Below are 262,304 nucleotides of genomic sequence, written 5' to 3' on the forward strand. Positions count from 1 at the left end.
ACCAAGTGTGTTTATCATCGCAGGTACCAGTTTCAAATCGGCGGAAAATCGATGAAAAACCTACCACAGTTTATGATCCAATGAAATGAATTCCTGACAAGCGCCGAATATGGTAAGACGGGTAAGTACTTATGTTATGTTACGGATACTTATTGTCATTTAAAAACTCGTATTCAAAATCAATATCTTGCTCTTGTGCATCCACAATTCCGAATATTTATTTTCTAAATAAATTATAACATTGAACCGATTTTTCGTTGTTCTTACGATGATCTATAACATAAGTACGAGACACCATGCATGATGACTGAGACCCCGCGGCACAAGGTTAGCCATGGTAAATATAGCGAATGCAAATCCCTGCAACTGCCAAGCGGCCAACGCAAAGCCCCACCATTCCACAATTTCCCCGAAAGATTGGCCGCCGTAATGTAGTCGAACATGCCACCGTACGGATCTTGTAGGCTTTGGATCCATCGGATCGCAGATTACGCAGAATGTGATCCGAGTGGATGTTGATGAACAATCCGACGACGAAGAGTGCCACTCCCAGCAGAAACACAGGATCCGCCACATCCGGGATTGGTCCACGGAATTTCAGAATGCTGCGTGCTTGCATGTAGCCGTTATACGTGCAGAAAACGAATGCCATGAGAAAGGGAGCGAGAGGTGTCGGTTTGCCGCCACGAATCAGGAATGAACAGAAAAATGTCCGCTGGAAATAATGCAACATGAAGAGTCCCGCCAGAATCTTGTTAGCTGCAAATGTCGACAAATTATCAGTTAGCTGTTAGTAAAACTTTAACAAGCCGCCTTATCTCTCAGTTTTTTTGCTAACCGAAATGATGCGTTTTAGGTTCAACTCCTGATGCGATAATTCCGTCAAAGAAACCGATGTATCTGCTGCGCCGTACTTGGACGCCGAAATCATTCGTCCATCTTCCAATACAAGTTGTTTAACATTGATCTGGAAATGGGTAACATATAGTCAGAGAGAAAGAATCCAATGCGAAGCTTCGTTCTATTATACTCTAATTTTGTTAAAAATTGGGAAGAATACGTACATAAAATGTTCGCTGCGCTTTGTGCAATATCTCATTCTGAAACAAGGTGAAAATCGTATCTAGAAAGGCATAATTACCGCTTTCCCGTCTGAACCAAACAAAAGCAGCCCGCCATCGTGCACAATAGCGCCTTTTTTTATCCCATCCATCCCGACTTCTTTGCCTTTGGGTACGTCTCGGCGCCACATTTCGGATCCATATAGCGTAATAACCTGATTTAATAATTCAACTAAAGCTACTGTTTCCGTTAGAACAGCGATGTGTCGACGTACTTTGCCATCGATCTTCGTCCATGCTCCCGGAACTTTATCGGTACCGCGGATAAGATTGTGGATTTCCCAGGCCGTCTTGTCAAAATTCACTTCACAGTCTTGTTTCTTGACAATTGGTTCGTAAGAGGCGCCTTTTCCGGTTGGACCACTCTGGGTGGGTGTTCGCTCGTCGCAATCAGCTGCACCGCTTCGTACTGAAAATCAAAGAAAAAATATTATTTCAAAAGAAAACATTTTAAAAAATTGCAATAAATTAAAGCAAAACAAAATCAGTCAGCAACAGCAAACTCAGACAGATACTGTAAAATGGCGCAGCTTTTTAAGAAAACTTCCGAAATACACTCACAATTAAGTCCAGTTCTTTAGTCTTATTAATTCCAGCACTAAAACGCAAGACCGCTACCGATATCAAACTCCAAAACCCACGGATTATATCGAAAACCAAAAGACAGTCATGATTTCCGGGATATACTAAAGATCCCGGAAATCCACTTCAGCAAAGCCATGCACTTTGAAGCCTGAATATCCGGCTTCAGAGAGCTTTTTGCTGCACACGTCACGTGTATCGTTCAAAAACAGCTGAATTTACTATTTTACCCTTAATCTAAAAATTTTAAAAGTTACCGCCACGAGAGTCAAATGCCAGAGCCCGTGATCCACAATACAGATGAAACAACACCTACTTGTATACTTTTTATTTATTGCGCCTGCAATTTACATATATTACAATAAAAGATGTAGCAACATACAATCAAAGCTGTTATAAACTAAACTGCTATGGTTGCTAAACTTGAAGAAGTAAAAAACTTTGTAAAACCTAACAAAATACCAAACTGTAATATGACTGTCATTAAATTCCGAGCGAGTCAAGTCCGATGTTTTGAACAAATTTGTCTCGCCGGGAATCTACTGACCATATAACACAGTTTACGAACTGAATCTGAATTTACCATTGCTTTAATCCCTTCCGGAAATAAAAACCGATTGTACAAGGTGTCCACGGTGTCATTCTCCTGCACTTCGCACTCCTTTTGCAGCAGTCTCGGTCCCGTGTCCAAGCCACCATCAGCCCAGAAAACTGTCAGTCGTGCTTTTTATCACCATGCATCAGTGTCCTTCAAAAAAACACATATTATGTATGTCCAATCGTTTACCGTGCTCTGGATTCGTATGAAATAGAAATCTCAAATGATTATGCCACTTTACAATAATGCCTATGCAAATTGTGGCGCTTTACCACACTCATATACCCACGATAATTTTTGGAATACCTTAGGATACAAGAAGGCCAAAAGTCTGATAATAACAGCATAATTTTTACCAGTTAATTGACGATGCTCTGCGGTGCTTTAGCAAGAGAGATGGATGGTAAATAATACTTTGGTACTTGGGATACTGAATAATATCCATAGGAATTAACTGCGAACAGAATGGCAGGACATTCAGTTCCGCTCCGAGGGACTTGTAATACACCTATTCCGCGGGATTGGTAAAACAAGATTTTGTAAAATCGAAGCGCAACAAAGCACGACAAAAATCAGTCGTACTCTAAGGTTGTTAGGCAAATTCCTGTCAGGAACATAATCCGTATCAACATGAGCATGTGCCACTGGCAGCGGCCTGAATGGTGGAAGCAGGAAAAGAAGCGGAAGCTGAATGGATACTTATTGGCTAAGCAGTCAGTCAACGTTCATTTACGTCACTGATGGGAGTTTTTCCCGCAGCATCGTTTCGCATCCGAAAGAAGCTGCAGCGATTATCATGTCAGCGCTGTGGCGGCGCATGTGCTCCGGTGTGGAGATGTTAATCAGCTCCAACTGTTCCTACTCTAATATGTGGAATGCGGAGCGCGGACCAGCACATCGACCGAGCATTCCGCATCGATTGTAAGCTTACAGAGTTGTAATATAGACATACAGTTTCGGTGACGTGGAAAGTCGCAAAAACGATCAAACAACGTTGCAGCGGCGTATTTAAGCGTTTTCTACGGTAGCGCTACTTGGCTAGCTGCTTATGATTTTTGTAAGGTGATGCGTTTCATGGTTAAAAAAAGAGTGCAGTGATTACAGCCTTACAGCCTTCCTGTCGTTCTTCAAAATGTCGATGAGTATACGTCAGCCGCGTATATTCCAGATTATCAGTACGAAAATTCGTTTTACTATTTTCTCACCACAAGTAGCGTCGAAAAGCTTCCTTATCTGCAAGATTAGAAAGTAGTTTAAAAAGGCAGCATCATCAGTTTTGCGATACTATGAAAGTCCAGTTTCCTAACCATAAGCCGAAGTACTATCGATAGAAGTACACCATCATTGCAAATTAATCAAGCTTCCAATTCTTCGATTCAGCATCACCATTATATTGTAAGCAAAAAGTCCTGCAGATCTAGGACCCTCAATACATTTCAAAGAATGTTTCATATTAAACGTAATTCTGAAGTGTTCCCAAGCAGATCGTTTGGCACCTGACGATTTCAGTAGAGTACCTTTCCTGATACTGCTAGATGGCCCAGCGATGACCTTTTATACTTAAGCTTAGTACAATTAATGCAAAACACTCGGCCAATTTTTTGTTGCTTCTGTTTGTAAGACAAGTTCACGTAACCAAAAACCCATGCTATTTAGCCACAAAAAGCGCATGAAGGTTCTTTGATACAACTACCGCGAAAAAGTTTGGATGGCTGATACCGCGAAAAAGTTTGGATGACTGACCATGATCACTGGACACAGCTGCGTATACCGGACCATGACGTGACGCTTCTCGTTTGACTACCGCAAAAATAAATTAAATCAACACACAATTCCAGATGATTTTGATCGTTCAAACAACACAAACCCAGCACTCATAAAATTTTTATTGGATCTATTACACCGTGGTTGTTTCAAACGAAAAATGGATTATACTCTGTACACCCACCTTTCCAGTACCGACTGCTTGCTATAACGACACTTTTATTTTGTATTGTACTGATAGATGAACTGGAGTCCTCATGTAATAATTTTGCATACTTTTCAGTGTCGAGATATTTTTATCTTGTACAACCCGTGGTCAAGATTTCACGATAACTACTGCGTGACCTTTGTCCTCCAGTCTGCTGGGCCGAGCAAAAGTATGCCGACATTAGATTCATGGCGGAAACGTCTGCTAACACGAGTGCATACAAAGAGCAGTACAGTATTTCAAACAAATTCAGCTAATGCAAGTAGCAAAGCGTTCGATACCATGCATGGCAAGTACAGTAGTTCATTTCTTTAAAACATGTAACTAAATGACTGAATTTTCCACTACTTTTTAGGTGCAACTACATAAAAATGAGTGCCTGATAACAAGATAACAAGCGGTTAATAAGTTATGCGTAACAAGCGGTTAATAAGTTCTATGCTACCAAAATATTGGACGGAAAACCTTTAAGAGCTGAATAAACCCTGCCCGAAGACAGTGAAAGGTGCAACCGAAAGCGAAATCTATATGAAATGGATTCTGAGTTTATGGCCGTTCCAATAACATCGAGAGAAAATCTCTCAGTCGTAAGTTAATTTTGGAACTGTTTAATTTCTGAACATCGAACGACAGAGAAAAACGGGTTGTACATATTGGTACTGCATGGTCACGCATTTATTCTGTATAATACAAGTACAATTGTAGGTGCAAATGTAGTGCGTAACGGGTACGTGTATGTTAATTATATGTCTATGCAAAGGTAATAAGCGTATTTAAGACTGATAGAACCTTGAAATTTGTGTTACCTACTGTAATCGTTGTCAATAGGAGAATCCGCCGATAAAATGCCGTATGGAAATATTCATTATGAGGATCCAGGTATTAGACATAATCACTGTCTTACTTGTGTGTGGCACAATATTCCGCTAGAGCATTTGAATTAACAACGTGAATTACCTGTTATTATGAATATTCTAGTTGAGCCGCAAATTGTTAAATTATGCGCTAATAGAGTATTTTTCCAGCAATCCTTTTGCCATGCCTTGGAGGCTTTTGAACCTACTGCTAAATTTTTGGTAGACCGATGGGAAAGACCGGAAGTAAGCGTTTTGAATTCTAGATTTTTTTTTCTAGATTTTTTGAATTCTAGAATATGAATTCTCCTTTTTCCCACGATTTCTTTTGGAAATACTTTTTGAAAATTTCAATTAATTTAGCTGTACGTGGGTTTTGGTTTTATGCATCGACCCCAGCGCGATCGTCTCCCTCCCTTTTTTCCACAGTAATATAGCGTCAACTTATCGCAACCGAAAAAAAAAAATAATGTTTATTTCCATCTCTATGTCTCTTAATGTTACTGCATCTGATCAGTAGTATCCGTTTGGTTGATGTTTTTGTGTTTTGCTGAAGAATGCTTTGTGTTTTGCTTTGCGATCTTGTACTTGCGATTGTTGTACTCCAATGTCGTTTCACGACTGTTGTCTGTAGCCTAGAGGGGGCTAATGCTCCGTGCAAAGGACAATAAACTTCCATTATTATTATTATTATTATTATTAGATATGAGGAATGACATGACAATAATTTCTACTTCGAATAAGCAGATGCTCGTCAGACATTTGCTCAGTTTCGTAAATACTGTTCGTTTGATAGGAATAAGCTAATTTCGAATTTGTCGTACAGTACAGATGTAAATAAACAGGAATGGGAGCTTTTCTTATAGGGCGGTGGAGGAATATCGTGTGTTTTGCAAGACGGATTGGTGTTTGAGAAAGCAGGAGTAAACATATCGGTGGTTCACGGCGTTTTGCCAAAGGAAGCGGTAGCGCAAATGTACAATATAAACAGCAGATTGATTTAAAAACCTGCCATAACATTCTTATCATAAATCTAAAAACATGTTTTGGTTTTATAGGCGTTCGAGGTAAAATGGATCACATCGAATGATACTTTTAACTTGATGTGTTGAGAAATGATAAATGCTCGATGACAATACAGGGGAAAGCTCCTGACATCCGATCAGCTCAGCTTCTTTGCTACAGGAATCAGTTCAGTTGTTCATCCGGTAGGAAAATAATTAAACATACGATAACAAAATAATCATTGTTTGGGTTTTTAGAAGAATCCACACGTGCCAACCATTCATTTTAATTATCGCTATTTTGAAGTAATTGACCCTAGCGGCTCAGTCCAGGCATGGTTTGGCGGCGGAACCGACTTGACGCCGTATTATCTGGATGAAGAGGTGATATTTGCAGAACAACAAAACGTGATTTCTGTTGTGCAATACTACGATTTGCGAACAATGTAGTCGTAAATAATATCTACATAATAATTATGGCGCTGTACCTTTTTAAAGTAATACGTAGAGCCGAAATATCTGTATAACACCAGCATTTAGGATGATTTTTGTCTATTGCAGGATTGCCGGCATTTCCATTTGCAGCTGAAACAAGCGTGCAATCCGTTCGGTGCCGATAAATACAATAAATTCAAAGAGTGGTGTGACAATTATTTTGTCATATCGCATCGAGGTTAGTGAGCACTCTTCCATTTCGCGTAACAGCAAACGTTTTGTGAAATCATATTTGCCAAAACGTATGAAATATAAACGGTATAACTACGGTAATCTACAGATATGTTGATAGACCTTTGCTATTGTTGTTACCTGTTTTGTAATGCGGTCTTATGTCATTGTAAAAAGATCATATACTTGTTTACGTTTTGTGAAGAGCCATAAAAAGTTTCATAAGAATGCCTAATACCGAAAAGTATTTATATTAGGTGAGCGTCGCGGTGTCGGTGGCATATTCTTTGACGATCTAGAAGAGCCGACCTTGGAAAATTCCTTCAAATTTATTCAGGTGCAAATCGTACAGTAATTATCTTTACCATAAATAACTTTTGTATTGTACTTAATTAATTACGGGCGCAAATGCTGTGCACTTGAAGATAATATCGTTTCATTTTGCACCATTCTTAAACAATGAAAGCCTATTGAGAATGTAATTGCAGAGCTGTGCAAACGCCGTTATACCTTCTTACGTACCAATAGTCACAAAAAACAAGGATAAGCCATACGATACACCAGAGCGAAACTGGCAGTTACTGCGACGAGGACGGTACAAAAGCGCTTTAGTTCATGTTGATCGATTCGACGAGCAATAACAAAACTTATTATGTGCTTTTCGTTTACAGATATGTGGAATTTAACTGTACGATGCCGCAGGATGCTCAGTCTATTACCAAAACAAATCCATAAACTTATTGTAATTTTCGGAATAATTGCCTCGTTATAGTGTTGTATGATCGAGGCACGAAGTTTGGACTATTTACTCCTGGCGCACGATACGAAAGCATTTTAATGTCACTGCCGCTCTTAGCCGTAAGTGCAATAAATGCAATTAATATGAGATCACCTAATTTACTACCGGCTGCAAAAGTTTATGAGGCGTTTAACTATTCTGCTTTAACAGAAATGGGAATACTGCCATTCACCGTCGCCTGGATCCAGAGAAAATGATTTACTTCAAGTTCTGAAGAATCCCAGAAATTGGTTGTTGGATGAAGAATGCAAATAAGATTCATTTTTTCACCCTAATTGTTTCTTAGGATAATTCTTACTGTATTGCTGGTGTGCTTCCGTATTTTTATAGAAGCACAGTACTTAATTAGTGAATTTAACATTCCTGTTACGAATTACAGTGTGCTAGTAGTGTTCGTAAGTAAAAGCTTGAATATTAGGCTCGCAAGGAACATGCGATTTTTATGTAGAATGAAACCGACAGAAGTACCGTTAGGGAGCATTTTGTTAGTGAGGATTTTATTCACACCGAGAATTCTCTTTATAGCTCTCAACAACAACAGTAAAATATGTATACAACCAGATTATACATATGTGGAGGTACATATTTTACCACACACAATACGAATTATGATTTCGTACTATACGATACTATGTATTTCGATAGAGCTGAATTGCATTGCCATGTATTATGATCCAATGGAAAATGATAGTAGAGCTTTTCCATGGGCAGACAAACTAAATAATGCAATCACAACTTCAATTATGACTAGATCCTCTGATTAATCTATGACCTCCAACGTTTAGAAGGGTGTTGGAAAAACAGATTCTCGTCGCCATAATGCGATCCAAAAACCGGACTACGCGACACCAACTGTCCGATAATTTCCGTCGCATCGCTATTTTGGGTGGGACTGACTGCCAGGGTGAACAGTACTGAATTCTCGGGAATTGTGGTTAATTGCATGCGCACATCCTGAGCACTGTTGGCGTCCCATCCCAAATCGCCGTTGGGCAGATAGGTAATTCTGTACGGCGCTCGCACAGCTTCCGAGACATTCATTCCGTTTGCGTCAACGGAAGCCGCTTCGTAAAACGGCAAATTGAGGGCGGATTCCGGCCGGTCATCCGGGCCGCCGGGCAGGTTTTTCGTGGCGGCGCTTATTACTGCCTGCAGAGCGTGCGCCGTTGGATCTATAGTCAGCGGCTCGTCGATGAAATTGGATATGGGACGAGTGAAAAAATTGGTGTTTGTTCCCTGTCCATCGGTGTTATTCAACGCGAAAAAATTCTGTGATTTCTGGCCATCAACCAAAATCTTCACAGCAATGGCGGGGACGATATTCTGCGGATCGTATTTGGCTACAGAAAAGCGTATCAGGCCGATTCCGCCCGTGCGAAATAAACCCGTGTAAGTTGAATTAGGAAAGATTACCAACTCCACTTTGGCCACCATTCCGTAGGTGTGAACCAGTTTCTTACGACCCGGTGGTAATTCATCGGAACTGTGAAAAAACACCACTTGAAGGTAGCTCTGGTTGAAGAGACGTATAGAATCCGCAAAACTGGGATTGTTTGTCGGCAGTGGCGCCGGACTGTATGGGGAACTTTCAATCTGCGTCCACAGAATATTCTGCTTGTCCTGAGCAGATTTCTGGACGTAATCGTCCGGAAGAAGTGCAGTGGTCAGCGTTAAAATTGCTGCCACAGCAGATAGAAATGTGTAAAAGCACGGAAATTCCATTTTATCTCTTCTACAACCAGGTTTCTTCTACATGACTGTACTCTATCGCTGTTAATACAGCTTCTTCCTTTAAATACTCTACTGCCTGTGCAGCTTTCAGCTGCGAAGAACAATAGGGAATTTTTCTTAAAAAGCAACGCCATTCAGCCGAAATATGTCTAGATGTTTGCCCTACGGTTATACTCCTTTATATACTAGCACATCATACCAAAATTCGCAGCCGTGTGGATAGCGCTAACAAAAAACAGGTCTTCATTGTCATAGATCGGCACTATTGGGTGCTGCAATTGAAATTGACTACTTCGAAGTACTCGTACTACAGTGACAGAGATTACACTAAATGCTCTTTCTGGTAACTTAATTGTTGGATAACTTATGATCATGCTTGATAGCTCGAAATCATGAGTCGCCGATTTACATAGCAGCATAAATATAATACGAGTACAGTACGCACTGTAAATTACCTGGCGTAATGATATTTTTTTCGCTTTGTATCATGTTGCAGTTTAAGGACCGTGTCGAGCCATAAAAAATGACTCAAGTGTTATCTACTCTAAATCTATAAGAATAATAATACAAATGAAGCGCCCAAGTGCGCATCTTCAACTAACAATCGCAACCTTTATTAACAACTGAAATGAAAACGCTCACTTTTCAACTTTCAGTCCGACTGTACAGGCCATATGAAAAACCAAATTACGCATAAGTTAACAAAATCTAAAGAAACACTTCTCCTATAGGATCTTCACCAGAAACGCCGGCATTCCGCAGCATCTGTTCGAAAGTTATTGGTTGTGCGGAAAACGTATCATAATTTTTCGGGCAATACTGATTACAGTTTGGCAAAGAACACCGATCAATTACATGGCTACTGCAAAACTTGGTCCCAAAATTTTGCATATGTGCTGGCAGCCCCGCTCGGCGTTTATTACGCTGTGCTCTAAGTGATTTCCTGTTCATTTTATCAACAACATTGTTCTCGGAGTGACATCGACAACGCTTCTTTCGGGCATTTGTACTTCCCGAAGTGTTTAATTGCCTTCGTTTCTTCCTTCTTAAACGGCATTTCCTTAGCTGTTCCTTACAGGATAGTGGCGGAGACGTGGGTTGATCACTTAGCATATCTGGCCTAAAAACATTTTAATAACTTACTAAACATAAGCACAGATGTGAAAGCAAAATTAATATGAAATTGTAGCGAAAAAGCGAATGCATATACATAAAATATATATCAAAGCACATGTGCGCATTTAAACTACTTCACCACTCACATTTCATTCATCCGAACTGAATTCGAAGGTGTAGAATGAAGACGACCTCCGGATCCGCGCTTTTCCCACCAGCATCTCAAAGCGCTTCCAAAGGTCACATGATTAACTGAATACTGGGACCAAAGTTTTTCGGTCAACACAACGTGCCCAACACAAGATGGGGCGAACACCGCGCTAAACAGAAAAGTATGTTTTTTGAACAGCGAATAAATCTTAATCGTATTTCATTCTTACGAAATATTGTTCAAAGAGTCCACCATGGTTTGTCGCAAGGTCTGCACATATGTTCCATGCGCTTTAGTCCGAGGCACAAAAACGTTGGCGGCCATGAGTTGAGCTTCGTCGTACAGCCATTGAAAAACAAATAATGGAGCTAAAAATACATTCTGATACAGTATTTCACTGTACAGTAGCGGTCCAGCAGTTTTGCATTCTAAGCCATTAAATGAATACTGCCGAGGGTTACAGCTCAGCACCACCATCCTGCATTACGTAAGGCTAATGAAATTACTCTATGCACTATGTTATCTCAGTTGCCTATGTATAGTTGCACTATGCGTAGTTAAATTACATTTTAACGAAGCAAATTAAAAGCTCTGCCACAATGCACGTTTATCTAGATTTCATACATGCGTGCCAAGTACAATCAAGCATTAGTAAGCAATGCAGTACATGTCTTACTTTGTATCACAGGATAAAGCTTAAAGCCGAAATAACATTTCCATGGTTCATGTCTGTACAGTTTCCGGCACCGGTCAGGAATATCACCGTTCCACAATTTAATTCCCTTTTTCACACTTTCTATGGGAGAACACCGGCGTGGATCCACACAGTCCACGGTACGGAACGGCTCCGATTCCAAAAACCATCCGGAATCCATTAACCCTCTCACTTCGGCTTTGCAACCTTCGTCGCGAAGCTGCTCGGCAATCCGGTCCACGTTAAGCATTACACCGGTTGCCCCAGCGCTATATCAGATTATCAATTCAAAGATATCCATTAGAATAAAAGGTTATATTTGCGGATATTAATACCGCTGACTGCTGCTACAGGAACAGTTCATTTGTATTGCATCTGGCGAAAAAATTACTATTCACCTGCTCCCCGCAAGAAGAACCTTTCTTGCTTTCAGCAGTCCGCGTGGCAGAAGAGCTCGGACGACCTCTCGAAGAATTAGAGCGCCCATAAAGGAAAATTTTTGCTCTGAAAAATATTACAATGTAATAACGTACGCACATTTGTAGAACACATACTATTAATGCCGCATTCGTTTTGTTATTTAGGTTCGCCGTATGAGTAAATGCTTGTACTGTACAGTACTTTGTTATGGTTATTTGCATTATGTTCTTTACCAAAAATTCGTCCACACGCATTAACGCAGATACATGTTATACTATATAAATAAATATTCGGTAAAAAATATACAACCAGTTGCTTTCATTATGCATACACCAACATATTGTAGATAAATGATTTGGGGAATTCTAACGCAACGCAAAATGTGTGTCGTGTAGCTTTGGCTGCTTACTATACGCACTTGTCGATTTGGCGGAAGTGATGCCCGTCCAAACATCGCTTGAACAGTACGGTACGTATCTGCAAATAATCTTGTTGGGAAAATGCAACGAAAACTGGAATGGCACAAACAGATTATGCAAGCAAAATAACCGCATACACGATATTGGTGTTCCAGAAAAGAGGATTTTCTTCCGCATCTGGCGACAAAATTCCAGATGCGATGTGATGCTCTTGCCAGGTCTTGGACGACATGAGTGACCGACTGTGCATCCAGCGGGAATCACAACTGTTTGAATCAAAGCAGTACCATCCGCCTTCCAGGAATATTAGCCATGTCTTACTCCCGGGATACTTTCGGATGTAATAACTATAAGAAAACACAAGGAGTTAATCATTGCTGGCAAAAACTATATGGTTTTACTTCCAAACTAACTGAATTTCAACGGCTGATTCACAGTTCTTAAGTACAATCAGTTATAATCGTCATGCAGGTTTCACCACCGAATGAAATACTTCTTAATTACAGTATAATCGAATGTACTTGAAGTATATAATTTAGTAGTATTGTGCGCCACTAAGGGGTAACAAAATGTCTCTAAATATTGATTGCTGTTTTTAAAAATTATTGCGCATGAAAGGTCAAAAGAAGACGTATGTGTTACAGTATATTATCTACTACTCTAAAGAAATGATCGCTATAGCTGAATATTGGTAACCATTAAAGGGAGTGCATATTATGTATTAAAAAGGGAATGCATATTAAGGAAACGTTCGCTTTCGGCTTATATCTTAAAATGGTGCCGGGGAACCTTTTAACTTCATTTTGGTCACCAGATTTTCTTGATGAAAAGGCGAAGTGGTCGTGCAGTAAGCGTTGTTCAAACCATTAGGAAAATCAAATTCTTAAGTTACCCGGATCTTGAGCCATCGTTGCATGTGACGGAAGTATTTTTGAGGAATACTCGTCTGAGGTCAGGTGCATTGTGATTATGATTGCTAATACTGCTGCTGATCGTCTCAAGTGTGCTTTTCATCACTTTTCCGTCAGCTACATCCATCCACCACGAAGAGGACAAATCATCGTCTTTCGGTAACAAAAAGCTCGAATGGAAATGATTAGTCGGTCTCAAATCAATAGGCACAATGGCGGCAAAATTCATAATGACCACCAACGAATAAGCGGAACTGTGCTTCCACGGCGCAGCGACACTCCACGTTCCCATTGTGAACCGGCAGTAAGACGCACTGAGAGGATCGTGAAGGAAGCTTTTATGGAGATGCAGTGGGCATTTCTGCAAGCTACACACAAGGAAGAATAATTACGGCACTTTATTAGCAACGCTTGCATAAAACAATTTGAACATAATTATCGCTTACACGGTTACACTAAACCGCTCCAACTGTATACTTGACAAACAGTATGTGCGGGGTAAGTGCTGCCAGAAATTTGCTGAGGATAGTTAGTAAATGCGCGGCATCGTTTCTATTCGTAGCAAGGGAATTAACGCTTTACATAATTTTGATGCGGATCTGAACACTTCAAGAAAGTCCCAATTGCAACGACCCCATCATTTTTATTACCTAGATTAGTAACAGCTTTTCAGTTTTGCAGTTTCCAAAATTTTCAGTAATACTATTTCTGTCATCTTTGTACGGGTACTAATAATAAAAAATTACACTGTTTTGTTTTAGGCAGCACCGCGGAAATTGAGACAGCCTGAACGGCGCACGTTAAACATCAAAGAAGCCGCCGATCTAAGATGAGCGTACATAACACGAACACTAAACCGGTTAAAGAGCAGCTAGAGCGTCATATTCATCCTTAATATCTGTCGCGTGGATAGGATTATATCGGCAGGTGCAAAAGTGAGAGCATAACAAATGGAATACAGAATTTTTCTTTGATATATGCCGCGTATGCGTTTACAATGCATTCGCATATATTCTGTGTATATTCATACCAAATACACAACGTAAATGTATACAATTTCTGCAGTTGGGGTGCCGACATAGAAAATTAACAAAACTACGGCATTTAGTTGCCCTATACGTCTTGGCATTGTCATTTAATTCGAAATTTGCATTAGTGGCTCATTGAGCGATTAGTGGATATGGAACGCGCTTTAGAATACTGTTCAACGCTTTAGAACAGCGTTCGGCAAATTCTAGAAATTGTTACAAAATGCTGATTTCTCAGTGCTAAAGACAGCTGGATATGTATAACAGAAATTATGAGCACCTCAGTGTTGTCTATCAAATTTATAAGTTTATGCGCTACCGTTGCGGCTTGCATTTTTATCACACTGACCATTATTAATGTTGCTGATCATACCCACCTTATTAATCATACTTTAGTACTGCTAGCGCTACTGCGGTTGCTACCCACCTTTCCAGTAGATGCCGCGTTTTTTTTTAGTAATTTTGTTCATAGTCATACATCAGACTTCTCTTGTCACAGCTGCTGAACTGCATATACTTTTTTGGAAGTATAACAGTTAGGCTTTACAGAAATACTACGAAATAAGTGTATTTCGTAATATTTCGGTTTCGCTACTGCGATATTGCATTTATACGAATATTATATATTCCAGAAATTGCAGCTTCAGGGAAGTGGTCTTCTACCTACCACCTGGCAATGTGCAGTAGGCCAGTAGCTCAGTAATGTGGAAGTTTTTAAAGACTTATGAGTTTTATGAGAGCTTGAGAGCTTATGAGTTTTATGCCTTTTTTCCCCTGCACTGCTTTTTGATTTTTCAAATTCTTTCAGTTATGTAAACATATTCTTACAATAATATTTTACGGCGTATCAAGTGAGTACTAGTGTAATCTTTAAACCTGGGCTGAATATCTCTACCATAAACTTCGATTATACTTACGATAAAACTAAACTTACCTTTCCCGGCTTTTCCTGGTGGGAAACGTCTGCGGTCACCCTTAATGTTTTCAGTTTTGTTTCCACGAAGAACAAAGTGTTAATTGCACTGCTTTCGATTTCCAGTTTTACTCATCCGACAAATCCAGGATCCAGATAATTTTTGCAACATATTTACTCATTCGATTAATAGTTCAGTTGGCTATGTTTTAACTACTGCAGGCGACATAAAGAAACATGAATACTTCTATGGAAGATTAAGGTCTGTTGCCGGAACTTCTTTGATATGCATGCACTTACTGAGGAAATTTGCATATCTCAAATTTAAAAAAGATCTTGGAACTTTCGAGCGCTCTTGCAATGCCACCCCTTGGTTAGACTTCAATTTCAAAAGAATCAAAGGACATGTATACGTCAAAAAGCTTATTGTAAGATACGATCTAATAAGGGAGCATTAAGCAGAGCATTATAGGCGGGCGACGCCGGGTTCCCAGTTTACCGAATCGTGCATTCAACAGAATGCCCGCGCGCCAGTCTGTCGATGGTTTGTGCAATAACTCTGACCAATCAAGAATCGGCGGCAACTTCAAAGGAATAAAAGTACTGATATTATTATTGGTTATTAGTACTTCTGTCAATAATATAATGTTGCACGGAGAAAATCTCACGTAACCCAACCCGCATTCACGGTATTACTGTGGCAGTTGTTCTTCAAAAGTTCCGCATGGGCCGCTTTACGTTTGGTACTAATATTATTTCTGTTCTCAAATCTCAGTTTTACGCTTACCTACGTGCGGTTTGTGGAGCTGGACATGTTGAAAACATAAGAATTTATAGAGAACGATGTAAATTAAATGAATTGTATGTTTTGATATTGGTACCGATAATACTAGGGTAATAACTGAATTGCCATACCAAATCCACACATCCAGATTTATTCTGGGTAAATATAATTTAAACACATGTGTACAGTATCATAGCATATGTTGCGGTTCGCCTTTATCCGCTTTGCACAGTGTCTGCTAAACACACACAAAAATTTAAATTTGTATATGATTTATAGTAATTAATAGTACATATTATTCTAATTATTTTTGTTACTTGTAATATTACTCAGTAGTTACAATATATATGTACTATTGTACGAGAATTTTTTCGACAGTGGAGAGATGGGATTTAAGTTTTCCTCTTCGAGCATCTTGGTTGATTTCTCACCTTATTCAGAAGTCACGTTATAAAAGCCATAATAAAATTGTGAACTGCTTCTTTCTATTAACACTAAGTGCAAGTGCGGCTACCTTCTATTTAAATTATTCGTTACATTTTCCAATCTATTACGATCATATAATATATGACGTTTTGTTTAATAGACTTAATTTTTAATAGTGTATTTTCGAAAATTACAAGTAAAATGCCCTCAGGGAATACATCGGAACTGAAAAAGTAGATTTTCAGTCTTCATGAATTTTTCAGTTTTTACGAATAATCAACGATTTTGAGCTGCATAATCAACGATAATCAACGATTAATCCCTTTGACCATGAGCAAATTTACAGTAACTTAAATCGACCCATGGCAATACGCAAGAAATAGTTATACTGAAGCTAACGATTTCCGAACTGTTTATGATCAGTAATATACTGACTATTTACCAAATCATTTATGAGAACTAACCAGTGAGAAGAGTAATTGATATGCTCCCATTACCGGCAACCAAATGCGGCAATGGACTACCTGTGGGACAATTAAGTTAACAAGAGGCGTGCGCTCTTGACAAGCTGCAATTTAATTGTAGTGCGGTGATGGTTGATTACTGGACGACGATAAACGCAGACTCATCCCGTCTCGTCATTTGCGCGACCTAAAAACACTCCGATATGTGACCCGAAACGTTTCGGCCGCGCCAGACGCCAGGATCTAGTCGCCAGAGCTCACATTAATACTTGTACACGGTGCCGAACTGACGATATTATTCGAGTGCAGATGAAGCAGAACTTCTGTAATTTTATAACATCGAATATTGCGAGCTATATAACTAGCCCTAAGTACATGCTAAGGGACATTTGATTGGAATATTTAATTTACTGCCAGAACAAACGGTAAGTATTATATATACAAAGCTAACTGAGCCGTTTTTTCGGCCAACATCTCCTCCTACACCGTTCGACACTAATTTTTACACGATAGCTCAAAAAATCCCTAAAATCATGTAGTTTGCGGCAACGACTTTCGTTTTTCGATCTTTTCATCCTCCGATTTACGAAACGGCTCCAAAGCGAATTTCGCTGATAGGTCGATCATTAGAAAGTAACAGAGGATTGGCGGAAATGCGTAACTTTCGAACCTAAACCGCTGACTCATGGCATATGTACGAACATATGTATACTATAATTATGCATATTATTAAGCCAAAGGGCATACATTTAGCAAAAACACACTGACACACACATACGTACTCGGTTTGTCCACTCGGTTGGTTCATTTAACGGGAATGCAAGTTTTGATTGCAGCAGATGAAAATAATTATTATTTTGAAACAGTTACTCTTACATCGTTCAATACTTATTTTTACACGATAGCTCGAAAAGCGCCTAAAAGCATGTAGTTTGCGTCAACGACTTTTGTTTTTCGATCATTTCGTCCTCCGATTGACAAAACGCATTCGAAACGAATGTCGCTGATTGGCTTATCGTTAGAAATTAAAAAAAAAGGATTGGCGGAAATGCGAAACGTTTCGAACGAAAACCGCTGACTAACTGCATGCGGTACAACGACACTTAGGAGCCAAAGAGCACTATACGGTTAGTTAATACTGTTAATATTGTGGATATAGTGGAAATACAGAAATGCAAAAAAGCGTAACGTAAAACAGACTGATTGATGTGACACTAGCGTGGGGGGTAGCCTGGTTATACATGTAGTCATGTACATATTTTTACAATCACTATTATTTATATAAAGAGCTAACTTGGCCGTTTTTCATCATTTTCTCCTATCCTTTCGGCGCTGATTTTCCCACGATAGCTTAAAAAGCGCTTAATTAAATCGTGTTATTTGTCCTTGTGACTTTAGTTTTTCGATCTTCTCGTCATTCGAATCACAAAGCATGACCAAAACGAATTTCGCTGATTGGCTTAACATAAGGTAACTAATAGCTGATTGGCAGAAATGTATAATTGGTGAGAGATAAGGGAAGGGATTTTCGCCGATCAGATAAAAATACAGGGATTTTCGCCGGTCAGGTAGAAGTATAGGAATTTCCGCCGGTCAGATAGAAATGCAGGGATTATCGCCGGTCAGATAGAAATACAGGTATTTTCGCCAGTCAGATAGAAATACAGGATTTTCACCGGCCAGATAGAAATACAGGGATTTTCGCCGGTCATATAGAAGTACCGGGATTTTCGCCGGTGAGATAGAAGTACAGGAATTTTCGCCGGTCAGATAGGCGTACAGGGATTTTCGCCGGTCAAATAGAAATACAGGATTTTCGCCGGCCAGATAGAAATACAGGGATTTTCGCCGGTCAGATAGAAATACAGGGATTTTCGCCGGTCAGATAGAAATACAGGATTTTTACCGGCCAGATAGAAATACAGGGATTTTCGCCGGTCATATAGAAGTACCGGGATTTTCGCCGGTGAGATAGAAGTACAGGAATTTTTGCCGGTCAGATAGGCGTACAGGGATTTTCGCCGGTCAAATAGAAATACAAAATTTTCGCCGGCCAGATAGAAATACAGGGATTTTTGCCGGCCAGATAGAAATACAGGGATTTTTGCCGGTGAGATAGAAGTACAGGGATTTTCGCCGGTCAGATAGAAATACAGGATTTTCACCGATCATATAGAAGTACCGGGATTTTCGCCGATCAGTTAAAAATACAGGGATTTTCGCCGGTCAGATAGAAATACAGGATTTTCGCCGGTCAGATAGAATTACAAAGATTTTCGCTGATCAGATAGAAGTACAGGGATTTTCGCCTGTCAGAAAGAAGTACAGGGATTTCGCCGGTCAGACGGTCAGATAGAAATACAGGAATTTTCGCCGGTCAGATAGGCGTACAGGGATTTTCGCCGGTCAAATAGAAATACAGGATTTTCGCCGGCCAGATAGAAATACAGGGATTTTCGCCGGTCAGATAGAAATACAGGGATTTTCGCCGGTCATATAGAAGTACCGGGATTTTCACCGGTGAGATAGAAGTACAGGAATTTTCGCCGGTCAGATAGGCGTACAGGGATTTTCGCCGGTCAAATAGAAATACAGGATTTTCGCCGGCCAGATAGAAATACAGGGATTTTTGCCGGCCAGATAGAAATACAGGGAATTTTGCCGGTGAGATAGAAGTACAGGGATTTTCGCCGGTCAGATAGAAATACAGGATTTTCACCGGCCAGATAGAAATACAGGGATTTTCGCCGATCATATAGAAGTACCGGGATTTTCGCCGATCAGTTAAAAATACAGGGATTTTCGCCGGTCAGATAGAAATACAGGGATTTTCGCCGGTCAGACGGTCAGATAGAAATACAGGGACTTTCGCCGGTCAGATAGAAGTATAGGGATTTTCACCGATCAGATAGACGTACAGGAATTTTCGCCGGTCAGATAGAAATACAGGATTTTCGCCGGTCAGATAGAATTACAAAGATTTTCGCTGATCAGATAGAAGTACAGGGATTTTCGCCTGTCAGACAGAAGTACAGGGATTTCGCCGGTCAGATAGACGTACAGGAGTTTTCGCCGGTCAGATAGAAATACAGGATTTTCGCCGGTCAGATAAAATTACAAAGATTTTCGCTGATCAGATAGAAATACAGGGATTTTTGCCGGTCAGGTAGAAGTACGGGGATCTTCGCCGGTTAGATAGAAGTACAGGGATTTTCGACGGTCAGATAGTAAGGGTGGGATTTTTGGCAGTTAGACGGAGGTGTAAAAGATTTCGCCGGTCATATAAAAAAGGGAATTTTTTCAGTCAGACAGAGGAGGAGGGATTCGGTCGATATGTTAATAATAATTTTTTTTGGCCGATATGCTATTTGGCTCGACCTTCTTTGTGGACGACGATTTTAACGATGGCACTTTCATTAGTACATGTATATGTTTAATATTTATGTTTGCCTCTTTATATTAATTTTATAGCTCTGTTTATTATATTTATAATAAGATATCAACGTAATAATTCAATTATTGATTTACACAACATACTCCCTATTGCGTAACACGAGGTTACTAATGCTAAGCGCAATTTTGCTTTACACCTTGCGACGTGGTTATACCATACCGGGAAAACACAGTAAAGCAAAAAGAAATTTTACACTTTCAACCGTCTACCGAAGTAATTAACTAACTTAGCTGAATTCTGTAGCATTGAGTACTTAATGACGACAATGAAAATTCAAAACAAACCGCATTTCCAATCCAGTTAAATTCCTTTTCCTAAATATTTTTAAAACTACCCCATTACTTTCTTCAATTCTAAAAATTCTCAACCGAGGCCGGAGGCCGAGGTTGAGCTTGTAGATACAACCAACACATGTACACTGCAATACCTCAGCCATCTTTATACAACTTCAATAACTTTTCTAACTCCGGAAACTGAAACTCGCAATTAAAGCCAAATGTGGTAAACTATCTATAGTAGGTTGTCTCTAAATCACTGAAGTAACAAAACACAGAATTCACACCAAAGTAACTAAACACAAAAGTAGCTTTAGCTGCCATCCAGCAAACCAGACGCATTCAAAAATGCGGCATGTTACGGAAGATGAAATTATTATTTCTTGCAAAGAACTCACATGGTTATTGTGTAAACGACTATGCGGTAAGATTTCCTGAGATCAATGTTTAGCGAAGTATTCCTTGGATTTTTTGCTGTCGGCGTGCATGGCATCCTCTCCTGGTTTCCATCCTGCCGGGCACACCTGAAAAACAATCATTCCATTATCAACTGCCGCTGACAGGGAATTGTCGATGACCTATTGGAAAATACAGCTGATTACCATTCCGTGCTCATCCGTGAACTGGAAGGCCTGCACCAGCCGCAATGTTTCATCAACACTTCGACCAACCGGCATCTGCGATAGAACATTCGATCATCCCTTACTAGCACTTATAAAAAAAAAAAGAGTAATCAGTTGACGATCGAAAGTTTTCCTCCCTTAAGCATGATTACTGCATGTTTAGAAGTTCATACAGTCAATTAACATGTACTTTTCAATATCGAAAAAATAGGTCGATATTAAATAGGCTGGCCGAAAGCCATGACAATGGCATCACGCTTATGCGTAAACTCTGAGTAAAATTTGTGAGTTAGTTTTTTAAAACAACTCATAAGAAAGCACATCGCCAATAGTGCAAATGCACTAAGTTTTGCCTTCATTTGCATTGCGTTTTCAGCCATTCATTTAGGAAACAGAATTTTTCCTTCGATGTAATATTATATTTTCTTGCAGTTACCCCGCTGTCTAAACGGTGGTTTCGCAAAATTACTTACGTCGTTAATGGTCATCTGGCGCAAATTTCCAGCACGGTCGATAATAAACAGTGCTCGATATGCGTTACCCTCCTTATGACAGTAGACACCATACTTCTTGGCGATTTCCCCAGTGCGATCGGCCACCATCGGGTATTTCATTTCACCCAGTCCTCCCATTTTGCGCGGAGTCTGGCACCTATTGCCGATGAATATTATTCAACTAATATTAAAATTAATAGCAACGTCCGCACCTTCTAGCCACAAATACTGATTGGAGGCCGGATAACAAGTTCTAATAACTAGTACTATTACTAGTACATTTTTGAACGATTAAGTTGCAATGCCGCTTTTTTACTGCCAGGAAATCAGGGCATGCAGCTAATAAAACACTCCAGAAATCGGTACAGAAATAAAAGCGCATTAGTGCAAGAACCTGGTGGAATCATGGGATAATCTGCTCACCATGCCAGATGGCAAAAATGGCTATCGCACGATGCTCCGATGACCTCACAGTCGATTTTCTTAAATTCCGCAATGCGGTCGCTGAAGGCGATCAGTTCTGTTGGGCAGACAAATGTAAAATCGGCCGGATAAAAGAAGAAAACCACATATTTTCCTTTGTATGTTGACAATGTCAGCTCCTCAAACTGGTAATCTACCAGAGCTGTAAAAGCAAGAAAGTCGACATGCTGCACCGGACAGGAACAACAAAAACAAAACGAACATTAACAGGTTGTCAAAGGCAATCAATTATTTCCTGTGGCCTGCGCACCAAGTGCTTTGTCGTGAACGCTGATGTTTTTACTGACCTGTGGCCGTGAAGTCAGGGGCTTGTTCGCCAATGAAAAGGCGGGGGCTTTCGAAGGACATGGCGCTGAAACACTCCCAGAAACTGCAGAATCTAAAATGAATATCTGATTCAATTTATGGCGCAGTCGCAAGTTGCAATTAATACAACAATAAAATTTATTAGTAATTTCCTAAAACTCACAATCAGATTTTTCTACGGCTCTGCCGAGATCACTGTGAATGCATGCGCACTCACCAGTCAGTACCACAGCAAATGCGGAAGTGAGGATGATACTGCATTTTTAAATTTGGTGTACACACGTACTTATAGTACTCGTCTCAGCACCTTTGTATTTACTTAATACTGTTAATAATCGTACAGTACTGTTTAGTGCGAATACTTTTGAAACTTTTTAAAATTGTTATTAATGCTGACAGTCGGATTTTATAATGCGATGTGTAGTTGTGTACGTCCACAAACAATGTATGCAAACAATCATGATACTTTAACTCAAGTTACACTCGTGTTGTATGAACTCTGCTGTACATCATGGAGTACTTAATTGTTGCACCGTACGTGGTAATATGCATACACTTGTGGTGTCTACTTCATATGGTCGGTTCGGCGGCAAACCGAAAGAAAAAGGTTGTTCAGTATTATAATTATTAAGATTAGTTATTATCCTTTTTAATAACGCAAACCTCCTACTAAACTTACACTGCTGCACTTACTAGAGTAGGGTATGAAGTTGAACATGGTAGTCGGACTTGCTCAAGAAATATTGTAAAACTGCTGTACATGCTCCTTCAATAAATTATCACTTTCGGCGTTTAACCTGACTGTGAGCATTATGTACTATAGTATTGTACATTTGTACCGAATGGCTACTACTTTATGTTATTAGTGCAAAATACAACAGATGATTATGTAAAGTATGCCTATGTTTGAAAACTGTATACTCGTATTTCTTCCTCGTAATTTTTGTAGAGCTTTCTTTCCTGTGTTCTGTAAACTACTACAGATTGTCCATTATAGACTAGAAACCTACCGGTAGACTATGGATGCATAAATATGCCTTGCATATAATGATACTAATAACAATATGCTGCCGAAATGATGCAACCGCAGTAGTAGTGTTTTCTTACTATTGGCTTACTATACCTTAACGATTGACACAAGACAATCCGAATTTTTTAATAAAAGATTTTACAAAATATTTGCTTACGGTTCCGTGTAATACTTGCTTACGTACATACCTGCACAGCTCTTCCGATGATCAGTCACAGTTGTCAGAGGCTAACAGCGTAGATATTATCAAAATGTAGTTCTCTGTAAATGATATCCGGCGCTTAATATGTGTATTGAGAATTCTTTTAGCCAGGTGTGCACATTTGCATGCATACAATATGCGATATGTACACAACGCGTGTAAATTTCACAGTTAACACTGTGGTCGACGCTTGGACGAATAATTTACGAAGCGTATGATTACTACAGGAAAGCTCACTTGCGTTGTTTTTAGTCGTCCTAAAATGGTTTATGTATTCACACAATGTGTGCTTGTACATGTTTATATTGGGGATCATAACATGTGATCAGGATCCCTGGTGGTAGTGCGATCCCGATATTGGGTGCGACAGATGGCAGGACAAGGTTATGCAACACGCAGGTACAGTAAGTAAGTCAACAGTGATGAGAATTCGCACGATAACACAAGTCACGTAAGTACTGTAGCTGTAATAACTTGTACTGTACAACTACAGTGCCTTTACAAATGTACGAAGCACTGAATAACACCAGAATCCCAGTTTTAAGGTCAATAGCAGTATTACACAACTGAATTTTCCCAACCCAATAAATGAGCTGGTTCAGCAAATTCGAATGTGTCCAGAGACGGAATAGATATTAAAGATGCTAAAGGTATAGATATAAATACAACACATAACAGTTTACATACTGTGACGGCGACAGAAAATTATAAACGCCCTCCTTATTATACTTAAACTCGTATTCATTTCTAAAACATTTCTAAAAAAATTTACAGTCCCGCTCTTTCAGCAGAATGTGGCAAAAATAAATCTGTTTTCGCGTGTGCAGACCATCTGTAGAAATGAGTATTTTTTATAAGAATTCTAGAGCAGTACTACCACTACTAACGTAACAATAATAAGTATATTATACTATCAAGTATTCTAGAGTAGCTAGTTCTACCCTGCGTGTTGTTTCGTCAAACTTTTGCGATGCCTGCAATCTCCTATAGAAGTACAATAATAGTAACCGGTACAATACGCGCATGGAAGACTCTAATATTCGGAAGCACAGACGACCAAATTACGAAGCTATTTTAATGAAGCCAGTTTTCGTAATCCCATCCTTTTATTTCATATACCATAATTTCAACGACTCTTCAGAAAGCGGAACAAAACCTTCGTTTCGTAGAACACCATCGAAACCGGAAGACGTCCAAATAAAATCGTTAACAGCAAAACTTAAACCAACCACGTACGGCAAAACATAATATAATTCTTACTATTGCTGATTAATAATTCAAGAATTCAAGAAAATTTAGAATGTATCAGAAACAAAAAAGGAATAGAAGCCCATAATGGCAAACACTCACGCTTCTCCATACCAATATCGCTCAAAATTTTCTGACTTCAGAAATACAGTAAACCGGTAATTCAATGCCTGGAAAAGTAGTCCATTGACTTAACGGGATCAGGGACCATAGCATCCTGACCAGGCTTCCAGCCGGCAGGGCAAACCATGCCTAAAGCGAACAGAGCATGTTCAAATTCATCAATTATGAAAAATCAATATCATGACTCATGAGACTGCTGTTTCCGTTAGGCGTTAGCCCTTTCAATTAAGTAATCCGACACATAACTGCTACGGCAGCAGCTACGTAGCACACGAGCCAGTCATACTAAAAAACCGTAAAGAAAATGATACACAAGTATGGAAATTCGAAAACTACAATCAGATTTCCTTAATCAAAAACTATAAAAAAACAACCCTTTCAGTTGCAGTTACTCTAGTTTTGCAGCACTTCAAAAGTTTCAATTTCTCAACCTTCTCTAATCTAACAGCCAATAGTAATAACTTTGATCATAATATTATTACGCAAAGTGTGTACTACTGTACGGCACTAACACAACTAATTATAAACAGCTAAACAAGCTACCGTTTCTACCGTAACGATAAGTACAAAGATCCAACAGTTTTAATACCGTGTTCATCCGTGTACTGGAACGCTTGAACCAGCCGCAAGGTTTCATCGACGCTGCGGCCCACCGGCATGTCATTAATAGAAATCTGCCGAAGATTGCCTTTGTCATCGATAATGAACAATCCACGATAAGCGTTGCCCTCTTTATGAGAATACAATCCATATCTGTAACCAGTATAAAGCACAAGGAAATCTATACTATCGGCCTGGAAGCACAATATTCAAGAACTAAATTTGTGTAGCACCGCTACACCGGAAATATTTCTACTGGTTGCATCTACGTCAAACGCTATTGCGATGTCGAAGCCTCGCCTGTAATAGTTACAGTTAAAATTTAATGAAATTATGGTATATTTACGTTAATCTACGGTAGAACTTCCATGAAGAAGCTGATCAAAAGAATTCCATCACGAAACCAATCGCTACACAAATGCATTGCTCACATTCTCGTCGCTGCGTTTCTTCATGTTTTTTTTCGGAGAATGCAAACAAATTTATTTTCACACAAAAACAGAGAGTATCAAACACAGGCCAGTGGCTCTTATATTTGAAGTTCGACGAGGGCCAGCACAACAGAACTAACATAACCCTGGCGCAAAACAATCATATGAAATAGATCAACGTGAGCAAAAACCGAACGAAAACACATATATTCGTACTCATCACAAAAAGATATTTATTGTACTGTACTGTACATAAATAAAAAAGTTTAGTTGTCAATATTAATTTGTTCATATCTGGAGTAAAACCACCACGATATTCTTCGCAATTAAATAATAGTCATTTCGGCACTTTTCGTAACCTGCACATGCGAGGCGAAATTTACCACCTGATTCATCGAAACAGCCCACAGCAAAATTGCTAATCATACCGTTTAGGAACTCAGATTTACGGGCACTAACAAAGACAGCGCTAAAATCATACGATGCAGTTATTTTCGTACACAAATAACGAAATATCCTCCCGTTGCCTTCTGTTATCAGACTCAGCTTACGACACACAGAACGATGCTAGCGAAAATGCCTTACTTTTTGCAGACTTCTCCAGTACGGTCCGCTAACAAGGGATAGTGGATTCCACCGAGGCCGCCCTGCTTGCGCGGTGTATTGACCCTAAAAATCGGAAACCACACTATCATGGGAATTCGATAACGATCTACCCAAAACCCACGCACCACGCCAGATGGCTGTAAACTGAATCGGTGCTGGCGCCCAACACTTCGCAGTTGATTTTCTTGAATTCCCCAAGGCGTTCACTGAAGGCAATCAGCTCCGTGGGACAAACGAAAGTGAAATCCGCAGGATAAAAGAAAAGCACCACATATTTCCCCCGCAGTTTGGACAGCTGGATGTCCACGAACTGTCCGTCAACGACAGCAGGGATGTTGAAATCAGGCGCTGGCTCACCGATGTACAGGCGCGGATTATCAAACGACATTCTCAGTTCGGAATTTCGGAGATCCGGACCTACAAACAAAAACTTAACTAACGGGAGAAAATACAGAGGCAGACAAGATTATTATTCAGTTAATGTGTGGATCATGCCCACATGATCACATCCATTTCCGCGAAGCGCTTACCGCGGCTAACGTTACGTTAACAAGAATTTTATGATCAAATTACCGCGTTTACCGGCAAAAAAACGTTTTCGAGTTATACTATAACAACAGGCTGCAACCAAGGGAAACGTATGTATAACTGTACAGTGTACACTATACAGTATTACGGCGGCTAAACCAGGCTTACACTTTCACAGTTTAGTCTTCGCAGTTCGTTCTATTGTTGCCGCTGGTTCGGATGCAGCAAAAAAGAATATAACAATTAGCAAAACTCACCTTACTATAACCAGGGCAATGAAAGAGGGACAGAAAGCATAAAATAACTGTCCAATGTAGGGAAGGCAAGTGATGGCAGGCGAACTGATAGCTGATCACCGATCAATCCAGAAACCCACAGAAATGGTCGTCGGCCTCGAGATTAGATAATCCGCTAATCTGAGTATGAATCATGCATAATAACTCCCTATGTAATTGTACGGTATCTGTACGTCCACAACGCATTTTATGCTTGAAGTACCGGAATTTTCAGGTCGTATTCTATGACATTAAAGTAAGTACCGTATAAAATTAATTTTTATATTACGTATAATAATTATATGATGAATGCTTACTTCAAATTAAATACTTTTACATTAGCCACTAATCAATGCAATGTGCACGAATGATTAGTGCACAACTGCACATAAATAATAATATTGTTGTATACTATATATAATTTTATTTTGAAGTCTGAAAATTTATTCGATTACAGTAGTATCAATCACAAATCACGACCACACAATACCGAAATTATTAACCTTTAAATACCATTAGTACCTACCATTTTCTAGAACCTCATCGCATTAAATCTGGAAGAGTACAAAACTAAAATAGAAACGTCGAATTGATGGCAATTTGATGCCGAAAAGTAAAGCAGCAACACTCCAACATTATTAAAGAACTTCTACGTTCCAACAAAAAATAACAACATAAATAATTTATAATATTTATTATATATTTGTATTTATTTATTATTTAATTATAAATTATTATTAATTTATTTTGTCAGTTATTGACACAACTGCGAGTATAAGCAAAATTAATACGTACTGCCGGCTGCCCTCACAATCTGTACTGTACTGTAGTGCTTGAATTATTGCAATGTCATTTGAGTCTCACCTTGCCACCATTCGGGCGCAGCCAGTTTTATTCCGTTTGCACATCGCAGATAAAACGCCTAAAATAAAATCCTAATCTTATTAGACTTGTCTATCCCGTTTTTCGCTGTTTGAGTTTGGGTTTTTATTCCTCCAGTGCTTCTAGTGATAAAAAAGCGCTTTTACTGCAGCATCACAGTAGTAACAGACTAGCAGTATATTTGTACTGAATATCTGGAACTATATTTTAGTTACTACAATACGTATTATTACGTACGTAATTTGTTATTTGGTTACTTTCGGTGGTTCATCTTTCGTGGCTCCGTAGATATCCTTCGAGGTAGTAAAGGCCGTAAGAGGTTTTAGGCTTTTAGCACGGGATGATGATAAAATTGTTTTTTTTTATAAATTTAATTGCCAGTCTAATTGTATGTAATCAACGCGTTAGTCTCATGGGCATATGATATAGTTCTGAGTTCTCTAACAGTTAGCTGTAAATGTTGCAGGTGTGCTAGCGATGGTTGATTTTTGAGACCTGCTGGATAAGGATTCATTTTTATCAAGGATTATCGGCCCTAGCAAAAGGAAACTATAATTAAATCATGGATAGTCAGGGAGCTGGTGGACAAGCTCTTACGAAACGTATCATAAAGGTTTGTCTGGTAGAAAGGTTTTTAACATTATAATTTAATATGCTGATTCCTTCTGATTTAGGAAACACAGAGACTTCTTCAGGAGCCTGTTGCTGGCATTTCGGCAGTGCCTGATGAGAATAACGCACGGTATTTCCATGTTGTCGTCGCGGGACCAGAAGGGGTTCGTGGCTGTCTCTTCGGAAAATCGTTTGCGTTTGTACGCGCTGGCTGACACTGTGATTTTTCGTAGTCGCCCTTTGAAGGCGGAGTATTCAAGCTGGAACTGTTCCTACCGGAGGAGTATCCCATGTCGGCCCCGAAAGTGCGCTTTATGACCAAAATCTATCATCCAAATATTGATCGTCTTGGACGAATTTGTTTAGACATTCTGAAAGGTACGCTGGTTCTTCTGAATTATTGGCAGAACAGACGGTGCAGAATCTCGACAATGCAGAACCTATAAGTGTGCAATGCCTTTTTTGTCATCCAGATAAGTGGAGTCCCGCGCTGCAAATTCGCACAGTTCTTTTATCCATTCAAGCGCTACTTAGCGCACCAAATCCAGACGATCCCTTGGATAATCAGGTGGCTGAGCAGTGGAAAGTCAATGAGCCTCTGGCTATTGCAACAGGTAAGTGTGAATTCATATTGGCCACAATCGACATGTGAATTCAGATTGGCCACAGTCGACATGTGTCATTTTGGTAATATTATTTTTTTTTCATTTTTCAGCAAGAGAATGGACCAAGACGTATGCAATGGCAGATAAATAGGCTTCTCTTGAAACATTCGGCGGTACGTACATATTTGGTGTCAGTGGATAGGACTGGAAGAATGCTGGTTTTACTCCTGGGTGTAGAAGAAATCGGGATATTTGCAGAAAGTTTGGCTGTTCATCTTTCATGGTTCTTGCTAATATGATTAATTAATTGCGAGAAAATAATTTGGTTTTATTGTTCGCTTCTCACTTTTCCTGTCACGATTTCTTTCAGCCCATGCACTTTAGCAAATGCCTGCAGATATTGATTTAGGCGTTTTGATAATTTTTATTTTGCCTACTTGGCGAAGATTATGAAGTTTGGTATCAGTTTAACTATGTTGATGTATTCTTGTAATTATAATTAAATTCAGACGGTAGTTTGACAAAGTCTCATCGCTGTTAGAGGAGGAGTTAAATTTACACGTGTGGTTTTCGCCATCCCAGATATTTTTAAGATTCCATCAAAGTCTCCAGCAGTTCAGGGGCTCGATCTTCCCAACCGGACATGAAGCGGTCGTACTCTTCCGGTGTGGGTGGATCCAGTCCGTTCTGCTTTGCCGCAAGACACATAATACGATAACCTGCATAAATTTAGAACCCGTTGCTCGGTACTGTTGCAGTTTTAATCTGCAGAGTGAGGAATGCGCAACAACTACAGAAGGTCTGTACTGATTTATGATACAACTGTACCTCACACCACACCTGGATCACGGCAGTTAAGTAGATCCCAACAGGAAAGGCAGCAAGTGGTGGAATACCGCCAGCAACTTCGGAGACAGACGAAAAGCGGCCAAATACACAGGACAAAGACGATTAGGCCGATTGTCGTTAAAATAACTCCGGTGTACAATTGGACTTTCAGCTCAGGTGAAATTTGCAAATCTTCCACGAAATCAGGCTATAAAACGAAATTGAAAACATTTCACAGCTTTACGAATATAAGGCCGCGCAGTTTGTATAAGAAGCTACCAACCAACGAGGTGCAGCTTTGTTTTACGAAAACGAAATTACATGTTTGTTTCGCGATTAATTAGGACAAATACTCGTGCTCGTGAGCTGCGGTCCTGTGGAATGTAAGGTCACGAGACAAATGGTTGCTGGCAACTTGCTGCCGGCATATGGTATGATTATGGTACTCGTACGCATAAGCAAAAAGTCTAAGCTATCCTAATGATCTTTCGATATAATACATGCTAATACTCGATAAGAATTTTAATTATCTTTTAGAAATTAGGTAGAATAAGTTTGAGAAAAGAAAACAATATTATCGTCGGCTGATTGTTGCAAAAACACGGAAGTCGTGGGTCCATTCAGGTTCGCGCTTTAGAATCCGTGACTTGTGAATGAATATTCCCAGTCATCAAAATTATTCAGTATGGATTGATAAAAGTTTTTGCAATAGCACCAAAGAACGGAAAAGGTTAAAAATTAAGGGGTCGAGCAGTTCAACCATAACTAAAAATAAAACATATTCTATTGTCAGCCGGGTGTTGTAGTTGACGTACGTACCTCTTGTTCTACAGCATTGTTGGTTTCGGCAGCACGTCGGAATCTGAAGCCGGGTAACGAAGGTGGAAAATCCTTCCCAGAATTTTCGATGATATGTTTGACCGAAGAGGACGAATCATCTGGAAAAACTGCATCGGCATTTGCAGTTCCATTGATTTGGGATCCCGAAGCAAGCAGAACTGGAGGCAACTCTTCAAAACTTTGGTGCGACTCGTTAAAGGAAAGTTTATATTCCGCTTGCCATGAAAACGAAATGAATTTCTCTGGAAAATTTTGGTGCCAGTTTGTAATAGAAAAATACCTGCCGGTATGCTTGAAATTGCATTATAAATGCATAATTGGTGGTTATTAGTAACTTTTAAAGGTTTCTACGATGAATTAATTAAATGCGATGATTTTATGGTTATGTGCTCAACTTGTAAGAACGTTAACTTGTAAGAGTAGGGTAGGTATTGTGAATATTATGATGAGTAGGAAACATAAAAAACTAATAGGTAGCTGATATATAACAATTTCTTACATTCCGGTCTCACTGAACATGAATATGCGACGTTATAAATCGGTACGCAACGCTGTAACTGTATCAACTACTGTAATATCTGAAAGTTTTCAGAAATGGCGGGAGTGTTCATGAATTGATCATGAATTTGAACACTTACAGATTACAGAGTAACTATAAATATATTGTACATAACAAGTTTAACAGATTTTGATAAAAACAAGCAAAATGATTAACAGAAGAGCCACACGGGAGCTCGGTGTTCGGTTTATCAAACGTATACTACGAGCAAACAGCTGAAGTGAGTAAAACGATAAAATTTGAATACTCTTACACTAGTGACTATGTAGGTAGTAATTCATTGGGTAAAATTGTGTAATTCACACATCTGATTCACATCCTACCGATTAACAGTATTTTCGTTCTGTAATCTGGGATAAAAACTTGACAAGATGATTCAGGTAAAGCCTAAACAGTCCGACGCTTTTAAGTTATTACTTAGTGAATTTAGAATCTGCAGATTTAGTTTTTCTACGCTACATATTTCCGGCATTACCTGCGAAGGCCACTTGGTTAAGAAACAGTGATGCATGGCAGTAAAAGGAGATTGTGTTGCCACGTTTTTCCATTGCGTTGACCACCCGGGAAAGCTGCAGCGAGACGTTCAGATGCAAGAGAATAATAACAATAAATATGTAGTTTAAGTTTTTGTCGTAATTGCCTTTGTGTTTTTATTTGGAACTAACCTAATTCTTCCAACGATTTCAAATACGTATAGAAATTTTTACAATCGCACGATTAAGATGACATTCGAGGATTGGGTGCGAGAGAATTTCCGCAACGACAAGAATATAAGAAGATTTGAAAATCAATAGCTGCTTAATAATTATAGGATTCGAGCATCACTTTTTTTAAAGTTAATTAAGTTTTCTTTGTGCTTGACTCCGCAGTTACAGAGCAAAATTTTGATGTTAACAATTTTAATGATATTCATAATATGTGTTTAAAATTTCATTAATGCACGATGGTGATTTCACGATATTGTGGTTGCATCTGCTAGGGTTGTTTACAATTTTAAACAAAAGTCAAGTAGCTTAAATTTTGCGATGGTCTCAAAGTAATCAGTCCCTTTTTTAAAATTTTTGATTTAGATTTTTTTATGAAACCTTATACGACAGCTGTTCTGGTGTTGTGATCATCGCGCGCTGTTAAGTGATTTATTCAATAGTTACATATTGTTTAAAATTTTCTCGGTAACCATGGAGCATGGAGCAGTGCGGAATGGAATGGTTCGATTTTTAGTACTTACTTAAACATAATTAAGTATTTATGATAATTAATTTTTGTATAGCTGCTTATGCATTTACATACGGAGTTGTTTGTATTTCAACAGTTATTAAATTTTAATAATTATGTACTTTACGATGTACGTTTGCAGATGTACGTTCTCTAGAGTATAGTGCTGCCGGCTATACTGGAATGACCACTGTTTCGATTCCCAAGTTTTAGACTAGAACTGCTAGGTAGATAAAAATAGTACCGGCATTCAGATTTTTGGTGTCGAGAATTAAAGAAACTGTTCCACATAATTATAATTTGCATACTGGTATGTCGGGAATTACATAACCTATGCGTGTATGCATGCCAGGTACAGTACGATACACACGCGTACATTGCTTCCTTTTTTTAGTCTTCTTGTGTCTACCAAGGTTAACAAAAATGGGAATACGATACGGTTTCGGCACTCGTACTGATCTTCTTTTTCTATTTTGTTCTGTTCTTTTCCAGTTTCAAAATCATATTCTGAATACTAATTGTGAATATTATGATGATTTAGAATATATGGTTTAGAAACTGTAAAAGAACGGAACAGAACTGAAAAAGATCATAAACGGATGGTGCAGGCAGACTGCATGATGCCGACTGTATTGGGTCTTGTCGATTGTAATGGTTAATTTTTGTAAAGTCGAATCTTAATACATATTGATCGATGTGCTCATCAGGCAACATACCAAAAATTATTAGCATACTTTGCATTTGCAATATTTGCAGTTTACCTCTATACAGTACCTTCAGAGGTGCATACCCATGCTATTAACAGAAATAATGGGGACGAAGGATGTTCGTTGACCTTTCGTATCAGTACGTATTGTCCACGATCACGAAAATTGTAACTTTTCTACGCTAGAACGTATGGTACTCGTATCAAACTATCGATCAGGCAGCAGACCGGGTGTCAAGCGTCAAAATTGATTATTTTAAAATGTAATTATCATGGTACGTGTGCGTAATGCACTTGCAGATACAGCCTTGTTGTACAATAGGCCTACAGCAATTTAGTAATAATTGATATTAAATTTGTATTATGGACTATGATACATCTGCATACTCCCGAACCTACAGTTGTGTACTGCAAAAGATCATTTTTGGTTTTTTGGATCGTATTATAAATTTTTTAAATTCACTACTTCTGTTATGAATTCTGGAAATTGTTATTTACTGTGGTCATAGATTTGCGGAACTTTGATAAGAATATATATAAGATCAAAATACGCATACTTACTTGAAATTGCTTCTAAATTTGTTATTTTGCAAAGCAGATATTATTGCTATACACTTTCACTCGTTTTCTAAGTGTTGTGCTGGGTGCTGGGTTAGTTGTATTCATCAAGCGAAATATTCAGTTTATTTCTGTAAATATAAATAATTGAATGTTCCCTCAAAGGCGTTCAAAGTAAAGCTGGCAATGGTGCAATCTTTTGTCAATTAGTAATATATTTGATGAAAGAAACAAATAACAAGCTGGCTTTATTGACAGAATTATTTTTTCTTAATAAATTAAAGCCAGTCAGTCTACCGTGCTTGATCTGGTTGCCGGTATTGCAGAAGATATCGCACTACAACGTTTTGCATCGGTCTGAAGATTTTTGCTCGAGTGTTGATGTTGCAGGAAGCTAGTCAAGCGTGAATGTTGCTACCTTCGCACGCTATAATTTACCTGCGGATAGTACCAGCATCTCAGTCCACCCCAACGCTTTTTTAAGGCAGAAATTTATTTGACCGAGATTCAGCATCTTGACTGCAATGGAATATAATATGTGCTGACGTTATGACACCATCCTCCGCATATCTTTCGATTCGGTGGAGATCGTACTGTTACCTGGTTGCACATGAGAGTTTGCTCGCATTATGATTGCCGCGGTTAAGCTATTTTGGAATGGTTCACATGTTATGTGATTCGTGTGAGAGTATGCACAATGCTGATGCATTGATGAAATCTATATGTACGTATTTGCTCGTATGGAGCTTGGTTGGTTGGCAGCATACCGTTTTAAACTTATATCGTTTCCATCTGATCAGGTGGACATGTTCGTGTTAAAATAATTTATATGGTTTACACTTTAAACAAGCACAGTTGCAGTCGATTTTGCATAAGCGCGTTATGAAGTGATGATTGCCGGGTACAAACAGATTGCACCTGTACATTAGAGCTGATTTTTTGTGGTTAATGTCTTCGAATTCCATGCCTGAATACCGGCAAGATTTCGCTGATTTTGCGCAAGGAGGTTAAACTTTATGGAATAATGTTGTAATCGTAAAGCAAAAGTCAAGTCATCTTTATCGTCTTCTGGCACTTGTACACCGTATCCGGAAGGATTTACCCCAAAACTTGTCATTTCCCAACAATCCAGATTTACAAAACCACCCAATTTGCAAACTCCTTTTTGCGCTTTTCTCTTTTTTCCATTCACGCGCACAGCCCTCTTAGTTGGTTTCGGATATCGCAGAAGTAAGGAGCTGAAGACGGATTAGTGAATATTACTGAAATTTGTTAGCTTCAAACTTTAATTAAGCACGAATGAGTATAGCATATTAGTGCGACTTTATAAAGTGCCGGTTTTAATTACAGTTTACTCGTACAGTACTGAAATCTGAAAGTAAGCACGAAAAAAATAAAAAGGCTGGTTTGGGTACGAACACCCGCGGGCTACAGCGATTGGTTCAGTTTTTGTTAACTACTGTATAATGCGCGCACCCCAACGGGTGGACATCCCGTATTTTGTTGTGGTATCTCACAACTCGTTCTTGTCTTCCTGGCCTGTAAACGATTTCAAATTTTTCTGTTTTTGTTTTTAATTTTTCTGTCCATTGTAGAATCTTTTAAAAGTACACGGATGTTATTAATTTTGAATTTGTTAACGTGGTTTCTCGCCTCTTGGTACTGCTTGAAATTTGCTAAATTAGCGGACTGCGAAAGTCAGTACCATAATAGTGATAATACAGTAATAATTTTACTCATTGCCAGCTTGCTGCTTGCACAAACGATAAATCTGGCAGATTGTAGCGTTGTTGTCTTCACGTAAGTGCAGTGTTGAACGTTGATGTGATTGAAGTTCTTAAGTCTGTTAACCAGCGTTTAAAAAGTAAAATTGCTTATTTGGAGTTCGTTCGGTAATGGTTTGCATCAATCATTCCAGCTTACTGTCCACTGACAATGTGGCGGCCAGAGTGTCAGGGCTAACTGAAACCTAGTCCGGATGCGAAGATGAATGTTCCATCGCGAAAAGTAACAAAAATTGCGGAAGTGGAGGCCCACTCCACCGCCGTAACATGTCTCGCACTGGGCCAAATGAACGGCCGTGTGCTTGCCACTGGAGGAGCGGATTGTTTGGTTAATTTGTGGATTGTGGGACAAAAAACTCCTCTTAAATCGCTGGCTGGGTTACCATCAGCTGCGGTCTGTGTAAAATTCGACCCTACCGAGGAATCTGTGGTCGCTGGCTCGACTTCAGGCTCGCTTAAAGTAAGTGAATTTCTGAAAATGTTTGAAATAATAATAAATGGTGCTGAATCTGTAAAAACAGATTTTTTTGCGGCTTAGCGATTTCCCGGATAGCATTTTTTTTGTTAGAAAACTTTCTAAAAGCGTAAACAGGTGGTCGGAGACATTAACCACTGTGTGATCATGTTTCACTATTTGTTGTAAACTGTAAACATTTTGCTTTAATAAACCGTTATTTGTCTTTGCTGTGTTTTTTTGTTCCACAACAACCGATATATTCCTGACTTCGTTAACTTGTTTTAGGTGTGGGACCTGGCGGCAGATAAAATCAAGCGAACCCTGACTGGGCACAAGTCCGATGTTACGGTAAAGTTTATATAAATATTTATTGAAGAATGCAGAGATTGTCTGCGTAGGTAGAAAACCGGATTGTTTGAGTGTTACTGTTATTTGCTGATTTGACTGGCACCGTGCGTAAGCGCTGGGCTGCTTTCACAATAATCTGTTCTGCAGTTGCGTTACATTGAGTTTATTTGTATTTGTCATTCTTTCTTTATACTTCCGACATGATTCGTATCTGTTTGCACAATTTGTTTTAGGGCTTAATAAGGCTAATAGTGAATTCAGTATTTATGACATTTTGTCCGTGGTAGTTACAATGTCGCGCCCAGCGATTTGATCAGACATTGTTGGCTTACCAAAAATGTGTCCGCACTAAGTACATCGCTCATCAATTATGACACCATTTTGCTATTGTATCGCTTTTAGATGTTTCTGAAGATCGGAAGTGGTTATTGATGACAGTTTAATTAAGTAGCGCGTTCTTATTTTCTGTCACATATTTGTAAAATTATTATTTTATCATGAAAGATAGTTTTTCTGTACGAATACTCTTAGCGGAGTGTACTTTACTTGTCGATTTGGAAATGTTGTAAAGTTTTTGGCAGATACCTATTTCAGTTCAGTTATGGCAGTGTCGTGTTTATTCACGTAGCATTTCAGTGAAATCAGAGCAGAATTGGTACTCGAGAAAGCGAACGTTAATCTCTCGAGACAGGCAGTCAGTGCTCAAGTACGTCGCACCTGCTGTTCAATCGCGCACCGGATCTGGCGTTTTATCGGCTGGATTGATTGTGCCGTTTAATAGGCGGTCGGTGCCAAGTTATGACTGTTGAGTTTAATCGTTTAACGATAGGTTGTAATTCAATCATTTTTTGCAAATGCACATGCTTACGCATATGTTGTTACCGTATGCGGCTTTCAGAACATTGGCACACGGACAAAGCTTAGCCTTGAAATAGGCAGCATTGTATTCAAATATGTACCTAACCTGTATTTTGCTATTCTTATCTAGGCTGTGGATTTCCTGCCGCTTGATCCAAATTTTATCGTCAGCGGGTCGACCGACTTGCAGGTAAAAATTTGGGATCTGCGCCAGAAAGCTTGCGTGATATCCTTCAAACAGCACCAGGACTCCATTAAGGATGTGCTGTTTTCGCCGCACGGTAAATGGATTACATCGGCTGGGATCGATGGCACGGTGCAAGTATATCAATGGCAAGCCGGAAAACTACTTAAGGAATTCGTGCATTCACGCAGTTCTCCCGTCTATTCATTGGCATTCCATCCCAATGACCTGCTGCTGGCCAGCGCCGGTCAAGATGGAGTTGTTAAGTTTTGGGATTTGGAAACTTTTGAAGCCATTAGTCAAACAGATAAGGAGACATCGGCAATTCGTTGCATCAGATTTCAAAGAGATGGCTCTTCTTTGTTGGCCGGGTGCGATGATATTTTGAGGAATTACGGATGGGAGCCTAGCGCGTGCTTTGATGTGGTGCCGGTTGGATGGGGAAGGGTCGGAGATATGGCAGTATCAGGTGCAGTATTTCGTCGGCGAATAGAACTCAGGTTTAACCTTGCAAGTGTAACTGAGTGACGCTAAACATCCGAGTTTTCAGTTGTTGGATATTTATTACTTCGAATCTATTTTGTAATGGTTGTTTTTACATTTCGAATGCTTTTTTAGGTCGTTCGAACCAACTCGTAACCGCGTCGGTGGGTAAATCAACAGTTGTTACTTACATTGTGGATCTCAGTCGCATTCGTGGGAAAGATACTGTCGTTGACGAGGCGGAAAAAATCGATAGCGGACCGGTGTACAAAACATTACCTCGCAAATTAAAAGATCCCAGCAAGCGTGTATCGCAAATCCCAGCCAAACTACCAGCGCGTAGCCGTAGCAAAGAGCCAAACAACCGCATTTCGTTGTACAATCTGAAAGCAAAGGAGAGTGCCGTGGACGCCAACGAAGTTTTCGCTCCCACTAGACAGTTGAATCGCTCGCCTCCGCGGGATCCGAGCCCCTCCAGTCCCTCGGGTTCCTCGCCTGTCCGTGCTCGCCGGAAGTCGGTGTCGCCAGGACGAAAGACAGTTAAGCCACTGTTTCATTCTCGAAACCGAAAGTCTGGACCAAATGTGCAGATTATTCGGCCTTTACCGAAAGGTAGTGAGGTGGGAAAAGATAACGGCAAAATTAACACTCGGACCTCCGCGCCCATTTCTCGTTCCCAGAGTGATAATTTCGCATTACCTGACACTGTGAAGATCGGCGTGCCATTCACTAAGCCCTACTTTCATATTCCTGATAATAATTTGCCGTCCGTGATAGATGAACCGTTTGGTTCATCCTTGCCCGCACATTTCCGTCCCCCTGTGATGCCGGTGTATCCTGTATCGAAGCATTATCCTATGGATCAGGAAGCACAGCCATACGATACCAGTGATGTGTTTGCTATGTACGAAACCAGTAATCTCAACGGTGCGGCGTTAAATCGCATAAGGATTAGCCACGCGCCATTGATCGTTATGTTGCGCAATCGCCTGGAGAACCTTAGGTCCATTCAGCAGATGTGGTCCCAAGGTGACGTAAAGGTAGGCTTATTTATGAAATGAAAAACTGCATCGGATAGTAACAGCAGCCTGCGGAAACGCGGGCAATAAAAATATTTTGATCTGTTAGCCTAACAGTAAGACGTAAAGGACTCTTTTTGGATGCCGTCCGGTGTATGCGTACGGTCGTTATCGCGGAAGGAATTTATTGCAAAAGAAGTGCAGTAGGATAATCAAATTGTTCTACTAGAAGATGATCGAGCAACGTGGTTGACTCTTTGATTGGCCATTTAATTCATTATTTGCGATTTTTGAATAATAGTCGGAAACTGATGATTCAGTTATGCAATAGTCAGTCTGTGATCCTTAAGAGTCAGATCGACCGCAGTCTTTATTGCGCAGTTGCGTTTAATTTGGCGTACTTGGTATTTATTTTCTGTATGCCTTTCGTTGTATTGACTTGCCGTTCTTGCAGGCTATCGTCGATGGAGTAATAAGATTTAACGATCCGGCCGTATTGGTTGATGTGCTCAATATTTTTTGCACCAAACCATCATTGTGGACCCTCGATTGTTGCTCGTTGGTTTTACCGCATTTACACAAACTTATTTCTCATAAGTTTGAGAGCTACATTCTTGCCGCTGTGGCTATTTTAAAGCTATCGCTCAAGACATTTGGTCCGATCATCAAAACTAACCTTAACGCTGTTCCGAGTTTTGGTGTGAACATTTCCCAGGAAGAACGGTAAGATCGGTGCAATTTAATTCGCCTCTATTATTATAATGTTATATTGTGTTGTTGTTTGTTTAACACTTGCTTATCTTAATGACGTTTTAGTGTGCAAAAGAGTCGGATTTGTTACAGCCACCTTCTGCTGCTACGTGAGTTCATCGAGAAAGATAGTCGAAATCACTCTCAGAATCTGAAAAAGGAATGCCGGCAGATTAAGTTATTGATGCAGGGACTGGAATAATAGCTTTTAATAAGTATATTCGTTGATCTTAAATTTTTGATTTTGTTTTTTCGTTGGTATTTCCTGATGCCTTTGTAAAATTCCTGGATTTTATTTGTGGTGCAACTGGGAAATTTGGTCGGTGTATTGCAGATTTTACGATGCTCTGTGCAAAGTTTGCATTACTGACTGACCTTTTAATATTGATACAGTTAACTTCTTACGATAAAAAGAGCACATGAGAATAAAATTCGATCTTCTCTTTCTGCATTCATTCAGCCGATTTTATGACCTACAGGCTACCTTGTCAGCGATCACATATGCTCGTAAAGAATGCAGCAACCGATTTTTACCGGGCGGAGTCTTGAGTCTCTGGACAAGGGACGCCGGTACTCTGGCACTGTGTATGTCCTGCAGCCAAAAAGATACGTACTTTCCCAGATTTATTATTATTCTTTTATACTGCCTGGCTAGTTACGTATTATGTATATAACTCTTTCAGTCGTACCTACTACCTACTATCCCCAAAAAGCTATGGATCAAAATAGTTGTAAATTAAAATACTTACTCCGAGTAAGTAGCTCGTGTACTTTTCCTTCGGAATTCAGACTGTTTGATTACAAATGCACTGCTCTGCTACACAGTTATTACAGAAGCCCTATTTCCATAATGGTTCGCACGCATTCTCCCAAATTTTATGCGCCATTAGCCCTTATAAGATGATTTTTGGTTATTCTTTTATAACAATTACCGGGACTTTTAATAATAACTGACCATAAGTTACGGTACGCGTCCAAGGTTACTTACAATTAACATTAATTCTGTAGCCAAAGTACTCGATTTATTTACTACGGTACAAGTACTCAAATTGAGTACAGCCATTTAAAATAATTTTAATCACACTTTCGTTGCAAGAATAATTTTCTTTCCTTTATTAATACTGTACTTTAGTAGCACAGCAAAGTACTGTACCTCAAAAAGGAAAGAAAGTACAGTAAAAATTTTGGTTTGGTGGAAGTGGAAGCAGACCCGACCCGTATTGCGGAATAGCCAATGGTCAGGAGGCTTTTATGATTATGTAAGAACGCTGACCAATCGATGATGCGTGAGGGTCAAGCAGTACAGTTATACACACTTTCAAGTACGGTAGTTTCCACTGAGGTATGAACTGCATTTACTTAAGTACATCGCTTTGTTTGAATGACTGCATTTACATCGCTTTGTTTGGAGAAGATTAGTCCATTCAAATAATTTCGCTTTTACAGTTTTACCTTAGATTAAATATCAGGAGCTGTTTCCAGTATTTTGTTCTGGCATTCAGTAGAGATTAGCGTCGTGGGTTTCACTTCAGTTTCAGTAGACCAGTGCTGTATTAGAAGGAACGTCGAGCCTAAAACATGGATCGATCAACTGTACTTATTGTTTTTTTCGCTGGAATGATATTGATGGCGATAACCAACGTGAACTGCACGCTCGGAGTGTCCAGGTATTTTTTTCAAATGTTGAATCCCGAGCAATAGCATCTGCTTTTAAGGTGCAATTCTTTCTAAGAGTGTCTACAAGATCGAGCGTATGCAGTTTAGTTTCCTACTCTAGGCAGCATCCGGGTCGCCATAAGGAGTTCTTTTAAAGTCTTCTCTAGACAACTTCGTCTAGAGTAACCCTTTTGTGTTTTTCGATTTCTTCTTGGGAATTTTTGTGGATAAATAGTGAGCCCTGCCATTTCTGGTTCGAACCAGATTGGCAGGGACAAGTTGTTCATAGGAACTACAGATACACTCTCCAGTGTACGAACTGCCTTCGGTTCTCGCAGCATCTTTTCGTGACTTTTATTCCTCTCATTATTCCTTACTTACCTTCATACTGCTCGAGTCATACGTCGGAACCCATTCTTGCCTATCTAATGGAGTCGTCAGGACGCTGGAGCCTGTGCTGCGGGAGCGACTGCATGCGCTGTGAGGGGGGACATTCTGGGGCGTCTGAATGTTGTGCTTCGAGTGATCTGGGGGCTTGCCCTTATAACGCTTCGCGTTTGGCCCTTTTAACCAGTGATCTCGTCAGCGCGGCAATCGGTAAACCCCTAAATCCTGCTTTTATGGTAAATGCGCCCGAAGAACGTGGATCTGTGCTGTGGAGCCTTGTTGACTTCTGGAACTCTCACTGCGCGTTGGATCGTTTCATTTCATTGTTCATGTCGTTGGGGTATCGTGGAACGAACGTGGATCTCCCAGGCTCTGGATACGGATGGAGGAAGCGCGGATGTTTGCGGTCGGATTTTTCTGTTGTTACGCCCGAAGCAATCTGGGGGCTTGCCCTTACAACGCTCTGCGTTTGGCCCTTAACCAGCGAGCTCGTTGGTGTGGCACCTGTGGATTCTGGCTGCTTGTTTGTAGTTTTTTCTGTCGGTCTCTGTATTTGCTAGGTTCTCGAATGTCGTAAAATCATCTTAATCGTCAGTTGTTTTCGCTTATGTTGGTTTGAACATTTTCATGGTGTCTGAATCAACACTTACGGTTAATACTCTAGGCACTGCAAATGGCACGGTACCGCGCCCTTTTGTATGCCATCTTGTCCCAGTTCGAAGAAGAGTCTAATGGAGTCAAAATGCGGCAATAACAAGATCGCCTGTTGCTTGACGGGAATGAAAAAACTCTGCTGTCCAAAAGAACTCGACGTTACTCCGGAACAAGCAGCTGCGATGGCTATCGATTAGGAATTATAGGAAGCGACCAAAGGTGCCACGACTATCGTCGACAAGTACAAAGGGTCAGCTGGATGGGTTTTGGCTTTTGTTTGTCCCGCTTTCCTGTTTTGTTTAAAGACAAGATTCATACACTACGTCTTGAAGATGGCAGCTTGTACAAGTTAATTTTTACCAGTTTAAACATTTGGTGACTTGCTTTCTCTGTTTTTAAATGCTGCAGTTGTTTCGGTGCAGCTCCGGCGTACAGATAGAACATTTTCGCAAGCTCCTTTAATAGTGAGTGTAGCGCATTCATTTTACATGTGCTGAACGATAAAAGCGTTTTCAGAATAAACTTCTGTGGTTGTACATGGGTTACTTACCGTACGCCAGTGGCGCACAAGCATCGAACAAGGTAACGAATTCTATTACGATCAAACAGCGTTAGCAGTTACGAAGTACGGCATCAGGTGTATTGTCGCATGATTAATAAATTTTATTATAATCACGTTATGGAAAAGCTTTGCTACAATATTCGCACCGTACGACTGTACGAATATTGTAGAATACTTCCCCGTACGGGCACTAAAGTGAAAGGGATTCCAGCTACAATTGTATTTTGAGTCTGGATAATGAAACTGAAGAAATTGTGAATACTTACGTAATAATATCATGAGAGCTGTTGCCTTTCTGCTTTTGCACATGGGACAGTTTAATATTAGCGCTAACAACACCACGTAGATCTAGAGATACTCCAGTTTGCAAACGCATGAGTTCTGCTCTGGTCACTGGTCAGCCATTGTGTTTTTTTAAAAAAATACTTCGTAAGTATAATAATAGCGCGCGCTTGAAATTCGTCTTCCTAAAGACATACGTGCATGCACACATGCTTTTCCACTTTGGTGGGAAATTTACCTATACAGCATAAGAGTATACTGTGCAGTTTTAGGAGTTTTGACGTACTGCACATCGAGAAAACTTTATGTACCGGTATCCATATTCCTCGTGGTGAACAGTATCAGTAATTAAAGCGTCTTATGTTATTAGCATGGGTAAGTTTTAAAAGAAACAGCTGTACACGCTAGGATATTATTCGCTCACATGGCAAATTAGTTGCGGACAATAATTTGTGACTGTAAATGAAAATTAATTTTTTACACTTTAGCGATGCATCTGTTTTCCATGTCCATCCGCCGAATGTCAAACAGCCGCAAGGCACATACCGATTCTGTGCGAGTACTTATTTCGTTTTTTACAAATAGCTCGCACTGTTCGCCATGAACTAGAGTATCCGGTATATGGCACTTACTTGTTTTTGAGCTTGAGCAATCTGACTTACGAGCATTTACTTTACGAATCACTGCTCGAATTTGATGCGCTTTACAGGTCGGCAACTTTATATTACTCTTCTGTTGAGTTGCACTTTTCCACTTGAAGATCTTCGCAGTGTGTCAGGATATTCAACATGGAGAAGTTTTATTAATGCACACAAATGTTACAATGCCGGATTACGAGGAAATTCGATCGGAATTACTTAAAACGGCTGGTGCGAAAAATTCTCAGATACTCTTTGAAGATCCAGATTTTCCTCCGGTTCAAACATCAGTATTTTACCATCAAAAGTCATCCCATAAATTTTCGTGGAAACGTCCCAAGGTAATCGAAATGTTTCTGGTTGTTGAGCTTGTCAGAATTTTACCGGATATGTATTTTATGGATTAGTAGTATCGAATAGAGCATTTAGAAAAGCATGTAAGGATTTGTTAGCATTTTCTTAGCTAAGCGGTACGTAAGTTAATCTATATATTATAGTTTTGTAATAAAATTTATAGTGCAACTATATCAATGAAGGTAAAATTATCTTTTGATATCTATGTTATAATTATCTTGCTTAGTAAAAGTAACTTCTGATACGTAGGAAGTCTGAAATCATCCTGTATGCTGTTTACTAGTACATGCAAAATGTTGTTTGTTAAAGTAACTTTTGCAGTTAAAATATCTTTATCGATATTTAATTTTCTGTTTGGTAACGTTACGGCCTGTTTTTGCCACTTTTTAAGCCTTGAATTTTGTGATCCTTATTAGGAAATAAAAAACTACGAGAATCCTGTGTTCCTTCTGGATGGTTTGTCACAATTTGACGTTTCCGTTGGACCTCTCGGTATGTGCGTATATGAACAGTTGTTCTTTACAGCTTTATGCTTTTTGTGTTTGCACAGTATTGTCAGCGACACTATAAATCTGCACGCTCTTGTTTACCCATTGCATAAGGTTATGTTTGCAGTTTTGTAAACATCTTTATGATAACATCTTTATGATAACCAATGCACAGCGAGAAGTAATTAATATGATCTTACCTTTCCGAAACAATGAATGAAATCAACACAGGAAATAACTGACTTGTGCATGCTAATTAAAATCATGCAGCAATACCTTTCAGTTTCAGTAATGCCTGTTTTGGATATTGGATAATCAAGGGATATGTAATTCGTTTGTGATTAGCTTAAGCTTATTTTGTAACTTGCACTAGATGTTGATCTATTGAAAATAATCACTACTCGTTTATTAATGAGAAGGAGCGTCAGCTGATAAATAAAGCGCTGCGTAGCACAAATAATGACATCTTTATATCCGCGAATTGAGTTTATTCTACTTGGGGAATATTATCTATTCCCCAAGTAGTATTATTTTGCATTTTTGCTTATTTCCAAGATGTATGTGGCCTTTAGTTTTTGCCGTTTATCAACTAAACCACGAGCCGCATACTAACTGCATAAGATTTTGTTGGTGCTTGGTAGGAGATCGCTGGCTTGTGACGGCGTTTGGTGTTCTGCATTCTGCGCGTGGATTATTTTACCGTGTCGTGCCGGCTGACCAGAGCTTCACTGACCAGTATTGCGGCCTCTTCCGCTTCCGATTATGGTGGTGCGGCGAATGGACGGAAGTGTTGGTGGATGATGCGCTGCCGGTTGTCGATGGCCGACTGATGTTCATACAGTCGCAGCAGACCAAACAGTTCTGGCCGTCATTGCTGGAGAAAGCGTACGCCAAGTGGGTGTCCATCTCTTAATTACTATGTATTGCACACATTTGTAATATCGTGCAACCACAAGAAATCTCATTTGTCGCGCGGATTGCCGTGAATAGACTGCACGGCTCTTACGAAGCTATAAAATATGGAAATATTCTCGATGGTTTGGCCAATCTCACCGGCGGTGCGGCGGAATCTGTACCGATCACACCGGATTCGTGCAATCTGGTTTTTAACACCGTCCTCAACAAAACCTCCATAGTTACGTGTGCCGCTTTGTCGGACGAGGTAATGCTGTGCTAATACGCGGCCAGCTCTTGACCGTCGTCGTCTTGCGTTCTCAGTCCGCAGTTGTGCATAAATTGTTATAAATAATGGTCGCTGTTGCATCGCTCTGACTCATTTATCATCCGTGCAAAAGTTATGGCGACTGCGGACACATTAAAGGTTTTGAAATGATTTTGTTATCCGCTTAATTGTAAGCCGAAAAGGATTTACAGTACAGTATTTCAATTTACTTATGCACGACGCTGGTTACAAAATTACCTCACACTTTGTACATAAAAATTAAAATTAAATCGAGGTCGAATTTTAAGGTTTGAATACATAAAAGACACAATAAAAATTTGGCTCGGGATAAACTTTTGATTTGACGACAAATAACATTTACATGATCACTTTCATCATTTTTGTGCCAAAAATTAAACACGCATTAAATAAACTGGGATCCATTAAATTTTGTCAAATTTTTTATCAGGGTGGCCTTCGAAATTTTGACAAGCTGCACAATGGAATATTGTTGGGATGCAATTACCGACTCCTAAACATCGAACGAGTGCAAGCAAAAAATGCTGAACGCCACTCACTCCTTCGTTTGCAAAGTCCCTGGGGAACTTCGGATTACACCCATCCGCCGATGTGGGATGACTATCCTCTACACGAGAAAGACCGTCTAGGTGTCGGTTATGTTCCAGAAGGCGAATTCTGGTAAGATGCCGGCTTCATGCGCAATGTTTGCACACTTCAAGTGACATGCGGTCAAGCGATTCGTTGTTAGCTACAAATTGCACCGTGTTTCCCTTGTGGTGATAATGGATAAGTGGGTTTATTTTTATCGCATAGGATGACGGAAAAAGACTTTCTAGCCACGTTTACCCACTTTGAACTGATACATCTCGATGGCGACACATCCCTCGATGAGCCCAGCTTACGGAATAAGCAGCCGTGGACGATGCGCGTTTGGGAGGGTACGGCTGATGTTGTCGTGTAGTATGTTGTGCGTGAAGATGTTTAAAACAAGTGATTTGTCATCGTACTACTTAAATTAGTCTGCATATGGCTTCAAGTGTTTAAATGGATCCGTAGCATCATCGTTTTAGGTCGTTGGCAGAAAGGCGTCACAGCCGGCGGATGCCGCAACAACGTGGACACATTCCACATTAATCCCCAGTTTTTGCTCATTGCTGCCGAGGAAGATGAAATTATCATCTCCATACACCAGCATGTTGTGCTCAGTCCCTTAGTCGTGGGATTTTCTGTATATGCGGTGAGTCCCATTCCTGTCTGACAGTGAGAAATAGTTTTCAAACTGCTAAAACCCGGCACGTTGTACGCATTCTTTTCACCGGAAACAGTCGAATTATTCACTGTTTTTGTCAGATATCGTCCGTAGGTGGTCGTTTGGATGCTCAATTTTTCAAGAAACACCATGCTATTTTGCATTCCGCCTATACGAATACGCAGCAAGTGACCAGTCGGTGTCGACTGCAGCCTGGTCAGTACGTCATCATTCCCACTTCCTTCGAAGCTGGGCAGGAAGCGGCGTTTACGCTGCGGGTGTATTCCTCGGTCCCGGTCAATTTGGGTCTTCTCGACGATGTCCCTGCTCAATTAAAACCCGTTGTGCTTCGGGTAGGTGAAAATTGCGCCAGTACGTGGTTTTTAAAATCGACTTAAGCTTAAGCTTAATTTTAACTTAATGCCGGTAAAAGTGATGTTTCTACTATAATGGAAACATCTTTAATAGCTACATAGCCATAAAAATAATATAAAAGCTTCAGAATTAAAATCAAATGTTTCTAATTACTTAAATTTGAAAATTTCGTGCGGTAGTTCAATGTGCTGTGAACAATCAGAATGCTTAAGGCTTTACTGGACTGTCTGAAACATACGCAATGCGATTTTAATTTTAACGCTGGTCATCCTATTGCTACGTACATCCGCTGGTCATGTCCGATTTATCCTCCGCAAGAGATTATTATGCGTGATGTGGACAATACTCGCTTTGTACATACTGATACATCTGATATTCTGAATGTATCGCAAATATTTTACTGCTGTGTGACAGATGCAGTTTTTGACAATAATAATGATTTTGTCATCTTTCTAGGCGGCAAACGACAACGGCGAGAAGGTGTACATGAAAGTATTCGAAGCGGCATTTTTACAGCTGGCTGATGAGCGTAAAACCATCAGTGCATTCGATTTGGCCGAGCTGTTGGATGCTGTTTTACCAAATGGTGAGAATTAATAAGATCTCAAAACGAAACTACCGGGGTGTCCTAAATCCGCGATGATGTGTTTTGTTGTCAGATTATGTGAAGAGCTGCGCCACATCGGAATGCTGCCGAGAAGTTGTCTTGGCGTTTAATGTATGGCTATCACTGGTAGTATCACTCAGATACTCCGTCAATCATTTGTTCCTCTAAACTCGATCGTTACTATCTCCTATCAATTTGCAGCCGTTTGGTGGAGGTCGTTTAACATTCCAGAGCTTTCGAGATTTCATTCATAATTTAAGAATATGGCAGGTGAGCGAAAAGTCATCTATGTACTATGTAATTAACTGGCGCAAAAGTCTGAGTGTCGTAATTATTCAATAAAAGAAATTCTTCAACAGCATTTCATTTCTTCTAAGCGTTATTAACAAGTGGCTATCTTTTTTAGAGCATATTTAAAACGCACTGTAACGGCGCGGTTCTACCAGCGGAGAAGCTAAAGGATGCTTTAGCAGATGTGGGTGCGTATTTGGCTTTCGCATAATAATCCGAATTAGATTTTAATTAGCAAAGTGTCCTTGGAATTGCAGGTTTTAAACTAAACTCGGACATTTTATCATTGCTCATGCTCCGCCACATGCGAAAAGAAGGTCTACTAAGGTCAGCACGACATCCTTCCTCCCATAAAATTGAATTGCACTATCGTCCTGAAAATTTTTAAGATGCATTGTGCCGTAATTTTAGGTTTGGAGATTTCATTACCTGCATACTCCATTTGCAGACCGCATTTAGTAAGTATAGAAGTAGTAATTATTACGCACGATCGCTCATTGATAGCTAGTCTACCTAAGTAGAACTTAGAAGTACCTGGAGATACTGTGTTAATTTGATCTACAAACGCTGCGTTATACTCGTATATTACATACCTGCTGCACAGGATACGAGTAATTCGTGAATAAGTATTTGTGCAAAACATTTGACTGCTTTTGTAACTTATTTGTACAAGATGTTCCTTTTTTACAGGCATATTCAATCGCAAAGACCCTTCCCAAGTTGGTTACGTTAAGATGACCATGACCGAGGTATTGTTTATATGACTATATGTATATGGCAAAATGGGAATTCAAAACTCATCTGGCCAGTTAACAATTTCAACTGGCCAGGTCTGCGTGGTTATTAAACACGTGTTTCAACCTTAACTTTTCGTAATAATTGTTATTTGTCCATATTCACCAGGACCCAGACTCCTGTTGATGTAAAGTGACCCTTCTATTTATAGTGGTTGCGCAGCTCGCTACGCTGCTAAGCCTGCAGTTCGCACTTGCATTTCGTGTTTACTACGCTGTTTGGGCAAAGCCTACCACCATCAGAAAGCTCTACTCTAATGACCAATCCACATTAAAAACCGTACGTCAGCGGTTGGATGGTTGATTTGGATTGTGACCTTTTATAATTTGTTAATACTAACAATGCATATGTAGCGCATTTGTCAGCGCCGAATTTCGGACTGTTTCTAGCCGTTGTGGAAGTTGTTGTTGATTGACGATTGTAAAGGTAGTTCAGCGTAACGATTGTAAAGGATTTGGTCAATAAAGAAGTTAAGGAATAATGTGTGATCAAAAACGGTACATTTTGTTACTGTATGTACTGTACTATGGTTATCGACTATAGATACTTATTATATTGAAAACTACAATAGCACAACGTTGTTGTACGGTACGTATAATTCGTAAATCGAAACAGCTGGTTCGCAACGATATCGATATATCGTACGACTTCTGATCTCCGGTTAACTTTAGATTAATGCGGTACAGTACCAGACTTTGGGAAGAAAATTCACACGGAAGTGAGTAACGTGCCGGCTTGATCCTCACGATCATATAGGTACAGTGTGCACAATTAAGCGAACCAAACGACGACTTTTAATTTGATTACGCCCTCTAATAGCAGTTAGTCAGTCACTAAATTTTCTTTTAATCAGGCACGGTTCATGATGTATCGAAAGTTTAACAACAACAACAGTTTAAGTATCAACAGTTTAAGTACCAACAACAACAGTTTAATCAACGTTCCCCTAATACGTTGTTCTTTTGACTTATTAAGCATAAGGCACAACACTGAACTCTGGAGCAATGCGAATAACGAACGGAAGTTGGTATTTCGTAATCGTAATTCTGGTTATTTTCGTCTCGACGGCGTTATCAGTAACAGATGCGACCCATCAACGTAGGGCGCTAATTTTATTCCGCGAAGCAGGGCATATGGGCATGTGTGCAGACACGTACTACTTCGTCCGTTGTTAAGTTCGAAATTTCTCGTAGGACCATTATTCGCTGGCTGTTTTAAACAGGGCGTTAGGCTAGTTCCTATTGGTCGGCAACCCTTTGATTCGATGATGTCAGAGCCGGCGCGTAAACTGAACGCAACGCATGGAATAATCTGTACAACTCTATATAAGACCGAACAAGTCCTTGCATTGCGGCGGCAGCGGCTTATCACCATTAAATCGGAAAGCACTTTCTTTTTTCGGTTCTACACATACTGCGAAAAGACAAAGTTATCTTTTTCTGATTATTTATTTGGATAATTTTGGGATTATTTTTGCACAAATCCCTTGCAGTATCTCAAAAACATGCCGGTAAGTAATGCGGGCACATTGGAGGTTGCAAGATTGGAGGACCTTCGGTGATATTAACACGGTTTCTTATTTTGTCTTCACTTTCAGCTCGCAAAGGATCTGTTACATCCTTCCGCAGAAGAGGAAAAGCGCAAATGCAAATTAAAACGATTGGTTCAACACCCTAATTCATATTTTATGGATGTAAAATGCCCAGGTAAAGACTTTCAGAATAGTTTAAACCTGAAAGGATCCCACTATACTGTGACTATACTGTGACTATAGTGACTATACTTTGAAAACAGAAAACGTATAATTTTACTTATTATTACAGTCGTGTACGGTGTACTTGCTAATTATTAACTTGCAGTTACTATCAGTATTTTAAGCAGCCAAATCCTAAATTTAAGTGAGTGTTATTAAATATTGGTGATTTTGCTTTTGGATATTCACTGACATTAGAATGATTAGATCGTAAAGTTTGTTAGGGTTATGTCACGTCACTTATGTGGTATCCAGATTTGAAATTGTCGATCTTCGTAGGTTGTTATAAAATCACCACTGTCTTCAGTCATGCACAGACAGTTGTCTGCTGTGTTGGTTGCTCCATGATCCTCTGCCAACCAACGGGAGGGAAGGCAAGGCTAACTGAAGGTAAACCCCGTAAAAAAACAACCTGCTTATCTGCCGCTGAATGCTGATCATTAAATTCAAGTGCCTGTGTACTATTTGAAACGCACTTATCTTTGTTTTCAGGCTGTTCGTTCAGGAAGAAGCCCCAGTAAAGAATTTTCTAGCGTCGGGAGTAAACATTTCTGCTGTTCTGTCTGCGATTTTTCATAAAGATGTTCTTTCCTGGAGTAAGCGCTGTCTGTCCGTCTTATATGAATTAAAGCCGCGGAAATGTCCATTTTGGAGTTTGACTTACATTTCTACGTACTTATATTTATACATATAGAATAGAATTTGTATACTTGTATTGTATACTAGGGTAGAATATATATAGAATTTGTATACTTGTATTGTCGATATAGAATATATATGGAATATATGTTTATATAGTAAGGTGCTTTTAACATTAATTTGTCCACGTACTTGCAAATTTATGCAATACAGTAGGATTTTGTTTATTCAGCTTTTCTCCAAACATTTTTGTACATATAATTCAAAAAACATACAGTCATCATATACAGCAAATAATTTGCACAAACGCTCGTCTGCGACTCGGTTTGCAATTAAATAGATTATTTTTCCTTGGAATACTCCCGGTAAAAAAAACAAGTAAAACGCTGAAAGAGACAAATGAAAACGGAAAAGAGAACCAAAATTCAAATAGTTGTGCAATAAAACCGCAGGAACACTTCTGCATCATCCAAAGAAAGCGAAGGGTATAAAATCAATAAGTTAGCGGTTACCAAAACAAAAAATGCACGGAGAAGTTCAGTTCATACATCATCCATTCCTGAAGCATCGGTATCCATCGGCGTTCCTCTTCTTATGGGTGCCTCAGTGCGGACGTAAGATGTCGACGGTGAAGCCAATTCCAAATATTTGAGCGCTAAATCATAGGCTTTCTTCACATTCCTTTTCTCGGCAACCTTTTTTGATTCGTTAAGTTTGAGCTGATCTTTGTTACGGTCGACATGCATGAGATCCATTTTATCCCTCGTAATCCAAACCCTTCAGAAATAACAAAGTTCAAAGCTTCAGCAATTACCATTCCCTATTACGAGCAATCAGGCACCCATCCACCACAACACCACAATCAATCGTAGGCAGATTGAATCTCAATCGCAAACTATCCCCCACCATCTTTTCGAACTTAGAATCCTTACCATTTCCGCTTGGTATCGAAAAAATTCACCAAGAAAAGATCCTCTTTCCCGGATTTCTTTTCCAGATTTTCCCGTTCGTTGAGGATTTCACGAGGCGGGGACTTAACAAATTCCGTACCGTCGCCCAAACAGTAGCCCGCTTTAGCTAATGGACTGACAACCTAAAGCATTAAAACATTATAGACAACATACGTGAGAGACAGCACTTCTAGCGAAACTCACAATAGCTGGGAAGGACGCGTGCCCCATGACCTTAGCCCAAACAAAATCTCGCGGTCGTATTTCAAAATATTCCCTAGTGTATATATTACGATGCGGACGCTTGCGCCTCAAATGGCGTGCCGGACCATCCGAATCCAGATCGTAGTCACTAGAAGCGAGATCAGTAGAATCTTCCGAAGGAAATGGAAGATCCAGCTCGGATTCCGAGGCCATGGCATTAAGGCGACCTGCTAATAACACAAAATACGAAATATGTTATATGGCAATTAGACTTTAAGCAACAAGGCTAAATCTACCTGAACGGTAATTCATCATAGTAGACGGTAACGTGGCAGTTGGGAATACAAAAGGAGCAGGAACTTGGCTACCATTCACTATCGCGTCTTCAGACTCGGCGGGGGTTATGCGAGCCCGTTTCCGGGAAGGGCTACCCAGATCGTCCTCGTGGTGATTATCCTCCACAATATCTACAGGCAGGGGCGTTTTGCGAGAACGCGGACTGCAGGGTATCAGGCGACTATTCGTTGGACTATGTGATGATGCAGAACTCGATAATCCATTGTTGATGGGAGATTCTATATCCAGAGAGGAGCTCGGTAGAGCTTCTCTAGCACCATCTTTTCGGACGTTCGTATCCTTGCCGAGGACTCAGCCACTAATAATTGCCATAATATTTTTAGATTATATATTACATAGACTTGGTAGCGGTACGATCAAATCAAAATAAACATCAGCATCTCTCGACTTGATCTACCACCTCTCCGTACTAAGTCCGTCGTAGTTTCTCATGAACCGAAGTGCTGTGCGCTCAGTGATCTTACCAGTAGGATTTGATTCTTCCTCTGGTGGCGAAGAAATCTCGCTCAGCAGATCCTCTTCGACATCGCGGCCTAGATCAGCTTCTGTTGCCACCGGTCCCGGATCAGGCGAAGTTAATAAGTCACGCTCGTTGACCTTGATATGATCAAGGTAGTTTTCATAGTCATGTTTCGCTGTCTCCATCATAGGCAACGCCTGTTCAAATTTCAAATTCTAACATTGAAAAACTTTCACAGGGAAAAACACTTTTCACTTTCGAGAACAAACTGATGTATCCTTACCGCATCGCGAAATCGTAGTGCTGCCTGATGGAAGACAGTATCCGGGGTGTTGTACTTGAGGCAATTGTCAATAATTAAATGTAGATCTTTCTCGAAACTTTCCGCATCCACATATTTTCCGTTGTCCAGTTTTTCGGTCACTTTTGAAAAATCCATAGGATGCTTAATGATAGAGAAGTACTGGGGGGCAATTTTTTCCGTGACCGGATTGGCAAAGAAACCCTCCTTATCCAGTGCTTTCAACCGGCCAAGAAGATGAAGCAGGACAGATTTCAGAGGCATTACAGCAAAACACTGCCTAACATCATTCAACTTATCCTGCAAAAGTAAGTTCCGTGTAACGGAATATCACAACATAACAAGACGTACCACAACATAAAAACAATTCTTCACCTTTCGGAAAAAATTCTTCTGCTGTCGCAGCTTCAGTTCTATCAGCGTACGCAATTTCTCCGCTGTGCGCATTGCAAGTTTAACCTGCGTTCGAGATTCTTCTAACTCTTCATGATTTATCTGCAAAATGAAAACGTTGTTTAACTGTTAAACAGAGAGGAAATATCAAACTGTTAAAAAGAGAGTATTAAAGCGAGATCGCTAGCGATGCTTTACCGGCCGTTGAACGCCTGCACAGCGCCCCTTGGGTCGCTTCAATAAAGGCAATCCATTTCTATGCCTCCTTTTGCTTTTCCAGTAGCAGATAATTAAATTAAAAAGCACCGGTTTATCCTGAAGCTTCACACTGTTAGCAATATGGAGCAACCTATTAACAATCAAGAATTATCTCAATACAACCAACAGTGTTGACTTTTGACTGAATAGTAACTGCAAAAAACGGTAAACATACTTTTCAGGATCGATTTTCAAACTGTCCATACGACTTTGCTGTTGTGCTTTCGATCCTTCCATATTTCTAGCCGATTTACCGGAAGTTTTCTGCTCCTTCTTCTCGGGCTGCTGCCTTGAATGCTTCTCACAGTAGGCTAATGCCTTAACACCGGGTTGCGCAGACGGATCACGCTCATCCGTATCCTCTCCGTCCTCTTTCACAGGTTTCAACTCCATGGAATAACCTGCCTTCTGAGCACATGTAACATGGAAGGCCGTTTTGCACGATGGTTCTTCGCACTGAATGCAGGCTCCCACTGGAATAAATAAAAATGTCTATGGAAGTATTAATAAGTGACACTACAAACTCTCACCATGGTCCTCCTTTTTATATCCGGGCTGAGCCTTGCACACAACGCACTTTAATTTCCAGCGAGATTTCTCAATTTTATCGATATTCATGATGGGCTCCAGCAGCTGGAGACTCTTGAAAGCTACTCGCGGCATATACATGGCGCAAATAACATGTGCCCAATGGCCGTCTTCCGTCTGCTTCAGAGCGCCATCCGAATTCGGGCATAACAGGCACTGTGCCGATCCCGAACCAAGAGTACATCGTCGACAATGCCATTGTCCCTCTGGAATGTATGGTACACCGTAACATTCCTGCAAAAAACGCGGAAAATGTCGCAGTTCTTTTCATTTCTCACAATATATAAAAAGTGCATAAGTACACTACAAACAATGCCCGCCATATCACATGAATGTATTGTACCTGGTGAACAGCTAAATTGCACACGTCGCAAAATAATATCATATTGGTATTATCGCAGTCCCCTTTTTGGCAAACTGAGCAAACGGCATCCTCGTCCACGGGCAGATTAAAACTTGTATTAACGCCTCGCTAAAAAAATGGGATGAATTGCAAACAGAACATTGGCAGTACAGCTTCCGGACTCACATTCTTTATCGATTCCTGCTCCAACTGCGTAATTACTTCCTCAAATGTTTCCCTAGAGATCTGTCCAAATTTGTTGAACCGCTGCTTTTTGTTGACTAATTTCAGCATTTCGTGGTCCTATAAACATACAAATTATTATAGCAAAAAAATAGGAATCAATTAATTTAAACTTTTTCATCTTTTTTCCAGTACCTCTTCATCGCAAACGTAGGATTCTTGCTGAGCATCGGGGGGAGCCAACACATGATCAACCTGCTTCTGGAAAGGCTCCACGGGTTCAAAAGAGTCTTTGGACGCAGGCATAGCCGCACTGGTCTTCTTCGAAACCCTCGGCACCTTTTCCTTCGGTGTGCCATGTGGTAAATGGGTTGGTTTTAACGCCAACTCCGTCGCTATCGTAAAGCGATCAAAGGACTGGCCTCGCACAAGCTTGACCGTTTGCTGGGCCTGGGCCCAAGATAACATAGGCTCCCTGAATTAAAAAATTAAGAACACTTGGATGAAGACTTATATCAAAAAAGATAATCCAGCATAAAAGAAATAACAACTGACTGTAATAACTAACTTTCTAAAAATAAAATATCAGAAATCAATCGAATCGTTGGGTACATTTAAAAAAAATTTTAGGCTTACCCAGCATCATTTGCGTCATAGGTGTAGTCCGAACCTGTTTTATGCTTCTTCAGACGGCGTGGACGGTCGCGATTTTGCCTTGACCAACGAAAACCTATTCCAAAAACAGCACTCAAAGGAGCAATTTTAAGTATTAAAAATTAACCCACGGTAAATCGTTGGTAATCACTACAGATCCCACCTTTTCGACGGTTTCGTGCCATCGATCTCTCAGGTTTTTATTCAGATTCACATTGCACCTGAAAAAAGAAAACAGATATGTGCGAAAGGGAGATATAAAAGCGGAAACTGACAACAGCCCAGCTCCAAAAAAACGACACAAAAATTAAAAGATTAAGCGAACGTCTGCTTGCTAAACCAAAAACTCCATCCTGAATGCTCGACAGACGTATTATAATAAACCCAGCAAGGTAACTCGAAGTTACGGTCAAAACTAGCAATATTTCGGGCTTTTAGGCTTTCATCATCAGCTGTTGACTGAGTGTTGACAGAGCCTTTCCCCCACACGGGTTCCTCATTGCTGGTTGCTTTAGAGGCTCCGAAATAACAACGCGCAAATAACTTACTAATAATAGACATCTTTCTACACTGAGATCGCGAACACAGGACAAAAAAGGAGCCAAAATAGTCTCATAAGGCATGATGCGTCGTAAAGTCACAATAAAAATGAATCAAATGTCAAAACACTTTAAATTTTCACCACAGCAACACCAAACTGATAGAAACATCCCATTCTGACAATTCCCTGTACTGAACGGCATAACGAACTGATCAGTAACAGCAGAATATTCAGAGCGCTGCAAATGCGGACTCAGAACGGTACAAACTCCAAATCAATCACTTGTCAGGGTACAAACAGAAACTCAGTCGATACTCGCAATTTTAACGGCTGCCTGGGCATATAATGCTGTTTTAAATTTAGAATTTTTCTTTTTATCACAAGAATCTTACCAAAGCGCGGCCTAACAATGACACCGACCTACGAAAGCTTACTCATATCGACTCCCAGCACATCCTAATAAGATCCAGTACCCACATTGACATACAACTTATGACCAACGACCAACGGAGTACTCACCTAATCCCGTTTACACAATCCTCTTTCGTAAATCGTTGTGCTTGTCAACCCCACGAACAAATGAAAAAATGTGACACAAAAGATAAAAGCCTGCAGATTAATTATACGTAAACTCCACAATGCTTAAAGTGTAAAAAACAAGCCTTAAGAGTTAAGATCCAAATGTGTGCACTGTGCACTACAGGGATACGAGCAACCAAGTTGAACCGACCAACTGATGAAGTGAAGGGAGAGAGAGCATCGTGCTGTGAACGCATAAAACCTTCTCATCGCTACCCCGAGTAGGTCACGTATGCGACGGTGCGCTACAGTTTCCGCTCATTTTGAGGAAAGGGATAGTACAGTACGTGACGCCACGGTCATTTATTAAGTATTCGTTTGGGAAGTTAGGAAGAGGAAGATCAAGCGTAAGCATGCCTTTAATTAAATACGTAAAAAATCCACAAAACAGGACCAAATAATTACAAAAAACAAAGAAATTTATTATTGTTCCCATTCAAAATTTGCGTAAACTAAAAACTTTGCTGAGAAAAATAATATTACGTTATTCTGATACAAATCATGTTACGGTTCACAGAATCCAGTAAACCGAAAATAAGCGAAAATCTGAAAAGCATGATCTCTCAGGTGTTATCATCTTCCTCCCGTTTCGGTTTGGTTTGTACGGGCTCGGGTCCATCTTCTTGAAACCAGGGACGCGGATTCCAAGGATAAATGACAGGAATTTCAGGACGAGCAGGTAATGGTTCACACTTCACAGAATCCAGTTTAAACTATCCAGTATCCAGTAACAGAATTTAATAAGGTACCCGTATGACTTTCAGGTGTTATCGTCTTCCTCCCGTTTCCGTTTGGTTTGCACGGGCTCGGGTCCATCTTCTCGAAACCTGGGGCGCGGATTCCAAGGATGAATGACAGGAATTTTAGGACGCGGAGCTTCTAAATATTCTTGAAAACGTTGATCACGGTCTGTGTAGCGGTCTGCAAACTTATTCTCGTATTCCTCCACCAGCGAGTGCTCCACGGCATTAGAGTCGGTCATAGTTTACAACGTAGTTGTACGAGTCTTCCGGAATTTCAAAATACGGGTAGATTTTCTAAAATCAAATAACCAGTTACTCGTAAATCATAAAACGAAGCCTTAAGTTGAATGGTTATTACTTTATTAATCAGTCTTAATCCTTGAGTCTTATTAATAATTTGTTTTGGGAGTACGTACTTGAGTTTTTCGAAAAGCCGAGCTGCTAACTGGTACAGTAACCGCCTTCCTAGTCGGTTGTTGCGGTTGGGGAATTTGTGCTTCCGGTTCCGCTTGCTAGCGAGTAGTGAGTAGCGAAAGCACCTTCTACCTGTAATTTGATTATAAAATTTGTGGTTTTTAATAATTTTTCATAATAAGTAAGTACTTTTTTTGTCTCAGGTGGAGATGCTACTGAATACTGATAGTTATAGTATAATCAGAATACGGGAAAAGAAATTTTTATCGGTTTATATGATTTCCACGTACCTATTAACGGCATTGGTACCGACGCACAAGCGACAGTTGCGAATGCTTTCACTCAGCGTATAGCCTGAAATAGCACGGCTCAGAGAATCAGGATTTTCCTGTCCGACGGTTTTCGTACGGATGTCTTAAAAGGTTTGAATTCTGAACGTGTGAAACTGAATGGGATGACAGTGGACAACTGGATCTACTCAAGGCATGCAGGTCTAATATAAAACTTAAAGCTTACTCTAGTGCTTTGTTCTGTTGTCGCAATTCTGCTAATTCATGCGCTGTGAATCAGTAGCGCACCTATACTATCTGACCGTATCAGCGTATTCTGTGGAATTTCGGAGTGTGTATATGGAATAACAAAGTACTGCTTACAGTGTTCTTAAATCTGGATGACTGGATCCCGCGATACGAGCGCGAGAGCCGAACCCCCGTTTTTTTAGATAAGTATGACCGGAGCGTAGCAATCGAATATGCCCAGCCTAAGAATGCCTGCAAATGGCGTAACAAGTACGTATCTACTACGCCGTTTTAAACATTAATTGTACGACCATCTTTAATTATGTCGGTACTAGTGGATGTCGTGTGTTCGACGACAGCATGAAATATAATTAGTGCACGATTGACATTAGTTAGGTCTTCTTTGGAAGAACTAGAAAACGTAACGCGTGCCGAGTCTGCCGACTGCACACCTGGTAGTAATAAAGCTTTAATAATAACTTCATATTTCACAGTTCCGGTTATAGCCCCTAGTGGAAAGCCCAGTGCGGAACCATTAAGGTGCTTGCCCCTACGTGCAACGCCGTTTCATCAAGAGTAAGCATAAGGACAAGCTTCTCGTAATATTCGTTTCATATTGCCGTGTCTTATCACTCGTTATTTTTGGCAGTAAGCTGCTTTGTAAACCGGAACGGGATTTTAGAAATAGCTGCGTTAAATTAAGCCGTTATGAATAAAGCTTTTTTTTAGTAATGGAATGGATTGCGACTGATTTTTGTCGAATTTTGGTGGTGCTTTAATTTTCCGGTGCTCATTGCAGGTTGCTATCGGAATACGAAAGGTCTTTTCGGCCATTTGAGACATATCGATTTGTGAACGGCACTTGGGTGCCGCGGCGTTCGGTGAGTTGACTTCCTGACTTTTCTTGAATATGTAGTGCGACAATATTTGGAAATGCCGGTGTTGTAGGTGAAAACCGAAAATGAATGGTTGCACGAGTTGCAGGATACTCGTCGAAGAGCTTTAGAAAACAAAGCGAAGCTGCGTGGTGATCACTTCTCACGGGAGCATCTTCTGCAGATACCGTCTCGAGCCAATGCGTTCTGGGAACCGGCTGAAATTCTGCGCGTTTTACCAGATGATGGAGTTATACCTTCGTTAGCTTACAGGTTCGTTTACTGACAGTGAGTCAAAAATCAAAACCATACAAAACCATACACCGCCTAGCAGTTCTGTTGAAAAATTGCCTTGATAACAGTTTACCGCTACATATGCTTTGTAAACCGCTTTTAAAGTGAGTGCTGATTTTGGATTTTCTCACTCAAGAACGTGAGAGTCCACAGCGGCAGTTTTTATTGTTGCCAGATAAAAAGGCTGTAAGAGGGTCCTGTGGTTTCGTTTCCACCATGGGTGGAAACTGCTAACGCTTCGACCATCGAATTATTAAATTATTTTTGCAACATGGGAATGTGTTTACGTATATTTCGGAAATGTAATCTGTTGACTGTTGTAACTGCAATTAACTTCATTCAAGCTCTGTTTGGGGTATCCTTTTGTTATACTAATACTTCTGTTATTTTTCTGTAAAACTTTAGTGCAATTCGCTTCACACTTGCATAGAAAATGTGCTTTCAGAAAACATGGTGGCGATGATCCTCGGAATGCAGTCCATCCCTCTACGGTTGTGGTTGCTGACAGCAACGATCGTCGACCTAGTATGGACACTTCCGTATTCATATTGTCAAGATGTTGGCTTTTTGACGTGAGTAGATGAGTGGCGTGTTTTCGCAGATTCGGCTTCAGTGGCTGTGCAAACAAACAGTCCTTTGTTAACCGCCAAAAGTATTTCTCAATCCACCCAAACCCTCTCAGACAAGGATCTTAACCCGGTTATGTTGACTGTCGCACCCAGTAAGAAACTGCTGGTTTTGCGGTTTTGTGAAGTTGTTGTGATTCACCGGTTTTTATAGCGCTTAATGATGACCAAAATGATGCTGATGAAGAGGTGCCAAAAGCTGGGCCTCTCTTGGACAGCAGTCGTTTAGATATTTTGCGAAAAGCGAAATATGTGGATGCGAAGGATAATATTTTATTCAGCGCAACTTTGCCGAGAAGTTTTTCGCTCAGATCGGGTTTAAACCGTTCTCTCGATGGGGAGGGCATGCGTCGTTCAACCTCCAGTGTGACCGGACTGAATGTGAGAACATGTTGTGTTTTCTGTAATATGCATCAACATTCACGAATCCCTGCAAATTTTTAGAATCGGCCAAGGAGTTCCCTGAGTGATAAAAGTGTCAATTCCGTGAATAAACACAGCAATACGTACAGACTTGCCGGTGCTGGGTCGAATGTCGCAGAGGAAGCCCGCTCAACGAATGTTCCCGCAATTACAACCACGGAGCGGCGGCCGAGGCCACAGTCGACGAAATCCAGAAGACCGGAAGCGGCAAAGGACGAAATGCGACTGCGTAAGCTGTATAACTCCAAATTCACGCATGGAGATGTAAGGCTTATTGTTAGTTTAACGCAAAACAGTTGCGGTTGTATGTCACGAATGAGCGTTTATGCATCTGTCGATCGAAAGAATCTTTTGATTGTTTTAACCTTGACCTTGTGATGAAAGAGGTGCGACTTTCGTTTTTCTTTCTTAAAATCGGTCATGTAAACGAATTGTCTTACAACTGCAAACATTACCGCATAGTAATTGCGTCACATCCGCAGCAACAGATACAGCGGTATGTTTTGTTTTCTTAGAAGAGAGCGGAAGTGGCAGCAATTTGCAGCAAGTAAAACGAGCAGGACACGTACTGCCGGTTAGTGCCTTCACAATCTCGCCGCCCAAGCGTGAAACGATTAGATATGGTACGTTGTTTTGTTGCACTCTTCCTATGAGGGAAGTAACCGTTGTGGTTTACCGTAATGCAGGTGAAGGTCGTGCGAGTAATACCGGGAAAAAAAACGAAACGACTAGAGCACCTTTGGCGTGGGACATTGCTCCTCCGTCTAGTCAGGACAACCGTCCCTGGAAGTTGGGTGCCGCTCGTTCGAAGTCTGCCGGATTGCGGCGCACAAATAATCTCCGTCGAAAAGAAGGTGGCTTGGCTTGGGTTGATTTGTGATCTCTCTGGACATTTCTATGTCATTGGATCTCATCCTTACCTGTTTTTTACCTTAATTTCCGTATGTCCGTTTTTGTTAGAGTGATCCAGAAACTTTTTTGTTGTGTTTTCTTGTTTTCTTTTCGGCGTAAGATCTGAATTTTTAGATGAATTTTATCATTTCATTACCAGAAGACGTTAATGCGTTAATGTTAGATCAACAGAAGTGTGACCCTAGTGCCATACTTCCGATCGAGTTTCGGTAAACAGTTCTTGCCGATGTGAATAAAATCGTGAGTTCCTAATATTACAGTATTCAGTAATGTAGTGAACAAATTATATTACTTAGCAAAACGCTGCCTAGGAAAGTGGTAATTCAGCTGATTGTACCTATACGTAACTGCGGTCAAGTCCACATGCAAGCTTTATTAAATTTTCGTTTAATAATATCTATATTCAAATAATTTTATGAGTCTTTGGGCGCTGTTAGTTTGATCCAACATCAAACCGCTGTGCGTAAATTACAACTTCGAAACAGAAATAAAAATTTGAAAACGATGAATTCACTGTTTGTGAGCAAATGCCGAATCTCTGTATGATATAATTAATTTTTGTTATCACTCATCGATGTTGTAGGAATAAAAGTGTCTTCAGACGCAGATCATCAAGTACATAATAAAAAAATTCAAGCTGACCGTTTTAGCTACGAGTGCAGTAATTAAAATCATATTTAATCGCAGTTAGGAACTGAAAATCTTATGCATAGAACTGTGCAGTAATTCAGATTTCCTTGCATCACCCAATGTGTACCGACTATACTGACTCAGCCAGTGACGACTTCCCACCTGCTGCGTAGCAAACACTTGCGATTTCGCTGGCGTTTATAAGGTGCGCTTTTCGTTCACCAAACGTGCGCTAATTTCACTTGCCGGTTGGCTGCGGATCATGACCATATAATTCGCATGCGCAGTACAGGATGCAGTTACTAATACTAATTACTTTTTGCAAATTTTTTGTTTCATAATCCTCGGAATCACGTTCGTTAGTGTATGACTATATCATAAAAATGGCGCCTTGGTTTTCTCGGTGATACGGAACTGCATGCAAATCAAATCGTTGTGCACATCAAACCAGACCAAACCGTATTAGCTGGTTTTCTTAGTCTTCGTATTACTGCCGGCAGCATCGCATATCAACTATACAAAATGTTATTTTCGCAGTTTTTATCGGTTTTTTGGCTGTTAGCGGATCGCATTGCGTTTTGGAGACTGAATTTGCGTGTGCCCGTGGAATCTGCTGCAACGGCTTTTTTATCTAATGCCACAGATGATCACCAAGGAAGCACTGAGGAATTCGACTTCATCGTCGGTAAATAACTCTTCGTCAATAGTTAAGAACAAGCAACCAAGTGTAAGTGTTTCGCTGATGCCGTTTGTCTCAAATTACTCTCGCTTAAGACGCTGACCAAAGGTTTTGTATTCACCATGACCTTGATTGGCATTTCGTTATACGTATCTGATTTTGGATGCCTGCCGAACGAGCAACCGTTTGCTGCACTGGATGCGATGGGAGTTTTAGGGTATCGCGAAAATACTCTATAGCTATTTCATAGATACTGTACTTATGTTTAATCGAGCATCATCAATACCAGGCAATATTTTAAATGAATTTCTATCGTCTTGGTTTACTTACAAATAATATACAGTAATACAGTAATAATTACGAATATTCAAAATCTACAGACTAGATCCTTGCAAAAAATTTGTGCCAGAACAATAATTGCCCAGTTCTGTAATTAAATACTTAAAGTGAGCTGTACGTATATAATCTCTGAACCACCAAAATTAAGTTCCGTCGTCAAAATTAAGTTCTCTGAACCGTCAAAATTTTGTGAAACGAAGCAAACTCTTTGCTTGATTAGAAAATGACAGGGGCAGAATTTAATCTATAAGTACTGTTACGCTACATGCAAAATACTTGATTGTGCTGCTGGTTTGATTCGGCTGCGTTTACGTTGTCTATCTACCTGGGCGAATGCCAATAACCGTTTGGATACAAAAACGACAAAACAACCTAAATATGTAGCTCTTTCACACTAATTAATTACTCATTTTAAAAAAAAAACAAGAATTTTATTGTGTCTGTACACTGTAACGTAAGCGCTGCACCCGGTCGTAGTTGCTTATTTCTATGCAAAGCGTAACCTGATAGCAGCATTCGCTGCGTCCTGAAAGCGATTCGAGATTTTCCTTCTCATAAAGCCATAAGCTACATAGCAAATAGCAGAAATGGCGTTTCGTTTTGTTTTGTATAAATGGAAGGAAGGACGTACTAAAGGAAGGCGATTGTTTTAGTCGGAGCAGGAACAGCTGGATGTGTTATCGCTAGCCGATTGGCGGAAAACCATAACTGGAGAGTCCTCCTACTGGAAGCTGGTCCCGGAGAAGAGTTTAGTCATACATTTCCTTTTGTACATATTGCGGATCCGCAGGCGACCAACCTCGACTGGAACTTAATGACCGTCCCGCAGGATTATAGCGGCGAAGGCTTGATTGGTCGAGTAAGATCACCCTAATTATAAGCATGAATACTTAGCTTACAGTAGCAAAATATATGCCTGTATTATAATATCTATATATTGTAGATATTGTAGCTGTACAGTGTACAGTATGTATATGTATTATTGGTGGAATCAGTAATGAAAGCGGCATAATTATGTCGAACGCTGCTCGTTGTGAGGAGTAGCTACTATAGTCCTGCAGGATTCTATTACGACGTCATGTTAGTTTGAACTTTGAACCACAGATAAAAATAATAAAAAGTTGTTCTATAGAAAAATCTTATGTCAGCTGGCAAAGTGGTGGGCGGCACCAGTTCGATCAACCATCTGCTATACATTCGAGGGAATCACGAGGACTACAACATCTGGGAACGAGAGGGTGCCGAAGGCTGGGGATGGGAAGATGTCAAGCCATATTTTCTCAAATCAGAGCGCAACGCTAATCCCGATTATATACAAACCGGTAGGCAATTAGTAGTGTGCAAACTGCAAAGGAATTACGCAAAGGAATTACAACATACGGTATACACTGGCATGTGCATATCTATATCTACATGCTTGCGTATCTTATACTTGTGCAGTACGATATATTTATATCTTGCTGGCGTTAAATCAGTTAATTATATTAAAAGGGCTTCACGGTCGACATGGACCTTTGCGAGTTGTGGACAATCCTAAGGAGGGCGTCTTTTTAGCGGATGTATTGTTCAAAGCAGCTAAGGATCAAAATTTATACAACCCGGACAGCAATGGAGAAAACCAGCTTGGTTTTGCTCCTACTCAAAGTACGGGCTGTTTCTGAAACGTAATAAAGTCTGAAATTTCTAAAACGTGCGGGCAGTATTGTATTGTACACCTAATAACCTTTCTGTATAACACTTTAACAACATGATATAATCCTGTATGGTTTGTTAGGTCAAGTATTACTTTTTGTTTTTTTAAATGCCCGAAATCAATCAAAAATACCATCTGCGATAACAAAAGACATAATTTAGCATACTTCTACAGATGCATATGATGAAAACTTAAATATACCAGTGTAATACCACTATACAGATACAAAGGATAAAAAATGTCTATCTGTATTTCCCACAGTCAATGCCTATGATGGCTATCGCTATTCGGCTGCTCAGGCCTACATCCGACCGATAAAACTTCGCCATCGCAAAAATCTCCGTATTGTCTCCAATGCCCAAGTGAGGAAAGTCATTATTGACGCAGTAACAAAAACAGCGACTGGTGTGGAATTTATGGTAGCCGATGGTCGTGCATCATCCGTTGTGAAAACCGTGAATGCGCGTAAGGAAGTCATCGTATCTGCCGGTGCATTGAATTCACCTAAGCTGCTGCTACTCAGCGGTCTGGGACCAAAAGAAGAACTGGAAGCTCTTGGCGTGAGAATTTCGGATACAGACAGCGCAGCGCAGCATGGCAACGTTGACCTTGTGGTGTCTGTCTTCTAGATCGAAGTTCTATCTGATTTACCTGGCGTGGGGCGCAATCTACAAGATCATCTGCAAATTCAAATGGTTTTCACGTGTAACGATTCGCGAATGGGCATGACTTTGGAGGATTACGCCAGTGTTGACGAAATGAAGCAGTATGCTGCCAATGGTACCGGTAAGTACCAATCCGCGACTAAACCATATATATGGGCTGACCATACGGACTGACCTTTCGAAATCATACATTTTGTAATGATTCTTGCAGGATTATTTTCCATGTCAAATGTAGTAAGCTTTGGATTTTTTCGCATTCCTGAGCTGGCGAAAAAGTTTCCAGGCACACCCGATTCATTTCCACACATACAGGCCGCAATCGTAAACACCGCTGTATTTCCGCCTCATGAGTTGGTTTTGCGACAAAACATGGCTCCTGAGGTGAAGACTTAAATCTTTACTGATGGCATCTTAATAACTATTAACTGTGCTGCTATTTAAACTTCATTGCAGACCATTCCACAATACTATAACACCCCTGAAAACATGCAAAAGCCTGGTTTCATAATTTCGCCACTGTTTCTTCATCCAAAATCCAGAGGAAGCATACGACTGTCTAGTGCAGATCCTTTGGCGTCACCAGTGATCGATCCGAGATTCTTGTCTGATGAAATTGATGTTATGGTTTATGCAAAAGGTGCGTGTCTACTGTCTCTTATAAACCGTTAAATTACTTATTTTTATTCATAACCGAGCTGACAAAGAAATACAGACAGTACGAGCACAGTTCGTATAATCTATTACCTCTAAGGAAGATATGGATGTCGCATACAATATACTTACCTATAAGGCAAATTAGGCATGCAGGGATACTCCTTCATGGATTACTGCTGATTGCTGTATATATTGCTGAAATCATAATTTACTTATACAGGTTTTAAATACATTGCCGACTTCTTCATAAATTCCCCGAATTTGCCAAAATTGGAACAACTCCCAATTTTCCCGTGTTTCCTCGTTGTGCTGCCATTCCTCCCGGTACCGAAGAGTTCTATGCCTGTGTTATCAAATTCGCATCGCGGTCGGCCTACCATGCAGTGGGAACATGCCGGATGGGAGATGTCAACGATACGCGCACAGTAGTCGATCCGAAATTAAGGTAGTAGTACAAAACTGTTTAATTCGTAATTCAATCACATTTAATTTGTAATTCAACTACATTCAAAATCTTCAAACTTTAGGGTTAAAGGAATCAAAAATCTGCGCGTGGCCGACGCGTCAATCATGCCGACGATAATCAGCGGTAACACACATGCACCAACAATAATGGTTGGCGAAAAAGCAGCGGATTTGATCGCATCAGCATGGCACGCAGCAGTCAAACATACGGAGCCAGAACCACTAATCACAGATTCAGTTAGCGCAAAAGATTTAAAAGTCTGACGGAAACACAATGGATAAGTTAAAAAATCATTCCGGATTCGTAGTGCAAATAACGTAAATCGGATCCCACAATTCGATCTGTTCCACCCGCATCTCCATAATTTCAGCCGTCTGCAGGAGGAAACATCCGAGTTATTTGGGTTTCTCTTTGTAGATCACCGTTGTAATATTTTGTCCGTGCTTGATCAGAATTTGCCTATAAAAAGCCATGACGACTGTTTAGCAAATATAGTCCCTTGTTCAGTAGGTGTTAGACTGTGTTAGAATGGTTACGGGATTAAACTCATTTAAGACTCAAAAAAAATACTTCAAAGTATACAAAGTATGTTTCAGCTTTTCTGCTATTCATAAGCCACCGTAAGTTTGGAGGCGGTACATAATTTAGATATGATTATAGGCAAATCAAAACAGAAATAAATAATTTTTTTACTGCATGTTTGACCAGTAAAAAAAATGTCAAACATGCAGTAAAAAAATGTCAAACAGTAACAACTGATACCAGCTGCAACTAATATGCTATTAGTTGAATCGAGACGCGGAAGTCCATAACTTTTAAGCAGATCATGGACGATGAATTTAACTTCCATTCACATTTAAATCAGGTTAATTTCCCACTTACGTTTTTGAGAACTCAATGGCGACAACTGGCGCACCTTCCGCGCTGTTCGTCAACTGATTGGAGCATCGAGATATTTCGTACAAAAAACCGGCCGCAGTGGGATCAGCTGTGCCTTTGGCTAAGGCCACGAATAGAGTCAATACATTGATTGGTGAGTTTTTTCAACAGGAAAGTGTAATCGTTCCTACACTAACACACCTATGAGACAAAGTCCTTTTCCATCTATGCACATCGCTCCCGTTACTGACGGCTGGTTCATGCTATAACAACAAACACGGCCTCGCTTATCAAAGAACAGGTAGAGGTGAAAGTAGCACACTGTCAACACGCTGTCACCATCGGTTGTGAAACAGCTAGAAAATTCAGACTTACACTTCGCGGATACTCTTTTCCAAATGTGCTTCCATATCGCCGTCAGTCCAGTCTCTCAGAGGATCTCGAACATGCAACAATCACATCGATCCGAAGAACTACAGGAGCACCCTAGCCAAGCACAACTTTGTAAGAAGTCATATCTGCATAAATGTACTGTTAGAAAGAAAAACCACAAATGTCGTTTCGTGTACGAGTAACAATGCGTTTCACATCTAAAAAACTTAACGCAACCGAAGCTGCAGCTTCGTCAACAAGGACTCACAGTTCACTTTCTAAGACCAAATCTACACAACACGCTTCACACTTTCGCAGTGCAACACGGGCGCAACTTATAATTACTAACCTTTAATATCCTCGAGCTTACGCAAAGAAATCAGGAGCGTAATCAGTGTAACATTACTTTTCTGTGTGCTAAAGTAAATAAAGTTGCTCACAGCTGGTTTACAAAACCTCGTGTTTTATACAAACTCTTATTTATACTTTATACTCGTACAATTTTTCATTTTTTTTAAATGGGTAACCCCACAACTCTCGCTGGTAAACTTCTCGCGCGTACGGTCAGCCGTTACGGCAGGATCGTCTGCTGATCTGCCGCCACCGGTAGGAACTATGATTCTGTTCAAATGATAAAATTCTGACTTCAGTTGTTTAGTTTGTTTTCACCTGATCTGTTTTAACTTTCAGTCTACTCGTAATATGACGACATGTAAAGTAAAACTGCCAGTTTTTTCCAAATCGTTTGTACCTTTTTTACGTTTTGATAGAGTTCTGTTTTCTAAAAAACAAAGAAGGTTGTTAATCTCTGTTCGGTGAAACTGAGGAGGATCTGATGGCGACACACACAAACGAGGATTACCAAGATCGCGGGTACTGGGAAAATCGGTACCAGGCACGTACAATTACTGTCTTATCTGCTAGGTCTTCTGACTTTAAGTTTTTTAAAAGGAGTTAAACTCCTGCATTGTCAGAGTTATTCAACTGGAGCGAGATATTTCGAATTGTTTTAGTGTCCTGTTTTGCAGTTCACGCATAAGTTCTTTGTTCGCTTTCACCTGTTGCTTAGTTGCTGCTGAGTGCTGACATTTTGTGCTCAGTGACTTGTTTGCGAATTTGCAGTTTTAACTTTCAACTGATTTGTTCGTTTTTGGAATTACAGACTGAAGACAGCTACGAATGGTGCTGTGATGTATCTCAGTGGTCGAAATTGTTTAGTGAAGTTGTTGCGAATAATTCTCGAATTTTGGTTCTCGGTAAGTGAACTGGCAGATGTGCCTTTTGTTTTTGTCCGTTTTTTTAGTCTAAATTTCTACATATATCATCGTATCACCATTACCTCTACTGTTACTGTCTGGTGGTATTTGACTGATTTATTGCCGTGACAGGCTATTTGTGTTTGCCATATCATTATCACATGTACCTTACGTTTTTCCTTGCTTTTTCGTTGTCTGGGAAATTTAAGCAATTTTTAGATGTTTCTGTTTCAGTTTTAGTATGCGACTACCGGCAACGCGCTATCAGGCTATGTGCACTGACCATTTAAAATTTTAAACTCCCCAACTCTATATTTTGCAGGATGCGGCAACAGTTCTATGAGCGCTGATCTTTACCATCTTGGCTACACACAAATCGTTAATGTGGACTATTCACCCAGCGTGATTGCTAATATGCAAAAGAAATACGAGAATCTGTACGTGCCCAAGCGATCACCTTACTTATTTTGAAAGTGGAAAGAATTTGTACCTGGCACTTTTCTAGTGCAGGCATGGAATGGCATACAATGGATATGTTTGATCTTAATTTTGAGACATCCACTTTTGACTGTGTGTTGGAAAAGTGTACCTTGGAAGTGCTGTTCGTTAAAGAGAAAGATCCGTGGAACCCTTCTGATGAAAGTGTCAAGCAGTTAGAACTGTTAATGCAACAGGTGAAGTTATAATTTTTATTGAAAGCCAGCTAGGCGTATACTATAAACGACTACTTAAAATAAATTTTTGACGTATGGATGATATCAATTCAGTGCTCATTGTTCCGAATAATGTTTTCTGGTTAATTTATGAATGAAGGCTTAATATTTTTCCGCAGATATCAAAAGTGCTTCGTCCTGGCGGGTATTTCATTTCGGTATCGTTTACGCAACCACACTTTCGGTTACCATTGTTGAGATCTGTTTGTCCGACATGGAGTATACGGCATGATGTTTTTGGGGACGCATTTCATTACTTTTTTTACACTTGCGAAAAGCCAGTCAGTCATACGGCTTGAATGATAGCGTGGAATACTTCCTGCCGGATGCCAGCTGCGACAGTCCATAACGTCCGTCCGTTGCAACGAAGGATATGAAATTTGATCTAATTGTAATGTAAAAGCTATTTCTTATAGATAAAAATATGTAAATAACGCCGCAATATTTGCAAAAGAAGTGCATGGTTTGGAGTTCTGGGTGAATTTATAATACAAAGCATGATACTTAATTTGAGATCTTGATCAGTATGGCTCTAATATTTATAAAGAATAACAAATGTGCGCTTAATTTACAGAATAGAAAAATCAAGAATTTCTATACTGTCACTAGAGTTATTCGATACAGATCTAGAAGATATAATCGCTAATTGTAGAGCGAATTCGCGGGTCTTTCATGCATTTTTGGGCACGGCACATCTTGTGTGAACTTTGCACGTTTCCACTCGATGGGATATGGGATCTTCGTAATGTGTTTTCAGAGAGTTGCTACCAGGATAAATGCTTTTTACAAAATCCGCATCGCTACCTTCACAAGAGGAAGCAACTCCCGATAATCCTAAGCACTTCAGTTTATGCAAATTTTTTAATGCGTCCTTCCGGAGTATTACGGGCGTTTTGGTAGAAATGCGAAGATATTCTAGCTCGGAAAGTCCGTTGAATGAATCCGTGCCTAATACTATCGAGTCCATCCGCGACGTTTGTTCAAAATGGAGCACCAGTATTTTCAAGCTTCCGAGATTAGAAAAAATATTGTCCCAGGATTGGTGAAGCGTCAAGTGGAGAATTTCCAGACGATGTAAGGACTTTTGCACATTGTTGAACAGATCCGCAGCGATAGGGAAGGTCGGTTTATTGATATGCAGCTTGAGCGGTACATTGCAACCCAGATTCTGGAAATTCTGTAGAATATTCTTCACGGAGTTTAGGTTTTTCCCATCACAATCAATAGTCAAAGAGTTGTTTCTTGGGTGAACAACATGGCATCCTCGTGTCCGTAACATGTTGCCGGCCAACCGTCTGCATGAATGATGTGGACGAGCTCCACACTCAGACAAAAGAACAAAAAGAACCGCCAGCAATATCATGGGCTGCAGCAGTTGAGCTGGCATAACTGTTGTTGTAGTAGTAATCACTTCCGGTTGTCGGCTTCAAGTCTTCAACTAGCGCCAGAATGGACCGCACCGGACCAGCACTATTTTGAATTAAAAATGCCACCGCGAACTGTATAATGGCTTTTGCGCGTGATATCACGTTAAAATTCGTAACTGGATTTATACATTAAAGAAAACTGGCGATGTTGTCAAAGGTTTCTCTTCAAACGGCTGCCTTTTAAGCACTGCAAATCAACATGACGTATTTTGTAGCGCTTAATTATAAGGGACTTTAAGGTACCTTATCTGCTTCTGTATTTAAATGGCTAATAATAAGTACTAAATGGCGTTCAGGTGCATGGTTTCTTAAAATAAGGTGATTAAGTATGAACCAAGATGATTATTCGCTTCCTGTCAACAGGCTGATTATTACTGCGTCGAGCAGTGCAGATGGTCATGATGATTAAGAAGAAAAGCACATGTGCCCTTTTCTGGTAAGTATATTTCTATTTATATGTGGCATTACCGAGTATCGGATATGGATGGATAGAATTGCCAATTGCTGTACGTTATCCTACATTGGTATCGTGCAACGGTTCTTGTGAAGTAATTTTTTATTAAAATATATTTAAATGCAGACAAACTACGCCAATGCGCAAGCATTTTGCCAGCCGGGTCCGAAATTTAAAGTTGTGCTTTAAAGCTTTGTTGTCGAGAAATCTGATCTTAGAATAATTTATATGAGCGGGTTCTATTTTCCCCGAAAATATAATACAGTACCTAGCGCTACCAGCAAGCGGCACAGCTTCTGATACGAGCACAGCATCCTCTCAATGAGTTTTTGTTTAAAATGCATTCATCACAACAACTGTACTCATACAGCTTGGAATGTTCGGGCAATATTCATTATAATAGAATAAAATAATTTATATTTCGATTAGAGAAACCTGAGCTTTTAGTGATGTCCCACTTTTACCATTAAAAAGTTGCGTACGGTATATATAAATATCACCTATACAATCAAGTTAAATGTTAAATAAAATAAATGATTGATCGCTCGAGTTGCAGGCAGACCGCTACATTCTTCTACTCATAACAATTAAGTTACTAAGCCATAATGCCTATGACGCCACAGGTCATTCTTCCTCCAGCATTTCCGGTTGTTAGGCTGTCATTGTTCCCGCCGGCCCCAAGGTCGTCTTGAAGCTGATGCACTACGATAGCTCTCCCTATGATGCTAGCCGGACCAGCCAGTGCAATTAGAGAATCGGTCATATTCAAGTTTACCATTCCGTTGCCTAAAACATTCGAAAGATATTGCTGTCAAAATAATTGTTGAATCTTATATAGGCTGCATAGCATGGTGCTTTTGGCTATACAGTACTTATAGCGAATTATAGGCACAGTGCTGATGCTGCATTCTTTTGTGCAAAATCAAAATTTAGTTGAACATTGGGGAACGATAATACGATTAATCTCACCATCCGCAACGACGTTTCCCAGATCCCCAACATGACGCTTCTGAGAAGTAGGAGCGCCGTGTGTTTGATTGAAAGGGTTGAAATGGGAACCGGCACTCGTGCAGCCATTCGAAAGGTCACCGTACTGCGCAACACATTCACGGCGTTATGCAAAGTATCATACGTATACAGGTTTTACCTGCAATGAACTACGACCCATGCGCATCCATGTAAATTGATATAAAAATGCAGAAAATACGGTGCAGTTTAAATTTTCGTATATTATGGTATTGCAAGATACAATATGCAACTGATACAAGCTTACGAAATATGTATGCTGACGAAACATGTATATTCGTTAAATATGTATGCTGACGCTTACTTGGTGGATATGGAATCCATGCTGGGAGTTGGGAGGCAATCCCGTGATATTGCCGGTAATCTGAATGACGCCAGTACTGGTGTTGGCAGTGAAAACGATTGTTCCTCTAGTCGTACTGTTGGCACCATTAAGAGTGGCTATGCCCTTAGTGGCCGAGCGATCTAAACCGATCATAACGTGCGGCATGTGACCTTGGGAATTGGACAAAATTCCAGCATTGTAGCGAAAGTTCTGCATCTGTCCGGCATTGTTCCATGGGGCACCTCTTAACATATCACCGAAAAAGCTTTGCATAGGTCTCTGGAACTGCGAAGCAAACGGTGAAGGAGGAAAGTCTTGATCGAAGTCGGTATCATCGTTGCCATCGTTGTCCTGGCCACTTGTCTGGCTCTGGCTAGATGAACTACTGGCGGCAAATCCCCCAACACTTTGCTGGGCATTTGCAAAATTAAATATTTGGATAATGGAGAAGATTACAACAGAGTTGTGAAACATGGCTATCCGTGGATGTTGTTCAAACTTGGTCTCAGCTAGCTATAGCTCCGTACGTACAAAAAACACCAAAAGAGATAGCAACAACTGCCGGCAGAAAATACTGTTGAACTTTCGCCAGTATAGCTGAGAAAAATTTAAAGCAAAGTAATTGTTGTGCTTTTGTAAAAGTGATAGTTACTGTTACAAATTACGACAGAAATGACTAACAGTTAAAGATTTTCTAGGAAGTGAAAATTGGAAAAATAATTTAAGTACAGTGCTCTCCGACTTGATTTATCTGTACAGTTAATCTGAAGCTTAAGGTGTGGGTTTTATCCTCCAGTTTTGTTGGCATAAACCGGCAGCAACAGGACCACCTTACATCGAGCAATATCGAAGAAAAGTTGAGAACTGTGGCTGATGTTTAGAGAAAAACAAACAAATAACAAGGCCTGCTCAAAAGAATAAACGTAGTCAGCATTCTCGCTCGCTTTAAGCTTTCATTATTAACCCTGAGCGCAGAGAACCATCTTGTGGCAAAAACCAACTGGTTGTGTGTATTAATCGTAGGTACATATTTTATGATAATATTTGTAATGCGATTCCGGCAAGTATGTATACGCTGTTGGCGAGCGAATATTGTACGCAATTCCGCGGTTTTATGCAAAAACATTTGTTTACTGAAGTATTGTTGTGCTTGCAAAAGCTGCAGCTGCTTGCATATTTTAAAAAACCAATACTGTAATTATATATACGTATCCCCGTACCTTTTCTATGTATTTAATGACGCCGTCATCTTTGTGCTGCACAAAGTCTGTACGTACAAAAAAACTAAAGAGAAAGAATTTTCATCAAGGTATTTCATCAAGAATTTTCCTGACCAACTGCAGTTCTACTTCCTTAGCTGGGGGTTAATCTGCCGAATCTGTTACGTACAGCTTAGGACAAAATGGTCGCATACCCAACATCTCCACATTCAGAACGAATGCAGCGCAGTGCACTGTACGACTGAGTTCAAAATATCCGTTTCGTACAAGTGCACTGCACCGCTTGCGTACAGAATGCTGGGTATGGGGCTATGCGACCATTTAGTCCTACATTGTACTTGTACATTAACAGATTTGCCGGCGACCTTTAGTTACCCAAAGGGATTGCTGTTTGCAGAAAACGTGGGCCGTCAGTTTTATAATTTAAATATATGTAATTCGGGTAAACGTTTCAAAAATAAGTAAGTACATTAATAACGAATACGGTACAAACTTATCGTTAGCTAAAGTACTACCCTACTCTACTACCCTGACCAGTGAGTAGTAAACTAGTTGTAACTTGTAACGCTGTTACGTTTACAAAAAATGTGCTGTACGAGTTACATTTCCTGTGCCATGATCTTGATTTGTAATATATCAAAGCAAACGAATTTGCTACCAGCAGATTCAGAATGGATTATGTTAAATTTCTTCGTTATTTTTCGGGCAATTGTGTATTCTTCAACAGCCTTTCCCAGTACCATTTTTAATGAGAACCGGAAAAGAGGCTAGCTGTCTCCTGGAAATTTTAAGTCTTGTTTGAACGCGGTTCAGTGCTGCTGTATGACAGTACAATAAGGAATTTAGTACAGTACAACCTTGCCTAACCGGCAATGTTACCTAAAAACATTCTTTTCGCGAAGACTAAAGCCATTTAAAATAACTATTTTATATTATTAATTTTAAACATTTGGATTACAATTAATAATCCTTTCACAGTCCGCGATTTACAGTCGCTTTGAGCTGCATCTCCGACAGAAAATGACCAAGAGTACTAGGTGCACACTCCGCTGAAGTCTCAAGTGCCCAACCAGGCTTTCGTCACTAAAAAAGCGGTTTTTGGTTTAAAATGCTTACGCTTACTCTTACAGCCTAAAATCATGATAAAATCTGACCCGATAGATAATTTTTACTTCGGTGTAATTTTTAACGATTTTCTAGTGCCAGAAGTTTCGTTCTGAATTTGTCTAATTTGTGTTAATGTTGCATGCATTTCTGCAGCCACAGAGAACCATGAGCAGTTCGTGTGTGGCAGACCCTTTGTTTTTGGTTTTCGACACCAGTGCTCTGATTGCACCACGGAATTCAAACCACCCAAAATCGACTTACAATCAACTTCAGAAGACCGGATTAGAGCTTCTGCGATCGTTCGCGTCCGGCACTTACGGATCTCTTCCGTCATCGCTGAAAGTGCGCATTCCATGGGTGGTCAAGCTGGAATTGATGGGTTTATCGAATCCTGCTCCTGGCGTATGGTTCCATCCGGACTCCCGCTCCTCACAAGCGGAAAACGCAGTTGACTTTCTCGACGAAGTCACTTACAACAACCCCAACGGAGTGGTGACGTACCAGAGCTATCTTGAGTCTCAGGAAGCTAAGCAGCTGCAGAAGCGACCAAAGGACAACGATGAACTTGTTCTGCTGTGTTGTCTGCAGACGAGAGAGACATACTCGCGAAATGTGTGGTTGGTTACCAATGATGTCCGATTGTCTGCCCGTGCCATGCGGAGCGGCATTGGATCGTTATCGCTGGCGGCATTAAGGCATGCGATGACGTTGCGGAATGGGGATGGCGCTCAAGATGGAGACACCTTTGTTGATGAGGTGCCTGAATCTTGGGCCAAGATGAACGAAGAACTATGTGGATTGCGGAATGGAACCGTCCTTGTTCACCCCGTCGTTTCTCCTACTCCGGTTTCCGCAGATAGACCGAATCGACAGTTGCCTGGAGGAGTAGCTCCCTTCACCTTTTTGTGTGCGCAAATGAGGCGAGCGCCCAGCATGATGGAGTGGATTCTGCGGAAATGCTTGGTAAATATTCGCTCTTATCGGTGTTTTCAAACTAGTACGTATTAAGTGATTTCCGATTTTGTTGATATGGTGGATATGCCTCCTTTACCTTTGGCTGTTTAGGAAATTATCTTGAAGATGTAAAAGACTACACGAGCTCCCAAAGATCCTACCCTATGATGTCCCTTTCGAAACTGCATCAGGTGAAGAGATCTGTTAATTTTTGCTTTGCGGTAAGACAGGCAGAGCCGCATGTCGGCTGAAGGTCACAAAATTCTGTCCTTTACAAATTACCATTGTCCATCTTTTAGGTGTTACATTTGCTGTAACTACTGTTAATTTTGTACTTAAATAATCGGCAGTGCCGAAATGATGCAGCACAACGATGTGCTTTTTGCGAATACGGTTCAATTTTTTACGTTTGCTGTATAATTTTTACGTTTGCTGCATAATTATGGCGTGGTGACAAGTGGACCTTACTGTGTTAAGCAGTAAACTCTCAATCTGTTGCGGCATCATTACGCGCCAACTAAGAGTAGGATCAGGTGCCATATTACGGAAAATATCGAAGTACTGATTTCTAATAAGTCGAACCTCTAAGGTGCCAAAGAACAAAACAACAGCGATTACAAAATAAGAAAGCTCATTTCAAGTTAGCATGCTCAGGACTTCTTCCACTTCGGCAGGAGTAAACAAATGATACATCTTTTCGTGGGTTACGGTGGCAATCTGCAAAACCAAATGGGCGGTTTACATAATTATTATGCTATAAACGTATTTCAAGCATATCATGGAGGCAGCAGCGCATGCAGGAACGAGAATTAAAGTTTACCTCAATATTAATCGAATTGATCTTCTCTTCCATAACCTGCTTCAAAATAGCAGTGGCATGCTTAAGGGCTTCCTTGAGAGTCATATCTTTGTGGTAAACTTCCTGCAGGCTCTGCTGAGCACCTTCCGAGCCAGATCCAATTGCTTTAGCGTCGAACTGAATGAATGTGCCAGAAGGATCCATGTGCCATCTACAGAATATTGATCAAGTAATTTATAAAAAGCAAAACAAACAATAATAAATAATGCAAACGCGAATAATTATGAAATTCTTCGTTCACACATTTCAGAGTTGTTGTCATCGAGTATCAGGGAAAACTGACGACATCCTAACCCAACCGCAAAACATGTATAAATTCCGAATATCGCATGACGCATAGTAACTCAAAACAGTGACAAAAGGTACTGTCCCACACGTACAGTTGGGGCTTTCGGTGATCAATCCCGGCAAACATCATGGCCACACCAAACGGACGGGAGAGAGTTGTACCGTATCCGATTGCCAAATTGGATACCGCCTGTGTCACACTTTCCACGCTCATGCGTTCGTTGTAATTGAACCAGTAACTCAGTGCCTCTACTCGAGCCTTTTCAACAAGGGTTCGGGCATCAGCAATAAGGCCGCTCACGGCGCAACCTAAAACAAAAAAAACATCAAGGAATACCGAAAAGAAACACGGGAAAAGGAGCAAAAACGCATTGTGCCGTTTCAGCAGCAAAAACCGGCTACCTATATGCTCATCCACTTTCCATATCTTTTCTATACTGGATGGTTCCAGAAGTGGAGATGTGATTCGTTTCTCGACAGCAAGTACACATCCCTCTTTAGTTTGGATTCCGATTGCCGTGGAGCCAAGCTAGAAACCACCATAAAACGCAGACTTAACAACAGTAATACAACTAGCCAGTAATAATACTGAAAAGCACTATTTTACAGTGTGGTAGTAATGGCGGAGTCAATGCTGTATTTGTTTTTCAATAGGGACTTATAACTTATTAACACTCCGCAGCGTGCGAAGCCTTACCTTGATAGCCTCTATAGCGTACTCCACCTGGAACAGTCGGCCTTCTGGGGAGTATGTGTTGATTCCACGGTCGTATTCTGATCTGGTCATAAACATGATGCGGCTGGAACTTTATGGCTGTTCCGAACAATGCACCGTAGGACTGTAATGGATCCTAGAATCGGGATTAAGCGCCTGCGCAAACAATGCCAAGTGTGTTCCAGACAAAGACGATTCTGTAAAGCGAAACTTTCCTTCGTAAATTTTTGCGCTGATATCTTCCAATATAAAAGAAATAATTATGGACTTCGAATATCAAAATACATAATAATTTTAACCGCGAAAGTTAAAACTGCTGTGAACCAGTAAGTACGTAAACTGAAGTCTGAACCATGAGTCTGCAATTTGAGCGTCCGTAGTGACTCCGTACGATTAGAGCAGATCTACTGTACAGGAAACCGATCAGCTCAGCGGTTCAGCCCGAACTGAGATCATCGAGTACCCGTGGGCCGTGCTAATTATTATTTTCCCTAATTCCCATGAATGCATCTTTTTTTTGTGATAATGAAAAAATATAAATCATAACAATCACATCAACAGTGTAGCATACTCGGTTTAATACAAAATTATCACCATACAGTATACACCATCAGAACTCAGATACGGCATCGGCTGTCGGTTCAGAGCCCGCACTGCCGAGCTGACCGGAGCATCAACAATTATTGCCATGCAAATTATCCGAATCTCGAAAGCTGGCAATCCCATTTTTTAGGATCATCGGAATTGGTTTCTGCATAAAGCTTGCTGATAAAAGTTGGGATGAGCTATGATAGCAGGTGCTGCTTATATCGGCATTAGAATAGTGCGGTGAAAACAGTGAAAACATACAGTAGCTGTACCTTTTTTTGGGGCGTCTCCAAAGTTGCTTTGGCTTGGATCGGCGCAAAGTAAGCCAGTAGGCTGTAAGTGTAAGGAGCAGGACACCCTTTCCCGTTTTAACGATGGATGGGTCTCAGCTCCCGAGGATCCTGCCTGCTTTTGTTTACTAGTAATAGTTACTTAACAAAAGCGTTTTTTCAGGATCAGTTGTTTTTCCATCGACGATTAGATTGATTCTTCGAGTTTCCAGAGCTGGTGAGTGTGTAACTGTGTTCGATTGACTTGCAATTGTTAAAACAGATAGATCATAGGCCCTATCTGATAGGGTCGAAGAAGCGGTAACTGTAAGGTGACAGAGATACCTTTTGGGCGATTTCGCGATGATTTACACGGGTTTAATTAATTTTTGTAATACATTTGTAGGACTGCGTGGAATTCGCTGAGTGGTTGTTCACGAAGCAGCGATGGATGCGATACGAGTGAGTTCATATTCCATTTTGCAGATGCAAGAGACGTGTGCGCATTACTGGATTCTTTTGCAGGAAGGTATGGAGTTTAATGGAAGAGTGTGGAAAGAACCGCGGGGATTCATTAAAATACTTGAACTGGTACGATGATTTGTTGGCAAGTAAAATTATTAGAGAGTGTGTTAGTTAAGTGTACTCTGCAGAGACGGATACATTTATTCAGTTGATTAACTTTGATCTGAAACAGTTTGGTTTCTAATGGTTAGATTCTGAACTATTTTAATTAGTGACTAATTATTAGTCACTGTTAGTGCCCATTAACTGCCTCCCTGATGTTAGGGTTGTGTGGATTGGCTGTTGTCTAAAATGTCGTTGTCGAATAGGTGTTCGGGATCTGCGCATTCGCGACCACAAGCAGCTTTTCGTCTTTCCTGACTATACTGTTCACTTGCAAAGACAAAGGAATGGCTCAGAAAGCAAAGGAGATCCATTTTTCATATCCTTTTGCGTATGTTGATGGGATGGCGCATCTTGGCATAGTTTTGATTAATTTTTTTGTTTTTTCAGTTTGGACACCATTCACATCCCCCGTGATCCATGCAACGAGACGTCCCCCGTGATTCCCCTGGGTGGCCCGTACACTTCTTCCGCGGAGTTCTTTGTCGCTATTGGTGTCCTGACTTTTTTGTACTGCCTGGCGGCACTGCTGTTATACCTTTTTCTGGATAAACTATACCGCGCGCGAGATATGGTTGCCCAGACGGTGCGGGTTGCTTTATTCGAAACGGCAGATGTGTTTCTTTGCGATTCATGATATTTACGCCAGTATCGGTATGTTTTGTTTACATAAGCACACACTTTGCCGATTATTTCCAGGATTTTGTGGTGACGGTCTTCTTCGCCTTCATGTGGTTGGTTTGCGCGTCGGCATGGGCGCATGGCGTGAACGGAGTCAAACATTGCACTGATCCCGCCGTAGTCTCCGAGCGATTGACTTCGACGAAACTGACAGAAAAATTTCCATCGTGCAACTCATGTTTGCCTGGCCAGTCTCCCAACTATGCCAATCTCAACATATCTGTAGTAAGTATTCGTGAGCAAATTTTTTCCTCAACCGTGTTATTTCGTATTTCCCGTTATTTTATTGAGATATGCTTTTAGCTTCTGGGCTTTCTGAATTTTTTCATCTGGTGCGGTAATGTCTGGTTCCTGTGGAAGGAGACCGCCTGGTATCGTGCCCGTTATCCTGCTGAAGGCGGTCAGCCAATGGGCAGTGCGTCGGGACCACTGCCTGCATCGAACATGGACAGAATCTGAATGGGAAAACACCTGATGCGCGCATCCGCTTGACGGTATGTTGGCCACTTGATTGATTGATTGTCCCGCCTGCAGAGTGAGTCAGTTGAAGAAAGAGTGAATATTTCCTTACAAGTTACCAATGTTTAAACTGATTGAATTTCCCTTCTAACGCATGTTTCGCTAGTACCATTTTGAAAGCGAAAAGATCATTTTGTGTTTGTTCTCTTGGAACACGCATTGTACTCATTGGCGATTAATTAGGTCGTTTAGGCCGCTTGACCAAACATCGGTTGTTGCTTACTTGATGTGCTAAGTCCGTTGTTCACCCTAATGTGAAACCTACACTGCGGTTGTTCAGAGGAAATGCTGGTGCATTGTTACATAACACTGTTGTAAAGTTATCTCTCTTTTTATTCTCTCTCAATCTTTGCTCTTCCTTCGTAGTTGTTGAATTGTCCTGATTGGGTGTTAAAGTTGACATTAAAATCATGCTTATCCCAGGCAACGGTATATTTTGACGTTGACCGCCGGTGCAACTGCTCACACACACATATGTGCGAGTTGGTTGATTTGGTCTTTACGCACACAGTGTCTCCACCTGATGATACAAGAGATTTTAGTGCATTGTATTTGTTCAGGAGAGAATCATCAATGACAGTGGAGTCATGTATGTTGACTACGGCAGTGTCATTGAAGTTTTTTCTCGGCCCCGGCTATTTGGCTGGATAGGGTAGTGGTCGGTGAGTTTCTTTGCCTGAATGTAAACGCTGGTGCTGGAGCGTACGAGATTGGATTTGTCTAGGCGAAAGCAAGCGTGCTAGCTGGGTGGAACCTTGAGAGTGAGACTCTTAAGCTCTAATTAAACCAAGAGACTAAATCAGTTGATAGTTTATTAGCGTGCTGACCAGGTGCGCGGTGTTTTCTTGCTGTTGTTTTCTCAGGCCTTATCCCTGGCAAGTGTTTCTTCGGTTCAAATGGATCTATGACAGCGTGTCGGATGGCTTTCTCAAGTGCCGTACCCATGTATCCCTAATTGTCGCTATCGTCGTAGTCGATATCGATACGTGGGATTAATAATTTTTTACACTTAATCCAGTTTCTTTGAGTACCTACGTTTTCTCTTTCCGGTTCGTGGTGCTGTTGAGATGCATAATATGTTGTCGAGGCAGATACAACACCTCAAATTGTGGATTGTATTTTTGATAAGCGGTAAGACGTAAATATACTTTTAAATTGGCATTAGGTATGTCTGATCGTTGCTCTTTTTGAGGCACAAACTATGATTCTTTTCGACCGAATAGCAATATGTGTTATAGCAAACTGGTGTTTTTGTATTATTTTTATATGCATGTGATATTCGTTTTAAATTTTCTGTTTTCCAGATTTGTTTCCCACTTGCTGGGAGTTTTATAACTTCAGCATCTGCGAGTTTAATACCAATCTAACATTAATTTATTTATGCGAGTAATGCACAAAATTATGTGAAAGTGGTAGAGCTTTATGCACATAGTGAAACCGGTGCCATGAACGTGGTTTTTGTAAAAGTTTTGGAAAAACGTGGATTTCGGTTTAGCTTTGCTTAGACAGTATTTAGTGTTTATTAGTTGCACTGCTGCAGTTGCCAGCTTGTTTAGCCGGTCTCCATAACCTTGATATTTCATTTGCGTGCTGTAACCGTAAAGACGGACTTGCATGCATAGTTGACCAGCTTTAACAGCGTGTTACGTTATGCTAATACAGGTACCGTCAGTCCCGTGATAACACTGACAAATCCTTGTCAACAGTCCTTAATTGACCAATGTGGGAGATTGATTACTGGATTCACACCACAGAAATATCTATCGGGTCTGGTTCCAGATTCGGCCATAAGAGATGACTGCGAGTAGGTATCCGTTAAAATTGTCCTGATATCGATGGATTCCAGCACACTGATTTAAATTTTGATCAGTTTTTTAAATTTCTTCGTAAAGATATATCTACAAGATCTGTAGGTTAAATTTTCTCAGACCTTTTTTAGGATGAAATTTAAACCGCCTCAAAAATAAACGGACTTAAAGTGATCAGAATACCTGCATGCTTGGTGGAAAAGAAAATTAAATCAGCAAATCGAATTAATTACAATGATCTGCTAGAATCTGCGATACGAGTACAGTATGATACTAGTAATTGTCATTTGTCAGCCCGTTTAATATTTTGTTTGCTTTAGTTTTTACGGTTAAAGCTTGTGGTTGTGTTGTGCATTCTTTCATTTATGACATCATTTTTTAGGGCGTTTGCGTCAGTTCGATTGTGCAACGAGAAAGTATTAAGGCCATGTTTGGGTACGAGCGGACAATTTCCGTGACCTTTTCGCTGTTGTTCTTATTTACAACACTGGCGAATAACAAATTAACAACGATATTGCATAATATTTGCAGCTGCCGAACTAGTAACTCTGGATCCATTCATAAGACAAGCAAACGAATTCATCATGCTGTTCTGTGAAAATGATCAATTTCGAAGAGGTTTGTGCTTTTTGCGGTTACGTAATTGCTGTGAGTTGTAACACCAATCTTGACCATTCACTTACACTTCCACCTCACTTTGAACCTGTTAAGAAGCCGGCTGAATGAAAGTTGTTGTTAACAGATTATGCACACCACGGCCAGTGTTTAGCCGTGGTCAGTCTGGATATTAATCAGTGCATTGCTAACTATGGAGCTACCGTATCGGATATTGCTGCCGTCTCTGATAATCTGGCTCCCCAGGAAGTCTTACATCGAAGCTGTTGGTGAGTCAAGACTGAATCAGGGAAAATAAAACTGCACAGTGTTTTTCTCGCACTTCATAAAATGGCCATGGCCAAAATAAGCTATAAAAGTAGTAGTGTTTGCTGAAAAGTGTCGCTCATGTAAGCGCATCCCGTACAGCTTTTATGGCAAAATAATCAGATTACTGAATTACTTTCGAAAGTATTTCCTGATTATCACTATGTGGTTCGTGCATTATTGACATCTAATAGCCGTTTATTTTAGTAATCAGTTTTTTTTGCGATTTTCTCTGGGAGAGTAGAATCCAGCGCGCTAACTAATTGGTAAGCCATACATTTTCGACTTGGAGCATCAGAGAACAATTAAAGAAACAGATCTAATTACGACCGGCAATAACATAGCATTGCCCTTGCGTGCATGCAACGAAAAATTGTATCGTATCTTCTTATGTCTCATAATTAAATGAACACTTATATATTTGTTCATTTAATCGGTAGACTACGGATTTGAAGTAATGATCAGTAAAGTAAATAAACATTATTCGGTGCTTCTGTTTTTTTTCTTAATTACGTATTTTTACTATTTTTGCTATCGCTGTTCGATGTGAAAAAGATAAGACAATGGGAAAAATTAGGCAAATCTTTTTTGGTTAATATTGCTTTAGGTCTTGACTAGTACGGTATGTACTATATTTACTTTTTGTGCCTGTGCAGAACTTGATTAAGCATGAATTATAACCCTTCTTATTTTCATGTAAATAAGTTATAAATGACTCGGTTCCATAGATCTTATGTTCACTAGGGTAGCTGTTACGTAAGCAGAACAATATGAGACTGGTGGTTAACCGATGTTTTGTTGTTGGACAGCGATGGCCTTCACAGGCTTACCCAGTGTTCATTTGAAGCAGCCGTGCGGAAGTGCCACCCATCATCGGCGGATTTTGTGAAAAAGTTTCTTTATAAAATGATGAAATCCACACTTCAAGACTGGATAGCACGCCAGGTAACAATTATATCTGCACTCTTGCTTTTTCCTTGTAAGTTATACAATACCGCACGTCGTAACCTAAATTTATATAATTTAATTTGTACAACCAGTCAACAACAACTGGAGAAGAGAAAAGAGCAGTAACGAAGAACAACGCTTTGATTTGTCTTTTTCAACAGTGTTTTGAATATCAAGCTCAGTGCGGCCGTGATTTGGGCCTTGAGGATCCCCTATCCAACCGGCACAATCTCATCTCCCTGCCCAATATGACCCAGCCGGATGCGGGGACGAGTAGCAGCAGTGTAGATGATGCAATTATCGCTTCATCCCCGCCGCCCTTCAGCACGATGCAGGGCGCCAGCAGTAACAATATGGAAACGCTATTTACGGGCGCAGCCGCCACGGGCACCCGTTCCAGCGTGCAGCAGCAGGCGCAGTTGACCAACACCGTTCCTTCAGCGGCTTCGCATGCTGATGCAGCGCCCGCGGCTACCGACACCACCGTATTATCCCGACCGCTTCTAGTCCCGGATGGAGAGGGTAGTTCCGTGAAAGTCAACCAGACGGCTGAAGATGATGCGCCGACAATCTTGGCGGCCGGTCCCGCGGGTTTACCGCTTCCGGGTGTGGCTCCCACGGCGAATGCTGACCCAGCCGACAGTACCGCGGCGGCCAGCGCCAATGCGCCATCACCCAAGACGTTCAGCATCAAGACCGTACCGAACGAGAAGTCCAAGACGGCGAAATTAAAAAACACCGGAAATGATCTGTCGCATCCGCTGGCGAGGAAGTTTCTTTTGATCATTAGCACAATTGCTTTTCTTGCGGGATGGTATTAGTTCGGCAGCGGCGAGAAATTGTGTAAATGTGTCGTTCATGTCGTTTATCTTCTCTTCTTGTTGTACGTAGGAACAAAATACTGCTATTCTTGACAGACGGTACAGCCGTTGATTAATTTCGTTGGGATCAAATCTTGGTTAGATTTAAACGACAGACCTTGCACCACATGTATAAAATCCGCTATACGCGCCATACGGCCAGGAACCCAAGGACCATAATTTTATTACGTCAAAAATTATCGGAAATTCATGAGAAAATGGTTATAGGAAAGACCGTTAGACTAGTACACATTTATCTGAACAATCTATGAAATAACAAGAATCTGACAAACAATACAAACTGCTTCGTGAGTCAGAAGCAAATAGTTAAAGAAAACATCCGAAAATGAGTGAGTTACTGATTTGTACCAAATTCGAGCAAAATTTTACGATCTAAGGATTCGCCAATGAGTACAAAGCGTGTTTCAAGAGAACAAACACAAAATGACCTTTTCGCTGTCAAAATGGTACTAGCGAAACATGCGTTAGAAGGGAAATTCAATCAGTTTAAACACTGGTAACTTGTAAGGAAATATTCACTCTTTCTTCAACTGACTCACTCTGCAGGCGGACAATCAATCAATCAAGTGACAAACATACCGTCAAGCGGATTCGACCAAAATTATTCCAGTGTCCGAATTTTCGTTCGTTCGCCAATGCCATTACTTCAGGATTTTCAGTTTATTCAATACCAACAGGAAGATCGGCAGTCACCCGGACTTGCAGTTTCAAGGAGAAGTCAAACGGATTAACGTATCCTTTCGCCGGATCCTTCAGTTTCTAGAACACACGGACTCATAATCATCAGTCCCAATTTCCGACCGAACAAAATAATTCACCTTCATAGAAACATACGCCTTGTATCCACAGATTACTTTGGCATCGTCATCATGCTTAGAGAATCGATGGAATAGTGCTACAACATCCAAAAAAAAACATCCTCAACTCAAAAACGTAAAAAAATAACCCACCGTAGCCAAAATTGCAACGCAATTTCTGATAAGAGCATTTACCATGCTATAGAAGTATTGTAAAACACTAACATTTCGTAATTGGTACAGTTTCCTCTTTCCATGGTAGCAGGCGAAACTCTGCAGCAACCTGACACGTCCAAGAACCGGATTCCGAGTGATCTGACGGTCCAGAACACTTAAGAAAAAACCCAAGCGCGTCATCCCCACCATCCGCTTTCTTCTCCACCATTATACTCCTGCAAAACTTTGCACGTAAAAGCCGATAGCTTCATCCAGATTGCTGATTACTGGTTTTGTTAAAAACAACGACCCCTCACCAAAGCAGCTTCTGAACTGTTATGGAATCGCTGGGAGTAGATATCCTCAACATTTTTCGGACATCCGGAACTATATAATTAATAACACCCTCATCGCACAGCCCTAGAAAAATCAAACAATTTCTACAAGCATGGCCACAGTTTCTACAAACATTGGCCGAATGAATGAACGCTAACTTTGTCGGGAATTCGTAGGGAACGGCAGAATCGGTTTCATGGTGGCGTGCTTATACTTATAGATTTCCCATCCTTCCGGTTCCAGCAACAAGCCATTCTGAATAAAAATGCTATCGTGAACGCTTATCGGTGCTCTGCTTTCTAGCGACTCTGGCGTTTTGATTTGCGGATGGCAAATTTACCGACTACCATCTACCATCCCAACTTACGCACCGATTTGATAATTTTTTTTAGCACAAGCTACTTAGAGAAAACAGATTAAAATTGTTTCACAAACTCCACCTTTAATGGTCCATCGAGCAGCTGTTTATCGGTCATCAGCGGAAAACGGATGAGAAACAGCGTCTCGCCCAAAATTTCACGACGATTGGCGGACGAAGCGTCCTTGTTCTTTTCCATGCACATGCTGGTAGCCCACCTACAAAAACGTCGCAGATATCACCCACTCAGCATCCTGCGTCCCGTCCTTAAAAGAGCACTGCAATAATTCGTTTACTTGTCAACAAACGAATAAATAGTGTTTTCGCTGGCGCTCAACGAATCCCGTTGGAGAATTAAGCGCAGCGCCTCTTCTCCAATCGCACAGAACTGATCCGATTCCCAGATAGTTTTTGCAGATGCATCAATTAAAAACAAGCACGCCTGCAGGATGTTGGGTACTGCAATTGCGTAGCGAACAGCCTAAAAGAAATAGATAGAAACGACTTTCGCGCAGTCCGTTCAGTCAATGCACGTACGCTCTCCAGTATAACCAAGCAGTTATCAATGATGAGATCCTTCAGGATAAATTCGGCGCAGTTGGCTGCCAGCAACGGTAAGTTGTACTTGTCTGCGCAGCCGAGTGTGTGGAAGACGTTACCATGGGTCAAGTTCTTCACGTTGTCCGTGTACACATAGCTGCATTTACAAGATTATTATTATTTTCTGTCAAAAAAAAGATATTGGATTACTGCACGATCGACATACTGAAGCATATTATCGAACCCCTCGGGATGAATGCCGGCAACGTCGATGGGAGCTTCGCACTTCTCGGGCACACTTCCGTAGAACATTGTAAGGAACACATCGCTGCGGATGCTCAGGATAAGCCTACATGATATAGCTAACTTTTAACCAGGCAGATTGGCGTATTTTGGACGAGGATCCCATGTAAATTGAAATCGGAGTAAAGATTGTGGACTTACCTGTGAGCCGGAAAAATCTTCGCGGCACCATGGTCACTCCCCACCGCGAACTGGACATCGCTCATTTCTCGACTGATCAAAATACGCTGCACGCCATCACTGATCTTCGTGATCCTGCCTCGTTCTTCCGAATTTGAGGACGATGAAGGCGGATTGTCAGACATGACAACAGAGGATTTGTGAGCCAATGAAACTTAGGCGGTCAGAGCCCACAAATAAAATCCGAAATGCAACAGGTACAATGTTAAACGAAATGGTGCATACCCAACATCTCCACATTCAGTACGAATGCACTGTATGCACTGTACGACTGCAAAATTGAGGAGCTGTGAGCAGTTTTTTAAACTGCAGTTGTCCGGTGACAGTGAAGCCAACTGGACAAAGCCGAATTGACGACGTACTGTTGGTACTCGGTTATGACTTGTAAGCGTGTAGAAAGCAAGAAGAACAGCAACAGCAGCAGCTGGAAAGAAGTTCAAAGAACGGCGTTTTAGCTGTCGACTCTAGACAGTGGTGGGGTGGTCGGTTTTGCAGTGGTGGGTTCTTCACTTTTCCCGTAGACTTTGTATGTTAGCTTTTCTTAAACTTTTCTTTTAAACTTAACAAATTGTAAGACTTGTTACCAAAACTAATTCTTGTCGCGCCATCTGCAAGCTTGGCGCTATGGAATGACATATAGGCACTAAAGTTTGGTTTAGTGCGTCACACAGAAAAGGGATCTTTGTATGGAATTCTTTAAGGCTTATTTTAATAACTAGCTGACCCCGCGCAAATTGCGCGGAATAAATAATGCAATAATATACCAAAGTCAGTTGTCAATAATATCTACTGGAAAATTTTCCTATTCGTTTGACTGCAGCGATGACCTTAGCGCTGAACTGTAAAATTTTTCTCCCAAAGCGAATAAGTTTTCACATCAGTTTCCGACCTTTTTTTTGTTTCCAGATCAGTCACCAATCAGTTAGATTTCGTGCAGTTGCCGCACAGGGACTCTGCAATTATTAGAACTTGTTCTTCCTTCCCGGTCTTTGACATTCAGCGCTTTTTTAAGCTGCAACTATATTCAGTAACTGCCGGCAATGCAGTTCACAAATGACTTAAATTCCATTTTGACCACTGACACCGCTATTACCCGTTTAATCCCAGCTTAAAAATCAGTATACTCGTACTAATAGAGCACAATTCGACCTTTTTCTATCGTTTTGACGACAGAACTACTTTAACTAAATATGACAGAAAAATTTTGCTGTGTATCCTCCTGCGCTTTTTGTTTTTCTAAATGTGACACATTTCTCGAAAAAATAAGCCAGCAGTCAACAGATCGCACACGCGTCAGAATCAATGTAATTGCAACACATGAAACTTTTAAGCAGCAAAAGCTACTCGTACTTCATTATTATACATACAATATGATACATAGATGCCTTAGCTGATGTACACCAATTAAAGAAATTGCAATTTTTTTAAAAATCGGATCTGTTAAGCGGAACATATTGCATGCTTGCTTCTCCGCGAGCTCCGCGATCGCGCCGCAGCTTGGCGTCGCCTGCGCCTCCGTTTTCTAATGCGTTACATAACAAACTGAAAAAATTATTTCTAGTTTTCCAAAAATGCCTTGATATTTAAAAATAGCAGACCCCGCGCAAATTGCGCGCAAAAATTTAATGCGATGAGCAAATCATAACCCACTGCAAAAATTGAAACTCGTGACCTGCAGGTGGTAAAGGTTTTATGACCGAAGCGTAAAATGCTATATTATACCGAAGTCTACAAAAGTACCACTCGAAACGCACTTTAAATGGGTTCTGTAAGATACAGAGCCGGAAGTTCTGTAACATTTTGTTACCACCCCCTTACCGCTGATTGGGCGCCCAAATTAAAGTGTCTGTATCTAAAAGGAACTTTCCTGGCTCCGTTACGATACAGAACTCGCATTTTTTACAGTGATGGCACAGAGACTGGTAATACATAGAGAGGACGCACAATACTTTGCAAGTGATCCAGTTTTCCGTGCAGATTAAGACCCCCTGTCGTTGGCCTACCACCCACGAACGGCGATTGCATCTCAAAATGTGGTCGAATACAGCCAATCCATGCAGCAAAACAGGATTGTGCGGATTGGTTGCATTTGGATAACCAACCACAATTGCGCATTAACGTTAAAACAGCCAATCCGTATAGCCAAAAGTGGCACTTTTGCCAATGATATTCGTGTTCGAAGCGGGGGTCTTAAGCTGAACGGCACAGCGGAACGCTGCCTTACATGCGATTCGATTGACATAGCCTCTCTATGTATTACCAGTCTCTGTGGTGATGGGTTACTGAGTTTTTTGGACCTCTTACTTACTTTCACTGTTGCAATACTTTCGACTTACTTTACTGTCAGTTAATGAGACAGGCAGATTTTCGAATAGATATTATCGTCATTTAATACCACTCGAAAGGCACTTTAAATTTGTTCTGTACGATACAGTGCTGGAAGTTCTGTAAAAGTGAATTTACCAATGGTGCACCGCTGAATCTTACAGAGCGTTACAGAGCAGCGAGACCACTAACTCAAAAATTTAATCTTATTTGTTGAACTGTAGAGAACGAAAGAAACAGAAGAAAAACCAGCCACCTAAATTTTAATCACAGGGTACATACAGTACATTAACAGTACAGTTTAACTCAAAATAGTGTGCCTTTACAGTTAGTTCGAATTAATTCTGTTTAATTTTCACCATGTGTCGGTGGTTTCAGATAGTCCTGCTTTGTTTTGGTTTTTGATACATCTTTTTCAACACACTTATTATTTCTGTTTCCCATTTGCAAGATTTCTGCAGAAAGTTTTCCATTATGAGTTCTCGTAAAACAGTCCTGCGCGACTTTGTGAGCATGAGATAGTTGGGAAAGCGTTCGACGAGTCTTCGAGCAGCATCAGTGACGACGCATCTGAGAGTTCCAGTGCATCGTCAGAGAGCGAAACCGATGAGATGCTAGAATTTGAGAAATTCAGTTCATCTCAAAAAAGTACCAATTCAAAACTCAAATTATAATTTTTAGCCGTATGATTGGCGCATCAAAAAGTCAACAACGAATTATTTTGACAAATCATTTTAAGTGCAAGTCATTTTGACTTGTGGTAAAAAAATAATCAGTGATGGGCAGCTGCGTAGGGAGCTTTCGTTTTTGGAGGGGGCCAAGGCGAGCCGAACCTACATATTGAGGGTGCCCCCTGGGGTGTACTCCAGGGGTGCACATCTGGGGCCACCCAAGGGGCATACCACTCGGGGGCACCCAAGGGTACAGCCCTGGGGGTGCACCTCTGCTACATTCGAGGGAGCGTATTCGAGGGATGGTATCAGCACCCCTGTGCGTGACCTTTGTGCGTAAATTGGTGACCTTCGTGTGTAAAGCAAGATGTATGGTCAAAAATTATATCAAATATTAATTTTCGCGCGAAGCGCGAAGCCAACGAGCGATTTTGCTGCTAAAATTGCTAGAAATTCTATTAAAAATAGTACAAATAGTTTTACTTTTTGCAGCGAAATGAAAGTTAGAATGCATGAAGTAATATCGTATCATGGTTGGTCTCCAGAAATGTAAATTTCGCGCGAAGGTGACGCACGTTTTTACTGGGAAAATTGCTAGAAATTCTATAAAAAATAGCGGAATATTATGAATTTAATGTAAAACACTTTTTGGTTTCTCGCCGGAGACTAAATTAATGTATGAAAGTACAATAAAGAGCTATTTTCGCGCGGACCACGAATCTATAGCAATCGATTTAACTGCAAAGTCGCTAGAAATCCACGAAAAAAAAAGAATCTGAACGATTTTATGCAAAATTTGTTACCATTTTTTAAGCAACACTCCCCTTTAGTTTTCTGAAGAACCCACTTTTAAAACAATTCCGGAGAGGGCACGTGTTCTGTACCTACCCCCTTTATATTCGCCACTAATTTGGGCGTCCGACGTTCAATTGTTTACTAGTTCTACGTTTTAACAGAAGATGCCACAGTGTTTTAATTTATTTACAGTAAATCAGAATTTTATCAGAGAATGTTGGGTTTAAATTAAATGTCAGCGTTAATATTAGTTTTACGTTTTCCCAAAAAATTGCACTGGCCCCGAGCGGCGAAGCCGCCCGGGGCCAGTGAGTTTCTTTTGGGGGGGGGGCCAGTAACACACTGTCTGGCCTTTTGGCCCCATACCTCCCTACGCCCCTGGTGATGGGTTACTGAGTAGACAGTAAGTAAGGGAAAGTTACTCAGTAAACAGTAGCCTAATATTAAGCATTCAGTAACCATTAACATTTTGGACTTGAAGTAACAGTAACAGTAGGTAAGGTTTTTAAAATAACAGTAAAAGTAAGTAAAAAGTAGAAAAAAATTTCGACTGGCTATATTTGTATTATAATACGATTTTTTAATGGAATTTTTAACGATTTCGCCATAAATTTGCTCGTCACCTTCGGGCTTCGCGCGAAATTTGCTTCCTGACATAAGGTTTAGTAATTAGTACTTGGCTTACTGAGTAAGTAATCTTTAAGGCGAATTAGTAAACAGTAAGTAAAAGTCAGAGATGACCTTATACCTGAAATGCAAAATTTTTTTCTTAACAGCGGATATTTTTGCTCATTAGTTTCTGCGTGCAGCTTCTGCGTCTAGGCACTCTGTAATTTGCTAGAAGTTGTTCTCCCTTTCTGTTTTTTTGCCATTCTGCACTTTTCAAGCTGTACACTATCCGATAAAAGTTTATTTACTCTAATTTAAATCACCCGTTTGACCACTAACACCACTGGTGCCCGTCATATTATCCCCGCTGAACAACCGTATTGCTAAGAGAGTAACTGCTCTACTTACTACTGCTATTCCTTTTTTCCTACTACTTTGACCACAGCCAAAATAAATACTCGTAAGGAAAGAAGCCTTTCGTTGTGTTTTATTCCCCAGTTTAGCTGTCTTCAAAATCTGGAACTGGTACACGACATTTCTGACATGCTTGCGGCTACGCGACGTCCGCTCGCGCCGCAGCTCTGCGTCGGCTGCGGCTCCGCCTTCCAGTTCCCTCTATAGCGAACAGAAAAATTCATTTGTTCCTTGTTACTTGATACTGAAGCCTTCCAACTTGCAATTCGTGCTACTGCTACCACGAATCCGCAATTCGTGCAACATCCAACCAATCTCGCAATTCGCAATTCGTGCTACATCCAACTCCACCCACCCGTTTTTAAACCGAATAATATGATTACAGATAAAAGCACTTTGGTGGATTTATATAATTACATAAATAAATAAATAATACGATAAAATCGTACCATGCGGAGCAAACAGCTTGCTCTGCTTCAAAGAAAATTTTGAAGATTCCAAATTGCCCCGCTTGCCTTTCTCAAACACCACCTTGCCTTTCTATTGAAAACGATAGCAATTTTAAAAAAATGTCCTTCACATTTCACAAATCACGTTTAGCAACAAAGGCAACCGCGCCCGCTCTTTACAGAATAGTTGAGTGAAAACTTAAACAAACCACTGCGGGCGTCAGATACTTGAAAACAGACTTTAGAGCCGTCTGGCCCGTCCCACAGTCGCAGAATCTCCTCCGCCATATTTATCTTCTTTCTTTCTTTCGTTTTATTTTCTTTCTCAAAACTAAATTTTGAAGAGAAACATACAAACTTAGGACGATGGAGCATTATCTGGTAAGGAACGTACCAGCCAGATCCAGCTGCAGCGAACTGTCAAAAAAGCGTGTTAGCTGTTGAAACAGTGATGGGGTGGTGAGTTTAGCATTGGTGGGTTCATAGGTTTTCCCATAGGCTTTGTATGTTAATGTTTTCGAAAGTTTTCTTGCAGACATATTTTTCTCTTCAAAAACTGATTTGTGATGGCTAATCTACACTTAAAGGGACATCGAAATTGATCGATATGATACATAGTCACGGCAGTTTGGATCAGTGCTCAACAAAGATTAAGGCTTACGCGATTATTATATAGAGATATAATTATTATTATAATCTCTATATATTAAAAGAATAAGACTTTCAAAATTCCATTTCCATACAGTTCGCCAGGACTTTACACTGAACCAAACTTCGATGACTATATATCATTCGATAGCCCTAAGTTTCTATATTTGCCATCAAAAGTTTGTTCTCGAAACAAAAATTAGGTTTCAAAGAAAAGTTTAAAAAACCTTAGCATGCAAAGTCTATGGAAAAAGTGGAGAACCCACCACTACAAAACGATTCCCCCACCACTGCCAATAGATTATGGCAATTTTTGATAAATCACCTAAAACGTTACAATGGATGAAATTTCAAGGGGTATGAATCACTCGAAAGCCCTGAATTTATAGATTTTATCTCTAAAGCATGGTTATAGTGGAATATCAGGATTTGACAAGAAAGTCTCATTAAAAAGTCTACGGAACAGTCGAGGTTCTCATTTCCAAAACCAAGTTTTTCAGGTAGCTGTTCGACGCAGCGCGGGTGACCGATTTTAAAGTTGCTGCGCTCCTTTGGGCGGGTTCGAATGTTTTTGCTAAAAACTGTAAAAAGTGTAAATAATTAATGCTGTTGTACGAAGTGGCTTTTTTAAATACTTTTTGTTTTTGTCAGATTATTTAGTAGGTTTGAGTTGAATAGAATAAAAATGGCACACACTAAATTTCGAAATCGACAAACCCTGTGACAGCCAAATTTGCACAATTTGCTGCTGTTTAATTCCATGGGAAATTTTCAGGGAAAATCATTTCGAAAAAATCATTTTTTAAGTTTTAAATTATGTTTTACCTATGTAAGATGCAATTAGCTTAGACTAAATGCTTACGAGAGCTTTTTGTTAACCTCCAAGTAATTATTTTATCAGTCTGGAATAAAACCGAGGCGCAAAACGCGGCGAGCTGTCAGTCTGTCACGAGAGCGGAGTAGCAACCGAGACAATTTGGGTAACGGTATTTGATGTTGAACGGCAATTTTGACAAAAATTTAACATTTTAATTGACATTTTCACATTGGCATTTTAACAAATGAAGAATTGCTATAGTAGAATTGCTATAATTGCTATAAGAAGAGTTGCTATAATAGTACTAATTACACTGTGGGACTGTTGTGTTCCTAATACGAAACATTATGGAAAAATAATGTTATATATGTATTCCTATGGCACCAACGGTGGTGCCCTTATCGATAGCGGTGGTTGACTGAATACAGTTGAATTATAAGGAAAGCGCACGCACAATGTTTCGAAAACAAAGTAGCAGAATTGTAAAGCTTTTGCTTGATGGCTGATCTGGAAAAAATGAATAGGTACCGGTAAAGCTTAAACCGGAAAAGAACTTTTTCCGGGAAAAATATTTCCATTGTTAACGTTATCTCTGACTTTTAATTGTGTCTGTGAAGTCTAAGTGCAGTCGCCGGGACGGAAAAATATCCACACAAGTTGTAATTCGAACAGACACCGTGACTTAAAAGTTGATAGGAGCATTTTTTTGCGAAGCTAGTAAAGGTAAATAATTATTCTTTTTCGCTCATTAACCCTGTGGAAGTACACATACGTATATCTATATGTCTCTTCCAGTCTTGCATTACTTATGATTTATCCTTCGCTGATCTATTCCGCGCATTTTGCGCGGGGTCTACTAGTTATATCTCTATTATAATAATAATTAAAAATAATCGCGTAAGCCTTAATCTTTGTTGAGTCCGTCAGTTCGACGCACTGAGCCAAACTGCCATGACTATGTATCATTCGATAGCCCTTAAATGTAGATTTGCCATCACAAATCAGTTTTTGGAGAAAAAGAGACGTTTGAAAGAAAAATTTCTAAAACTTCAACATACGAAGTCATTGGGAAAAGCTAGGTACCCACCACTGCTAAGCTGACCACCCACCCACTCTCTAGAAAGCTAACACCTTTTTTGACCATTCCGCTGCAGTTAGATGGAACTTAGCGTTCCATAAGAAATTTTCCGTCGCCGTACTTGCTGTTGGACATTTCTCACTAAAATTTGGTGCTGTACTTGAAAGTTGAAAAAGAAAATAAGACTGGACAAACATGGCCGAGAAGATTCTGCGACTGTGGGACGCTTCGCAATTGTTTTCAAGTACCTGACCCCCGCGGTGATTTTCCCGTAGCTATACCGTAAAGTGCCTTCACGGGCGGGCGCGATTGCCTTTCTTGCTGAACTGACGACAATTTGTAAAAGCCGATTTTTCGAAATTAGGTTCGCTGATTTTTATTTTTCTTTGGAAAATGCTGTTCAAGGAAGGTAAGTAGGCACCTTGGCTTCTACAAGGTTTGCATCGAAGAACAGCAAGCTGTTTGCTCTGCGTGCCCGCATCATGCCGCATGGTACGTGGGGTTCGAGACCGTCCGATAAATATTGCTAATTCAAATCCACCACAGTACAGCTTCAAGCTAAAAATAAGGTGAAATGCTTTGTCATTAAGTAACAAGGAACTTCTAGAAAGCTCGGAATCATTATTTTAGTTTGTTATTTAACGTATTAGAAGGCGGAGCCGCAGGCTACGCCGAGCTGCGTCGCGAGCTTCAGCAGCAAGCACGCAGAAATTTCGGGTAACAGTTCCCGGTTTCAAAGAAGAGCGAAAAGCAGAAGGCAACACAACGAAACACTTATGTCTTTGTTTACTTAAAGTGGTTTGACTGTGTTCTGTGGACAAAGCAGTAGAAGAAATGGTGACTATTACCATGGCATCTATTTTGCCGTGCTATTATGTACTATATTAGTTTTGCACTTTATTTCTCAATATGTACAAGGCGAGCTTCGCTCAACAAATATGATCAAATGAAGAATTTGTCCCAATTAACATGAGAAGGGACTGTGCACAATACACTCATAACATTACGGCACGCATAATCTCCAGACTTAAACGTTGAAACAAAAAACAAGTAGAGCGACTTTCGCCCGTTCTTAAAAGCAACTTCTTACCGATCTCCTTTAACGTTACAATGCCGGTCTCACACCAAGTGCCAAAAGTCTCACATGCAAAGCGACAAAATTACAGCGATCAGTTAGCGACCTGTATTTTCCAATCTTCTCCCGGCAAGCCAGTTCGGCGGCGGCGCCAGCACTCTTTGAGGTCGCGTCGATGTATGAATTCGCCATCGCGTCTCTGCAAGTGACGTCCCATACTAACGGCTGTCCGCGGTACCACGTCCAACGCGTGGCTCCATCCGGGCGCTTTCCATTTTCGCCCAAAAAACCAATGGGCTCCGGGTATGACTCAATTCCGGCATTATGTACACAGCGCTCGCAATATGATATTGTTAAAGGTTATGGCGTTCCCTTCTCCCGATGCACTTCTTACAGGCTAGTTCATGGTATCCGTCTTCCGCAACCTCTTTACCACATCTCGCACACGAATGCTGCTCCACGATCTTAGCGCCAAGCCACAGGCCAACAGAAAGTTTGATCGTCCAGGAAGTTACCGAATACTTTCGCGGGAAGGGCGTTGTTATTCAACAATTATGACGAAATGATTGTCACAGTGACAGCACCGTCTAAAACCCACTGAGTTTTCTGTTGGCAGATTTTTTTTACCTCTCTTCAAGATGCTGAACTTAACTTATTACTTACTATGAACTTATTACAGTATCAAACTATTAATTGTAATTGCTGTAGTTACCTGCGAAGATTAATCATTAATGAGTACTTCTATTCTGAGTATAAAAATCAGTAATAATGGTGTCTGATTAATCAAGCACTTAAGACAAACAGTGACCAAATGCGGCTAATAAGACTGAATTTTACTGTACGTACGACTTACGAGTACTAGTAATGTACTTTTACTGTACTAGAAATGTATTTTACTGTACTAGTAAATTTTACTGTACTAGTACTATACAGCCTTATCCGGCTATACAGCACCGTGCCGCTCTTAGCGTACAAATTTCCTTCAAGTGCAGGGTTAGTGTACAGTATACCGGGCCAGACTTGGCCCATTTTCGATTTTCCCACTCTCACCCCCCCCCCCACCTTCACAGTTTAATTCCCAGCCCAGCCCACCTCCGGCTACTAAAATTTTCAGCCCGTCTCACCTTTTCGATCTCATCTTCATCCCCATTTTTTACAGGCTCAACACCGCTAAATTTGCCATTTTTCCTGATGCGACAGAGCTGCCGGGTGGAAAAAAAAATTCGGTTCTGAAGAAAATATGCTCACTTATCGATAAAATCCGCGCGGAGCGCGGAGAATTTTTTGGTTTTAGAGCTCGAATGCTGCATTTTTAAATGAAAATGAATGGAAAACAGATGAACATATCATTATTTTTTATTTTTATTTGTTTTCTTGATCCCATCCCATTTTTCAACAATCTCAGCCTCATCTGCGGCTCTTTCCCACCTCATCCTCATTTTCACCTAAAAGATGAGATGGGCTGGGAAAAATGGGGAAATTTTCACCTCACCCAAAAGATGGGCCAAGTCTGGGTCACTATGCCCCAATGACTCACTGGGCCGTTCAACGGATCAAAATCATAAAAGCGTGCAATTTTGCAGGCTATTTGTGCGCTACTAGTCTACTACCCCCAATCGATGCAGGCAGTGGTCCCGACGCACTGCCCATTGGCTGACCGCCTTCAGCCGGATAACGGGCACGATACCAGGCGGTCTCCTTCCACAAGAACCAGACATTTCTTTCCGTGAGTTATTTAGGTTTTATAAAATGAACGCTATTTTATTTTCTGATCATTTTAAAACCCAACTAAATGCACAAAAATTTTAGATACTGTAACAACTGTTACAACTCGTCAATTTGCTGTATGTACGTTGTTTGCACTGGTGAGTCTGACCAGTGAGTGGTACTGGTGAGTGGTGACATAAGGGGTGGAGGGTATTCAAAATGGCGATGTCTGCTTACGTAATTTATGGATGCCCCCTTACAAATTTTAAGCTCCATCAGTGCCTTGGCTGAGTTGTCTCCAGCCTAGGCCTCCATCGTACCGTAACTCGTTACTCTATATATATATACAAGGCACTAAGGCAGATCTCAATACAGGCAACCCCATTGAGGGCGGGATTTGCAATGACGAAAGCGCTCGAGTAGCCCAAATTGCCGAAGAACACCGTGAAAGCCAGAGTTTTTCAAGCTTTTCAAAGCTTATTTGTGTTTTTTTAGTCGTTTTGAAGTTTTCACTCTTTTATTGCAGTTGGGATTTTATTTCTAATATAAAATAAGCAATAGGGAGAGGCAACATGATTAAGTACGGTGCGGCAAGTTGCAAAGCGGCTGTTGGAAAGGTTTCTACCGGTATACGGCAAAATTATTACTGCACGAGTTGGTTTTGTGGATTTATTCAAACAAAACTTTTCAAAATCTAAGAAAAAAATGAAACAGATACTGAACTGAACAATGTGAAAAATTAAAGAACTAATTGGGACTAATTTACATGGAGAATACCGAGATATAATCACGCATCGGTGATTTAATATGAACAGTTGCCCACAGTACCGCACACTCTGCATTCGTATGGGGAAATTATTAAAAAATAGTGGGAAACTGATTTTAAGTCATGCACGTTACACATTTAAAGATTTTTTTATTTATAAAAATAGAGGAAGTTAATACGCATATTTTGCAGTTCGTATCGCATTCAACAGAAACAGAAAAAGGGGAGCAAACCGATTTTCCCCAGCATTTTACTATAGCCGCGCTAATATGCGAGCTACTCCAGTGATGACGTAACGAGTCAGTGGTATTGCCTGTATTGAGATCTGCCCTGATATATATCACATTCCTAACAAATATTTCTACTAGATTTCTTCAAAATTCGGACTAAAGATACATACTTGTTGCATTTTGGATTCACGTTCTGTTTATTTGTGGGCTCTGACCGCCTAAAGTTTCACTGAGAATACCTGGCTCGCAAATCCTCTGTTGTCATGTCTCAGACTCTGACTTCTTCGTCTACGGATTCGGGAGTTCGTGGCAAGATCTCGAACATCACTGATGGCGTGCAGCGTATCTTAGTCTGTGGCGAAATGAGCGATGTCCAGTTCGCGGTGGGGAGAGACTACGGTGAAGTGAAGAATTTTCCAGCTCACAGGTGAGTACTCATTCAGCCAGTCATCACCATGACTCTAGTTTACATAGCGACCTTCGTCCAGAATATGCCAATCTGCTTGGGTTAAAGTTAGCTATAACATCATGTAGGGTTATCCTGAGCATCCGGAGCGACGTGTTTCATACCATGTTCTATGGAAGTGAACCAGAGAACTGCACAGCTCCCATCGAAATTCCCGATGTTTATCCCGAGGGGTTCGATAATATGATTCAGTATGTCAATCGTGCAGTAATCCAATATCTTTTTTTTGACAGAAAATAATAATAATCTTGTAAATGCAGCTATGTGTACACGGACAACGTGAAGAACTTGACCCATGGTAACGTCTTCCACACACTCGGCTGCGCAGACAAGTACAACTTACCGTTGCTGGCAGCCAACTGCGCCGAATTTATCCTGAAGGATCTCATCATTGATAACTGCTTGGTTATACTGGAGAGCGTACGTGCATTGACTGAACGGACTGCGCGAAAGTCGTTTCTATCTATTTCTTTTAGGCTGTTCGCTACGCAACTGCAGTACCCAACATCCTGCAGGCGTGCTTGTTTTTAATTGATGCATCTGCAAAAACTATCTGGGAATCGGATCAGTTCTGTGCGATTGGAGAAGAGGCGCTGCGCATAATTCTCCAACGGGATTCGTTGAGCGCCAGCGAAAACACTATTTATTCGTCTGTTGACAAGTAAACGAATTATTGCAGTGCTCTTTTAAGGACGGGACGCAGGATGCTGAGTGGGTGATATCTGCGACGTTTTTGTAGGTGGGCTACCAGTATGTGCATGGAAAAGAACATGGACGCTTCGTCCGCCAATCGTCGTGAAATTTTGGGCGAGACGCTGTTTCTCATCCGTTTTCCGCTGATGACCGATAAACAGCTGCTCGATGGACCATTAAAGGTGGAGTTTGTGAAACAGTTTGTAATCTGTTTTCGCTAGTAGCTCGTGCCAAAAAATTATCAAATCGGGGCGTAAATTGCGATGGAGATGGTAGTCGTTAAATTTGCCATCAGTAGATCAAAACGCCCGAGCCGCTAGAAAGCAGAGCACCTATAAACTTTCACGATAACATTTTTATTCAGAGTGGCTTGTTGCTGCAATCGGAAGGATGGGAAATCTACAAGTATAAGCACGCCACAATGAAACCGATTGTGCCGTTCTCTACGAAGCCCAGACAAAGTTAGCGTTCATACATCCGGAGAAAATTGCGGCCATGTTGTAGAAATTGTTTGGTTTTCCTAGGGATGTGCGATAAGGGTGTTATTAATTATACAGTTCCGGAAGTGCGAAGGCTGTCGAGCGACTGTATTTCCAGCGATTCCATAACAGTTCAAAAGCTGCTTTGGTGAGGGATCGTTGTTGTAACAAAACCAGTAATCAGCAATCTGGATGAAGCTGTCGGCTTTTACGTGCAGCGTTTTGCAGGAGTATAATGGTTGAGAAGAACGAGAATGATGCGCTTGGCATCTTCGTGAAGTGTTCTGGACCGTCAGATCACTCACAATCCGGTTCTTGGAAATGCCAGGTTGCTGCAGAGTTTCGCCTGCTACCATGGAAAGCGGAAACTGTACCAATTAAGCGATGTAGGTGTTGCTATAAGATGATTGAATTTTTTAGAAGCTGCATCGTGATATTGACTAACGTGCGTCATTTTCTTTTTTGTCTGAAGATGTTTATTTTTGAATGTTGTAGCGCTAGTCCACGTATTCTGCAATCATGAGGATGGCAAAGATAACAATGGATACAAAGCGTATATCTCTATGAAGGTGAATTATTTTGTGCGGCTGAAAATTGGGACTGCTTCGTTCACCTCATTAATAGAAGTCTATGTGTTCTAGGAACTGCTGGATCCGGCGAAAGGATACGTTAATCCGAGTGACTTCTCCATGAAACTGCAAGTCCAGCTGACTGCTGATATTCCTGTTGGTATTGAATAAACTGAAGATCCTTAAATAATGGCATTGGCGAACGAACGAAAATTCGGACACTGGAATAATTTTTTTCGAATCCGCTTGACGGTATGTGGGCCACTTGATTGATTGTCCGCCTGCAGAGTGAGTCAGTTGAAGAAAGAGTGAATATTTCCTTACAAGTTACCAATGTTTAAACTGATTGAATTTCCCTTCTAATGCATGTTTCGCTAGTACCATTTGACAGCGAAAAGGTCATTTTGTGTTTGTTCTCTTGGAACACGCATTGTACTCATTGGGAATTAATTTAGGTCGTTTAGGCCGCTTGACCAAACATCGGTTGTTGCTTACTTGATGTGCTAAGTCCGTTGTTCACCCTAATGTGAAACCTACACTGCGGTTGTTCAGAGGAAATGCTGGTGCATTGTTACATAACATTGTTGTAAAGTTATCTCTCTTTTTATTCTCTCTCAATCTTTGCTCTTCCTTCGTAGTTGTTGAATTGTCCTGATTGGGTGTTAAAGTTGACATTAAAATCATACTTATCCCAGGCAACGGTATATTTTGACGTTGACCGCCGGTGCAACTGCTCACACACACATGTGCGAGTTGGTTGATTTGGTCTTTACGCACACAGTGTCTCCACCTGATGATACAAGAGATTTTAGTGCATTGTATTTGTTCAGGAGAGAATCATCAATGACAGTGGAATCATGTATGTTGACTACGGCAGTGTCATTGAAGGTTTTTCTCGGCCCCGGCTATTTGGCTGGATAGGGTAGTGGTCGGTGAGTTTCTTTGCCTGAATGTAAACGCTGGTGCTGGAGCGTACGAGATTGGATTTGTCTAGGCGAAAGCAAGCGTGCTAGCTGGGTGGAACCTTGAGAGTGAGACTCTTAAGCTCTAATTAAACCAAGAGACTAAATCAGTTGATAGTTTATTAGCGTGCTGACCAGGTGCGCGGTGTTTTCTTGCTGTTGTTTTCTCAGGCCTTATCCCTGGCAAGTGTTTCTTCGGTTCAAATGGATCTATGACAGCGTGTCGGATGGCTTTCTCAAGTGCCGTACCCATGTATCCCTAATTGTCGCTATCGTCGTAGTCGATATCGATACGTGGGATTAATAATTTTTTACACTTAATCCAGTTTCTTTGAGTACCTACGTTTTCTCTTTCCGGTTCGTGGTGCTGTTGAGATGCATAATATGTTGTCGAGGCAGATACAACACCTCAAATTGTGGATTGTATTTTTGATAAGCGGTAAGAAGCCTTACTGTACTTAACAGCTAGCGAAACATAAGATCTATGGACCTAATCATTCATTACTTATTTATGTGAAAATAACATGGGACTTCAAAATTCTTCTTAATAATAAAATTAACCATAAGCATTAATCAAGGCACTTTTTTTTTCATGTAAATATGTACTGTAAATGATTTGGTCCCATAGATCTTATGTTAACTAGGGTAGCTGTTATGTAAGCAGAACAATATGAGACTGGTGGTTAACCGATGTTTTGTTGTTGGACAGCGATGGCTTCACAGGCTTACCCAGTGTTCATTTGAAGCAGCCGTGCGGAAGTGCCACCCATCATCGGCGGATTTTGTGAAAAAGTTTCTTTATAAAATGATGAAATCCACACTTCAAGACTGGATAGCACGCCAGGTAACAATTATATCTGCACTCTTGCTTTTTCCTTGTAAGTTATATACCGCACGTCGTAACCTAAATTTATATAATTTAATTTGTACAACCAGTCAACAACAACTGGAGAAGAGAAAAGAGCAGTAACGAAGAACAACGCTTTGATTTGTCTTTTTCAACAGTGTTTTGAATATCAAGCTCAGTGCGGCCGTGATTTGGGCCTTGAGGATCCCCTATCCAACCGGCACAATCTCATCTCCCTGCCCAATATGACCCAGCCGGATGCGGGGACGAGTAGCAGCAGTGTAGATGATGCAATTATCGCTTCATCCCCGCCGCCCTTCAGCACGATGCAGGGCGCCAGCAGTAACAATATGGAAACACTATTTACGGGCGCAGCCGCCACGGGCACCCGTTCCAGCGTGCAGCAGCAGGCGCAGTTGACCAACACCGTTCCTTCAGCGGCGTCGCATGCTGATGCAGCGCCCGCGGCTACCGACACCACCGTATTATCCCGGCCGCTTCTGGTCCCGGATGGAGAGGGTAGTTCCGTGAAAGTCAACCAGACGGCTGAAGATGATGCGCCGACAATCTTGGCGGCCGGTCCCGCGGGTTTACCGCTTCCGGGTGTGGCTCCCACGGCGAATGCTGACCCAGCCGACAGTACCGCGGCGGCCAGCGCCAATGCGCCATCACCCAAGACGTTCAGCATCAAGACCGTACCGAACGAGAAGTCCAAGACGGCGAAATTAAAAAACACCGGAAATGATCTGTCGCATCCGCTGGCGAGGAAGTTTCTTTTGATCATTAGCACAACTGCTTTTCTTGCGGGATGGTATTAGTGCGGCAGCGGCGAAAAATTGTGTAAATGTATCGTTCATGTCGTTTATCTTCTCTTCTTGTTGTACGTAGGAAGGTCTGGAAAATGGAACAAAATACTGCTATTCTTGACAGACGATACAGCCGTTGCTTAATTTCGCTGCGATTTGGATCCATTACACCACAGTCGTCGCTAATTGTAAGCGCGCTACACTGCTGCATGTACAGTAGACCGCTGTAAGCTTTCCATGCATGCGCGCTGTGGACGAAATTATCACTGGGTTTGATTAGGCATGTCGGGTTCAGTGGAAGTCATAAGATTTCTGGAAGATGAATGACGTTTACCATGGGAGCTTTCTTCTTTTGGGGCGACACATGAGCCACTTAGTTGTTTGAATAGGTGTGCAAATGTTGCACTACGGGAATCCGCCTCGGCACAGTCCATTTTGTCCCGTCGTTCGGCGAGTTGCAGTATATGGTGGTAAATGGCTGCGTGGGACTGACTGGCAAGTTAATGATGTTTGGATTCTTGATACTGCCAGACCGACAATTGAGCTGGCTGTGCACTGTCAAAAACGTTCCAGACGTAGGCATTTATTCCCTTCACACAGACACGGTGATTTTATATATGGATAATAATGAATACGGATTGTGTGTATGTGAGTGTGTGTCGGTTGCGGCAATGTTGGTTTAAGCGATGTTGCCCTTGTTGGTCAAATTGACACGAAAATATACATGGGCCGCAAAATGTAGGAAAATTGGATTTTTCCCCTGGATTGTCGAGTAGTGATTGCATAACCGAGTTGCATTTGGGAAGACATACAGCTGATTAAATGATATAGACCACAAAGGGCAGTACAACGAGCCATGATAATGGAAGCAGACCAGGCGAGCTGGAGGGTTTTGAGCAAAGCGTGTTATTGAATGTCCGGCACTGTTGCGTGATGGGATAGGCGGCGCGGTCAGTGTAGTTTTTTAGGAAGGTGGCTGCACGGTCACTGCAGCGTTTAGTTGACACCCGGTGAATGCATTCCGTTGCATTGTGATACGCACTGTAAATGACATAAGTTTAGACGTGCTCTTCATCCGCATAATGATGTATTTATATTTGCAATTTTTTATTGTTTGGCGTTACTGCTGTACGGAGTACCTAACAAGTCAGGGTAGAATCTCTACAGTTCGCCGTTACCTTGCGTCAGAAACAAAGAATGAAAACGGGCAAAATGGACGGAAGGCAGCTTCAGCTTATAGGCATGCCTCAGAATGGTCAGTTCATCGTACCTTTATGACCGTACCCTACTTTCCTTTTCGGTCGAAATCGAAAATATTGATTGTTTTAAACTGCTGCACACCACAGGTAGCTAAAGTAAACACTAAACAGCGCACATGCATACTGTTTTAATGCGCACGATTTTGTAGTTACAATCAACTCGAAAGAGTTTCGTAAAAATACGTAATGAGTTTTTCGAGTGATCTTCATGGGCGCGGGTTTTATAGTCTGCTCACATCATATACAGATATAAGTCCTACTTATATACGAGTACTCGTTCTACGAGTATATTCACTATATACCTGCACGATTTATTCCAACGCTCGTGTACAGCTTATAAATGACATGTACATGACAATATGGACATTATACGATGAGTAGGCTAAGGTTTAATAATAAAATACGAATGTTTTTTTCTTAAATTCCAAAAAGAGCGTCTTCCTTTACTAAATATTCGCACTTTGTAACTTTTGGGCAGAACATCTGTTTCGGTATCAGTACTTACAGAATACGTATTCTGCTCATTCTACTGTCGTATGTGCCGGCACTACTGGTTTTTATGGGCAACCTGCATAATTCTTATATATATTCCAACAGTATAATTGCTGTTTTTCTGCGACTATAAAAATTGTTAATTACAAAAACCCGTTCCTGCGCTAATGAGTGGGTGATCTCTGCAGACTCTGCTGTTGGTCCGTAATTGGAATGCACCAGCATCCAGATCTCTGATTCCATGATTTATAATACAGAATACAGGCCTATTGAAAATCAGTACGTTTTAATAAGATTAAATCGTAACAACAGATGGGCGAACAGCCGCGAACTGATGCCCAGGTTGTAGGTCAAAAGTGTTGGCCTATCGATATTAACGACAAGATCGATAGTAACCTTAAGTACAGATATATAGCTGTACAACTGCAAGCTATGCCTTCAGTTTCGCTGTTTCTAAAACATTTAACTATTTATTTTTTAGACTAAATTTATATAGGCTTAGGCAAAATCTAAAGCGTATTTTACTGATTCAGTTCGCTTTGGATGTCCTTTTCACGATTTTAGTCGATTCTCACAAGATCAATGTACCATTTTACTTACCAACAAACCATATGGTCTAATTTGCTTTTAGTGTATTGTTCCCGGTGTTGCTGCCGCAGCCCCATTGTCCGCATGGGATGCATGCATTCCTCGATTTCGCTGGCGATTTGCCGGTAACACTCGGCATGTTTGAGATACTGGTTGCGATGATACGTATTTTCACACAATAATTCCAAAATATCAAAGGCTCCTTTGACGGAAACGGTCAAAGTTTCTAACTGGGTTTTATCTTTTGTGCAACGCTTAACAAATCCATCAATGCAGTTCACTCCTTCTTTCAAATGCCTGCAAAACAACCGTTACGTAGCCTTTCATCCCGTTAATACGTTGAATTATTAAAGGTCACGCACTGTAATCATCAGTTTTCTAATCGATGCCCGTTACGACAAAGGCAAATGCATCTAACATAATTGTAAATTGCTACTAACGTTTGCAATACGTGGCCTTGCACTTTGCGCTATTCTGCCTCGATTTGAGTGCTGGAAGAATATTTTTTTGAAAACAAGCCGGCGTATTAATAATTTTTTCAGCTGTAAGTAACGCTAGGTTAATGATTAAATCAAAATTTCACTTCACTTCTTGTGTAGTTTATGTATGAAGGGAATAAAATATTTGTACCGCGACTTTTGTATAACAGCTTGCGTAATGGCTCCGAAAGAAATGCAATATTCTGAAAACCAATCATTATTGCATTTTATTTAGTAATATAATCAGCATATGGCTGAGTTATTATGCAAATCAGTGCAATGTACGGTACTTGTACAAGAGAAAACCTATGTTCATGGATACGGTTAGCATCTGTAGTCTGATATGTATGCGGATGTAAGCATGGTAATCATCTTAAGGAGCTACTCCAGCGCAGAAGTACTGTTGTACAGCCGATTGACTGAAGGCCCTTATCGGCATCGTTTCCTTTACCTGCAGGCTTGGTTGAGCTCTTTTTCCGAGGCAGCAAATCCCAGCTCTTGATGACTTATTATGGTATCAAATTCTTTTAGGCACTCCTGAAAATCCGATTCCGCACAATCGGTCCGGGCGTCCGTTGAATAGGCTGCAAATATGACCAGGGATATTCCAAAGATTATATACGGGATGTGCAGTATGCTACATGCACTTTCCGGTAATGATTGAACATGTGTCATTTTCAGCCAATTAGTCAATCATGTGTAACTCTCGTGGAAGTAGCAGCGCCGATGTGTATTATAAGTAAAAACGTGGTTTAGCGAAACCAGAAAACCGTTCTGCCACACCAAAAAATGAAATCTTTTCTTTATATAGACGGTATAATTAGAAATAACGGAGCATCTCAACATTAAGGTTTATAAATAGACGATTTGTTTAGATAAAACATTCTGCAATATAAAACCGCATGACCTTGCATTTCGGTAAAAATTGCGTCGGCATCATGTCGCGACGGCTATTTATCCGAGCATTTTTTCTGTGCTTAAGTAAGGTAATTATCCTAGCTGCCAATTGCTGCGCGAATATATATGTGCCAGAGATTCAGTAACTCATCGTATTTCCGGATGAAACTGACAGTCGCAAAGAGGAAACGAGAGCGATCGCGATTGGGAACGATCATTTAAAGATATGTCAGGCAGCATAATGCATTTGCTAACCAGTTACACATTTTCCAGGACTCAATTGAGAAAACAGTGGAGAGCGAGCAGTAGCGCGTAAAAGGGGGGTTGCTGCATGTTGCCGATGCTGATCAATAGTTATACACCCAATCAATGGAGCGACCGTCGCTATCTGCATCTGGATGGGAATCGCGTATAATGCCTACACTCTGCATAACACTGCACCGGCCCAGGCGGTCCACATGCACCACACAACCGGATATATTTTGCAATGCGATCGGACAGTTGCGTTTTCTTTAGGCATATATAGACGGCTGAATTCCAAATGTGCGCCATACATTGGGCAATTGATGCATTCGAACAATATATTTAAGGGCGCAGCAGTAACGGGGCAATGGCTGTCTGCAGTACGTGTGCATTTGTTAGAGTATTCCCGGTTGGGTTAGTGGTTCAGTGGGATTTGTAACTGGAGACTAAAGTGACTTTAACGGCCATGTATGGACCAAATGGCTCTAGGGATGCATTAAAGTGATGACCCGTCTTGTCGAGTTTCTATCACAATCTGTTTTCTTTCTCAGTCTACGCTTCCCCGGTCCTGCTGCATCGCCCTCTTCAACGTCCATGGCTACTGTGCGTAGTGCGTACAGAGATCATGGACGGCCCAGTGCTGCGTGTTGCTAGACTGAGGAATGGGAATGAATCACTTCCGGCGCACAATCGTTGAATTAAGATGATCTGCGTGCCAGGGTCTGTTAGCCTTCCCTCTTGATTAAGACCTCACACTACTGATGATCCTCGGGCATCAATTGAATTTTTTTCCGTGTTTACGTAGGTGGAAAATTTAATTTAGCTGCGGACTGAAATCTAAACTGCTTTCGTCAGCGATGTGGTAATAAAATATGGATGGCAATGAAGTTGGCCAGGGCGAATCTTTGACGGGGCAACTGGCGTTTTACTCATACGATATGACGCCAGTTTTACAAAAAGCGCGCGCCATTTAACATTTTGCAATTAAGAATTTCAAGTGTAAATTTCTGCGTTGAATGGATTACGGTACCGATGCACATACTGTAACTGTAAAATTTACTGCCAAAAAGATTCGAAATTACACGAGGAATTTCGTCGGGTGAATGACATACAGCAATAACAAATTTACAGTATCTACATATATACCGAAGCCCACTGTATAACCTTTATGTCTGCATTGACAGTCCTCGACTCCTGGTGTAAATGTCGCGAAAGGGTACAGCTAACCTCTTGCAAACAACAACGATTTAATTATAGATAATTACTGTCTTACAATTTGCTCCTAAAGTTCAGCAATGAGATAGCACCATTTCTTGCAGTCAGTTATAATTGCGCGTGCCACAATCTTCAGAGTTTGTTCATTGGGCACTATTTTACGGATACCTGTGATTCGAAGACATAGCGGTGCGTCGCTTTTGTTCCTTCCAAACTCTATCTCATTGGTATTTACAATGTGCATTAAGAATATCTTTTTATGATTTTAGTGATTACAAATACCTTGAATTCTTCGAAGAAAGTTATAATATGCAGTTTGTGGCCAGTCACCGCCGTCAGTAGATTTATTTCGCAACATAATTATTTTTTTACAGTTCGTGTGATAATAAGTTAATAACACAATTCTTATGCGAAACGAGTGCGCAGTTTTTATTGTCCACGAACAATTTTTAAAAAAAACTGAGATTTATTTTAATAAATAACTTATCGCATACTCATATTATGAAACATTTTTCCAGATAAATTTATTCTAGCTTTTGCGCGTGCATCAGGTCTTCGCTAAGTTCTTTCTTAAATTTCAACAAAAGCGACGGTGTCTTAGAATACGACATCGGAAATGCCCGGCATTTGCCAGACATCGGCCAACTTTTTCGCAAACTACTTGCGCGGTGAGAATTGTTTATACCATTTACATAATTACATACTATGCATTTACTCCACATGCCCTCAAAGACGATATAAAAAATTCGACATTAACTGCTTAAAATAATTCACAGCTAAAAAAATCCCCAAGCATATTATGCCTTATTGTTCTGCTAGCTGACTTCAGTTACACTAACAATTATGAATTAAACCAACAAAAAACGATCAAAGGATGACTATTCAGAGATAACGCGCTCTTTTTTGTGCTCATCAGAAAGAAAACGGTAATCACATAATTATATTTTTTTTCTATTTCGTTACTCGTCTTTCTCACTTAATTTTAAAGTCAACCTGAAAATATTTTAATACCAATTGGCATGGTTAAGGCGTTTGCACGTTTGAATTTGAAATTAAAAGTCAATGTAAAATTGGCGAACTACGGTATGGGAACCAGCCAACCAGGCAAAACCGATTTACCTAAAAAGGTTTTTCTATCCTCCACTACAAGAATATGCACGTTACATTTATCACTTTAGTACGTAGTTTTTTCATATGCGATACCAAGTACCCCGTTTTCCGGCCCGCTGGACCCGCCGGCGGACCGGCCTTTAATTATTAAATTGCAATTTTTTAAAAAGAGAAAATTACTGTGGCTCAAAATGATTATGAATTACAGTCTGTACAGAGTGCAGTTTGTACGAATAACACTCGTTATTGGAGTAGTACTATGCGGTATTTTGCGCTCATGATGTAAAATGTTGACTTGTAATTTCGTGAGTCAGTTACAATACTACATACAATGAAACAACTGTATTACCTGTGAACCCGAGTATAAAGAAGGTATTAGCGAAGATTAACCACCGATATCCCAAGGGCCCCGGTAAAGTTGCGAAGGGAATAATTCTTCTCCCGAAATCCATTTCTTATGTCTGGGCGGCTGGCCAGTCTGATGCACTAAAGAGCAAATATCCACTCTGTAATATGTTATTTATTAAAATAATGTGTCAAGTTTTGTAGAACGATTAAATCATAAAATGCAAATTATCTAAATTGTGATCCTGTAACAGCCACGGTGTCAAAAATGCAGAACATGTACAGGTACAGTAAACAGGCTTACATTAAACTCCGGCTCTCATTACTCACAGGGAAATCATTTACCTTTGGAAAACTTTAAAAAATCTTGAAAGTCGATAAAACACAAATAAAACGTGAACAATGTCTATGTATTTTCCAAAATTAATCGATTTCCGTGTATAAGAGGCGGTGGTTGATAATACTTTACTGGTAACAGTCAGCGTAGCGATGCACTAAGTATCTATACTGAAGAAATAGACGTTTGTAAAATTAGTGTATTTTTCAAAAGATTTTGTTGTATATCTATGCGCAATATACTGAAATACTGATCGAGCGTAATAGACGTGTGAATTTGTAAATTTTTACGTCTGCTAGTAGTGTTTATGATCAGGAATCCATCAGGTCTGAATGTCTGATAGTCGAAAAAACACGAAGTACATAGCCCTAGTCCAAACATTAAAATATGTGCTTGTACATAATTAAGAAAAAAGCAGTATAAATTCCGCAGTCTTCATGTAATGCAATGATAATTAATATAAAATCTTCATAGAGCGAAAATGTTATGTTCCAACTCTGCACAAAAGGTCAGTTTGACTCAGTTGACATTGTCAGATATCGACGTTTAATCATACATATTTCCCAAAATACTGCTTTATTGATAGACACATGCGCATTGTGTAGAATTGCAAAATACCAGCTATTAGTAGTAAAATTTCTCTACCCAGAGTAAAAAACCTACAAAAATAGATAGATATGATTTAAATTTCTGCGCAATAACTGATCCAGCTTTGCATTTAATTGTAGTAATCCGTTAAGTAGTTATTTGCTGACTGTCCCACGTTGATTATGTTTTAATAACTGTAAGTATTGCAGAATGATTTATGCTAGCTGTTGCAAATTTACTGATAACAGTAAATACAAAGTTATACATTACTTGCCGAGTTAGGTACATACATGGTGAAAACATAGTTATTCATTATAATGGTACAAACTACCAACCGCGTCCTCGAAAACGTTTATCTACCTCATCATGGCTGCTAAATCGATTGAAAAACTTCCTTTTATTTTACGCGCTCGAAGTTGAAGAGCAGACAAAAAATTCAAGTGGTTCAACAGATCACGCAGATCAATAACATCTGCTGTACACGTTACATATAGTTGACGTTCTTGGATAACGGGAGATGTGCTGGGATAAGCTAACGAGAGGCGGCAGTATTGCTGGTGAAGCTCATTACTCAATGAATACGCTTCTGGTCGTTATACATCAATTGCCGAATACAAATTGTCCTGCAAATTCATTAAAGGTTTTTCCGGTCTACTTATTCACCACACTCATGCAGTCCACGAACCCATTCAACTGTACTCCTCATCATTTATTCTTCTGATGTTGGCAGCGAACAATGTGATGGCGTCCCAGTGCCGTACCAGATAAGCTAGTTATTGTTAACTCAGAACACGAAGAAGTATTTTTATGGGAGTTTATCCTTATTATAACCAATTTTCGGGAATAAAGTGCCAAACAATCAATTTTTGCGGCACGTATACATATGTACAAATAGTTCCAAAATTTATACCCTACTTGAAAGTTATCAGCCCATTTCGTCAGTGGTTTAGAAAGCCTGCAATTGGAATTAGCTCTGTACAGATACACGTACGCAAAAACACAAAGACTTACGTTTTTATGAGGCAGTAATTTTGCCGATGTACCGTGCTTGTGAAAGATCTAATTGTACGTGTTCAATACGAGATTACAGAAATATAATATTTCTTGCTTGATTTTTGTGTGCGAACAAGAATATCGCTACAGTATATGTACTCGTAGAATCGTACTGCAGCGCACGTCTAATGTATGCTCACAATTTTCAGGATAGGGAATCATCCTTACCGGCGAAACATAATTGCTAAATTAGATTGATTTGTGTATTATCGCATAGTAAGTACTTTTTAAACAGAACCAGACGTATTAATGAATCTAAATTTAAAAAGCTGTTTATTCTGCCTTTTATTGTGAAAAAGCCGGTTTATGTATAAACTTGGACTTCGTCAACGCCACTGTCGCATTAATTATGATTTTGGGGCATTAGCAAGTTCGCAAACAGCTTATACAATCTGGAATTTCAAAAGGTGGAAAGCAAATTCCGTGCCGCCCTGTGTATGCAGTGTGTATCCCTCACGCCGAACGATTTAAGATCCCGAGTAGATTAACAAAAAAAACAACGAAGGGCAGCAAGTATAACAAGGAAGATTTCATTATATTTATAAAAATTGTCTCATCCACAAAGTGTGGCGCGCCACAGTCCTACTGTAAGTTTAATCTCTTTCATGCGACGACATGTACGCCTGTAAAAGCACAAACCTGCGCAGTTTTAAAAATTAACTGCAAAACTACATATATAAAAGAGCTTCCTATCATGGCAAACTGACGAATGTCGTGCCTAGCATGATTAACAATGCATTTATGCTATATATAATGCATTACGTATGGTATGATGCTTCTCTAGCATCTCTTTACAAAATAATTTTTCGTAATATAAGACAGTACCTGAGTTCAGAAATAATAATTCACACTGTTTTAAGGTGTACGACCAGTCACACTTTGATGTTAAGAAGCTCCATAGTTGGGAAACTGGTGCTTTGCGGCGAATGTTCAAGCGATCCATAAAAAAGGCCCCGATTACAGTTGGAAAATTCAGAAACTTTGAACTAGGAAATCCGATTAAAACATAACTGATTACGTTTTTACACGATTCATGTGTAAATTTAGCCAGGAGATCAAGACAATCTAGCTTGAAATTATTGGTTAATGGCGTTTTCGCATCTGCTAAAGCTGCAAGAGCGGCGATCTCAAATGTTTAGCTACGGTAACCAATCGACCGATTTCCGTAAAATTCGCTTGCTGATCAGACTATAAGATCAAATGGAAGTTTCAAGTAAAACAGATTTCAGGCAGTAAGAATAAAATCGTTTAAAAGAACAGAAATATCATCACCGAGTTCATATTGCAATATCTAGGCAGTCCTTTTTCTATCAGAAAGATCCTGCGGCAACCTTTAAATTCTTACAAAGGCCAGAAAGAACTATTCTGACACAAACTATGCCTATTTGAAGTGATAGAATAAACCTAGCTAGCGGGATACCATATAGTAGTTTACATTTATTGATCGATAAAGTCGATTTTACTGAGAGTATTGCTAGCGGCTTTTCAAATTATCTTAGGCGGCAATACGAAATTGCAATCGATGATCATAACCGAGCTCGGCGTATACAAAGCGAAACTGCGCTGGCTATTACGAAACCGTACCGAGCTCTGGACTGCCACCCCGGACTGCTTGATTTCCGCTGGGAATACTCCACACTTTGTTGTAGGATCTGATTGTTTTTTACGCTACGATTAGAAGTACTTATTTAATTTGTCCAAGGTGTTAAACGCTGCGAAGTGCTAATAAACTGTCATGACCAAATGTGATACAAAAGTGTATCCAGCTTCGAGGTTCTATACACCTCACGAATAATCGTGCTACGATTATAAAAAGCCTGCACATGGACTAACGCGCATTTGCCAGACCTAAGAGGTCTAAGAGCAACTTCTTATTACTCACATTCTACAATTCTACATGCCTTTTACAATTATCAGTAAACTTTAATCAGACATTTTGCCAGTTACAAAGTTTGAATATCAAGAACATACTAAACTGATCCGCGTTCTTGTACATACGATAAAGTAACTCTCGTAATTTTATCACTGTTAAATATATCTTATACACATAAAGGGGTTAAAACATGGATGCGCGCGCCCATGTTAAACTACAGTCATTATACCTCATAAGTTGATAAAGAACAATTAAACCTCAGCATAACATTACAGCGATAGCGCTTAGCTTGAATTTTAACTGCGCCATGGTGCACTTACATCACTTAAGCGCGTGCTACCATATGCGAGTACAAAATTTTTAAATTCACTAATTGCTTAAACAAATATTTTACGTTTATTTTATTACAAAAATCTTGTTTATACATTTTAAGACCTGCAGATATACTATGTAGTATATCGCCACTTCTGTTATTCCTTCGTAGTGTCGCATTCTGATTCAATCATTCTTTGATGGTGATGGGAGTGTGACAACGAATACAACAGCATATTATGTACTTGAAATTACAAGATTATGTCTTGTGAAGTATAAGTAAATGATCAATTAAGGTAATCAATGGAAGCGTTGGTCTTAAATATAGAAGACCTTTGCTGCGCTCCGGTCGATTATTTAAGGTATATTATTATTTACATACAAGAAACAGCCTCGGCTTCGCCTCCGCGTTTCTTGGGTTCTAAACTCCTTGGCCGGTTTACGGATTGTTAACTTAGAACGGATAAATCTGAAGAGCCCGATAACAAAAATTTTATAAAAAAATGGATGTTTTGCTTTCGTGCAGTCGAACGCAATTACTTTGACTTTACAGATCATTTTTTGTTAAATTTTCTTAGCGAAAAACCATCCGAATCAAATCACCCACGAGAGTATCACATTACAAACTAAAAGGACGCTAAGACTTGGACAGTGGTGCTAGATAGGTCACTCATTAAGAACTTAGCAGGCCCTGCTCTATTTTGCTCAGTAATATTGCAGTTTGGTCATACGTTCACCTAACGGGCTCTGTGCACTGGATAGCTTTGGCAGCTCGGTCACCCACCTACCTAGCGGGATCTATGCAAAGGACAGTACTGGTAACTCGGTCTCGAGTTTATGTGCTAGCTCGCTCATTAGATCACTTAACGGAGTTCGTGCACTGGATAGTAGTGGTAGCTCGGTCACGCGTTCACCTAACGGGCTCTGTGCACTGGACAGTATTGGTAGCTTGGTCACCCATCTACCTAACGGGATCTATGCACTGGACAGTATTGGTAGCTCGGTCACCCATCTACCTAACGGGATCTATGCACTGGACAGTAGTGGTAGCTCGGTCACTAGATCACTTGACGGAATTCGTGCACTGGACAGTAGTGGTAGCACGGTCACGCGTTCACCTAACGGGCTCTGTGCACTGGACAGTATTGGTAGCTCGGTCACCCATCTACCTAACGGGATCTATGCACTGGACAGTAGTGGTAGCTCGGTGACTAGATCACTTAACGGAGTTTGTGCACTGGAAAGTAATGGTATCTCGGTACTCTTTCACCTAACGGGTTCTGGGCACTGGACAGTGGTGGTAGCTCGGTCACGTACTCACCTAGCGATTTTTTGACGCACTCAATCACTAGGTGAGTGACTGACCGAGCTCAACCTGTCCAGTAAGAAATATCGCTAGGTAAGGAGAAAAATCGCTACGTGAGGATGTAACCCTGCTACAACTACTGTCCAGTGCACAGAGCCGTTAGGTGAGCACGAGCAAAGTCCGCTCGATGACTCACTCACCTAGAAATTCTGCTCAGTGGGCAGTAATGGTGTTTTGGTCACTCACTTGTCTAGTGATTTTTCTTACTGGTCAGTGGTGGTAGCTCGGTAGATTCCGCTCAGTGGTCGGTGATAGTGTTTCGGTCACTCACTCGTCCAGTGATTTTTCGTATTGATTTTATATTTGATTTTTTACATTTTATACCAGTTGATTTTAAACGTTTCGAGCTCGGCAACACCGGCAGCAATGTTTGAATAACGCGAGTGTTTGAATAAGTACAATAATTTATTTTGTTTTCGGTTTAATTAGTGTGATAATTATGTCAATTGGTATTTTGTATTGTATCTAGGCAAATATTTCTAAGTTTCAAGGTGACCTTTAAGATGGGTTGGATCAATCTGGTCTTGATGCCGGCTTGATACCGGCTTGATATTTTCATAAAAAAAACACATGCCGGCCACTTCTGAACTATCCCGGATCTAATGGCGTTGTCCGTTTTTCCAGAAGTTTTTTGGTTATAGAGATCTCAAAACTATGGGGCGCCGCGCGTAGTATAGATCTTGTACTTAATAGTATTCTTAAATTAAAATATGATTATAGTCGATGATAAATTAAAGACGTGTACGTTAGTGGTCATAAAAAACTACATATTTTTATAGACAGATGTCATGATCACCCTAATAGCGATAATTATCGGCGATCGGCTTTAAAGACGAACCGGTAAATAACTTGGGTCTAAATAGTGCCGGCAAATTAATGGCCGGTTTTTTATTTCCTCTTGGAAGTTGGAAGAATTTAAAAAAGACTTTAAAACTAGTAATCAGAACTGCACACACCTTTACCAGTAGATGGTTCGGAGTGTTCCTGGTTGCGCCGGAAGATCTCGGATGTACTAAAACTACAGTGTACGAATTACTACTCGATCTAGCAATCAAAGTACAGGCACCCATATGCAGTAATACTGATTTGTAGGATAGGTATCAAAGAACAAAGATTTCTTCTTCAAAAAAGGCAAAAACATTTAGCGCTCGATAGCTATAGATTATAACGGAAGTAAACAGGTATGTAAAACGACCATGTACAATACCTAAGTACCGTTATACTGTTTTTCCAACTTTTTATCACCAAAGATTGTTTTTCCTTCGCGCTAAAAGAAGCACTGCTCTCATTTAAGTAGATGCTCCATTTTCTATGTACAAAATTTGTTTTTTACATCGACGGTGAACGCTGAACCTTAATGTTCAAGTATGGCATGGCCAACACTTGATAGCGCGATAATGAATTGACCATAACCATAAAAGATTTGTATCTACCACATTACGATAGTAAATTTTGCACCTACGAAAACGAACATAGCAAGGTATCAAAATATTTTATTCAAGAAAGATGTTTTCGTTATAGTGTGGTTACAAAATTACTTTTATTTAGTTTTACGACGATTTTGATTTTAAATGCACATTTTAACTTTACAAATTCAAGAAAACCGACGATTACAGATTGCAGCACAATGTAACAACTCCACTCAGCAAATACGCAAAAATAGTTTCTTCATGATTCAGGTAACCAGATCTCGAACAAAAGTATCACAGCATCAAGAAAGTACGCAAATGTAAAGTTGCGGCCTAGGACTCTGTGCAAAATCAAAAATCAGTCTAACTAATGCAGTTATATAATTGTGCAGTAGGAAAGCTATTTAGAAATAAAGATACACCCAAAATTATCCATAGTGACAAATATAAACAGGATTGTTGGAAATTAACTTTGATGCAACCTGGGGAACGCACACTAGGAGCAGACGAACGAGCGACATGAGCGTGGTTGGGCTTCTTTCCCACCGGATAGCACTGCTGCAACAGTGATGTGGAGAGTCCGCCACGTAACATCAAGTTCAACACATCTTTTATGTCTCGGCTGGAATTCTCCTTGCACTTGACAGCGTTGTGCACACAGGTGGTCATGTTGGATAGGGCGTCGCACATGAAGTCTTCTAACGGAAGCGCTCCTTGTGACTTGGGCGACGATCCAGTGCTCGATCCGCCACTGGCCAGCGTACTGTTGCGGATACTGAGGAGAAAGTAGTTGAGGCAGTATTCGGTGCGTGCGTAGGCTTTCTTGAAACATGGAGAATATGCCAGGAAAGCTGAAAGGTCACAAGTAGGAAATATCCTGTTAGTCTGATTGTGAGTATACAATATATACATACATGTGCCAGTATATGACACCCTCGTTTGGAAGAAAGAAATTGTATTTTACTAGATCAGTTTCAGTTTAATAGCGATATTTAGCTTGACAGCAATTCAGTTTCAGATATATGTACCTGTCCTAGTAATTTCATCGTTGCATAAGCGGTCCATGGTCACTCTGATATGCTTTACGTAGGTCATCATCAAGTCTTTTTGCACTGCCGTGCACGATCGCAGGCTGTAGTCCAGGCAGTGGATGCTTTTCCCGAAAATACTACAAGGAGTTTGCAACAACTTTAGTAATGTGTGTACGCTGATTTTGCAGCTTCACTGAAACCAAGTAAAATTCAAGGACAATGTCTCATAGCGTTTACAGACAACTTACTATATAATCATCATAAAAATAAATTTTTTTTCTGTGTTTAACGAATGTGTCTAGATTTCTACGTTCTTATGGTATGAGCAAGAACTTTTAACAGATCCCCTTTCAGATTTTCCAAATTCCGATAATTTTTATTTACGCATAGTACGGCAATGGTACGAAAATGCCAAATGGGCCGGGTTTATAACTTGAGCATTTTGTTGTTGTTACTTGTTAACCGGTAGACAACACAAAGCCAACATTTCTTAAAACAGTGGGATAAAATTAAATTATACGAGTGCAAATGTTTATTACTTATTCCTTCGGTGCAGCATGCAACATCCTGATGCATGCAACATCCTGCATGATTATAATTCAAACCTCCAGCAGCAACCTTCTACAAATTACTAGCGCATATTCCTATTAATTTACCCTTTCAAAATAAGTTCACCATGAAAAATTGCAAAGCAGTTAGAGACAAAGACAGGAAATTTATGTTATTGGGCTACGGCATGCTTTGTGATTACGATTCGGGAAATCTGCAAAGCTCCCGAATACGTATAACAGTATTACATCGTAAATGTCATTATGTCACGGTACTAAACTGCACGTGAGTAATTACAGTAACAAGTGCATAATTATATTACGGAGTCACCTTCATTGTAATTATGATGACAACTGACAAAAGCGATCAGGTAAAAAGAAATGGGAACAGAATCTGAGACTCTTAAATCGCCGTACCGAATCCTGACGCACTGGAGGCAAAATACAGACGTACAGTATCATGTGCTGTTGGCTGCCAGTACATTGTCAGTAAACTTATTAGTAAATTTGCTGTAATCTCAGTGGACACTAATGACCAGTTTCTGCCAAGGACGCACTAATTACGCTGCCATTTCAACTCAAAAAAACAATATTTTAGAGAAGGACATAAGTTAATCCCACTCTAAAAAGTTTTTATATTTAAATAACAACGGAAAAAACCTACAAAGCAGTATTGCAATTGTAGCAACCTACAAATCATAATAATTATTGCTACAATGGTTTAGCGGCATTTTTGTATGAAGGCTGTTAGTAAAGCCTCATGTTTGCTACAGAAGACTGATTAAATTACGAGAATATTGCTTGGCATAAGTACTCTCCGCCCAAAATTAGTATAAGGACTATACGAAACCGAGTAGTTTTGGACGAACATGGCATCCGTACTCATGATTTCACAATAATTATATAAGTACTACTCAATGTACTCATGTTAATAATTGTAGTATAGATGTAGTGCATCATGCGTTGATTATTTTTACCACGACCAAACGATTTCTATGTAAGCAAGGTCAATATCTGATTAATTATAACAGCTGCGATTGTACTGCACAACATCAAGCGATTTTTAAAAGCCGGCCCTAACATCCACGCATAAAGAAAATGATCCATCGAAGATTTTTACACGATCGGATCATTTTTCGATTTAATCACTGATGGAGTGCATCATAGCCAGTACCCGTACTTCAAGTATAGAAGGAACTTGATGATGTTTTCGAATAAAGTCAATCGTAAAGATATAATGTTCCAGATGATGTTTCAAGACGTCCATAGCGCAAACATGTCAAAAAGTTGACTGAGCTCATATTAAACCAAGCATGTTCGCATAAAAGTTTGCATAGCAATTGGGTACATGCAGTACATGGCACCATATAGCACTCTACCGGTGCACACTGAAGTGCGCATATGACACTGCTCTTCCCTTGTCATGACTGGGAACGTCTTGCTATATATTTCGCCGGTCGGCCGGAAGCAGTTTGTAGAGCTTTACAAATGAAATTTCACAGCCGAAAACACACATAATACAAGGGAATGAAATAAGATTATCATTGTCAAGATTTCATTACTGATACTTCATGAGAGAATCCACAGCCGAATTCACCATTGTACGCCGGCCACAAAACGGGAAGCGAAGCGGGATGCGACCAGTTGGTTGGTTAGCCTGCTCTACCATAAGTGTGAACTCTCATCCGCCACTTGAAAACTACGGTGAAACTTGCTACGCTTATGTGCACGCTGACAATGGTCGTTTTTAAGAATGATTAATTACGCAACATGTAAATGATTTTAAGAAGAAAGCCACCTGTTCTGGCTGCGCACGCAAGGTTACAAAAAGACAACGACAACTCAGAGTTTCCAAAGAGTTGGGCATCTTGATTTATCGTTTTCGCTATTGAACCTTCACACTATTCAAGATTTAAATGCAAATATTTTCTACTGCCTTTTCATGCATAATTATATGGTTTCAAAAACGATTGTAGCGTCATACTTGTTATACTGCACTGCAACTTCCATACTTCTATAGTAAGTTGGAGATGTGAACGAATCAAATACAAGAGTGTAGTTAGTTTTATCTATACTTGTATCAGTTGTATGTTATCTGTATCTGTAGATGTTGGTACGCATACGTATGCGCATGTAGGTTAGACAAATATTACTCAGAAATTGATGAATTGATTTTGTTAGCCACACGACAATCCTTGAGTTCTTTACCGGGATGACAGCATATTTTAGCATGGACCGGATGTGCCTAAATAATCACTCATGACAATCCATCCAAGGCACACGTCTGATACAACACTGCTTTTTAGTATGTAGTATGTATGTATGCCATTTCATATGAAAGCTTGACAGACAATTATTATTTCGTCGCAGGGAGTATGCGAAAATAACTATGAGTGTGCTGTAATTATTTTTATGTACTCGCTTTTTTAACAACTAAACACAGTTAATGAAGTATGTATACAACAGTTGTATCCTCACCTCGGTTCAGAGTGAACATGCTAGGGCAAACAACGCAGCCATCTTGTATCACCGTATTCATTAAAAATTTCATAACAGCAAAGTGTTTCTGAATTTTAAGCAGAAAAGTACCATAACTTTGCAAACCGATCAGATCGGGAAATGTGGCTAGTGCGAGGCTGTTGAAAAGGTCATCACAATCAACCGGAATTCATTAAGCGACAAGAACTGAGTGTGCACCAGCGTAAAAGTATATGAGGCACTAAATATGGCATTTAAATCAGCGCAAAATATTTTCTACGATACTGATGTGACTTCCATGGAAAATACAATAAAATAAAATTTATTAGATCGTGCCGAGGCCGACCATTAAGGGTGAGCTGTGTGCGCTTCCAGATGTCTTTTATAATAATATGGGTACGCCCTGCAGGATCCAGCTCTTACAAAATCTGGCAAATGGAGCAGGTTTATTTCGGCAATTCGGATACTTATGCTGATTTCGTGGGTGTTTCAGCTGAAGCATATACTGTTCTCGAACTTTGCATTCTTCCGTTTTACATTCCTGACTATGGTCCGGTACGTACGTGTGTACAGCAAGCGCAATATACCATGCAGATTCTGCAGTGTAGATAGCTAACAATGTCATAGCGCTTGAGAAATACTGGAAACGAATCTATAACTATTTCTTTGTATTCAAATAATTATATTATTACAATATTTATGTTCATGGTATTTTTCCAGTACTGTCGGTCTTCATTGTCACCTTTGCATTTTTTTGTAAGAACACGAGACAACGCATTATATTTGCGCTAACTAGACAGACATCAACAGCTCAGTGTGCGCGTGGCGCCGATCCTGCTTTCCGTTTGATGATGCGGGGCTTGTTCTTCGTTAGTCGAGCTTTGACTTGTGGTTTTTTCTTCCCATTTCGATTCTTCGCATTGGGTGCTCGCTATAAAAAATAATATTATCAGAAGCCCTAATGCGAGTGCTGTGTGTTAAAAGTTTAGAAGGTTGGCGCACATAATTTTTGCCCAGCTTCTTCGTTGTTCCCAGGCGCTTGGCAGGCTGCTTTCCGCGCACGCCGGCCTTGAGCTGTTTCGGGCGTTTTTTGTCGTTCTTCTGTCGGTTGACCTTGCTGCTGCTGCGGTGTCCATGTCGTCGACTTGAGAGGGATCGGGAACGATTCTTCCCAAACTAAACGACGTATACAACAGTATTCCACAAAAGTACTTGCAGTAACTTAGTGAAACGGAATAATTGCACAATAAAACACATTCAACGTAGACGATGCCTGCTTGCAGTTAGCTGAGTGCGTCAAACAGTCACTTACAGCCGGATGGTTTTTCGTTATTTTGGTTCTGGAAGTGCTGCGATGTTTGTTCGCCTTTTTCGGGGAATGCGGTGAATGAGATCGGCGGGCAGGCAAGACAGGACAGTCTGGACCATCCAATAAGGACATTGTGTGTTAATACGTAGGCTTGGCGTGAAAAATATGTGGCGGAAGTATCGAGTAAAACCAAATCAGTTATGGCGGTATAATTTTATCAGGAAACGTTTGTGAATGTGACTCTGAACGATACTTGCTGCGACCTTCCTTAGTCTAAATAAAATACTCGCAAATGAAGTTGTGCCAGCTTAACACAGTTATCTGCAAAAAATCAGCCGGTAACCAAGGCAAAGAGCAGTTGCCAAAATAAATTAAGTTTTGAAACTAATTACTTCCAGTACTCGTACTTACTTAATTGATATTGCGTAGCATTCATGGCCATCACTACTGCACAAATATAAAAAGTTAAGTAAATAACTATTTACTGAAGCTTTTAGCTTGATTATTTAGGGAATTATTAAAATGCTTTATGCAAGTGGTCGTTGAAAGTTGACTTGGCAGTTGGCACTACAGAAACACATGCAGTTTTTAGTTAGATTGTGGTTCTTAAGTTTTAATTCACCGTAAACAATGAGTTTGTGGGCCAAAAGATTTAGAAGCTCAATACTACGAGTATTCCGCCTATATCACATGTATCTTGAAATTTTGCTTGTCACTTCACTTTCAAAATAATGCAACAATAGTACAATACTTAATTTTTATAACTATGGATTATGCACCAATATTATAAGATATTACTCAGTAAATGTTGGCATTAGTGGACAAAAGTAAATGTTAAGCAACTGACCGACCAGTGTGCAATACTATTACATGATCCGGGGTTTAGTAACATGCTAGCGCATTACTTTATGGACGCGTGAAAACGGTGCTAATTAAATACATAAATTCTTTGATGACAGAGACACTTGAATCCGTCAACACATACTTCCAGAAGTCGATCGAAAGTTCTAAATATACTTACCAGACTTGAAGAACTGTCAGAGGGTTCAGTGTCTAGTCAACATTATGCAGACAGCACGAAATACGTTTCTTGTCAACAAAAAGTAAATTATCGAAAGCGAGCCATTTACAATTACCATAATGTTATGGACCGAATAACTTTTTTCTGTCTATTCGTACCCAAACACTAGCTGATGGTTGATAATGATAGTTAGTTTGCAAAACGTCACATTAATGGAGTAAGTATAAATAATAATGATGTCAGTGAAACTGAACGATTCGAACCAGATACACCACGGCGTTCGGCTTAACTTATAAACCCGGTATAACAGAATTAGTTAATGTGCAGAGTGCGTACGAGTTATTAGTAATCACGCATTAAGTAAATATCAAAAAACAATGACATCAGTTGAGTCTATCCGAAATACTTTGTACTTACAGTCTGTACATTTGCAACTAAAATTCAAATAAGATTGTTTGCAATAGTTTTAACTAATGTAATAAGGTAAGGTGAAGGTGCGCAGATTCAATAAGTACCGCAAGTACAGTACAGTAAGGAGTTCTGATAACAGCGCGAAAATTAATTTTTATGTTTTACTTCTGGTTCGTGACCTTTAGTATGCGCAGCAGGTAGGGCTAACGAGGAGTTTGCACTGCAAGAACATTGTCTTCAAGCTTACGTAATCTAAGTCATTTTTTAAGAATCTGTAGCTTACTGTTAATTACCTAGGATTTACAGTTAACACAAATGGCAAGGCTGGGTTGGCAGAAAGTTATTACTGAAAACTGGTCCATTCACGTTGACCGATGTTCAAAATTACGTGAAAAAATAAATCCTGAGTTAATCAACCGCAAATGTATTCAGTGTTCATTAATGTATTCAATGAATGACGTACAGTAGCACAGTTGAGCAATTCTTACACAATTCTACAGTTTTGTTGAAATCAAAACTAATATAAATAATACAGAGCGTGTATCACTGTATCCTATGCTAATAATGCGCTAACTGACATGTGAATTAGTATTTAAGTCCCAGCACAATGGGATCTTGATCAAAAGAAATGCACCATCACCATCGTCAAAAGGTCCTGCTACAGTATTGTGTGAGAACCTTTTCTCCTAAATTGACTAGCAAAAGTATAAGAGTTTCTACTAACTTTATTTATTGAAGCACTTAACTGCGGACCTGCGGCTAAACGGTATCGTGCCGCCAACTTTTCATTAATTTATTAAATAATGAAAATCAGCTGCGGCACACCCAAGACTAAATTTTATTCAAACGCGTGACATAAAAACAACAATAAAGAATCCAATCCCATTCAACAATGAAAAAAGCACTAAGTAAATAAAAATTAATAAAATAATAAAAACCGGATTTTCATTTTTCAGCTTCATGCTGGAAACTTTCCTAATTTTAAGTAAAAGAGACAACACGGCTTAAAGTTAAAAAAATATTTACAAGTGCACCGTTTTCAGTGCATAGACAACCCTTGAACTCATGCAAATCACAGAAGAATGGAGAACCTGATGACCAAGATCACATCTGACGATCTATCTGCGAAAGAGCGCCCAGAAGGCTCATTCCAAATTGTTCCCGCAACGCATCTATTGTTTTCCGACGCGGATCTAGGCTTTTTTCCCGGTTTTCAAACGCGAAGGAGCGCATCACCTGGCCCACAATGTTATCCATTTCGGAGAACGAAATTCCTGAAACGTTAAAAAGTTATAATACAAATTACGGGTGTAAATTAAGTCCTAGAGATGACAACGCAAAGAAAAAATCGAATATTTCCTAGCAATTTTATTAGAGGAAAGTCGGCTGTAGGTACACACTTCTGGCACTGGAAAGAAGAATAGCATGCAGCCTTTCCACTACATCGGATTTCAATCCGGTGGTTACAACAGCGCCACTACTGCCTGGCCAAGCCTCTTCCATGAGCAGACGAATATTCTCGAAGTACATCTTCCAATCGTAACTGGGAATCCTGGTATTCTCCAAGGTTTTTTCTATGGTGATCCAATAGCCCTCCCATTGAACTCGTCCTAAATACATGCTGGACGTTTTTGGAGCCTGCGTTTCTTCGTCCAGGATGCCTGTGATGTACACTCCGAAATACCCGATGAGAGCCTGAGTGATGCGGCTACGAATCCACTTGGGAACCCACCGGATGGGCAGCTTAGCAGAAATGTAGGCGTAGAAAGCAACCAGCGCACTCTTTGTGGCCGCACGAAGCGTATCCCAGGCTTCATCCTCGTGTCCGGTGTACCACAAGTAGAGGCCCCACAGGTGTCCCACACCAGGCAGCCGTTTTACGCGATTCTTAATCCATCCAAACATTGTAAGCACTTCTGTGTTAGACTAAAACGATCAAATTAATCGTTATTTTCAAATTCTGACTGAATTTCCTACAAAAAAAGACTAAAAGAGGAATTAAAAATTTTGATAAACCGAAGCAAATTACAAATGGCAAAAAAGATTTCCGGAGTCTAATAATAACGAGATTCGCGACGTAAGCACTTGCTTAGCATAGCAGCCAGCTGATGGCTATTGTCTTCATGGAAAATTCCGCTGCCGCAGTCACCCTACCACGATGGCAGTAAGACAATTCTGTGTCATAATGCTGTGTTGTGGTTTTCTTCTTATTAATAATATTACAAAGTATTTCAACTTTATTCACTCTGTCCAGAGATTGGTTTGCATTAAAATATCTTATTACTCTTTGCATTACTAAAAGTGGAAGTTTGTAGATACTGCATTTCCGGTTTTGCTTCATCAGATTGTCTGGAGAGATTTTGTTGCCAGACTGGCCGCTGGCGTTCTTAAGTCACCTGTTTTTGTGTGTGCCGTTAATTTGTGATCTGTACCCATGTCGGACGTGGTAGCCACTTCTCCAGCTGGATCTACTGCCAAGCGTAAGTGCTTGAAACTTTACTGCTGCTGTAGTTTGAATCATGTGAAGAACTGATTATTAGGCGCTGAACTAACTAGGCGACGTAGCAGCTGTAAACGCCAAATTCCATGCGTGTCGGTTTGCCATGAGCGCTACATGGAGAATCCCTTTCTGGGTAAAGAGGAATCGTTCAGCACTGAGCCTCTCAATTCGCTGGACGATTACACCGAAGCGGCACTCGGCACCATGCAGCGAATTTACCACCATTATAGCGAAGTGCCCATAACGGAACCCTCGCCTGACGTCTACTTAGGAACTGCTGGGATCGCCTACGCGTGCAACCGCGTGGCTTCTATGAAAATTCCGCAGTCCGAACGAGACATGCTGCTGGGTATGGGAGCTCGCTTGATTCAGTCTTCCCAAAAGGCGCAAAACTTCGAACATCAGGGTTTATTTTTGGGACCCGTTGGCGTAGCGGTTGTGGCAGCATTATTCTACAAAACGCTCGGTGATGAGAAGCGCGCACAAAGTGCACTGGAATCGTTTGCGAAGCTGTGCGAGACTGTGGAAGCGGATATCGATCTGGCTGGGGGAAAGAATAGTGGTGATGAAGTGTTGTTTGGTCGTACTGGGTATTTGATGGGCTTTCTGGAGCTGTGGAAAGTTTTCCCAAACAACAAGGTTTGCCCATATTTTGAATCGTTCGTTGTTGCGGCTATAACATGGCTGTGGCCCTTCAAATGCAGTAAAAGTAACGAGCATATGTTTGGGTAGATTCTGGAAGGTGTTGATGTTAAGAAAATTATTTTGGCTGTTCTGGAATCTGGCAGAAAATGCAGCAAATCCCGTGGATTGACTGACCGGTGTCCTTTATTCTACTACTGTATGGGTATGGATTTTGTAGGTACGTTTGGGATATGAAATATGGTGTCATTAGATTTCCATTTTATGAATTATGATCATACTGAGATAAACAGCTCTTTAATTGTCTATTTACACCTCTTTGAACCGCTAGCTTTTACGTTTGATAAGATTTGATAAGAAACATTTCACTAGTATAAATTTTGTCAGTGCCTTATCAGTGCCTTACGAAGGATTCAAATTGTTAATTTCACTACAGGTGTTTTTTTCACTACAGGTCCGGCGCATGGATTGTCCGGCATTTACCATTGCCTTTTATGCTTTCCCAGTGTGTTAAAAGCTGTTCCCGGTGCTGAAGAGGATATTAAATGCAGCGTTGACTTCGTGTTGCAACAGCAATTTCCGAGTGGTAATTTTCCGATGAAGTATCGTGAAGACAGGGATGAACTGATTCACTGGTGCCACGGAGCTCCGGGTAGGAAGAAACTAAAAAGAACGCGTTGTACTCGAACATGTCACAACGGAACTGTTTGCAGGCTTGGTATATATGCTAGCCAAAGCCTACTTGGTCTGGAAAGACAAAAAATATTTGGATGCATGCATCAGTTGTGGTAATATCACGTGGCAGAAAGGACTGCTGCGGAAAGGTACAAAGATAGTTCTCGTTATTTCAAGTACCATTAATCGTTAACGGTTTTAACGATGGCGTACTGGGTGTCATTGCTTTACATTCTCTTACACTAATTTTCAAGACGGTTTATGGTGACTTCCCAAACTGTTGCCTTTTAGGGCCAGGGATTTGTCACGGTATTGCTGGAAATGGTTATGCTTTTATTCTTCTGTATCAACTTACTGGTCAGGTGGAATGGCTATCGAAAGCAGAATGTTTTGCGGATTTAGTTCTGCAGCCTAGCACAAAAGAAAAATGTACCGTGCCAGACCATCCCTATTCGTAAGTTTGTCTTGCTCGTTATTTGCTTTTTCTGTATCTGTAAACGGAATTAGGCATTGCTTTCGTGTGCTTTTTTCTTAGGTTGTATGAAGGAATTGCGGGTACGGCTTGCTATTTCGCTGATCTAACCAATCCTAATCATTCCTCATTTCCATTTTCGGAAGTGTTTATCGATTATTAACCTGTGAATTGAGCTGCGGTGCTTATGGTTATACTTTGGACAACCGTTTTGAAGTTCAAAACTCGAGAGCTGTTCTTTTGCATTTTATTCTGGGTTTCCGGGTTTAACGCTTAAATCCTTTATCTTGCTAAATAATTTAATTATAATTTTTATCTGTAGACTACAGATCGGTCGTTTGCCAAGGCTGTACCTTTCGAAACTGCAATTTACTAAAGTGCGAGTCGTTTTTGTCGATAGAAGCAAACTACAAAACATTTTAAATCTGGATGCATATGAGTGTTTGGAATAATTAGCCGCAGGGTAATATCAGCCTTTCGAAGTCGAAAACCTTACAAAAGGTTCGATTATTGGGCGAATATGTAATTAATCGGCATCAGCCATCATACGTCAAAATCTTAATCGGTACCGATTAAACAAAAGCGATTATGAAATTTCTGTAATTTGTGCGCGAAATCATATAGCAATCGCAAAATCCATTGGTCAAACCTGACTTACTATAAAACGACTAAACCGAAACCAACTCATCTAGTCCATGCTGCTTTACGACAGAACCTAACTATAACAAATGCAGCACTGCCAGGATGAATTTAAATGCAGTATTCACAATTTTATCTGTTACTGTGTCAACTTAATTGCAATAAATGATTCCCTGCAATAAAGTTAGGACAATACCCCACTTTCCGGTGTGCGAGCTGAGAATTCGGGTTTTGCCTTTTCCTGCAAGGTTTTCAGTTTGCTGCTTTTTTTGCTGTTTCCTTTAATGGGCCAGCTCTACACATTTAGTATGAAAGCGAAAAGCACACATAGGTGTACAGTGATTACACTTCCGATCTCATCCATCAGTGTCCAGGCTGAATATTATTTTGCAAAATTATAAGAATCATCAATCACTTAACAATCAAGGTCATCATACAGAAAGAGACAAAAAGCGATGTGAACCTGGGGAAGACAATCCAAGACATACATCAAAGAGGAAATGATACCCGTCACAGAGGTTATCAAACAATATTAGAAAAGTTAAAAACTGGCAAAAATATCGCAAAATGGAAACTGGGCATGTTCAGGGTTCACCAGATCAACCAAGAAGCACGCACTTCCTGCAACACCTTCGAACAACCTAGAAGCCGGAAAACAATGCATTATGCAGTATCCCTATTACTCAAGTCGAAATCTTACGAATATGGATGATCCGGCGTGCGAGATTTCTCTTGAACCTTCGCATGGAACATAATGTCAGCGAAACTTTGAGCTCGATAATAATATTCTGCCTGTCCGGTGAGACGATACATAATCAGAAATGCATAACCGTTTCCCGCAATTCCGTGGCATATTCCAGGACCTGGACAAAACAAGGCGTAAATCTTTATTTTAGATTACGCGCGACTATCAAAACACCACAAGATAATTTAGAAAATCTCAGTTACCTTTTCGCAACAATCCTTTCTTCCAAATACAGTCGGCCGACAGCTCGCAGACATCCAAATACTTTTTGTCTTTGTATACCATATAAGCCTTCGCCACCATGTATATGACACCTGATTCAAAGAAATAAGACATCTGAATATAATCGCACTTTTCTATATAAATTTACAGTTGTTCCTAGAGCAGCAGGATTTGGCTTACCGGGAGCACCGTGACACCAGTGCACCAATTCATCATGAGGATCCAAGCGTTTCTCACCGAACACAGGCGGGAAATTGCCACTTTTATCGTGCTGACCAATAAGATAGTCAATGCTTTTTTTAATGTCCTCTTCGGCACCGGAGATCTGCTTCAGTACAGGAAGGAATGACAGCAGCATTTGCAGTATGAATGACGCCCCGTGAGCATGACCTGCGGCCAAACGTGCAAAATCGTACCGGGTAAAATTGATTGGCATCGGGAGTCGCTTACCCAGATAGTCGGAATCAAAATGATAAAAGTACAGCGGGCTCACATCCTCCAGTCTTTGCTTTTTACTGTATTTGCGACCAGAATGAATTATTGCTTCGACAATAGCTTTCACATCGATAGATTTCAGAATCTACAATACAAATATTTAACTTGCAATAAGAAATTAAATTACAAAGTGTAAATTAACCGAAGTACTATCTGTCATACCTCGTGATTAGGAAAAACTTTCCACAATTCCAGAAGACCCGCCAAATAGCCAGCTCTGCCAGAAAATAACTCATCCCCACTGGATTTATGGTGCTTAATAGAGTCGACATTTTTACAGAAATCAGCAAAGGTCAGTAAGCATTGTTCAGCTTTTTCAACTTCCCCCGTTGCGTGGTAAAACAGTGCCCCAACAACAAAGACGCCCGGCGCACCGATAAGGAAACCGTCGTCTTTTTCACCTGTATCTACCAGTGCAGCCTCCAGAAGACGTCGTCCTAGACCAACGGCCATTTCTCTATCCGTCTCGGCAATGTTCCGCGTCTGAGCAATCCGCATGCAGGAATATGCAACGCCTGCTAGTCCAGTGTAGATGTCTGCATGTTGTGCAGTCAGATCTACTTCGCTGTAATAGTGGTAAACCTTTCGCAGCAGTCCCGGCTACACGTGGGAAAGGTCAAAGCGCGGAAAAGGTCAGTCATAAGAAAAGGCTATTAAAATTGTTAGGGCAATTATATCTTTTACTTAAGTTACCGCGTCTTCAAGGTACGCTATCCCTGAATCGCCAACTGGCTGCCCATAATACTCCGGAAAAGGATTCTCGAAGTAGCGTGTGTGGTAAAGCTTCACTTCCGGGACTTTCCTGGGCACATGCTGCTCTTCGTCTGCAAAATCGTGCACAGGCTATTGCAGCATGGTTTTAATCGCGCTGCTGGCTGCAAGATGTTCAAAAGGTACACTAATATTAAAACAGAAATAAAAAATATCACAACCACAAACCGAATAATTATTCTCCCTTGCATGCTCATGATCACGCTAGCCAGAAGCACTCTCAAAGCGGAATTCAAATGGAATGCCGCATTGCCATTCGAAAGTCAAAACGAGTACTAAACAGACTTTCATTGCTCACTAGTCTAGTTGCTTATTATTTCAGTTTGATGTTTTTAGTTTAAGGTAACATTTTTCGGGTGCAGAGCGGTGAAAACTACGAGGCAGAAAGCAACAGGCTGAAATCTGAAGAAAATGACAAAATGATAATAATTAACACTGATAAGTAATAAAAACAGCATTAATGTAAATACTCCTATTGTTTAGTCTGCGCTTAATTTATAATATATGTTAGAGTAGTAACTTTAACTTACTAGTTAAATAGTTAAGTTCATCCTATCATACAGATACATGAAACCTATACTTCAAATATTCGCGGTTTCACACATAGTGCGACAGCCCATGAGTACCACTGTACCAGTACCATGATCACTCTTGTCGTAATTTTCATGTTGTTGTCGGCCTTCTGTATCTTTCATACTGTGTCCGGGTTTAATAATCTCTGCTTCTTTGCCTTCTTGGGAGGTGTCGTTCCCTCCGTGATGACGACGATGCGTGTGGTGGTAGTGATAATGTATTTCTTCCGCCATTCGCTTTTCGTGAGGGGGTGCAGAGTTTTAGCAAACAAAATCCAGATGGAAGGGTGAGTGAGAAACAAGCTCGCTCGTAAGGCGTGCTCTAGTCCTTTACAGCAGAACTTTTTTTTTGCGGGTATACCGGTGCAGCGAGAAAGCTGCAAATAAAAGTAGCAAATCACAAATGCATAAACTGATCGCTCAATACAAAGAGTTTTTCGGAAAGAAGTCTTACTTAAAATTCTTATTTTACTGTATAGCTCATACTAAGGCCAATAAATGAATAAACCATAGTAACACGACCCATAAGAAAAAAGGGTTGAGATCTTCCATAAACTCTCCAATGAACTGAACTTTTGTGCTGGATACTTACCGTAGTACGGTATTACAATTGTGGGAACTGGAAACGAACACGGCAGAAACTAGCAAATTTCAAATCAAAATTTCAATAATGCAGCATGTACATATTTATGGTACTACCGTTTAATTCCATTAACAATGGAATTTCTGAAAAATGGAGACGGAAATGCTGAGTGGAATCGCTAGAGACGGAAGTACTCACAGTAAGTACTGTACAGACGGTTCGAGTACGGTTTAAAACCCGCAAAATCTCTCGTACAATTGTACAAAGTCGAAAGAAGCTTGCGGCTTGAATTTTTCAAAATTCTTTGCTTTTCCGTTGTCGGCACTGAATCGGCGTTTAATAAATTATGATTTTAATTGAATATAAAATATCAGAAAGCGTGGGAGCAATTTTTTATCGATCAAGAAATTAATGACATTTTTTATTTTGGCTACTACTTTGCTATCTGATAAGTGTTGATAGTAATCAGCAGCCTTGGTTCGCCGTTTCATTATTCATAATACTGTGCGAAGCATTTGACTCTATGATACTACGGTGCTTTCCCTGCTTTGGAATAGCATCCTGTAGGCTCACCGTTAGTTCTTCTAAAGCCTTGGAATACTTCTCCTGGTTTGTTATTAAATATTGAGTATTCAGATTTTAAAGCAAAATCGAGACCTCCACCTCGTTATGAGTATTGGTGATATTCCCTATTCCAAGGTGAGGATTTCCGCAGTGTTTTGCAGCTGTGATGATGCACGTGCTGGCAGTTAGTCAGTTAGTGTGCTTAAGTTCTCCACCTTACATAATGTGTAAAACATCGGCACCTATGTTGTGCCTGAAATCAGTAATCGGAGGTTTAATTCTTGTTTTAACGTTATTTTAGCTAGTACTGTAATGTTTTTCCGATCATTAAAAACTGTCTTTTAGAAGTTTGCAGAAAATACTGTATGTATACGATATGTACTGAAATATCAATGCTCGAAAACTCGTTGGTTTCTTTCAGTTCTTCTATGAATCTACAGACTAAGAAGTCCGAGAAGAGAAACGATGATTGGGCGACTGGAGACCTCGATTCCTCAGTGAAAATGCGGAAGCTTGCTAATGGACTGAAGAAAACTTTGACCAGCAGGGGAGGAAACGTTTCAGAGGAGATCACAAAGATTGATGCCGTACCAATTGTAATTTAAATCAGCGCTTTCCGGCATTCGTGATTAATTCCGACAAAGCATTTGATGGAACAATATCTTCACAGGTTGAGCCGATTGATGAGGCCACATTGCGGAAGATGCTTAATGCATTTGAGAGGAAAGCGTTAAAGAGTAGAGCGAATGGCTTAAAGAATTCCGATGATGCGGCCAGGTAAAGCTCAGCGACCATGGTGGCATAGCAGGCTGATTCTTGCTAAAAAACATTACTTTCCGTTGTTAGGTTTATGAATTCTGAGATTGAACTGAATGATACTGTTCAGGAATTGCACATTATTAACAATGTTGCGGCGCCACCCGATTTGTATGCCGTCCTCCTGCAAATGAACAGTGCGCAGACGTCGACGCAGCTCTTATCTCACGCAAACTCTGGTGAATCTAGAAAACCTAATGGTTTTTTAGTTATTTTTTAGTCTTCTTTGGTATGGAAGACCGGGGACCGTTTAAGGTTCTGCAGTTTATCCCATAACTGCACGCAGCGCATCGGCAGTACTTTTTCGCTGGTGAACGTGCACATTGGAATTTTGGAACTATCTAAGTGCAGAAAAAACAGGGTGATTTGGAACTGATCCCTTATTTGTTGGATTTTAGAATTTCTTAGAATGACAGCGAACGACAAGGATATTCGAAATATGACCTTGTGTGTGCGACATGTGGAGTTTGTTCCCGAGTGGTTTCTCTCCAGATGTTTGGCAGTCGTTCATGAGTACATACATTACATTCTTTTCATTTGTTCGTTCTCGTTGCAATAAGTTTTGGTCTGCATTTAATAGAAATCGTTGCGCACGGAGCTCTGATTTAAATGGAAAAGTCTCTAAAGGAGATTCCGCATTTAGGGATGACGAAAATGCGCTTTTGTAAGTACCACTGCTTTGGCGTTATGCAGCTTTAAATTCGCAATGGCAAGATCTGTTTAACTTGCTGTAACTTTTTACAGGGAAGCTTGCTTGTGCCGCCGATTCGACTATGGAAAAATGCTTAGTAGATTACGAAGATTACCTTTCATTTCCATAGTTGCCGCAGCCGAATTTATTCTCCAAAATCTCCACGATAATCCTTGCACTATGGAGGTACATAATTTACTAAATCATTCATACGATACCAGTATTTCGTGTTTTTCTTTGCATCGTGGCGCTTTACAACAGTTGTGCATTAATTTCGTAAGAAAATAGTTTCCCTCAGTTTAGTGCTTCTGTGGTAGATGCTGTCCGAACACATAAATTTGCATCTTTTACTGCAGTAAACGATATTTTTGCTTTATTTATGTAGGGAATCACATGGATAGCGGTTTTAATTGAATCGCACTTTATGGAGTGGACAATTGCAGCCGATGCCCATCAGGTCCTGGTTGACCTGCAGCACGTCATATCAGAAGAGGTACCAGTACTCTTTGTTGAGTGCAAATGATTACGCATCATCGTCACGGTTTCTATGCGGTAATTGTGAATTATAAAATAAGAGTTTAAATCTTACTGAGGTATTATGATTAGTATCTGTAGTATCGTTCTCAAGATTTGGATGCACTTTTGGTGCATAAATTGCAGTACCTGGTACACATATACCCGTTAGGTGGGCTTCCTGCAGTGGAAGTAATATAAACTCTACTTCAGCTTTTACGATTTAAGTCCATTCTAATAGTTTAATCCATCCCGAATAAATATTGCCGGTACGTCCTGAGTATGCTTATTAGCAGTTTTGTTTTTCAGATCGATACACGGTATTCATGGTTAGAAATTGAGGGCAAGATCGAATCCCTTAATGCTGTTTCGGAAGCGAAAAAGGTGGACCAGAGCGAAGACCGGAAATATTGGCATTCTGTTATAGAGTATTAAATGCTTAGTTCTTACATTTATTTTGTTATCGGGAAGATAGTGAAACTGTGATGAATGTAATGTTAAATAGGGAGAAATAATTGCCTTTTGCCGGATTTTTTTCTGGCCCAGTGGTGCGCTTTTGGAGGAACCGCTCAATAAAGATTGTCAGTGTGGAAAAAATTTGACTTAAGTAGCTGTGCTGTCATGCTGACCAATACCATGAAACACCCAAGATGCCTGCTTCTAAGACCTAAGTGTTCATGCCGCAATCCCGTAGACATTTCCACAAGCCACACATTTTGTGAGTGGAGCCAGTAAAGTCTGACCGTTTTAAATCTTAATGCTGCAGTGTGCCATAGCTCATACGAGAATAACGTTAACTACAAATATTACATTCGCCGTCAAATCCTCGACCACAGTTTAATTATTTTATTCTCGAGTCGGCTAACAGCAACGAAGCAATAAAAACTCGACGCAATATAACGGAACACAATAAGCTGATTATTCCAGATTCCTAATTCTCGTATGTACAGACTATACAAAAACACAATAGTAGTTCTCACACTAGAACAAGAACACCATAATTCATTACACGAAAAAGAAATCAATGTGGAAATACTAAGTGACATCAAAATATTCTGTAAGTTTTCGAGATCCTGCACCACGTCCTTCTCTGGCTCTAGCAGCAGCAGGTAAGCGTGACGAAGGCGTGGACGCAGTTTGACTTGCAGCTCGCGATCGTCCTCCACGACCACCACGTGCTGTTCTGCTGCTACTAGGGACGTATTCCTCTTCGCTATCATCATCATCAATCGTTATTTCTTCCACTTTCGCTTTGCGCCGACGAGGTGGCGACTGCGTTGCAGTGGTGGCTCCTCCGCGCCCTCGTCCCCGTCCTCTGGCAGCAGCAGCTGGCTTCTTGACAGGCTTTTTATTAGCTGCACGCCAATCTCGGAAATCTTTGATACAGGCCGGAATGTCCGAATGCTCAGTATGGTACTTCAGCACATTTCCGCGCAGATCTTTTGATTCGAAACCGGTCTCTCCCATCTCGGATAGGTACTCTTCGACGCGCCCTTTTTGGAATTCATACATATCCATGACTGCATCTTTATCGTCCTACAAAGCAATACTTCTATTTAACCAAAAATTTAGTAAAGAAAAAGGAAATTCTTTCAAACACCGAAAACTACAAACTAGGTACAATTTAATTACTGTCAGTTTACAAAAAAACTCACGCTTTGAACGAACTCGCGCAATGCTTCCGTAAGCAATTTTGGATCAAACAAAACCATCTCGTCCGACTTGGCCACGAAATAATCCACCACAAGATCTTCGATCGAAACGGTATCAAGCACGATGGTCGGTTTATAAACTGCTTTACCCAGATTCTTATCCTTCGCAGGCACTTTTTCCTTGGACTTCACTGGTAATATTATGTCACGCGGATTGGCAACCCGACCGACAAACTTTTGTCCAAACAAAATCGGATTCAAAGGCTCAATGTTGCCGAAGTCGACACGTAAACGCACAAGCGGTTCTTTTGGTTGTTTTTCCCGCGATTAATTTCCACATGCCGGATGATGCGTTCCATTCGTTTAGTCAGATACTTCTCGACATCAGCACGGATAGTTCCCAGTGTAATGTCATCTTTTTTTAACCCAGCCAATTTCAGATCAATATCTTCCATAACAAAAGGACGCACTGTTTTCAACGGAATCGGATCCGTGCGATACTTCCCTCCACACACTTCCAACCGATAGCAGTATTTCTGCTTCTTTTCCCCGTCGCTCATCGACGTCGCCACAGTGCTGCCGGGCTGAAGTATGTCGCAGCGTCTCACTTTACTCTTTTCCGGAATATGAATGGGATCATGCTCGTGTCCCCAGATCACTAAATCCATCCAATCCGGTATGAATGTTTCGGGAATGTAGTTGGTACCACCGCGGAGAGAGGGGCGATTCTGGTGCAAAATGAAAACATCGAACCACTGCTCCGGTCCACCAGGTGGCTCCACGAACTTCACTTTGCCATGGATGTGTGCACGATGTAGCCGCTCATCTCGAATACTTCCGAGTCCGTAAATGGCCAATTTTGAGCGACCCTTCTTGTACAACAAGGGCTCAATTTCGATTTCCTCTGAAAATACGACAATTTTTCATTAAAGCACATTTTTCTCGCCGCCACCACTAGCACAATAAAATTTTTATACGAAGCTTAATAACGCATTATTCTACTACTAAAGTATATCAAGCTTCTTCAAAATGCAAAATACCAGTATTCACACTATTCATATTGCTAAACTTTAACCGAACCACAATTTACACTACTGCTAAATACAGCAAGAATCAGGTTTGACTTGTTCGGGGAAAGCAAGAACATAAGGCAAAAATCTCCGAGCCGCAAACCACATATGGAAAATGGCACAGCAGTCAAGAGCCACGAAGTAATAAACTGGCGCCGTGTGCCGAAAATATAGCCAACAGAAGCGTTTTCGCAATTTCGCTTACCAATATTCTCAACTTTTCCGAAGTAATTAACCAGTCCGTACGTGTGCAAGAGATCCAGTTCACTCAAATATCGCGATCCACTAGGATCATCGTGGTTTCCGTGGATGGAGAACACTGGCAGGGAAATCTTCAAATCCGGATCCTTCGTGTTTAACCGTCGGAACATGGGAGCCATGTGGGCAAAATTGACTTCGGGATCGCTAACCAACTGGACGCTTGTCTTCCTGTCTCCCATACAGTAATGTCGCAGCAGGTTCGCACACTGTTGAGCCGCGAAACGGGATGGTTTGTTCTCGTGGAACAGATCGCCACCCAGAAGCACGAAATCCACATCCTGTTCTACTGCAGTATCCAGAACTTCCTCAAACGACTGGAAGGAATCCATTCTGCGCATTTCATCTCGGTCAGCATAGCCCAGATGACAATCCGAGGCAACAAGTATGTAAAACGTCTGTCCCGGGTCCGTCTGTGAGTTTGGGTCCGAAAAGGGTGGCAAATGGCGGTCTGATAACGTGCTATAAATGGATGACGAAGACTCCGAACGGTACGTACCGAAAGTCTGGGTGAGTTTCTGCGAAGGACTGTTTGGTGGCGAAAACGACTGCGTCATGTTGATCTGGCAGGAGAGCTGAGGTGCCAACTCTTTCCTTTCTGTACCTCGTACGTAAATTTTGTAAATCTGACGAAACTAAACCAAGGCTATAAAACCTAACACAGGAACCGAAACAAGCTGAAAATGTGCTGTTTGCACGAAGAAATTGTCATTATCGAATTGAAATGAAATACTACGGTAGTAACAACAAAACTAATATTTCAGTTTTGTACTTTTGCCTTTTGCGTCCTTCCAGTTTCCACTTCAAGAGTCCTTTCTGTTTTCACGTTCGCGCTTGTTCTTTATTTTAGGGTGCCATGCTCCTCATTAAGCAGCCACCCGAAGGGTAGTTTATATTCGAACAGCTCTCTGCCGCGCGGGCGGCGATTCCGTCACAGTTAGTGCGGCAGCGGGCAGCTGCAAAGCGACAGTGCAAGGGTTGCACAGGTGCAAGTGCACGCTTTGCACTGTGCAGCAAATATACACTGTCGCAAGTTGCCACCCCTGTGGATGTTTTTGAGCCTCCATCCAAAAAATCGATTATCTTTTCTGCCAGGACTGCAAGCCCATACAGCTGGAAGTAGAAGGGTTCAGGCAAAACTTATTTAAATTTTTCTTCGAAGTTTGGTGATTATTTTTTGTTTGTGAAGGTATGTATTGAAACGTCTGCCTTTTATGGGAAACATGAAAAACCTTTGAAATGGTTGTAGCGTGTTACACAGCATGCTTGTACCATTGGGTTCCGACATGAGTCCAGTCATGTGATATCTGCTTCAGCGTGTGTTTGTTCCGTAGGTTTCTGCCGAATTCTTCAGGATGGGGATCGAAATCCCCATGATCGTGGTCACCCTGTTTTGGGCTGCTATTGGCATCCTGGGCCCCTTTCTGGTTCCGAAAAATACGGACAGAGGGTGAGCTTTTTGCTCGTACAGGCCGAGCCTTTGCTTCTGCTATGTTATAACTCTACATCTACTCGAGGAGTCTATTGGCTATTTTACTATTACCTAAAAGTGCTGAAACTCGCCAAGGGGAAAGAAATAAAATTAAGAGCTCTTAACATTGAAATGCAGCGTTCTGACTGCTTTCTGAGTCTGTTTAATCAGCCGCCAGAGAAGTATAATCTAAGTTAGCAGAAAGTTAGGAGAGCAGGAGCGGTTGCATATAAGTATATGACTATATGGCTTTGAAATCAGAACTCGGGATTTTTTTACATTTTTTTAAACATGAACTCCCAGTTTATTGACCTATTAAGATTCTATTTGTAATCTTTGCTGTAAGGAAAGTAAATGCTTACGTAATTTAAAATTGATAAGTGATCCAGTGTTTAAATTTGCGTATTATTCTGTTTTAAACTCTTTGTCTTGTCACGTACGTAGGTTTGGATTTGGACATATTTTGTTTACTTATTATTTTCACCCGTGTGTTCTTTACTTTGTAGGCTTATACGAACGATGCTTGCGCTGACGGCGGTCTGCTGCTACACTTTGTAAGTGAAACGGAAACTTGGCGCTTGGCGACGTTTCTAATTTCTTTATTCTTGTAAAAGCCTTTACATATACTTTAATTGTGCTGATACATTAGTTTTATCCTATGGTATTAAAATTTTTATAATTTGGATGAGATGTTGCGTTTTTTTACAGCTGGTTAGTGGCATATTTATGTCAGTTGAATCCACTGTTTGGACCAAGATTGCCTGCAAAGGTTATCATTGCCATGCAGCGCGAATGGAGTTGAACGATCTGACATGCCACATGCGTTATTAAAGATTTGACACCCGACGCGTTCGTTGCGTGAACTTGAAGCGTTTTATTCTGTGAATGTTTGAGTTGCTTATATATGGTCAAGATTTAATGTTTGGCTGTGTCTTTTAAGTTATTTTAATTTGCTGGAAATGGAGGCTTTACCTTAGTTCGTTAAATAGAATGTTCTAGCTCTTGAAAATGGCGATTTATGCAAATTACATTCCCAATTTTTCTGAATCGCTTGCGTATCCAGAATCGCTTGCGTATCCAAGTATTTCGAATGGACTCCCGACTGCTTGAGTCTAATATAAATACTGTTAAGTCTTATAAAATTAATGGTAATCCCCGGGACGGTAGTACTGTGCTCGATAGTTGATACACATCATTCCAGGTTCCAAGGCTTTTGTTGCACAAAATTATGGTGGCAATTCTGTGCGCCCAGTTGAGTTAGGAAAGTTGGAAGCTTTAAAAATTTTGAAAACCTCGAATTAGGGCTGACAGCGTGAAACGGTTAGCTAGATACATCTAAAATCAAATCAAAAATGTGGTTTGATATGCCTGGGTGCATTAAGTCGTGCCAGACTTCTCGCGGAATATCGCGCGGATGTCGTTTAATCGTAAGGGCGCAACAATTGCGTTTACGCAACTGAAAAGCGCAATTCCATGCGGATAAGTGCCGAATTGTGACCTTTTCAATAATTACTGGTTAAGCTTGTGCAGCAACTGCCTGTAGAAAATTTATATTTTGAAAGTTTTTGAATCAATAGAAATGCTATTTCAAAGGTCACAGGCCGAAAACTTTAAGTACATAAGGTCATAACCTACGAAGCAGAGCAGAATCATGATCACAGACTGCGATATCTTGTTGCACTGTTGTTGCGTTATGCAGGTAGGCTTTAATTACATTGTACAATGTACATTGCATGTATTATGTACGGTGCAGCACGCAAATAATTATTAAGCGTAGTTTTTTGATGCGGTTTAGCAACGAATCTACTAATACATACATATAGCAGAAATCCATTATAAACACTTTGTATATTAAAGACAAATCACATTTACAACGGTTGTTTAATTTTCCGGGTTATTTTAACTTCTCCGCTAATTCGAAGACTATCATTACAGTAAATATTATTATAACAGTAAATTTCTGCGCCGTAGTTGTGAAACTTCTGAAGACTGAGGTGCTGGCTATTGAGCGTCTAAGAGCAAAATAATGCACGTATCGGTACAAAGTAGTATTATGTACCTTATTTCGATTCAAGAAGTGCAAAGGTTTCCTTCATTTTTCCATAATTTTATGGTGGGATCGTTTTGGTCGATAATTAGCGACGGATTCATTACCCACCGTTTTGCTTTTTTGGTTCATAGCACACCCCATTTCATACTACGTCTAGCTGTGGAATTAGGAAGTGGTACGTGAAGTCTTCCGAAATACTCGTACAAAACTTCGCTGGTTCATAATCAATTGGGCAGAGATTGCAGTCCGCATAGCAAAAACGTCAGATATCGCCTAATTAAATAATGCATATGCAGTACGTAATTACTACCAGCAGGCATGTTAATAAGCTTATTAAATGTTTTTATTAAAAGTGACCACTTAAGTCATCATTTTTAGTAAAACCATTTGGCCGTTTCGAAATAAAACGCAACGCGGGAGATGCATTCCTGCCGCCAGGGATGATTGAAAAAATTAGTAGGTTGTAAATTATTAGTAATTACCTCACTTTTGAATGCCAGCTGGAAAGACAAGCCGGTCGGTGTGTTCACAGTTGTCGGCATTTCTTCTATACGCTTACCTTCAGCTTATTATTCTAGTTTTTTATCCGTTTGTGGACCAAACGACAAGAGTAGTGCCATTTGTTTTGTCAAGTTTGAACAACTGATATACACCTACGTTATATCTTTTCTATGACTCTTGAAAATAATTAAGGTTGAACAGATCTGCCAGCATCTAGTTGTGATCATCTCCTGTGGATCCGAAATCGGATAGAGACTTATACTTAATATTCTGGAGGTTTAAACCACCCAGTGCCGCGGGTGTTTGTAGAATTGTATTGACAACCTACTTTTCCGTCGTCAGCAATGAAATGGTTTATAAGGTTAAATTTATCTACAGGACCACCTGGGTGGTATATCGTGACTGTTTTCGCTCCGTCTGTGCGTAAACAATACTGCAAAGATTCTAAAGATGTCGAATTTTCAACAGGAAGTCGCCTACTCAATCAAGCACGGCTTTTATGGAAAACACTGGGCGGTAGACCATTCAGTGCAGCCGTTTCCTGTCGAAAAATTTGCAAGGACAACTCGTGTTTTTGAGCGCGCTTGCTCCATATTTTTTCGCCAGCTATATGGGATTTTTTGGTCGGCCTGCTTCAGTGCTTCTTAAGTTGACAACTTTTTCTCTGGCTGCTCAGCACACGTACCATCGCATTTTATCCGACTTTCATCCTCGATCCTATCGATTTCCGACCACGTAATCATGCACTGGTCGCCTGTTCAATATTGTTGTTTGGGAACAGTTATGGCTAAACGCACCAAGCAAAGAGCACTTTTGCCGGAGACAAGATTAATCATTTCGGGAAGATTAGTAAAAATCCATTTGGCAAAATAATTTGCGGACCGATCCCTTGCTCTCGCGCTCGCAAATTAAATTAAAGCGATTGTGCAACCACCTTTTCGTTATGCTATTGACAAGTTCTGGACAACATGTCTGCAAACATACTGCACTTACGTCTGCATGCACGCTGCAGATGTTGTATTACACGCTCACAGAAACGTATTATGGTTACAACTGCGCAATCAGGCAGTATTAAGCCCGCCTGATGCTATTACCGACGCCGACTACATTTTAAAAAATAAATATTCTTGGTGTACGTACCTAAGCATTATAAGAGAAAAACAGCATTCTTTTCTGCAGTTTATTTTGCGATATTGAAACGACATGCCAGTACCGCTGCAAGAAAATGAACAGAACGCTTCGTCAAATTCTCTGGTATACTCAACAAACTAAAACAAGCCGTATTCACCATCAAATATGTGAATACATTGATATTACAAGCAACATTTATGTATATTTTATTAATTATTTGCAGACTTCAATAAATGCCCACAATTACATCACCATTCGACATATCGCCGACAATGACGAAGGTTGCTCTGAAGTAAGTGACTTCTGTTTACTTTCGAACTGCCAAATACACATTATGCTTTTTACGAGCTGCTCGGTGGAAAAAGCCGAATCAGACTGAGCCATATATAAAACGTTTTCTGATATACCGGCATCTCATCAGGGTCAAAATGTGATGCAAATTTTGCAAGAGTTGTTGTATTTGATGAATTACACAGTAGTCCATTAAGAATTTTCTGTGCAATATTTACTTAGCTACCGATGATCTGGTCAATGCGTTTGAGATGGAATGTTATACAACCAAACTGACATATTTCGAGAAATCACTGTTGAATTCGAAAAGCACTACATCGGCTAACAGCTCGATGTTGTCGATTTGCCGCCATTACATCAATAAACAAGAAGGAAATTTTGAACTCTGTTCTACGGTGGGACAACATTGCATATAAATCAGCACTTATGCGCTCTCCCACTGGTTAGTTAGACATAACATGAGCAAAATCTGTCCACACTGCATTTCAAAACCGTTCCAGGATTTCCATTTTCCAGTTATATACAGTTTACAGCGACTATCCCAATCGACTGATCTTTTAGTCTGACTGATACTTATCTATAAAATTATTGTAAACTCCCATGATTGTAAAATTTTGTGCATATTTTAAACAAAAACTCCCTTAAACAGCTAAATCCTTTCAAAACAATTTTCAGGTAACTTATCTATTTAACAAGGGTAGGGGCCCGCGCTTGCAATTTTTTGTTATTTTGATGGCTGTTGCCTATTAAAACAATTTTAACAAGGGTCAAAACTGGGAAAGTTTTAGGTTTAAAATTTATAGACTGCCTTAAAGTGGAAAAAGAAGCCAAAATTTTTATATTTAAAATCTCTTACAAATTAGTTATGAAAGTATATGGTGAGGCAAAATCGCAAATTGATATATACTTCTATCGCTTATGCCGGAATGTTCAGCGATGTCGCCTATATTGGTGGTGCACGTTCAGCCGGTTTCGGCGATATTTGTTTTTTTAAACTTGTGTACAACACCATGTCATGCGCAAATCTTGTCCAAAAGTTTAGACATGGAATGTAATCGAATGCAGTAAACCTAGACGAACTCTTTTTTAACTCGCAAATGAAATTTAGCTTCTGAAAGAACCAATTATCTGCACATTGACCATATACCGAATATACAATGCACATCCCGCCCGTCCAATAGAAGCGCAATTTTGCGCTGACTGTGAGGGTTTGGACCATACATATAAGCAATATCTACCAGCATAACGGCGTATTATTGATTACAACTATCCAACGCCGATCGGGAATTATAATGTATGTTCAATACAGAATGTTCGATACATACACATACAGGACCATTTCTCTAGTCGTTGGGGATAAAGCACCGGCAAATTTACAAAGGACAGGCGCTTTTGAATCCGGAAAGCCTTCGGGGTAGGTTAGTGGATAATCCTCTTCCCGAGTGAATTATACACAAGTGCTGCGTTGATCCTTTTTTAGCGTTATACACAGGGAGCGAAACAAGGCACTTTTTCCCTGTGCAATCCCAGTCCAACATCCGATCTCTACTGTGCGTCGATAGTTTTATGTCATATGTGTGTGTACTTTCATTCAAGTCGCTTTTCAATGGATCCAGCTTTGTTTTCCTGTCCGTTCCGGGTGAAAACATGAGTGCCATTGTAGAAAACCCACTTGTAATACATATGCTTGTATAAATCGCAGTTCGCAAAGTATTCACAATGATATTTGTGATTTGCAGTATACCGGCATATGAGATTGTGTACCGATATTTTTTTGGCCTGTAACTTATTTATACAACTATCAGCGGCAATCGGGATTATCCAGTGTGAAACCATATAACTTAATCACATCCATCTCCGCCTATATACGACAGCATACGCGGCTAGTATAGCGTGTCTGTATAATTCCTCGTCATCACAAGGCTCATTTGGGAAATTTCATGTAACGAAACGACGGGGAGTTAACTGCTTTCATAGTGGTTAGCCGTGTGTAGTGCGCGCGGCGCTTGTCCTGCGTGTGCCAGTGTGTGTCGGCATCTATCTGATTCCCATCGGACGTGAGTGTGTTATCACCGCAGTTTGTCCGTTAGGGGACCTACTACTGGCAAAATTAGTCGGCATTAGGGATAAGCATTGGACAATCTGAACACAAGTTTCCATTAAGAGATTTTCTTGGCTTTATCCCCAATTTGCTTTTCAAAGAACACCATCGTCGTCGTCGGTCGGTCGCTCGCCAGTAACCTTACCGGGCTTCTTTCTTATGGGGTGCAGTGTGCACTGGGCCCGGAAGTGCCAGCACAGCATGGGCATGCTGCAACACATGTATTTAAGCCTGCTGGTCAAGTGAGCCGTTTTTCCCTATTACTTAACTGGGATTGCGCATTTTCTCCTACTGTTCATGATCCCGTCTTGGGGAGTACTCTTGTGCTGGCCAAAGAGGAATTACTATCTTGTTGTGGGATTCTCAAGCACGTTCTCATGATCGAGGATTTTTTTCTCCGTCAGCCGCTACCGACCAATTTTCCGGATTAGCCTTCTCCACGAGCGTAATAACAATTTAACGATTTACTATTGTCGTATATCACCGTTGCGCAATAAGTGTCGTATGACGTGTACGTAGCGCTGCTTATGTCTTGTTATCAACTGCTTTTTGCCGTGGTCAGCAACATCATCTGAAAAACGCATCTATGTTGTTATTGGTTATGGTAAAATTAATCGCTTTATTAACTATAACTTTTACAAAAGTTGCTACAATAACTTCAATTGCATGCGCGCCTTAACATGAGTGCATCTGTTGCAGATGTCCCAAGTTTGATCCGAAAAGAGCTGTCGGATTGCAACAGAATGACTTAAACCAGCCGCAAATGATAACGAGCAGCCAAAGGAAGTGACAATGTTCTGTGCAGTCCTCCTCAATCGGCTCTCCGCAAAGTGTATCATTTGCCTAATGAGCGGATTTCTCTCTGGTTCCCTATCTAATGAAAGCAGCACTATATTTTAACGGGCTAAATCGAACTGGATTGTGTAGACAATTTGAAATGCGAGGCTTCCGGGGTCTTGATGGAATGCACTATAGGGTCTCTCCCGTGCCACATCGTCTTGCCATCATATCACAGTTAGTGGTCTGCGTCTTACTTACCGGTAAGCTTGACAGCAAAAAGTGCCAAAAAACTCTGATAATGTGTTTATGCATTAAATACTCTCTATCATTATTTGCTTACTTTGCAATGCGTCAAGAAGGGATTTGTTTGTCCATAGCATTCGGCCGGCATTTTCGTATGCCGGCAGTACCGATTGCATATCCGTTCGCCACCACTTCAATTTTTTGCTTCCTTATCTGAATACCTGCGTATGTACGAACGGCATCGTGTTAACTGCTTGTCTTTTCTGGAATATGGGGAAAGATATCACACAAATTTTAAAGGAGCGCGTAATCATTAGCTAACAATAAGTTTAGCTTTAACTTAGAGAAACTTATTAAATAATGATATAAGTCAGATGATTCGCAAGCCAGATGCTTTGACCGCTATTCATCCGTATACTATAAATACCTTATAAATAATTAATATAAATACCATTAGGAAGTTGTGAGCTGAGCCTTGAAACTTTTTAGGACGTAAACACTCTAATTATCACTGTAAACCTGATAGTCTAGCGTACCGCAGACTATCAATTTGGTTACATATGTGCCCTTTTAGGCAAGGGAAGATCACGTTTCTTATTTAATTACGTAAGTAATAACACCGATCATCGCGATGTCATACACATTTCCAAAAAATGTGTAGTTAAAATTATTTTTGGAAAATTCGTATTCATTTCGCTGTAACGAGAAAAACGTAAGGATACGCAACTGAATGTCAAAATTAAATTTTGACAAATTTGTGGCGATGGCTCTAGAGCAATAGAAATTGTGGGTGACTGCTCCTTTTCCTTTGTATTATTAACGTGGCTACACTGATGCTCTAGCAAAACGTACTATGTTTCAAGGATGGATTGCAAATCAAAATCTTTTAAATTTTAGAAAACACGTGTTCATCATGCTGAACGTTTTCTGTTGATTACAATTGTGATTACAAGCATTCGCAGGTGTCGTTTGTACGTATACGTATACGTATATACTGAACAACTGCAAAATCTTTAATATTAATATTGCAGAAACCTTCTTTCAGGTTAGAAATTCGAGTTGAGATTGCACTTGAAGCATTATGATAAACTATGGTTTATTAGCAAAAGTTTCGTGGTGGTTGTCATACAGCATATTAGTATGTTTAACGTTAACTGTAATAATTTTATTAATCTACTAGTGTTACATTCCACATGCGATGAAGTCTCGTTATGTTAGAGTTAAAAGCAGGCCGACCACTGGAAGACTTGATGTTTTGAATTCGGTATGCAAAGCTGAACGTTAAAATTAATTTGTGTTTTGATTATTGATTTTTGGTTTTTTTATTTGTTAGGGAATAAAGTTTACTGCGATCATGAGGCATTAGCTGCCTGAACTCAAAATGGCGCAGGTCAGCAGGTGTAAATCGAAAAGTCCATTTCCGATCGATACTGCGGCAATCAGCTGTTGTAGTAGTTCTGCTCATCGCTAAATGTTGTTTACAGTCCACTTCAGCTTTTTTGCACGGATGAACGCAGCTGGCGACAAATGTTTATGTTTCCCGGACAAACAAAACATACAGAATTTTCGCGTGTAAGGATGTTTATAATGTGAGTGCAATTTTGGATTTCCCTGCTGTGCCCGTAATGATTAAATTCCAAATAGGTATATTATATTGTGCAGTATCACACAATGGCACACAATATTATATACATGCGGGACAGCGGGAGTAGGTACGTTACTACTGTTTGTTACGAGAAGGTATCTGTTACTGTTCATTTTGGTTATTAGGTATAACCGTATAAGATATCGCGCATACTTTCTAAGTGATCGGGCTTATTCTTAACATAACAATTGTGCATCGCGAGAATATGCACAGAAGATTAATCCGGCGATATGATCGGCCTAGCAGCTTTCGAAGCAGCCGCAATATTGAACGATGTGAAATGATCTCATATTTGAATTTACAGCCTAATTTGTTCGTTCATGCATGGGCAATTCATATGGGTATATAACAGAAGCAGCGATCTGTTAGAAATCGAAGGCGGACAGCGACCTGCTATTCAGTCCATGGGATAACTACCGAGCTATCTCCCATCTTCAGTACGGCTCGTTCTGCAGAATACAGTACAGAATCCATTCTACTGCTTCCATGTTTATATTAATAGATAAGCATTAAGATGCATATCAAAATCTTTCATAAAAGTTCAAGGTTTATGGCACTTGCCAATGTTTGCTTAGCCGAACTATAAGCGTGTCCGAATTTTGCTTATCCCAAGTTGCTTAATGCTTATTGCTACGCCACTTACAATTGATTTGATCCGCAGTGACCTATAAATCAAAGCTCCTAAAAAAACAGATTATCGCCAGGCCGAGGATGGAGGATCGATATGATTTTTGCCGTGCAAATGCCGCCAATTAAATGCGCCGTTGCAGGAAAGCATGATACATATCTTGTTCATTGTAGAATATCCGCAAACATTTCACTGGTCAGCTGCATAGGCTGATTTTTGATGTTCTGATACGCTACATACAGTACACTGTATTGTACAGTAGGATAGTACTCATACATTGCCTATTATGTCGGCGGGTTGGGGCAATTTGCTTTGTACTCAATCAAATGCTATTAAAGCAACTGTAAAGTAGTTCATTTTCTGCATAAAATTAAATTTTTCATTTGGAGGTTTAATTTACAATAGCCAGAACAACGAAAGCTTTAGATTTTTACTAACCAAAACGCGTGAAAAAAAGGAGATTATCGGTTTATTTCCCAAGTATTGGTTAGGTTTATTAACTTTTCCTCCCATTCTATACCGAAATAAAATGTTTGATGCGGCACGCACCGCAAAAACAGTAAATTTACAAATATACGGTGAGCTGATTTGCACGGTCAGAAATCCGAAATTTATGGTTTATACACTTAGGTACACACCTAAGTGTCAACTGAATTCGTACAACTTTTTGAATAAATGATACTTGAAAATTGGTGATTAGGGATTTATTTGTCAGAATATCATCTTGTCTATTAACTTTTTGGTCCTCTACGAGAACACTTCGGTGCGTTTTGGGTAATCATTTTACGGCTTTAGAGACGTAATAGGCGTTCCCTGGGGAATGTCGCTCTTTCCGATTTTGAATTACAAATATCAAATCGTCAGACGGCTGTAGTGCTGAGAGTGCGCGCTTTCCGTTGTTTTCTTGGTGTAATAATTAAGTTAGGGCGTTTAGTTTTTTTATCCTAACGCTATGGATTTGTACGGGCGTGGGAGATATGTACCATCTAGGTGCTCTAGAATTAAAGCTTGCTTGAAAATGTATAGAGAGTTATACAGATTTTGTAATTTGTAGTAATTCGTTCGAACAGGTCAGATATACTTATTCAAAGTACGACTTTTTTTGACGAAATCGTCTATGTTCACTCTCTGTATACATCAAATTCATTTTTTAGTGCATATTAATATCCCGGAGTCGTACAGAAAACTAGAAATATTGGCACTTCTGACTGATTCTACGATGTGGCAGTACGGCATGGCGCTACGGCACTCAAAAGTTGAAGGGCACATCATAACACTAATGCAATGTCAATTAGGTCCATAATCGAATCAACTGAAGGGTGCCTGAAAATGCATCCCTGATTTCATTTTCCGCCAATTCATTTTCATCAGACGGATGTGTACAAAGTACGCTGGACCTCTATAGTGCAGGGCCATTATCGCAGTGCAGAGTCCTCGGATCGTCGGTAGCTTTATAAAGCTTTTGTAGGGAGCGCTTATTATTGTATTGCATGGGTTTCATCGTTAATTTTATCTAACCGCAAAAGTGCATGTACGATGCGGGTAGATTCTCTTTGACTACTCGTATAATATGCCTACACAAGAATGAGGTACAGATGTTTCGGGAATACAATAATTGTGGATACTAACTCGCGCATGTGAAACAACCTACGGGTAGTGAATCTACATGCCCATGGTCAGCAGCAACCTTTATGGTTAGCTTTAATGTAGCCGGTACGTCGGATCGTGCAATTTTGTTCTATGTACGGCTCCTGTCCGTAGTAAAACATTTGCACTTTACCGATTTGCGATTAATTTACCATTCTTTTTTTATTGTATTTACCCAAGTTTCTGCACTACATTTCATTTTGATAATTACAAATTGACCATTAAACTTGCTGTTGCCCATTAAACTTGTTATTATAAATTGGCCGCTGGCTATGTGGGATTACTTATTACGCTCATATTCCTTATTAACAACACACTTCGCGTATACGGTATATGGGCTATTACATAAATGTATATCTACGAGTATATCTATATTATTATTCTTCGTATGTACAAGTATACGCATAACATACTGATATTACTGCGGCAACTTATATCCGTAGTAAACGAGGTACGGGTCTTTCCTACTCTAAATTTCATGTCTTTACCATGCATAATTAAGTAATCCTGAGAAAACATTATTTAGTATGTAATTGCAACTTGTAACGTGTAATTCAATGCCTCAGCAAATGCATCGCTCTGATATGAACGTCATCTAAGTCAAAACTTTCTTCAAAAACCTTGAAAAATACAGAAATAATCTTTCGATTATATTGCATCATGCAACTGTAAGTCTGTAACGAACGTGCTTAACTGTTTATATATTGTATAAACTCAAACCTTTTGTTATTCCAGCATTCAACATAGTTATACGAACTGTACTGTATTAGTATAAGGTTACTTACGTTCATGATGGAGATCTTTCCGCACAAAACAGTAACAAATTGCAGTTAAACGCCACTGAAAACGCTACAGGATACCAAACGGCAAATAACGTATTGGTACACGTAGCACGAAGTGTGATTTTTTTTACGTTAAAACCAGCTATGTAAGTATCTTGAAATTTTTCATGTGCATAGAAAAAACTTTTTCATGTACACGGGTTCTGTACGGATTATTATTTTGGGATAAGAAGTTTCCTCCGAAGTGTTAAGTAGGCTTTGATTCTTCTTTCCGCTTTTGCGTAATTTTTTTGTACCTTCCGTTTTATGGTAGCCACGATAATACACTGTTATGTGCGTACACGTTGGTACCATTATTCGTTCATTAATCGTAAAATGCTGGATTCGCTGCAAGTTCTATGGTCTGGCAGTTGCCATAATCCACATAGCCCGTTTGCACATAGTGACGTACAGATACACTAATTCTGTACGTAAGTATAATTACGTTGTGTTTTCAACTTTCAGAATGGCTGATCGGAAATGATTGGCCCCCGATATTCAGTATTTTCTGGCAGCTTGGCTGTCACTTTGGTAGTTGCATGTTAATAAAAGTACAATTATGTGTGTACTAATCTATCGGTACGAGTACTTGAAAAAGTGCCGGTAGAACTTTCTCACCGCTCACGTGCGGTAGGGTTACCGAATTATGCGCTGTCCTGGTCACATCAACTGGACATATTTTGGCTTAAATATCGAGTTCAAGGAGGAGTGATTATTTTGTAGATCAAAGAACGATGTCGATAATCCGAAACTTTGGATATATGTTCTCCTAGTTAGCCAAAAACCTGCTCCGAGTGCGGTCCAGTAGTGAGTCTCTTGTGAAATTAGTGTGATCCGATTCCGTACCAGTACCCTGCGACTAGGTACTGAAGATTAAAAGTTCCCAAGAAACAGAAGAATGTTTGTTTGGGTTGTGTGCAGCCGGGAGAAATTAACGTTTTGCCCATGCTTTGGCCTAACAAAGTTTAAAATTTAACTAATAATCTAAGAGAGCATGCTAACTGTAATATCTTTTAACAGGCAGTAGCCATCAAAATAACAAAAAATTGCAAATTTAATTTTAACTGCGAAGTAGTGTGCCCGCTGTTAAATTGTAATCAGCTGTTGTATAGTAACGCTATTGTAATTGCTGCGGTACTCTAATTAAAGCTCACAATGAACCAGATCAGTAATTCAACTACAGAAATATTTTATATTATACATCGGGTCCATGGTTCCATCTATAGATGGAATCATTGGGCTCGATCTAGTCTTACAAACACTGGGGCAGTACCAGGTTATACGTATTCTGTTTTTGCGTCTTTAATTGTAAGGCCATTGAGTCCTTTGAGTCTCCAAATCTGCGAACTTTGAGTTTCCCGGTAAAAACAACGTTAAAAGCGGTTGCAGTATAAAATTGCAGGTTGCATCATACTGCAGGCTGCAGCGAGAGGCGTCTCAGGTGGCGACGTCTGTGGCCTTGTGCATACGAACCGGAAATTATTCCAAAAAAGTTGCTAACGTGTGGTTAATCAATTTGCAAATTTGGACCACCGTCCACCAGAGCGACCGGAAATTGTACCCTAAGGTCTATTACAGTTGTACTGCGTTGGGCATTACATATTAGAAAACGCTCAAGAATTTTTGCGCTGAAGTCCACTGAAAGACTAAAAGCCTACGACGCTACAAGCACGCCGCCTGTACATGTGTGGCGCTTGTACAGTTAAATAAGAAACTGCAGAATGATGTTCTAAAACAATCGCGCAAACTCTTTCGTGGCTTTCCCCGTTTAATTATACGTACATATCGGATCCGGATGCTACGAAGAGGTGTTTCGGTAAACCATTGTACATATTACATAGTTAATTGTAGAGTATGCTGCCTAAATTTGTTATTCGTTAATCTCTTAACTGATATTCAGTGGAAACGTGCTAAATGGACCACGGAAAGAGGAACGGTCTAAAATTTATAAAGAAACAAATTCGAATAATATATGGAACACCAGACGTTTGTTATTATTCTGGTAGACACTAAATGCATTTTGGTTCAGTCATTTATTTTCAGGGTCATAACAGAGCGCCGGTTTACAGATACTACTGCGTCGGTAAACAGAATTCCCCAGTTGCGATAGATTCTGAAACCCAAAATACATTAATTTTTATAGGACACGTGTAAAACCAAAGCGGATTTTCCTGATATTATTGGTTATTTCAGCCGCGACAGTGTGTTAATAGAAGCAATTACGGTGCACTCAAATATTATAGCACAAACTTCGTTCGAGAGAATAACATCATCGGTAAATTAGTATTTTTCATTGTAGTTTGCTCATGATCGTAACTTGTTTCTGCTGAATGCACTATATACCGGAAAACTGGCATTATACGGTAAATGAAGTTAAGGAAGCATCATTTTGTTTAGGACATGAGGACTACTTTGTTGTAATTTCACATTTATGTAGATTAGTGTACGTAAAAGCACAACACTACGATATAGGCATGCTACTGTATGATTTGTTTGAGTAGAGTAGCGCTGTGCTTTCTTTCTATCTACGTATACTATACACATTACCCTACATATTGCATCTATATCTATACATACTGTGCAAACGAAAAAAGTTGTCACGAAAGAGCGAGGAATATTTGAATGTTTTCTTTAATCGTTACCCATAGTAAAATTGTACTAAAAAAACTGGAACTACACTATTCACAAAAAGCCTATGTGAAAAATACTTTTCCTTTTTTGTAGTATATTATAATTTTAAATTAATAACGGTGTGCACAAGGCATATGAGGCCTGTACCTTTTTGTCATGCAATGTGCAGCATAATCAGAACTTCGGAAGGTATAAAATTTATAAAGGAGTAAGCTGTAAAGACAGAATAAAAGATTTTCCACATTTAACCTTTTTTTGTGAATACTATAACGTACGTACAATACATAGTTCCAGCCATTAAGCTATTCCAAACTTGCGAATCAAAAAACGTTTACGAACAATGCTGAGTTTTGAACAATGCTAAATTGAAACTCAATTAAATTGATACATAAACTGACAGTGAAGCAGAAATTTCCGGAAAAGCGCGCACTACTTTAAAAGTAACAATGCCATGGTGTAACAACTTGCTTCCTGTGGGCGGCGAATTAGTACACAGAAACTAAAAATCTCATTTGTGCATTTAGTCACTAAATTATTTGTTCTTTTGTGAGCTCTTTCGTGTAATTATGCACTTGAAACACAGTTAGCTTAGCCTTGTTAAAGAAAGATACCTATACTAATCAGATACCCTAAAATACTCGTAGGCGGACGAAGCCATCGCCAAATTGTACAGTAAAAGCATTTGCAACACATATAACTGTATTGCAAATTGATTCATTTACTGATTTTTCTCGCTGACTTCCTTGCAGTTAGCACACCGGAGAAAAGCTTTTTTTCAAGTAATGTAATTCAGTTATATTAGCTTAGTAGTTGTTAATTTCTTATCAGGTAGCAGACTGATTATCAAGTACCTCCAGAGATTTAACATGGATTGAATAGTCCAGAAATCATGAACGCATATTTTCTCGTACAATATTTTTTGAGGGTTAAGAAGTTGCATTATATATTTGTTTCATGAATGCAATACCATGGATTGACCACGCCGTAAGGTAGTTTGTCAATCATTACTCGTCAAGGACGGGGTGACTTGGATTGGATATATGCGCTGAGATGCTCCAGACACATGCAGTGACCGCGTACAGCGGATGCGTGTTTCTGCTGATCGGCGTCCACAATCCACCAGACAAATCTTGTGTACTCGTAGTACAGGATGGCATGCAGGGAACATATACATATCACGCAGGTCATTAGCCAGATGCTACAAATGTCTGGAGAAACGGACAAGACATAAATTGCTTTCTGAAGGAAGATCGATTGGCCACTTCTTTGCGCAGCATTAACCATTATGCAACAACTGGTGCCTTTCTAAAAGACGTTATCACTATTTTATAAGTTGTCCGTTTGTTATTGCTTGGCGCGCGCGCTTAGATTAGGCAGACAGGGGCTGATTGGCTAACAATATGGAAATCCTCTTCCTATCGTTTTTTTGGCAACAGCAGATTGTAAACTATGTCAGCCTAACTAACTGCAATTCCCATCGACACGATAATCTCATGCCCAATATGCCGGGTGCGACGCGTGTATCCAGCAAAATTTTGGGGCGATAGAAAGCTTGACTGCGTGCGTGACGTTAACATGTCATAAGCCATTGATTTTTTTATGAAGCATTGAATAGGCTACTGTATCCCCACCCAACATTCAGAGCAAACCGCAACATGTTTACAATAAGATGTTAAATCCCCTAATGCTCCTTGAACTTTTTATGCCTTTCAGTCAGCTCGATGTCTGACGGTTCCTTACCGGCCAACACTTTTGCTTTCAAAATATTTTTCCCAACTTACAACTACTCGTTATTTACACAGGGGTTACTTTTTAAACGGGGAGTGCACGGTCACACGGTATAAACTTCGGGTCTTTGTAATTACTCCCAAAACTGCTGTAAATTCCTCTTCGTAACTATGAGTTGTACAAAAAATTCGAATACACTTTCGGTGCATAAGAACAACACAAATATGATATATGGATATAATAATTTATTGTTTTCTCAACATTTACAACTTAACCTGTACTGCTGTTGTATAAGGCGGATTCGCTCAGGGAAATTTTAGTTTAGTATGTAGACTCTGCACGTAACGTGTATGTAACTAACTATTTCTACTGGGCAAACGCCATGTCACGTAAAAACAACTTGCGCAGTAGACACTAATTTAAGTAATATAAAATTACACAATAACAGCAATCAAAAGGTGATAAGTGTTATTCGTCGTTAACATTTTGGAAAAACTCATGATTTGGCTTCGGCAACTGGTATATAAAACAACGATTCCTTGATCAGTTAATGGCCTTAGTACGTAACATAATATAGATACATATAATTATAGCTCCTTATCACAAGTGCGATTACATTTCTCCTTAAAATTTTCATTAGTTCAGGCACCGCTATCGCTTAATTGTTGTGGTCAAATACACTGCATTATTTATTGAACACAGCGTCATCATCAAAACAAAGCGCCTGCATTGAAATGCGAGTAGAAAGGTGGCATTGCAGCACATAGACAATTTTTGTTGTGTCCGATAATTTGTTGTGTAGTTTTCATATGAAATACACACTTCGTTTGATTAGATAACTGTATGCAATTACGCGGCTATGCCATTGCCAGCCATATCACAAAAGTGCTAAATATATTTGGTATTTGTGGAAAAATGGATGAGTATGTTATCCAATTGCAAAATATACATTTTTCGTTTTAGAGAGGCTGTAGAGGTTTTGGTTTATTATTGTATATTGTATAATTTCCATATGCAACTGAAAAGTGGAAAGTGTTGGCTTTGAAGTGGCGCACAGCGGAATGCCGAACTGTAACATGAATCGATAAATTACTCCATCACTACAAACATATCGAACAAGCGGCGAAACAATTTTAAGAACAAATACAGCAGCCAAAATACTCTAAACGGCTGCTGCAGCGCACGGAAAAAAACAGTTTTCACTGTTTGCTTTTGAGTTCGTTGATGCATAGTGACGAAACATTATCCCGAAAGAGCGGAACTGATAACTATCCAGCGCCAGTGAATCGTGACGAAAGGTACCAATCTGGCTGGTCGGGCGTAATACGGAGAGGAGGCACCGCGATTGTCGGTCAAAAAGTCGGAAAGAAATGCAGCGAGCCAGTTACGTTAACTCTACTTAATGTAAAGTATATATCCTCCTCGCTCTCCCGCCCTTGCCGGTTCCCATGAAAAATATTCCCGGCACTTGTTTGCACATGCCGGAATACGAGTATGCTTACAGCAATCATGTATGATAAACCGTTAAAGTGGGAAGACAAGACTTAAACAAGCCGCTTTAAGAGACCGATAATTCAATGCATTTATTCAGGAGCGACTGCGGCATTGCGGTGACTGTGGAGCGTGCGTTTATCCAAGCCGTTTGCTACTTGTCATCCATGATCTCCTATTCTGCTGTACTATATATGTAATACAGTGTATATACTTCTCTCCATATATATGCGCCGGGCTTTTGGGAAACGGCAATTCTGGCTGTGGGGCAGTCATTGCGCGCAATTCACCCACCACAAACTGCAGTATTATTCGTTGTATAAAGAATGAGTTAGTGGCCTATAACTAGAAGGTCGTTTTAGAGCAACTTATATATTGATTGTCATCAAATGTTCTTCCTCCGTTTCCCACCGATAAATTCCCAGTTGCTTCTATTCTCTCCATTGCCACTCAAGGCGCGCGCACAGGCTTCTCTCCACTAAATCCCCCCTTTTACAACTGTGCTTTTTTCCATTTGGCCGTCGGCAATCTGTCAGTGCCAATTTTCCTTTACCCGAAAACTTTGTGTGCAGAGACGGATCTGTTTTATGCCGGCTAGCTTAAATGCTTCAGTCCCTATACGCATACGTTGAGCCGGATCATGTTATACCTGCACCGTATCCCGCAGCGTCATGTTATCAAAATGTTCCTTTAATCAGTATTAGATGATTTTGTACTTTTGTACCGTTTTTCTACAGTGCCGTGCACTGTTGCGTGAAGTGGGTTGATGGGAAAGCTAGCAGCTTCCGTGCCGCACTCTGAGCGCCGCACACTGTGCAGTACAATACATTACCCGCCGAAACCGTCCGTTGCCTAATGCTCATCCCTAATGAACGCCTTGATGTTTGGAATTATAGTTTGTGTTTGGCTAACAGAACCAGGTAGCGATGGTAAAGCTAATGTTAGCACAAACACAATGTTTTTTACCTACTTGGCACTGCAAACGTGCGGAATCCGTTTTTCTGAGTGTGTAGCGACAAGATTTGCCGTTACATAAGCGTATCATGAATAATGCTCACATCCGGCGATATATGTTGCTCAATTACCTATGTACACCGCATTGTAAGATAACCATCAATATCGATATCAATATCGACAATTGGCCATCGATAATATTTTATTGCTACTTGTATCCAGCCATGTCCTGTCTATTAGCAAATTACAAAGGACGCATTGCAAAGTTGCCGCTCATCCCACTGTACTCGTGTAAACCGCGGCTTTTGTTATTCTCACTACGGATAATTTTTCCATGGATGGTCAATTCGGTCAGTTTATTTGTGTTATTGTGTTTATAGTTTGTGGGAAATGCCTAGCCGAACACTGTCACCAGAGCGAGCTAACGCAATGTATGGAGCACGTGAAACCCATAATGCAGAATGCTACAATAGGGTTCGCAGCTAACGCCGAACAGCTGAACACAGTCTGCAAGTAAGTTATAATAGTCTGCCCTTATAAAATTGGTTTTAATACCGCTATATCTAGATGTACTTCTGATGCTACTGGTGCAACGATTTGAACAACTTAATAAATTTTGTTGCGGACGATGAAACAATAACAGCCTGAACTTTTTCAGTTATTCATTTACAAACCCTTCCGTTTACAGGCTGGAAATGGTTTATTCTGTAGACTGTAGTCGCGTAAATTTTAGATAATTCTTTTACATAATTAATGGTAAGTGAATAGTTACAGAGATACCGATATATATGTACTGTAGGCAGCGCGTCATTCCAATAAACTGTTAACGTTACAATGACAAAGAAGATCATCTGTTAATAACAGATTTGTGAACTGTCTGCTACATAACGTTAATTTAAAATGGCAACTCGCTCGGCCAACTTGTTCTTCATAGCAAAGCAAAGTAGACACTAAGTATAGTCTATACTGTGAAAAGCGTTAGCTGGAAGTGCATGTACCTGCACGAATACAAAGACTTTCTGGTAAAGCACCGTGAAAATAAAATTGTATACATAACGGTGTTTTTAGGACCCCCAGAAGCGTACATCAATTTTATATATAACATCAGTTATCCATACATACTAACATCTCCATTCACTTCAAAATATGTATAACATTATAATATATAACATTTTATATATAACATAGATAACAATTTTATATATAATATGTAGCGTACTTCAAATTATTAGTGTTCATTACACTGAATAACGCCTCCTAATATAAGGATTGAGCAATAACAGTTTGCGTGCAGATCGTATGATTATATACAGGTATACATGTTGTGTAGTGCATTCAACACAGACAAACTGGGGAGACAAACATTACTCCAGTATAGTAACTTGGTGATCTTGTTGATGGAGAGTAGCTCTTTCGATTTTGTTTGAGCCATTTGCGCCCGTCGCATGCCCAATTATAATAACGCAGAAGGCTGCATTATTAATAATAAAAGCCACATTCTAATGTGCAGGTTGTTCAATCAAGGAATGGAGTGCATTGACAGATTTGTAGCAAAATGTTTCCAAGAGTCTCAGAGGATTTTATTCAAGGAGAATATGGCAGGCGTCGAGGAAGTTATGAAGCGATTATGCACTGATGGCGAATATCGTAAAGGTAAGCGAATGGCATATATGCACAGCGCGGTACGCATAAGGACAAAGTGCATCTCCACATTGATTCTTCCCAAATCTTTCATTTCCGCCCGGCAAGTACAATCACTTGTACTGATTGCTGTTTGCATAAAAGCGTCCAGTTGGGGATTTCTAATCCATTTGTCACGTCAAAATCAACTTCAAACTCGTCACTATTACGTGTGTAGATGATCTCAACGCCCTGTAATTCTTTGGCGGTGATTTGTGTGCTGTGTTGCTGTCTTGGTAATATTCCTGCTTGCAGAGTACCTGCAACATGCTGATTGCTTTCGGAGTGTCGCGCCGCAGTATGAGGAATGTGGTGGCGCTTTCCGCACTTCAGTTGGAACAATAAATCAAAACCGGGCCACCGAAACCCAGGATAAGCTATCGCAGATGTGTGGGTAAGCTTAACTGTTGATGCCCTAACGCCGGCACTGAATGGGATGCCGGTTGTGTGCGGTGCCGCTGGATTTCTTCCTCGATTTAGTAACTATCGATAGCTATCTTTGTACACTTGTCGGCAGCAACCGGATCAGCTCCTGTTTCTCCTCAATAAGGCAAATTTACCCATTTGATACGTTTACACCATAAAAGCTAACTAGTTTCATTGCTGATCCAGAGTCTGAGTTACTGGCATTTGCGGCATAAAACGATATATAGCGGCCAGCTTTATGGACAGCGAAGCAAATTGCAAAATAGCACGTTTTAAAAGCTTGTGAACGATATCTGAATATTTACTCAGTGATTATATTGGTACATTTTTTCCATTTCAAACATTCCTTTATACTTTTTTACGTATTGAAATGTGTAATAAGAGAACATTTATAATTAGCACTTTTAGAGTAGTAACTAGTATCATATATTCTTCCAATATGTACTAATACCAAAAACACCATAATTGCAGGGTTGCCATACATAAGCATTATAATTTAGGCAATGATGTCGGCACAGACATTCTTATAAAGATTTATTATAAAGGTTGAAAAACATCGTTCTAATTATAACGCATTTGTACTAGATAAGAAAATGACAAAAAAATACACCCATGCTGCAATTAATTGCCAACAGCAATATTCATCGTCGCTAATCGCCAAACATCCAGTATTTTTTCATTACGCGATTGACGCGACTTTTTATGTATCGCACTGAAGAGAAGAAAAGTTAATGAGTATTATGTAAAAATGTATAAATAACTTGAGACGGATTATTACATGCGTTTCGATCTGTAGTAAGTGCACCAGCTAATCCGGATGTTTCGGTTGACTTACACAAACGATATATTTATGTGGTATCTTCGACAGAGCACTGCATCGATTTCTGGAGTGTGCATATGGTCTGACATCTCAACATTGCGGCGAGAACGGCAAGAGCGCATCCGAATTTCTGCGGACGTACACGGAAAAGGCCGTTGGCTCTCTGATTACATCAACTTGCAGGAAGTTCCCCGCTGGGAATAAACTGACCAATTCGAATAATCGCGTTGTGGAGATTGATGAGGAGGATGGATTGCGCGAGGTCAGCCTGCAGGACGATCTGACAACCGTCCTCATCAGCACCACCACGACGATGCGGCCCACGCGGCCATCACGGGGCGGCGGTGGTCAGGGAAAAGGCTCGAAAAAGGGCGAAGGTCGTTCGCGGAGTAAGGCCACACCGCCCCATCGTGGGGCGGGCGTTACACCCGCCGGCAGTCTGCAGGGCACTGCCGCTTCCGGTACCCGTGGCGGTGCAGCAGGTGTACAAATTGTTACTTCCGGTTTCAAAGTTTTTTTATTAATATGGTGCGCTTTATGGCATTTGAGAATCTTTTCGTCTTGGCCTTTTGGACACGTTTTTTGTTAGATCCCTTTTGTGGAAACTGGAATTTATCTGATGGTATTCCCATTTCCGGTAAATTTAAGCTATTCGTGCTGGCGATTCCGTTAAGTTGTTTGAGAATGCGATTTTGCTGTACGAAACCAAAGAAAGAGGCAGTGGATAAATAATAAAAAAAACAATGTGATTCGCCGCGTATGTTTTTCCTGAGATTTCGTTTAAAATATTCGTCCGGGAGTAATCCTAATTTTCCTTAGGAAATTTTAATTATCGCCTATTCTGATCGAAAATTGTTCGAGAATATACCGGCATGGCAAACTCAACACAAAACTTTATTTTTTCAAAAAATGGATAATCCGGTCGCAAATTACATGCCTCCATTTGTCATAAAAATGGTTTTCGTTGACAGCCGTCGCTATTGCTGCGGCATTAACGTTACACTGGTGGCATTTTTATTAATGACGTGGATCAGGGTTGTCAGTTTTTTTGCCTGACGACTCGCGCTGTGCTTAATTCGTCCAGCACAATTAAGTAATAGAACTGTTCCCAGAAGCATGCCACAGATACACAGCTACGAGTAGGATATGTGTAATATGCCGCGTAGTGCAGACGTGGTTTGTATGGTGGAAAAAAGATCCAGCAGGGATCTCACCGCGGAATAATGAATCAGTCGCGCACTGGGGACTGGCAGCGGAAGTTTAATCTAATTGCTTGGAGGACATGTGGTTAGCCTATCGTACTCCTGACCTTTGACTTCATCAACGAGATAGTTAAGAATCCCTGGCCATAATCGACTCGGAAAGCACTAATCAATCAATTGTAAGCGATGCTGAACAATTTCCTGCTTGACAAATGCTGCAACCTACATAATTGAAAAATTGTTAGAACGCGCTTTGTTTTGACCGGCGCCCAGAGTGCAGCGGGGACATATTTCCATTTGTACAAAGAAAGTAGCCGAATTCATGCGCACAGTATACGCATATAGTGCATGCACACACAGGCCGGCAAATGCAATCGATTATATTGACGAGAATATAAGCCGTTAATGACCTTTTTCAAACGCAAATCGGATTGACTATGGAATCAAATCAGTGAAAACCTGTCCGAAATTGTTAGATATGGCACAGAATGGTGCAACATGTCAAAAAGCCTTTTATCGGGTCCGCTAATCTGCAATTAAGCTCATTATTGATTTCTACACCAGACGATGGTGATTACGCTTTTGACACGATGTCGAGCATGAAGCGCAGGACCACAATAAAACATTTACTAAAACTTATAAGCCGTATTGATACATGCCTCAAGTAGCGGCTACTGTTAGTTAGAAATAAATCTTATGAATTTCCTGCTCCACATAGTGACCATTAGTCATGATTATTTTTGCTAACTTGAAAGCTTTTGTAATCACCTTAAGTTTTAATACTTACCGACCACAATGAATTCCGACCTGTTTTACTCTGTCCTCGAACAGGGGTTTAAAAACTATTATATACTAGTAATAATTTGACAAAATTTATCCGCCACCTGTACTACTTATAATTTTACTGTTTAGAACAACGTTCAGTCTTTCGTCACTAATGATCGACAGTTATAATTAGTATCGGTACATGGGCGGCTACTACGTACGGCTTCCACAAAATATTCATTCGCTAAATTAATCTCCAACCACATTTTGACTTTAAATTTAGTATATGAATCGTTTCGCAAACTAAGTACTTACTCGCATTGTAAATAACCGGAAACGGAAGCTCAAGTTCAGAATTTAAGCGTATACCAGTATTGCTTGGAAACTGGATGCAAGTCCATCCAAAGGACATCTGGTCTGAACCAGAATAAGTAATTCATTAGTTGTTGAAGTACTATTACGTACACTGGAACTGAATTAATAACGCTAACTATTATTATTGTTCTACTTAGAAAGTCCTAATTCTGACTTCTCTGCAACGTTAACGTTTTCTGGACTACAGCAATGTCTCGAAGCGCCGTGTGTTCACGATCGCGTTCAACATCCCGGGTTTCGGTAGGCAAATTTACGAACATGTGCCATATCAGTACGTGTCAAGCGCTAAATTCCGGTTTTTGATACCATGTAAAGGAACATTGTTTTACACATAGCGCCGTCTACGCAAACTTCCGCATCGAATGAACGGGAAAAGGAGCCGATCAAACCGCAGTCGCCGATCGGCATCGCGTAAGGTCAGTCATGTTTAGATGAACCACCAACCAAAACGTCACAGATTATCTACCTATAAATTTTTTAAAAATCTATACAATACAAAGATGCGCGTAAAGATACATAACTGAAATGATGTTCTACGGTAGACGTTTATTATAAAATACGTAATTTGGCACCAATGGCGCAGCGAGTAGTGCTAACACTCCTTGTTTTTAATTTCGATGTGGCCTGCATTGATGCATGTACGTATTTAGCTAACCGCGCTAATTTAAATTTCAGAGCAGTCGATGTGGAAGTAAGCGAGCATCCAGAAGTAAATCCAGAAACAAATCTCGGAGTTGCAGCCGGCCGAAACAAAAGCAAAAATGTCGATCGAAGCGCCGCAAGAGCACAAAAACAGATCGACTACGTAAATTGAAAGAAGTGAAAATGGCGAAGGATCTGGGAACGCGCTATGTAATTGAGAAATTGCCAGACTGCAGAAAGCATTAATGTTAAAAGCGGTACTAGTCATCTGATGGCGGTCTCGTTGCAGCGCATCGGTGGAGGAGGACGTCGAAAAACAAGAAAACCTTGCAAATAATTTATCTGGCACTCAGATCTGATCTGGCAAATTATTAGCGCAGATCGTACTGGTCAGTTGCACTCTGGTCAGTACTGGTACTGGTATCGTACTGGTCAGTAATCGTACTGGTCAGTCAGTTGCAGTTACTATGTACATATCACAACAAACCGTGTCCCCCGTATCATCCAACTACATATGATAAAAACTGCCAAAGAGAAACAACAAAATAATTCTTAAAAAAATCAAATTTTATACACTCAGATAATTGGTCTCAAGTCAATTTCAAACTAAGGCATCTAAGTAATGACTGGACATGGCTTTAACTTTTTCGTAAACGCCTAAAAAAAATAAAACCGCCAACGGAAATCCACGTCACCCGAGGCACTACACCAGAAAACAACCTAAAAACATAAATCGTCACTTGGAAAACAGGTAACAAGTTCTTTGCGCCGATCTTTGTGCAGTTACCCTTTCCACCCTTCGCGACTCCAAATATCTCGAAGAACTAAAGCAACATCTCCTCTGGCTTGGACAGACTGGCGCTAATAACACGAATGCAAGCACTTATATGCTCCGCTATTTAGGTAGAGTTTTAAAACATACAGTACGTTATTGTACGTAAACAATTTATCAGCGGTTTAAGCTTTTGTCTTATACTGTAATGTGCAAAATGTCAACCAAGTTCAGGCAAACGTTAACGAACACTAGTTTTACAGTAATTAAAACTTAATATACCATACAGTGCCAAGGGACTACGATTACTGTGGATTACCGATTTATAAAAGATTCTGCTGGATCGAAGAGTCGAATCGTTAGTAAAATTATGGTAAAATAAAATTGTTAGTCCCACGTTCTTACCGCACACAAAGTTAGAATCAACGAGTTAACGCTGATCTGTGACCACCTCGGCCAGTACATTCACTGCTTAGTCGGAGCGTATCCCTTACCTCGGCTAACATTATTCTGGTTTTGGCGACATCTAAAGGAGTGGTTGCTGCCGCTGCCACTGCACCGGCTACGCTGCCGCACACGGCTGACTGCCAGGCAAATATATCCTGTTCTTGCCTCGACTGAACGTATCCCTGGAACAGCATCCAGATTCAGAATCGGTACCATGAACGTACCTTTTGCATTTCATACTTTTAAAAATTCCCAGAGGGGAAATTGAATGACGGAAAAGGAATTTCTCGAAGAACCGTGCTTCTATATCCTCTGTATAAGCCACGAAATCCTGTGGACAAAAAAATCGCGTTAACGAAACTATTGTATCTTCCCACGACAGCGCAAGGGCTGCTTTTTATTATACTATTGTCGGTCAATAGAAACCGGTTTATAACTTTTATTTCCTAGAAACAGAATACAAGCATTTATTTGTTTTACCGTGTTTATTAATAAAAAATATGAACGTACCTCCGTGCGCATCGTGCCTCGCAATACTTCAAAACTAGATAACTGAGAAGCCTGGGTCCTTTGTTTCGTAACTTCAACTGGTACACGTATGAGGCAGGCCATCTGTAAAATTGAGCATATTTTGATAAGAAGCGTAAAGCGTTCACCATTAAAAAAAACAAATGAATGAAGAAAATTAAACTAATATTTTCCCACACCGATCCGGTAACCTCACATAGAATACCGATGAATTTACAGTACTATTAAATTTACACCCAATATAAATACTCGTATGCGCCGGAATAATCTTCAGTTACTTTTATCCGAAAAAGGAATCAGATTTACCACTTCCCCGACCATAGCTGCCAGCATATGACCTAAGGGTTCGGATTTCTGTGAAGGGCCAAATATCTTACTTGCTCCCCGTTTCGTAGCTTCATAGGAGCAAAAAAACAATGCAGCTGAAAAAAAGAGCAAGTAACGGTTAGTAATCACTAATCACTGTAAGCTAAAAATTACTCGCATGCACTTACAATAATTACTGAATAATGTACCACTCGTACTCGATACTCGAAGTCTATCACTTAATTTAAAGACTTCATACCAGTTGGTGCCGATCCCACTATAACAGGAGTTATTCCGGCATAAATCCGGCGAAAACCTCCAGCATACCAAAATCCCTGTGCACTCTGTAATCGCGTTTTAACGGTGTCCGGTGGAAGAGCGACAGGTCCACAGCCGTTCCAGCGGCTGCGCCAGCCTACCAAAATTGCCAGTCAACAGATTTCAGTGCTTTGAAATAAGTTTGAATGGACCGTTACAGGTATGAACGTACTAAAAAAACCTGCGCAACTTGGCTTCGCCAGAATGATTAAGTCATTAAGATCACGGCTGCTTACCACGAGTGATGATACTAGATAGCTCGACATAACGAAGAAATCTGTGTTGAAATCCAGTGTTCACTTTATACATAATACATTCCAGTTTAACCATCCATTTGTGGAATCCAAAAGTGATTAATTAACAAAGTCAACGAAACCGTTCATCGTTCTGAAATTAAAATGATTTTTCTCAAATTTCATGCAAACATCACTCCGGCAGTGGTATCCGGCTTTCAAATCTAAAATCTCGACTGATGTCGAAATCAAAACAAATGGTAGCAACCCCCTCGAAAGGTATTTACGTTGGTTGCAAGTGTTCTTCCCAAAATTTCTTCCCAAACGTATCTGTACATACAGCATACGCCATACATTGTACGTATTAAGATCTTCTTTAACGATAAAATATACTGTACAGTCTGTACTTATCTATAATATTATAACCCTTTATTAGATTTACATCTTGAAGGCTGAAGTATTTGAATTATTATTTCAGTGATATTCGTGATTCTTTCGTGGTGAGTATCGGAAAAACCTATAGAAGTTTTCTGTCATCTGCCATTAGCATAACTGGAAGATTGTGAAAGCGGAAAAGTTAATGTGGTTATTGTGAGTGTTACGCAGTTACTGTTAAGTATCTCGCTTTAAGTGTACTGTAGAAGTATTGATGCTGGTTTTAATCTAAGCGTGGTCTTCGCCTCATTTATACAGAGAATCCAAGTTGAAAACCCCGCTAGCAAACTGGATTCCCAAACCGAAGTGCCTTCGGAAACTGCATCCGCCAGCAGTATGTCTTCCCCGAGCACCAGCTCCAGCATTGCACCTGAAGGTTGGCTGGATGATAGAATGCTGAATGCAGTGCTGCATGATCAGCGTGAAATGCTGGCCAAACTGGAGAAGGCCAACGAAACCCTGGACACGTGCAACACCTTGAGCCATCAGCGTATCGACGCGTACGCTACTGACTTCAAACACCACGTCAAGCTCTTATTGGAAATGAAGAAAGATCTCGAGTCATTGTATAAACGGTTAAGAATTGTCCAAACCAAAGTCTCCAAACTGTATCCAGCTAACTACGCGGATGCAGTCAGTAAAGCGGAAATGCACGAAATAGAGGAAGACGAGAATGACTGATTTTAATTACATTTTGGCCGTCCTGGAATTTTGTACGCGCAGTCTGTTGTTTCCGTTTTCCTGGATGTTCATGACCTGCAGTTTGGATTTTGTTTGGTTTTATGCGTCCATTTGCAGTTGATTTGCAACCATATTGATCTCGTCACAGTTTCTGTTTTTGTTTAAGTTTCATTTTTTAGATTAACTTTTCAACTGTAAAGTCATTTTTCGTTTGCCATGATACCGGTATCCATAATTTTTATAAACCTAATTTTACCCGTGACGCGTTATTTCCATTTTGGCAGTTTAATTTCCAATTTGTTGTTGTGTATCGGGTTTTCACAATCAGTGTAAAGTACCCTATAAGAAAGAAGTACAGTATCAATGGATAATTGTATAATCTGGTCGTTTCGCTTAGAATATTTCTGTTTCACCACCACTTGTTTCAAATTGACGTCGACAACTTGACATTAATTAACTTTTAAATAGCTAAAGTACGAGACTACGAGTACAGTAAAAAAATCATTTGTGTCGTGACACCTTGTTAGTTTTAAAAACTGCTGAAGTTTTCTGTAATTTCTATTAGGCTGGCTTGTTAATTTAATTTAACTTATATCAGTGAGGGTAAAAAAATAGCATGACAACTAGTAGACCCCCTGCGCGAAACTGCGCGGAATAAATCAGTGGTAGATTAAAATGCAAAAATATATAAGCTCATCGTTATTCATGACTTCTAAGATACGTACATTTGTCAAATTCAGATATATTCTACGCTTCGTTGGATTCATTCATGCTTCAGAAATTTAAAATTTAAAATTTTGCATAATTCAAAATAAGGTGCTGCTGCTGTACTCGTAGTCGTAGCTGGGTTCACTGTTTTACCGAAAATTCTATTTTGATCTTTCTGTGTTAACATTTTCCCGTTCGGTACACTGCAGAGAAAACCGTAATATACTTCAAAACTTGCCGTTTATACAATATGTGCTGTTTTATAGAAGTTCCTTTGAGTATTTTTCTTTATCAGTCTGCTATTTGAATTGTAAAATATTGCCCGTTGTTATGTATTAGAATTTTGGCCAGCCAGTGCAGCCACACTTATCAAGTCATTAACATACTTCCAGTCATGGGTTTTTTTAAATTTCAGTTTGTCCGGTAACAATGCGCAGATCGCAGCACTCACGACGCAGTGTCTGATTGTGTCTCGCTTATTATTTTATGACTCGTATGAGTCCTATCTGTATTCAGTGTATTGTACCGGAGCTCGGGGTCACCTGCGGCTTCGCCTTCTGTTACAATAGCGTCGTTTCACAAATTCACAATAGCGTCGTGAATAATATTTAAATTAACTAATTAATTAATTAATAATAATCATTAAATTTCACAGCAGCGTCGTGAATAATTTGCACTTCCGCTACTTTAGCACCACTGTTCTAACACAACCGCGTAAAATCCATACTACGGTGCCACCGTAGTAATGGATTCTCACGCGGTCTGTACGTAAAAGCAACGGCAACCAACGGCAAAAAAACACAGCCGTACTTTGCTATTGCTTTATTCGGCTAGTTGTTTCGAAAACGGCTCGGTTTACATGTTCAGCAATGCATTAATCAGGTGACAGACAGAACATTCTGTGCAAAGTACGGTAATTCATTCACGCAGAGTTACAATGGAGGCTATAACACTGCCAAAGACAGATCGTATGCAGCAGCTCGCAAACGCGAGCGCCAGCTTTATTTTAACGCGCATCGGCGCTAACCGGCTCGGGCAGAGCAAGACGTTCAACAGAACCAGACTAAGAGAATTCTAAACAGGTAGACAGCAAGCACATCTCTAGGGAAGGCGCCAATCCTCTGCTTCGACTGATCTCCTGTCTACTTCCATTTGGCACGATTGGTGCTGCGGACATCACAGGCCTTTCAGTCCAAGCCGTTACTGAGTAGCCAGGGTGGTATTGTGATCCTCCATCTCCGTGCCCGTCTCCTTGGTGGTATTGCTGCCTCAGCCAAGCACTTCGCACACAGGCCTTGCGGGCCGTGCACTCGCAGCCTGAACTCAGAGTGGTCACCCATCTAAGTCCAAACCGCGCTCGATGTAGACTATCTTTCAAAACCCGAAGGTTTATCCATCTAGCCACAACGAGTGTGCTCATAACGGCACGCGCACCCGACCTTGGAGGCGCTACAATAAAGGAGCTCGAACAACTGCGGAGGACAGCTACTTAAAAAACTGGGTTTGCACTTTGCAGCTGTTCCGTACTCGCGGACTGCTTTGCCTGATCTTTCTGACGTCTTCAGCTCTAACTGTCTTGCAAACAAAAATTTCTGGTAAAAAATATGTAAACCACGGCTATAAGGTGATACATGTCATTACATAAGCACACCCATTCGAAGAAGAGCTTGAAGAACGGCGTTTCAGCTGTCGACTCAAGACAGTGGTGGGGTGGTCGATTTAGCAGTGGTGGGTTCCTCACTTTTCCATAGACTTTGTATGTTAGCTTTTCTTAAACTTTTCTTTTAAACTTTACATTTTTCTCAAAACTGATTCTTGTCGCGCCATCTGCAAACCTGGCGCTATCGAATGATATATAGACACCCAAGTTTCGTTAAGCGTTTCGCTCAGAAAAGGAGCTTTGTATGGAATTCGCTAAGGCTTATTTTATTAATATATAGAGATAGTAGCTGTATCAGAACATTAATTACATAATTATTAGTGTGTAGCGGTGCTGCTTTATGCATAACATACAGAATCGTCATCTACATCAGATCGAAAATGTTAATGGTCATATTTCACTGTCACCTGATGATCATCTACTTACAATTAACCTTACAGTTAGCAGCAACCCATGAAACTCTCAACCAAAAAAATAAATAAAACAAATAAACAATAAGACTTGCTAAACGCTACACAGTATTAAAACGAGAGAACTAAAATTATAACATCCCACCAGTAGCAACAGCAGACACACATATTTTTAAACCAAATCACAGCATTATAAGTCCACACACTACACATTAACCAATTTAAATCCACCGAACAGATACCGTTCGCTTACAAAATCATCTCAGCCACGCCATTGTTGGAAATGCCATAACAGCAAATCTTCGTTATGAATATGTCGGATTTTCAGAGCTGCCGGAATGTATTACCATCTCACAATTTCAAGGAACTTTATTCCGATGGAACGGACAATAACTTGGAAGTTTTCGGATCATCAAATCGATCCGGCGTTTTAATTCCAACCAGCATAGAAATACCCAGAGCCAGAATCAGTGCCATGATCAAGCCTGTCACCGTCGCCATCCATAAAGGAATCGTGAAAGCGTATTCACACGGTTGGAAAAATGTAGCGTCACCAAAGACGGAAGCATTATTGGTGGCGTTAAGGAACGGTTTGAGCTATGAAAACAAGCATAAGACGATTCTAAACTGGTACACGCAAAATAACGATTCCATGCAAATTCGCAAGCAGTAAAGGATGTCATTGCAAAATAACGATTCCATGCAAATTCGCAAGCAGTAAAGGATGTCATTACACGCAGGTGTACTAAATAGCAGCAGCTGTAAATTGTTTAACCAAAATCACTCGCGTTTCCATAAATTCCTAATCAAAACCACTTACGATTATCTGGGGAAACTGTAGTCCTGCCATTTGTTCACCATAATCGGAGGTAAAAGCATACTGATCCTGGCAAAGATAAGCGTACCCGCGATCGCCAAAAGTATCCTGCGGGCGCAGATCCCAGTTATTCGTCTGGGTACCGTTTACACCATCGAATGTCGCCTTCAAGGTTATGTTCGTAATCCACCAATAGAAACTGTCATGTGCGAAGTCGAACCTGCAAAACAGCTTCCCATAGTGGACTAAAACAATTAATTAACGGAGTTGTAATAACAAAATTATTGAATGTTATACCAACCGAAATGTAGCCTGCTTTGTAGATGCATTTGATTGAATGCCGGATACATCCACGACAAAACTGAAAACAACGAGAAGCAAATGAGCACAGCAGAGTATAAAAGGTGTTAAAAATGGGCCAGGAGTGGTAAAAAAATTAATTTAAAGCTTCCTAATTTCTATGCATTATGCACACGGTTTACACCGCATTCCACAACACTGACACCAAACAATACTGTAGCCGTACAAATGAGATCTGTAGTGAAGATGTACATCTGTGCTAGTTCAACCGGAAACATCTGAATGTGTACTTGTACCGTTGTACGAGATGACCAGTTCTAACGTGGATTTTCTAGACTTCTGAGATTGTCTGAATGTCCTAAAATGATTCTTGCTCTTGCCCTTGCCCTTGCTCTTCCCCAATGACTTTTCAGCTGATTAAAAATGTTTGTGCACTTTGACAATCGCGCCGGTATCGGTTAACATGTTCGCAATTGCATAACTGACTTTTGGGTAATTCGCTAACTCGTAACATCGCCGACGAACCATCAAACCTCGTTTTATCGTGGTACGGGTGTGTAACCCACTCCACTAGTGGCAGCTTAGAAGTTGCCGTTGCAATACTTACAAAGCTGTGCCATTGTTATCTTCGCTCGGGCATCCAGATTCTGTTAGAGTGATTGTAGAATTTTCAGCAAAAATCTCATCATCAACCTCCCACTTCGACCTGACATCATGTGGGCCATAAACTTGAATCTGAATGGGATTAGATGTTTCCATTCGAACACACGGTGTAGTAAATATTAAAGTCGTCCCATTCCCAAATACTCCAGTTCTCGGTTTAATCGGCGTTCCTGTTGCTCTTCTTTCTCTTGATAGGAGTTCTTCTTTTGCTTCCGAAACCGACTGAAAAAAGTTACAACTTCAAAAATTTATCTATCATACGGTTTGGATTTCAGAATCAGCAGAACGCAGAACGCAAACCTGTATCCTAACGGCAACCGAAAAAGCACATGACACTGTCAAAACCGACAGAACGTGTAAGTAAAGCATTGTATGCGATGAAATAAAACCAAAATGCAAGGGGAAACAATTCGTTTGGAGCAGAATAAAAGATAACAACGGGATGTAAATCCAGAAAGTCAGGAAGGAAGAATCTGGAAGATTATCATTTATTCACTCACATGATGTGGGCGAACAAGGATGAGTATCGTGCACTAAAAAGTAAAGCATGTATTAAGTAGCACAGCAGTAGAGGCAGTTAATAGCTGGCCCTGGCGGCATCAGATTCGCCCCAATCGGAGCTGATTGAATTTAGTGTTTTTTGTTGCTGGATGGATGTTTACCAGTTTTATAAAATTAAATTTAATGCTCTATGCTTCTAGGGTTACTATCTGCGGCATGGGATTATTGGGATGATTAACGGAAGCTGCACAATTGCACATTCCCTTGTTGCGGTTAAGGCCCCACGCCTTTGCTTGTACTACGGACAAAAAGCGTGCACAAATTTGTAGCTGAGAAAAGCAGATTGACGTGAGCAGTGAGCATTTTAATTACTACCATCCCTGGCAAAAAGCTTTGTGATTTTAGAAGTCGTTATCCTGGATCTTCTCTTTTGGAAGTTTTCTGCTTGACCGCTGCAATGTTCAATCTTATTTTTTGTAAGTAAAGAAGTTAACGATCATTCGCGGATTCATTCATCGTCGTTTCCGTTCCCGTAGACAATGTATGACAATTGTAAAACTGAATTGACCATTGTTTCCATGTCCTTGCAGCCACGTTGTTTATGAACTCGCTGACTCCGAAATTTTATGTTGCTCTGACCGGAACATCCTCCTTGGTGTCTGGATTAATTCTGGTAAGACACGCTGTCAGATGAGATTTTTATTAACCATTGTATTTGGCAGAACAGTTTTGATAATGGAAATACTTTGAATTCTTCCCTTAGATTTTTGAATGGTGGTATTACAAGAAATATGGCATATCTTTTCTCGAACAATTATCTATAACTCATTTGACCCCCTGGTTCGGCGGGAATGGAAATACCAATGGAACGGAGAGCGAAACATCGTCATCTGGAGAAAGTCCGCAACAAGGTTGGCGACGCCGCAGCTGCGACGCTATCGTTCCATTTCTGATTGATTTTCAAGTTTTCTGGATTCCCTTGTAGAAGTCCAGGTTACGGAAAATCCTTTCAAATTGTTCCGTGGACCGGAATACAGCCGGTTTTTTAAATTACGAGGTAATTATTACGCGATATGCTGCGGTCTGGTGTGTTGTGTTCAGACTTCTGGTTGGGTATTTCATTTTGTTTCCTACAGTTTAACTATTTTCGTTGTTATTTTATCAGCTGGAAATGTTACATATTGCTGTTTATACCTTTGCGTTTATGTAGACCTGTAGGTTATGGAAACATGTCATTTACGGGACGTTTCAATTTATGCCGCACTGTGTACTATAATTTATTTGCAGGAAAGGAGCCGCTGACGTTTTACGACATGAATTTGTCCGCTCAGGAACACCAGAATTTGTTCCCATTGGAAGTGTATTCTTCTAAGGAGGATTTTGACAGTGAGCTGATGCGTCCTGTTTCTTTATCTGTTGATAATTACCTGTAATATGGTGGCCGAATTGTCTGCAGCTATGCAAAGAGCGTGGCGTGAGCGTGATTCAGCCTTGAGGGTATCGATTGCCGAAGAGTTATTGCAAAGAACTCCAGAGTAATTCCTTTTGCTCATCTTAATCGCGGTGTATTATTATCTCCGGCCAACCACGAGTCTTTTATTTTCTGCAGCTGTGTACCGGCGCTGGTGCTGCTGGGAGAGGAAGGAACTACGACAATCATCGAAACGGAAAGCCGCTTCCGTGACGCATTACGGGTTATGGAAAGTCACCTAGCCAAACGAAGGAACGGACTGGTGGCTTACGATGAAGAGGCGCACGGTAGCGCATTGCTTCGCTTATCCTTATGATCACTTTTCACCGGTGTGCATTTCAGCTCGTGAAACGGAAATCTCTTTCTACGTGCGCCGGCGTCTAGCCATGTGTTTTCGTAAACTGCGCAAATTCAAAGAAGCTGTGAAAATTATGAAAGATGTAAGCTGGATTGCTACATTACTACCTTTGCTCCTTTATTGCTGCGATCGATGACTGTTGTCATCTCGGTTGTTCCCTGATCGCCAATCGATATTGCCATATGGATCACTGTTCCTCTAATTACTGTGTGGTTTTCAGCTGCTGAAAGAATTCCCCTTAATTATGGATATCCATGAAAATCTGGTGGAATGTTTGTTGGAAATGAAAGCATATGCGGACGTTCAGGCCGTAATGGCTAAATATGACGGTGAGGGAATTGTGCCGATTATTCGTCAGCAGTTACGATGACGTGTTTTTATGGGATGCAGATGTGAATTTACCCAAGTCCGCAACGATAGTTTACACTGCGGCGCTGCTGAAATGCCGGTGTGTGGGAGAAAGGTGAGTAACCGAACAGCTGCAGATTCAGATACATCTCCGGGTACTGGATATTACCGTTACTGATGTTAATACCGGCACTGATCATCACGTATTTTTATTTTTGAAGGTTTTCTCCAGATTTAGTGTCTAAACGAGGGATTTCAGCGGTAGAGTTGAATGCCATAGAGGCGATTCACCGTGCAGTGGAATTTAATCCTCACGTTCCTAAAGTACTGGTGTTAATGTTTCGAACGGTTACTTTAAGGCGCGGAACTGAACAAATGTGATATTTTAGTATCTCCTGGAAGAAAAAACACTGATTCTTCCTCCTGAACATATTGTCCGACGCGGAGACAGCGAGGCACTGGCTTACGCTTTCTTCAACTTGGACCACTGGAAGGATATTGAAGGTGCCCTGAAAATCCTACATATGACATGGGAAGGAAGTATGTGCATAATAGTTATTTGTTGATGGTATTCGCAGACTGGCCGGCATTCACGAATGTAGAGACAAATTTAAAATTCTTTTAGTTATTAACTTATTATAACGTCAATTTGCCGAATTATATCAACTCCGATGTTTTCCATAGTTGTTATTTTAATCTGAACTCGTGAAATTTGCTACTTGCTATTTGATTATCTGCGTATTTTAGCGTTTCGCGCATTACCTTACCCCTTGGAAAAAGGACATTATTTTCATCCTTATCCTTCTGGAATGGAAGCAGCAGAACGTGAGCTTCTGCCTGTTTTCCACGATGTATCGGTCTATCCTCAGAAAGAAGTTCCTTTTTTTATCACATTTACGGCTGCTCTTTGCTGCATCATGGCTATGTTAGCGGTCCTGACCCATGCCTATCCCGAATTTATGACGCAACTGGCTCGCACGGTAAGGGTAATCAAGCATTTCTTACGATTAAGTATAGCGCTCTTCAAGTACCTACAAAAACGCTCTTAACTGTCATCGTATTTGTGGTAGTAGATTTACTTAGAAAGATATTGTTCGGTTACGTACAGTATGCCAAAAGTAGTTGTCGCACCTACAGTGTTTGACAGAATAATTGAGCTAACTGCATCCGTTTTAGTTGATCGTCTACATTACTCTCCCTGTAAATTTTTTGGTGGAGAAACTGGAGGCTGTTATTCCTCCGCAACTCATGCAAAATTTGGCTAGAATCTGATGCGAAGTGAGGTTGCACCTTGTAACTGCCGTGATGCGAAGTTGATTCTCCGTATTACATGTTAGTTCTTATATTTTAAACCGCCGCTTGTCGTTTACTTGGTGTACTGTACACTATGCGGACTTCCCGTTTGATGGGTTTGAACGGTCCAGATTTTCTGTAATTGTTACCATGTTCTTTTGGAGCTTTATTGTCCGTTGTATGAGTTTTTAATGTATCAAAATGTTGTCCTTGACTCCCAGTTGGTGTTAGTGATGCAGCAGCTCACTAATCAATCACGCTAATTTGAAGCAACTTTATTACTTCTGATGTACAAGCCTGTTGAATTTTTATGTAGAATGAATGATCTTGAACCTGTCTTATACATGAAAATAATGTTTTTCGTGTGCTGGAAAAAATTATGCAAGTAATAAAAGAACTCAGCTACACTGGTTTTACATTCATAATACGAATTATTGGTTCACATTGAAATTACAGCAGCGCACGAACAATTCCGAAATTATTCTTCATCACAACGCTTTGGCATTCTAAGGAAAAATAAAAGAATAAAAACCACGGAACAAAAAAATACTGCTAAATTGCTGACCATGAATTCCGTATGGCAAAATTGAAAATTCAGTCGTTCGATTTTTTCTTTACAGTAAGGAAATCACTACGCACTAGTCGGTATAACAAAACCACATTCATAATAACTGCTATCACAAAACAGATTGTCGCAGTCACGTTGACAATTCGAGGGATTCGGTTCGAATAGGAAAAATGGAGATAAGAAAGACATACGAACGTTCCTAATCGGAATAATATGAAGGTAGCTGAAAACAACAGATTCCTTGTAGATTTCGTACCCTAATTTCATACTAAGTATAAGTAATCTGGCTAATAATGCTTAATAACTCAAAAGATCGAAATCGTGACCTCAGTTGAGTCCCACAATCTAACATTTGCAAAGCGGCATCCGTCTACAGTGGCCACTGGCCACATAAATGCTACTTTAGGGTCTGAATTAGAATAATTTTCCAGGAACAATTTGGTTGTCACTATATATATATGTGAGATAACAGATTACACACGATACATGCAATACACGTGAAGTTTAAATTTAAAACGATCTGACAGTGCTATATTAACGATAAGTATAATTTATATAGGAAGTTATTAAATACCGGTAGCACCTACAGCGATCTGGGGCATACTTACAAACGTTCAGTAGCGAAATGACGTGGTAAAATGGTCGATTTTTTGGAATTCCCAAGATCCGTAATATTTGGCGCCAGTGGAGGAACAAACTGTTAACCTCCACAAACAGCGAAAACACGGGAAAACCAATGAACTTTCGCAGAAATACTGCAACACCGAAGCAAAGTACCACCTGGAACAGCAATCTTTTAAGCTAGTAATGTCTAGTTACATTTTTAAGAAAGCTGGAACATTTATTCACACGAAAATTACACAACCGACACGTCTGTACTCTGTGCACTTTGAAAAATTTAATAATATAACCAGAAAATTCGAAAGGCGCTACACAAGTACGGTTGCTAGTTACGTTTACTGTTTACTGACAGCCAACCCTACATAATTACAAGACCTAAAAGCGGAAACAGTTCCTGATGGCATATACATTCACTCAGCACCGAAAAAATTTGATGATTCCCATCACAACATAAGTTGAATAAATGGTCGTAAGCTTTTCTTTCCTAATCTGGCTAATCGCAAGGGTAGACTGGTAGTAATTTAATCTGCAGACAACTGCAAATCATAACAAACAGTACTCCTATGCGTACATTTATCTATTGTACAATTTCTATAAAGTACTTCTGAATTAAAAAATAAAGCATCTTCACAGTTCACAGTTGTCCTACAAGGGAAAACTGATATATAGATATACTGATATAAACGCCAATGTAACGCCATGATACATACCACCGCATGATGTCCCATTAATTCCACAGACTTCAAATTTAACCGATTAATTCCCATGTCAAAAAGGTCGTAAATAAAGTAACCTGAAAGGCAAAACGCGCGAACTCATCAGAAAATAGCGCTGCTTATTTCTTAATTCAACTGTGTTAATGGCAGGACAGCATTGTTTTAATCACAAATCATATGCTAAAGCCGAAGATTATGTTCGGGAATATGTTGTCTTACAACAGTATAGCAATATGTTGTCTTACTATTGTCAACAAATAGCTCGTTGTTAATTTGTGTCGCAAAAATTTGCTATAAGCGCAACAAGTACCGTACTGAGCGATGTACGTGGTCATTTTACTAATCATTTTCCATCCGTCGGCGTATAGCTATTCTTATGGCATCGGCCACAAAATGATCAGACCGACATGCACTTCTTGAAGTAATGCAAGATCTGTTTGGAAGCTACTAAAAAAATTTAAGTACTGTACTGTACTGGCACCAGAAACAATTCTAATTTCAAAGTTGCACACACGAGTGCAGTTTACTACCGGCACTTCGTAATCTGTAACAAACTTCCTTATACAACGAGTTTTCTTTCTGGTGTACTCTTACTTTTGACTTATGCCACATTACAGCAAAAGGAACTCCGAAAAGTTAGAAATATTATTATTAAGTAAACAAGATGCGAAATTGTTGCAGGCCCATAAAGTACACAATGCTTATACTCGTACTACGACTGCGCTCATACCGATTGATAGTGCCACGAGATAATACGAAAAGTTGGAGCCGCCTTCTACCATGTCTTCACGCAAATCGTCAATAAGAAAAAAGCTAAAAAATAAGCACGGTAAGCCATAATGGTCACACTGCTTGAAACTAAAAGCAAAGAGCGAAGTTTGGGTTCGCAGCCCGACATGCCTTGTAAACGACCAGATTCCTGTTATGCACGAATGCAGCATCGAAGTGGCGATGTTCCGCAGTTTCCATTGCGTCTTACTCGGAGTCGCTCCACTCCATGGTTTGTACAGTCTAAACAGCTGATTAACGACAGCAAAAGCCACTGCAGAGCCAACAATAATTCCCAAATCACTGCGAATATTGGGATTCGCAAAATTTTTCTCCATTTTAGCGGACGAAGTTTGACGCCTGCAGAAAACGGCTTCCGAAAACGGTATGCGATAAGGGTGCAAAGGCAGGAAGCAGGCTGAAGCATTACCGGAAACTCGAAGATTTCAACAAGAGCGCACAATGTATGCTAAAAGTACAATATTTCGAGGCACAGGTAAAGGCAGCAACAAAAACTGGAAAAATCAGCTGAAGATTTCAACAAGAGCGCACAATGTATAAGTTAAAGTACAATATTTCAAGTACAGAGTAAAAGCAGCAACAAAAACTGGAAAAAATCAGCTGATAATGAATGCTGTCGAATTAAAGACGCGAAGTTGCAGCTGTCGGTGGCGCTCTCCGTAGCCGAACTTTACTTACTAGCGAATTTTAGATTTCACAAAACAAGTTACGTGCAGTTCGACGTTCGGATAGAAGTTGGCGTTTAAACGGGTTGATTTACGTCCGTTCGCGACGTAAGGCGCCGTAACCCAACGTCGTTGGCTGACGCGTAAAAACTATCTGCCTTACGTGGAACTGTGCAACGGCTCAGCCATATGGCTGAGCAATAAGCCAGCGTATGCTGCCTGTGGATCTTTTTTGTGTGCTCTAACCGCCTCCCCGAGAGCAGGTTGGTCACGCTCTCGGCACTCTCGATTCGATTTATTTTTCAGCTGTACGTCACTGCAAGTGTGCATCCGTACAAGCATTTTAAACGATTTTCAGTCTGCAAACGTACTGTTTATGTGACGCGGTAGTTTCTAGTGGACGGAGCCTAAACCATGTGAAATCTAAAATTCCCTACTGTACAATCTTACGGGCAAGTGGAACCGAGAACTCAAATAAATCAATAAACTGTTAAGACATTTTTTCGAATGAATGTCTTAATTCACGGCAATCAAAGATGTGCACGACTACGCCGCAAAATATGAAACCTTAGGCAATACCGACTTGAAAAAGTCGGAAGGTTTCGAAAAACTTTAATATAATAGTGAGTGGGTCGGAAATTTTTAGACCAAAATAATCGGAAATTTTTAGAACATATGGTCAGTTATCTATGGTCAGTTATTTAATAAAAATTATCGTAACTCGTAAATACTATAGGGGTGTCTAAACACATATCAACGGGTACAAAAAACGCCGAAATTAAACCGTTCACCACTACTGACACGTGACAACGACAAGTCCATGACCATATTACTACTGTACAAGTTTCCACAATACTTCTCCAGCGGAAGAAATTCCATGTTTTGCAATTATCGTAATACCAAAACACTAAAATTTTATTTTATTTACAATAAAAAAAACATAGAAAACAACGAAAAACTATAGAAAAGATCAGAAATACGTCAACGGGCTCACATAGCTGAGTAAAGTAACGGGGATACTCTGTAGGAGCAGGCAATTCGCAGATTGCCAAGTAGTTGCCGCTCAAAATTGACCCGTTCCAAACTGCTGCTTCCAGACTTCGTACTCTTTTAGAACGTTAATATCGACGGAAGGTGTGCGACCGCTAAGGGCTTCAATGACATCCGACAACGTTATTGGATGCTTCTGTAACATACGACATTCATCGAAGATCGAACTATAATACCTAGAGTAGTTAAGGAGAATTTATACTATTCGCTAGCGCACGCATTGCGCCAGCGAGAATAGTCAAAAGATGTCGAAATCGGTATTATCTCTTCTTAAACGAATCTCCTAGCAGAAGTACTACATCTACCGGTGTTCCGGTACTATAATCTTATTACAGCGTAAATATAAAATTAATCTGCTGCAAGCCAAAAATACCTGTGTCTGCAATTCTTTCGCCACTTCCTTTATTGTTTTGCCTCCTCTTAAGCGCCTGAACTTAGCCCGGAAAGCATCTCTGCACAGATCACGAACGTCAGCTCCAGAAAAATTTGCAGTTTTCTCAGCAACAGTCTCGATATCCAAAGACGTTAAGCTGTGGGTGTCTTTATTCAGTTCCAGTGTGAGCATTTGCGTGCGAGACATTTTATCAGGAAGTGGAACGTACAATCGATGTGTAAATCGGCGCCGTGCAGCATCGTCAATTTCCTGGGGCGATTGGTTGCGCCGATGACGAACACTTTCTTATCTTTGTCAGTTTTGATACCTTCCATCTGTGCGAGAAATTCAGTTTTCATTCGTCGGGATGATTCATGTTCTTCACTGTTCCGACGACTCAAAAGGGCATCGACTTCATCCATAAAATGACAGCCGGCGCCTTCGTACGGGCATACTGGAACATGGCGCGCACTAACTTCTCGCTCTCCCCGGTCCACTTCGATGTGAGGGTTGATGGGGTAACAGAGATAAACACAGTCCGTTTCCAATCGTCATTTCCTTTCACCAACTGCGCAGCAACCCACCTACCAATCAGTGTCTTCCCGGTTCCGGGTGGGCCAAACAGTAAAAGTCCTTTGGGTGGTATATTAAGTCCGGAACACCTTCAAGATGATTAAAATAGTGCTTATTGTTAGGCAAAATGTTGTGGAACACTAATGAAGCACTTTTACCGCAGTTTTGGAACTAATAAAACATAGGAGGAAATGCAAGTTATTCTTGATTGTATGCACGGAAAAACGTCTTTTTATTTTGTACTTAGTACTTACTCCACCATTAACGGCAAAATAACGGACAGCTCCAGATTTTGTTTCACATCGTCCAAACCAACTACTTCCCCCACATCGCAAAGGTCTTCCGGAGTGACCACATATTCTTCAAACATCTCCACTAGTTTTGACATTTCGTTTTCATCCTTGGACTTCGCTGCCATAGGCGGAAGTCTATTTCGCTCAGACACGGGTGCTACAAAAGGCTGCGACAAAGGGCGCGCTCCGGCCTTCAATTCAGCCGGAACAGTCTCACCCTTTTCGACCATTTCAACAACCAGCTGTTCTTTGGCAGTTTTGAATGAGGACGGTGCGGCAACAGTTTCCGATTCAGGTGGGCGCGGCCCTATAAAAACGAACTGCGTTATTAACGTTAACGCTAACTGTGTCATTAACTACCTTCTTGTACTTGTTCATTTAAGTACTCTACATCATCCCTGTTTTCCATACCTTCATATTTCATTTCTCGAATTATTCGCTCGCTCCAAGTCGCTTACCTTCAACAGAGCCACTCTGACTGTGTCCGAGCTTTTCGGGCAAAACAGCGGGATTATTAATTCGCGAAGTGTCTCTCCTGGGAACGGTGAAGCCGGAATTCGCTGGTACGGCTTTTCGCTTCGCCACAACTCTTGCGGGCTGAATTCCACTTGAAAATTTCTGCAAAATCCATACACTACTTAGTAGGTTATCGAACATTTTGAAATCGGACCATTGATTTGAATTCACCGCCTGAGCTGCTTTCAGCGGATCTTGGTAAACAGCTCGGAACTGTTCAGCCGACAAAATATGCTCTTCAATATCGGCGTCGGTGGGCATGCTCGGGATGCTTTCTTCGACTTTCCACGTCGAATGGACTGTAAAAAGCGGATGTTAGAATTGAACTCGGCAACGTAGCAGACTCTGAACTTATGTAAGTGAAAGGCATTCAGAAAACGCCTATGTTTTACATAAACGCCTATATCACATTGCATTTAATGTGCAGAAAAAGAAGCAATGGTTTCCGCAGTTTTGAATGTAACTGTTGAGAACCAGCGCACTCTGCACGTAAAGTTTCAGTAAGATAATTCACCTGGATTGACTCCCGTTAAACGCTGCTCGACAGCACCCCGGTGATTGTTAAGTCCGCCGTTTTCTATTGTCCCATCCATCAACGCGGTGTACTTCTCCAGTCGCTCCATGTGCCAGCCGGATTGGGAATCGCTTGTTTGCTCACTAGATAATTTGTACCCTAATTAAATTTAAGGCTTCCCTGACACTTTACTTGGGCTGTGAGGACACATCGTCTGATACAGATACCGGAAAGAAGAGATTTCTGGGACAACGCACAATTGACAACCAACACAGCGGTAAGATGGCTGGGTTAACTGCGCAGAAGCTGATGCAATCAAACATCTCATACCTGAACGAGTTCGTAGTTAGAAGAGTCCGTAAGGCTTGAGCTTTTTCAGCAGCAGAATCTCCAGATTGTTTCGAAGCTGCTCCCAAATCTAGATTCATCTTATGGGCTAGCAGGTTCTGGTACAGTGATTCAGGATCCAGATACCATTCGCCATCGCTAGGATCGTGCTCGTTCGTGTCCATAACTGGCTGCGAAATTTCACCGTGCTTTAATTTGGTTCACCAAGTTAACCTGATATTCCTTTTTGATTCTGTCATGAGAACGACAGGTTTAGTAATCCCAGATTACACAATACCTTTAAAAATAAAACTTACAAAATTTTTTAAATCTGGAACTTTTTTACTTGATAAACTGATAAGTACTTACACTGCACTGCCGCCATCCATTGTCCGTAGCGTTAGACCGTACCACTGCTGATGCAGTTACGTGAATCTTAAAGACCGGAAGTTAAAAATTAATTTTAATATCAGAATAGCGATGGCGCAGAAACCGGAATTGATTAAGCCTTATGAGTTATGATTTATTTATGAATCTTACGCAAGATCGACAAACCGATTCCTTTGACTCTCTGACACTACAATTATACATTAAGCAAAACAAAAAGAATTAAAATCTGTTTTTGGCTCCAATGCCCCATTGCCAATCGTTAATCAGCAATATTTGTGTATTGTATTTAGGCTTTCGAGGTTTGTCATAATTTACTACTCTGCATTCTTGGTCTTCGAATCGAAGTTTTTTTCGGTGCAAACCAACCACTGTTGTTGGGTCTGAGCTCGTAGCTATACACGACCTACTACTCGTATTTGGTTACGTATTCTTAATAAGTTTACGGGTTACCGCAAGTGTTTCGCATCAATACCATCAATACCGCATCAACTTTACTTTGTAACATGCATTTTTCTGGAGTACAGATACAAGACTAACAGGAGTGAAAGTACAGATATGTCTGTATCCCGAAATCTGACATCGATAACGATTGCAGAATGTAAGCTGTTGTTTTATTGTTATTGTTCGTCAGTTAAATACAATTGTTCTGTTGTTGCTGATGTGCACCGCCAAGTCTGTACGTACGTCCGAGACCAGCTGTCACGAAGAGATCACCTACGCGCCAAGTGGACACCGGATATGATGCAATAATATCCATCGATGAGCGCGGATCAGCTTGTCAAACTTGCACACTGATAGTACAATCAACTTTGATCAGGGGCAATAAAACGATCGTTTCCGTTTTTGCGAACTAACTGGCCAGTGGTACAATATTGTAACTGAATAGCCCACACCGCATCAAATTTCCACATCGCCCATAAATACCCTTGACGGCGTCGCACGCTCATTTACTTTTACTTCAACCGATTCTAGACTGTTAAAGCGGTAAAACAATTTGTTTTGTCTGTTCCATGAAAGCGATTGTGTAGCCAAGAGTATCCAGCTGATTATCCAATAATTTCGTGCCTGCTTGTAATGACTCTTCGACTCGTCACCTTTGCGGTGCTGTCGGCATTAGCCGCGGTACGAGCGCAGGAAGATCTCATACGGATGATGATGCTGTCCAGTCTGTTGTCGGGTGGAGGATTTGGAGGCGGCGGACAGTCCGCTCCGCAGCAGAATACTCACATGATGACTGGCTTCGAAGGGGATCCGCGCAGTAGCGGCGGAAGTGCAACGGGGATTTCCTCGCAGTCGTCTAATCCGGGCGGTCTGTTCGGTGGACTGATGGGGCTTCTGTCGCGTAACGCTGGAGGAAATGCCGGTAAAGTGCAAACCCTGCTTGGCGTACAAGCAGTAGTATCTTGTAAAACAGTAATAGTGTTTAATTATCGACAATTAAGAACCAAGTATCTTTGAAATATTAATACTAATTTTGTTTTTGCTTTAACTTACAGTAAGAAAAATTCTTATCACAGTAAGTCTGCAATAAAAAAAATAATTCAATGTATATCGTACGATTGTTCTAATAATTTGCAAAGGTATATTTTAAGGGTACTTGCAACCTATTGAATCTAAAAACAGTATTAAGCTTGGGCGCACTCTGCGTTTGCTTTGTACTTCACTCATAACAGTTTTCGGAAATTATCCAAAATATTCGAATATTAAAAGTGCATTGTGGCGGCAAAATTTGTGAACATGCTTAACGAGGTTGTATGCCGCAGACCTTAAGCTTTAGATTTATTTTCGATTGGCTATTTCCAATATCTTGGTTCTCGGAATTGCTCAATTTCTAATCGAGCTATATGGCATATTTTAAAGCGCCTCTGCTTCTGGATGTCGACGGTGATATTCTCCGCTCTCAGTTATGGCAACGTGGCCTTTTAGGAGGAACTGGTGCGGGAAGTCCCGGGGCGGGTCACGCGGAAGCCGGTCCCGCATCGCCGGTAAACCACCGAGACGCCAGTCCCGTTAACAGCCCACTGGTCAACGGGGCTGCGCCCAGCGGAACGGGTGCGCACCCTGCCAGAGCGCGATCCATGCCCCTGCATATCGAATTCGCTAGCAACGCCGGTCCGGCTGAAAGCAAACCTGCCAACGAAAGACAGAACTATGCCTCAAGTAATTACTGACATTTAGATACGATTACACAGCAGAGTAGCGAAGTTGTTTCAGCGGTCGTTAATCGCAATTTCGTGTTTGTATGTATCTTGGAAACATCGTAAAACACATCACCGCATCATCGCTAGATTTCCCTATTCATTCCCTCGGCTTACTTCCAAATGACCACTTTTTTGCAGGTTCGAATCATGCAACTCCTAAAAACCAGTAAACGATGGACCCATGGATGATTGACCTCACTTCCTGGCTCCTGTAGTAGTATTCGTAGATAAACATCCTGCTTGTGTTTGTTGAAACTGCATATTAATGATAACTAATTTAATTTTGTATGTAACCAATGCAACATAAGAACGCGAATACAGTAAACAAAAGAACACAGAGTAGTGATTAAGGAGCATCAACTATCATAACGAAAATCACAAATCTTCTCGCGGTCTTCAGCATTTATAATGTCAAAATGCGAAAGTAGGTAGAAAGCGTCTTTTTAAACTAGGAAAACCATATTTCCAACAGATTCCAGGGACTGAACAGTCAAGCACCAATCATTACATGCAGGGCGATACTAAGAAGACGGTAAACCATTTTACTGACAGAACTCCTGTTAATCGTTTTTTCGGTCTGAAACTGCGTCTCCCACAATAAGAGCGTGCGCTTTCTGTAAAAAAATAAAAACGGATTCAGTTGTGAGAATCAGCAATCAACTGAACACAGTAACTATCCACATTTCTTCCCGAACACATCACTCTCAACTGCTACCGTTCGTTTACTGTATGTTTTACAATTCTGAACCACGCAACATTTTATTTACAAATTTTGTGAATAACTAATTTTGCGAATTAAACTGAAAACTGATTAGTGTAGCACTGAACCATTAACTTTATTTCGTTTTCAACATAAAACACGGTTTACATTATTTTATGTAAATATATATACAGCTCTAAAATTTTGATACGCATGCCCAAATTTTGATACGCATGCCCATAACATTTTGTTCCTTCAGTTCATGGAGTAACTAACATACCTGCAATTTTTCGTGTTCAGCCAGCAAACGATCGTACTCGGAAGTCAGGCCTTCACTCTGCATTTTAATAGCATGCAAATCCTTGTCCTTTACCTCGAGTTCTGCAAACGAAAAGCATTAACCTTGTACAGCGAAAACTGAAAAAGCAAATTCCGAAATGTACCTTTGGCAGCTGATCGCAGGTCTCCTTCAAGTTTCAGAATCTGAGCTTTCAAGGCAGCTTCCGCCTCCGGGATTGATTTTCCTTTCTGCTCGTTCAACATTTCGCGAGCCATTTTAGAGGCATTTTCGGCTTGTTTGATAACCGCACTGTTGGAAATAATCAACTGCGCTTCGTAGGACAGCTTTCCGGCCAACGATTTGATGATACTACAAGGAAAAAAAACGTTTTGCTCATATCTACTGTGAGTCAATCACGCAGCTTATTGCTTACAATACACAAGCCCACAATTTTTGCGTGTTATGTAAAGCCACAAGCTTCAAACCGCTGACCGATGTACGCTTACTGCAACTTGCAAGTGAGTTGCCATTAGATTCATTTTTATTTTCAGTTGCAGTTTAGTAGCAGTTACAATTCTAAATATATTTTCCGTAACCCAAACACGGGAAACCAAAATTAAGGAAGCCCACTTACTAGAAAAGGAACAAAGCGAATCCGGCAATGTAAAAATTCCTTTGGGCTCTGAACAACTTCATGTGGAACTGCACTTCAGCAGCCGGGGCCTGTGATGCCACATCAGCCAAATCGACGAATGATTTGGTATACCGACTGACATCCCGGATGGCATCTAAAGCGTACACATTATACACATTTGTATAAAGGCTATATGTGAAACAAACACGTATTTCGATTAAAGAATCATCCTATTAATAACTAAAATCGGATAATCCACGTCATTAATGACGGACAATCTCTAAAGGGAACTTACCCAGAAGGAGAAGGCCCATTACACCCACTAAAATGTGCTGAACGTATTTGTACTTCTTTATCAGCAGCACAAGCCGCGAGTTGAAAAATCTGTGCCATCTGTAAAAAAGGAAACGCCAATACATCTGGAGTGGGTCTGCTTCCGAAGCGAAAGTTGCCCCAACATCGTATCAGGACTTAAGAGACCTACGTAGTCGGATTGATGAAAGGCAGGAGCATCAAGATCGTAAACGCGATTTCTGCGTATAAAATAGCAGCAATAGCAGTCCACTGCAGACTCATTTTGTTCGTTAATTTACTGAGCTTCCACAGAAAAACCCGACTAGTAAAGTATTTCGGAAATAACTTGATTATCAAAGAAACCCGGGTGAACAGGAGATCGCTTCAATTTGGTACAAATAATTATTTTCATAAATTTAGAACTTTATGACTTTGTCGTTATGATTTCCACTGATAAAACACACAAACGCAACAAATTCCAACTTCCAAGGTTATGGTCCGAGATGCTCCTGATGCAGAGACATCCTATTGGTGCAGAACCGCAATGAATCACAACGGGGATTTCCTAAAAACTGGGCTTTTTTCTTTTCGGTCATAATTGACTACTGGAGGCGTCTGGCTTTCTCCGCACAAGACAGCTAGGGCATCCGCCAGGTATGTCACTGCATCATAGAACCGCCTTCGGCCAGCCCTGAGCCCGCTGCACAGTACGTTTCGGCTTTGTTGTCATTATTCTCTGTCTGACAGTCGGACTACTACTTTGATCTTCCCGCTTCCGTAATAAATTTACGCTTTATTGATGGTGTTGCATTTTGTTTCACTTGCGGTCTACGGGTGTCCTATCAGTTTCGATGATAAAGATTTTATTTGATGTTATTATTTGGGCATAAAACTGAACGTTTCGCTTTGCATAGTCAGAGTTGCTGTCGAGTTCGGCGAGCTGTCATTCCGGAATCCGCGGTATGTGTATAAAACTAGTAAAAGTACACAGTACCGATATAATTCTAACCCCAGACTTCCCCAAGCGAAAGGTACAGGTACGCATACTGCTTACATACATGAAACTAAGCTCTCCGTTTTGTTGGAATACGTAACTCGGCTTTGTGGAGCTGGATTTCGCCTTTCTTGATCAGTACAGCGCAGCGCTGTGTGGCTTGTGCCTCAATTAAGCCGTTAAAAACGCAAAAATTTCGTAGTATTTGGTGCAGCTCTTTTAGAGTACATTCAATACAAGGTAACAAGTATTTCGATTATCAGTGCCGTTGAAAGTGGGTTCGGAATACTGGGTGGTAGGATGAAAATACAATTTATGTGTTGTCTCCCAAACTGAACTGCTGTCTGTTCACTGTTGTAAACTAATTATTAAATAATTGAGAGCATTATTTTAGGATATTTACGGTGGTGTGCTTCAGTTATGTCGCAAAGTCAGTCAACGTTTGCCGAGCCGTCGACCCCGATGAGTGTACATAAATCGGAGCCCCAGGCGATTGGTGGATCTCCTCATAAAAATTATCCTTGTCAACCTCGCTTTCTACCGGATCAGCTGGAGTGCCTTGCTTGGCTTGCTGGCAAGTGGAACGTTTTTGAACCTGGGAAATGTCATTATCCCACGATAAAGGATTTTGCTTACGCGGAAAAGATCGAGTTCGTTTTTGGGGGCCAGCCCATGTTGGACTATAAGTAAGGCTAGCTACGTTCACTGTTGGGCATCCCTGCTCTACTCCACGGTCTTCCGTGATTTCGCAGTCTACAACAATTTCTCTGTGGGAAACAAAATTATGTTTGTTTGGTTTGAGCATAGTAGTACGTACTTCCCTTTGCTCTTCGCATTTTGAAAATATGTTTTCAGGGCGGAATCCTGGGATCCTTCATCGCAGCCTCACAAACTTTTACATCGCGAGCAAGGTTTTTTGCGGATCAAACCAGGCACTAACCAGATTGCTTTTGTTTTGGCTCATAACTTCGGTGCGTTTCCGTGTATATTTCTCCTGGTTTGTAGATTAATTGAATATATGCATTTAATTGCGCTTTCATATCCGCCGGTTTGTGGTTTTATACTGTAGCTTTGGATTGATTATTGTATGTGTACTTCGAGCTAGATCAACTTGTCAGCAGTTTCCGTTGTTTGTAACTTATAGTTGTCAATATTGTTTGTATATTTTTCTAGGAGTGTCCGAAACACTGGAAGGGACTTGCATGAAAAATCAGCTGGTTGTGGAGACGACTGGGATCAGCCGGATGTCCTTTGCAGCGGAACCAGCTGTCGTGCGAGTAAGTCGTAAAAAGATTTATTCGTCGTTTTTAATTATTGCAGTTAGGGCGTTGTGTTTTTGTTTTGAAGTTGCCGTAAGTTGACAACAACACTGAGTTGCATTGCTTGTGTCCTTATACAGACTCGCCGAACTTATAAATATGATCCAGAAAAGGAAGAACTGGAGCACATTATGGAAATGGAAACAAAGAAGACGCCTCTGACTGAGCATCTCCGCATCAAATACAAGCGTGCCACCCATACAAGTTCGGACGATGCATTAAAGCATTAAATCTGAATTACGAGACATTTCTGTCTGACAAAGTACAAACTGTTTACTCTGTGGAAGATTTGTTCCGACAGGTTTCATCATGCACAGTCTCTCAATTGTTCCTTGCTTTCTTTTCCCAACTTATTCGGTGTTGTATAACATCAAATTTGCCTTTAGTTTTTGTATTCGTAAACGAACTTTAGTAAGTAGTGGCCAGTCGAGAGTTAATGCACGCCACGGTTGAATTATTTTATAACGAAAAATTAATAAATTTAATAAAAAACGAAATACGAAGTTTCTGAAAAATTTAATACGAAGTATCTATATTTCGGGTACAGTACTAGTATTGCAGTCTATGGTTGAGATTCTGAGAACGAATGAATATCTTCGATTGTTAACAAAATTTATTCTTTTCTTCATTTCCCGCTTTCAGGAAATCAAATCGAAATTCACCGGATTGAGCAGCGAATATGAACCACAGGCAATTACAAAAACACGGATCACTCTTAATGTTAAAAATTCAAAACACGGCACACTGTTGTAACTCTTAATTATTAGAATCAGATCTTCGCGAGTGCTGGATTGCTTTGATGCCTTCTTGCTCCAGCCGTTTCAAGACGGGTCGGTAGATGTCTTTTGAAATCGGAACAACCATACCTCTTCGTTGGATCTCTTTGTCCAACAGCATCTTTGTACCGATGGCTGCGGGAAATCCTACGGTTTTCGCCATCGCCGTATATCCATTCTGTTCGCCGTAAACGACTAATGTGATTTCTCGCATTTCCTAAAACACAAAAACTTCTGTCCTCATGATATCTCGATGAAATTTATGTAAAGTATTAAAGGAATTTCTAGCGCCGGATGGGAGTGTGGATGTTGGTTTAACTCGACACACCTTGCTGTTGTTTGGCCAGAGTATTCCGATATCATGCCGCAATATCACCATGTCCCGTTCATTTTTGCCATAGGACAAACGATCCTTTAAGTAGTGAGCCAAGGTATCCAATGGAGTGTTCCTCTTTTCAACTTCCGTATCGTCAAAAAGGCCTAGCTGAGCCATGGCTTCCACTCTTTGAGGAGAACCCGCTTTGTCAACTACTGCTCTTTTTAGATTCTCCACTAACGCGTCTGAATTCTGACTGGCCAGCGTAGCTATCAGTTGCCTCTATAATTCGTTGTAAATTTAAAAATTAAATTAGAAGCAAGTGACTAACAAAGTCCTACCCATGTCAAAGAAGGCCCGTCGGGATGAAGCGCGGGATGCGGCGTCGTTTGCAAGAGGCCGGTTCTGATCAGTCCAATCAAACAGTCAGCATAGCCTTTGTATCTCAAAGTTCCTCTCATACAAGTTTCGGCTCCTTCGATTCCGTATTCTTGAAGATAATGAAGTGAATCCCGGTTCGAATAACCTTCTAAATTAAAACCGGGGAGGAAATCAAAGGATTTGGCGCTTTCCATCAATGGTATACCGCCCGGCGGAATTTCCTTGACCTTTACAACAGAAAATAATGGAATTTAACTGATGATGTATGACACCGCAAGATTATCATACGGTAACTCGCATACGGTGACTCTACTTAATATGTTTAATTAATGGGTAACATCTATCATAATATTACTAAACTAACTAAACTAAACTAAACTAAGGTTTAGTAATATTATGCATCTATATAACAAATCCATGCAAGGGATTTAATTAAATGAAAGAAAAAACGGCCAGCATGTGAACAAACTGACGTTAACATATTTCGCATGCACAAAACTTATTACACATGGCACTTTAAATCATCTGACAATTTCAGTGAACAAGTTCTGTGTTCCATAAGTCGCAGAGGTGGTTTTCCTGATATGGAGTTAAGCCACTTATCGCATATACTGTGCTCTAATATACCTGATTGCTTTCAATATATCTTGCACCGTTGAGAGCTGCCAAGAAAACACTGGCCGGATTCCAGCTGAACTTGTATCGCAAAGGATTAGTAGCAAACTCTGGGGCGGGCAGACCACCACAAAAAGACCGAAAAGATGTGACCTAAATAAAAGAGGAGACATATACGGTAACCAGTTTTCGGTTTTCATAGATAATGCTTTCTAACCTTTCCTCCTAGTTCTTTCACTTCATCAAAACATTCCATCGCTAACAAATGGTCAATACCGGGGTCAAGACCCATTTCGTTCAGTATGGTCACTTCTGCATCCGCTGCTCTAAAATTTATAAATGTTGTTTGATATTAAGCGATGATAATAATGTCTTTGTGGGTATGCATAACCGGAGGGTCAGATTTACCTTTTAGAAATGTGTTCACCAGCTGGTTGTTTGGTTAATGAGCTGCTATAACTGGCCGTAACCATATTCACTTTATGATTTATACATAGCTCGGCAACTTTGGGATGTAATGAATAAGGCAAAAGGCTGACCACAACGTCGTAATCCGGAATCATTTTATTCAGCTGATCTGGATTACGGTGAACATCCAAATGCACAGCATCGGTATTCTTATACTTCTGAGCCAACTGGTCAGCTTCGTCTTTCAGGGCCGAGGCTAATGGTAAAAACAACAGTGAAAATGTAAGCCCACACCAAAAGAACTTTCAGGGAAACGTCACATTTAAAGTTCGGTCGTACCAACAGTAATTACCACATTGCCATCGCGGGAAAGATAGTCTACTACAGGCGGCGCAACATATCCAGCTCCTAAGATAAGAACTTTCTTTGATCCTGCAGCCACATCCATGTTGGTTTTCGCGTGAGACCGCTTTTTGTGTTGCCGCAATTCTTCAATATACTCGAAATTGGGCGTCAGGCGGCCATTGGAAGCGATAACAGCCTGCAAATAAAATCAAACCACAATAACATCACGATCGTAGGACGGCATAATTATCTATATTTGTATGCATCACGCAGGTTCAAAACCGAAAGTGCAGTATCCTGCTAATAAATTCGTACATACGTTTTTGACGACGGGACCGGAGTCATATGTTCCGAACTCCTGCTGCGCGTCTGATTTCAACTGTACAGAAAAACAATTTGTGATTTGCCAAGCGTCCTGTCATTTGGACACAATTCATTTGAAACGCTACATCAGCTGTATGTACATCTAAACTAGACTAGTTTCGAAATACGAACTCGTACGTGAGCCGGCACACTGAGCCGGTGAGCCCTGACAATTAGTGAGTTCTGATTTGTTGAATTATGGTGACATTAGCATAGTACTTTCACATGTTAGCCCTAAACCTTTCCCAATATTATTACGATTAGAAGAATATGTTGCTGCTAACGCTTTGCCTATAGCTGATCAATGAATTTCCCATCTTACCATATCAGGAATGTATGGTAAAAGTAATTCTCCAAAAAAGTCTGTTGCTTCCCTAGGAAGTTGAGCCGGCATGTTATCAATCGAGCAAACAAGCACTCCAGGCCCAGCGAAACTGTAATCAGACCAACATCTCAACGCTGCGATAAAGTTCAAATGATAAAGCGGCGCGATTAATGTCTGAAGATAAAAGACTAGTAGGATAAAAGCCGGTTATTACCTTTCGGTATTGGTATGTTGATTAGCATCGTACAAACAAAATGGTTTATCAATCGTTGTACATTCCGTCATGAACTCTATGGAACCACCCGGGTCTGCACTTATGTCACAAATAGCCAACAGTCTATGAGGAAGCTGTGGACATCCAACACTTGTAGGTAACCTTAGAAATCAGAACAATTTTTTAAAACCATAACTAAACGGTAAAAAACAGAATTACCGGTTACAGAATTATTTTATCTTACCACGGCTGATTTGCGGGTTGCAGGAGTTCCTTTGCATCTGGTATCGTAATTAGTCTAGGGGCGTTGGGAGCCCAATAAATGCCGTTGATAATGCAAGATGCGTATGGCGCAATCTGCAAGATGAAACATTAAGGACAGAAACTAATAACCATGCCTCAAGCAAGATTTCCGGTGCCAACCGAAAACCCTGAAAATCTAAAAGCGATAAAACGATTTACTGTCACAGTGTCACCCATACTTTTTGAGCGAATGTAGAAGAGTAGCGTTGAGGATAATTCGCAAATTCTTCCGGATCGAAAGGACCACCATCCTTTCGAACATAGTGATCATCGCGACTTACGACACATCCATAAACTTTGTTCATGGCTAGAAAAAAGTTACTCAATTCAGTCGTCCGTCTACAGTTTTTGCAGGATGGTCTACATGTAATGATGAGAGGGAATACCACGACAAACCTCCATGAGCTGCCACCTTAGGAAGATCAGCCGGTTCAACATATTCGTGAGGCAACTCCTGAAACATCTCTTGAGCCCCCTGCGAAACGTTGCCCGAGCCGGTGAAAATAAAGGTAAGAGGTCCGATGGATTTCGGCATGAGGTCGATACTGATTTCATAACCGGCGTCACGGAAGGCTTGCTTGGCCATCGAGCTGCTTCGATAGTTATGGGCTGGACCGATATACTGTACAAGTCATCATAAAATTATTAAATATTACTTGGACTTTAAAACTCACTAAAAAATCTTGGCTGCAGTTCTTATTAAAAGTTGTTGCTCACCATGAATGGAGTATGGTGTCCGAGAGCGAGTAAACGAATCCCCATCCCATGCAAAACTGCAACAAACTACAGTCGTAGCCGTAACGTTGCCCTTAATAATAATTTTATACAAAAAAAATGCATAGTGCATATACTTCGTGTTCTTTAAGTTTTATTGCTTGTCCAAGCAGATCGTTTGAAAAACAGTCAATCACAAATGTTTTACCCTGCAGCACCTGCAAACTTCGTCTTCGGAGACAGTCTCGCCTACACAAAACTGAATTAAATTTTTGTATTTAAGTACGCTTTTGCAAGCATTACTCGATATTGTACTGGCATTTTATCAATAATTCATTGTACATACTGTTAATCATTCCAGCCACGCCGGCCCATTTCCCGAAAGCGACCACGCGTTGACCGTCTTTATCCACCATCTTTTCGTAGTCAATCAGCCGGATATTCTTCTCCAAGCAAGCATCCAGAAGAGGCATATTGGCTTCTTGGGCTTTAATAGTATGCGAGAAAAAGCAATACGTTTTGCCGGGTAAGACCAATTCCGACGGGGGCTTCTTGATTCCAATAATAAGGCTAGCGTCACTGATGTCTTCTTGCACAATCGCCCCGGCAGCAGAATATGACTGCAATGCAACCGAAAACGATGATAGCCCTACATCCACTTGTAGTGGTAGTAATTAGTTATGGCCAAAAAATCAAATGATGCATTAAAAAATCCACAGGTGAGGAGGATAGCTGATGGTGGATTCCTCGGGGATACCGGCATATGTAGAGGCTCTGGACCAGGCATACGTCATATGCTTAATTAAACTGAACGATTACTCACATTTTACATACGCAAAAAAAGCGGCATCTTTGCTAATTTTTATTATCATAAAAATATTTATTCCACTGGCCATTAGAAAAATATCGAGTAGCCACACCTTCATAGGATAAGCCCGTCGATTGGAAGGTTGAACCAAGACCTTCGCGCCCTTGCGAACTAGTTTTCGCACATGCTGAGGAGCAAGAGGCGCTCGTCTGCAAATTAAAATTATTATTGTTCCTGCCGACGTGATCATTAGGGTCAGACTACGAAAATTAATAATGTCCTGGATCACCTTTCCCAAATGGACTGATCTTCCCTTCGAATGGCCATAACCCTGTTCTTCGGCACGGTAATCTTCGTCCGAAAACATGTTTGGGACGTTGCAGAATGTGACCGGAGGTGAACTGGCCATAAAAGCACCCTCCGGATTAACATGTTGATGAAGATTGTTGAAATATCGTAACGCAACTATGCGTACTTCGTACCGGTCAACACCGCGAACAGCAAATTATAGACAAAGCAATATCACGCAGATTCACAAACTTAGAATAATTGCATAACTAGCACGTCCACACGCTTTTTCGGAAAAAGCATCCAGAAAAATGCCGGAGTCTGAGCAGGAATCACTATCACAAAGGTTCTGGTGGGAGTAAGCAGCGAGTACTGTAGCTGATGTACTGCTACAGACAGACTACTGGTATTCAAATCTGCAGGCTCACGCGTTCATAGGCGTTGCGTGTCACCTTTAGGAGATAGGCGAAAATAATAATGCCTAATCAAGAAACATCGTTTCAAATTAAAAATTCTGATATCAATTGAATTATAATAATTTGTTGCACAGGCGACAAATTTCGCCTTCCGGTGACGCTACCAAGTTCAAGGCCAGCGTGCAAGTGCAACGCTGAAATTTTGTCCACCATGTGACATAACCCAGCGCGCACACGGCATTGCGAACTTGAAACACATTCTTTGGTCGACCAGTTTGATGTTTCTAAGAAAAGGATCATAAATATAGAACGCAAGAACTATACGTTCCGATTATATGGTTTTTCTATCCGCAGACAGATACCAGCCCAAGAAGTTATAATTATCAATACAAGCACCACGAACGGAACTGCGGGGACGCATAATGAGTCGTTTTCTTGGCTTCGGGCAAGAGTCCATTCTGGCACTGACATTGAACTGTTGCGTAATGATCGATATCAGGATACGCGCAGTCTCGTTACAAGCGGATACCATTACCGGTCTTTTCTGCCGTAATACTGAGACCATAAGAACAGCTAACAGAATTCACTGCAAGAGCGGTTTTAGGTGGGTACAAGGCCATGTTAAAGCGTTCCTAACTCCCTACCTTTGCTGTTTTAACTACCTTCCGACCCTGTACTTTGCATTGAGTTTACTGTTTACTTGCCGTTGATTGGTCACGCCTAACCGGCTTCTGCCTTCTCTCATAAATGGTGAAATGAAAATCATAAACATACCCGACAACTCGGAAATCTGTTCTCATAGAGTGCTGAAATCTACCGAAAGCTGCTGTGGATCCTTGTGTAAAGTGTATTAGTATTACTAATTTAATCTACGGTCGATACTCCGACGTTTCACCGGTGTCCAGTATGTTGACTGGTCTGGGTCACTTATAATATGGCCTAAAATCTCACGCAATGTCCATTCGACAGTTGTAATCACGTCATAATAACCAGAGATCTAGTAAGTACTAGTACATATGGTGAAAATACCGGCTGCCGAAACTTGAATAACTGCCAGTGTTTCGAAATATTATTATTCTTATCTTATAAGTGTAATTGGGTAAAATAAGCAATATTCCAACCCTACTGAATAGTACTCCAGAATCCCCGAAGTTCTCCAAAAGGAATGCAACATCGGAAGAAAATACATTGCTAATCAAATACATTTCGTTACAGAGTAGCAGGCTAGCAGCATATATTTCTTGTGGATAACTTTGATTATACAGATGATAGGTACTATGGTAGTACAGATCAGACTTTGCCCATCTTTTGGGTGAGGTGAAATTTTCCCCATTTTTCCCATCCCATCTCATCTTTTAGGTGAAAATGAGGATGAGATGGGAAAGAGCCGCAGATGAGGTGAGATGGGCTGGGATTGTTGAAAGATGGGATGGGACCAAGAAACAAATAAAAACAGGAAAAGTTGATATTTTAACCGGTTTTTCAGGCTTGGAGCACGTAAAAATTCACCATACGAGCTCCAAAAACAGAAAATTTTCCGCGCTCCGCGCGGATTTTATCAATAAGTGAGCATATTTTCCTACAAAACCAAATTTTTTTTCGCTGGTGGCTCTGTCGTATGCGGAAACCCTGCAAAATTAGCTTTGTTCAGCCTCTAAAAAATGGGGGTGGAGATGAGATCGCAAAGGTGAGATGGGCTGAAAATTTGTGTAGCCGGGAGTGGGCTGGGGTGGGAATTAGACGGTGGAGATGGAGGTGAGATGAAAGTGGAAAAAGCGAAAATGGGCAAAGTCTGGTACAGATAGAGTCCAGACGCAATGGTGCAAGAAAGAAATTTTACGTTATTCCAGATTCCCTTAGAAAGTAAGCTGCTCTGTAGTCCGAAATGTTGGCAGTTAGCAGTAGCACACACCTTCGTCCCCAATCCCATGATACCAGATTAAAAAATTCAAAATCCAGAGATGCAAGAAACAGCAAGTGAAAAACAAATTTACGGTTATCCGGTTCGCTTTACGATATGTGCTCCGGAGTCTGAGTAGAACGGTTCACTGATTTCTCCAATATTCAAACCAAAAGCCGTGTCCTCGAAAGCCTGCACAGAAAATCATTCTGGTATTTACTACAACGCTTTTCATGCAGGCTCTTGCTTACTTTTTGCATCTGACCCCGCCCGAATTCGCCCAGGTCGCCACCTTTTTGGGCCGAGCTGCAGTCGCTGAACTTGCGCGCCAGCTCGGCAAAATCCGATCCATTTTGGATTTGTGCAAGATAACCTAAGGAGTTATTATTAAAGATATTAAGAAGTACGCTTTAAACCTAGCAGCAGTATTATAGTATAGTATCGCAGCAGTATCGAGCATAGCAGTATTGTGATTTTTTGCATTGTAAGGGTTCACGCTTAATTTTCTAAAACAAGCTTAGCTAACAATCATGTGAAATATATATCAGCAGATAATTATAAGAAAGGCATGGTCCCTCTTCCCAAGCATTCAAACATTCATAAAAAGTTTTTACTCTAATAGATAAATGAAAAGTCCAAAGTTAACTGTTAACAGCAGAATAAAGCATACCTCGCACAATCTGAAGAGCTTCTTCCTTGCTCCTGGTGATATTACTTTCACGCCATGACGAAGGCCTTCGCGATTCTCGATGCTTCACCAAAATATGCGACGCTCGCACCTTGTTCGGCACTGCATTACCACCATCGCCAGAACCGCGGCTTGTGGTACCTGGAGGAGGTTCCCAGCGACTTTCGTTAGTAGTTGCGTTGAAATAGTAAGGTTTACCTGCGAAGCGAATACAAACACTAATGACCAGCAAATCTGCGACCATTACACAAAATCTTGCTACGTATGGTGTTAAATATATGCAAAAGCACATGAGCAAGCACAGAAAATCTACGACTGCCAGAGTAAGGCAGGAGTACTTATACCAAATTAGTATTACAAAATGCCGTACCTGTGGATCGGCTCACACTTTTAACCCATCCATGCGGCAGCTGCTCTTCCATATTTCCAACTTCCCTGCTACCTTCCGCTTTATAGATTTTACAATCAAAACTATCCGAAATAGAGGCTCAGCGCAAAACTAAAATTTTATATTTATTACGAGTTAATTAACATTGAAATACGAGTAACAAGTCAAAGTGACGCTCTAAGATATCTTGCCCTCTATCTCTAACCATAAGTCGCTCTTGTACAGTAAGTACTTATCAGTTCCGTGTTTTGATGTTTGATTCAGCTCAAACAAGCCCGCGGTGGTGGTGCGGCAGCGGTTTGTTTTTCGAGCACGCGTTCTTCCCTCGTATGGGAACAACGCCCTCATTGGCTGTGATAATTTAACATCACAACCAATGAAAATTGTGAAATACCGGATTACACGGCTCGATTATACTAAAATATTTAGTAGCGCCTAATTAGTAGCACCTAACCTCATATCGCGTTGCTATTAAAAAATTTAGTAGCACCTAGATATACTGCACTGCAATAAAATATTACTAGCACCTATTTAGTAGCACCTAGACATGACCTACATCGCATTACTATAAAATATCAGAACACCAAATTAGTAGCACCTAGACATAACTTACACGTGGCTAGAAATAACCTAGAAATATTTGTAGCACCTAATCAGTAGCACCTACATATATTGCACGTGCATTGCAATTTGCAATAAAATATTAATAGCGTCTAATTAGTAGCACCTAGACGAAATTCGCATTGCAAACGCGAATTTATTAAACTATTTAGTAGCACCTAATTGGTAGCGTCTAGACGGTAATGTGATGGTTGCAAACGCGAATTCATTAAAGTATTTAGTAGCACCTAATTAGTAGCGCCTAGACGGTAGTGTAATGAGCCCATTTCGCAATTTCTATTGGTTGTGATCACAGCCAATGAACGCATTGTTCCCATACGAGGGAAGAACGCGTTTATTGTAGCGCCTCCAAGGTCGGGTGCGCGTGCCGTTATGAGCACACTCGTTGTGGCTAGATGGATAAACCTTCGGGTTTTGAAAGATAGTCTACATCGAGCGCGGTTTGGACTTAGATGGGTGACCACTCTGAGTTCAGGCTGCGAGTGCACGGCCCGCAAGGCCTGTGTGCGAAGTGCTTGGCTGAGGCAGCAATACCACCAAGGAGACGGGCACGGGAGATGGAGGATCACAATACCACCCTGGCTACTCAGTAACGGCTTGGACTGAAAGGCCTGTGATGTCCGCAGCACCAATCGTGCCAAATGGAAGTAGACAGGGAGATCAGTCGAAGCAGAGGATTGGCGCCTTCCCTAGAGATGTGCTTGCTGTCTACCTGTTTAGAATTCTCTTAGTCTGGTTCTGTTGAACGTCTTGCTCTGCCCGAGCCGGTTAGCGCCGATGCGCGTTAAAATAAAGCTGGCGCTCGCGTTTGCGAGCTGCTGCATACGATCTGTCTTTGGCAGTGTTATAGCCTCCATTGTAACTCTGCGTGAATGAATTACCGTACTTTGCACAGAATGTTCTGTCTGTCACCTGATTAATGCATTGCTGAACATGTAAACCGAGCCGTTTTCGAAACAACTAGCCGAATAAAGCAATAGCAAAGTACGGCTGTGTTTTTTTGCCGTTGGTTGCCGTTGCTTTACCGTACAACCGCGTGAAATCCATTACTACGGTGGCACCGTAGTATGGATTTTACGCGGTTGTGTTAGAATGTGGTGCTAAAGTAGCGGAAGTGCAAATTATTCACGACGCTGCTGTGAAATTTAATGATTATTATTAATTAATTAATTAGTTAATTTAAATATTATTCACGACGCTATTGTGAATTTGTGAAACGACGCTATTGTAACAGAAGGCGAAGCCGCAGGTGACCCCGAGCTCCGGTACAATACACTGAATACAGATAGGACTCATACGAGTCATAAAATAATAAGCGAGACACAATCAGACACTGCGTCGTGAGTGCTGCGATCTGCGCATTGTTACCGGACAAACTGAAATTTAAAAAAACCCATGACTGGAAGTATGTTAATGACTTGATAAGTGTGGCTGCACTGGCTGGCCAAAATTCTAATACATAACAACGGGCAATATTTTACAATTCAAATAGCAGACTGATAAAGAAAAATACTCAAAGGAACTTCTATAAAACAGCACATATTGTATAAACGGCAAGTTTTGAAGTATATTACGGTTTTCTCTGCAGTGTACCGAACGGGAAAATGTTAACACAGAAAGATCAAAATAGAATTTTCGGTAAAACAGTGAACCCAGCTACGACTACGAGTACAGCAGCAGCACCTTATTTTGAATTATGCAAAATTTTAAATTTTTAAATTTCTAAGCATGAATGAATCCAACGAAGCGTAGAATATATCTGAATTTGACAAATGTACGTATCTTAGAAGTCATGAATAACGATGAGCTTATATATTTTTTGCATTTTAATCTACCACTGATTTATTCCGCGCAGTTTGCGCGGGGTCTACTAGTTGTCATGCTATTTTTTTACCCTCACTGATATAAGTTAAATTAAATTAACAAGCCAGCCTAATAGAAATTACAGAAAACTTCAGCAGTTTTTAAAACTAACAAGGTGTCACGACACAAATGATTTTTTTACTGTACTCGTAGTCTCGTACTTTAGCTATTTAAAAGTTAATTAATGTCAAGTTGTCGACGTCAATTTGAAACAAGTGGTGGTGAAACAGAAATATTCTAAGCGAAACGACCAGATTATACAATTATCCATTGATACTGTACTTCTTTCTTATAGGGTACTTTACACTGATTGTGAAAACCCGATACACAACAACAAATTGGAAATTAAACTGCCAAAATGGAAATAACGCGTCACGGGTAAAATTAGGTTTATAAAAATTATGGATACCGGTATCATGGCAAACGAAAAATGACTTTACAGTTGAAAAGTTAATCTAAAAAATGAAACTTAAACAAAACAGAAACTGTGACGAGATCAATATGGTTGCAAATCAACTGCAAATGGACGCATAAAACCAAACAAAATCCAAACTGCAGGTCATGAACATCCAGGAAAACGGAAACAACAGACTGCGCGTACAAAATTCCAGGACGGCCAAAATGTAATTAAAATCAGTCATTCTCGTCTTCCTCTATTTCGTGCATTTCCGCTTTACTGACTGCATCCGCGTAGTTAGCTGGATACAGTTTGGAGACTTTGGTTTGGACAATTCTTAACCGTTTATACAATGACTCGAGATCTTTCTTCATTTCCAATAAGAGCTTGACGTGGTGTTTGAAGTCAGTAGCGTACGCGTCGATACGCTGATGGCTCAAGGTGTTGCACGTGTCCAGGGTTTCGTTGGCCTTCTCCAGTTTGGCCAGCATTTCACGCTGATCATGCAGCACTGCATTCAGCATTCTATCATCCAGCCAACCTTCAGGTGCAATGCTGGAGCTGGTGCTCGGGGAAGACATACTGCTGGCGGATGCAGTTTCCGAAGGCACTTCGGTTTGGGAATCCAGTTTGCTAGCGGGGTTTTTCAACTTGGATTCTCTGTATAAATGAGGCGAAGACCACGCTTAGATTAAAACCAGCATCAATACTTCTACAGTACACTTAAAGCGAGATACTTAACAGTAACTGCGTAACACTCACAATAACCACATTAACTTTTCCGCTTTCACAATCTTCCAGTTATGCTAATGGCAGATGACAGAAAACTTCTATAGGTTTTTCCGATACTCACCACGAAAGAATCACGAATATCACTGAAATAATAATTCAAATACTTCAGCCTTCAAGATGTAAATCTAATAAAGGGTTATAATATTATAGATAAGTACAGACTGTACAGTATATTTTATCGTTAAAGAAGATCTTAATACGTACAATGTATGGCGTATGCTGTATGTACAGATACGTTTGGGAAGAAATTTTGGGAAGAACACTTGCAACCAACGTAAATACCTTTCGAGGGGGTTGCTACCATTTGTTTTGATTTCGACATCAGTCGAGATTTTAGATTTGAAAGCCGGATACCACTGCCGGAGTGATGTTTGCATGAAATTTGAGAAAAAATCATTTTTAATTTCAGAACGATGAACGGTTTCGTTGACTTTGTTAATTAATCACTTTTGGATTCCACAAATGGATGGTTAAACTGGAATGTATTATGTATAAAGTGAACACTGGATTTCAACACAGATTTCTTCGTTATGTCGAGCTATCTAGTATCATCACTCGTGGTAAGCAGCCGTGATCTTAATGACTTAATCATTCTGGCGAAGCCAAGTTGCGCAGGTTTTTTTAGTACGTTCATACCTGTAACGGTCCATTCAAACTTATTTCAAAGCACTGAAATCTGTTGACTGGCAATTTTGGTAGGCTGGCGCAGCCGCTGGAACGGCTGTGGACCTGTCGCTCTTTCCACTGGACACCGTTAAAACGCGATTACAGAGTGCACAGGGATTTTGGTATGCTGGAGGTTTTCGCCGGATTTATGCCGGAATAACTCCTGTTATAGTGGGATCGGCACCAACTGGTATGAAGTCTTTAAATTAAGTGATAGACTTCGAGTATCGAGTACGAGTGGTACATTATTCAGTAATTATTGTAAGTGCATGCGAGTAATTTTTAGCTTACAGTGATTAGTGATTACTAACCGTTACTTGCTCTTTTTTTCAGCTGCATTGTTTTTTTGCTCCTATGAAGCTACGAAACGGGGAGCAAGTAAGATATTTGGCCCTTCACAGAAATCCGAACCCTTAGGTCATATGCTGGCAGCTATGGTCGGGGAAGTGGTAAATCTGATTCCTTTTTCGGATAAAAGTAACTGAAGATTATTCCGGCGCATACGAGTATTTATATTGGGTGTAAATTTAATAGTACTGTAAATTCATCGGTATTCTATGTGAGGTTACCGGATCGGTGTGGGAAAATATTAGTTTAATTTTCTTCATTCATTTGTTTTTTTTAATGGTGAACGCTTTACGCTTCTTATCAAAATATGCTCAATTTTACAGATGGCCTGCCTCATACGTGTACCAGTTGAAGTTACGAAACAAAGGACCCAGGCTTCTCAGTTATCTAGTTTTGAAGTATTGCGAGGCACGATGCGCACGGAGGTACGTTCATATTTTTTATTAATAAACACGGTAAAACAAATAAATGCTTGTATTCTGTTTCTAGGAAATAAAAGTTATAAACCGGTTTCTATTGACCGACAATAGTATAATAAAAAGCAGCCCTTGCGCTGTCGTGGGAAGATACAATAGTTTCGTTAACGCGATTTTTTGTCCACAGGGATTTCGTGGCTTATACAGAGGATATAGAAGCACGGTTCTTCGAGAAATTCCTTTTTCCGTCATTCAATTTCCCCTCTGGGAATTTTTAAAAGTATGAAATGCAAAAGGTACGTTCATGGTACCGATTCTGAATCTGGATGCTGTTCCAGGGATACGTTCAGTCGAGGCAAGAACAGGATATATTTGCCTGGCAGTCAGCCGTGTGCGGCAGCGTAGCCGGTGCAGTGGCAGCGGCAGCAACCACTCCTTTAGATGTCGCCAAAACCAGAATAATGTTAGCCGAGGTAAGGGATACGCTCCGACTAAGCAGTGAATGTACTGGCCGAGGTGGTCACAGATCAGCGTTAACTCGTTGATTCTAACTTTGTGTGCGGTAAGAACGTGGGACTAACAATTTTATTTTACCATAATTTTACTAACGATTCGACTCTTCGATCCAGCAGAATCTTTTATAAATCGGTAATCCACAGTAATCGTAGTCCCTTGGCACTGTATGGTATATTAAGTTTTAATTACTGTAAAACTAGTGTTCGTTAACGTTTGCCTGAACTTGGTTGACATTTTGCACATTACAGTATAAGACAAAAGCTTAAACCGCTGATAAATTGTTTACGTACAATAACGTACTGTATGTTTTAAAAACTCTACCTAAATAGCGGAGCATATAAGTGCTTGCATTCGTGTTATTAGCGCCAGTCTGTCCAAGCCAGAGGAGATGTTGCTTTAGTTCTTCGAGATATTTGGAGTCGCGAAGGGTGGAAAGGGTAACTGCACAAAGATCGGCGCAAAGAACTTGTTACCTGTTTTCCAAGTGACGATTTATGTTTTTAGGTTGTTTTCTGGTGTAGTGCCTCGGGTGACGTGGATTTCCGTTGGCGGTTTTATTTTTTTAGGCGTTTACGAAAAGTTAAAGCCATGTCCAGTCATTACTTAGATGCCTTAGTTTGAAATTGACTTGAGACCAATTATCTGAGTGTATAAAATTTGATTTTTTTAAGAATTATTTTGTTGTTTCTCTTTGGCAGTTTTATCATATGTAGTTGGATGATACGGGGACACGGTTTGTTGTGATATGTACATAGTAACTGCAACTGACTGACCAGTACGATTACTGACCAGTACGATACCAGTACCAGTACTGACCAGAGTGCAACTGACCAGTACGATCTGCGCTAATAATTTGCCAGATCAGATCTGAGTGCCAGATAAATTATTTGCAAGGTTTTCTTGTTTTTCGACGTCCTCCTCCACCGATGCGCTGCAACGAGACCGCCATCAGATGACTAGTACCGCTTTTAACATTAATGCTTTCTGCAGTCTGGCAATTTCTCAATTACATAGCGCGTTCCCAGATCCTTCGCCATTTTCACTTCTTTCAATTTACGTAGTCGATCTGTTTTGTGCTCTTGCGGCGCTTCGATCGACATTTTGCTTTGTTTCGGCCGGCTGCAACTCCGAGATTTGTTTCTGGATTTACTTCTGGATGCTCGCTTACTTCCACATCGACTGCTCTGAAATTTAAATTAGCGCGGTTAGCTAAATACGTACATGCATCAATGCAGGCCACATCGAAATTAAAAACAAGGAGTGTTAGCACTACTCGCTGCGCCATTGGTGCCAAATTACGTATTTTATAATAAACGTCTACCGTAGAACATCATTTCAGTTATGTATCTTTACGCGCATCTTTGTATTGTATAGATTTTTAAAAAATTTATAGGTAGATAATCTGTGACGTTTTGGTTGGTGGTTCATCTAAACATGACTGACCTTACGCGATGCCGATCGGCGACTGCGGTTTGATCGGCTCCTTTTCCCGTTCATTCGATGCGGAAGTTTGCGTAGACGGCGCTATGTGTAAAACAATGTTCCTTTACATGGTATCAAAAACCGGAATTTAGCGCTTGACACGTACTGATATGGCACATGTTCGTAAATTTGCCTACCGAAACCCGGGATGTTGAACGCGATCGTGAACACACGGCGCTTCGAGACATTGCTGTAGTCCAGAAAACGTTAACGTTGCAGAGAAGTCAGAATTAGGACTTTCTAAGTAGAACAATAATAATAGTTAGCGTTATTAATTCAGTTCCAGTGTACGTAATAGTACTTCAACAACTAATGAATTACTTATTCTGGTTCAGACCAGATGTCCTTTGGATGGACTTGCATCCAGTTTCCAAGCAATACTGGTATACGCTTAAATTCTGAACTTGAGCTTCCGTTTCCGGTTATTTACAATGCGAGTAAGTACTTAGTTTGCGAAACGATTCATATACTAAATTTAAAGTCAAAATGTGGTTGGAGATTAATTTAGCGAATGAATATTTTGTGGAAGCCGTACGTAGTAGCCGCCCATGTACCGATACTAATTATAACTGTCGATCATTAGTGACGAAAGACTGAACGTTGTTCTAAACAGTAAAATTATAAGTAGTACAGGTGGCGGATAAATTTTGTCAAATTATTACTAGTATATAATAGTTTTTAAACCCCTGTTCGAGGACAGAGTAAAACAGGTCGGAATTCATTGTGGTCGGTAAGTATTAAAACTTAAGGTGATTACAAAAGCTTTCAAGTTAGCAAAAATAATCATGACTAATGGTCACTATGTGGAGCAGGAAATTCATAAGATTTATTTCTAACTAACAGTAGCCGCTACTTGAGGCATGTATCAATACGGCTTATAAGTTTTAGTAAATGTTTTATTGTGGTCCTGCGCTTCATGCTCGACATCGTGTCAAAAGCGTAATCACCATCGTCTGGTGTAGAAATCAATAATGAGCTTAATTGCAGATTAGCGGACCCGATAAAGGCTTTTGACATGTTGCACCATTCTGTGCCATATCTAACAATTTCGGACAGGTTTTCACTGATTTGATTCCATAGTCAATCCGATTTGCGTTTGAAAAAGGTCATTAACGGCTTATATTCTCGTCAATATAATCGATTGCATTTGCCGGCCTGTGTGTGCATGCACTATATGCGTATACTGTGCGCATGAATTCGGCTACTTTCTTTGTACAAATGGAAATATGTCCCCGCTGCACTCTGGGCGCCGGTCAAAACAAAGCGCGTTCTAACAATTTTTCAATTATGTAGGTTGCAGCATTTGTCAAGCAGGAAATTGTTCAGCATCGCTTACAATTGATTGATTAGTGCTTTCCGAGTCGATTATGGCCAGGGATTCTTAACTATCTCGTTGATGAAGTCAAAGGTCAGGAGTACGATAGGCTAACCACATGTCCTCCAAGCAATTAGATTAAACTTCCGCTGCCAGTCCCCAGTGCGCGACTGATTCATTATTCCGCGGTGAGATCCCTGCTGGATCTTTTTCCACCATACAAACCACGTCTGCACTACGCGGCATATTACACATATCCTACTCGTAGCTGTGTATCTGTGGCATGCTTCTGGGAACAGTTCTATTACTTAATTGTGCTGGACGAATTAAGCACAGCGCGAGTCGTCAGGCAAAAAAACTGACAACCCTGATCCACGTCATTAATAAAAATGCCACCAGTGTAACGTTAATGCCGCAGCAATAGCGACGGCTGTCAACGAAAACCATTTTATGACAAATGGAGGCATGTAATTTGCGACCGGATTATCCATTTTTTGAAAAATAAAGTTTTGTGTTGAGTTTGCCATGCCGGTATATTCTCGAACAATTTTCGATCAGAATAGGCGATAATTAAAATTTCCTAAGGAAAATTAGGATTACTCCCGGACGAATATTTTAAACGAAATCTCAGGAAAAACATACGCGGCGAATCACATTGTTTTTTTTATTATTTATCCACTGCCTCTTTCTTTGGTTTCGTACAGCAAAATCGCATTCTCAAACAACTTAACGGAATCGCCAGCACGAATAGCTTAAATTTACCGGAAATGGGAATACCATCAGATAAATTCCAGTTTCCACAAAGGGATCTAACAAAAAACGTGTCCAAAAGGCCAAGACGAAAAGATTCTCAAATGCCATAAAGCGCACCATATTAATAAAAAAACTTTGAAACCGGAAGTAACAATTTGTACACCTGCTGCACCGCCACGGGTACCGGAAGCGGCAGTGCCCTGCAGACTGCCGGCGGGTGTAACGCCCGCCCCACGATGGGGCGGTGTGGCCTTACTCCGCGAACGACCTTCGCCCTTTTTCGAGCCTTTTCCCTGACCACCGCCGCCCCGTGATGGCCGCGTGGGCCGCATCGTCGTGGTGGTGCTGATGAGGACGGTTGTCAGATCGTCCTGCAGGCTGACCTCGCGCAATCCATCCTCCTCATCAATCTCCACAACGCGATTATTCGAATTGGTCAGTTTATTCCCAGCGGGGAACTTCCTGCAAGTTGATGTAATCAGAGAGCCAACGGCCTTTTCCGTGTACGTCCGCAGAAATTCGGATGCGCTCTTGCCGTTCTCGCCGCAATGTTGAGATGTCAGACCATATGCACACTCCAGAAATCGATGCAGTGCTCTGTCGAAGATACCACATAAATATATCGTTTGTGTAAGTCAACCGAAACATCCGGATTAGCTGGTGCACTTACTACAGATCGAAACGCATGTAATAATCCGTCTCAAGTTATTTATACATTTTTACATAATACTCATTAACTTTTCTTCTCTTCAGTGCGATACATAAAAAGTCGCGTCAATCGCGTAATGAAAAAATACTGGATGTTTGGCGATTAGCGACGATGAATATTGCTGTTGGCAATTAATTGCAGCATGGGTGTATTTTTTTGTCATTTTCTTATCTAGTACAAATGCGTTATAATTAGAACGATGTTTTCAACCTTTATAATAAATCTTTATAAGAATGTCTGTGCCGACATCATTGCCTAAATTATAATGCTTATGTATGGCAACCCTGCAATTATGGTGTTTTTGGTATTAGTACATATTGGAAGAATATATGATACTAGTTACTACTCTAAAAGTGCTAATTATAAATGTTCTCTTATTACACATTTCAATACGTAAAAAAGTATAAAGGAATGTTTGAAATGGAAAAAATGTACCAATATAATCACTGAGTAAATATTCAGATATCGTTCACAAGCTTTTAAAACGTGCTATTTTGCAATTTGCTTCGCTGTCCATAAAGCTGGCCGCTATATATCGTTTTATGCCGCAAATGCCAGTAACTCAGACTCTGGATCAGCAATGAAACTAGTTAGCTTTTATGGTGTAAACGTATCAAATGGGTAAATTTGCCTTATTGAGGAGAAACAGGAGCTGATCCGGTTGCTGCCGACAAGTGTACAAAGATAGCTATCGATAGTTACTAAATCGAGGAAGAAATCCAGCGGCACCGCACACAACCGGCATCCCATTCAGTGCCGGCGTTAGGGCATCAACAGTTAAGCTTACCCACACATCTGCGATAGCTTATCCTGGGTTTCGGTGGCCCGGTTTTGATTTATTGTTCCAACGGAAGTGCGGAAAGCGCCACCACATTCCTCATACTGCGGAGCGACACTCCGAAAGCAATCAGCATGTTGCAGGTACTCTGCAAGCAGGAATATTACCAAGACAGCAACACAGCACACAAATCACCGCCAAAGAATTACAGGGCGTTGAGATCATCTACACACGTAATAGTGACGAGTTTGAAGTTGATTTTGACGTGACAAATGGATTAGAAATCCCCAACTGGACGCTTTTATGCAAACAGCAATCAGTACAAGTGATTGTACTTGCCGGGCGGAAATGAAAGATTTGGGAGAATCAATGTGGAGATGCACTTTGTCCTTATGCGTACCGCGCTGTGCATATATGCCATTCGCTTACCTTTACGATATTCGCCATCAGTGCATAATCGCTTCATAACTTCCTCGACGCCTGCCATATTCTCCTTGAATAAAATCCTCTGAGACTCTTGGAAACATTTTGCTACAAATCTGTCAATGCACTCCATTCCTTGATTGAACAACCTGCACATTAGAATGTGGCTTTTATTATTAATAATGCAGCCTTCTGCGTTATTATAATTGGGCATGCGACGGGCGCAAATGGCTCAAACAAAATCGAAAGAGCTACTCTCCATCAACAAGATCACCAAGTTACTATACTGGAGTAATGTTTGTCTCCCCAGTTTGTCTGTGTTGAATGCACTACGCAACATGTATACCTGTATATAATCATACGATCTGCACGCAAACTGTTATTGCTCAATCCTTATATTAGGAGGCGTTATTCAGTGTAATGAACACTAATAATTTGAAGTACGCTACATATTATATATAAAATTGTTATCTATGTTATATATAAAATGTTATATATTATAATGTTATACATATTTTGAAGTGAATGGAGATGTTAGTATGTATGGATAACTGATGTTATATATAAAATTGAAGTACGCTTCTGGGGGTCCTAAAAACACCGTTATGTATACAATTTTATTTTCACGGTGCTTTACCAGGAAGTCTTTGTATTCGTGCAGGTACATGCACTTCCAGCTAACGCTTTTCACAGTATAGACTATAATTAGTGTCTACTTTGCTTTGCTATGAAGAACAAGTTGGCCGAGCGAGTTGCCATTTTAAATTAACGTTATGTAGCAGACAGTTCACAAATCTGTTATTAACAGATGATCTTCTTTGTCATTGTAACGTTAACAGTTTATTGGAATGACGCGCTGCCTACAGTACATATATATCGGTATCTCTGTAACTATTCACTTACCATTAATTATGTAAAAGAATTATCTAAAATTTACGCGACTACAGTCTACAGAATAAACCATTTCCAGCCTGTAAACGGAAGGGTTTGTAAATGAATAACTGAAAAAGTTCAGGCTGTTATTGTTTCATCGTCCGCAACAAAATTTATTAAGTTGTTCAAATCGTTGCACCAGTAGCATCAGAAGTACATCTAGATATAGCGGTATTAAAACCAATTTTATAAGGGCAGACTATTATAACTTACTTGCAGACTGTGTTCAGCTGTTCGGCGTTAGCTGCGAACCCTATTGTAGCATTCTGCATTATGGGTTTCACGTGCTCCATACATTGCGTTAGCTCGCTCTGGTGACAGTGTTCGGCTAGGCATTTCCCACAAACTATAAACACAATAACACAAATACACTGACCGAATTGACCATCCATGGAAAAATTATCCGTAGTGAGAATAACAAAAGCCGCGGTTTACACGAGTACAGTGGGATGAGCGGCAACTTTGCAATGCGTCCTTTGTAATTTGCTAATAGACAGGACATGGCTGGATACAAGTAGCAATAAAATATTATCGATGGCCAATTGTCGATATTGATATCGATATTGATGGTTATCTTACAATGCGGTGTACATATGTAATTGAGCAACATATATCGCCGGATGTGAGCATTATTCATGATACGCTTATGTAACGGCAAATCTTGTCGCTACACACTCAGAAAAACGGATTCCGCACGTTTGCAGTGTCAAGTAGGTAAAAAACATTGTGTTTGTGCTAACATTAGCTTTACCATCGCTACCTGGTTCTGTTAGCCAAACACAAACTATAATTCCAAACATCAAGGCGTTCATTAGGGATGAGCATTAGGCAACGGACGGTTTCGGCGGGTAATGTATTGTACTGCACAGTGTGCGGCGCTCAGAGTGCGGCACGGAAGCTGCTAGCTTTCCCATCAACCCACTTCACGCAACAGTGCACGGCACTGTAGAAAAACGGTACAAAAGTACAAAATCATCTAATACTGATTAAAGGAACATTTTGATAACATGACGCTGCGGGATACGGTGCAGGTATAACATGATCCGGCTCAACGTATGCGTATAGGGACTGAAGCATTTAAGCTAGCCGGCATAAAACAGAGCCGTCTCTGCACACAAAGTTTTCGGGTAAAGGAAAATTGGCACTGACAGATTGCCGACGGCCAAATGGAAAAAAGCACAGTTGTAAAAGGGGGGATTTAGTGGAGAGAAGCCTGTGCGCGCGCCTAGAGTGGCAATGGAGAGAATAGAAGCAACTGGGAATTTATCGGTGGGAAACGGAGGAAGAACATTTGATGACAATCAATATATAAGTTGCTCTAAAACGACCTTCTAGTTATAGGCCACTAACTCATTCTTTATACAACGAATAATACTGCAGTTTGTGGTGGGTGAATTGCGCGCAATGACTGCCCCACAGCCAGAATTGCCGTTTCCCAAAAGCCCGGCGCATATATATGGAGAGAAGTATATACACTGTGTTACATATATAGTACAGCAGAATAGGAGATCATGGATGACAAGTAGCAAACGGCTTGGATAAACGCGCGCTCCACAGTCACCGCAATGCCGCAGTCGCTCCTGAATAAATGCATTGAATTATCGGTCTCTTAAAGCGGCTTGTTTAAGTCTTGTCTTCCCACTTTAACGGTTTATCATACATGATTGCTGTAAGCATACTCGTATTCCGGCATGTGCAAACAAGTGCCGGGAATATTTTTCATGGGAACCGGCAAGGGCGGGAGAGCGAGGAGGATATATACTTTACATTAAGTAGAGTTAACGTAACTGGCTCGCTGCATTTCTTTCCGACTTTTTGACCGACAATCGCGGTGCCTCCTCTCCGTACTACGCCCGACCAGCCAGATTGGTACCTTTCGTCACGATTCACTGGCGCTGGATAGTTATCAGTTCCGCTCTTTCGGGATAATGTTTCGTCACTATGCATCAACGAACTCAAAAGCAAACAGTGAACACTGTATTTTTCCGTGCGCTGCAGCAGCCGTTTAGAGTATTTTGGCTGCTGTATTTGTTCTTAAAATTGTTTCGCCGCTTGTTCGATATGTTTGTAGTGATGGAGTAATTTATCGATTCATGTTACAGTTCGGCATTCCGCTGTGCGCCACTTCAAAGCCAACACTTTCCACTTTTCAGTTGCATATGGAAATTATACAATATACAATAATAAACCAAAACCTCTACAGCCTCTCTAAAACGAAAAATGTATATTTTGCAATTGGATAACAAACTCATCCATTTTTCCACAAATACCAAATATATTTAGCACTTTTGTGATATGGCTGGCAATGGCATAGCCGCGTAATTGCATACAGTTATCTAATCAAACGAAGTGTGTATTTCGTATGAAAACTACACAACAAATTATCGGACACAACAAAAATTGTCTATGTGCTGCAATGCCACCTTTCTACTCGCATTTCAATGCAGGCGCTTTGTTTTGATGATGACGCTGTGTTCAATAAATAATGCAGTGTATTTGACCACAACAATTAAGCGATAGCGGTGCCTGAACTAATGAAAATTTTAAGGAGAAATGTAATCGCACTTGTGATATGGAGCTATAATTATATGTATCTATATTATGTTACGTACTAAGGCCATTAACTGATCAAGGAATCGTTGTTTATATACCAGTTGCCGAAGCCAAATCATGAGTTTTTCCAAAATGTTAACGACGAATAACACTTATCACCTTTTATTGCTGTTATTGTGTAATTTTATATTACTTAAATTAGTGTCTACTGCGCAAGTTGTTTTTACGTGACATGGCGTTTGCCCAGTAGAAATCGTTAGTTACATACACGTTACGTGCAGAGTCTACATACTAAACTAAAATTTCCCTGAGCGAATCCGCCTTATACAACAGCAGTACAGGTTAAGTTGTAAATGTTGAGAAAACAATAAATTATTATATCCATATATCATATTTGTGTTGTTCTTATGCACCGAAAGTGTATTCGAATTTTTTGTACAACTCATACTTACGAAGAGGAATTTACAGCAGTTTTGGGAGTAATTACAAAGACCCGAAGTTTATACCGTGTGACCGTGCACTCCCCGTTTAAAAAGTAACCCCTGTGTAAATAACGAGTAGTTGTAAGTTGGGAAAAATATTTTGAAAGCAAAAGTGTTGGCCGGTAAGGAACCGTCAGACATCGAGCTGACTGAAAGGCATAAAAAGTTCAAGGAGCATTAGGGATTTAACATCTTATTGTAAACATGTTGCGGTTTGCTCTGAATGTTGGGTGGGGATACAGTAGCCTATTCAATGCTTCATAAAAAAATCAATGGCTTATGACATGTTAACGTCACGCACGCAGTCAAGCTTTCTATCGCCCCAAAATTTTGCTGGATACACGCGTCGCACCCGGCATATTGGGCATGAGATTATCGTGTCGATGGGAATTGCAGTTAGTTAGGCTGACATAGTTTACAATCTGCTGTTGCCAAAAAAACGATAGGAAGAGGATTTCCATATTGTTAGCCAATCAGCCCCTGTCTGCCTAATCTAAGCGCGCGCGCCAAGCAATAACAAACGGACAACTTATAAAATAGTGATAACGTCTTTTAGAAAGGCACCAGTTGTTGCATAATGGTTAATGCTGCGCAAAGAAGTGGCCAATCGATCTTCCTTCAGAAAGCAATTTATGTCTTGTCCGTTTCTCCAGACATTTGTAGCATCTGGCTAATGACCTGCGTGATATGTATATGTTCCCTGCATGCCATCCTGTACTACACAAGATTTGTCTGGTGGATTGTGGACGCCGATCAGCAGAAACACGCATCCGCTGTACGCGGTCACTGCATGTGTCTGGAGCATCTCAGCGCATATATCCAGTCCAAGTCACCCCGTCCTTGACGAGTAATGATTGACAAACTACCTTACGGCGTGGTCAATCCATGGTATTGCATTCATGAAACAAATATATAATGCAACTTCTTAAACCTAAAAAAATATTGTACGAGAAAATATGCGTTCAGGATTTCTGGACTATTCAATCCATGTTAAATCTCTGGAGGTACTTGATAATCAGTCTGCTACCTGATAAGAAATTAACAACTACTAAGCTAATATAACTGAATTACATTACTTGAAAAAAAAGCTTTTCTCCGGTATGCTAACTGCAAGGAAGTCAGTAAAAATCAGTAAATGAATCAATTTGCAAACTTAATACAGTTATATGTGTTGCAAATGCTTTTACTGTACAATTTGGTGATGTCTTCGTCCGCCTACGAGTATTTTAGGGTATCTGATTAGTATAGGTATTTTTCTTTAACAAGGCTAAGCTAACCGTGTTTCAAGTGCATAATTACACGAAAGAGCCCACAAAAGAACAAATAATTTAGATGCTAAATGCACAAATGAGATTTTTAGTTTCTGTGTACTAATTCGCCGCCCACAGGAAGCAAGTTGTTACACCATGGCACTGTTACTTTTAAAGTAGTGCGCGCTTTTCCGGAAATTTCTGCTTCACTGTCAGTTTATGTATCAATTTAATTGAGTTTCAATTTAGCATTGTTCAAAACTCAGCATTGTTCGTAAACGTTTTTTGATTCGCAAGTTTGGAATAGCTTAATGGCTGGAACTATGTATTGTACGTACGTTATAGTATTCACAAAAAAAGGTTAAATGTGGAAAATCTTTTATTCTGTCTTTACAGCTTACTCCTTTATAAATTTTATACCTTCCGAAGTTCTGATTATGCTGCACATTGCATGACAAAAAGGTACAGGCCTCATATGCCTTGTGCACACCGTTATTGATTTAAAATTATAATATACTACAAAAAAAGGAAAAGTATTTTTCAAATAGGCTTTTTGTGAATAGTGTAGTTCCAGTTTATTTAGTACAATTTTACTATGGGTAACGATTAAAGAAAACATTCAAATATTCCTCGCTCTTTCATGACAACTCTTTTCGTTTGCACAGTATGTATAGATATAGATGCAATATGTAGGGTAATGTGTATAGTACCCGATCCGAAGGCATGATTTCGTACGCTCGCCTAGCGAGCACAAACGGATACAGATTTCGAGCACCCAGCGGATCGCTTGGCGAATACGCAAAACTGTTTAATTCAAAATGGCTATAACTTTATTCTGCCATTATGCACGACAACTTCTTTGGTATCAAAAATCTTCCCACAATTTTTCTCATCTTTTGACGCATTGGTTAGCAGGCTTCATCCAGAATTAGATCCTGTTTTAACAGGATCTGGTTCTGGATGAAATCTTTTGTTATTACAGGACAGATTCATAAGATCTGTCAACCAAAGCGTCAAAAGATGAAGAAACATTGGGAAGATTTTATACCAAGAAGTCGCATATGGCAGAATAAGTATAACCATTTTAATCAAGTTGCGTATTCGCCAAAATCTGTATATCCTTGCTCGCTAGGTGAAATCATCTTGATCGGGGTAGATAGAAAGAAAGCACAGCGCTACTCTACTCAAAAAAACATACAGTAGCATGCCTATATCGTAGTGTTGTGCTTTTACGTAAACTAATCTACATAAATGTGAAATTATAACAAAGTAGTCCTCATGTCCTAAACAAAATGATGCTTCCTTAACTTCATTTACCGTATAATGCCAGTTTTCCGGTATATAGTGCATTCAGCAGAAACAAGTTACGATCATGAGCAAACTACAATGAAAAATACTAATTTACCGATGATGTTCTTCTCTCGAACGAAGTTTGTGCTATAATATTTGAGTGCACCGTAATTGCTTCTATTAACACACTGTCGCGGCTGAAATAACCAATAATATCAGGAAAATCCGCTTTGGTTTTACACGTGTCCTATAAAAATTAATGTATTTTGGGTTTCAGAATCTATCGCAACTGGGGAATTCTGTTTACCGACGCAGTAGTATCTGTAAACCGGCGCTCTGTTATGACCCTGAAAATAAATGACTGAACCACAATGCATTTAGTGTCTACCAGAATAATAACAAACGTCTGGTGTTCCATATATTATTCGAATTTGTTTCTTTATAAATTTTAGACCGTTCCTCTTTCCGTGGTCCATTTAGCACGTTTCCACTGAATATCAGTTAAGAGATTAAGGAATAACAAATTTAGGCAGCATACTCTACAATTAACTATGTAATATGTACAATGGTTTACCGAAACACCTCTTCGTAGCATCCGGATCCGATATGTACGTATAATTAAACGGGGAAAGCCACGAAAGAGTTTGCGCGATTGTTTTAGAACATCATTCTGCAGTTTCTTATTTAACTGTACAAGCGCCACACATGTACAGGCGGCGTGCTTGTAGCGTCGTAGGCTTTTAGTCTTTCAGTGGACTTCAGCGCAAAAATTCTTGAGCGTTTTCTAATATGTAATGCCCAACGCAGTACAACTGTAATAGACCTTAGGGTACAATTTCCGGTCGCTCTGGTGGACGGTGGTCCAAATTTGCAAATTGATTAACCACATCGATTCCTAAAGACCATTCGTTTAGGACCTTGCAGTTTCGAATATCCCGAAGCACTACGGCTGGCTAAATATAAATCGCTGTTATTTTGCCGCATTAAAAAGTCACTACTCCTCATGTATAAAATGGTATTTAGCCTTGTCCCTTACGGCGAATTATTTTTTAAACTTCGCGACCAGTTTGCTGCCGTTTCTCATTGTGTTGCAGGCAGAACGCGCCAAGCTACCGCCCTGGACGGACATCCTTACGCAGTGGACCCTTCGAAGACGTGTTCCAACGGACGGACATTACTAAGTGAAAGGAGTTTCGGATTCCTTCTGGCGCAGCTTTGGAACGAATTAAAACTCCCCAGAGAGTCTTACTCAAGCATCACCTGCTTCAGCGACAGTGTGGATCGTATCAAATGGACGGAATTAAACTGGACCAAACGCTTCCTTAATGCTAAGCATTTTCCTTTATTGTAGATTTCTTGTGTATTGTTCTTTGTTTTGTGCAATGCAGTGCTTTCATTATTATGGAAGCACATTCTTTTGTGGTAGTCTACAATCTCGAGCAGGGTTGTCCTGATTATTGTAGACATTAAGCTGAATAAACAACAACAACACACGTTAGCAACTTTTTTGGAATAATTTCCGGTTCGTATGCACAAGGCCACAGACGTCGCCACCTGAGACGCCTCTCGCTGCAGCCTGCAGTATGATGCAACCTGCAATTTTATACTGCAACCGCTTTTAACGTTGTTTTTACCGGGAAACTCAAACTTCGCGGTTTTGGAGACTCAAAGGACTCAATGGCCTTACAATTAAAGACGCAAAAACAGAATACGTATAACCTGGTACTGCCCCCGTGTTTGTAAGACTAGATCGAGCCCAATGATTCCATCTATAGATGGAACCATGGACCCGATGTATAATATTTCTGTAGTTGAATTACTGATCTGGTTCATTGTGAGCTTTAATTAGAGTACCGTACCGCAGCAATTACAATAGCGTTACTATACAACAGCTGATTACAATTTAACAGCGGGCACACTACTTCGCAGTTAAAATTAAATTTGCAATTTTTTGTTATTTTGATGGCTACTGCCTGTTAAAAGATATTACAGTTAGCATGCTCTCTTAGATTATTAGTTAAATTTTAAACTTTGTTAGGCCAAAGCATGGGCAAAACGTTCATTTCTCCCGGCTGCACACAACCCAAACAAACATTCTTCTGTTTCTTGGGAACTTTTTAATCTTCAGTACCTAGTCACAGGGTACTGGTACGGAATCGGATCACATTAATTTCACAAGAGACTCACTACTGGACCGCACTCGGAGCAGGTTTTTGGCTAACTAGGAGAACATATATCCAAAGTTTCGGATTATCGACATCGTTCTTTGATCTACAAAAAATCACTCCTCCTTGTACTCGATATTTAAGCCAAAATATGTCCAGTTGATGTGACCAGGAGAGCGCATAATTCGGTAACCCTACCGCACGTGAGCGGTGAGAAAGTTCTACCGGCACTTTTTCAAGTACTCGTACCGATAGATTAGTACACACATAATTGTACTTTTATTAACATGCAACTACCAAAGTGACAGCCAAGCTGCCAGAAAATACTGAATATCGGGGGCCAATCATTTCCGATCAGCCATTCTGAAAGTTGAAAACACAACGTAATTATACTTACGTACAGAATTAGTGTATCTGTACTTGTACGTCACTATGTGCAAACGGGCTATGTGGATTATGGCAACTGCCAGACCATAGAACTTGCAGCGAATCCAGCATTTTACGATTATGAACGAATAATGGTACCAACGTGTACGCACATAACAGTGTATTATCGTGGCTACCATAAAACGGAAGGTACAAAAAAATTACGCAAAAGCGGAAAGAAGAATCAAAGCCTACTTAACACTTCGGAGGAAACTTCTTATCCCAAAATAATAATCCGTACAGAACCCGTGTACATGAAAACGTTTTTTCTATGCACATGAAAAATTTCAAGATACTTGCATAGCTGGTTTTAAAAAAAATCACACTTCGTGCTACGTGTACCAGTACGTTATTTGCCGTTTGGTATCCTGTAGCGTTTTCAGTGGCGTTTAACTGCAGTTTGTTACTGTTTTGTGCGGAAAGATCTCCATCATGAACGTAAGTAACCTTATACTAATACAGTACAGTTCGTATAACTATGTTGAATGCTGGAATAACAAAAGATTTGAGTTTATACAATATATAAACAGTTAAGCACGTTCGTTACAGACTTACAGTTGCATGATGCAATATAATCGAAAGATTATTTCTGTATTTTTCAAGGTTTTTGAAGAAAGTTTTGACTCAGATGACGTTCATATCAGAGCGATGCATTTGCTGAGGCATTGAATTACATGTTACAAGTTGCAATTACATACTAAATAATGTGTTCTCAGGATTACTTAATTATGCATGGTAAAGACATGAAATTTAGAGTAGGAAAGACCCGTACCTCGTTTACTACGGATATAAGTTGCCGCAGTAATATCAGTATGTTATGCGTATACTTGTACATACGAAGAATAATAATATAGATATACTGGTAGATATACATTTATGTATAAATAGCCTATATACCGTATACGCGAAGTGTGTTGTTAATAAGTAATATGAGCGTAATAAGTAATAAGTAATCCTACATAGCCAGCGGCCAATTTATAATAACAAGTTTAATGGGCAATAGCAAGTTTAATGGGCAATTTGTAATTATCAAAATGAAATGTAGTGCAGAAACTTTGGGTAAATACAATAAAAAAAGAATGGTAAATTAATCGCAAATCGGTAAAGTCTGCAAATGTTTTACTACGGACAGGGGCCGTACATAGAACAAAATTGCACGATCCGACGTACCGGCTACATTAAAGCTAACCATAAAGGTTGCTGCTGACCATGGGCATGTAGATTCACTACCCGTAGGTTGTTTCACATGCGCGAGTTAGTATCCACAATTATTGTATTCCCGAAACATCTGCACCTCATTCTTGTGTAGGCATATTATACGAGTAGTCAAAGAGAATCTACCCGCATCGTACATGCACTTTTGCGGTTAGATAAAATTAACGATGAAACCCATGCCATACGAGTACAATAATAAGCGCTCCCTACAAAAGCTTTATAAAGCTACCGACGATCCGAGGACTCTGCACTGCGATAATGGCCCTGCACTATAGAGGTCCAGCGTACTTTGTACACATCCGTCTGATGAAAATGAATTGGCGGAAAATGAAATCAGGGATGCATTTTCAGGCACCCTTCAGTTGATTCGATTATGGACCTAATTGACATTGCATTAGTGTTATGATGTGCCCTTCAACTTTTGAGTGCCGTAGCGCCATGTGTACTGCCACATCGTAGAATCAGTCAGAAGTGCCAATATTTCTAGTTTTCGGTACGACTCCGGGATATTAATATGCACTAAAAAATGAATTTGATGTATACAGAGAGTGAACATAGACGATTTCGTCAAAGAAAGTCGTACTTTGAATAAGTATATCTGACCTGTTCGAACGAATTACTACAAATTACAAAATCTGTATAACTCTCTATACATTTTCAAGCAAGCTTTAATTCTAGAGCACCTAGATGGTACATATCTCCCACGACCCGTACAAATCTATAGCGTTAGGATAAAAAAACTAAACGCCCTAACTTAATTATTACACCAAGAAAACAGCGGAAAGCGCGCACTCTCAGCACTACAGCCGTCTGACGATTTGATATTTGTAATTCAAAATCGGAAAGAGCGACATTCCCCAAGGAACGCCTATTACGTCTCTAAAGCCGTAAAATGATTACCCAAAACGCACCGAAGTCTTCTCGTAGAGGACCAAAAAGTTAATAGACAAGATGATATTCTGACAAATAAATCCCTAATCACCAATTTTCAAGTATCATTTATTCAAAAAGTTGTACGAATTCAGTTGACACTTAGGTATGTACCTAAGTGTATAAACCATAAATTTCGGATTTCTGACCGTGCGAATCAGCTCATCGTATTTTTGTAAATTTACTGTTTTTGCGGTGCGTGCCGCATCAAACATTTTATTTCGGTATAGAATGGGAGGAAAAGTTAATAAACCTAACCAATACTTGCGAAATAAACCGATAATCTCCTTTTTTTCACGCGTTTTGGTTAGTAAAAATCTAAAGCTTTCGTTGTTCTGGCTATTGTAAATTAAACCTCCAAATGAAAAATTTAATTTTATGCAGAAAATGAACAGTATACTTTGTTGTTACAGTATTCAACCCAAATTTTTGCTTTAATAGCATTTGATTGAGTACAAGCAAATTGCCCCAACCCGCCGACATAATAGGCAATGTATGAGTACTATCCTACTGTACAGTGTACTGTATGTAGCGTATCAGAACATCAAAAATCAGCCTATGCAGCTGACCAGTGAAATGTTTGCGGATATTCTACAATGAACAAGATATGTATCATGCTTTCCTGCAACGGCGCATTTAATTGGCGGCATTTGCACGGCAAAAATCATATCGATCCTCGGCCTGGCGATAATCTGTTTTTTTAGAAGCTTTGATTTATAGGTCACTGCGGATCAAATCAATTGTAAGTGGCGTAGCAATAAGCATTAAGCAACTTGGGATAAGCAAAATTCGGACACGCTTATAGTTCGGCTAAGCAAACATTGGCAATGCAAGTGCCATAAACCTTGAACTTTTATGAAAGATTTTGATATGCATCTTAATGCTTATCTATTAATATAAACATGGAAGCAGTAGAATGGATTCTGTGCTGTATTCTGCAGAACGAAGCGTACTGAAGATGGGAGATAGCTCGGTAGTTATCCCATGGACCGAATAGCAGGTCGCTGTCCGCCTTCGATTTCTAACAGATCGCTGCTTCTGTTATATACCCATATGAATTGCCCATGCATGAACGAACAAATTAGGCTGTAAATTCAAATATGAGATCATTTCACATCGTTCAATATTGCGGCTGCTTCGAAAGCTGCTAGGCCGATCATATCGCCGGATTAATCTTCTGTGCATATTCTCGCGATGCACAATTGTTATGTTAAGGATAAACCCGATCACTTAGAATGTATGCGCGATATCTTATACGGTTATACCTAATAACCTAAATGAGCAGTAACAGATACCTTCTCGTAACAAACAGTAGTAACGTACCTACTCCCGCATGTATATAATATTGTGTGCCATTGTGTGATACAGTACAATATAATATACCTATTTGGAATTTACCGTAATTATCGGATTATAAGCTCCCCCCGAAATAGAAGCTCCCCCCGTAATTAGAGCCCACCCTTAAGGTCATTTGAAAATTATAAGCTCCCCCCGAAATATAAGCCCATGGGCTTAATTAAATGCTATATAGCCCATGTTAGCGAATGCCAAAAAAGTTTGTTTGAAAAATTGAAGCCCCCTCCGAAATACAAGCCCATGCCCGTAATTGGAGCCCACCCCGTGAGGCGTTTGAAATATTTGTAACCCTGGGGCTCTAATTCGATAATTACGGTAATCATTACGGGCACAGCAGGGAAATCCAAAATTGCACTCACATTATAAACATCCTTACACGCGAAAGTTCTGTATGTTTTTGTTTGTCCGGGAAACATAAACATTTGTCGCCATCTGCGTTCATCCGTGCAAAAAAGCTGAAGTGGACTGTAAACAACATTTAGCGATGAGCAGAACTACTACAACAGCTGATTGCCGCAATATCGATCGGAAATGGACTTTTCGATTTACACCTGCTGACCTGCGCCATTTTGAGTTCAGGCAGCTAATGCCTCATGATCGCAGTAAACTATATTCCTTAACAAATAAAAAAACCAAAAATCAATAATCAAAACACAAATTAATTTTAACGTTCAGCTTTGCATACCGAATTCAAAACGTTAAGTCTTCCAGTGGTCGGCCTGCTTTTAACTCTAACATAACGAGACTTCATCGCATGTGGAATGCTAGTAGATTAATAAAATTATTACAGTTAACGTTAAGCGCATACCAATATGCTGTATGACAACCACCACGAAACTTTTGCTGATAAACCATAGTAATCGTAATGCTTGAAGTGCAATCTCAACTCGAATTTCTAACCTGAAAGAAAGTTTCTGCAATATTAATATTAAAGATTTTGCAGTTGTTCAGTATATACTCGTACGTATACGTACAAACGACACCTGCGAATGCTTGTAATCATAATTGTAATCAACAGAAAACGTTCAGCATGATGAACACGTGTTTTCTAAAATTTAAAAGATTTTGATTTGCAATCCATCCTTGAAACATAGTACGTTTTGCTAGAGCATCAGTGTAGCCACGTTAATAATACAGAGGAAAAGGAGCAGTCACCCACAATTGCTATTGCTCTAGAACCATCGCCACAAATTTGTCAAAATTTAATTTTGACATTCAGTTGCGTATCCTTACGTTTTTCTCGGTACAGCGAAATGAATACGAATTTTCCAAAAATAATTTTATTTACACATTTTTTGGAAATGTGTATGACATCGCGATGATCGGTGTTATTACTTACGTAATTAAATAAGAAACGTGATCTTCCCTTGCCTAAAAGGGCACATATGTAACCAAATTGATAGTCTGCGGTACGCTAGACTATCAGGTTTACAGTGATAATTAGAGTGTTTACGCCCTACAAAGTTTCAAGTCTCAGCTCACAACTTCCTAATGGTATTTATATTAATTATTTATAAGGTATTTATAGTATACGGATGAATAGCGGTCAAAGCATCTGGCTTGCGAATCATCTGACTTATATGATTATTTAATAAGTTTCTCTAAGTTAAAGCTAAACTTAGCTAATGATTACGTGCTCCTTTAAAATTTGTGTGATATCTTTCCCCATATTCCAGAAAAGACAAGCAGTTAACACGATGCCGTTCGTACATACGCAGGTATTCAGATAAGGATGGAAAAAATTGAAGTGGTGGCGAAAGGATATGCTATCGGTACTGCCGGCATACGAAAATGCCGGCCGAATGCTATGGACAAACAAATCCCTTCTTGACGCATTGCAAAGTAAGCAAATAATGATAGAGAGTATTTAATGTATAAACACATTATCAGAGTTTTTTGGCACTTTTTGCTGTCAAGCTTACCGGTAAGTAAGACGCAGACCACTAACTGTGATATGATGGCAAGACGATGTGGCACGGGAGAGACCCTATAGTGCATTCCATCAAGACCCCGGAAGCCTCGCATTTCAAATTGTCTATACAATCCAGTTCGATTTAGCCCGTTAAAATATAGTGCTGCTTTCATTAGATAGGGAACCAGAGAGAAATCCGCTCATTAGGCAAATGATACACTTTGCGGAGAGCCGATTGAGGAGGACTGCACAGAACATTGTCACTTCCTTTGGCTGCTCGTTATCATTTGCGGCTGGTTTAAGTCATTCTTTTGCAATCCGACAGCTCTTTTCGGATCAAACTTGGGATATCTGCAACAGATGCACTCATGTTAAGGCGCGCATGCAGTTGAACTTATTGTGGCAACTTTTGTAAAAGTTAAAGTTAATAAAGCGATTAATTTTACCATAACCAGTAACGGCAAAAAGCAGTTGTTAACAAAACATAAGCAGCACTACGTATACGTCATACGACACTTATTGCGCAACGGTGATATACGACAATAGTAAATCGTTAAATTGTTATTACGCTCGTGGAGAAGGCTAATCCGGAAAATTGGTCGGTAGCGGCTGACGGAGAAAAAAATCCTCGATCATGAGAATGTGCTTGAGAATCCCACAACAAGATAGTAATTCCTCTTTGGCCAGCACAAGAGTACTCCCCAAGACGGGATCATGAACAGTAGGAGAAAATGCGCAATCCCAGTTAAGTAATAGGGAAAAACGGCTCACTTGACCAGCAGGCTTAAATACATGTGTTGCAGCATGCCCATGCTGTGCTGGCACTTCCGGGCCCAGTGCACACTGCACCCCATAAGAAAGAAGCCCGGTAAGGTTACTGGCGAGCGACCGACCGACGACGACGATGGTGTTCTTTGAAAAGCAAATTGGGGATAAAGCCAAGAAAATCTCTTAATGGAAACTTGTGTTCAGATTGTCCAATGCTTATCCCTAATGCCGACTAATTTTGCCAGTAGTAGGTCCCTAACGGACAAACTGCGGTGATAACACACTCACGTCCGATGGGAATCAGATAGATGCCGACACACACTGGCACACGCAGGACAAGCGCCGCGCGCACTACACACGGCTAACCACTATGAAAGCAGTTAACTCCCCGTCGTTTCGTTACACGAAATTTCCCAAATGAGCCTTGTGATGACGAGGAATTATACAGACACGCTATACTAGCCGCGTATGCTGTCGTATATAGGCGGAGATGGATGTGATTAAGTTATATGGTTTCACACTGGATAATCCCGATTGCCGCTGATAGTTGTATAAATAAGTTACAGGCCAAAAAAATATCGGTACACAATCTCATATGCCGGTACACTGCGAATCACAAATATCATTGTGAATACTTTGCGAACTGCGATTTATACAAGCATATGTATTACAAGTGGGGTTTCTACAATGGCACTCATGTTTTCACCCGGAACGGACAGGAAAACAAAGCTGGATCCATTGAAAAGCGACTTGAATGAAAGTACACACACATATGACATAAAACTATCGACGCACAGTAGAGATCGGATGTTGGACTGGGATTGCACAGGGAAAAAGTGCCTTGTTTCGCTCCTGTGTATAACGCTAAAAAAGGATCAACGCAGCACTTGTGTATAATTCACTCGGGAAGAGGATTATCCACTAACCTACCCCGAAGGCTTTCCGGATTCAAAAGCGCCTGTCCTTTGTAAATTTGCCGGTGCTTTATCCCCAACGACTAGAGAAATGGTCCTGTATGTGTATGTATCGAACATTCTGTATTGAACATACATTATAATTCCCGATCGGCGTTGGATAGTTGTAATCAATAATACGCCGTTATGCTGGTAGATATTGCTTATATGTATGGTCGAAACCCTCACAGTCAGCGCAAAATTGCGCTTCTATTGGACGGGCGGGATGTGCATTGTATATTCGGTATATGGTCAATGTGCAGATAATTGGTTCTTTCAGAAGCTAAATTTCATTTGCGAGTTAAAAAAGAGTTCGTCTAGGTTTACTGCATTCGATTACATTCCATGTCTAAACTTTTGGATAAGATTTGCGCATGACATGGTGTTGTACACAAGTTTAAAAAAACAAATATCACCGAAACCGGCTAAACGTGCACCACCAATATGGACGACGTCGCTGAACATTCCGGCATAAGCGATAGAAGTATATATCAATTTGCGATTTTGCCTCACAATATACTTTCATCTAATTTGTAAGAGATTTTAAATATATAAATTTTGGCTTCCATTTCCACTTTAAGGTAGTCTATAAATTTTAAACCTAAAACTCTCCCAGTTTTGACCCTTGTTAAATTGTTTTAATAGGCAACAGCCATCAAAATAACAAAAAATTGCAAGCGCGGGCCCCTACCCTTGTTAAATAGATAAGTTACCTGAAAATTGTTTTGAAAGGATTTAGCTGTTTAAGGGAGTTTTTTGTTTAAAATATGCACAAAATTTTACAATCATGGGAGTTTACAATAATTTTATAGATAAGTATCAGTCAGACTAAAAGATCAGTCGATTGGGATAGTCGCTGTAAACTGTATATAACTGGAAAATGGAAATCCTGGAACGGTTTTGAAATGCAGTGTGGACAGATTTTGCTCATGTTATGCCTAACTAACCAGTGGGAGAGCGCATAAGTGCTGATTTATATGCAATGTTGTCCCACCGTAGAACAGAGTTCAAAATTTCCTTCTTGTTTATTGATGTAATGGCGGCAAATCGACAACATCGAGCTGTTAGCCGATGTAGTGCTTTTCGAATTCAACAGTGATTTCTCGAAATATGTCAGTTTGGTTGTATAACATTCCATCTCAAACGCATTGACCAGATCATCGGTAGCTAAGTAAATATTGCACAGAAAATTCTTAATGGACTACTGTGTAATTCATCAAATACAACAACTCTTGCGAAATTTGCATCACATTTTGACCCTGATGAGATGCCGGTATATCAGAAAACGTTTTATATATGGCTCAGTCTGATTCGGCTTTTTCCACGGAGCAGCTCGTAAAAAGCAAATTGTGTATTTGGCAGTTCGAAAGTAAACAGAAGTCACTTCAGAGCAACCTTCGTCATTGTCGGCGATATGTCGAACGGTGATGTAATTGTGGGCACTTATTGAAGTCTGCAAATAATTAATAAAATATACATAAATGTTGCTTGTAATATCAATGTATTCACATATTTGATTGTGAATACGGCTTGTTTTAGTTTGTCGAGTATACCAGAGAACGATGAAGCGTTCTGTTCATTTTTTTGCAGCGGTACTGGCATGTCATTTCAATATCGCAAAATAAACTGCAGAAAAGAATGCTGTTTTTCTCTTATAATTCTTAGGCACGTACACCAAGAAGATTTATTTTTTAAAATGTAGTCGGCGTCGGTAAAAGCATCAGGCGGGCTTAATACTGCCTGATTGCGCAGTTGTAACCATAATACGTTCTATGAGCGTGTAATACAACATCTGCAGCGTACATGCAGACGTAAGTGCAGTATGTTTGCAGACATGTTGTCCAGAACTTGTCAATAGCATAACGAAAAGGTGGTTGCACAATCGCTTTAATTTAATTTGCGAGCGCGAGAGCAAGGGATCGGTCCGCAAATTATTTTGCCAAATGGATTTTTACTAATCTTCCCGAAATGATTAATCTTGTCTCCGGCAAAAGTGCTCTTTGCTTGGTGCGTTTAGCCATAACTGTTCCCAAACAACAATATTGAACAGGCGACCAGTGCATGATTACGTGGTCGGAAATCGATAGGATCGAGGATGAGAGTCGGATAAAATGCGATGGTACGTGTGCTGAGCAGCCAGAGAAAAAGTTGTCAACTTAAGAAGCACTGAAGCAGGCCGACCAAAAAATCTCATATAGCTGGCGAAAAAATATGGAGCAAGCGCGCTCAAAAACACGAGTTGTCCTTGCAAATTTTTCGACAGGAAACGGCTGCACTGAATGGTCTACCGCCCAGTGTTTTCCATAAAAGCCGTGCTTGATTGAGTAGGCGACTTCCTGTTGAAAATTCGACATCTTTTAGAATCTTTGCAGTATTGTTTACGCACAGACGGAGCGAAAAACAGTCACGATATACCACCCAGGTGGTCCTGTAGATAAATTTAACCTTATAAACCATTTCATTGCTGACGACGGAAAAGTAGGTTGTCAATACAATTCTACAAACACCCGCGGCATTGGGTGCTTTAAACCTCCAGAATATTAAGTATAAGTCTCTATCCGATTTCGGATCCACAGGAGATAATCACAACTAGATGCTGGTAGATCTGTTCAACCTTAATTATTTTCAAGAGTCATTGAAAAGATATAACGTAGGTGTATATCAGTCCAAACTTGACAAAACAAATGGCACTACTCTTGTCGTCTGGTCCACAAACGGATAAAAAACGGTTAGAATATATAATAAGCTGAAGGTAAGCGCATAGAAGAAATGCCGACAACTGTGAACACACCGACCGGCTTGTCTTTCCAGCTGGCATTCAAAAGTAATTACTAATTTACAACATGCTAATTTTTTCAATCATCCCTGGCGGCAGGAATGCATCTCCCGCGTTGCGTTTTATTTCGAAACGGCCAAATGTTTTTACTAAAAATGATGACTTAAGTGGTCACTTTTAGTAAAAACATTTGATAAGCGCATCCGTGCTTCCTGACAATATTGATTGTAGTGCTTTATTTTATTTATACCTATACATAGTACATGCAATGTACTGTACATTGTACAATATAATTAAAGCCTACCTGCATAACGCAACATCAGTGCAATAAGATATCGCAGTCTGTGATCATGATTGTGCTCTGCTTCGTAGGTTATGACTTTATGTACTTACAGTTTTCGGCCTGTGACCTTTGAAATAGCACTTCTATTGATTCAAAAACTTTCAAAATATAAATTTTCTGCAGGCAGTTGCTGCACAAACTTAACCAGTAATTATTGAAAAGGTTACAATTCGGCACTTATCCGCATGGAATTGCGCTTTTCAGTTGCGTAAACGCAATTCTTGCGCCCTTACGATTAAACGACATCCGCGCGATGTTCCGCTAGAAGTCTGGCACGACTTAATGCACCCAACAGGCATATTAAACCACATTTTTGATTTGATTTTAGATGTATCTAGCTAACCGTTTCACAATATCAGCCCTAATTCGAGGTTTTCAAAATTTTTGAAGCTTCCAATTTTCCTAACTGGACGCACAGAATTGCCACCATAGTTTTGTGCAACAAAAGTCTTGGAACCTGGAATGATGTGTATCAGCTATCGAGTACAGTACGACCGTACGTACCTGGGATTACCATTAATTTTATAAGACTTAACAGTTTTTATATTAGACTCAAGCAGTCGGAGTCCATTCGAAATACTTGGATACGCAAGCGATTCTGGATACGCAAGCGATTCAGAAAAATTCGGAATGTAATTTGCATAAATCGCCATTTTCCAGAGCTAGAACATTCTATTTAACGAACTAAGTAAAGCCTCCATTTCCAGCAAATTAAAATAACTTAAAAGACACAGCCAAACATTAAATCTTGACCATATATAAGCAACTCAAACATTCACAGAATAAAACGCTTTAAGTTCACGCAAAGAACGCGTCGGGTGTCAAATCTTTAATAACGCATGTGGCATATGTCAGATCGTTCAACTCCATTCGCGCTGCATGGCAATGATAACCTTTGCAGGCAGTCTTGGTCCAAACAGTGGATTCAACTGACATAAATATGCCACTAACCAGCTGTAAAAAAACGCAACATCTCATCCAAATTATAAAAGTTTCAATACCATAGGATAAAATTATTAATGTATGATCACAATTAAAGTACTTATATGTGAAGGCTTTTCAAGAATAAAGAAATTAGAAACGTCGACAAGCGCAAAGTCTCCGTGTCACTTACAAAGTGTAGCAGCAGACCGCCGTCAGCGCAAGCATCGTTCGTATTAGCCTACAAAGTAAAGAACACATGGGTGAAAATAATAAGTAAACAAAATATGTCCACATCCAATCCTACGTACGTGATAAGACAATGACTTTAAAACAGAATAATACGCAAATTTAAACACTGGATCACTTATCAATTTTAAATTACGTAAGCATTTACTTTCCTTACAGCAAAGATTGCAAATAGAATCTTAACAGGTCAATAAACTGGGAGTTCATGTTTAAAAAAATGCAAAAAAATCCAGAGTTCTCATTTTAAAGCCATATAGTCATACACTTATATGTAATCGCTCGTGCTCTCCTAACTTTCTGCTAACTTAGATTATACTCCTCTGGCGGCTGATTAAACAGACTCAGAAAGCAATCAGAACGCTGCATTTCAATGTTAAGAGCTCTTAATTTTATTTCTTTCCCCTTGGCGAGTTTTAGCACTTTTAGGTAATAGTAAAATAGCCAATAGAGCTCCTCGAGCAGATGTAGAGTTATAGCATAGCAGAAGCAAAGGCTCGGCCTGTACGAGCAAAAAGCTCACCCTCTGTCCGTATTTTTCGGAACCAGAAAGGGGCCCAGGATGCCAATAGCAGCCCAAAACAGGGTAACCACGATCATGGGGATTTCGATCCCCATCCTGAAGAATTCGGCAGAAACCTACGGAACAAACACACGCTGAAGCAGATATCACATGACTGGACTCATGTCGAAACCCAATGGTACAAGCATGCAGTGTAACACGCTGCAACCATTTCCAAAGGTTTTCATGCTTCCCATAAAAGGCAGACGTTTCAATACATACCTTCACAAACAAAAAATAATCACCAAACTTCGAAGAAAATTTAAATAAGTTTTCCTGAACCCTTCTACTTCTAGCTGTATGGGCTTGCAGTCCTGGCAGCAAAGATAATCGATTTCTTGGATGGAGGCTCAAAAACATCCACAGGGGTGGCAACTTGCGACAGTGTATACTTGCTGCACAGTGAACGGAGCGCGCATGCACCTGTGGCCCTGTGCAACCCTTGCACTGTCGCTTTGCAGCTGCCGCACTAACTGTGACGAATCGCCGCCCGCGCGGCAGAGAGCTGTTCGAATATGAACTACCCTTCGGGTGGCTGCTTAATGAGGAGCATGGCACCCTAAAATCAAAAACAAGCGCGAACGTGAAAACAGAAAGGACTCTTGAAGTGGAAACTGGAAGGACGCAAAAGGCAAAAGTACAAAACTGAAATATTAGTTTTGTTGTTACTACCGTAGTATTTCATTTCAAGTCGATAATGACCATTTTTTCGTGCAAACAGCACATTTTTAGCTTGTTTCGGTTCCTGTGTTAGGTTTTATAGCCTTGGTTTACTTTTGTCAGATTTACAAAAGTTACGTACGAGGTACAGAAAGGAAAGAGTTGTCACCTCAGCCTCTCCTGCCAGATCAACATGACGCAGTCGTTTTCGCCACCAAACAGTCCTTCGCAGAAACTCACCCAGACTTTCGGTACGTACCGTTCGGAGTCTTCGTCATCCATTTATAGCACGTTATCAGACCGCCATTTGCCACCCTTTTCGGACCCAAACTCACAGACGGACCCGGGACAGACGTTTTACATACTTGTTGCCTCGGATTGTCATCTGGGTTATGCTGACCGAGATGAAATGCGCAGAATAGATTCCTTCCAGTCGTTTGAGGAAGTTCTGGATACTGCAGTAGAACAGGATGTGGATTTCGTGCTTCTGGGTGGCGATCTGTTCCACGAGAACAAACCATCCCGTTTCGCGGCTCAACAGTGTGCGAACCTGCTGCGACATTACTGTATGGGAGACAGGAAGACAAGCGTCCAGTTGGTTAGCGATCCCGAAGTCAATTTTGCCCACATGGCTCCCATGTTCCGACGGTTAAACACGAAGGATCCGGATTTGAAGATTTCCCTGCCCGTATTCTCCATCCACGGAAACCACGATGATCCTAGTGGATCGCGATATTTGAGTGAGCTGGATCTCTTGCACACTTACGGACTGGTTAACTACTTCGGAAAAGTTGAGAATATTGGTAAGCGAAATTGCGAAAACGCTTCTGTTGGCTCTGTTTTTAGCTCACCACGCCAGTTTATTTCTTCATGGCTCTTGACTGCTGTGCCATTTTCCAGATGTAGTTTGCGGCTCAGAGATTTTTGCCTTGTGTTGTTGCTTTCCCCGAACAAGTCAAACCTGATTCTTGGTGTATTTAGCAGTAGTGTAAATTGTGGTTTAAGTTCGGTTAAAGTTTAGCAATATAAATAGTGTAAATAGTGGTATTCTGCATTTTGAAGAAACTTGAGATACTTTAGTAGTAAAATAATGCGTTATTAAGCTTCGTATAAAAATTTTATTGGGCTAGTGGTGGCGGCGAGAAAAATGTGCTTTAATGAAAAACTGTCGTATTTTCAGAGGAAATCGAAATTGAGCCCTTGTTGTTCAAGAAGGGTCGCTCGAAATTGGCCATTTACGGACTCGGAAGTATTCGAGATGAGCGGCTACATCGTGCACACATCCATGGCAAAGTGAAGTTCGTAGAGCCACCTGGTGGACCGGAGCAGTGGTTCGATGTTTTCATTTTGCACCAGAATCGCCCCTCTCTCCGCGGTGGTACCAACTACATTCCCGAAACATTCATACCGGATTGGATGGATTTAGTGATCTGGGGACACGAGCATGATCCCATTCATATTCCGGAAAAGAGTAAAGTGAGACGCTGCGACATACTTCAGCCCGGCAGCACTGTGGCGACGTCGATGAGCGACGGGGAAAAGAAGCAGAAATACTGCTATCGGTTGGAAGTGTGTGGAGGGAAGTATCGCACGGATCCGATTCCGTTGAAAACAGTGCGTCCTTTTGTTATGGAAGATATTGATCTGAAATTGGCTGGGTTAAAAAAAGATGACATTACACTGGGAACTATCCGTGCTGATGTCGAGAAGTATCTGACTAAACGAATGGAACGCATCATCCGGCATGTGGAAATTAATCGCGGGGAAAAACAACCAAAAGAACCGCTTGTGCGTTTACGTGTCGACTTCGGCAACATTGAGCCTTTGAATCCGATTTTGTTTGGACAAAAGTTTGTCGGTCGGGTTGCCAATCCGCGTGACATAATATTACCAGTGAAGTCCAAGGAAAAAGTGCCTGCGAAGGATAAGAATCTGGGTAAAGCAGTTTATAAACCGACCATCGTGCTTGATACCGTTTCGATCGAAGATCTTGTGGTGGATTATTTCGTGGCCAAGTCGGACGAGATGGTTTTGTTTGATCCAAAATTGCTTACGGAAGCATTGCGCGAGTTCGTTCAAAGCGTGAGTTTTTTGTAAACTGACAGTAATTAAATTGTACCTAGTTTGTAGTTTTCGGTGTTTGAAAGAATTTCTTTTCTACTAAATTTTTGGTTAAATAGAAGTATTGCTTTGTAGGACGATAAAGATGCAGTCATGGATATGTATGAATTCCAAAAAGGGCGCGTCGAAGAGTACCTATCCGAGATGGGAGAGACCGGTTTCGAATCAAAAGATCTGCGCGGAAATGTGCTGAAGTACCATACTGAGCATTCGGACATTCCGGCCTGTATCAAAGATTTCCGAGATTGGCGGGCAGCTAATAAAAAACCTGTCAAGAAGCCAGCCGCTGCTGCCAGAGGACGGGGACGAGGGCGCGGAGGAGCCACCACTGCGACGCAGTCGCCACCTCGTCGGCGCAAAGCGAAAGTGGAAGAAATAACGATTGATGATGATGATAGCGAAGAGGAATACGTCCCTAGTAGCAGCAGAACAGCACGTGGTGGTCGTGGAGGACGATCGCGAGCTGCAAGTCAAACTGCGTCCACGCCTTCGTCACGCTTACCTGCTGCTGCTAGAGCCAGAGAAGGACGTGGTGCAGGATCTCGAAAACTTACAGAATATTTTGATGTCACTTAGTATTTCCACATTGATTTCTTTTTCGTGTAATGAATTATGGTGTTCTTGTTCTAGTGTGAGAACTACTATTGTGTTTTTGTATAGTCTGTACATACGAGAATTAGGAATCTGGAATAATCAGCTTATTGTGTTCCGTTATATTGCGTCGAGTTTTTATTGCTTCGTTGCTGTTAGCCGACTCGAGAATAAAAATAATTAAACTGTGGTCGAGGATTTGACGGCGAATGTAATATTTGTAGTTAACGTTATTCTCGTATGAGCTATGGCACACTGCAGCATTAAGATTTAAAAACGGTCAGACTTTACTGGCTCCACTCACAAAAATGTGTGGCTTGTGGAAATGTCTACGGGATTGCGGCATGAACACTTAGGTCTTAGAAGCAGGCATCTTGGGTGTTTCATGGTATTGGTCAGCATGACAGCACAGCTACTTAAGTCAAATTTTTTTTCCACACTGACAATCTTTATTGAGCGGTTCCTCCAAAAGCGCACCACTGGGCCAGAAAAATCCGGCAAAAGGCAATTATTTCTCCCCTATTTAACATTACATTCATCACAGTTTCACTATCTTCCCGATAACAAAATAAATGTAAGAACTAAGCATTTAATACTCTATAACAGAATGCCAATATTTCCGGTCTTCGCTCTGGTCCACCTTTTTCGCTTCCGAAACAGCATTAAGGGATTCGATCTTGCCCTCAATTTCTAACCATGAATACCGTGTATCGATCTGAAAAACAAAACTGCTAATAAGCATACTCCGGGACGTACCGGCAATATTTATTCGGGATGGATTAAACTATTAGAATGGACTTAAATCGTAAAAGCTGAAGTAGAGTTTATATTACTTCCACTGCAGGAAGCCCACCTAACGGGTATATGTGTACCAGGTACTGCAATTTATGCACCAAAAGTGCATCCAAATCTTGAGAACGATACTACAGATACTAATCATAATACCTCAGTAAGATTTAAACTCTTATTTTATAATTCACAATTACCGCATAGAAACCGTGACGATGATGCGTAATCATTTGCACTCAACAAAGAGTACTGGTACCTCTTCTGATATGACGTGCTGCAGGTCAACCAGGACCTGATGGGCATCGGCTGCAATTGTCCACTCCATAAAGTGCGATTCAATTAAAACCGCTATCCATGTGATTCCCTACATAAATAAAGCAAAAATATCGTTTACTGCAGTAAAAGATGCAAATTTATGTGTTCGGACAGCATCTACCACAGAAGCACTAAACTGAGGGAAACTATTTTCTTACGAAATTAATGCACAACTGTTGTAAAGCGCCACGATGCAAAGAAAAACACGAAATACTGGTATCGTATGAATGATTTAGTAAATTATGTACCTCCATAGTGCAAGGATTATCGTGGAGATTTTGGAGAATAAATTCGGCTGCGGCAACTATGGAAATGAAAGGTAATCTTCGTAATCTACTAAGCATTTTTCCATAGTCGAATCGGCGGCACAAGCAAGCTTCCCTGTAAAAAGTTACAGCAAGTTAAACAGATCTTGCCATTGCGAATTTAAAGCTGCATAACGCCAAAGCAGTGGTACTTACAAAAGCGCATTTTCGTCATCCCTAAATGCGGAATCTCCTTTAGAGACTTTTCCATTTAAATCAGAGCTCCGTGCGCAACGATTTCTATTAAATGCAGACCAAAACTTATTGCAACGAGAACGAACAAATGAAAAGAATGTAATGTATGTACTCATGAACGACTGCCAAACATCTGGAGAGAAACCACTCGGGAACAAACTCCACATGTCGCACACACAAGGTCATATTTCGAATATCCTTGTCGTTCGCTGTCATTCTAAGAAATTCTAAAATCCAACAAATAAGGGATCAGTTCCAAATCACCCTGTTTTTTCTGCACTTAGATAGTTCCAAAATTCCAATGTGCACGTTCACCAGCGAAAAAGTACTGCCGATGCGCTGCGTGCAGTTATGGGATAAACTGCAGAACCTTAAACGGTCCCCGGTCTTCCATACCAAAGAAGACTAAAAAATAACTAAAAAACCATTAGGTTTTCTAGATTCACCAGAGTTTGCGTGAGATAAGAGCTGCGTCGACGTCTGCGCACTGTTCATTTGCAGGAGGACGGCATACAAATCGGGTGGCGCCGCAACATTGTTAATAATGTGCAATTCCTGAACAGTATCATTCAGTTCAATCTCAGAATTCATAAACCTAACAACGGAAAGTAATGTTTTTAGCAAGAATCAGCCTGCTATGCCACCATGGTCGCTGAGCTTTACCTGGCCGCATCATCGGAATTCTTTAAGCCATTCGCTCTACTCTTTAACGCTTTCCTCTCAAATGCATTAAGCATCTTCCGCAATGTGGCCTCATCAATCGGCTCAACCTGTGAAGATATTGTTCCATCAAATGCTTTGTCGGAATTAATCACGAATGCCGGAAAGCGCTGATTTAAATTACAATTGGTACGGCATCAATCTTTGTGATCTCCTCTGAAACGTTTCCTCCCCTGCTGGTCAAAGTTTTCTTCAGTCCATTAGCAAGCTTCCGCATTTTCACTGAGGAATCGAGGTCTCCAGTCGCCCAATCATCGTTTCTCTTCTCGGACTTCTTAGTCTGTAGATTCATAGAAGAACTGAAAGAAACCAACGAGTTTTCGAGCATTGATATTTCAGTACATATCGTATACATACAGTATTTTCTGCAAACTTCTAAAAGACAGTTTTTAATGATCGGAAAAACATTACAGTACTAGCTAAAATAACGTTAAAACAAGAATTAAACCTCCGATTACTGATTTTGCAAGTACAACATAGGTGCCGATGTTTTACATTATGTAAGGTGGAGAACTTAAGCACACTAACTGACTAACTGCCAGCACGTGCATCATCACAGCTGCAAAACACTGCGGAAATCCTCACCTTGGAATAGGAATATCACCAATACTCATAACGAGGTGGAGGTCTCGATTTTGCTTTAAAATCTGAATACTCAATATTTAATAACAAACCAGGAGAAGTATTCCAAGGCTTTAGAAGAACTAACGGTGAGCCTACAGGATGCTATTCCAAAGCAGGAAAGCACCGTAGTATCATAGAGTCAAATGCTTCGCACAGTATTATGAATAATGAAACGGCGAACCAAGGCTGCTGATTACTATCAACACTTATCAGATAGCAAAAGTAGTAGCCAAAATAAAAAAATGTCATTAATTTCTTGATCGATAAAAAAATTGCTCCCACTTTCTGATATTTTATATTCAATTAAAATCATAATTTATTAAACGCCGATTCAGTGCCGACAACGGAAAAGCAAAAGAATTTTGAAAATTCAAGCCGCAAGCTTCTTTCGACTTTGTACAATTGTACGAGAGATTTTGCGGGTTTTAAACCGTACTCGAACCGTCTGTACAGTACTTACTGTGAGTACTTCCGTCTCTAGCGATTCCACTCAGCATTTCCGTCTCCATTTTTCAGAAATTCCATTGTTAATGGAATTAAACGGTAGTACCATAAATATGTACATGCTGCATTATTGAAATTTTGATTTGAAATTTGCTAGTTTCTGCCGTGTTCGTTTCCAGTTCCCACAATTGTAATACCGTACTACGGTAAGTATCCAGCACAAAAGTTCAGTTCATTGGAGAGTTTATGGAAGATCTCAACCCTTTTTTCTTATGGGTCGTGTTACTATGGTTTATTCATTTATTGGCCTTAGTATGAGCTATACAGTAAAATAAGAATTTTAAGTAAGACTTCTTTCCGAAAAACTCTTTGTATTGAGCGATCAGTTTATGCATTTGTGATTTGCTACTTTTATTTGCAGCTTTCTCGCTGCACCGGTATACCCGCAAAAAAAAAGTTCTGCTGTAAAGGACTAGAGCACGCCTTGAGCGAGCTTGTTTCTCACTCACCCTTCCATCTGGATTTTGTTTACAAAAACTCTGCACCCCTCACGAAAAGCGAATGGCGGAAGAAATACATTATCACTACCACCACACGCATCGTCGTCATCACGGAGGGAACGACACCTCCCAAGAAGGCAAAGAAGCAGAGATTATTAAACCCGGACACAGTATGAAAGATACAGAAGGCCGACAACAACATGAAAATTACGACAAGAGTGATCATGGTACTGGTACAGTGGTACTCATGGGCTGTCGCACTATGTGAAACCGCGAATATTTGAAGTATAGGTTTCATATCTGTATGATAGGATGAACTTAACTATTTAACTAGTAAGTTAAAGTTACTACTCTAACATATATTATAAATTAGCGCAGACTAAACAATAGGAGTATTTACATTAATGCTGTTTTTATTACTTATCAGTGTTAATTATTATCATTTGTCATTTTCTTCAGATTTCAGCCTGTTGCTTTCTGCCTCGTAGTTTTCACCGCTCTGCACCCGAAAATGTTACCTTAAACTAAAAACATCAAACTGAAATAATAAGCAACTAGACTAGTGAGCAATGAAAGTCTGTTTAGTACTCGTTTTTGACTTTCGAATGGCAATGCGGCATTCCATTTGAATTTGCTTTGAGAGTGCTTCTACAGCGTGATCATGAGCATGCAAGGGAGAATAATTATTCGGTTTGTGGTTGTGATATTTTATTTCTGTTTTAATATTAGTGTACCTTTTGAACATCTTGCAGCCAGCAGCGCGATTAAAACCATGCTGCAATAGCCTGTGCACGATTTTGCAGACGAAGAGCAGCATGTGCCCAGGAAAGTCCCAGTGAAGCTTTACCACACACGCTACTTCGAGAATCCTTTTCCGGAGTATTATGGGCAGCCAGTTGGCGATTCAGGGATAGCGTACCTTGAAGACGCGGTAACTTAAGTAAAAGATATAATTGCCCTAACAATTTTAATAGCCTTTTCTTATGACTGACCTTTTCCGCGCTTTGACCTTTCCCACGTGTAGCCGGGACTGCTGCGAAAGGTTTACCACTATTACAGCGAAGTAGATCTGACTGCACAACATGCAGACATCTACACTGGACTAGCAGGCGTTGCATATTCCTGCATGCGGATTGCTCAGACGCGGAACATTGCCGAGACGGATAGAAATGGCCGTTGGTCTAGGACGACGTCTTCTGGAGGCTGCACTGAGATACAGTGAAAAAGACGACGGTTTCCTTTATCGGTGCGCCGGGCGTCTTTGTTGTTGGGGCACTGTTTTACCACGCAACGGGGAAGTTGAAAAGCTGAACAATGCTTACTGACCTTTGCTGATTTCTGTAAAATGTCGACTCTATTAAGCACCATAAATCCAGTGGGATGAGTTATTTTCTGGCAGAGCTGGCTATTTGGCGGGTCTTCTGGAATTGTAAGTTTTTCCTAATCACGAGGTATGACAGATAGTACTTCGGTTAATTTACACTTTGTAATTTAATTTCATTGCAAGTTAAATATTTGTATTGTAGATTCTGAAATCTATCGATGTGAAAGCTATTGTCGAAGCAATAATTCATTCTGGTCGCAAATACAGTAAAAAAAGCAAAGACTGGAGGATGAGCCCGCTGTACTTTTATCATTTTGATTCCGACTATCTGGGTGCGACTCCCGATGCCAATCAATTTTACCCGGTACGATTTTGCACGTTTGGCTGCAGGTCATGCTCACGGGCGTCATTCATACTGCAAATGCTGCTGTCATTCCTTCCTGTACTGAAGCAGATCTCCGAACGAAGAGGACATTAAAAAAAGCATTGACTATCTTATTGGTCAGCACGATAAAGTGGCAATTTCCGCCTGTGTTCGGTGAGAAACGCTTGGATCCTCATGATGAATTGGTGCACTGGTGTCACGGTGCTCCCGGTAAGCCAAATCCTGCTGCTCTAGGAACAACTGTAAATTTATATAGAAAAGTGATTATATTCAGATGTCTTATTTCTTTGAATCAGGTGTCATATACATGGTGAAGGCTTATATGGTATACAAAAGACAAAAGTATTTGATGTCTGCGAGCTGTCGGCCGACTGTACGGAAGAAAGGATTGTTGCGAAAAGGTAACTGAGATTTCTAAATTATCTTGTGGTGTTTTGATAGTCGCGCGTAATCTAAAATAAAGATTTACGCCTTGTTTTGTCCAGGTCCTGGAATATGCCACGGAATTGCGGGAAACGGTTATGCATTTCTGATTATGTATCGTCTCACCGGACAGAATATTATTATCGAGCTCAAAGTTTCGCTGACATTATGTTCCATGCGAAGGTTCAAGAGAAATCTCGCACGCCGGATCATCCATATTCGTAAGATTTCGACTTGAGTAATAGGGATACTGCATAATGCATTGTTTTCCGGCTTCTAGGTTGTTCGAAGGTGTTAGGAAGCGTGCTTGGTTGATCTGGTGAACCCTGAACATGCCCAGTTTCCATTTTGCGATATTTTGCCAGTTTTTAACTTTTTCTAATATTGTTTGATAACCTCTGTGACGGGTATCATTTCCTCTTTGATGTATGTCTTGGATTGTCTTCCCCAGGTTCACATCGCTTTTTGTCTCTTTCTGTATGATGACCTTGATTGTTAAGTGATTGATGATTCTTATAATTTTGCAAAATAATATTCAGCCTGGACACTGATGGATGAGATCGGAAGTGTAATGTCAGAGACCGCTCACTCGAGGCGGTAGACACCTCTTGTGGCTTTGCTCTGTCGCCCGCCCGCACATGGCTACTCCATTCGTGCCGCGCTATTACGCTGCTTACTCAGCGTATACTTTGTCTACGCTGACCAATCAGCGCATTTCTCTGCACTCTTGGGGGTGGAGCCCTGCGCCTACGGGCGATTCCATGCTTTGCAGCATCAGCTGTTGCATACCCGCAGCACGCGGAATCATTAATCACGATTCCTCACCAGCGCACTGCAGGCACTTTTTCCAGCTTTTCCCGCATTGGGTTTTCTGTTGGTTTTGTGTTGCTTTATTGTTATCACAATAAAGGCTGTATTTGCCCCATTTTCTTCCTGCTTCTGTGTCTGATCTGACATGGTAGCAGCATCGTTCGGTTTTCTTTCCGACGAGACCTCTGATCCCCAGTGAAGGCAACACGGTCGAACTACGCTGATTGCCTATAAGTAGGCCAGCAAACCCGCGACCATCATCTCCTGCATCATACAGACTTCACTGGAAGTCTGCAGCGCGACGGATTATTTATACGGGTCGGCGCCTAAAAGTAGGTCCCCCGCAGCTTTGGCTCCCGGCGCAAAAACTGCGTTCGGTACGTCCCAGTTGTCCAATTAAGCGCCCTACCGGGTTGCGTTGATACGGGTCAGCGCCTAAAAGTAGGCCTCCCGCAGCTTTGGCTCCCGGCGCAAAAACTGCGCTCGGTACGGTCCTGTTACACCATTACGCCCTATCGGGTGCGCTGCGGCCCTACGGTTGAAAAGGGTGAAGGGAACGACGGAGCAGCAGTCTGGACGAAGAAAACCGCCGGTAAGACCTGCTGTGACGCGTAGGTTTTCGTAGAACTTTTTGAAAATTCGAGGTTTCTGCGTAGAACCTAACTAAAACCCCTCATAACTTTTCAACCGCTCATCCGATTTGCTTAAAATTGGCATTTTTGGATTCCTCGTAAAATTCTGTCCTAGAAAAATAGAACAGAACTCTCGAGAAAATTTTCTGTGAATTTTAACGAATTATCGGCGAAAAACAACCGCCATTTTGTCCAGCCGGAATTTTCGCGAAAAAGTCGCGTGACGTCAGAGTGGTAACTTTCCATAAATTTCTGACCAATCAGAACGCGTGGAAACTTCCCGTGTTATAACAGTCGTAGTGACTCATACTTTTGCATTTTTGCTCACGGCACGCTACTCGTGACGTAGAGCTTTTTGCAAGACCATTTCGTACGTGACGTCACACTGGTCAGTAACGTAACATAGGGCCATAGGAAGCTAACGCTAAACCTGAGCTCTAGCGTACCTGACCAGCACCAACCAGCGACAGCGATCCAACCCGTTCCGGTCCGGACCAAGACCAAAGAAATCTCCTAAGTCCCAATACCATGGGCCAAACTGAAAGCGCCTTGGCCAAGGTGATGCCATACACCAGCCATGAGCAACTCCAACGGAGATTGCTCAGTCCTATGGACGGGCGCCAACCCAATGAATATAAGAAACAACTGGGCAAGAGCTACGCTACACGAGAGCCAACGGGACCTTACCGGTTCCGTAACGCCAAGCCAAACAGCTCTGACCCAGACGAGCCAAACTCGGCCGGCTCAACGAGTTCGGTCGAGGCCAAAGACAGGCGGGACAAACAAATCCTGCCGGCTGACCTGGAAACCAGTGATGAAAGTCTGGACGCCACCCGGGACGACACATTCCAGGAGGCATCCGACGAACTGTCCGAGGCCGACCAGCCTCTGGACAGCCAACCTGGCGCCGATAGGACGGCCCAGGCCAACAGTGTCCCTCGGGACTTGGCGCAAAAACCGGCCATACCTGGCTCGGGCCAAGTCCAACTTGAGGCGCCAACGGCAGCCACAGGTGAGGACAAGACACGCACCGATGGACCAGAGCCAAACAACTTGGCCCGGTCCAACCTTGATGTCCAGGATCTGACAGCACGTCCAGCCCTATCGGGCTCGGACCAGATCCAACCTGAGGCGCCAACGGCGGCCAAAGGTGGACGCAAGGCAAAGGGCCAAGCCAAAAAGGCTGGTCCAAAGGCACATGACCAGGGCCAACAGCCCGTGAGTCAGTCGCCCATCATGTTTGAAGTCGATGGCTCAACCAACACAACGCCATCGCCAACCAATGACGTCATCGGCGCGTCTGGCCCGTCCAAACCGGACGGAGAGCCAATTGTGGACCTGGCCCAACTTAACAGGGCCACAGCCAGGATGGACCTTAACCAGCCCTCCTGGGACACAAGCCGCGCCAGCGTCAGCCCGCCAAAGCTGATCCAGGCAACCCGGCCCGAGGAGATCGACGAAATCGACCAACTCAGGACAACAGTACGGGACCTGACCAAACAGCTGGCGGACATCGCAGAAGCTGCCCTGCTATCCGAACGTTGGATGCAGGACGAGATCTGCAAGCATAAAGACCTTGCGTCCAAATCGGACGTAGAGGCTAAACGTGTCTCGGCCATACTGGCCCAGACCCAACTTGAGCTAACCCAGCTCAAGTTGTCACCATGTCCCAATGCTGAGCGAGACCAGCTCAACAGGACAATCCACAGCCTAGAAATGGCTGTGGCGGGCCTCGAAGCCCTGCTCACCTCTACGAGGACTGAGCTGGCCAAAGCCAAGGATGACTTGGCTGCGGCCCGGACCACCATTGACGACACCGACTCTGAGGCGGACCGCCTACAGAGAGAAAACGAGCGTCTCACCGAAGACATGGCCAACCTGCAGGACGAAATCAACCGCCTGCGGAACGGCTACAATCTTCTTTATGAGAGCCACCAGAACCTCATGAAGACTATCCAACAAGGAGGACTAATGAGCCAAACGGTTCAGCAGAAGGAGGCACAGAACGTGCAACTCCAGCAACAGATCGTTGCCCTCCAGAGCCAGCTCAACACCGAAGCAACTATTCGGGTCCAACTTGAGCAAAATAGCGCCATTGGACATCAAAACTTTGTCCAATTGGAGCAGGCCTTCAACCAAGCCAAACAGGTGATCCAGGGCCAACATGACCGGATCATCACCTTGGAGGCCAATAACGCCGGCCTGGTCAAAGACTACCAGGCGGCCACACAACGCATAACCGAAATGAACGAGGAACTGGAAAGGCTAAGCACGGAAAACGCCTGCTTAGACGCGGAGAAATCACACCTCGTAGACATCAACTCCGAGTTGTCCGCAGAACCACCGTCCTACCATACCTTTCCGGACTCGGATACACAACGTCGACAAGAAAAAGTCGACGAGGCTTTGCGGCAGGGCCAACGCTTCTACCGAGAGCCAGTGTATCATCAGCAGCATTACCATGCGAATATGGCTGTGGAAGGACCATCGGTTGGACATCCCCCAACGGGGCCAACCATACCCACGCCTCCCAGCCCGGTGGACCGTGGAACATCAACGGCGACAGTAACACTGCCGCCACCACCAATCCCGGTCACCTCAACAGCCACTATCGGTCCAACGACGGTAGTGACACCCGCAACGCAGACGCATCCGTCTACGTCAAGCGGGCCAAGCTTTGACCCAAGCCAGGCAATACCCAGCCACAGCTACTTTGGGCCAAGGCCACAGTACCCGTCCTTGTATCCGTCTATATTCCCGAACATGGACTTCACTTTTAGTCCACATCCGGTCACAAGCCAGGCTCACACCAGCGGCATGGATCCAAACCGGACCAGCCTGCCGAGCCCAATGTTCGGGCCACCAGCCACACAAGGACAGATGGAGGCCAAAGTGGTACACCAACGGTGCAACCACCACTAGTAGGCCAACTAGTTTATTTGGCCCTCCTATCTCGGCGGCAGCCCAAACGGGCCAAGCTCAGCCGCAGATGGGCCAAACCACGCCCACGGGCCAAAATGTGCCCAACCCACCAGGCATACCGCCAACAGCGGCCATGCCACCAGGACCAGCAGCCCAACCAGGCCAGGGCCAAAATGCGCCCATGTTGGTCCAGCTCCCGAATGGAGCATACGCATGGATGGCGTCCAACGGGGCCATCCAGCTTATACCGGGACAGCCAATGTTGGCTCAACCCCAGCAGGTGCCGCAGATACCACTGCAGCCAACACCTGCCCCATCACCACCGGCCAGTCCAGCTCTCTCAACCAGAGAGCAAATAAAGGAAATGGCCCAAGAGATGGGAAAAGCCAACGCGAGAGCTCAAGTCCGCACCGAGTTGCCAAAATTCGATGGCAACAAAACAATGGTGAAAGGATGGCTTGCACAGGTCCGACGGATCTGTAAGCAGTCGTCTGATCTGAACAAACCAGATCCGGACTTTATGAGCCGCATTTACATGGCCCTATCGGACCCTGTAAAAGAATGGTACACTGGCCAAGCCAATCGCGAAGACGAGGACGGCTGGCCAGTAGAAGAGTGGCTCCAAAAATTTGCCACTCGATATGGCGATGATAATCAGCAGGCCACTGCCATGGGAGAAATTACCCACCGGTATTATCAGCACCTGACTGAAACCCCTGAGCAGTATTATGATGCCATGCTGACTCTCCAGACGCGCGCTGGCTTGGACGACACAATGACCCTCCACTTCCTGAGGGAGAACGTCAAAGAGCCAGAACTACGCCGCGCGTTGGATATCCGGATACCGAAGTCACCGGCAGAATTCCGGGACTATGTCCGGCAGTACACAATGGGAAAGCCGGAGTACGAAGGGAAGGCGGGCCGCGGATACCCAACCATTCGAACGGCCATACAAACGCCACAAGCCCAAGTTGTACCGCAACAACCGGCACTTTATCCCCCGCAGGCTACACAAGCCCAAATAGAGGCAACATACGCCGCCATCGCGGCCTTGAACTTAGCCTCCCCACAACGTGGGTCTACACCACCTAACGGCGGTAGTGGCGGCTATGGCCAGGCCCGAAACCAGGGCAACTTTGGCTACAGCCAGGGCAACAGCGGCGGAGGACCAAAGGGCAAGTTCCCCAAGGGCCAAAACGCCAGCTTTAGTGGAAACCAAAGCGGCAACAGCCCTGGAGGACAAAACCGAAGCCCAGGAGGCCAGAGTGGCCAACGCCAGACTCTGAGCCCCGAGGAGGCCCGCAGACAAGAGGACATGTATATCGACAGAGTCGAGCGCATGTTCGAGCGATGGGCCAAAGACGGTATTATCACCTGCAACCACTGCCTATGGGGAAACCACCCAACCGAGGGCTGTGGCTACGCAAACAGGCCATATGGCGAAAATCCAAACCGGAAATGGTATTTGGATTGGCGAAATCATATCAGAAAGGCTACCCACCGGGTCAGCCAATCCTAACCGCCTCGGCTTAGTGCCACCCAAACAACCCAGACCACCACGTGGTAGTGGGGGACCGGCAGCCGAAGGCAATCCACCGGCTCAGGAAGTGGGTCAGGTGGCGGCAACCGGCAGAACGGTCCAAACAGGGATACCAGACGCCAGCCAACGAAAGGGCAGCGCTACCACCCATACCGGACCAGCTGGTGAAGCCAATGGCAACGGCGGCGGCGGTTCAGCTGGGTCAGCCCAACCGCGGGAACGCCTAAGGTCGGGGAGTATCGGCAACTCACCCGACCTAAGACCGGAACCGAAACCGCCGGACATAACCATTACTAATCCGTACTTAACTAATCCCTACATGGATCCCAAATTAACCCCTATGGCTCAACAGCCCACCAGTGGATCCAGGCTCAGCGGCAAACCAGCGCTCGAGCCACCTGGCTCTAAAAGTGATGCCAGGCCGACAGTCGTATTGCAAGCGACCAAGTCGATTTTCGGAGCCTCAACTAACCCTAAGGCCAACCGATCCCAAAATTCGGAGCCTCAACCCCCAAGGCCAACCGAACACGTGGCAAAGCGAGACGTCGCACCACGAACATGACGTACCACAATCGGCGTCAGACACATCCTCCGACAGTGCACCGGACGGATGCTCCGTACAAGATACGGACAGCGAGGTCGGATCCCTAAAAGATTGGATAGCCGAACCTCTTGAGGCGTCAAGTCCCCGTACCTGCTGGCCCCAGATCGGTGGACAACCCTCGGCACCACACCAACGGTGCGAACCATAAACAGCTCACGGACCTTCCTTAATACCAAAAGCATGTTTTCCACCCTACGGGTTGCGGAAACATCACCACAGGAAGAGTCTGTCCAGCAGGAGCCTTATCACCCCAGTACGCTCCTGACGATCCAGGACCAGTGTCGCTAATCCCATTGTACCGGTGATGCGGGAAGTGACAGTTGGCCTTGACGAAAATCGCAAACCGAAGACCGTCAGAGCATGGACACAAAGTCCAAATTGGACCAGTCCACACGCTCGCTATGCTGGACACTGGAGCGGAGACATCCTCATCAGCCAGTAATTCTGCACCGCCAATGGCATCAAAACAGAGCCATTAGGACGGAACACCAAAATTTTGGTGTTGGCGGACAAACCGCCTTTGTGGTCTCTCACTGCTGCACCGTACCGGTGACACTGCAGGGATACAAGAGCCACCACACGTTCTTCGTCCAACCGACGTTAACGGACGTGCACGTACTACTTGGCTGTGACTATCTCCACTCCAAGTTTACGTTCTTAAGCCAAACGAAGAAATCGTTTGGGACGCGGTAGTCTATCCCGATACCAGAGGCACCGGACCCGACAATGAGGTGCGGATAAATCGGCTTCGCGAACCGACTGTCCGAACTTTCACCTGCTGGGAATGCCTGGACACCATTGAAAGCCTCATATGGGAGCTGCGCGTCCATAACGCAATCGAGCGTTACATGACCCAATTCCGTGCAGGCATACTCAGTTAAATCACGGGATAGTAAAGACTATCCTGATACCAGAGGCACTGGGGCCAACGGCCGGTGCCTGACAGAGAAATTAAGGAGAACCTGGTCCAGCGCTATAAAACTTGGTTCACAGGAGTAAGAAATTTCCTGGAATACCGCGTTAACCAACTCCTTGCTCTAGAAGAGAGCTGGCTTGAAGAAAAGGCGAACCACTAACGTGGCCGCAAATTGCCGAACAATACGGACCATTCCGCCCAAGAATTGGACGATTTGGTCAAGAAGGAGCATTATGGGAGGACGAACGTCTAGCCCTAGTGTGGGAATACAGGGAGTACCACATGGAAATGCCGAAAGCCCTTCAAAAGATATGCACGGATCTCTTCGATGACATCATAAAACTTCGAAGACAAGTGGCCCAACACCCTGGCTTAACCGTCAGCATATGGCCAAAGTATGACCTGAGCCTGACTAACGTTAGAACCATACCGGAACCATTGCCGGAAGCAGCACCGCATATAGCGACAAAAGTGCGCTTCAATGATGGCCCACACCCAGAACAGGGAGGCCATCGAAGGGACACCAGCCAGAACGAGCAGGACCCTTCATCAGAGGAAGTCCAATTGACTTGTCCTCTATGTGGAGACGGAAGTTGTACGGCCATACAAACCCGTTCGACCTCAACGTTGGGCAAAGGCCGACTAGCCTCGCCACTCCCTAACGGGAGCCGTCCAACCACTTTGGCGGAACTGGACGAACCTGAAAACAGGAAATCGCAACTGGAGCGCAGAGATCCAACCAAAGGATCATACCAAACCGGTACCACGGTGACCGGCGGCCGCCAACCTCTAACGAGGATAAAGGCGAGCCAAACAAGTACAGGACGACAAACCTGAGTCTACCGATTCGGACGTCCAAAGCTCAAGCGACTCACCGGACACGGACTCCGATAACCAATCATCGGAGGAGTCAGTGATGACGAAGAGGACACAGAAATTCTTCAACCTGAGCCGAAGTACCGGTAATCCGCAAATTGCGGACCGAACGTCCAACCGACGTTTTAAAGGAGGAGAAAGAAGTCGTTTTCGTTCATCAGCGGTACACCTACCAGCTTACTCAACCTGTTGGATTAAGGTCCGTCCTATCGGACTATGGACCCGGGACGGCCAATCCACTTTAAATCGCTGAGACGACCACACCGCTTGGTCATACCGATCGAAGCGGAGGTCCAAACTCGAAACAGCGAACATGCGTGGATCCAGGTCCAAAACAAGTCCCGACGCGACCAAATCCTCCGCAAAGGTGCAAAAGTTGGCCATATGTACTATAGCGACATATATGAGCCAGACATCAAGGAGGACGGCGTAGATTGGTCAATTCCCAACGCCGACGCCTTACCATGGCCAAAAGCGGCGGGGAACAATCCAAATCGGTACCGCACCATTAACGACCATGCTATGGTCCGGGCAACTGTAAAGGTGGAACTCCCACCGGAGTCCATTACCCCGGTCCAAGTCAGCATTGATTATCCTGTCGATCCGAGACAGAAACTTATGTACCTCGGAAGCCAAGACACCAAACGGAGTCTGGCCATGCTCGACGGACCAGTCCAGCATAATGGCAACAGTTTCACCATATTGGTGTCAAACTATTCCAAAGAGCCCATATACTCCGGAAAGGAGCACATGGGCCAAGTGGAGCATACGAGGAAATCTCGGATGAAGATTATGCCAAGATCAATTCCCTCCAAACCGGAGAGGAAGATCCTGAAGTGGAACGCGAAATCCGCGCTCACATCGCTAATGCACACTTCGGCGATCACCTGACCGAAGAGCAGACCGCTCTACTCCTGTCAGGACTTATGGGAACTCCGGCCATATTCCCGACGTCCAAAAAGCCTTACGGCGACGTTAAAGGAGTGACCCACGTCATAGAAGTTGGCGACGCTGCACCAATTAAAATGAACCCAACCCGAACGAGTTGGAAGGACGAGAGTTCATCAACAAGCACGTCCAAGAAATGTTGGACCAAGGCGTGATTGAACCGTCCATGGCAGCGTGGAGTTTCCCAGTGGTCCTCGCCTCGAAGAAAAACGGCGACGGGACCATGGGCACCCGGTTCTGCATAAAATTACATAAAGCTGAACTCGGTGACCAAGAAGAACAACTATCCATTGCCCAATCCAGACGAACTTCTGGATCAATGCGCAGGCAACGCCTACTACGGCAAGGTAGATTGTCAGTCCGGATTCTGGCAAATCCCTATGATCCAGCGTCCATGGACTACACTACCTTCGTGACTCCAGAAGGGATGTTCCGGTTCAAACGAATGCCGTTTGGCGTCTGCAACGGCCAGCCACATTCCAAATGACAATGGACAAGATTATGGCGCCGGCACGCAAACAAGGCGGCGTCTTCGCATACATCGACGAAGTGATATTCTTCGGCAAGACATTCGAGGAATTCAGGAAGGCGTTCAGAAACACGCTCCTCTGCCTCAGAGACGCCGGATTCACGATAAAACCGTCGAAATGCGAATTTGGAATGGAAAAGCTCCAATTCCTTGGACACATCCTCAGCAAGGACGGTGTCCATACCGATCCCGAGAAGGTAGCGGCCATCGCCGAGAAACTACCGCCCAAGACCGAGCGTCAACTTCGCTCGTTCCTTGGACTCGCTAACTACTACCGGATGTTTATTCAGGCTACGCCCAGAAGACTTCCAAGATGTATGAACTCCTGCGGAAGGAAAGTTCAGTGAAAAACGACTGGACCGACGCCCACACCGCTGAGTTCAACGAAATCAAAAAGGCCCTAACGGAAGCCCCAATATTGGCCAAATTCGATGCAACTAAGCAGACCACCATCGAATGTGATGCAAGTGGCGCTGGCATCGGAGCCATACTCAGCCAGGACTCGAGGCCACTGCCTACGCAAGCCGCGTCCTACATGGAGCTGAGAAGAACTACGGCGTAACCGAATGGGAATGCTTAGCCGTAGTGTGGGCCGTCCAAAAATTCAAACACTACATCGACCACGGACCATTTACCGTAAGGACGGACCACAGAGCCCTAACCAATCTGCTCAGATGCGAGTCTAACCGGCCCGGCATCAATCCTCGTCTTACTCGATGGGCCCTCGCCTTACAGGAAGGGACATCACCATTGAGTACAAGCCAGGCACATTCTGTGACAATGCTGATGCATTGTCCAGATGGCCACTCGAACGGGACGACGACAAAGGCCCACACGAAGAGTTGGACCAAGTCCCTAACTTCGAGGATTATAAGGACGAGATTCCAGCACGCATCATAAAGGTGCGCAGGCTGCAAGTCACGGACGAGGACCCCGCAACCGAATGGGATAAGCTTCTCCTTCCCGATTGCAACGCAATTACAGATTGGGATCAATTCAGCACGGCGGACATACGGGTCATCAATGTACCGGCGCCCGCACCGGGAGAGCCAGAGCCCGAAGTCCCACCGTGTCCAGAAAAGTTACGGACCGCACCGCGCAAGAACTGCGACGGATGCAACACCGTGATCCAACTCTGGCCAAGAAAATCTATGAGTTGGAACATCAAAGCGAACTGGACAAGAGGTCCAAACTACCTGAACATTACCAGATGGACAAAGGTGTGCTCTACCGACTCACCGACATCAATGCGAAACTCGAAAGGAGGTTCGTTGTCCTCTGTTCATGCGGAAAACATTATCCAGTCCCTCCATGACGGAAAAACAGGGAACCATTTTGGATACCGCAAGACCATTGAAGCAGCCAAACTCCGGTACTACTGGGACTGCATGAGTTGCGACATACACGACTACATCGACCGATGTCAGACGTGCATTTTCGGCAAAGTACCGCGGCGAGCTACCTACGGTATGCTGCAGCCGACTGAAGCTGTTGCGCCATGGTATCGCGTCTTCGCCGACTTCAAAGGACCTCTACCGGTAACACAAACAAAGAAATACCGGTACATTGCTGTGGTGGTCGATCAAATGACGAAGTTCACCATAGCTCGGCCGACCAAGACAAACTCGGCCAAGGAATTTGAGAAGTTCTTTGTCGAAGAAGTCGTACTAAAGTACGGCATGCCACATACAATGCACTCCGACCGGGGCACGCATTTCACGGCAAAATCTTTCGCCAAAGTGGCGAAAATCTTCGGCATTGAGCAGACCTTCGGATCCGCTTATCATCCGGAGGGCCAAGGCCAAGTCGAACGCCAGATGCAAACCATCTGGGACGGAATTCGAAACTTTGGCGGCGCCGGCGATGAACATCGTTGGCACCGGGCCCTACCGTACGTGATCTCCGGCATGAACCGTGCCGTTCACGCAACCACTGGATTCTCGCCATACCACATGCTGTTTGGACGAGAAATGACGATACCGCAAGACGTCCTCGCTGGGACCAACGTCCCAGAAACTTTTACGACTAACGAACGTTACGTCAAGAGGATGCAGCAGCGCCTGAACCGGGCGCATGAAATTGCCAAAACGCGGATCGAAGAAGGGTTCCTAAGGGATGCGGCCATCTACAACAAAAAGAAGTCGCAGGCCGAGTTCAAGAAACGGGACTTGGTCACCCTAAAGAACATGGTGGACGACCCGACCAATCCAAACAAGTTCGAAGGCGTCTACACCATCATCGGCATACCTAAGCCGAATACTTACTGGATCCGAGAGCGGGACACCGGTGTAGAACACACCGTATGTGTCGATCGCCTTAAGCCGTACCTTAACCCGGACGGCCCGAGTCGCAGAATAACACGCTCATCCAAGAAGAAGAGCGGCGACGCAGAACCTGAACCCACAGAGTCGGAAAGGTGCAACAACAAGGCAGAGCCAGGACAAGATGTAGAGCTCCCACATGCCCAGAGCAAACTTGAGACGCTGCTCAAAAAGCAGAAGCCCGGAAAGGGCCCGTCCAAGAAACTTGTGGCGGAGCAGCAAAAGACTTTGCGAATCCCCGGCTATGGCCCACCTGACCCAAAGACATCAGACCCAGAGCCACCAGTAAAGCGTGGCCCAGGCCGACCTCGAAAGGCCAAACCGGATTTCGAGACACCGGCGCTTCAAAAACTCCAAAACCAGCCATTGGCCGCTATTGACCCGACTTTGGCCCCGGCGGAACCAGAAAAAGGAACATCCGCTACGGACAAGCCAGCGGCGACCGAAGGGCCAAAGGTGGCCCTGACGCCCAAGGAAAAGCCCAAGAAACCAAAGACGCCCAAGAAGCCTAAGGCACCCTTACGGCCCAGCAAGTCCTGGAAGAGGACGTAGTTGCTGAAGATGAGGCGGAAAAAGACTTGCTCACCCGCATAACCACAGGACGGGAAAATCAGAGAAAGTCTCAAAGGGCAAGCAGAAGTCCAATACGGTCCTACCGGACGTATCGGACAAGTCCAGTACAGTCCCACCGGATGTACTGGACAAGGCGGCTAATCAGGCTGGACAGAATGACGCATAATTAATTCAGACTTAGAATTAGTCTAACTAACCTAAAGTCCCACGATCATCTTCGTGAGCTGCTACCGAAATTAACTAACCTAAAATTAACTAATCTAAATCTAAAAGACCAGTAGCCTAAAAGTAGCCTAAGTTGGTCTGACATGGTAGCTTAAGAATTAGCTAGCCGTACTTTGAACTAACACAGTAGGTAGGAGTCTAACACCGCGTGATTCGTCTCGTGACAGCGCCCCATTCAACGATGGACGGACGCCGACGCACTGATCGCTCTGATGACTCCGACCGCAGTAACCGCACACATCCATACTCACGACCGGAATCCCGGTCGGCGGATCTTCCACTCGGTCGTCTAACCGGCCTCCGAGTGTACAGGTACCTAATATTAGGCCAACCTAACCGCCGAGCAGCTGGCAACTATGTCAGTCGGCCCCAGTTCTACGACACACCGCTACCGCGGTCACAGCCTCTGCCACCTCGAGCCATACCGCCACAACTTTGGCCGCCAGGGACATTCTCTGACGTGACTGGACTCTGGTGAATGCAGCAGTAGCCGGCAGCCAGCTAAGCTCTACGTCGGGCCAAACGGTCCGACGCTATCCTCACGGCCGTACCGGCTCACATCAGCCAATTCGGTATGGTGGCCTACCGACCACTTCGGCGAGTCAGCCAGTTTTCACCACTGCGGCAGTCGGGCCAACGGTCACGACTACACCGGTCCATACTGGACCGCGGCCACAGTACACTCCGCCTCCATACCATAACCCTTACTATGGATATCCACCATACCCTGCGCCTGGACCTTCAAACCAGCCGCAGCCGGATCCGAATCAGTGGCGATACCCACCACCGTGGATGTATCCGCCTACACCTTATGGATATCCACCGCCTTATGGCGGATATGGAGCATACGGCCAACCGCCGTATAGCCCACCTTCAGCGGCACAACCTGACCCAACGGGCCAGGCGCCGTCTGACTCATCCATTGAGCCTCCACGAGCGGGACCGGACGCGTATCGAACTCCAGCGCCGCCGGAAACCCAGCCAAGCACATCACAGCTCAACGAGCCAAGTGATTACCCATTACGGGTATTTGTGAATGGACGGCTCACCATATATAACCGGCCAGAAGAGGTTCCACCGGAACTGGCGGCCCAACTTGGCCTAACCGAACCGGCACCGGCAGCACAACCACCACTGAATCCAGTGTGTGTAATAAGGCGTGACCAGACTGTCCCACCGACAGAATTCTGTGTCTTCGCCAGAGCCGGAAGATGAAGGGACGTCCAATGGGACCCAACTACTCCCACCATTGCGGATTGAATCCCCATTGAACCTCTTGGCCGACGGCCGGACTCCACTCTACCAACTTCAGGACAATCTGAAGGAAGTAGAGAACGCCATCCAAGAATTGGAGGCCATGATTCGAGAATTGGACAGCCGCAGCCCTCACTACCGTGAGATGGCTCAGCGCATCATTCTCGATCAAGACGAATTCCGGCGTCTCGCTCATGAACTTAGTGAGGAAATAGCGACCCGCCAAGCTCAAAACGAGATATTTCCCTTGCATGACCAAACTGGTCAGGCACTGCTGGCGGCATCTCGCAGGCTGAGAGACCAGCTGGAACAGTATCGGACGGAAAGACAGCTGAGGACCGAAGGATCCGCAGCACCAACACGTCCGCCACCAGCACCATCAGCACCACCTCCACCATTGAACCCAACAGTCGTAGTTACCGCTACGACTAGGGGAATCTTCCGCGCCACCAGTGGCCCAGCCTACGTCTACCGACGAGGCAATGCTGACGGCCACTGGATTGGAACCGCGTGAACCAGCATCTTCTCCGTATGACTTAAGGGCTATCCAGACATACCTCCCTTGGAGCGTGAACTCCACGCCGCGGAACGCCTCGAAGAGGAAATCCGTAAGGTTGTCAGTAGCCTGAAGGAGTGGATATTGCCACTTTACGGAGAAAAGTCGCGTTGGACTTAGAATTCCAACGCGTCCTGGAATACATACCAGGATTAGACGGGCCATGCTTCGGTTTATGGATAAGCCGTTGGATACGGCCAACGACGCACCATCATTGCGCGATTTCCGTAACCGGCAATACCAGCTTGGCCTGATCGACGAAGCACTTAGGCGCGTGTTACCCAAACCCCGACCGGGGCAGCCAACACGCGTCGGACAAACTGGACTTCTCATACCGACACGGTCCTCAACACGCCAACCGGCAGAAGAATTGAGGATGCGAGTCTCGAGAATTATGCGGATCTCGGCTGAACGATTTGCAGCCGGACCAGCACTTAAGTCGACCAGCCAGCGCGTCGGACACAGAAACCGACAGCGACATTGAGTGGTTCGACATGCCAGACCCAATCCCTGTACCAGGACTTACAGCTCCGCCTGATCACCTGGTCGCGCCAGAACGACAGGTCCACCCGAGGCCAACTTCACTGGCGCCGCCACCAGCCATAGCGGAACGCCTGGAATCGATCATGCGGGCAACGTTACGCGAGGCAGAACGGCCTACGCGGACGACTTCCCGCTACTAAACCAGCCGGATGACGACAATCGACCGGCCCTCGGACTTTACGTCAGCAATGGGATGATGAACAGGCAGCAGCGAACCAACGGTTACGCGAAGCTGACACTGGGCCCATGCAAATGACGGTTGTCCAAGCACTGAGCATTCGGCACCTTATCAGCGATGCTGGAGATGTCGAACGCCGCATAACCAACCGGATCCAAGAACTCAGCCCGTTCGACCCAGAAGCGGTCAGGCTGACGGAACAGCAACAGAGCTTGGCCCAACGGGTGGCTCTGCTTAAAGGTCTTACCTCTAACCATACGATGCCTACCGGTCCATCGTTAACGGTTATGGACCACACCACAAGATGGATCCGAGAATTCATCGAAGATTACTGGAAGGTCCAACGACCTGGCCCGTCAACGACGGCACGCCCCAGTGACTTCGATCCAGTAAACGAATGGCGACCATCACCGGTGTCTGCGCCAACACCTTTGGCCCTGACATATGTACCGGCCGCCTCAACATCAGTTGGACAGCCAACCCCAACTGAGTTGGCCCAGGCCCTACCGGTGCCTGGTCCAACGTCAAGCCAACCCGTGGACACTGCTGGACCTGCCACAGCGGACAGCAGCAAAGAAGTTCCACCGCAGGACGTCGAAATGGACGTAAGCCTGCCCGATAACACCCTTGAGCTTTGCTCGGAAAAATCGGCTGAACCAGTGCCAACACCAGCCCAACCGGCCGGTGAACCGACAAGCCCAATGGCTGTTGATGCGCCAACGGCGTCACCACAGCCTACACCGAAGCCAATTGAAGGCGACACATCAAGTGGCACCCTCGTTGTCCGGCCAACGCCTAGGAAATCGACAGGAGGACGGCCAGAACCGACCACTCCTGCCACAACAAGTGGCCCACAGTCGCCTAGATTTAAGAAGAAGAAGAGGACTCCCCCGGAAGCGGAAGAGCCTCCTTCACAACGGTCACTCCCACCTTGGCGAGGGCCAAGAGAAAACTTGGAGTTGAACCGCCCAACAAGGCCCACTCTACCAGAGCGGAGTGGCCCGCCAACGGACACAGATGTTCCTGGCCCTACCAGGCCAGGCCGGTCCATACTTAAACCAAAGAAGGCGGAACCACCGACTTTAGTACTTCGCGGTCTACCGACCAAGAAGAAGTCGCCGCCAAAGACTTTTCCTGGCAAGGGACACGTGCTCTCCCCACCGGAAGCACCAAAGATTCCGTCAGGAACGACACAGCCATTGCGGGACGAACCTCCAACGAGGCATCGTATCCGATTGACTCAAACGGAGTCATGGGATGACCCGCACAACCGGCTTGTAAGCGAGATCATAGAACTTGATCTACGCTTAAATCTGACTGAGGAAGATATGCGCCAGCGACTACGCGCCGGCGATCCTACACTAACGGACCGAGAGATTGACCGCATCAACCGCGGCTGTCAACAGATGGTCCAAGGACGTACAATCCTCATCAGAAAACTGATGGCCATGCGAAGTAAAAGCCAGGCCCTTCGCCAACGCAAGCTGCCTAGCGAAATCATCGAGCATGCCATCTACATCCGTGGCCCTCACATTAACCCAAGGGCATGGACAGTTGAACCCCGCCCACGACCAGGCCAGCCAGTGGAAGACGAACTTCCACCGGAAGAGGCAGAAAGTGAGGACGAACAGCCTCAACTGCCTGCGGCCTTCTGGGGCGTCTCCTCCAGCGAGGAGTCGGAGATTGAGGAAGACTTGGACGAAAACGTCCAAAGGGCGTTATATGAGACCAGTCAGGTCCGGCTACCTTCAACGAAGGAATCGCCACGCCAAAGCCGATCTCCATCAAAACGGACTTCTCCTGGACGCGCCACATCAACCCCGGCGCGAATGCCCAGCATGCCGGCCATCGAACCAGCGCCTGCCAGGTTCACACCGAGCCGGCCAGGCAAATCCCCGACCAAAGAGAGGACGGACACCACACCTCCTCAGCAGCCAACCATGACCATTACCGTGGAACGAATCGCAGCACCTACGGTGTCTGCAGGTTCATCACTTGAGCCAGTAACGGTCACGGTTAGAACTCCTGCACCAGTGGTCGCAGAATCGGCCAGAATGATGGTGCAGATAACTCCGGCCGTCTCGGACCAAGAAGTGGAAATTGACTCGGCCCTGATGCCCATGAGTGCTCTCACTCCTACCGAGCAGAGACACTTATACGTCCACTCTGACCAAAATGAGCGACGGCGATACCGGTTCCTGCTCACAAAGAGACAGGAGGCGAAGGAGCAGAATAACATGGAAGAATATGACATGTTATCCGAGATGCTCGCGCCATTAATTTACCGAATGGTAAAAGATTACCGACCCGTCGCAACCAAAAGCCTTTCCCCACCGGAGCAAGACCCAATGATGACTGAAGCCCTGCTGTCAAGTGCCCCACTGATTGTGGTACCGCCAAAGACGCAGGCACCCCCAGCTGAACCAATGGATACTTCTCCGCCCGGACCTGTGGCCATAGAGCCACAGCCAAAACCAGTCCAACAGGAGGAGCCACCGAAGGCCACTTCGTCGGCACAAGAATCGGCAGGCCAGAAGTCAGTCCGGAACAGGGCCAACGGCCGCTGCTCCGATAAACTTGACGAACATGCCAGCCAGCATCGACGATATACCTTTTGGCCGTCCAGTTACTTTCCCTGCAACAGGGACAATGGAGAATTTCGCACTCGGCCTGGGTGTGATTCACTCAGCTAACTCCCAACGGAGTAAGCAGCCGAGAAAAGCCAAAAATCCAGAGAGGGCCAAACCGGCCTCTCGTCCAACTTCTCCCCACAATCCGAGGGCCAAACCGGCCACTCGTCCAAACTCCCTCAACCGAGTGGGAAGTCAGGCGGCCACATCTCGGCCAACATCGAACCCAGAGGCCGAACGGAACCGCCAGAAGAAACAAGCGGCCAAAGGACAAGAAAAGTCAAGAGGCCAAGATCGCCCAGCTCGAAAACGGCTGTCAGGCGATGAAGATGTCCAAGTCCTATCGGACAGTATGGACAAGCCACAAGAGCCACCACAATATCGTCCATGGCAAGAAGAGGAATTCGAGCCAGTTCCCGACGGTGAACCGCCTTCGGAGGAAACAATGCTCCCGCGCCGGCGGACGACGAAGTTGAGCTTCCCGACCCTGGACCGGAGGCCACGCACATTGAGATCCCAACGGGTCCATATGTGCGCCAATGGGCGGCAGCGGCCAGGATCATGAGACGTACAACAGGAAGAGACATGTACCAATGTCTCGTCCGAGTTCTCCGAGCCAGAATGGCACATGGAGAAGAATTCAGAGGGCTACCGCCAGCGGACCGTGTACTAACGGCACCCTTCATGCGGCGTGTAGTAACTCTATCCTGGACGGGACTTCTGGTCCGCACGCACCGTGACTGGACCAGCATGATGGAGCTTCACGTGCCTCATCGGCCAGCAGGGCTTTCCGTGAAGCCGGGATTACGCCTTCACCAGATATGCAGGACCATCGCTTACCTGCACAACCCAAGAGGCTCCAACTTGGTCGACATTGTCAGGACCATTAACGCCTCTACTACAAAGGAGAGGCGGACCAGGACGAACTGGAAAAGGTCATACTTGATGAGTTATTAGCATTGGTCAAGGACGGAACTTTGGAAACAACTAACGCCTACCGGGCGGAGCCGATCCGCTTCACAATTCCTGGGTTCATCCTGCAGAAGACCCAACGGTCTCTGTATGTGTCACGACGTGGGCACAAAATGGGATCCAGACAGAAAGAAAGCGGCTGGACCGCCGAAAGACAAGTTGACCGGCAGAGCCAAGGAGGCATACTTGATCTCCTGAGGCCAAACTGCCTGGTCCAAAGAAGTTGCCGGTAGAGAAGCCTCTCGACCATCCGTCACAAGACGAGAGCTGGCTGCACGCCAAGAAGCGGAGAAGACGAGATGCGCGCAGCCGGAATTCGGCCTGTGCCCAGGGACACTGTGTCACTGCCTAACGCAGCTGGCCGGTCCAGACCTCCTTCGCCAGCCTTATCGGCCACATCCACAAAGAGCCGAAAGGCCACGGCCACAAAGAAAAGAGGGAAAAGATCCTCACCGCAGCCAAGGACTCGGACTCTGAGGACTCACAACCGGAGGACTCAGAGGACGATGAACAAGAAGAGCTGACCAGGACCAAACCATGGAGTCCCAAAA

The 262,304-nt window shown here is 41.5% G+C and overlaps 49 protein-coding genes, 2 long non-coding RNA genes and 2 pseudogenes across 81 annotated transcripts; 25 read left to right on the forward strand and 28 right to left on the reverse strand.

Annotated features, from left to right (window-relative positions):
* Nucleotides 1-4,628: 4,628 nt before the first annotated feature.
* LOC129588234 (oxygen-dependent coproporphyrinogen-III oxidase-like) lies at nt 4,629-8,041 on the forward strand. The gene is made up of 13 exons (XM_055482398.1): nt 4,629-4,860; nt 5,102-5,152; nt 5,299-5,373; nt 5,994-6,103; nt 6,186-6,194; nt 6,269-6,335; nt 6,390-6,515; nt 6,693-6,804; nt 7,055-7,134; nt 7,286-7,392; nt 7,469-7,485; nt 7,570-7,655; nt 7,747-8,041. The coding sequence occupies exons 1-13, from the start codon at nt 4,807-4,809 to the stop codon at nt 7,849-7,851; spliced, it is 999 nt and encodes a 332-aa protein (XP_055338373.1). The 5' UTR covers nt 4,629-4,806; the 3' UTR covers nt 7,852-8,041.
* Nucleotides 8,042-8,091: 50 nt separating this feature from the next.
* Nucleotides 8,092-9,444, reverse strand: LOC129588077 (uncharacterized). Its single transcript, XM_055482122.1, has one exon. The coding sequence runs from the start codon at nt 9,316-9,318 to the stop codon at nt 8,362-8,364; it is 957 nt and encodes a 318-aa protein (XP_055338097.1). The 5' UTR covers nt 9,319-9,444; the 3' UTR covers nt 8,092-8,361.
* A 526-nt stretch (nt 9,445-9,970) lies between these two features.
* On the reverse strand, nt 9,971-15,381 carry LOC129588157 (carboxylesterase notum2-like). The gene is made up of 9 exons (XM_055482280.1): nt 15,001-15,381; nt 13,020-13,406; nt 12,265-12,474; nt 12,127-12,185; nt 11,687-11,792; nt 11,271-11,557; nt 10,824-10,962; nt 10,590-10,763; nt 9,971-10,447 (listed from the first exon to the last, which is right to left on the reverse strand). The coding sequence occupies exons 2-9, from the start codon at nt 13,328-13,330 to the stop codon at nt 10,036-10,038; spliced, it is 1,698 nt and encodes a 565-aa protein (XP_055338255.1). The 5' UTR covers nt 13,331-13,406; nt 15,001-15,381; the 3' UTR covers nt 9,971-10,035.
* Nucleotides 15,382-20,517: 5,136 nt separating this feature from the next.
* On the reverse strand, nt 20,518-28,006 carry LOC129588215 (peroxiredoxin-1-like; annotated as a pseudogene).
* Nucleotides 28,007-28,267: 261 nt separating this feature from the next.
* On the forward strand, nt 28,268-29,955 carry LOC129588213 (ubiquitin-conjugating enzyme E2 N-like). Of its 2 annotated transcripts, none has more exons than XM_055482368.1 (6): nt 28,268-28,513; nt 28,680-28,826; nt 28,888-28,989; nt 29,059-29,203; nt 29,299-29,439; nt 29,541-29,955. In XM_055482368.1, exons 2-6 carry the CDS (start codon nt 28,776-28,778, stop codon nt 29,579-29,581), a joined length of 480 nt encoding a protein of 159 aa, XP_055338343.1. In that variant the 5' UTR covers nt 28,268-28,513; nt 28,680-28,775; the 3' UTR covers nt 29,582-29,955. The 2 variants fall into 2 exon arrangements, with proteins under 2 accessions (XP_055338343.1, XP_055338344.1); XM_055482369.1 differs by having other exon boundaries at nt 28,268-28,446.
* LOC129588212 (uncharacterized) lies at nt 29,559-32,500 on the reverse strand. The gene is made up of 5 exons (XM_055482366.1): nt 32,323-32,500; nt 32,133-32,226; nt 31,078-31,340; nt 30,271-30,466; nt 29,559-30,149 (listed from the first exon to the last, which is right to left on the reverse strand). Exons 2-5 carry the CDS (start codon nt 32,203-32,205, stop codon nt 30,019-30,021), a joined length of 663 nt encoding a protein of 220 aa, XP_055338341.1. The 5' UTR covers nt 32,206-32,226; nt 32,323-32,500; the 3' UTR covers nt 29,559-30,018.
* Nucleotides 32,501-34,798: 2,298 nt separating this feature from the next.
* Nucleotides 34,799-40,468, forward strand: LOC129588209 (katanin p80 WD40 repeat-containing subunit B1-like). Of its 2 annotated transcripts, none has more exons than XM_055482361.1 (7): nt 34,799-35,366; nt 36,055-36,380; nt 36,663-36,725; nt 37,714-38,236; nt 38,386-39,290; nt 39,724-39,992; nt 40,086-40,468. In XM_055482361.1, the coding sequence occupies exons 2-7, from the start codon at nt 36,123-36,125 to the stop codon at nt 40,219-40,221; spliced, it is 2,154 nt and encodes a 717-aa protein (XP_055338336.1). In that variant the 5' UTR covers nt 34,799-35,366; nt 36,055-36,122; the 3' UTR covers nt 40,222-40,468. The 2 variants fall into 2 exon arrangements, with proteins under 2 accessions (XP_055338336.1, XP_055338335.1); XM_055482360.1 differs by lacking the exon at nt 34,799-35,366 and adding an exon at nt 35,689-35,936.
* A 901-nt stretch (nt 40,469-41,369) lies between these two features.
* On the forward strand, nt 41,370-50,009 carry LOC129588210 (calpain-C-like). Of its 2 annotated transcripts, XM_055482362.1 has the most exons (17): nt 41,370-41,686; nt 44,270-44,539; nt 44,969-45,044; nt 45,682-45,934; nt 46,031-46,202; nt 46,672-46,901; nt 47,037-47,161; nt 47,294-47,460; nt 47,574-47,825; nt 48,304-48,433; nt 48,507-48,565; nt 48,656-48,724; nt 48,861-48,933; nt 49,003-49,072; nt 49,157-49,203; nt 49,436-49,494; nt 49,692-50,009. In XM_055482362.1, the coding sequence occupies exons 2-17, from the start codon at nt 44,366-44,368 to the stop codon at nt 49,716-49,718; spliced, it is 1,983 nt and encodes a 660-aa protein (XP_055338337.1). In that variant the 5' UTR covers nt 41,370-41,686; nt 44,270-44,365; the 3' UTR covers nt 49,719-50,009. The 2 variants fall into 2 exon arrangements, 1 of the variants encoding a protein (XP_055338337.1); XR_008690451.1 differs by lacking the exon at nt 49,692-50,009 and having other exon boundaries at nt 48,861-48,929.
* An 869-nt stretch (nt 50,010-50,878) lies between these two features.
* On the forward strand, nt 50,879-51,937 carry LOC129588214 (40S ribosomal protein S27). The gene is made up of 4 exons (XM_055482370.1): nt 50,879-51,050; nt 51,138-51,246; nt 51,573-51,683; nt 51,786-51,937. The coding sequence occupies exons 1-4, from the start codon at nt 51,045-51,047 to the stop codon at nt 51,812-51,814; spliced, it is 255 nt and encodes an 84-aa protein (XP_055338345.1). The 5' UTR covers nt 50,879-51,044; the 3' UTR covers nt 51,815-51,937.
* A 205-nt stretch (nt 51,938-52,142) lies between these two features.
* Nucleotides 52,143-57,878, reverse strand: LOC129588235 (bromodomain-containing protein 1-like). Its single transcript, XM_055482400.1, has 16 exons — nt 57,684-57,878; nt 56,787-56,844; nt 56,606-56,699; nt 56,165-56,444; nt 55,973-56,089; nt 55,787-55,915; nt 55,386-55,677; nt 55,031-55,328; nt 54,796-54,946; nt 54,580-54,699; nt 54,187-54,504; nt 53,908-54,100; nt 53,383-53,736; nt 53,087-53,313; nt 52,865-53,025; nt 52,143-52,709 (listed from the first exon to the last, which is right to left on the reverse strand). The coding sequence occupies exons 2-16, from the start codon at nt 56,806-56,808 to the stop codon at nt 52,475-52,477; spliced, it is 2,991 nt and encodes a 996-aa protein (XP_055338375.1). The 5' UTR covers nt 56,809-56,844; nt 57,684-57,878; the 3' UTR covers nt 52,143-52,474.
* A 1,144-nt stretch (nt 57,879-59,022) lies between these two features.
* Nucleotides 59,023-62,795, forward strand: LOC129588211 (uncharacterized). Of its 4 annotated transcripts, none has more exons than XR_008690452.1 (11): nt 59,023-59,391; nt 59,556-59,688; nt 59,913-59,994; nt 60,218-60,299; nt 60,367-60,566; nt 61,033-61,112; nt 61,189-61,308; nt 61,368-61,594; nt 61,658-61,900; nt 62,152-62,259; nt 62,323-62,460. XR_008690452.1 is itself a non-coding variant. In XM_055482363.1 (11 exons), the coding sequence occupies exons 2-11, from the start codon at nt 59,652-59,654 to the stop codon at nt 62,514-62,516; spliced, it is 1,338 nt and encodes a 445-aa protein (XP_055338338.1). In that variant the 5' UTR covers nt 59,023-59,391; nt 59,556-59,651; the 3' UTR covers nt 62,517-62,795. The 4 variants fall into 4 exon arrangements, 3 of the variants coding, with proteins under 3 accessions (XP_055338338.1, XP_055338340.1, XP_055338339.1); XM_055482363.1 differs by having other exon boundaries at nt 61,658-61,865; nt 62,323-62,795; XM_055482365.1 differs by having other exon boundaries at nt 59,925-59,994; nt 61,658-61,865; nt 62,323-62,795.
* A 605-nt stretch (nt 62,796-63,400) lies between these two features.
* Nucleotides 63,401-68,259, forward strand: LOC129588060 (L-sorbose 1-dehydrogenase-like). The gene is given in 11 exon segments (XM_055482088.1): nt 63,401-63,863; nt 64,850-65,055; nt 65,329-65,518; nt 65,688-65,840; nt 66,151-66,449; nt 66,519-66,675; nt 66,766-66,935; nt 67,008-67,191; nt 67,429-67,461; nt 67,464-67,653; nt 67,736-68,259. Coding segments are annotated over 11 exon segments (1,947 nt in total). The 5' UTR covers nt 63,401-63,700; the 3' UTR covers nt 67,938-68,259.
* LOC129588061 (ragulator complex protein LAMTOR5 homolog) lies at nt 67,655-69,416 on the reverse strand. 2 transcript variants are annotated; one of them, XM_055482090.1, is made up of 5 exons: nt 69,296-69,395; nt 68,929-69,039; nt 68,755-68,816; nt 68,557-68,674; nt 67,655-68,133 (listed from the first exon to the last, which is right to left on the reverse strand). In XM_055482090.1, the coding sequence occupies exons 2-5, from the start codon at nt 68,961-68,963 to the stop codon at nt 68,070-68,072; spliced, it is 279 nt and encodes a 92-aa protein (XP_055338065.1). In that variant the 5' UTR covers nt 68,964-69,039; nt 69,296-69,395; the 3' UTR covers nt 67,655-68,069. The 2 variants fall into 2 exon arrangements, with proteins under 2 accessions (XP_055338065.1, XP_055338064.1); XM_055482089.1 differs by having other exon boundaries at nt 67,656-68,133; nt 69,275-69,416.
* Nucleotides 69,417-69,600: 184 nt separating this feature from the next.
* On the forward strand, nt 69,601-71,560 carry LOC129588117 (EEF1A lysine methyltransferase 4-like). The gene is made up of 5 exons (XM_055482195.1): nt 69,601-69,820; nt 70,088-70,181; nt 70,504-70,618; nt 70,687-70,855; nt 71,014-71,560. The coding sequence occupies exons 1-5, from the start codon at nt 69,761-69,763 to the stop codon at nt 71,191-71,193; spliced, it is 618 nt and encodes a 205-aa protein (XP_055338170.1). The 5' UTR covers nt 69,601-69,760; the 3' UTR covers nt 71,194-71,560.
* On the reverse strand, nt 71,372-72,719 carry LOC129588116 (uncharacterized). Its single transcript, XM_055482194.1, has one exon. The coding sequence runs from the start codon at nt 72,279-72,281 to the stop codon at nt 71,565-71,567; it is 717 nt and encodes a 238-aa protein (XP_055338169.1). The 5' UTR covers nt 72,282-72,719; the 3' UTR covers nt 71,372-71,564.
* A 350-nt stretch (nt 72,720-73,069) lies between these two features.
* LOC129588044 (uncharacterized) lies at nt 73,070-74,949 on the reverse strand. Its single transcript, XM_055482063.1, has 3 exons — nt 74,106-74,949; nt 73,745-73,868; nt 73,070-73,561 (listed from the first exon to the last, which is right to left on the reverse strand). Exons 1-3 carry the CDS (start codon nt 74,598-74,600, stop codon nt 73,371-73,373), a joined length of 810 nt encoding a protein of 269 aa, XP_055338038.1. The 5' UTR covers nt 74,601-74,949; the 3' UTR covers nt 73,070-73,370.
* Nucleotides 74,950-76,457: 1,508 nt separating this feature from the next.
* On the forward strand, nt 76,458-78,074 carry LOC129588084 (uncharacterized). Its single transcript, XM_055482133.1, has 2 exons — nt 76,458-77,416; nt 77,519-78,074. The coding sequence occupies exons 1-2, from the start codon at nt 76,586-76,588 to the stop codon at nt 77,537-77,539; spliced, it is 852 nt and encodes a 283-aa protein (XP_055338108.1). The 5' UTR covers nt 76,458-76,585; the 3' UTR covers nt 77,540-78,074.
* On the reverse strand, nt 77,899-79,626 carry LOC129588085 (proteasome subunit alpha type-5-like). Its single transcript, XM_055482134.1, has 5 exons — nt 79,252-79,626; nt 78,957-79,083; nt 78,647-78,863; nt 78,228-78,417; nt 77,899-78,124 (listed from the first exon to the last, which is right to left on the reverse strand). Exons 1-5 carry the CDS (start codon nt 79,345-79,347, stop codon nt 78,044-78,046), a joined length of 711 nt encoding a protein of 236 aa, XP_055338109.1. The 5' UTR covers nt 79,348-79,626; the 3' UTR covers nt 77,899-78,043.
* A 349-nt stretch (nt 79,627-79,975) lies between these two features.
* LOC129588146 (synaptophysin-like) lies at nt 79,976-82,380 on the forward strand. 2 transcript variants are annotated; one of them, XM_055482258.1, is made up of 8 exons: nt 79,976-80,192; nt 80,311-80,364; nt 80,533-80,588; nt 80,652-80,717; nt 80,960-81,084; nt 81,144-81,339; nt 81,453-81,659; nt 81,738-82,380. In XM_055482258.1, exons 3-8 carry the CDS (start codon nt 80,574-80,576, stop codon nt 81,891-81,893), a joined length of 765 nt encoding a protein of 254 aa, XP_055338233.1. In that variant the 5' UTR covers nt 79,976-80,192; nt 80,311-80,364; nt 80,533-80,573; the 3' UTR covers nt 81,894-82,380. The 2 variants fall into 2 exon arrangements, with proteins under 2 accessions (XP_055338233.1, XP_055338232.1); XM_055482257.1 differs by having other exon boundaries at nt 79,976-80,177.
* Nucleotides 82,381-82,461: 81 nt separating this feature from the next.
* On the forward strand, nt 82,462-86,636 carry LOC129588145 (uncharacterized). Of its 2 annotated transcripts, none has more exons than XM_055482256.1 (8): nt 82,462-82,615; nt 82,817-83,084; nt 83,616-83,757; nt 84,144-84,196; nt 84,293-84,379; nt 84,504-84,645; nt 85,492-85,627; nt 85,792-86,636. In XM_055482256.1, exons 2-8 carry the CDS (start codon nt 83,021-83,023, stop codon nt 86,449-86,451), a joined length of 1,284 nt encoding a protein of 427 aa, XP_055338231.1. In that variant the 5' UTR covers nt 82,462-82,615; nt 82,817-83,020; the 3' UTR covers nt 86,452-86,636. The 2 variants fall into 2 exon arrangements, with proteins under 2 accessions (XP_055338231.1, XP_055338230.1); XM_055482255.1 differs by having other exon boundaries at nt 82,492-82,714.
* On the reverse strand, nt 85,686-101,500 carry LOC129588143 (BTB/POZ domain-containing protein 6-like). 5 transcript variants are annotated; one of them, XM_055482249.1, is made up of 11 exons: nt 101,336-101,500; nt 101,191-101,264; nt 88,925-89,047; nt 88,696-88,855; nt 88,455-88,639; nt 88,241-88,376; nt 87,959-88,055; nt 87,782-87,884; nt 87,534-87,700; nt 87,330-87,406; nt 85,686-87,270 (listed from the first exon to the last, which is right to left on the reverse strand). In XM_055482249.1, exons 2-11 carry the CDS (start codon nt 101,202-101,204, stop codon nt 87,172-87,174), a joined length of 1,161 nt encoding a protein of 386 aa, XP_055338224.1. In that variant the 5' UTR covers nt 101,205-101,264; nt 101,336-101,500; the 3' UTR covers nt 85,686-87,171. The 5 variants fall into 5 exon arrangements, with proteins under 5 accessions (XP_055338224.1, XP_055338225.1, XP_055338226.1 ...); XM_055482250.1 differs by having other exon boundaries at nt 85,687-87,270; nt 88,925-89,026; XM_055482251.1 differs by lacking the exon at nt 101,191-101,264 and having other exon boundaries at nt 85,687-87,270; nt 101,336-101,499.
* On the forward strand, nt 100,858-103,662 carry LOC129588144 (BTB/POZ domain-containing protein 3-like). The gene is made up of 10 exons (XM_055482254.1): nt 100,858-101,192; nt 101,300-101,422; nt 101,492-101,651; nt 101,708-101,892; nt 101,971-102,106; nt 102,289-102,385; nt 102,449-102,551; nt 102,632-102,789; nt 102,899-102,972; nt 103,045-103,662. Exons 1-10 carry the CDS (start codon nt 101,029-101,031, stop codon nt 103,141-103,143), a joined length of 1,299 nt encoding a protein of 432 aa, XP_055338229.1. The 5' UTR covers nt 100,858-101,028; the 3' UTR covers nt 103,144-103,662.
* A 1,029-nt stretch (nt 103,663-104,691) lies between these two features.
* Nucleotides 104,692-115,949, reverse strand: LOC129588147 (uncharacterized). 3 transcript variants are annotated; one of them, XM_055482261.1, is made up of 5 exons: nt 115,778-115,949; nt 112,220-112,356; nt 108,857-108,989; nt 107,939-108,223; nt 104,692-106,628 (listed from the first exon to the last, which is right to left on the reverse strand). In XM_055482261.1, exons 2-5 carry the CDS (start codon nt 112,320-112,322, stop codon nt 106,406-106,408), a joined length of 744 nt encoding a protein of 247 aa, XP_055338236.1. In that variant the 5' UTR covers nt 112,323-112,356; nt 115,778-115,949; the 3' UTR covers nt 104,692-106,405. The 3 variants fall into 3 exon arrangements, with proteins under 3 accessions (XP_055338236.1, XP_055338234.1, XP_055338235.1); XM_055482259.1 differs by lacking the exon at nt 115,778-115,949 and adding an exon at nt 115,019-115,616; XM_055482260.1 differs by lacking the exon at nt 115,778-115,949 and adding an exon at nt 115,019-115,616 and having other exon boundaries at nt 112,220-112,376.
* Nucleotides 115,950-119,300: 3,351 nt separating this feature from the next.
* LOC129588181 (uncharacterized) lies at nt 119,301-120,329 on the reverse strand. The gene is made up of 2 exons (XM_055482309.1): nt 120,182-120,329; nt 119,301-120,004 (listed from the first exon to the last, which is right to left on the reverse strand). The coding sequence occupies exons 1-2, from the start codon at nt 120,249-120,251 to the stop codon at nt 119,517-119,519; spliced, it is 558 nt and encodes a 185-aa protein (XP_055338284.1). The 5' UTR covers nt 120,252-120,329; the 3' UTR covers nt 119,301-119,516.
* A 3,592-nt stretch (nt 120,330-123,921) lies between these two features.
* Nucleotides 123,922-124,840, reverse strand: LOC129588164 (uncharacterized). The gene is made up of 3 exons (XM_055482287.1): nt 124,523-124,840; nt 124,213-124,386; nt 123,922-124,141 (listed from the first exon to the last, which is right to left on the reverse strand). The coding sequence occupies exons 1-3, from the start codon at nt 124,649-124,651 to the stop codon at nt 124,022-124,024; spliced, it is 423 nt and encodes a 140-aa protein (XP_055338262.1). The 5' UTR covers nt 124,652-124,840; the 3' UTR covers nt 123,922-124,021.
* A 1,936-nt stretch (nt 124,841-126,776) lies between these two features.
* LOC129588166 (uncharacterized) lies at nt 126,777-128,013 on the reverse strand. Its single transcript, XM_055482288.1, has 2 exons — nt 127,352-128,013; nt 126,777-127,225 (listed from the first exon to the last, which is right to left on the reverse strand). The coding sequence occupies exons 1-2, from the start codon at nt 127,854-127,856 to the stop codon at nt 127,056-127,058; spliced, it is 675 nt and encodes a 224-aa protein (XP_055338263.1). The 5' UTR covers nt 127,857-128,013; the 3' UTR covers nt 126,777-127,055.
* Nucleotides 128,014-128,160: 147 nt separating this feature from the next.
* LOC129588125 (lanC-like protein 3 homolog) lies at nt 128,161-130,749 on the forward strand. Its single transcript, XM_055482212.1, has 7 exons — nt 128,161-128,431; nt 128,492-129,090; nt 129,184-129,313; nt 129,548-129,745; nt 129,807-129,917; nt 130,060-130,222; nt 130,304-130,749. Exons 1-7 carry the CDS (start codon nt 128,386-128,388, stop codon nt 130,401-130,403), a joined length of 1,347 nt encoding a protein of 448 aa, XP_055338187.1. The 5' UTR covers nt 128,161-128,385; the 3' UTR covers nt 130,404-130,749.
* A 481-nt stretch (nt 130,750-131,230) lies between these two features.
* On the reverse strand, nt 131,231-134,383 carry LOC129588123 (lanC-like protein 3 homolog). Of its 3 annotated transcripts, none has more exons than XM_055482204.1 (9): nt 134,277-134,383; nt 133,753-134,061; nt 133,035-133,165; nt 132,504-132,941; nt 132,297-132,426; nt 132,027-132,236; nt 131,828-131,938; nt 131,580-131,742; nt 131,231-131,520 (listed from the first exon to the last, which is right to left on the reverse strand). In XM_055482204.1, exons 2-9 carry the CDS (start codon nt 133,916-133,918, stop codon nt 131,421-131,423), a joined length of 1,449 nt encoding a protein of 482 aa, XP_055338179.1. In that variant the 5' UTR covers nt 133,919-134,061; nt 134,277-134,383; the 3' UTR covers nt 131,231-131,420. The 3 variants fall into 3 exon arrangements, with proteins under 3 accessions (XP_055338179.1, XP_055338180.1, XP_055338178.1); XM_055482205.1 differs by lacking the exon at nt 134,277-134,383 and adding an exon at nt 134,139-134,247; XM_055482203.1 differs by lacking the exon at nt 134,277-134,383 and having other exon boundaries at nt 133,753-134,132.
* LOC129588124 (uncharacterized) lies at nt 134,304-137,352 on the forward strand. Of its 5 annotated transcripts, none has more exons than XM_055482208.1 (9): nt 134,304-134,466; nt 135,253-135,427; nt 135,502-135,608; nt 135,678-135,826; nt 136,046-136,160; nt 136,228-136,311; nt 136,392-136,524; nt 136,724-136,831; nt 137,161-137,352. In XM_055482208.1, exons 2-9 carry the CDS (start codon nt 135,260-135,262, stop codon nt 137,284-137,286), a joined length of 990 nt encoding a protein of 329 aa, XP_055338183.1. In that variant the 5' UTR covers nt 134,304-134,466; nt 135,253-135,259; the 3' UTR covers nt 137,287-137,352. The 5 variants fall into 5 exon arrangements, with proteins under 5 accessions (XP_055338183.1, XP_055338185.1, XP_055338182.1 ...); XM_055482210.1 differs by having other exon boundaries at nt 134,305-134,466; nt 135,272-135,427; XM_055482207.1 differs by lacking the exon at nt 134,304-134,466 and adding an exon at nt 134,547-134,966.
* Nucleotides 137,353-137,713: 361 nt separating this feature from the next.
* On the reverse strand, nt 137,714-140,589 carry LOC129588122 (double-strand break repair protein MRE11-like). Its single transcript, XM_055482201.1, is given in 4 exon segments — nt 137,714-138,387; nt 138,507-138,823; nt 138,826-139,407; nt 139,779-140,589. Coding segments are annotated over 4 exon segments (2,010 nt in total). The 5' UTR covers nt 140,389-140,589; the 3' UTR covers nt 137,714-137,886.
* Nucleotides 140,590-140,863: 274 nt separating this feature from the next.
* Nucleotides 140,864-142,457, forward strand: LOC129588162 (V-type proton ATPase subunit e 2-like). The gene is made up of 4 exons (XM_055482284.1): nt 140,864-141,020; nt 141,166-141,281; nt 141,809-141,856; nt 142,011-142,457. The coding sequence occupies exons 2-4, from the start codon at nt 141,187-141,189 to the stop codon at nt 142,102-142,104; spliced, it is 237 nt and encodes a 78-aa protein (XP_055338259.1). The 5' UTR covers nt 140,864-141,020; nt 141,166-141,186; the 3' UTR covers nt 142,105-142,457.
* Nucleotides 142,458-146,667: 4,210 nt separating this feature from the next.
* LOC129588111 (uncharacterized) lies at nt 146,668-163,595 on the forward strand. Of its 3 annotated transcripts, XM_055482187.1 has the most exons (7): nt 146,668-146,949; nt 147,015-147,821; nt 148,076-148,416; nt 160,325-160,457; nt 161,455-161,597; nt 161,880-162,018; nt 162,919-163,595. In XM_055482187.1, the coding sequence occupies exons 3-7, from the start codon at nt 148,254-148,256 to the stop codon at nt 163,457-163,459; spliced, it is 1,119 nt and encodes a 372-aa protein (XP_055338162.1). In that variant the 5' UTR covers nt 146,668-146,949; nt 147,015-147,821; nt 148,076-148,253; the 3' UTR covers nt 163,460-163,595. The 3 variants fall into 3 exon arrangements, with proteins under 3 accessions (XP_055338162.1, XP_055338161.1, XP_055338163.1); XM_055482186.1 differs by having other exon boundaries at nt 146,668-147,821; XM_055482188.1 differs by lacking the exons at nt 146,668-146,949; nt 147,015-147,821; nt 148,076-148,416 and adding an exon at nt 159,368-159,910.
* A 1,661-nt stretch (nt 163,596-165,256) lies between these two features.
* On the forward strand, nt 165,257-166,423 carry LOC129588194 (uncharacterized). Its single transcript, XR_008690448.1, has 4 exons — nt 165,257-165,452; nt 165,548-165,628; nt 165,888-166,064; nt 166,144-166,423. It is a non-coding gene; the product is annotated as an uncharacterized LOC129588194 (long non-coding RNA).
* On the reverse strand, nt 166,091-168,618 carry LOC129588193 (S-adenosylmethionine mitochondrial carrier protein-like). Its single transcript, XM_055482332.1, is given in 10 exon segments — nt 166,091-166,574; nt 166,642-166,715; nt 167,121-167,255; nt 167,314-167,348; nt 167,351-167,404; nt 167,580-167,685; nt 167,908-168,023; nt 168,167-168,283; nt 168,286-168,322; nt 168,462-168,618. Coding segments are annotated over 10 exon segments (786 nt in total). The 5' UTR covers nt 168,492-168,618; the 3' UTR covers nt 166,091-166,492.
* Nucleotides 168,619-169,170: 552 nt separating this feature from the next.
* Nucleotides 169,171-169,931, forward strand: LOC129588192 (kxDL motif-containing protein CG10681-like). Its single transcript, XM_055482331.1, has one exon. It carries the CDS (start codon nt 169,230-169,232, stop codon nt 169,572-169,574), a length of 345 nt encoding a protein of 114 aa, XP_055338306.1. The 5' UTR covers nt 169,171-169,229; the 3' UTR covers nt 169,575-169,931.
* A 2,380-nt stretch (nt 169,932-172,311) lies between these two features.
* On the reverse strand, nt 172,312-174,656 carry LOC129588190 (uncharacterized). Its single transcript, XM_055482329.1, has 5 exons — nt 174,433-174,656; nt 174,077-174,354; nt 173,471-173,530; nt 173,173-173,389; nt 172,312-172,949 (listed from the first exon to the last, which is right to left on the reverse strand). Exons 1-5 carry the CDS (start codon nt 174,499-174,501, stop codon nt 172,722-172,724), a joined length of 852 nt encoding a protein of 283 aa, XP_055338304.1. The 5' UTR covers nt 174,502-174,656; the 3' UTR covers nt 172,312-172,721.
* Nucleotides 174,657-174,833: 177 nt separating this feature from the next.
* On the forward strand, nt 174,834-178,504 carry LOC129588189 (protein ST7 homolog). Its single transcript, XM_055482328.1, has 15 exons — nt 174,834-174,981; nt 175,039-175,109; nt 175,224-175,306; nt 175,397-175,544; nt 175,619-175,690; nt 175,921-176,019; nt 176,090-176,168; nt 176,243-176,391; nt 176,447-176,544; nt 176,683-176,791; nt 176,853-176,925; nt 177,032-177,134; nt 177,200-177,350; nt 177,558-177,790; nt 177,987-178,504. Exons 2-15 carry the CDS (start codon nt 175,091-175,093, stop codon nt 178,080-178,082), a joined length of 1,512 nt encoding a protein of 503 aa, XP_055338303.1. The 5' UTR covers nt 174,834-174,981; nt 175,039-175,090; the 3' UTR covers nt 178,083-178,504.
* LOC129588191 (TLC domain-containing protein 2-like) lies at nt 178,494-181,226 on the reverse strand. The gene is made up of 5 exons (XM_055482330.1): nt 180,909-181,226; nt 180,739-180,821; nt 180,003-180,085; nt 179,280-179,451; nt 178,494-178,894 (listed from the first exon to the last, which is right to left on the reverse strand). The coding sequence occupies exons 1-5, from the start codon at nt 181,112-181,114 to the stop codon at nt 178,698-178,700; spliced, it is 741 nt and encodes a 246-aa protein (XP_055338305.1). The 5' UTR covers nt 181,115-181,226; the 3' UTR covers nt 178,494-178,697.
* A 2,056-nt stretch (nt 181,227-183,282) lies between these two features.
* On the reverse strand, nt 183,283-185,429 carry LOC129588236 (spastin-like). The gene is made up of 6 exons (XM_055482401.1): nt 185,112-185,429; nt 184,782-184,924; nt 184,439-184,566; nt 184,210-184,369; nt 183,713-184,058; nt 183,283-183,547 (listed from the first exon to the last, which is right to left on the reverse strand). Exons 1-6 carry the CDS (start codon nt 185,291-185,293, stop codon nt 183,283-183,285), a joined length of 1,224 nt encoding a protein of 407 aa, XP_055338376.1. The 5' UTR covers nt 185,294-185,429.
* Nucleotides 185,430-186,312: 883 nt separating this feature from the next.
* On the forward strand, nt 186,313-188,007 carry LOC129588058 (uncharacterized). 2 transcript variants are annotated; one of them, XM_055482086.1, is made up of 3 exons: nt 186,313-186,861; nt 187,425-187,658; nt 187,838-188,007. In XM_055482086.1, the coding sequence occupies exons 1-3, from the start codon at nt 186,573-186,575 to the stop codon at nt 187,867-187,869; spliced, it is 555 nt and encodes a 184-aa protein (XP_055338061.1). In that variant the 5' UTR covers nt 186,313-186,572; the 3' UTR covers nt 187,870-188,007. The 2 variants fall into 2 exon arrangements, with proteins under 2 accessions (XP_055338061.1, XP_055338060.1); XM_055482085.1 differs by having other exon boundaries at nt 186,328-186,861; nt 187,359-187,658; nt 187,838-187,976.
* On the reverse strand, nt 187,962-190,103 carry LOC129588057 (B-cell receptor-associated protein 31-like). Its single transcript, XM_055482083.1, has 6 exons — nt 189,798-190,103; nt 189,609-189,706; nt 189,314-189,467; nt 188,843-189,048; nt 188,680-188,780; nt 187,962-188,313 (listed from the first exon to the last, which is right to left on the reverse strand). Exons 1-6 carry the CDS (start codon nt 189,887-189,889, stop codon nt 188,260-188,262), a joined length of 705 nt encoding a protein of 234 aa, XP_055338058.1. The 5' UTR covers nt 189,890-190,103; the 3' UTR covers nt 187,962-188,259.
* A 514-nt stretch (nt 190,104-190,617) lies between these two features.
* Nucleotides 190,618-192,407, forward strand: LOC129588059 (peroxynitrite isomerase THAP4-like). The gene is made up of 5 exons (XM_055482087.1): nt 190,618-190,638; nt 191,020-191,287; nt 191,457-191,572; nt 191,775-191,878; nt 192,001-192,407. The coding sequence occupies exons 2-5, from the start codon at nt 191,022-191,024 to the stop codon at nt 192,148-192,150; spliced, it is 636 nt and encodes a 211-aa protein (XP_055338062.1). The 5' UTR covers nt 190,618-190,638; nt 191,020-191,021; the 3' UTR covers nt 192,151-192,407.
* A 131-nt stretch (nt 192,408-192,538) lies between these two features.
* Nucleotides 192,539-198,764, reverse strand: LOC129588049 (alpha-aminoadipic semialdehyde synthase, mitochondrial-like). Of its 2 annotated transcripts, XM_055482070.1 has the most exons (17): nt 197,778-198,764; nt 197,601-197,697; nt 197,027-197,300; nt 196,684-196,739; nt 196,363-196,588; nt 196,146-196,273; nt 195,908-196,020; nt 195,664-195,825; nt 195,447-195,558; nt 195,081-195,140; nt 194,756-194,957; nt 194,417-194,672; nt 194,226-194,334; nt 194,021-194,161; nt 193,354-193,620; nt 193,025-193,294; nt 192,539-192,913 (listed from the first exon to the last, which is right to left on the reverse strand). In XM_055482070.1, exons 1-17 carry the CDS (start codon nt 197,918-197,920, stop codon nt 192,677-192,679), a joined length of 2,853 nt encoding a protein of 950 aa, XP_055338045.1. In that variant the 5' UTR covers nt 197,921-198,764; the 3' UTR covers nt 192,539-192,676. The 2 variants fall into 2 exon arrangements, with proteins under 2 accessions (XP_055338045.1, XP_055338046.1); XM_055482071.1 differs by lacking the exons at nt 197,601-197,697; nt 197,778-198,764 and adding an exon at nt 196,889-196,929 and having other exon boundaries at nt 197,027-197,158.
* Nucleotides 198,765-200,012: 1,248 nt separating this feature from the next.
* LOC129588050 (peptidyl-prolyl cis-trans isomerase NIMA-interacting 1-like) lies at nt 200,013-201,413 on the reverse strand. 2 transcript variants are annotated; one of them, XM_055482073.1, is made up of 4 exons: nt 201,151-201,413; nt 200,763-200,921; nt 200,344-200,465; nt 200,013-200,284 (listed from the first exon to the last, which is right to left on the reverse strand). In XM_055482073.1, exons 1-4 carry the CDS (start codon nt 201,200-201,202, stop codon nt 200,189-200,191), a joined length of 429 nt encoding a protein of 142 aa, XP_055338048.1. In that variant the 5' UTR covers nt 201,203-201,413; the 3' UTR covers nt 200,013-200,188. The 2 variants fall into 2 exon arrangements, with proteins under 2 accessions (XP_055338048.1, XP_055338047.1); XM_055482072.1 differs by having other exon boundaries at nt 200,763-200,978.
* A 2,734-nt stretch (nt 201,414-204,147) lies between these two features.
* Nucleotides 204,148-205,050, reverse strand: LOC129588101 (kxDL motif-containing protein CG10681-like). 2 transcript variants are annotated; one of them, XM_055482164.1, is made up of 2 exons: nt 204,812-204,916; nt 204,148-204,709 (listed from the first exon to the last, which is right to left on the reverse strand). In XM_055482164.1, the coding sequence occupies exons 1-2, from the start codon at nt 204,820-204,822 to the stop codon at nt 204,286-204,288; spliced, it is 435 nt and encodes a 144-aa protein (XP_055338139.1). In that variant the 5' UTR covers nt 204,823-204,916; the 3' UTR covers nt 204,148-204,285. The 2 variants fall into 2 exon arrangements, 1 of the variants encoding a protein (XP_055338139.1); XR_008690444.1 differs by having other exon boundaries at nt 204,569-204,709; nt 204,903-205,050.
* A 109-nt stretch (nt 205,051-205,159) lies between these two features.
* Nucleotides 205,160-207,432, forward strand: LOC129588100 (S-adenosylmethionine mitochondrial carrier protein-like). Its single transcript, XM_055482163.1, has 8 exons — nt 205,160-205,401; nt 205,541-205,697; nt 205,841-205,956; nt 206,179-206,280; nt 206,459-206,551; nt 206,610-206,744; nt 207,151-207,224; nt 207,292-207,432. The coding sequence occupies exons 1-8, from the start codon at nt 205,372-205,374 to the stop codon at nt 207,392-207,394; spliced, it is 810 nt and encodes a 269-aa protein (XP_055338138.1). The 5' UTR covers nt 205,160-205,371; the 3' UTR covers nt 207,395-207,432.
* An 84-nt stretch (nt 207,433-207,516) lies between these two features.
* On the reverse strand, nt 207,517-208,614 carry LOC129588180 (uncharacterized). Its single transcript, XR_008690447.1, has 4 exons — nt 208,407-208,614; nt 208,231-208,311; nt 207,798-207,971; nt 207,517-207,718 (listed from the first exon to the last, which is right to left on the reverse strand). It is a non-coding gene; the product is annotated as an uncharacterized LOC129588180 (long non-coding RNA).
* A 1,779-nt stretch (nt 208,615-210,393) lies between these two features.
* LOC129588089 (uncharacterized) lies at nt 210,394-214,591 on the reverse strand. The gene is made up of 5 exons (XM_055482139.1): nt 213,941-214,591; nt 213,394-213,526; nt 212,254-212,396; nt 211,834-211,972; nt 210,394-210,934 (listed from the first exon to the last, which is right to left on the reverse strand). Exons 1-5 carry the CDS (start codon nt 213,990-213,992, stop codon nt 210,394-210,396), a joined length of 1,008 nt encoding a protein of 335 aa, XP_055338114.1. The 5' UTR covers nt 213,993-214,591.
* Nucleotides 214,592-232,213: 17,622 nt separating this feature from the next.
* Nucleotides 232,214-233,681, reverse strand: LOC129588028 (V-type proton ATPase subunit e 2-like). The gene is made up of 4 exons (XM_055482034.1): nt 233,551-233,681; nt 233,290-233,405; nt 232,714-232,761; nt 232,214-232,553 (listed from the first exon to the last, which is right to left on the reverse strand). Exons 2-4 carry the CDS (start codon nt 233,382-233,384, stop codon nt 232,460-232,462), a joined length of 237 nt encoding a protein of 78 aa, XP_055338009.1. The 5' UTR covers nt 233,385-233,405; nt 233,551-233,681; the 3' UTR covers nt 232,214-232,459.
* Nucleotides 233,682-233,958: 277 nt separating this feature from the next.
* Nucleotides 233,959-236,888, forward strand: LOC129588025 (double-strand break repair protein MRE11-like). The gene is made up of 3 exons (XM_055482029.1): nt 233,959-234,791; nt 235,169-236,070; nt 236,185-236,888. Exons 1-3 carry the CDS (start codon nt 234,182-234,184, stop codon nt 236,683-236,685), a joined length of 2,013 nt encoding a protein of 670 aa, XP_055338004.1. The 5' UTR covers nt 233,959-234,181; the 3' UTR covers nt 236,686-236,888.
* A 238-nt stretch (nt 236,889-237,126) lies between these two features.
* Nucleotides 237,127-241,352, reverse strand: LOC129588026 (uncharacterized). Of its 4 annotated transcripts, none has more exons than XM_055482030.1 (9): nt 241,327-241,352; nt 239,149-239,323; nt 238,968-239,074; nt 238,751-238,899; nt 238,417-238,531; nt 238,266-238,349; nt 238,053-238,185; nt 237,746-237,853; nt 237,127-237,415 (listed from the first exon to the last, which is right to left on the reverse strand). In XM_055482030.1, exons 1-9 carry the CDS (start codon nt 241,335-241,337, stop codon nt 237,290-237,292), a joined length of 1,008 nt encoding a protein of 335 aa, XP_055338005.1. In that variant the 5' UTR covers nt 241,338-241,352; the 3' UTR covers nt 237,127-237,289. The 4 variants fall into 4 exon arrangements, with proteins under 4 accessions (XP_055338005.1, XP_055338008.1, XP_055338006.1 ...); XM_055482033.1 differs by lacking the exon at nt 241,327-241,352 and adding an exon at nt 240,109-240,265 and having other exon boundaries at nt 239,149-239,304; XM_055482031.1 differs by lacking the exon at nt 241,327-241,352 and adding an exon at nt 240,109-240,265.
* A 75-nt stretch (nt 241,353-241,427) lies between these two features.
* LOC129588237 (lanC-like protein 3) lies at nt 241,428-243,047 on the forward strand (annotated as a pseudogene).
* An 11,640-nt stretch (nt 243,048-254,687) lies between these two features.
* LOC129588238 (proteoglycan 4-like) lies at nt 254,688-257,306 on the forward strand. Its single transcript, XM_055482402.1, has 3 exons — nt 254,688-255,351; nt 256,823-257,077; nt 257,143-257,306. Exons 1-3 carry the CDS (start codon nt 254,688-254,690, stop codon nt 257,304-257,306), a joined length of 1,083 nt encoding a protein of 360 aa, XP_055338377.1.
* Nucleotides 257,307-262,304: the final 4,998 nt, after the last annotated feature.

The sequence above is a fragment of the Paramacrobiotus metropolitanus genome, unplaced genomic scaffold (genome assembly GCF_019649055.1).
Source record: "Paramacrobiotus metropolitanus isolate TYO unplaced genomic scaffold, Prichtersi_v1.0 Parri_scaffold0000028, whole genome shotgun sequence".
NCBI classification, from domain to species: domain Eukaryota; kingdom Metazoa; phylum Tardigrada; class Eutardigrada; order Parachela; family Macrobiotidae; genus Paramacrobiotus; species Paramacrobiotus metropolitanus.

Excerpts from the sequence above, each read along its gene's own strand:
- LOC129588209 (XM_055482361.1), top strand. The coding sequence starts at position 36,123 with ATGAATGTTCCATCGCGAAAAGTAACAAAAATTGCGGAAGTGGAGGCC. Across the intron at positions 36,381-36,662 it reads CGACTTCAGGCTCGCTTAAA|GTGTGGGACCTGGCGGCAGA; the intron begins GTAAGTGAATTT and ends AACTTGTTTTAG. Across the intron at positions 39,993-40,085 it reads AACATTTCCCAGGAAGAACG|TGTGCAAAAGAGTCGGATTT; the intron begins GTAAGATCGGTG and ends ATGACGTTTTAG.
- LOC129588026 (XM_055482030.1), bottom strand. Across the intron at positions 239,075-239,148 it reads AGATTGATGCCGTACCAATT|GTTGAGCCGATTGATGAGGC; the intron begins GTAATTTAAATC and ends ATATCTTCACAG. Across the intron at positions 238,900-238,967 it reads AATTCCGATGATGCGGCCAG|GTTTATGAATTCTGAGATTG; the intron begins GTAAAGCTCAGC and ends TTCCGTTGTTAG.
- LOC129588085 (XM_055482134.1), bottom strand. The coding sequence starts at position 79,347 with ATGTTTATGACCAGATCAGAATACGACCGTGGAATCAACACATACTCC. Across the intron at positions 79,084-79,251 it reads ACGCTATAGAGGCTATCAAG|CTTGGCTCCACGGCAATCGG; the intron begins GTAAGGCTTCGC and ends GGTGGTTTCTAG. Across the intron at positions 78,864-78,956 it reads GAAAGTGGATGAGCATATAG|GTTGCGCCGTGAGCGGCCTT; the intron begins GTAGCCGGTTTT and ends TTTTTGTTTTAG.
- LOC129588211 (XM_055482363.1), top strand. The coding sequence starts at position 59,652 with ATGCCCAGCCTAAGAATGCCTGCAAATGGCGTAACAA. Across the intron at positions 60,567-61,032 it reads ATACCTTCGTTAGCTTACAG|AAAACATGGTGGCGATGATC; the intron begins GTTCGTTTACTG and ends ATGTGCTTTCAG. Across the intron at positions 61,113-61,188 it reads CAGCAACGATCGTCGACCTA|ATTCGGCTTCAGTGGCTGTG; the intron begins GTATGGACACTT and ends GTGTTTTCGCAG.
- LOC129588214 (XM_055482370.1), top strand. Across the intron at positions 51,247-51,572 it reads TATGGATGTAAAATGCCCAG|GTTGTTATAAAATCACCACT; the intron begins GTAAAGACTTTC and ends CGATCTTCGTAG. Across the intron at positions 51,684-51,785 it reads GAAGGCAAGGCTAACTGAAG|GCTGTTCGTTCAGGAAGAAG; the intron begins GTAAACCCCGTA and ends CTTTGTTTTCAG.
- LOC129588061 (XM_055482090.1), bottom strand. The coding sequence starts at position 68,963 with ATGGAAGCACATTTGGAAAAGAGTATCCGCGAAGT. Across the intron at positions 68,817-68,928 it reads GAAAAGAGTATCCGCGAAGT|CATGAACCAGCCGTCAGTAA; the intron begins GTAAGTCTGAAT and ends TTGTTGTTATAG. Across the intron at positions 68,134-68,556 it reads GCCATTGAGTTCTCAAAAAC|GCAAATTCTGATCAAGCACG; the intron begins GTAAGTGGGAAA and ends GGCTTTTTATAG.
- LOC129588116 (XM_055482194.1), bottom strand. The coding sequence starts at position 72,281 with ATGCCAGCTCAACTGCTGCAGCCCATGATATTGCTGGCGGTTCTTTTT.
- LOC129588213 (XM_055482368.1), top strand. The coding sequence starts at position 28,776 with ATGGATAGTCAGGGAGCTGGTGGACAAGCTCTTACGAAACGTATCATA. Across the intron at positions 28,990-29,058 it reads TCGTCGCGGGACCAGAAGGG|TCGCCCTTTGAAGGCGGAGT; the intron begins GTTCGTGGCTGT and ends GATTTTTCGTAG. Across the intron at positions 29,440-29,540 it reads GCCTCTGGCTATTGCAACAG|CAAGAGAATGGACCAAGACG; the intron begins GTAAGTGTGAAT and ends TTCATTTTTCAG.
- LOC129588146 (XM_055482258.1), top strand. Across the intron at positions 80,718-80,959 it reads TCATTAAAATACTTGAACTG|GTGTTCGGGATCTGCGCATT; the intron begins GTACGATGATTT and ends GTTGTCGAATAG. Across the intron at positions 81,340-81,452 it reads GAGATATGGTTGCCCAGACG|GATTTTGTGGTGACGGTCTT; the intron begins GTGCGGGTTGCT and ends GATTATTTCCAG.
- LOC129588057 (XM_055482083.1), bottom strand. The coding sequence starts at position 189,889 with ATGAGTCTGCAGTGGACTGCTATTGCTGCTATTTTATACGCAGAAATC. Across the intron at positions 188,781-188,842 it reads CCTGCGATCAGCTGCCAAAG|AACTCGAGGTAAAGGACAAG; the intron begins GTACATTTCGGA and ends TTTCGTTTGCAG. Across the intron at positions 188,314-188,679 it reads CTGAACACGAAAAATTGCAG|AAAGCGCACGCTCTTATTGT; the intron begins GTATGTTAGTTA and ends ATTTTTTTACAG.
- LOC129588025 (XM_055482029.1), top strand. The coding sequence starts at position 234,182 with ATGACGCAGTCGTTTTCGCCACCAAACAGTCCTTCGCAGAAACTCACC. Across the intron at positions 234,792-235,168 it reads CGGAAAAGTTGAGAATATTG|AGGAAATCGAAATTGAGCCC; the intron begins GTAAGCGAAATT and ends TCGTATTTTCAG. Across the intron at positions 236,071-236,184 it reads TGCGCGAGTTCGTTCAAAGC|GACGATAAAGATGCAGTCAT; the intron begins GTGAGTTTTTTG and ends ATTGCTTTGTAG.
- LOC129588111 (XM_055482186.1), top strand. The coding sequence starts at position 148,254 with ATGAAAGCAGCACTATATTTTAACGGGCTAAATCGAACTGGATTGTGT. Across the intron at positions 148,417-160,324 it reads GGTCTGCGTCTTACTTACCG|TTTGTGGGAAATGCCTAGCC; the intron begins GTAAGCTTGACA and ends TTGTGTTTATAG. Across the intron at positions 162,019-162,918 it reads AAGCTATCGCAGATGTGTGG|AGCACTGCATCGATTTCTGG; the intron begins GTAAGCTTAACT and ends TATCTTCGACAG.
- LOC129588181 (XM_055482309.1), bottom strand. The coding sequence starts at position 120,251 with ATGATGACCTACGTAAAGCATATCAGAGTGACCATGGACCGCTTATGC. Across the intron at positions 120,005-120,181 it reads CGATGAAATTACTAGGACAG|CTTTCCTGGCATATTCTCCA; the intron begins GTACATATATCT and ends GTGACCTTTCAG.
- LOC129588059 (XM_055482087.1), top strand. The coding sequence starts at position 191,022 with ATGTCGCAAAGTCAGTCAACGTTTGCCGAGCCGTCGACCCCGATGAGT. Across the intron at positions 191,573-191,774 it reads TGTTTTGGCTCATAACTTCG|GAGTGTCCGAAACACTGGAA; the intron begins GTGCGTTTCCGT and ends ATATTTTTCTAG. Across the intron at positions 191,879-192,000 it reads CGGAACCAGCTGTCGTGCGA|ACTCGCCGAACTTATAAATA; the intron begins GTAAGTCGTAAA and ends GTCCTTATACAG.
- LOC129588084 (XM_055482133.1), top strand. The coding sequence starts at position 76,586 with ATGTTGCATGCATTTCTGCAGCCACAGAGAACCATGAGCAGTTCGTGT. Across the intron at positions 77,417-77,518 it reads GGATTCTGCGGAAATGCTTG|GAAATTATCTTGAAGATGTA; the intron begins GTAAATATTCGC and ends TTGGCTGTTTAG.
- LOC129588234 (XM_055482398.1), top strand. The coding sequence starts at position 4,807 with ATGGATTCTGAGTTTATGGCCGTTCCAATAACATCGAGAGAAAATCTC. Across the intron at positions 6,516-6,692 it reads CGTATTATCTGGATGAAGAG|GATTGCCGGCATTTCCATTT; the intron begins GTGATATTTGCA and ends TGTCTATTGCAG. Across the intron at positions 6,805-7,054 it reads TTTTGTCATATCGCATCGAG|GTGAGCGTCGCGGTGTCGGT; the intron begins GTTAGTGAGCAC and ends TATTTATATTAG.
- LOC129588147 (XM_055482261.1), bottom strand. The coding sequence starts at position 112,322 with ATGGATTTCGGGAGAAGAATTATTCCCTTCGCAACTTTACCGGGGCCC. Across the intron at positions 108,990-112,219 it reads CTTTATACTCGGGTTCACAG|CCTATTCAACGGACGCCCGG; the intron begins GTAATACAGTTG and ends TCATATTTGCAG. Across the intron at positions 106,629-107,938 it reads TTAGACCATATGGTTTGTTG|TGCGTATCACAATGCAACGG; the intron begins GTAAGTAAAATG and ends TGTCATTTACAG.
- LOC129588049 (XM_055482070.1), bottom strand. The coding sequence starts at position 197,920 with ATGTTAATCCGGAGGGTGCTTTTATGGCCAGTTCACCTCCGGTCACAT. Across the intron at positions 196,589-196,683 it reads GACACCATACTCCATTCATG|TATATCGGTCCAGCCCATAA; the intron begins GTGAGCAACAAC and ends TGACTTGTACAG. Across the intron at positions 193,295-193,353 it reads ACGGGCCTTCTTTGACATGG|AGGCAACTGATAGCTACGCT; the intron begins GTAGGACTTTGT and ends AACGAATTATAG.
- LOC129588236 (XM_055482401.1), bottom strand. The coding sequence starts at position 185,293 with ATGGACACGAACGAGCACGATCCTAGCGATGGCGAATGGTATCTGGAT. Across the intron at positions 184,059-184,209 it reads TCAGAGTGGCTCTGTTGAAG|GGCCGCGCCCACCTGAATCG; the intron begins GTAAGCGACTTG and ends TCGTTTTTATAG. Across the intron at positions 183,548-183,712 it reads ATTTTGCCGTTAATGGTGGA|GTGTTCCGGACTTAATATAC; the intron begins GTAAGTACTAAG and ends ATCATCTTGAAG.
- LOC129588192 (XM_055482331.1), top strand. The coding sequence starts at position 169,230 with ATGTCTTCCCCGAGCACCAGCTCCAGCATTGCACCTGAAGGTTGGCTG.
- LOC129588210 (XM_055482362.1), top strand. The coding sequence starts at position 44,366 with ATGCACACAAATGTTACAATGCCGGATTACGAGGAAATTCGATCGGAA. Across the intron at positions 45,935-46,030 it reads CTGGAGAAAGCGTACGCCAA|ACTGCACGGCTCTTACGAAG; the intron begins GTGGGTGTCCAT and ends TGCCGTGAATAG. Across the intron at positions 47,162-47,293 it reads GACGATGCGCGTTTGGGAGG|GTCGTTGGCAGAAAGGCGTC; the intron begins GTACGGCTGATG and ends TCATCGTTTTAG.
- LOC129588123 (XM_055482204.1), bottom strand. The coding sequence starts at position 133,918 with ATGGCGGAAGAAATACATTATCACTACCACCACACGCATCGTCGTCAT. Across the intron at positions 133,166-133,752 it reads TTACGACAAGAGTGATCATG|ACGAAGAGCAGCATGTGCCC; the intron begins GTACTGGTACAG and ends ACGATTTTGCAG. Across the intron at positions 132,237-132,296 it reads TTTTGATTCCGACTATCTGG|GTCATGCTCACGGGGCGTCA; the intron begins GTAAGCGACTCC and ends GTTTGGCCGCAG.
- LOC129588189 (XM_055482328.1), top strand. Across the intron at positions 176,020-176,089 it reads TTCTAAGGAGGATTTTGACA|CTATGCAAAGAGCGTGGCGT; the intron begins GTGAGCTGATGC and ends AATTGTCTGCAG. Across the intron at positions 177,791-177,986 it reads TGACGCAACTGGCTCGCACG|TTGATCGTCTACATTACTCT; the intron begins GTAAGGGTAATC and ends CATCCGTTTTAG.
- LOC129588235 (XM_055482400.1), bottom strand. The coding sequence starts at position 56,808 with ATGGCACGAAACCGTCGAAAAG. Across the intron at positions 54,947-55,030 it reads TTGAAAATCGATCCTGAAAA|GTTGCTCCATATTGCTAACA; the intron begins GTATGTTTACCG and ends GATTGTTAATAG. Across the intron at positions 53,026-53,086 it reads ACGCGTCCTTCCCAGCTATT|GTTGTCAGTCCATTAGCTAA; the intron begins GTGAGTTTCGCT and ends TTAATGCTTTAG.
- LOC129588238 (XM_055482402.1), top strand. The coding sequence starts at position 254,688 with ATGGTGGACGACCCGACCAATCCAAACAAGTTCGAAGGCGTCTACACC. Across the intron at positions 255,352-256,822 it reads TAAGGCACCCTTACGGCCCA|AGCCGGAAGATGAAGGGACG; the intron begins GCAAGTCCTGGA and ends TGTCTTCGCCAG. Across the intron at positions 257,078-257,142 it reads GCGTCTCGCTCATGAACTTA|GCACTGCTGGCGGCATCTCG; the intron begins GTGAGGAAATAG and ends CAAACTGGTCAG.
- LOC129588212 (XM_055482366.1), bottom strand. The coding sequence starts at position 32,205 with ATGGAAAAACGTGGCAACACAATCTCCTTTTACTGCCATGCATCACTG. Across the intron at positions 30,467-31,077 it reads ACAATGCTGTAGAACAAGAG|CCTGATTTCGTGGAAGATTT; the intron begins GTACGTACGTCA and ends TTCGTTTTATAG. Across the intron at positions 30,150-30,270 it reads ACTTAACTGCCGTGATCCAG|GTTATCGTATTATGTGTCTT; the intron begins GTGTGGTGTGAG and ends AAATTTATGCAG.
- LOC129588145 (XM_055482256.1), top strand. The coding sequence starts at position 83,021 with ATGCATAATATGTTGTCGAGGCAGATACAACACCTCAAATTGTGGATT. Across the intron at positions 84,646-85,491 it reads GTCTTACATCGAAGCTGTTG|CGATGGCCTTCACAGGCTTA; the intron begins GTGAGTCAAGAC and ends GTTGTTGGACAG. Across the intron at positions 85,628-85,791 it reads AAGACTGGATAGCACGCCAG|TGTTTTGAATATCAAGCTCA; the intron begins GTAACAATTATA and ends CTTTTTCAACAG.
- LOC129588044 (XM_055482063.1), bottom strand. The coding sequence starts at position 74,600 with ATGTTTCACAACTCTGTTGTAATCTTCTCCATTATCCAAATATTTAAT. Across the intron at positions 73,869-74,105 it reads ATGGATTCCATATCCACCAA|TACGGTGACCTTTCGAATGG; the intron begins GTAAGCGTCAGC and ends TGTGTTGCGCAG. Across the intron at positions 73,562-73,744 it reads GGGAAACGTCGTTGCGGATG|GCAACGGAATGGTAAACTTG; the intron begins GTGAGATTAATC and ends CGAATGTTTTAG.
- LOC129588166 (XM_055482288.1), bottom strand. The coding sequence starts at position 127,856 with ATGTTTGGATGGATTAAGAATCGCGTAAAACGGCTGCCTGGTGTGGGA. Across the intron at positions 127,226-127,351 it reads TCTTCTTTCCAGTGCCAGAA|GAATTTCGTTCTCCGAAATG; the intron begins GTGTGTACCTAC and ends TTAACGTTTCAG.
- LOC129588058 (XM_055482085.1), top strand. The coding sequence starts at position 186,573 with ATGACTCTTCGACTCGTCACCTTTGCGGTGCTGTCGGCATTAGCCGCG. Across the intron at positions 186,862-187,358 it reads TAACGCTGGAGGAAATGCCG|CGCCTCTGCTTCTGGATGTC; the intron begins GTAAAGTGCAAA and ends CATATTTTAAAG. Across the intron at positions 187,659-187,837 it reads AAGACAGAACTATGCCTCAA|GTTCGAATCATGCAACTCCT; the intron begins GTAATTACTGAC and ends ACTTTTTTGCAG.
- LOC129588144 (XM_055482254.1), top strand. The coding sequence starts at position 101,029 with ATGTCTCAGACTCTGACTTCTTCGTCTACGGATTCGGGAGTTCGTGGC. Across the intron at positions 101,193-101,299 it reads AAGAATTTTCCAGCTCACAG|GGTTATCCTGAGCATCCGGA; the intron begins GTGAGTACTCAT and ends AACATCATGTAG. Across the intron at positions 102,790-102,898 it reads AACTGTACCAATTAAGCGAT|CGCTAGTCCACGTATTCTGC; the intron begins GTAGGTGTTGCT and ends TGAATGTTGTAG.
- LOC129588100 (XM_055482163.1), top strand. The coding sequence starts at position 205,372 with ATGTCGAGCTATCTAGTATCATCACTCGTG. Across the intron at positions 205,402-205,540 it reads ATCTAGTATCATCACTCGTG|GCTGGCGCAGCCGCTGGAAC; the intron begins GTAAGCAGCCGT and ends CAATTTTGGTAG. Across the intron at positions 206,552-206,609 it reads CCCTCTGGGAATTTTTAAAA|GGATACGTTCAGTCGAGGCA; the intron begins GTATGAAATGCA and ends ATGCTGTTCCAG.
- LOC129588164 (XM_055482287.1), bottom strand. The coding sequence starts at position 124,651 with ATGTCCTTATTGGATGGTCCAGACTGTCCTGTCTTGCCTGCCCGCCGA. Across the intron at positions 124,387-124,522 it reads TAACGAAAAACCATCCGGCT|TTTGGGAAGAATCGTTCCCG; the intron begins GTAAGTGACTGT and ends TACGTCGTTTAG. Across the intron at positions 124,142-124,212 it reads AGAAGCTGGGCAAAAATTAT|CGAGCACCCAATGCGAAGAA; the intron begins GTGCGCCAACCT and ends TATTTTTTATAG.
- LOC129588124 (XM_055482206.1), top strand. The coding sequence starts at position 134,937 with ATGAGTATTGGTGATATTCCCTATTCCAAG. Across the intron at positions 136,312-136,391 it reads GATGACGAAAATGCGCTTTT|GGAAGCTTGCTTGTGCCGCC; the intron begins GTAAGTACCACT and ends AACTTTTTACAG. Across the intron at positions 136,832-137,160 it reads AGCACGTCATATCAGAAGAG|ATCGATACACGGTATTCATG; the intron begins GTACCAGTACTC and ends TTTGTTTTTCAG.
- LOC129588143 (XM_055482248.1), bottom strand. The coding sequence starts at position 89,306 with ATGTCTGACAATCCGCCTTCATCGTCCTCAAATTCGGAAGAACGAGGC. Across the intron at positions 88,640-88,695 it reads GCTTGGTTATACTGGAGAGC|GCTGTTCGCTACGCAATTGC; the intron begins GTACGTGCATTG and ends TATTTCTTTTAG. Across the intron at positions 87,885-87,958 it reads CCCTACGAATTCCCGACAAA|GGCTGTGCGATGAGGGTGTT; the intron begins GTTAGCGTTCAT and ends TGATTTTTCTAG.
- LOC129588028 (XM_055482034.1), bottom strand. The coding sequence starts at position 233,384 with ATGGGGATCGAAATCCCCATGATCGTGGTTACCCTGTTTTGGGCTGCT. Across the intron at positions 232,762-233,289 it reads CCGAAAAATACGGACAGAGG|GCTAATACGAACGATGCTTG; the intron begins GTGAGCTTTTTG and ends TTTACTTTGTAG. Across the intron at positions 232,554-232,713 it reads GCGGTCTGCTGCTACACTTT|CTGGTTAGTGGCATATTTAT; the intron begins GTAAGTGACACG and ends GTTTTTTTACAG.
- LOC129588162 (XM_055482284.1), top strand. The coding sequence starts at position 141,187 with ATGGGGATCGAAATCCCCATGATCGTGGTCACCCTGTTTTGGGCTGCT. Across the intron at positions 141,282-141,808 it reads CCGAAAAATACGGACAGAGG|GCTTATACGAACGATGCTTG; the intron begins GTGAGCTTTTTG and ends TTTACTTTGTAG. Across the intron at positions 141,857-142,010 it reads GCGGTCTGCTGCTACACTTT|CTGGTTAGTGGCATATTTAT; the intron begins GTAAGTGAAACG and ends GTTTTTTTACAG.
- LOC129588191 (XM_055482330.1), bottom strand. The coding sequence starts at position 181,114 with ATGGAGAAAAATTTTGCGAATCCCAATATTCGCAGTGATTTGGGAATT. Across the intron at positions 180,822-180,908 it reads GGAATCTGGTCGTTTACAAG|CTTTTTTCTTATTGACGATT; the intron begins GCATGTCGGGCT and ends CTTATTTTTTAG. Across the intron at positions 178,895-179,279 it reads CATTTCGCTACTGAACGTTT|CTACCTTCATATTATTCCGA; the intron begins GTAAGTATGCCC and ends TGTTGTTTTCAG.
- LOC129588125 (XM_055482212.1), top strand. The coding sequence starts at position 128,386 with ATGTCGGACGTGGTAGCCACTTCTCCAGCTGGATCTACTGCCAAGC. Across the intron at positions 129,746-129,806 it reads CTGGTGCCACGGAGCTCCGG|GCTTGGTATATATGCTAGCC; the intron begins GTAGGAAGAAAC and ends AACTGTTTGCAG. Across the intron at positions 129,918-130,059 it reads GAAAGGACTGCTGCGGAAAG|GGCCAGGGATTTGTCACGGT; the intron begins GTACAAAGATAG and ends GTTGCCTTTTAG.
- LOC129588117 (XM_055482195.1), top strand. The coding sequence starts at position 69,761 with ATGGCGACACACACAAACGAGGATTACCAAGATCGCGGGTACTGGGAA. Across the intron at positions 69,821-70,087 it reads ACTGGGAAAATCGGTACCAG|ACTGAAGACAGCTACGAATG; the intron begins GCACGTACAATT and ends TTGGAATTACAG. Across the intron at positions 70,619-70,686 it reads CAAAAGAAATACGAGAATCT|TGCAGGCATGGAATGGCATA; the intron begins GTACGTGCCCAA and ends GCACTTTTCTAG.
- LOC129588077 (XM_055482122.1), bottom strand. The coding sequence starts at position 9,318 with ATGGAATTTCCGTGCTTTTACACATTTCTATCTGCTGTGGCAGCAATT.
- LOC129588190 (XM_055482329.1), bottom strand. The coding sequence starts at position 174,501 with ATGCTTTACTTACACGTTCTGTCGGTTTTGACAGTGTCATGTGCTTTT. Across the intron at positions 174,355-174,432 it reads CGGTTGCCGTTAGGATACAG|TCGGTTTCGGAAGCAAAAGA; the intron begins GTTTGCGTTCTG and ends AACTTTTTTCAG. Across the intron at positions 173,531-174,076 it reads GATAACAATGGCACAGCTTT|TTTTGTCGTGGATGTATCCG; the intron begins GTAAGTATTGCA and ends CGTTGTTTTCAG.
- LOC129588050 (XM_055482072.1), bottom strand. The coding sequence starts at position 201,202 with ATGGAAGAGCAGCTGCCGCATGGATGGGTTAAAAGTGTGAGCCGATCC. Across the intron at positions 200,466-200,762 it reads AGCTCTTCAGATTGTGCGAG|GTTATCTTGCACAAATCCAA; the intron begins GTATGCTTTATT and ends ATAACTCCTTAG. Across the intron at positions 200,285-200,343 it reads GGCGGGGTCAGATGCAAAAA|GCTTTCGAGGACACGGCTTT; the intron begins GTAAGCAAGAGC and ends TTTTCTGTGCAG.
- LOC129588089 (XM_055482139.1), bottom strand. The coding sequence starts at position 213,992 with ATGAACGCCTTGATGTTTGGAATTATAGTTTGTGTTTGGCTAACAGAA. Across the intron at positions 212,397-213,393 it reads CAGCTGAACACAGTCTGCAA|GTTGTTCAATCAAGGAATGG; the intron begins GTAAGTTATAAT and ends TCTAATGTGCAG. Across the intron at positions 210,935-211,833 it reads AAGCTATCGCAGATGTGTGG|AGCACTGCATCGATTTCTGG; the intron begins GTAAGCTTAACT and ends TATCTTCGACAG.
- LOC129588157 (XM_055482280.1), bottom strand. The coding sequence starts at position 13,330 with ATGGGAACGTGGAGTGTCGCTGCGCCGTGGAAGCACAGTTCCGCTTAT. Across the intron at positions 10,963-11,270 it reads GCTTTATCCTGTGATACAAA|CTCCATTATTTGTTTTTCAA; the intron begins GTAAGACATGTA and ends ATGTATTTTTAG. Across the intron at positions 10,764-10,823 it reads GACTCTTTGAACAATATTTC|CGCGGTGTTCGCCCCATCTT; the intron begins GTAAGAATGAAA and ends TTTTCTGTTTAG.